At 40.3% G+C, this 249285-nt stretch overlaps 6 protein-coding genes and 2 pseudogenes across 26 annotated transcripts; 6 read left to right on the top strand and 2 right to left on the bottom strand.

Annotated features, from left to right (window-relative positions):
• Positions 1-5646: 5646 nt before the first annotated feature.
• LOC137667339 (shugoshin 2-like) lies at positions 5647-8958 on the bottom strand. The gene is given in 6 exon segments (XM_068408057.1): positions 5647-5699; positions 5702-5868; positions 6681-6775; positions 7381-7443; positions 7706-7881; positions 8817-8958. Coding segments are annotated over 6 exon segments (696 nt in total).
• Positions 8959-13262: 4304 nt separating this feature from the next.
• C9H2orf80 (chromosome 9 C2orf80 homolog) lies at positions 13263-22708 on the top strand. Its single transcript, XM_068408271.1, has 8 exons — positions 13263-13303; positions 14157-14238; positions 14749-14831; positions 14979-15066; positions 15489-15566; positions 21115-21202; positions 21805-21923; positions 22622-22708. Exons 1-8 carry the CDS (start codon positions 13263-13265, stop codon positions 22706-22708), a joined length of 666 nt encoding a protein of 221 aa, XP_068264372.1.
• Positions 22709-27460: 4752 nt separating this feature from the next.
• LOC137667338 (gamma-crystallin D-like) lies at positions 27461-30048 on the top strand (annotated as a pseudogene).
• A 5011-nt stretch (positions 30049-35059) lies between these two features.
• LOC137667337 (gamma-crystallin B-like) lies at positions 35060-38431 on the top strand (annotated as a pseudogene).
• A 5984-nt stretch (positions 38432-44415) lies between these two features.
• Positions 44416-135808, top strand: NBEAL1 (neurobeachin like 1). 6 transcript variants are annotated; one of them, XM_068407857.1, is made up of 55 exons: positions 44416-44500; positions 45113-45409; positions 63287-63378; positions 68845-69006; positions 70358-70439; positions 70634-70761; positions 72774-72856; positions 75173-75258; positions 76840-77146; positions 78087-78193; positions 83209-83292; positions 84799-84897; positions 85002-85582; positions 87680-87812; positions 88421-88540; positions 89789-90092; positions 91045-91130; positions 91557-91646; positions 95393-95561; positions 96610-96743; positions 97144-97303; positions 97400-97502; positions 98226-98382; positions 98971-99129; positions 99497-99656; positions 99932-100020; positions 101013-101594; positions 102111-102286; positions 102657-102810; positions 104466-104594; positions 105332-105637; positions 105741-105890; positions 106825-106982; positions 107670-107794; positions 108662-108788; positions 110301-110449; positions 111327-111460; positions 112468-112569; positions 113243-113338; positions 113448-113572; positions 114776-114916; positions 115013-115143; positions 116375-116484; positions 117047-117164; positions 117876-117973; positions 118307-118423; positions 118935-119024; positions 120196-120305; positions 120938-121110; positions 121548-121642; positions 123602-123718; positions 124396-124557; positions 125649-125797; positions 126497-126632; positions 129217-135808. In XM_068407857.1, the coding sequence occupies exons 2-55, from the start codon at positions 45359-45361 to the stop codon at positions 129316-129318; spliced, it is 8088 nt and encodes a 2695-aa protein (XP_068263958.1). In that variant the 5' UTR covers positions 44416-44500; positions 45113-45358; the 3' UTR covers positions 129319-135808. The 6 variants fall into 6 exon arrangements, with proteins under 6 accessions (XP_068263958.1, XP_068263955.1, XP_068263959.1 ...); XM_068407854.1 differs by lacking the exon at positions 129217-135808 and having other exon boundaries at positions 126497-126770; XM_068407856.1 differs by lacking the exons at positions 44416-44500; positions 129217-135808 and having other exon boundaries at positions 44926-45409; positions 126497-126770.
• Positions 135797-143800, bottom strand: LOC137667234 (alpha-aspartyl dipeptidase-like). 2 transcript variants are annotated; one of them, XM_068407864.1, is made up of 8 exons: positions 143708-143800; positions 143314-143398; positions 141993-142067; positions 141323-141402; positions 139329-139502; positions 137782-137841; positions 136869-136951; positions 135797-136318 (listed from the first exon to the last, which is right to left on the bottom strand). In XM_068407864.1, exons 1-8 carry the CDS (start codon positions 143717-143719, stop codon positions 136240-136242), a joined length of 648 nt encoding a protein of 215 aa, XP_068263965.1. In that variant the 5' UTR covers positions 143720-143800; the 3' UTR covers positions 135797-136239. The 2 variants fall into 2 exon arrangements, with proteins under 2 accessions (XP_068263965.1, XP_068263964.1); XM_068407863.1 differs by lacking the exon at positions 143708-143800 and adding an exon at positions 143482-143621 and having other exon boundaries at positions 143314-143402.
• Positions 143629-160474, top strand: CYP20A1 (cytochrome P450 family 20 subfamily A member 1). Of its 2 annotated transcripts, XM_068407861.1 has the most exons (13): positions 143629-143750; positions 144411-144460; positions 144548-144714; positions 149764-149909; positions 150576-150743; positions 151436-151514; positions 153227-153342; positions 153755-153809; positions 155521-155641; positions 156507-156618; positions 157244-157308; positions 159186-159275; positions 159445-160474. In XM_068407861.1, exons 1-13 carry the CDS (start codon positions 143679-143681, stop codon positions 159593-159595), a joined length of 1392 nt encoding a protein of 463 aa, XP_068263962.1. In that variant the 5' UTR covers positions 143629-143678; the 3' UTR covers positions 159596-160474. The 2 variants fall into 2 exon arrangements, with proteins under 2 accessions (XP_068263962.1, XP_068263963.1); XM_068407862.1 differs by lacking the exons at positions 144411-144460; positions 144548-144714 and having other exon boundaries at positions 143695-143750; positions 159445-160473.
• A 15056-nt stretch (positions 160475-175530) lies between these two features.
• On the top strand, positions 175531-243307 carry ABI2 (abl interactor 2). 14 transcript variants are annotated; one of them, XM_068407922.1, is made up of 12 exons: positions 175532-175732; positions 205573-205740; positions 213970-214146; positions 217967-217984; positions 224941-225038; positions 225815-225961; positions 227492-227613; positions 228579-228779; positions 231348-231506; positions 235876-235962; positions 236274-236447; positions 243014-243307. In XM_068407922.1, exons 1-12 carry the CDS (start codon positions 175616-175618, stop codon positions 243187-243189), a joined length of 1644 nt encoding a protein of 547 aa, XP_068264023.1. In that variant the 5' UTR covers positions 175532-175615; the 3' UTR covers positions 243190-243307. The 14 variants fall into 14 exon arrangements, with proteins under 14 accessions (XP_068264026.1, XP_068264023.1, XP_068264021.1 ...); XM_068407920.1 differs by having other exon boundaries at positions 227489-227613; XM_068407925.1 differs by lacking the exon at positions 235876-235962 and having other exon boundaries at positions 175531-175732.
• Positions 243308-249285: the final 5978 nt, after the last annotated feature.

Genomic DNA, 249285 nt, shown 5'->3' with positions numbered 1-249285 from the left:
ATTGAAATTTTATTTTGGGACTAATATAAACTCAAACTGATGTATCACCATCCAACGAAGATCAGAAACCAGCTATTCCTGAGACTAACTCTCACACTGCAGCTGAGTAGCAATAAACATTGGTTAGGATAGAAACACAATGCTAGACTAGATGAGCTAGTATTAACATTTGTTTTGGGATGAGCATGTGTTTCAAACACAGCTCTACAACTGCTAGTAGCTGTCTGTGCCTTCAGTATGAATGAACACACAAGTCTGTCAGCCCTAACTGTGACTTCCTAGTGGACTGCTCTACCTGTACAGAAGCCACCTTTTATGGGAGGTAATGCTAGGCTGTATGTCAGCATGCCTCTTCTGCTTGCTGTCAAAGCCCGGGCTGCTGCAACCCTTTCATACCATTTCAGGAGCCCTTGTGGGTAGCTGCAGTTCCAAAAGGTCATCCCTCCCAGGTGTTCTCTCCTCAGGCATGTATAGGGCCAGGAGAGAACTGGCAGAACCAGCTAGCTGGCTATGGTGCCATAAGCACTTGTGCACAAAGACTTTGCAGACAAGCACCCCAGCATTTAAAGGTGGAGGGGGAAAGGGAGGTGAATAAACATCACAAAGCTTTTAGAGGAGAGTTTATTTATACTTTAAATAAAAAATAAGCTATGCAAAACACTAGACATATTCTAGCAAAGACACACAAGCCCCTAGGAGCTTGGGGCTGCCAGTTCAACCATTATTTTATTTCTGGCTCCATGTCACTTCCCATTGTTATTAGCTTGCCTGCCTTGGCACTGGGATATCCCTCAGGAAGCCATTCTTTTTCCTTTTTGATCTTCTTGGTCATTTCTGTGGCTTTGACAGTTGTCTTCTTCTTGGATTTGTGGAGAGAGGAGCAGAAGAACTTCATGTCTGTAAATGGGTCACCCTGCCTCAGTTTCCTGCAGAACCAAAAGGGTTAGATTGAACCATCAAGGTATTTCTTATATGCATGCATGATTTCAGTCTCTGAAGTTTCTGATTTTACTGAAATGCTTCCACTTTAAGATGACTGGAGTGGTACAGTTTGTTCCTTGTCCAGCACAGGAACAGCTGTACTAGTACAGAGTACCTTCTGCCCCAGTATAACCAACTCCTCACAGAAAGTTCAAAAACTGAGACTTTTCAGGGAAAAAACATAGTATTACCCAGTAGCATAAGAACAGTCATAATTCTAGGAGTTAAATGGTTCTGTACAGTAGCCATTGGATGTACTGAATCTACAGTTTCTTAGGGAAAAGATGCAGCTACTTGTTTAGGTACTCGTATCTGCCAGAAAAAGCAAATATAGATACAGCCTGCTCCCAGGGGAGAACCCTCCTGAAAACCTAGCATTTCCTTCACTGAAACCCAATTAAAATGGAAGTATTGCTCAGTTGTTGTATAAAACTAAGTATCACGGAACAGCAACGGGTGAAATCAGGGCTTTCACTTAGCTCTCTTTACTTAGCCTGTATTTTATCCTCACACTAATCCCTCCTTAGCACTGGAGTACCACAGATGCAGTCTGCTAAGAGATGTGCTCATTTCAGTGAGGGAAATAACATCTTTGGTAGCTTGTTACCAGAAGCCTGCACATGCATCTGTGCTAATGCAGAATTTTGGCTTAACCACACTGTGGTAGAAGAGGGTCACAGAAATACAAAGGGTAAGAGGAACTTAAAGACAAACAAAGTGACAGAAGGTCCTGGAGAGTGAGCACATGAGAGCACAGCATGGGTTGCAGCATAGGAACAGGCATGGGAAGGAATAGTTTAAAGCCCAACTTGTTGAGTTTTGGCTCTGCATAGCAGGCTGGGTTCCGTCTCCGCCTGGATGAGCGCCCTGACACTTCTTCCGAGCTGGAGGAAGACAGAGTCCTGGCATTGGTCAAGTCCTGTAGTGGCCTGATCTCTGCAAAGGGAAACATTAGCATGTGAGTTGATCAAAGTGTTTCCAAATAATTTCCAGATATAACCTAAGAAATACAGCTGCCAAATAGAGAAGGGATGCATTACGAGGTTTCTCTGAACACTGCACAATTCTGAATCCCATCATGTTCCCTCTAAACTCAGGAGACTATTTTTGTCCAAAAATCCCAGACCTGCTTGTCAAAAGTCAGCTCATGAATCACATTAGGTGCCTCACTGAAAAAATACAGGTCATTAATACTGCTAGTATGATTGGGCCCTGGTGTAGTACAAAAATGGTAGTTGATAGTTCTAATGCCCAGGAGCTTACAGCCTGGAGGAGAAAGCAAGCTAATGGCACCCAAACAACCTACAAGACTTCCAGCAAGACACAGGAGCAGCATTTACTGTTCAAAGTGAAGTCGGCCAAAAGGGGGAGGGAAGGAGAACAAACTTCCTCCCTCTACAAAGTACAGCCCACTCTAGTGATAACAGGCCTGTTTGTCAACAGCTACAGGAAGAAACAACGCCACAAAACAACTCTCTCAACAGAGTATCCAGTAACAGCAAGCTCCCCAAAAGGGTCAGCTGGTATTACCAGCCAAGGGATAACACCCTCCAAATCCTTTTAAAAAAACAAACCAAAAAAACACAACCAAGAGAATTTAGGTAGCTCCTGATGAATTTCCACTGAAGATACCACCTTGAGGTATAGTGTGAAACCTTGCAGCACTAACCATTCTGGACCAAAAACCTGCCATCTTCATCATATTCCATGCCCCAATAACACTGACTCTAGTAGGCAGGGTCAGCTTCAAATTATTCAACTGCTTGAGTAATTGACCTTCTAAATTGACAGGCATGCCCTGGAGTGGTAAAACAGGACTTGCAGCACAAGTAACCAGAAATTCTTATAGGAATGCTGATAAACTAGAAGCAAATGCAGCCACATAAATGACTGGCCAGCACAAGTGGAAGCATAAATTGTGTATTGGACACTGATCTTTAACTCTGAAAAAAAGAGAAGAGGGGAAGAAAAATATAAGCACTTGCTGTATGGGGTGTTTTGGCACTCATCTCCAAACACAGGTCCTCTCCCCAGCCTACCACCTACCAGGTTCCTGTGAAGGTGAGCTCTGAAAACTTGACTCAACCTGGTTTCTTTCCCCAGGTATTTCCTCTGCAGTCTCTTCTTTAAACATCAGGGAGCTTTCTGGCCAAACAGAGGATTTCTCCTGCATTCTGTTGCCCTCAGTACTTAAGCTCTTGGAAATTGATACATCTGTAAGCCTGGAGCTGACAAGCGAAGCTGCAGAACAGGTCACAGAGGAGGATTCCAGACTGTGTGAAAGATCCATAAGATTATTTGTAAGAGATATCTCGGCTATCTGCTCCTCCAGGAAGGCATCTGGCTCAGACAGCAGATCTGTAATGCAGGAAAACTTCCCTGTCAGGACAGTTTGCTTGGATGCAAGTACTGCTGAACCTCCAATGAGCGCCTTGGCACCACCACTTTTTCTGGACAGGGAATCAGTCTCTGGAGGTCTAGAGGTGTTCCTCTTCCTCTGAGGCTTCTGTTTGGGATAGGCCTGTTTCTTCAAAGTATTTGTGTTGTTGTCAACTTTAGCTTGCCCCTTTTCTTGAAGGCCCTCTGTCTGTTTTTTATTGTTCTGAGCAGCTACCATCCTCTGAACTCTGGGGATTTTGCTAGCTTTGCTCCCAGGAATAGACCTGGGAGGTACAATTTCACCCCCTTCATAATCTGTCTGGCCACAACCCAAGTTTCCTGCAAGATCCAAAGGATGGACAACATACGTTTTCCTCTTACATTTAAGATTACGTGGTGAATCCTTTGTGCTCTCCTTAGCTACTCCTTGAACATCTACACACGGCCTAAACACATCAACTTCATTTCTCTGATCACTACAACTGCTTTTCCTGACAGTCGTCTTCCTGCTAGTCTGGCTTCTTTTAGGCTGTTCTTCAGCGTTGGCCTCTTGTATTTTCACATTGTTTGGCAGATTCTCCTCATCAGAGTCACCTCTTTGCCTAATTACTCTAGTTTTTCTGTTGGTTTTCTGTCTGATGCTCTTTGTGCTCACACTTGAGTACTCCTGCAAAACACAGGTACTTGAGGTCTCTCTCTTCAAGAAAAGTGAATTTTGTAGGCTGGAATCATCTGAGGGAACTTCATGACTTGAGAAGGTACGAATTGGGCTTTTTGACAAGATCTCCATACTCTGGGTCTCAAAGATAGCTTCCTTCTTAACCTGCTGCAGTAAGTCACCACTTCCAAAACTGTACAGCTGTGCTGGATTCACCACACGTGTTCTTCTGACATCTCGGACTTCATCAGAACGTTGCTCCACAGCACAGCCTCTGTTCTTCCTGTCAAAAGCCCCTGCACAAGCCTTCTGCGTCATCTCAGGAACTTCAGACTCACTAGAACATGTTGCAGCTTTTGGCTGAAGAACCTTCTTTGCATTTTGAGCACTCTCTTCACCTTGAGGTGTATCGGGACTACTTTCTGCATTGTTTTTAATTGCATTTCTTTTCTTTTTTCCTGTGCTTGATTTTTTAACAGTTGTTTTCTCAGCAGCTTTACAATTACCTTTGCTTTTAACCTTTACAGGAACAAACTCAGGGACTTGGCTATAGTTGGGGTCTGTTTCAACATCACACCCAGTTTCTTTAGCCTGTGGCTGATCACAGAAAATCTCTTTACCCAAAGATTTTCTATCAGGAATAATAGTGGTTTGAGTAGGTGAAATCAGGGAGCTAGGAGATTTCAGCTGTGGCTGTGTGTTGCTCTTGCTGGAGCTGCTGCTGTCCTTTGTGATACTCCGCCGAGCTGCCTGAGTGGAACTGACACATGGGAAGACATCCACACCAGAAGATGGAGTGCTTATTGCAAACAGGGTGGAATGCTTTCTCCTTTGAGTAACATGCCCTTGTGAGAGACGATCCAAGAAACGTTTTGCCATCTCATCATCCTCATATGAAAGAGGATGACTTTCCCAGGCAAGCGCTGGCAAATTGTTGGGATTTTGTTGGGTGGCGCACAAGGCCTCTGTTGGAAAGACAAAATTCATTCCTAAGACTGAGAAATGCAGCAGGCAACTGTCAGCTTTCCCCATACCACTAAAAGCCATGCCCCACACACTGCCACAAATCCAGAGCACAGAAAGCATGATTTTGTCTCTACTGGGACTCCCCAAACTTACTGTGTAACAGAATTGCTCAGCTGGCTCCCCTCAGAACAAAAAGACAGCCCAAAGCAAGATCCCTTTACCAGACCTAATATTTAGGAATGCTCATGATCTGTATGAGAGTTATTATTTATATGGCAAATTCACAAGGAGCAGCACATGTGCATCTAGGCAGATTCTGCACCTTCGGACATTTCTGAAAATCTTATGTAAGCTCAGTGTCTATTACTCAGAAAGCCCGATGAGTGATCTTGAGCTATTGCAAACATGCCAAATATCCCCACCAAAACATCCCATTCTGAGATGTACATAATTCTAGTGCTATCAGCATCACTGAGTCATGCAGTTCCTAACAGTCATTAGCAGCTGCTGGAGCGATGGTTAGGAGGTAGCTGGAGCTATGGCACTGCACTCACTCGTTTTTGAAGTCAGACACGCAAAGTCATACCAGAAGAACAGCAGAAGATGCAAATTTACCTCCAAAGATGTGAGAGTCAAGAAAAGCCTCTTGTGCTTCCATTCCTTCAGTCAGCTTCTTCCCATTCTCTTCCTGGTGGGACTGAGGATTCTCAGACGGCTGTGGTGGCAAAGTGTCTTTGGAGGCAACAGGCACAATTTCCAGGGGCTCATTAGAAGCAGGTCTCTGAACATCTAGTGAGGATGTCTGTACCGCTGTGGAGCTGCCACTTTGCTGTCCTGAATCACACAGCTTGGAAATGGGCACCCTCATTGGCATCCCTGCAGCCCTGGTGAGACAGAATAATGGCAATGGAGCATGTTCCATACTTGTGACAGGCCCCAGAATCCAGCAGAATAGCTACAGCTTTCACCTCCATCAAGAGTTGCTGAAATAAATTTTTGAAAGCTTCAAGTGCTGAAGAACACACACTGCCCAGCCAGGACAGATTTCCCATTTCTGTGCAAGCACAACTCATAAGGAAAGCACACCGCTGCGGACACAGAAGCAGGAGAAAAATACACCGAGGCAACAAGTAAGGCCTTTCAGCGCACACGTTGTGACCACAGGTCCACCTCGCTATGGAACACCAACGCGGCTGCTTGGAGGTATACGCATGAGCAGCTCCAAATGTTCCCCTGTGTTCAAAGGGGAGACTAGACAGAGGAGAAACAGGACTTCAAATATATTTTAAGAGATCCTGCTCTGACCTTCTTTCCAAAACACAAGTTTACATCATACAAGCAGATGACTATTAAGCATTTATATGTAACAAACATCAAAGCAACCAGCTATGGCACTCACTCACTCGAGGAAATCTTGCAGTGCTCACCAGCTACAAAGGAAAAACTACCTAAAAGCAACGCGCTTTCAACCGAAGGAGGGAGAAGAACCAGTTTATGCATAGGCTTGGCATTAGGACAAATAAGACAAGGAGTGGCAGCAGAAAGACACAGAGTAAAGGAAAACATCAAGCAGTGTGGTTTAGAGAAGACATCTCACGTAAAACAGACAACTGGGCACACACGTGGAACAGAAGAGGAAGTTTAGCATATAGAAATTCAGGACAAGCTTGGTGATTTCTGACATTTTAAGGCCCACCTCACAAGCTGACCATCTGCAATATCATCAGCCCAGCTATCTTCAGTCACGCTTCTCTTCTGGCCACTGGACAAGGATGCAGAACTTGTATGGAACTGGAAAGCAGAGAAATAGAAGGGTGGTTTGAAGCTCTTGCAATCCCCTGTGCAGACTCCCGCACAGGAACAGCAGAAGTTCAGTTTCATCCTGAAAAGTATGTCAAATACTGCCAGCGACCCTATCCCATTTAAAATGGCACAAATATGGAATAAATTGCAGCAGAGTCAGATTCTGTCTCCACAGGCTTAAGGATGAAGTTAAACTAGTTCAGATAATCTGAGACTAGGAAGCAGGAATATTTTCCCACCCATGAGACAGGACATATGGCAAGTGTCCTATTCCCTGTCCCAAGTTGCCATGGCAACACTTAAAAGAAATTGAAAAGAAGTCACAACCTGTCATAGCAGAAGAGCCTACTGGCCAATACAGCCAATGACCCAGAGGAAGGCAGTTTAAAACTGTAGCCTTTCCTGCAGAAGAAGTTACCCTGGAAATCATTAACACCAAGCTAAAAGTGAGGATGCAGCCAGCGCAGTTCAAGCAAGCAAAGAAAAACAGTTGAAGCATTAAACACTGAAGTGAGCAGGCAACACAAAGCAAAAGACAGAGACAAACACAGCCCCTTTCCCACAGCAGCATGCTCACATTTCCCATGGTTTACCTCAGACAGCTGGGCCATCTTAACTGCAGCCATAAGGTTTTCAAATTCTTTCAAGGTGTTACTCTATGTTGAAATAATAAAGAGAGAGAAACCATAAAGACATTAAATCAAAACATCTATTCCCAACAAGGATGCTGGTAGCCAGAGCAAGGCATGTTCTGAGGAGAACACAGCTTGGAAGAAAGTGTAAGCAAATGAATGGTGACATTTTTCATATGCAGAGAATATGGACAATGACAGCTCACTCCTCCCAAGGCTGAGATGCTAATGCTGCATACCTTGCCCGTCACCCCTCCCCATGCCAGCCACACTGTTAGTGCCATACCAGGAAGGAGAGCTTGTGCCGCAGCACAGCGTTCTGGAAGTGGCACTGCTCCATCTCCTTCTGTAAGATGGTCTTCTCCTGGGTGAGCCGCTGTACATTCGCTTTCTCTGCATTGAGGGCCAGGGCCAGTGCTTTATTGTTATGCTTTAGGGAGACTTTAATAGTGGAGGAGTTGTCTGTAATGGATAGAGAAGTATTGCACAGAATCAGCATCCAAGGTCTCATCCCTCATCATACTTCTTCCTCTTCCCAGAACAGCCTCCCTCAGTCTCAGATCTCTACAAGTCAATAGCCCCCACACAAAGCCACCAGTATAATTCCTTCCAGCAATAGAAGTCTTCAGAGAACAGCAGGAAAAGCTTTCTGTAATAACCTGCAACACTTCAGACAGACACCCTCTCCACCCTCAGCGGGTCGTGCTCAGTCAGCAAGCTACTGCTTCAATTCTTAATGAACAATGGCATGGTTCAGGTGCCGAGTTTAGAAAGATATGCTTCTGACTTTGAATAAGTCACCTATAACTCCGGGTCCTCATCTCCGTCCAAAAAGAGGGAGAAAAGCCTACTTTCCTCTGTAGTAGCCCTTGAGCAGATTTAGATCCATGTTTCCCAATTTCAAAATAAATAAAAGTAACAAGAAATATTTAACTTTTTCAAGGTAGTCCAAATTATCTCATGCACTATTGTTGCATTATTTCCCCCATAAAAACAAATGACAGTTGGGCTAGCTTCTGCACAGGATTGCATACACACTAAAACACTTTCCACACCTCTTATTTTTTCTGTTTGCACCCTGAGGACTCAGTTACCCAGACACAGCTGTCTAATGCCATCTGAGACGCTGTTGAGCAGCCTATGATGCCCCCAGCTGCTGCTCCAAAGGTTCTGGATTAAACCTGCCAGTCACAGATAGATACCTCAGACACCTTTGGGCACCTCAAGTAGCACTTGACACTCATTTGCAGAGTATTGACTAAAAACCCACAGGCAGACAAGCAGCTGTTAAATATAAGCTCTGGGTAAGAGAGTGCCACCCACCACGGCCAAAGGCACAGTTATAAGCTGGTGTAGGTGCCAGCCTCTCCACAGGCTGCAAGGCAAAATACACTCACTAATGATTTTTGTTTTGATTTTTGATGCAAGTGAGGCATTCAGCTTCGCAGTCCTCAAGGCACCGTTTTTCTTCTCCCGCATCCGCTCTCTTACACCACTCAGGCTGAAGAAGGATGTTTCGGCAGCCTCCCGAGATGCCATATCTGGAGAGAGCGACACCGAGCAGAGTATTCACCAAAGACTTACCGGCCAAGACTTCTACTCTCCCCGAGCAGCGTACCTGCGGCCTCGCCCCCCGCCCCGCTGCTGCGCTGACCCCCGCAGGGAGGAACGAGGCCTCAGGGCCGGCCGCGGACACACGACACCGCACCACACCTCGCCCCGAGCTGCTCCCGGGCGCGGCGGCCGCCGTGGGCCGTTACAGCCCCTCCACCACCTCCCTCACGCCAGCGGCCGCTCCGCGCCCGCGGGCAGCGGGATGGGCAGGCGGGCAGGTGGACCCGCTGCCTCACCTGCGTGCGGGGCGGCAGCCTTCGGCGTGGCGAGCCCCGCGGGACGGTGGGCGGCTGCCCCTCGCCACGACCGGAGAAGGAAGAAAAGGGGGAGCGGAAGCCCTGCCCGCCAGGAGACTTTTGAATGTAACCGGGCGAGCGGGCAGCCCGCCCCTCGCCCCGCCCAGCGGGATGGCGGCGGCGGGGGGCGGCTGTTCGTATCTGCCTGCTGCTCCGCCGGGTCTCGTCCCTCCTGGACCCGGCGGGCACAGACCCTCTATCCCCAGTGCCGGTTGCGGTGGGACGGGGAACGTTACTCCCCCGTCTCTGAGGGCGCGCGAGGGCCTGCGTATGCGGAGAGCGCGCGGCCGCCGCGCTCGGGGGTCAGGCCGCGCCGCCATTTTGCGCCGCCATGTCGGACTGGGCCGGGCCGGGCCGCCGTCGCTGGGGGAGAGCGGTCGGCCCTGGCGGGGAAGGGGACCCCGAGGTGCCGCCCTCAGCCGCCGCGGCCCCACCGCCCTTCTGGCCGGAAGCGCCCAACTTTGAGGCCGTGCGCGTGAGGCGCTGCGGCTGCCACCTTGCCCCGGGCGCGCAGAGCTAAAACGCTCATGAAACACCTCAGAAAAGCCCGAGGGTTGTTGGGAGGGACAGATCTCACCCAAAAGTTAGGGTTTGTTTGTCCACAAAATTCAGCACCTGGCTTGCAGCGTTCACCTGCGAAAAGGTGGCATTTTACAGTTAAAAGGAATTTCAGCCCAAGTTAGTGCATTGCTTTCCAGGCACCTTTGAATTTGTCCTCAAGAAGCTGACATTGCATGTGCAGGTGTGATATGTTAAATATTTTAAGGAAATAACATAAAGAAAAAGCAGCCAAATAGTTTGAAGAACAGCAGTTTACAGTGGAGGTGCAGAGGGAATTTGCAATACAAACAAGGCTGGTAAAAATGCTTCTACCTGCTGCCACAGGCATGTGAAAGGTAGCCTTTTGCAAGAGTCCTAAATCCTACTCCTGTTACTGTTTTATGTGGTATTTGTTAATACATTAGCTGATGAGCATTAAATAATGCAAATTATTAAATAAATGTATTCCTTCCAATTTAGTTACATAGTGGATTGACTAAACACCCTCCATACCAGGCCTGAAAATCGGACCTGCAATGGACAACGATGCTGCAGACATGCAGACCTGCCTGCTGCTTTATTTCTTGCTCTGGGGAATCTGTGACTGGCATTACATGTGCTATGGTGTGGGGAAAAGACTTAAGTATCCTTCTCTAATACGTATCCTGTGCTCTGTACATGACAAATTCCACAGTTCAAGGAGCCTAAACTTGCTCTTACTAAGTTTACTAAGTTACTTTACTAAGTTTATTAAGTACACTGGTCAGCAAATTAAATTAACAGTGGACAGCTTAAAACCAGAGACCCTTTCCCACGCAGCCCTATTTAAACAGTGGCAATCTTTGCCAGGTGATACTGCACATGTCAATTACTCAGGTTTCAAAAATTGATTGGAGAAGTTTGTGGAAGTAAAAAACAAGCAGGGACTATTAACTGCCAAGACAACACTTTTTGCTCAAGACGGTCCTGAGCTGCAAATCAGCAGAGAATGGGGAAATACTCTGAGAAAGTTTGATGCCTGCTGGCACAGCTCTGCCATCTCTTCCCCAGGCATCCACTAGTGGCTGCTATTTTTTTATTTCCCCGCGAAGAGCACAAACACAGTGTGACAACCCCCTCTCTGCCTTGCAATGATACAGAAGCATTTCTTGCTTTTGGGGAAATAGCAGGGGTCGGTTCACCCCAGGGCTAGGGTCTAGCCTCATTTCAGGGAAGTCACTTTCTCCCTCAGGGTGTCACCCTGGCCACATAATAGGAGCAGGGTTGGGTTCACAGGACTTTGGGTCAGTCCTGGTATGGCTGTGTTCTCTTTGTGAAAGTCACTTCTCACACTTGCCTGGCCATACTGGCAGATAAGCCCTGGGTAGGTGTAACTGGAGGAAAGGCAGGCAGTAGATCTGTGTTTCTCAAAGCAGAGCAAACAAGCAGCAGCTCTGCTGGAGACACAGGGTTGCCATGATGCCTACCAGGCGGATGCCCTCAGAAATCAAATCCAACTTGATTACAAGCCCCACAGCTGGAATGAAAGGTGGGGAAGTGCCAAGCTTGGGGATCCTTCTGCCGTAGAATTAATGAGAATGGTCATAAGCATCTAATGCTGCTAGGAGGGGCCATTCCCAAACTCCAGCCCTCCCTCAGTGGCTGTCCGCCTGGCTGTCCACTGCTGTGGCAAAGACACAGTAGGTGGCAGAACCATGTCCGCCACCTTTACCTCTTGCACCTGCCTAGGCACATGCGTAAAGCTTGGGCTTTGGAAAGAGAGCAGCGACGTGAAATAAGGAAGAGAAAGCACAGCACAAATACTGTAAATATCAAGTAGATTTTTTCCTGGAAAATATCTGTCTCATGATAATATATTTGATTTTATGTTTTCTTAGGCCATCACAAGCAGAGGCAACATTATGATCATGTGTCATAAACCCATTCCTATTGTTTACTAGGTAATCAGTTAATAACATGAGAAGTACATTCCCAGGGAGGGGGATGGCTCATTCCATTCAGAACTACAACCTGCAAACCTTCCTAATCTACAAAATCTAATAGCCTCTCACTGACTTGTTAGTTGTCATGATGCACTGGCTACCATCAGCAATCCTGTGCAAGATGTGCCCTGCATCCATTCCTTGGCTGTTAGAATTTCTCCTAATACTGTAAGCGAAAACATAACACTGATGAAAGAACAAGTAACAGGATCCTTGCTATATGCCATAAACACTGCAAATGGAACCCCAGATGGGCTCTTGGGAGGTATCAGGTCTAGTTTTTCACTGTTCCATGTGGTGGAATGCTGGAACAGTGGAAGCTGATAGCTTCTTTTACAAGAAATTAGATCCATCAGAAAACCCGGTAAATAGTCTCTGCCTCCCTTGTTAGCAAGTCTTCTATGTTTCCAACTAGCCACTCAGCAGTGAAACTCAATGCCTAGAAGTGTAAAATGATCATATATAACTTGAAACTGATAGTTCAACCTGAAGATGCAGGTTTAACCTCTGTGTTTTTGTTTTTGTTTTAATTTCTCTCAACTCAGCAGCGTTGTTTCCAAGCAACAGGAAAAAGCTGCAGTCCTGCGTGGAGCCATAGCTTAATTTCCCTGGCACACAAACTGAGTGGCAGAGGCAAGAAAGGAACAGCAACATCAAGAGGGAATTCCTCCTCATAGATACCTGAAGTCAGAGAGGCTCCAAACCCAGATCCTGTGGCCTATTCCAAGAGTTAATACAGGTAGTGTGTGATTTCTTGTGTACATGTATGAGAGAGAGAATAGGGGAACAATATCCAGTAACACAGAGAGCTTACTTGGTATGTCATTACTTTGTATATTATGGAGTAGAGGAGTGAAGCATGCGCTTTGATATTACAATAAATGGATGGGCCAGGAGCTGGCTTCTCTCTTTGCTGTGTCAGGCCAGCTGTTATCTCTTCCAGCCTGTCCTCTTCCTAGTCCATCCCCTCTTTGTACTATATAGATCTGATTAATACACAGTGGGGAGGGCAAGCCATGTGCTGAGAAACTCAGAAGTGGCAGCAGGTCAATAGATTGCATTATATGAGACAATATACATCACTGTGATGGAGATGCAAGCAACCTGCAAGCTGACGCTCAAGACTGATGCTCATCTTAAATGGGCTTAAATGCCCATTTTCCATTACCAGACTCCTTACCCTCACTTTCAGTACTGTGCATGTTGTCTTCTCTCTCTTGACCAGATTTTTCTCAGCTTCTATTGTAATCCTAGCTAGGAAATGGGTTTGGCCAGATTTTTGTAGGTGGTCTCCAAGTTTCTCATACCTTTATCTGTGATTCAGATTTGCTCACTGACAGAGATATTTGGTAGGATGTACTCTCCTCTCTCCTAGATCCCATTAAGCCTGTGTTACAGTGACAGCTAGAGTATGGAAAGAAAACGCCTGAAGAAAGAGATTGAAAAACTCCTGTAAGTAGTAACTGCCCACCACTGCCTTCATTGCATTTGAGATGGACTTGTTTTCATTGCAAAGGGTTGTATGACCTAGCTGGATGACAACTGTAAAACCTTAGTCTTCTCTTGCTGGAAAATATGAACATACTTCCTTTGAGATGCTCTTCATTTTCTTACATGCAGTCTGGCAGTGTGAGACCTGACTACATATGTGACAGAGATGGCACAGTCCAGAACTTGCTCTATGTCAGTGGGAGTGACCAGGGCAGTGCAGAGTTCTTCCCTTGCCATGCGGCCAGTGCAGCTGCTGTCTGTAAGGGGTCTCCTAGTTCATGCAGGAGCATCTCATGCTCTTTGGTGCAAGAGTGCCCAGCAGATAACTCCTAGGGGATGTAAGCAGTGTTGCCTCTATTACATAGAAGTCGTGTGCCCATCTTCCCTAGGATTGCTTGCATGGATCAGTAGTACTTAGTCTGAGGAAAGATTGCAGATTCAGGCCTCCTCTGAATGAGAAGAGCAGGCACCAGTGAAGCATCTCTTTCAGTCTCTTGACTGTACAGTTGAAATCCTCCTGTGAGTCCCCAGACTTTAAATACTTGATTCACATTTGTACTTCTTCCTATATTTTGGGGCCTTTTGGGAGTAGAGCAGTGTGGTTTGAGGGAAGCTAAGATTAGCAGTGATGCAGAGAACTAACAGCTTTCCTACTTAGGAAGTGTCTCTGAGAAATCCTGCAGCAGTTTCCTCACCCTGAATCACAGCAAATTTAGCCCCGCTCTTGCACTCACTTTAGACTCATCTATTACATTTCTTATGCACTCGATTGCTTAAAACCAGTGGTAATTTGGAGTTATTTTCTTGCTTTAAGGGGAGATTATGTTGGCATCAGGCTACGAGAAAATGAATTTGACCCAAGAGGACAAAGGCAGCCTACCTTTCTAGATGACATGGTAATCACCAGACTTCTTACTTCCTATCCTCTTTAACTGCAGGGCTACTGAGAACTCTGAAGGATGGCTGTTTGGTACAGCTGAATAACCTGTTCCTACAATGATCAATAAAAGCCCATTACTGAAATGAGTATCTAAAGAGACTGGCTGTGAATAGCATCCAGGTGTAATGTATCCAGGATAATTCAAGTTTTTGCTGATTTTTCAGCAAGACAAAGCTCATCCACAGAGGACATTTGATAAAGTTCAAGTCAACTAACCAAAGGGAATTCTTCACAAACTAAAGCTGTTTGTGCATAACAAAATATCTTTCAGCTAATCTGAGAAAGTCTTCCTGGGTGTGTTTTAAACTGCTCAAGCAAGTGTCTTACAACTGGTGAGGTACCCAGTGTAGTTGAGACAATACCGGGCTCCAGCTCACGTTTCCCTGCATTTCTCTGGTCTTCCTGTTGTCCCTCAGTCAAGCAATTACAGTAAAACAAAGCATATAAGGCTATTCTGTATTTCCAGGTCCATTACAACTTAGCCTTCAGTGTTGCTTTGCTGTGGCTGAGTGACTTGGACGCTCAGACTGCACTGACAAGAGAGAAAATGTGAGTATTGCAAAGCTAAGGCCCTGCTGTTGCAGTGGGTTACACCAGTGTGAAAATGGAGTAAAAGCAGCAGTGAATCGAGCCCAGGACTACTTTTTGCATTTATAACACCAGGCTAATAATCTTCTTGTTCAAAACACTATACAGGAATTTTGCAGCTCGCAACCGATACATATATCCCAACCGAACTGAGAGAGAGGCTATGATATTATCTTCATATGCTGGAATATTAATGGTAAGAGGGCAAGAAAGCAGTATCTTTTGCTCTATGGCACCTGTCTAGAAACATTCCCTGTACCCTCGATGTCTTTGTTCATTGAAAGCACAGTATACAGACAGTGCAAATATTACAAATCCATCTCATTTTTATCAAGTAGCCATTAAGTTTTGCTCAGCCCTAGAAAACAAAATGGGCAGTTTCAGTAGGTGGTCCTATGCATGTGTATAGGTTACTTATCTCACCCAAGTGCAAAATGGTGAGCAAGTTTCAGATCCAGATCTCAATAGATTTGTACTAGCAGCATGAAACAATACTAGGAGTTCACGTGAAAGCTATTTCACAGATTAGAGGAGGGGGATATGAGCTGAATTTCATACATTTACTTTAAAGAAGACTACTTCTGAGAGCTGAACCCCTCTCTTTACCCGTCTTCACAGAACAGCATTCCTATTGAAGAGATCTTTGAGATTTACAGCATGAGGCCCTCAGCAACACACTGGCAGAGCTCTGCAAAGGTGAGCGATTAACTGTTAGTTTTTCAGCATTTCTGATAGGGGTCTGAGTGAAGATCTCTCTTACCTGTAGTGGCTTGGTCCAGCACGTAGTGCAATGGGCTGTCATTATAGGAACATGGTCCACACGTGGATATTTATCTTCTTGCTCAGAGTAAACACTGTTGAACTATTCCCTGCTCACATCTGCCATTATGGCTTGGAGCCTTGTGGTGGCCTTTCAGCATCATAAGAAGGTGTAAATCCTCCATGTGCAGTTGTAGTTATCTATGGGGTACTCCATTCCTGCTGCTAGTCTTGAGGATGTGTGTCAAAGCTGCAGAGTGTGGCACATTTCTTAATTGCTTGCAGATCATATTGTGTGGGAGTCTATTACAGCTACTGCTAATTCCAGCTCTCCCATACTAATAAAGGAAGGGACTTCATTCTATGGAAAGCAGTCACTACTGTTAGAGCAGCTGTGGTTGACAGCTGGCAACATCCTACAATAAACTCATGTATCTCCTTGTTACAGCAGAATATAAGCATTCAGATAGCATTCAAGACCACAGGCTAGGTACAACAGTGTGAATTTTATCTGAAGTTAGCGCTTTCCTTTGTGATTGTCATCTGGCTGCCAAAGATGTACTTTCTTTGTGCCCCGTCTTCTTCCCCAGTGCACTCAGGTTTCAAACCACAAATCATCAGGGGACAATACCTAACCTTTGCTAGCTCCTGGCCTCTGGTGCTGCCTTGCACTGCTTGAGGAGCAAAGGTGCTTTGCTGGGCAGTATACCCTGTAAGCAGTTGTATAAACAAGTAAAACTCCCTGCACAGCCCTCCTCTTTGCTATACTTCTTCTGCCCTCCTCTTTTGTACAGACTCTGCAGATCCTTCGTTGTCTCCTTGACTCATACTTATTCCCTTGTAAGTTGATAAATCTTCCAGCTAAGAAAGTGTGGTGTAGGTCTGAGATAAGGCATTTCTCAGAGGAACCAAAGATGTGAAATTTGATTAGAGACCTTTAACCCTGCAAGACAGAGACTTCCTTCCATACCTCGATGTTTTTTTTCGGAAGCTATTGTACGTTGTGTAGCAGAGTGTGCCAACACTGCAGGTCTTAATCTGGGGTCATGTTTAGGCAGGTTCATATAATCAGTGCTACATTTACAGAAGCCAGCTCTCAGAAGGGCACTCAGACTCTTGCATAGGCATTACATGACACTGTCAAGGGAATTCAGTATCTACATCCTAGGAATCCTTCCTGGATCCCAGTAAAGGGGCAGTGCCTCAGAGATGGCACTTGTCTCTAGAGTCTGGAAGTACCCTTGTGCCAAATCATACAGTAGTAACAGAAAACTTGCACAAGGTTTTACAATTCAATTATTGCTGAGAGAAGAGGTAACATTACCCTGATTTGCAGATTAGATTAGACTGACTGAGTTTGGCCAAGTCATTTAATCTCTGTCCTAGTCAATCTGTGGCACAGTCTGGGTCATTATTTGCAGTTGAAAGCCTCCAGAGAGAAGGCGGCTATGTTTCCTTGGGCACAGTGCTCTGACAACATGGCCTGCTGTTAGACTGTACACCAGAGCTGTTTGGGCCTAGTCAGCTCTCAAGACAGGCAGCAGAGTGTGTGCCTCCTGCTTCCCTTCATCTGAGATTTCTAAGAGTGTATTTACATAAGCAAAGGAATGCCATACTGTTTAAGACCTTCCAGACAAGTCACATCCCCACTTTTTGGAAATGAAACCTCCATGTGGAATGATCCATCAGATCTTAGAAAGCTTGTAAGACCTGAGCAGTTTTAGACGTCAAGACAATTTCTGCATCCCCAGTTCAAATACCTTTCTATTTATATTTGACATAAATTTCAGGGTTTACTGTGTTCATGCAAGTTCACACGTGGGTGCTGTGTTAGGCATAACTGGCAGAGTGTAGGCAGCAAGGGCTGCAGTGGTGACTTGTATGGGAGGAGACCATGAACTGCCCTATGCCAGTCAACTCAGAAACCTGTGTAAGCATCCAGGCACGAGCCAAAACTTCAGCCAGAGGAGCACATGGCACCTCTACTCAAACATATTTAAGAAAGATCAACAGCTACTATGGAAGGAAACATGAGGACACATGTAAGGAGACATGTGGGGTGACTGTTGAGAGACATGCTCTTGGAAGGAGGCATTCCCTCCATGCCATGGCCTACAGGGACAGAAGCACAGCGGACAAGTAAATAGTACAGAGAAATGCCAGAGAGAAACCATTCACACACAAGCCCAACCTCCTTTGCCACCTATCACCTCGTAGAAGGAATTGGAGCAGACTGAATGTAACAATGAAAACATAAGGTAGGTTGAGACTAGGGAGGAGAGGCGCTTACCATATTTAGCCTCTAGAATTTGACCTCTTGATGCTTCCCTCATTACACCACCACTGAGATCAGAAACCTCTAGCACCATAAGGACTACTTGTAAAATCCCTGCTCCATCTTTTTAATCTAGAAAGTCACCCATTGCATACTAGAATATTTGAATGATGTGCTCCTGGGTTTAGAGGTTTATGAAGGCTTTTTATTGGCATGCCTCTTTCTGTCTTAAATGCCTGGCTGACCAGACTTCATGGTTCCTTCCTGGCCTGCACACTGGCGTGGGACTTTGCCAACCCAAGCAAACAAAGTGCCAGTGCAGGGAAAGCAGAGACATGTAAAAGCTCTCTGTCTTCAGTAGCTGACTTCAGGGAGATGGTTTTGTTCTTCAAAGGACAGAAGCAGCTTGTTTGGCTCTGTTGTGCTGTTCTTCAGTTGGACCTCTGCTGAAAATTATCCCCAGGCTACCAGAAAAAGAAATGGTGTATTTCATCTGTGCAAAACTGGATGCAGCAGACAAATGTAACTGAGCGACCAGATGGATACTAAAAAAAAAAAAAAAAAAGGCCTTCAGTAAACAAAAATGAGATACTTACTCCAGCTTTACTGATCAGATCTCATCTTGGCCCTGCAGAGATTTCACCAGTTAAAACTCTTCAATCCTATCCTGCCCTGACAGTAATACCTACACTTAGACCCAGTCTTAAAGTGGTATCCCATTCCTTGCTAGTATCACACACCTTGCAGAATCTACCCCACGCTTTTTGACGTCTTCTGCCCTTTAGGTTTCAGAGAGTCCACCAAAGAAGAGGTACCAGTTCAGTGGTACCAGTGACTCCTAGCTTTGGCCATAGCAATGGTAAGCTCTTGGCTCCTTCTCCCACCAGCCTACTGCCTAGACTGGTGTGCTATGAGCAATAAAGTGGAAGGAATCTCCCACTGCATAAAAGCATAATACATTTGTATGCTATATCTGTGCCTTTTAAAAAATGTTACATTTTAAACTTAAGTCATTTACCCCTTTTGCTCCATTAGTAATAGCAAACTAGCTCCAGCCTTCTCTCTTTGAACAGAGCAAAAAGCTGAACTATTCACCTCCTCCTCTACCTTAGAGTGCTCCAGGGAGAGGCAAGAAAAGGGCAGTCCAACTGCTCACAACCACACTAAGATGTAACCCAGCTCCTGGGCCTTTGGCATAGTGCTTTACAGATGAGCATTCCCACCAGTGTGCTCTAATTACCACTAATATGGAGTGGGCAAGGAGGCTGTGAAGGTCTGAGGAGATACAGCCTGATTCACAAGGGCCTTGCCTATGTTCAGAGCAAGTTTCTCTAGCAGCGTATCTTTAGTCATATAAGTGTAATTGCCCTTTAAAAAATAGGGGAGGTATTATAATCTTTAATTCATTACTCAAGTCACAAGAAAGTATTCTGTATGGCCCAGCTGTTTTAACAAAAGAGCATTTATGCTGGAATATATAGATTTTATTTTCAGTAACACAGGCTTTATTGATGTTTCCCAAGCAACCACTAAAAGTTGCTGTGGAATTGTAATCAGACTATAATAGATGATTCACATGTAATTCACAGTGCTTCTGGTACATTTAATTTTTTTTTTGGTTACTTCAGGCATGCTTAGCCGTAATATTAATGATGGACTGCCACCCGGTGTCCAGAAAGGGCTAGAGCTCACTCCAGCTTACAGTTACATGCATCAGAACAGCCTTGGCCATAGCCTCTCTTAGTTGAATTTTCCCATGTCAAGAACCAGAAATGCCACTAGATGCCATGAAAGGGTATTTCACGTGTTAGTTCGAAGGAGGGATCTTCCCCTCTGCTCTTGAGATAAGTGAGTTGATCAGCTCTCCCTTCTTTTGCTGTGAACATTACACTGTATATTTTTACTCTCATGCTTCTTATGGGCAGGAATCCTTTTCTCTAGGAATTTCCAACCCAGGATATTTTTAGAAGTCTCCGTTTTGATTGTACACCATATACTGCAGAGGAGTGATGTTTTCTTGGAAGTTTTCCAGCTACTCATGCTGTTTCCCATGGTGGGGTTTTTTTTGGGGGGGGGGGGGGGGGGGTAGCATTTTTTTAGCTTTGATTGATATTCTGATGTTATGCAAGCAGAGACAAAGAAAGAACAGAAAGAGTCTTTCTGTTCATCTCGTATTACTGTGCACTTGCCTAGATCCTGTCCCTACCGGAGTCAGGGGTACTTCCTTGATGGTCATGAGGTAGCAAAGTTACAAAATTTTCTGAAGAGGAAGATAAGCCAGGATCTGTTGTTGTTGTTTGTTACTGTTATTGTTATTGTTACCAGGATCTCCAGTTTCTATTTCAGCCAACAACACTGCTTAATTTTAATCATGGGCTTAAGATCATTCCCACTCTATGAGAAAGGAACGAAAGTGCTTTGCTGAATTTGGAAACTAAGGGTAATTTATTTTGCAAAGCCCTAATTAAAGAGGTTAAATCTACTGGTTTATTAACAGTAACTCTTGGAGCACGGTTTATGCCTCCTTAAGAGTCCTAGACTCAAAGAGCTGGAATCCAGCCCATCTAAAAATTCAGTTTATGTGGATCTCAGGTTTGGTTATCACCTTTTACCCCCACCCCCCATTTCCCATCAAAGTAAAATGGTAGAGATTCCAGTTATCCTCCCATCACATTTGAAGCCTTGGCTTAGGTCTCCTTGAAAATCAAGCACTAGCTTTACCAAGATATGTAGAAACTTAGGGAGCCTAAGTCACATCCTGGTGAGATTTAGGATCCAGAAGATTTCTGATTCATGAGAAGGGACATCCTAGCCTGAGATGGACATAGCGGTTGCTATCCTGACTGTCTGCCGCATTGTCCAGACGTTTCAGGAGCTGCCATGTGAACAGCTGAGCGGCCGCAGGCTGCCCACCAGGATGTTATGGCAGACCACTATCACTAGGCTGCGCCAGTACATACAGGGCTGTATAATGCAGCAGTTCAGTTACTGTGTGAACAACTGAAATGTCTGAGCAGCAGGGATGGGCACTTCAAGAAGCTGGGTGGGCCAAGCAGCAGGACAAAACCTGCCAGCAAAGCTGTGCTCATTTATCCATCAGGGCCTCTGAAGCAGTTGTCTTACTTTCCACTGACCACAAAAGAGTATGCCCACTTGGCTTGGCACGTAGTTTCTGCAGACATACTAATCTGTGAATTGTTATCCTTCCAGGACCAGTGGCTTCAGCCTTTCAAGCTCTCCCTGCATCCATTTGCCATGCTGACTGCCCCTGAAGCTGCAGATTATGCCTGGAAGCAAAGTGAGCACATTTCACCCCAACTCCCACAAGGCCAGGGCAGGGGGACATGGGGCAGCAGCACCTGGCCCAGCAGAGCCACCAAGTTACAGCCTGCTGAGCTCCAACAGCTGCACATGGAAAGGATAGTTCTTTGGTCTATCCACAGACCAACCTTAGTCTGTGCCTGTTCTCTTGCAGGGGGGAGGTACAGGCATTTTTCTCATTGTAGCCTAGAAATAGTGTCTAGATCAGGCTCCTGAAGTTCATGACAATTGCAAAAGGAGCGTTTTCCTCAAGTTGAGCTAAACAGCAAGATTACACGTTTCTAGTAGGATCAGCCTTCATGTCTGACTTGTTTGTTCTTAAGCTTGGGCTAATACTAGGACTTCTGCAAAGGTCAGTTATGGTATTGGCCAGTGAAAGAGCTGCCACCACCTCCCTCCCCTGCTTCTTCTCCAAGTGCAGCAAAAATGAGAGTAACTTCAGGGGCGTTAGAGAATCTGAAGCTGGGACCCCTTACCTCCAACCATGTATTGGAACTGATCTCATACAGTAGATCTGTAAACCAGCCTGGTGGCACTCAGTAAGCCCAACATGATATGAGGCTCTTTCTCCCTCCCAAGGCATCAAGTACCAGACAGCTGCAGCATATCAAAAGACCAACCCTTGTTCAGCAAGGAGAGCTAAAAAGGACAGCAAGCAACTGGACTCACTGACCAGAAGAAAGCAACAGGTTGAAAAAGTAGGTCTGAAGAATTCACACAAGCCAGTAAAACTGTTTTTGCAACACTACCGCTGAATGTCATAGATAGAGTGGCATCTCAGGCCACCCAGGGCCCACAAAGCATTTCTTGTCTGCCCTTCTCAGCACTCTTTAGCATGAGATGTTTCATAGTAGCACTAATTTATAATATAGCATCAATTGTAAATGGAACTTCATGGCAACGGTATCATACCTTGGCAGGAGGTGTCACTCATGAGCTGGAAAGTCAACTCCAGTAATATTCAACATACACGTGGAAGGCACTCTTCTGGCTAATATCCCTGCAAAACACATTCACTACTATCACTTTTAGGTTAAAAAAAAAAAACAAAACAGTTTAAGACATTTTTAAAAAAATTAACAAAAACCTGACTCCATAAAGAGCCCAGTAATGTCAGATTAGCCTAGCGTGTACATGAATTAGGCTCTGACTTTCTATTTGTCCATGATTTGCTAAATCCTATTGTTTGCTGCAGCTCCTCTGAGCAGGAGAGCTAAGAAACATTCCAGCAGCATGGATTTGACCAAGTAAAGGGGCTCCCCCACAGCCCTGAGTTCAATGTGCATCACATGTCACACAGCAGGAGGGAAGCTGATCTGCCGTGCAGTTCCCGTCTCTCCCGGTAGATTCAGCCCTGCATGCTGTGCTTGCACTTATTAACATTTGAATCCTGCAGGGAGCTACAAAAGCAAAACAAGGAATCTCTCCAGAGAAGTCTGGAACACATTCAAAAGCAAAGAATGCAAAGGAAGCAAAGACATAACAAAGCCCCAGAGGTCATGTACCTCACTTAGCTGTAGGTGAGCTAACTCATGTCTTCTACCTTAGCTTCGGTAATACATTTGTGACTTGTGTTTTCAGGGTTTTTTTGTTTTTAAACCTTAGCAGTCATTCCTTCCTTCTCACCCCTCATATCTTGTATCCAAGACTCTGACATTCACTCCTCTTCCCTTAGCCACCTCTCTCCTGCTTCCCTGCCAGTGTGTTGGGAACTTACATTTTCCCAGTGCATCCCTACTGCTTCTCAACCCACCATGCTACTTTCACAGAGCCAAAGAGAGGATGCAGCACTTCAGAGGCAGCAACTACACACTTTCCCTTCTCCACAGTGCTGTGCAACTCCCACACATGATCCAGAGTGGGGCAGGAATGAGCTTCCCTGCATGTGACCATTCTGGGGTACTTCCACGGTTTCTAAACCATCATTAACCCTTGTGTCCCTGTTGCCACATGGCTCTCCATTCCCTGCCACCGTTTCCTAGATAGGCTGTCACAACCCTCATCCTTGTACTAACCCTACCTTGGGATAAGAGTTGGTTGCATGTGGCTCTCCTTCCACACCCCTTGCTTCCTCTGGCTGGAGGGTATTTCTAAAGAACTCTTTCTACTTAATTCCATAGAAGTTTCAGGGCTCAATGGAGTAGTAGAAGTTCTCACTGCTGAGAGGTGTGTTTAACTGCAGGGTAGAGAGACTCCATTAGAGCTCTTTACATATAAAAATGATAGAAATTAAGATTCCCAGCTACTTCTAGCCAGGGGATAGACATCCATCCAAGGTATGGTCACATATCAGCTGCATTAACCCAAGCCTTGGAGATGGTCCTGTACTCTAATGCAAAATATCTGCTGAAGGAAAAAACAATAAACACTTGTGAAGCAAAACTGGTTTTTTCTTCTTCTGGGCACTGATTGTTAGTCACTGAGCCTATTTATGGAGATGCCAAAAGATAGCACTACACAAGAAAGCCTGGGAATGGTTAAACTTAATCAGGGATTCAAAGGGTCTTTTAGAAGTCCTCATGGACTCAAAGCTTGCTTTCAGCTCTCCAAGTTCACAGCTTTTTTTTTTTTTTAACATATCACAAGTTTCCTGTTAAAATCAGTCTAAAATAAAATGCAGTTGCTGTAAACAACTGTCCTTTAAATTCTGAGCTGTCCATGGGGAAAGACCTAACCATAGTTTGGTACATTCAGAAATTACAGCACTGAGTCTTTGTGCTGATATTGATGGGCTTCTCTGCCATATCATGCATCCCCCACACTTTCCTTTCAAGCCACGTGAGCCAAAATTCAAGGCCTAAGGGAGTCAGATGAAAAGCCTAGAGGGGACTTAAGATCAACAGCAATGTCACCCTCCCTTACACAGGAACTCTTTAGCCATGAACTTCTGCAGCATCAGCTGTTTTGGCCTGGTTAGTTCACTCTGCAGAAAGTGGGATCACTGGAACGCACTATCCAATCCCATTTAGCAGTTCCTACCTCTCCTCCATGGCCCGTGTTCGCTGCTGGGACAGGTCTGCCCTGTCACATTCAGCACAGGCTCGTTCCTGGAGCTCAGAGCATCCATCAGCTTCTAAACAGAGGCTTCTGTTCTTGCAAACAAATTCAGTAGAGAAGTTGGCAGCAGCCAGTGCCAGGACCTGAGCATATTTCATTCCAACTCAAACAGCATCGGTCTGACCCCTTGAAAGCCAAAGCAGAGAGAAACTGTACCTTGAAATGAGGTCATTATAAGAGGGGAGGAGGGGATATTGCTGCTGAGCACATGAGTAGGAGAACAGTGGTGAGGGGGTGGTCAAGATTAAACAGCTAGAGAGAGAGATTAACATCTCGTGACTGATTTTTGTTCACTGACCTGCAATAAAATAAACAGTAAGACTTTAACAAATAGGTGATTAGCAATCTTATTCCAGTGCTGTCTTTGCTGTAAGAGTATTGCCATGGTCTTCACTTTTCATTGGCTAATACTTCCTGTTTTTTATAGATAAGGCTGGTGGAGTTAAGAGGAGTGAGCAAGAGAAATCTTGCTATGCTAACAGGCATAAAAACAGTGTTTCATTTTCAAAGTGCAAGTACCTGCCCCTTCCCTACTCCCTCCCCTGTTGGGGGCCTGGTGTCTGATTGCACACAAAACTCAAGCCCAGCAGATCAGGTGGTTTGCTGTTCAGATGTTCACATTTTCAGACAGACAAAATCAGAGAGCTGAAAGGTGCTTGTAGATGTGTGCACAGTGGGACTGGTGAGTGACAACCTTCTGCCACCTTGACTGAAATTTCTTCCTTTCCTGAACTATAGTCTCCTAAAAAAAAAAAAAAAAGGGGTTTGCTGTGACCAGACCAATTAGCCAGGACAACTTCAAACTCTCAGCTACGCAAAAGCAATGGACATAGTTCAGAGCTCAGATGAGATGCAGTCACAAATTTTTTCTACAGGACCCAGAAGAGACCTCTGATCATATGCGCACACTTGGCTCCAGTTGTCACATGCATACACTTGGTGCCTACGACTGCGCTGCAATACTATCTGCAGTGGGAAAGGTAAGAGACCATTCTAGATCTGTTCTTTCTAAGTGCCTGAAATCATGGTACTGAGGCCTTGCGCAGCAAGAGAGGAACTAAACAGGGCATCATCCACTTTCCCTTTGGCAATTTAAGAGCTGCCCATTGTAGCCCAGACACTGACTCCAGTAGCAGAACTCATGATGGCAACTTGGTGCTGCAATTCACAGCTCAGTTTATGACACTGAAATCAGATGGTTTCAGCTAACACTCTTGGCTGTGAACAACACAGCAGCTGAGGCACAGACCTACTGCCTGCAGGACCAGAGGTACTAACTTCTTAAATTGCCCCACAAAAGCTTGTGAGTCCGAGTCTTTAGACCATAGCCGGAGTTACTAGAGCACTGCCCATGCAAGCAAGCCCCAATTTCCCCCTCATTTCTGCTACAGTAATCCTGACTTCAGACATGTCCCTACTGATTCTCTAGCTATTCCTGAAAGTTCTCACTCATTTTGGTGAAGAGCTTTTTCCCAGTCAGATGTCAGGTGGAAACATCTAGCGTCTGTCTTTTGTGTGAGAGACTGATTTATCTGTAGGACAAAAATATAACCAATCTATTCTGAAAAGAATCAGTTTTGTAAGGATGGAATCTAATGTATTAAGTGCATAGGACTATATATCCTCAAGAGGCAGCCAGCAGCAAAAGCAAATACCAGAGTCAAAGCAATGAGAAATTAAGTTTTACTCAATCTCCCTAAAACAATGTAAAGGATGCTGGCTCCACAACGGGAGTCATGGTTGAAAGACTGAGCATCTCTGCTGCATTTTCTATATCTAAGAATGATTAGAGGTGCTCAAAACAGGAACTAGCCCAGACTGGCTCCAAAGAGGAGTTTGTAGCAAAGCAGAGTCAGAGAGAACACCAACTGCCAAATTCTGCACAGACTGTCACCAAGTCAGGTGCTGTTATGGAAGTGATCTGCCAGGTACTTGCACACAGGTATTCCCACTGCCAGAGCTAAACACATAGTCCATTTATGTGAAGCAAGTATGTGGTGCCGTTGCCAAAGACATCCAGGGCCAGACTTCATGGCCTTTCATGGGGACTTGCATTAACATCCATTGTTCAAAGAACTCGTGCGCAATCCATGCAGCAATAACTGTTTCTCTATATCATTCATCATCCCAAAGATCTACCCACCAGTTTGCCATACAGTTGGACTCTATCTTAAGGGTCTTTTTCAACCTGAAAGATTCTCTGATTCTATACACAAGGGATTACACTTTGAAATAGAGTCAGATATTACATTAAAGCACTGTGAAAACTTTGCACTAACTTTCTGTATTAAATATTTCTTGTGCGATCACAATGCCTGTTGCCGGTTCCATTGAGTTCAGGTCAGCAACCCAGCCAGCCAGTAGACAAAAATCAAGCCCTGAACAGTGTACTCATGGTGATAGCAACAACATATCAAGCACAACAGTCAAGCAAACATCATGACAAGGAAATCCAACAGGCTGAAGGCAGGTGGTCTGAGGTAACCCAGAAAGCTCAGAAGAATGGGCTGAATCTACTAAAGAGGACAGGAGGGTATCTAACCTGTTTGGAAATGGTGAGTGCACATTAGCCCCTGTCATTTAATAAGAATACAGTTAAAAACAACATCAGTAAAGTGGTTTGTGATGGAAGGATGGGAAGGTGGAGGTTTCACATTCGCCCTGTTTCCCCAGAAGACACTTCCATCTCCTTTCTTGCTACAGCACTGAAAGCCCTTTCTTTGGCCTGAAACCATGTAAGCAAAGCTGCGCTCCACTAAGCCTCCCAAACCCTGCCCTGCTCTCTCCTTACAGCCACAAACACTCATTTGTTCCACTGGAGGTGGAGACTATGAAGTTGCAAATAGAGCTCTTTTAAACAAATTAGATCTACAAACATGTTCATCTGCATGCCAAGTTCACTGATGAATCATGTTGACAAGGTCTTTACATGCTTGAATGAGTTTCCCCAAATACATAAGATTATAAATCTGTTTTTGGAGTGCAGTCATTTCTTTTGATCTGAAGCCTCGCCTACTGGTGATATAAGACATTTGTATAACCAGCTTTGCACATTCCACAAAGCGGTTTAAGAGTTTAAGATTTAGGTGCAAGAAAATGACAATCAGAATAGAATAAGTCAAGGTTTTTTCCAGCCCTGCACCAAACAAGAAAAAAATTACTGACTAAACGTTCCGAAATGGAGGAACACGGTTTTCTGTAACCTACTAGCTATGCTTTACTGTTAAAGCGCTCTGCTTTAGCATTAAACAACAATCCTTCCTGGTTCCAGATGGAGAGCAACTTGAGTTCAATGCAGCTTGCTCCCGTTGAATTTTTAAAACATACTTTCAAAGGGAAAAAATAGAGCCAACTGACCCAAACTGATTTACAGTGTTAGCCAGTAATTCAGATACAGTGATAAATGTCTAATAAGAACCATTTGATTTCAATCTTTTTAGTCTTCAGGGATGCAGCAGTTAACCACACACCAGGAAGGGACTGAAACTTTTAATCATTATTTCTTCCTAACATGTCTGTGTTAAAATCTTTACACAATAGAAGGGATTAGTAGGCAAAAGCTAACACCACCACGTGAGATGGAGACTTTTCCTGTTTCCAGGATAAAGCAGGTGACAAAGTATTGAAACTGAAGCAAAGTTCATCTGCTCTCACAAAAGGAAAGATTACCATGGGACAAACTTAGGCAAGAGGTAATCGATGCAGAGTGAGGAAGGAGAGGAACATACCTACACCAGAAACTGCTCAGGTTCTCTGAGTTCAATAGCTTTCATGCAAAGGAGGTTCTGTAAAGAACCATTCTTATACACACATCCCGCATTGGGTCAGGTGCACCACATGAAACAGTTGATACCAGCTGAAAGCATAGTCCACTCCAGTTACACAATAATTCACTTGCACGCAGCATTAGCAAATGCAGCCCAAAATCCAGAAAAATAAGAGTCCCACATGGTAAATGCAATAAATGCCATAACTACAATAAAGACACAACATGACATCTCTCCCTCCCCACAGCTTAGAATGGGCCCCTTTGTGTTACTTTTTGCAGATGCAGCATTAGGACTCTGGTATAGAAATTCAACTACAGTGTTTGCTCACAGATCTCAGCTTTCACCTCAGCAAACTGCCAAAAACGGGAAATGTAAGTGGAAGCCCCAGTATGCCAGTACCCTGCTCTGAGACAGACACTGGGATGGACTGTGAGTCTTTGCAAATGTTTATATTACAGATCATTTTTTTATGAAGACAAGAGCTTCTGAGGCCACTGCTATGAATGTAGCAGTGACCACCTTGACCTGAGGTCCTATGTGAAACCATGCAATAATTCCATCCAGATGGAAAAAGGCAGCTGGATGATTTATGAGAACCCCAATTACTCAAGACACCAGTACTTTTTAAAAAGTAGAGACTATCCTGACTTCCAGAAGTGGTTCAGTCTCCACAACTCCATCAGCTCTTGCCATGTCATCCTACAAGTGAGTTCTGCTTGTCAGTGTATCCCAGTTTAAGAAACTGGGTATAGTTTATCCTTTAAGAATATAGTTATACAGTCTCTTCAAGTAACTCGAAAGCCAGGCAAAGTTCAGTAAGGCAATGCAAAGTTTCACTGGAGACAAAGGAAATAATCTGATCTGTTTAATATCAGTGCTATTTCCAGGACCTGTTCATAACTTAGAGATGCTAAAAGAAAGCTGAGTGACTATTTCTAGGTAGAGAATGTTTTTACATTGCCCAGGGAAGGTCTAGCAGGGCCAGCTGATACAAAGTTCTGCTCTGGGCTGATGTATGCAGCTTGCTCACAACCATACTATGTTATGATCAATGACACAAGAACATGTTAAATCAGATTTGCGGTGGGTATGGCTTTCCTAACATAAAAGCTGTGTTGGTTAAAATCAGACAAAGAATTCATATTTGCTAAGTACCTCTCTAGTTAGTAAGATATACTATACAGTGTAAGCCATAGCAGCAGGTACACTCCACATCCTCATGCTTCACACAGCTCAGCAGTTTGCCACATGGCAATTGCCTGCACACCAGTGTATAATAGGAGCATATGGAGTAATATGGTAAATGTCTTTTAGTAGCATAATTCTGAAAAGGCCACATTATTCATGCCTGGTCATGAGTAAGTGCCACAGATCATCTCAAAGTCACCTGAATACATTTTCTCCTATTGTCACAATATAGAGTCCTTATAAATCCCATTTCTTCAAATCAAAGCATCCTCCATTTACTTCCTACCACATGTGATCATACCCATTTGCTGGCACTCCTGAGCTCCTCCATGTGGGTAGGGATTAAACATCCTCTAGTAGCTTCAAAAGAGTGAATCTCTTTGCAATCCCATCTCCAGAATAGAACACAGTTTCTCAGAAATGCACATAGTAGCTGGGAAAGTTGACTTTTTCTGTATGTCTGTCTTGTTCAGTAATGTCAGAATCAGTTAAATTTCTCTTTTCTACATTTTTGCTGTGCTTGCCACTGCAGCATTCTGCTTCCCACAAGATTCAGCTCTATGAAAAAGAGGACCTCTAAGGCCAAATGCTGGAGCTCACTGATGATTGCCCATCAGTCCCAGGCTACATCCATCTCCATGAGATCTGCTTCCTCAATGTTTTAGGTGGCTCTTGGATCTTGTATGAAATGCCCAACTTCAGGGGCTGACAGTACTTACTGAAACGCAGGGAATACATAAGATTCCTTGACTGGAGTGCAGTAAATGCCAAAACTGTCTCTTTGCAGAGGCTGGCTAACTTGCACTGAGTTACTGCTCCCATGCTAAATAAACAGTGAATGCATTCCAAAATCCTTGTTCAAACGAATCTTCCTTCAGTACTACAAACTAATTTAAGTTGTGCAGTCCAGAGGGAAATCCAATTTCTCTCACATTTTAGGGGGAGAGGGGAAATACTTTAAAAAATATTCACAATTATCCAGCTTTTCCAGAGTGCATGATAATTTAAATAACTGTTAAAGGTCCAAATGCATATTGCTAATCCTGGTAAGTGTAGAGCTCCTCAGTCATTACTTCACTGGATATAGCTATTAATGGGAAGGTCTGATTCTTTCATTTAAGTTTTCTTCAGTTTTACGTTTTGATCCAGGTATAGATTCCAGCTCTATACTTACCAGGGTTAACAATATGCAGTTGGACCTGTAACAGTTATTTAAATGATCTTATACTGTGGAACAGAAAAGTAAGTCCCATTAATATGTCCAGTGAAGTACTGAGGAGGAGAAGGACAGAAAGATGCAGAGGAACTCAGAACAAGGTGAACACCGTATTTGGCATAAAATTCTTCATGCAAACAAGCTGCTCCATGCTACCACCAGTCCAGCAAAGCTTTTCCAGTCTTATCCCAGCTGATTCCTCCAGAAATAATTTTTCCCGATCCTTAAATCACACCACCTTTATATAGCATGTTTTAGTGAACTTGTACTTCATGAACTAGATGTTTAGCTGGTGTCAATCGCCCTCCCTCTACTAACTTCAGAGCTGCACTGATCTGCTGCAGCAGATTGAGCCAAATCCCTCAATTGCCAGGCTATTCTGCATGCAAAAGGAATTAAATAAACATACCAGTGTGGATTAGAAACAGGACAACATCTTGTTGTGCTGGAAAAAGTCTATTGCAGCATTAATTTTCATTCAAGTAATTATGTATATGCCTGCTAATCATCACTGAATCCTGTGCCAGCAGGCATTCTGTGCAATAATGAGTGAGAGCCATAATAAAATATAACAAAACACAGTTAAGGGATCTCACATCTTAACATACCCCTTCTCATTTAGGTAGTGGAGTCTAGATTTTTTTCCAGGCATAGTTCGGCAAATATACTACTGCTCTTCAGCAAGGTGCTGGGGACTTGGAAAGAGAAAGCAGTACAGATGGCACAGAACTACTAGGACACTCTGCAACCTTATCTAGTATATGTTTATTTTTAAATCATTTCATCTGGGCTTTAAATGATAGGCTTCAATTTTGTTTTGCCTAGTAAACATTCTGATAATGGAGTCCTTAAATAAAACCAAGCAACTTCTACAGCTGTGAGGTAGACTGCTTAAAACTCGCATCTCTACTTGCTAATGTCAGAGACCTCATTTAGCCGTTATTTCACACTCACATGACCCATCAGTAACAGCCTGTTAGTGATCCTCACCAGCCTTTCCCTGACAACACTGGAGAGGTCAATAGAACTACTCTTTGCCCTTCTGTCCTTTCTTTTGTACATGGGACACTATCTCTGCCCTCCTGCCTGTCCTTTACAGCACAAAGTAGGCTGTTCAGCTGCTGCAAATGTCTGGTGTACATAAGAACACCATGCTTCAGCCAGAGAGAAATTGAGCATGAACAATTCAGCTCTCAAAGCAGAGGTGTGAAGAAGTGTGTTTCCTCTTGTTCACAAATGCCTAATATTCTGCATTTATAGGAACGGCACAGTGTAAGTAATGTGTGTTAGCATGCTTAGGTTAGCGTGCTAACCCAGGTTTGCAAAATAACACAGCAGTTCAAGAACAGTATCTACTTGCCTGCTTAGAACAGGGAACCAAAATATTTAATTTGCCTTCAGCAAAAATAAAATAAAGAAAAAACAGACCAGCTCCCCAGACAGCAATTAACATATGCCTATGTACTCCAACAAAGTATGTAGTTCCATTAGTGCAATTGAGAAATATGGCTAGTACTGATGTGTAGGTTACATCCCAGCATTCCTTTGGTCAAAGGCAAGAATGAACAGAAACGTACTATTCAGGGATCAGAGCGATAGTTTGGATGTCTGGATTCTTGACTCTGCCGCATCCTAGAGTTTGGGGGTGGCTAAACCTCTCCAAATTTCTCCACCTGAGACAAGAAGGGTGCAATTCCTAGTTTTCAAGTGGCAATTCCTAGTTTTCAAGAAGCACTGAGAGGTTTTACTTGCCTTTGTTTGAAAATGCTCAAAGAATCTTAAGTAGACATTAAGAACAAGGGTGCTAGCAGAGAAGAGCACTGGGAATTCACAGAGAGCATCAGAGTTTTCACTAACAAGTCTTCTAGGTTCCTGTAGCTTGTTTTATGGTTGATATCAGGCACTACAGTTGCTGGCATGTAGGGTATGTTTCTCTATATAAACACTCATTGCTATTTTCAGATTATCCCTACACTTGAGTTTTTCTGGGGTGTAAAAGCAGTCAATCTCCACGTAAAAGCAGCTGTCATAACAGCATACTAGTTGAGGGCAGCTGGAACAGATATAAATAACCAGATTCCTCAGATCATGGATAACATTTGGCTAACAAGATATTTTGGCTCCAGAGTTTAAGATCAACCCACAGCCCTTCCTGCAGTGCACAGCCCGTCTGTGGCATAGGGTCCTGGGAGGCGAAAGTCTACAGGGTTCAAGGGGAAGCTGGATGAGTACTTGGAAGACAAATCCACTGAGGATTATTAAGCAGACAGAAGTAGCCTCCTGCTCAGGAAATTTCTTGAGCTAAAAATGCTTGAGGTCTTGAAGTTTGAATGAAGTAGCATATTTTTGTCATATCTACCCTTCCCTCAGTGCCTACTCGTGGTTGCTGTTGCTGCCAATTTACTTGACTAGCTGAACCACCAGTCTTACCCATGATGGCTGCTCTACATTTGTAGCTACAATAAGGAATTCACATATCACTGCCCCTACTCTGGTCTCTCAAGTTCCAAACTTCATCATCAAGCCCAGCACCCACTATATCAAACTACGAAGGACCATATGGAACCCAAAAGACAAGCCAGCTCCACAAAGCAAGCATGATCACAGAAAGAACAACAACAAAAAAAAAAGTGTAACACTTCTGACCCTGTCAAAGATCTTCAAGAAGTGCAAGTATAGGCCTGCACATAGAAGTTATTCCTGTAAGTGAATTCAATTTGCTTAGCATTAACCTTCAGGGAGAAGTTATTTTTGATCCAAAGAAGGCATGGAGGTATCCAGAAGCAACTGCTAGATTTAAATTCACACTCTTCCCTCAGTCTGCCTTCAGTGTTAAGGGCTACAATTTCCTGGCTGAGGAAGCACCTCCAAGAGAGAGGCTGACAGGGGCGATACCATTTACAACACCCATTAGAAGCACAACTAGAGCTGTGTAAAAACAGGCCAGCTAAAGATTTGCCCCTGAAGTTTTGTAGCTTCATGAAATCACCATACAAGACTCATAGTGAACGACACATGCAAGAAAGCACAAACATGTAATATTTTGGTTGAACAAGAAGCCGGTGAGACAAAAAGATCTGCTATTGCTCCACGCAGTATGAGCGGGAAATATGAAAATGTGGCACTCCATGTGATGATAGGATTTTGTGAAGGTTAGTTCGAAGGGGGTGTGGAAGGAGAAAAAAGGAAGGCAAGCAGGAAAAAAAGGAATGGTCCCTGGAAAAAAACCCCAAGTTATAGAGAAATATTTAAAATTCCAGAAGAATAACTCAAAACTGTGCTGTTTATCTTTTTTCCATTGAAAAACAGTCTTGAATTATTTTTTTTTATTATTATTTCAAAGAGATAACATTTCCTTGATATTTTACCATTGGTTTGTATTTAGGCCTTGTAATTACTCGACTGAATTGAAAATACTTAAAAGGCCTGATCTAGCACTGGTAGCACGGAACTTTTACTTGGGTTACCTCCCATTACTCAAATGAGACGTAAACTGTGAAAAAAAGTTCCTGCTAGAACCCAAAGATGACCACCAGCAGAAATACTTTACTTAAATAGCCCCGGAGTACATCATCTTCAGCCTGCCCTTCCAATAAATTCAAATCAGCTCTGACTTCAAGGCCACCTGTTGCCCAGACTTCTAAAGACCACTGCAATGTATCAATTGGCTGAGAACTGCACTACACCATATCTATCAAGGGTCCAGAATGAACATAGTCCTGAGCATCTTCGGGATTAATCAGATTAGACTGAAAATTTACCACAATGTTCTTTTTAAATAAGATTTTTTTAAGTTCAACTGCAATTAAAAGTTTCTTCTGCTGAAGAATTTACTATGCTGTTGCGTTTTGCCGCAATGACTCATACCTGAGCTCCAAAAATCTGTACATCTCTGAAGTGAGACATTTCTCTATGCAGATTTAAAAAGGCTCTTCTCTGCCTTAAACAAGTGGTATCCATCCTTCAACTTCTAGTCTCTTTATCTATGAACTCTGTATTACGTTGATATAGAATTTCATCAGTGAAGCCTGGATGGATATAAATGTCCATTACCACATATTTTTGATTACATCATTTTCTCTCTCATACACATACTCTTACTGTTAAAGGAAACAAGCAGCAATACCTGGTCTGAAGGTTCTTGAAAATTGGGACAGTTTTTATTATCATACTGTGAAAACTATTTTACATTCTCATCACTGGGAATCCATATGCATTAAAAAAAACTTTGCCTCATATAATCAGGGAACAGAGAGAGATTAACAATAAAGTGACATGAAACAATTCTGCTGCAGCATTTCCAGCAGCTTTGCTTGCACGTGTTCCATCAGTAACATGACAGAAATATTGCTTGACCTACCCTTCACTCTGATCCTCTGCTTACTTACAGTAATGATAAAGTTGGTACCCCACAAACTACTGCTATTGCCTTTTGTTTAGAGAATGATGATGGAGAGAGGGAGGGGCAAAAACATTAATTCTCTTTACCGAGCAAAAAAATTATCTTTTATCCTATTCCTGTGGATGCAGCACTGTGCATTCTATATAAAGGACTGTTGACTCCTCCTGTATGCCGAGGTCTCATAGCCAAAACCTGGCAAAAATGGCAAAGGTAAGAACAGCTGAGTGAATGGAGCACTGACAAACAACCTAGAACATGCATAGCTCCTTGTAGGCAAGTATGTTTGTAAACATAGTTTGTTGGTCTACCAACAAATTAGCAGAGGGGAAACCTCGAGTGGTTGGTTTATTATCTAGCTCTTTGATAAGTTTCCTAAAGAAAGCCTATAGTGTATTTGGAAGCTTTCAAATGCTGAAATATTTGCACATAAAAATCTTTTGTTTTTATTTTTGTCTGGCTAGTTTCCCTTTGAGTTTGTCAGCTACTGAAAGAGACCTAAAGTTTATATATTCTTGGACTTTAAGATGTACAGGAAAATAAGATTAAAGTATTCTATTCCAAACAAATGTAATAAATATCACCAAACAATGCCATTGAATTTCAGTATCTCTAACTTGATTTTACTGCTGCTAAGCTACAGCTGCCCAACGGACCTAGAGTGCTCAATGATTAACTCGGGCTAGACACAACAGTCTTGTTCTGTACCTGTATCATTAAGAGAGGTGAAAGCTTCAGCACCATTCAGATGTAGGAGAATTATTCCTTCCTTTGTCTGTATTCTACGTTGCAGAAGATTTCTAGGAGCCCAGGACTGGGTGCAGGAGATTGGCACAAAGCTGAATGATGGTATGATACACAGAAGTTGTCCATACAGCTTTCAGTCAAAGAGCAATTTGGGTTTTACTTTCTCAAAATGCTCCCAAAAACTTGTCATGAAGCTGCTGACAGGCTATTTCCAGCATGAAATCACGATGAGAGTTGCCTCCCACTTCCCAGAGTCCCAAAGGGACATCCACCTGTCATTTGTAGTACTAGAGAAATGAAGACACCAGTAACTGTTTATGCATCCTATAGAAAATGGACATAAGGGCTTTGCTAGTCTGTGGGCCTGGTAGAAATGTCCCTGTGGACCTTTGCAGTCTTTGGATTGTTTTGTACAATCTAGGCAAAACAAAGCCAGCTTTCAAATACTTTCCAGTGTGACTGGGGTTACTTTTGTTTTATTGCAGATCACTTTCTTTGAAGACAGAGACTTTAAGGGCTGCTCCTGTGAAGCCACTACAGACCAGCCAGACCTGCATGCCCACTTCAACCGCTGCAACTATCAACATGGAAACTGGCTGCTGGATGATCTGTGAACACTCCAACTACATAGGCCATTAGTACTTCCTGGGAAAGGGAGAATATCCTGACTACCAGCACTGGATGGGCTTCAATGACTCCATTAGGTCTTGTTGTATCATCACAGCAGTAAGTTTTCCATATTGTCTCCATGTATGTTACTGCCTATATCAGAATCAGAGCACTACACCCCATTTTGACAGCTCTGGCACAAGTAACATCTTCCCCAGAGACATCTATGTAGAAGGAGGGTAGTAGAAGGGACACTTATCAAGTTCACCTAATGGGGTTTAGACTCCCAAAGAGGTAGATAAGTCAATTGGGATTCTCAGCCAAATATATGGTTAGTTAGTGCTTGGGAGGGGGGAAATTTATTATATTAATTTTAATAGTGTGTTTATCTGTTATTTTATATATATAAAAGCACTTAACTTCACCAGTCTTCTAAAACCACTCTGGCTATACATGATCTACACAAGAAAGTTTAGTATAGAGCTGAGAACAAAACCACATCTCCCATGCCCCAGTCAATGCTCTTCTTTCAAAGTAGGCAAGTTGGTGACTACACTACTACAGAGGCAACCTGACACATCCCACTGCAGAGACAGCACCATGTATTTGAGCTGCAAATGAAGGCATATTTGCCTCATGATAGATTCTTTTCTAAATACTTCAGACCAGAATAGATCTGTTTTTTCCTCCTAGACTCATTCCCTGGAAGAGTTTTACTAAGTGGGGGGAGGTTGCCAAGATATGAAAGATTTCAATACACATACATAAGGCTAAGGATTTGAGATTTGGCCCAGGAATAGCCTTGATGCTATGAGTGCATCCCTCCAACATTCATGAAAAATTAATTTCATCCATGTTGTAAGCTTTATGTACAATCTACAGTTTCCCTGTCCAGTAGAAGCTTCATAGACCATCACAGCAAGTTTCCAGATACATTCCATCTGCATAGGATAATGCAGCTATTTTTTTTCACTGACATGCAGTTCTGGGCTTCACTTAGCTAAGCCAAGTTCTGGGTCCAAGCGCTGGAAGCTAGTGCAGACACTCTTGTGTCCTTTCAAGCTGTAGAGGGAAAGACATCACAGATGAGGAGGGTGGGAACAAGATGGACTGAAGGGAAGTTGACTTGGGAGACTGATGGGAACCATCAAAGAAGGAGCAGAGAAACTGAGAATGAGTATAGGAGTAGAAAAAATCCTAAAATTAGGACACATTTCTGCATGCTTTCCAGATTCAGAACAAGAGCATCCAGAAAGTTTGATTCCACAAACGTAGATACTAAAGTGTTGTTAGATTTGGTTGTGGTTTTTTTTAAACTAAGGTGTTGGTCTTTGCACAGCAGCAGTACTCTTGTGTCTATACAACTGCACTTGAGCACCTGCAAAATATGTATTGAGCATTGATGCAAGAGCAGAAAGTATTTTTCTACATCAAATCTTTGCTGTGCCAGATATAAGAGTCAGAGACAGTCTTGAAAGTTTATCAACTTAGTAGATGAAAAGCAAAAAAAACCTGCCCAGTTAAGACTGTACAACAAAAAATAGGATCAGAAAAAGCTCCCCTTTGTCCCAGCCAGAGCCTTATCCAGTTATTACATCAACATCTAGGAACACTGAGGGCACGTGACTGCTGTGGCAATCCAGGTATATCACTGAGCTTCTCTCTTACCTGTGTGCACAGCTGAAGTGTTGTGATCTTGCCTGGACCCCACTTCTGCTTCCTGCCCTACTGCAACTCTTCCAAAGCAACTGCAGTTTTGCTCTCACTGGAGCAGAAAGGACTCACAGCACTGCTACTTTAAATTAGGATCCAGTCAGATTTATTCCTGTTAAACTGACTTTTCTGCCCATACTAGTGGCTATTCACTGTTGTGTTGCTAGCATCAGTATTGCATCTAGCAAACTGTAGCCACCTAGAACTGCCACTTGACACCCTGTGCATCCATGTCTGGGTTTGCCTTTGCAGCCCCAGGAGCACAGCTGGCTACAGATCTATGAGAGAAATTACTTTGGAGGCAGGATGTTGGAGTTCATGGATAACTTCCCTTCTCTCCAGGATGACTTTCACTACAGAGACATCCAGTCTTGTAATGTGCTTGAAGGAAGATGGGTTTTCTATGAACAGCCACACTTCTGAGGATAGCAGTACCTCCTGAGGCCTGGCAAGTACAGACAATTCACCAACTGGGGTGCCACGACTGCCAAAGTTGGCTCCTTCTAACCAACAGTGGATATTTCCTAACCAGCCCTTTCCTAAGCTATACATCGATGAGTAGTGCCATTAGTACTTTATTAAGACTAAGGAGTTTCGGAGCCTACATGGATTAGGCTCCCTTTTCTTGCAAGGCTTTTAGCCTTTGACTTAAAGCCCAGCAGAGTCAGAAAGTGTACTGACTACAGTGGGCTTCAGAGCCTGTGCTTGCTTTACTGGTAGGAGTAATTCCACTGAAGTCAGTGGAGATGAGCTGCTACACCCAAGCTCCAGATCCATTTAAAAATAGCATCTTTGAAGAACAATATTATTTGAGACCTTAGAGGAAAAAAAAAGAAATACATTCTTCATTCATGATAATGACAACCCAAAAATCCACCTGTGAGTCCATGGGACCAACTCCATGCTGGAATTTACTACAGGGTGTACATTGTGTCTTGAATGGCCCCATAAGAGGAATGTCTTTCTCAGAAGTAGTTCTCTTGTGAATAGACTGGCAAGTCACAGCCACAGTATCATCATGGAGATCCTGCATACCAAACCTACAGCTGTGATACTACATGACTTAGAAAGAGCAAAGCATTTACAGTATTTACCATCTTTATTAATAAGAATTATTTCTGTCAATGACTATTTCTAATGCTACAGATATCAAAATAAATCTGTCAGTCGCTTATTCACTTCATGATGAAAAAAACAGTCCTGGTGCCCGATAGTCCCTGCTGCCATTTGGCATTAAGTCCAGAGTTCTGCACAGGACTGTATTGCTCCTATTTCCAGCTCAGGGCCTACACTATGCTCTTGTTTAGCCAAGACCTCACACTGTTTGTAGACATGAACTCATCTTGACCCTCGATAGCACAGAGAAGTAGCAACCTTCCCTAGGGTCTGGGGTTAGAAACCAGAAGAGAGACCCATTATGTTAAAGAGTCTACAACATTCAGTGTGCAAGTGGGCCCCCACAAGTCTCACACATACTTTAACAGCACACTGTTTACACAACACTGCAGGATCTTTAAAACTCTGCTTTCAAGTTTTACAACACTAGCCATCATTCAGGTCTCTATACCCTTTCTGTGTCAGGAGTTAGGTTAGCAGAGTCCCTGGAGGATTCATGAGGGCACAGGAAAGGGCACACCCTTGGTTTCCCATCCTGCTCAGAAGCAGGCACTGTGCTGCTTCTGGGAGACCACAATGCTAACATTTTGCAAGAATCCCACCTCTAGCAGCAGTTGGAGCTTTCCTAAGCCCATTTCCCTTTAGTTACTTCCCTTCAATTGCATTCTTCCTCAAACCAAGAGGAGTTAGGCCCCAAGTTGCTACAGCAGGCATTCTCAGGACAACCTTACCCTGCCATCTGAGAGGGAATTAAGTTCAGACAGATCACCAGAGACTACTACACCTACACATCCTTAAAACTAGGTTGCTGCCATGTTTGGTTTTTTTTTCCTGACACACTGATTGATTGCTTTCAGGAGCCATGCTGCAGATCCAGATCTGCTCAGCACTGCAACATAATGAAATAATTCATTAAGCAATTTCTCAACTAAAGCAGAATGATTTGAAGTGCAAGTATGGTAACTTTTGTGATCACTGGCAACAAGATGGTGGACAATAAGGGATGGCTTACTTTGAGTGAAGAGTCAGTTTGGTGGAGGAAAGAGAACACTTACAATGCAGTCTTGTGCAGTAACAACTGGTGTCTTCAAGCATCTGCGAACCAAAGACAGCTCTACACGTGGTAGCTCTAGCATAGCTAACCTAAATGACAGCAGAGGAGAGGGGCAGTTCTAAGCCTGAATACCCATCCATGAATCTTTACTGTCTGTTAGAGCTTGTAAGAACCTAGGCAGACCAAAGCATATAAACATATACTATATATTTGGTCTGGAAGAGTGCTTAAGATGTACCCTACACAAGAACATTCCTCACAGCTGCAAACTTAAGGCCTGTGGTAAGGGAGCCTATGCTACAAAAAAGGAGCAGAAGAGATCAAGTCACTGCATGAGCCTTTTACAGCAGGGCATTCATTATATTGAAGGCCTCCTGTAGAAACAAGCTGAAAGGACAGAGAAGGACAAAAACACTCACCATAGACCCAGGCTACCCTGGGGTAAATTCCTTTCTGAATTTAAGTCTGGTGAATGGTTTAACCCTGCATACATGAAAGCAGAGCAGCCAGGGGCCAGAGGGACTTAATGCTATTAGCTGGACCATCACCTCCCAGCTTTAGCTGTGGCCGTCTCCAACACTTTGAAAGAAAGCAACTAAAATCCTTAGATACCAGCTTATGTGTCAAGAGGCAAACAAATTCTTTCCCATTTCCAAATTTTGCAAACAACTAACAAGCCCTGAACTACCTGGGGTACAATGTGAATATGGTGACACAAGGAAGATTAAACACTAATTAAATTTGCTGGCTTATCTAATAGAACAATTGCACGCTCATTTTGTGCAATCATAGCCAGAGAAACTCAAGGCAAGCTGATCTGTGCTACTCTCAACAAAACACTATATCAGAGGCCTTGGCATCTTGCAAGGGCCAGCTTGCTCTTTTCCAATAGCCACACCAAACACAATCTCAGGTTAATTTGGCTTGAATGTCTAGAAACGAGCATCCACAAAGTCCTATTTCTTTACTGACAGCAAAAGGTATTTTGATAGTGGGAGTTTTACACGCAGCTGCCAAGGCCACTTGCTTACTTAGAATGTAAAGATTACTCCTTACTTCTGTGCAAGGGTCTGTTTGTAAACGAAGATGGAAGAGTTGAGAGGCAGGTTCATTTCTAAGCATATTTCAGGTCTTCATTGTTAGTAAACAAAGCATTCACCCTAAGACATCAAGCAAAACCTCAGATAAAAGCTTTGCCATAGACCTAGCTCAGCATAATTTTTGCTGGCCTGGGGCATGATCTCAGTAGAAAGAAGCCTTAGAGCCAAACAACAGGTTCGAGAATATCTGACAGTCAGATACAGATTTTAATCTTTTTCATTTGCTTCTATAGAAAATAAGTATAGCCTAACAAAAGCATTACTATAAGGTGTGTATTTTTTCCTGCCACTTCAGAGGTCCCCAGACTCAAAGCTGCAATCCAATGCAGCCCATTCCTTTGTTGAATCTTTCCATATCCACACCCTTCTCTCCACCCACTCTATTACCTGAACTCGCTGACTGACAAGTTCAGGCCATAGGAAGATGACTGAGTTACTAATATACAACTACTGAAGAGAGATAAAGTACAAAACTACAAGTAATGAACAAAGTATGAGAAACAGCCATTGTTGTAAACAGGCAGTTACCACAAGACATCAGCTAAGGGACAATGAAATACAAATAAACACTGCCTACCTGGCTTTTTAAGGTCCATGAAACAATTGGTACATAATTATGGAAGAGAAAGTGATGAAAAGTCTAATAATCAGCTTTCACAGCTGGATCAATCCATAACACACACATTTTAAAGCACCCATACATAGCTTGTAATGCTTCTTTTTCCATCTTCCTCCATCCTTTGACTTCCATATCCTTAGCTGAGTCTTTATGAAGGTAAGTACACTGAAATATAAATTCATCTAGGAATATACTACACCCATGGGGACAAAGCTATAGCCTACCTTTCTCCACTGACCTCCCTCATTATTGCTCATATTCACACATGAGCAAGAACTTATAGTGAATACTGAATATCTGTCTGTACCAACAGGGAGAGACTAAACTTGCCCTATACCAGTGATGTAAAAGTGATCTACAAGCCACCTTAACAGCTTTACAGTGAGCTACTTGACTTCGGAAAACCTCTAGAAGGTCAGACCAGGAGACCGCTCACCCTGTATGCCACTGGAACTGACTGTCCTCTTGTAAAACACAAATGCTTTACTTTCTCTCCAGAGCACCTATATAAGGCAAGAACTACATACAGAAGCAGCAGTGATTGCCTAGACCTCCTAGGATAACTATGTCACTACAACTTCAGCAGAGTGGAAATGGCTGCTTTATAGTCTGTGAGCATCCTAATTACGTGGGTGGCAGCACTTAACAAGGGAGGAGTCTCCCATTTCTATTGGAATATTTTTTTTGTTGTTTTACTAGAGCCTGTTGCAGGGCTTCTGTATGTGGGAGCAGCTGCTATCCCTTGAAAAAGTCAGTAATGCAAGAAAGCAGAAAGTATCTCAAGGGAGATTGGGGTTTGTACATGGCTTTGCTTGGGCCTGACTTCTTCAAAGGGAGCAAGTTATAAGAAAAGTTTGAAATAGGCTGTTGTTTAGTCTAGAAAAGGCTGTAAGAAGATATGATAAAAATTTGTAACTCAAAAAGCATGCTACAAAGGGCTTCCTTTTCCCATATTACTGTGTAAGGGACAAATAATAATGGTTTGCATCTGCTTCAAAGGTGATGCAGGTTGGCTGTTAGGGAGGAGCTCCTAGCAGTAACTCAAACCCTGAGATAAGTTCCTCGGGGAAGAGGCAGAATCTCTTCTGTTCCTGGAGGCTGTTCAGAGGGGTCCAGGGTGGTTTAAGCACAGCAGATCCTGCCCTGGGGACAGAGCTGGACTCTGAGCTCTTATTTTTTTCTTGATGGAAAAAATTATGTCATAATATCAAGGCAGGAGACTATTGTGGCTAGCAGCAAGTACCAGAGCACGTGTCACACGACTAAAAATAATTTTACAGACTCATTTTTGTCAGTGTCCCTCCATCCGTGCTAGGAACTATGTTTAAATATGGCAGTAAAAGATACTTCTCCCACTCCCGCACTGCTGATCCACATGATACAAGACCGAGCACAGACTAGCCCTTAAATTTCTCCAGGGAATCCTCACTGATCTTCTAAAAGCAAGACAAATATGCAAAGGTATGTTGCAGGGACCAATTTCAGACTCTTGTCTCTGGGCTCTTGGTGACACTTACCCACCCCTAACAATTTTTTATGCATCAGACAATATAATGATATTGCACAGTCAATTCCATTGCAAATGATTTCCAAACTTCACATGAAACCATTGCAGCAGTATGGAAGTCCCCTGCAAAGGAATCAACTGTGCAACAAATGGCAACGGATGCTTCATCACATGAAGCTGTACGAGATTTACCCAGATGAGGAGACTACGCAGTGGCAGAAGGACCAGAGCTGCAGCCAGAGGTTGCAGGGCTATGGTTCTCCTAGCAAACTGGGGAGAAGGCCCAGGTCTCCTTAAATCTCCTTCTCCCTGCTTTAGAGCCTGACACAATATTAATTTCCAGCCCCACTTTCCAAGGGAGCAGACGGACACAGAGGGAAGCCCGTTCTCCCGGGACTGTCCTGCGAGTCCCGCTGAAAGCATCATGTTATTGAAGGAGCAGGAGGAAAGTCCTTTGCTGGAGCGCTGTGCTTTGGGACGGTCATCGTGCTACTGGTATGCTTGGGAAGAGCCACACTAGTCAGCTGGGGAGTGTCTTTTCACATTTCTCCTTTAGAAGACTAACTTATTTTAGGAGCGTTTTCTTAGTCCTCCGCATACGAGGTATGGGATGCTTTGAAGCAGGAGCAGATTGTGTGTATGTCTATACGCACGCTCCCCAGGCTATTCAGCCAGGCCTCTCTGGAGCATACGTACAACACATGTATGTGCCTGGTAACCTTTATCGCTTGTAAAGCTGTGCGGAGGCTGCCCGAGCAGCTCTGTCCCAGGCACTGGGCATGCGGGCCCTCCTACGGCAGTCTCCTCGCGCCGCCTGGCAGGGACCGGCTGCTCCTCAGGTGCGGCGCCGGGGGCTGCGGAGCGGCTCTGCCGCCGGGGCTGGCCGCAGCGGCCCCGGCCCGCCCCGCGGGGCTCCCCCCGCTCCAGCCAGCACCCCCGAGCCGAGGCGTTGCGCCACGGCTCCGGGCAGGCGATGGATCGCGGCCCCGGGCGCTCGGCCGGCGCGTGAGCTGCTGCCCCTGCCCGCAGCCAAGATGGCGCCCGCAGCCTCCTCGCCCCTCGGCGGCGGCCCGGGGCGTGTACCGGAATGCGGGCGGGGCGGGCGATGTGGCGAGGCCCGGCCCCCTCTACCGCCCGGCTGCCGCGCGGCGTTGCCCAGCCGCCAGCCGCCTTGGCTTGGGTAGGCTGCGGGGAGAGGCCGCGGTGGCGCGGGGGAAACTGGGGGAGGCCGAGGGCGCGGGAGGTGGTGGCGCGGGGCAGTTGCTGTTGCCCGGGAGTGGGCGGCGGGGCAGCGCAGGGCTTCTGCCGCGCCCCGCGGGGTCGGGAAGGGCCGCGGCCGGCGTCTCTGCCTTGGGCAGCAGCTAATCTGCGGGAGACGCCGCTGCCTGGGCCCGCCGGGCGCCGGGGCCGGCTGTGGAGCCCGGGGGTGGGGGGGAGTAGGGCGGCGGCTGTCACTGCGGGCCGGAGCCCCGGCGTGCGGGGGACGGCCGTCACCCCCCGGCGGGGAGGTAAGCCGCGTTACCACCGGCCGCCGCCTCTCCCCGCGCCCTCAGGGCTCCGGCGTCCTCTCTCCGTAGCCCTGCTGCTTCCCCTCGCGCTAACTGCCTGCGAAAAAGGGAGCGCGCCACGAAAATTAGAAACCGGACTTCTCCATCTGAGGGGTGATAATGTCAGAGACGAAAGCAATGCGACCTGCCCCCGCGTAATTCCCGAGGCAGTCTGTGCGCTGTAACTACGGATTTGTTTTTTCCTTCCTCCACCAAAGGCCTGAAGGGTCTGTTTTCACTTTCAGAGATTAAAAGCGAAGCAGTGCTGGCGAAGAACGGACATGCTTGACACTTGGCTACAGTTGCTTGTGTTGTGCTACGTTGTTTACCCGAAAAGGAGAGACTGAGACCCTGGTATTTTCATCCTTGACTTCTCGCGTTATGATATAACTGTAATAACAAAGCAAAAACTGCGGAAAGAGCACCTGGGAACTGAGCATGGTAGGATCTTGAACAAAAGTAGCCGGTATCGACGAAGAGGAAGGAAAGGAATGGCATCCCGAGAGAGGCTGTATGAGCTTTGGATGCTCTACTGCAGTAAGGTAAATATTTGGGAGGGGATTGTTTGTGTGTCTTTTTCCTCTTTTGTTTGGAAGTCAGGTGTTTAAAATGTATCTGTAATATCTTTTGACACTTTTTTTTTCTTAGAAGTTGCGTAGACTTGTCTAGCTTCTGTAAGGATATAACTGTACTTAGACTATTTACAACCTCATCTCTTGATTTGCTGTTCAGGTTGGGCTTTTTTGTGTGTGAGGTGTGAATTGCACAGTCTTCATGGCTCAGCTTAAGCAGTTATTGCAGCTGTATATTTTAACTCTGTGAATGCATATCTTCACATAATTCTTTGTTTTGTACGGCCATGGCATTAGGATACATTGTATTCATTTACTTCACCGCTGTCTAGTATTTAGCTTTATACTCAAACTGTTTTCTGTGCAGCTCCAGTTTCATTTAAACTGTATTAGCAAAAGCCTTCCCAAGGAGAAGATTTATTAAGTTACTCCTGAGACTTCTTTTGCTGGTTATCACCATAACATCTAAGTATTCCATTAATAATAATTAATTTCCTTCATCTGGCAGGAAAGTTATTAAAATACTGTCCTGTCTCCATTTGCGTTTCACAGTGTAAAGCAATTAATGTGTTTAAAGCCCAGGACCTAATTGCTGCTGGATGTGCTGAGTATGTACAGATTGGATTGCAGATTATCTAAATAGATAACTGTAAAATAAGGAACATACAAAAAATAACTGTGAAGGTAGGGGAAGGGACTGGCCTACTGTCATACAGGAGCTCAGTGGCAAGGATAGCTTTTGGTGGCTTTATTATCTGCTTTTGTTTTGCCTTTTTGCAGTCTTATGCTTCGTATGTTAACTTTTCAAACCAGTAGCACATTAAGGGTAGAACAAACATTCTCTTGTTCTTCCCAGTTAATTTCTAGAGAAGGCTCATCTCAGGAGCGTAGAATGTGAGATTTTAAGTACAGACCATCTTAATGCAAGTGCACAAAGCAGTGGATGAAGGTTGCACAAAGAAGTCTTAATTGCAGCTTTTCTTAATTTTTGTGTATGTGAGTTTGCAACCCTAATGCTCTATATGTAGTTTAAAATAAAGCTAGTGCAAACATAACAGCATGGTATTACTTCTTACTGCTACCCGCGTGGGTGATCTCTTGGGTTGAAACATACTTGCATAGACCTTTGCCATTTAAACTAATGTAGTAATGCCAGTGGCAGTAGGAAATGGACTAGCACTGGAGGAGATGGATGTTTTGCCAGTGAGTTCATCGATGTGAGAAGGACAAAGACACTTGGAATAGACTCCAAGAATCCAGGCTTTCCTCAGCTTTGGGAGACACAAGGCTGCAGAGATGAGCCAAGCTCTGAATTTCTTTGCCCAGCCAGTCTTTGTCTCTCTTCTCCCTAGTTCTTTATAAAATTCTTTTGTCTGTCTTATACCTTCTCCCCCTTTGCTTGAACCTTTCATTCAGATTGTATGCTTTCCTGTTGTCTGCATGCTAGCAGGAAGTTTGCATAAATAAAGGAGTGCTAGTTAAAACAAGTGCTTTAGATCACTAAGAGGATGTTCAGTTTCTTTATGGGAATGATGTGGACACAGTCTAGTCAGCTCTCAGGTGGTGGAAGATGGACTATTTAAAAAGAAAATCTTTTTATATACTCAGTCTCCATAAGCTGTTGGTTACTTTTTTGGCCTTTTTTTCCTCCAGACCCATATATTAAGGGCACAATTAGGTGGATTCATATATTGATAAGGACTTGTTCTTCAGTAGGAAAAAATATATTTTAAAAATGAAATAGCTTGTCTTCAAAATTTGAAGGCAGCTAGAATGACTCCAAAAAGGGAGTCTTCACTTTTTCAAAAAGTTTTAGGCACAAACCTGTTTTTTCCTTCTCTCTCTCTCTCTCTCTCTCTCCCTCCCCCTCCTGGTTCAGGTTAAAATGGTATCTCATTCTGTTTGAGGCAGGCATCCAGCATGACAGTGTTTCATCTTGGATTAAATTTGGTGAAGTTAAGAGCAACTGAAGAAACTTGGTCTTAGGATGTAAAATGTTGTGAAGCCTTAATGTAAATTAGATTGTTCAGTCATGTATTGAAAACATCTGTGTGCTGTACTTTGTTTTCCTCAGAGCATCTAGCATAATGGGAAAGCATAGCAATAAATGATCACCAGTGACAGGATACAGTGGTTTAGGAAGAAGTCTCTTTATACCTGGGATTGCCCAGTGAAGTGTAGTATCATACCATGTGTGTTGCACTGTCATGACTTTGTTGTGGCTGACACCCTGGGAAAGAAAGCTAGGCAATTTCTCCGAACTACAAAAACTGCTGGAGAGTCACAGTTGAGTAAGGTGAGAACTTGTTGCGCCACAAATCCCAAATATGTGCTTTTAGCTTTTGCAGCCTTGTTAGCTAAAGAAACAGTGAAATCCAAACTTCTTTAGTGTGATGCTTCAGATTGTTGCTAATAAGTAGTCTTGTTTGTCCTGCATTTTTTTAGATAATCAGGTCCTTCATGATACTATGTTAAATACAGCACCCTGTGCTACAGCAGCAAGGCTTTTCACAGCTTTGAAGTGATGGATAAATGCTGTGTTACTATCTTACCATCTATCCTGGGTCATGACTCTTGTTCTTTGTGATCACTTGACATCTCTGTCAGTGTCAGGTGTCAGTTGCAACAACTAATTTTGTGCAAAGTAATGTTAGGAAGGCATTTCTCTATTTTCATTGCCACTTGTGGATTTTAGCAATTGGAGATTTGGGCAGACAGCAGCATGTAACTATGATTTCTGCAGAAGCGGTCTTTGGATGACACTATGTTTGAGGTGTTTTTTTTTTTCTTAAAATTATGTTTGAGTGTCTGCGAAAGTTCATTTTTAGTTGTTTTTTTATCTGTCAGTTTCTAATCTAAGGTTGGGGTTTGGTTTTGGATTTTTTTTTTCTGCTTCTGTTCTCCTAAAAGCTATCCTGTAGGGCAGTAGCTAGAAAGCTGCAGATTACAGTATACTGTTTAAGATGCCTAATGAAAGTAGTAGCCACACATGATTTATGATGCTTCTGGTGTTGCATGGAAGCAGTTTAAAAATTCATTAGATTTAGTGAAGCTTAGATTTGAGTCACTGGGGTTGTATAATAGCATTGTATTGTTAATAGTTTGAGCTGTTTCTGCCTTGAGTGGTTTTTTTGTTGTTGTGATTTCTCTTTTTTTAAAATGATGATGTCAAACTTTCTCCAAAGAAAGCATTGTTAAGGATGCAGCTTGCTGGCATGGTTTTTGGTGATTTTCAGTTAATTTTTTTTTTCCTGTTTAATTCTCTGTTAATCTGCAATGCTGTTATTCGCTTGAATATTGATATGGATGTAAGCTGCTGTCCTCTCATCCAAATGTAGGAATGTGTGCATTTTAAGGTAATTGAATTATATGTAGAATAGGTAACACAGGTGATTTCTATAGAAGTCACTAGGAAAAATTTTCTCCAGTAGGCTAGGCAGAGAATGGTAGTATCAAGCATATTGATTATCAGATCAAAGCCTTCAATAAAACCTCCACAGGAACATGAAACACTTCTTATGTAAGTGAATATGCAGCAGATATCTCAAAATGCTTTACTAATGTAAATGTACGGCAGGAGAGGAGCTCTATTGGGTGAATTGAAGTAGTCTGGGAAAAGCACATGCTTTCATGTGTGTCTGTGACCTTTTCATGTTCATGTGACTGAGGTAATCTCTGCCGGTTTTGCCTTGTAGCCTTAGACCAGCATGGCTGTAATATTACTGTTGTAATTTCTTAGATGTTAATTATGTATCAGTATGGAAAATTAATTCATGTTTTATAATCCTCTGAAGTAACTGTTACTGCAGATTCAAATTAAAGAGATTCAACCTCTGTCTTACCTGTGAGATTTTGACTGTGTATTTCATCTCCTCCAGTTGTTCTGGTAGGTATTTCAGACTCTTAGAGATAAAGCATGTCAGGATTTCTAATATTTTTAATTTTACTCAGGAAGTGATCAGATACTCTTTTATATGGAAAGAGATTTTTCTTCTCAAGCAAAAAAAAAAATCTCCAATTGCCTTCAGGAGGGGTTTCAAAGGCATAAATGAAGGCACTCAGCTGCCATATGCACCTCAGAAAATCTTCTGTTTTCATTGTATTACACTGGTTCTGAGCTGCTTCTTACCCTCTCGTCTTCAGTAAAGCCCTGACTTCATTTAAACACTGCCTTATCTTGTAGGTGATATAATAGTTTGAAGGGAAAGCTGTGTGTTTGTTCTTCAGCCAGCTTCTAGCCTGTGCTTCACATTTCAGAGGGAACATTCAATGTTTGTGTCGTTAATACAGTAGGGACTGTGTGTTAGCAGTTGTAAACCTAATCATAATGTTCTGGTCTTTACTAATGCAGATAGCTGAGACAATCACTTACCTTGCTGTGTTAAGAGCAGAAGACTGGTGAATAAGCTGTCATCTTAAATGTGCTTTCTTATGTTGTGCTGTAATTCTTGTTTGTTTTTACAAAATCTGATAGTATTGAGATAAATGCGTTGTAGTTTTCTCTCTGGCATGGTGAGGGATATCTATATATTATAAATATCTTCTCATTTAATATTGTAGCATAGTGGTACTTGTTTATAGGAGAGCATTTTCTAGTAATAGATTAAAAGCTGGACAGAAAAAACATGAAATGTGACTATATGCATTATCCTAAAATGTCCTAAAGTGGTTAAAATTCCGTTACTTTGAGTTACTTTTTCCATATCTGAGGTCCTTATAGGCTGCCTTACAGGAATCAGAAGACGACTTGAATGAGAAAATAAGTGGTTTTGGGAGAAATGACGATTTCTATGTTAGTCAGGAGCAGATCACTGTGATTAGTGAAGTGCTACAAACTGTGGTGTGCTAGCAGTGCTAGGTTTTCTGTGATTACGTGGCTGTCTCTACGATTGGAAGACCATTGCAATGCAAATACTTAGAAGGTGAAACTTCAACATAGAAACATTTGCATTTAATTGGCTTGAGTTAAACTTACCTTCGCATCATGAGGACTAAACAGGTCATTTAAATTAATGTGTAGTCTGTGCTGTAAGCGAGAAGAGTCTGTGAAAGAGACTGATGTCCATTCATTCACTGTTCCCATGTCTTAATCCTAACATACTATATAGAATTGAGATAAATTTGACCTTGAGTTGTGAGAATAAATTTATGTGCCTTTGGATCCTTTCAAGCATGTGCTCCTTGGGGGAGTCCTGATAGCCTCAGCCACGTTGTGTTGGGCCAAAACTAACATAAAAAGAAGGCGATCCTGATAGTCAAAAAAGTTGGCTTGGAGCAGGAACATACCAGTTTTCTCAGTGTGTGATGCTATGGCCTTGCTAAGCTGACCTACTAACTGTCTGTGACTGACAAAAGGGGTCCTGCTGTATTGTCAGCATCCCTTCACTACTGTTTTACAAAGTACTGCCTCCCAGACAATATTTTGTAGTTCAATTGAATCCCTCAGTCACCTGCATCAAAAGATAGGGGCATTTGATGTGATGTTCAGCAAGTGACAGCAAATTTATACCTTCTGGAAGAGTATTATGAAATTACAAGGAATGGTTCATCGATTTGTATTAAATAATGTAAGTTTTTGCTTCTAGGAAGTTTTAAACCTCTGTCCCTGTATAAAATTGGAAGAGTATTTGTAAATAAACTAAAGTTTATGATCAGATCAGCTTTTAGACATGACTGTTGTAGGGCTGCATAAAGCAGTATGGTTGAACTGAATTCGTTCAGCTAAATGATGTTGTGGTTGTTTCTCAAAGAAATGTGGTTTTAGCAAAATAATGCTTAGTTGTGGTGAGATGTGTGTAATTCAACAAGAATATAATCTTTGACATTAAACTGTAAGCCCCATGTGAAACGCTGACCTTTGCATCCCAAATATGATCTCATCCTGACTTAGCTTGCACTTGCCTTCCTTCTTGTGCAATTGCTGATATGTCAGTGATTCATATCAGATCACTATATATTGCCTTTGTTATATGCAATAAAGTATTCAGCTTAGTGCTAGACAAATGCTTGAGCAAACCAAATGTTCACTACAAGTAGTTTTTCATAAGTCACTGTCGTGTAAATTCATGCCTCTGCTAAAACTAGTGAGTGAAAATTTAGTAAACAATTGCTATGTAAAATACCTTTTCTGCAGATTGTTTTAAATAAATCTCTGCATTCTGAGAGAGTGTAACTTGTAAAAGAGCATGTCACATGTCACTTGTGGCCATGTGTTGGTAAAAATGTCTTTTTTCTGTCTTTTTTTATGAGATGCTGAACTAAGAATGGATACAGATAAGCAAGAACAGTTGGTCTTCAATTTACTGTGCTAATTAAAGAGATGTCTCATAGTCCAAGAACTAACATAATTCTGATATTTACAAATGTAGAACTTTTCATATAAATAACTGATGTGTATATACAAGACATTAGTCTCTTAACTTATAGTAGCCATTACCTACCTTAATTATGGACCAAGATGACCTTGTACTGATGGTTGTCCAGACACAGAGCAGGGACTCTGCCACAGAGAATGCAGACTTTAGGTTGAAATGAGACAGCAGATAAATCTAAACAGAGACGTAAGAAAACCATAACATTTTGCAAGCTACAGAGAAATTATTTTTGTTTCTTATCATTCTATAATATATTTGGCAATACATATACGTAGCCACTACTTTTAGATAAAGAAGCATCTGAGGTTTGTCCATGCTTTTGCTGTAAGATTCAGGGTTTTACTGGTCTCCAGCATGAGGTTTAAATTCCTACGTGTCCACAGGTTTGTGGATTAGTGCTTTACAGAATTAATGAGAAACACGCAGTTCTGACCATACCAACAAATGTATTTCAGATCAAGCTTTTACTGAAATGAAAGGATCAAGTGTCTCTTAAATGGAATGATTTATCACAAAGCTAGAAACACAGGCTTCTGGTTCTGTGTGTTGATGTACTAATATAAGAGCGAATTTAACAAACACTGGGCTGTTGTGTGGTATCTGAGTTACGGCACTTTTAAGTTGCTCGTCTGGTTCAGATCCAGGGATAGCATGCATCCTGATAAAAGAATATTGCAGAATCAACTCAGATATGCAGTATGTTTGTGCTGTAATACGGAAGTGGGAGAAAGACTTGCCAGCTGCCCATTGAACAGCATTGTAGCTTAATGCCTGAATCCAAATGTTGTCAATAGATACTGTTAAAATATTTACAGGCTTCAGAAAGGTTTAACAGCTGCCATAGAAGAGAGAAGAGCTTCTTTAATTACTGAGCTTTTCTTGATGAAAGAAATATATATAAGAAGGAAAAAAAACCATGAAAACACGCACATGTCTTGACAGTACAGATAAGCATCTTATTTTTTTAAAAAAGTCACTTGTTCAGGTAACTTTTCCAATTTATCTTCTAGTAAATGGGAGATTGCAGTAGAGGAGGATGGGAGATACAACAGAAAACACCAAGAAAAGAAAACTATACTTGATTATTCTCATCATAAACACTGTTTTAACTTTGATGTCTCACTAAGGCTCCTTCATGCATCTGCATATCTAAACATTAGTGATGACATTTCTGTGCTGATAAAATGTTTATTTGTGTTTATGCTTTCTCTGATATTTAAAGCATTTATGATAATCTGTTTGTCTGATCTGTGATGGAGGACTGCATGTACCTATAGTAAGCAACAGGAATAAGTGGTGTTAAATAATTGTTTAGCCATTGAGTAACACTGCTAACTATGGCTGTGTAAAATTAGGAATTAGATTTAACTGCAAGAATGGCTAATTATACTAGTATCTAAAAGCAGACCATATTTTAAAACAGTGAGGATATTTAAGAGGTTAAATTCCAAAGGCTTTAAAGGCTTTGAATGCTTTGTCTGCAGGACATTGAGGAAGGCACAAACAAAACCTCAAAATAAATTCATGGTTAAATAGCACAAAGAGAGAATAAAATAAAAGCAGATGCTAAACCTTTAATTATCTAATAGATAGCAATTTATCATAGAAAATACACTTTTATTTAAATAGCCAGTCCTAGTAATTCTGGATTTTGGACTGAAGGTTGTGAGGGGGATAGGGATGAAGACAAATCTTTGAGGACGTTTTCCTGAAGTCTGAATGAAAACAGTGAATGAGTTTGCATTTAATTACTAATGTAAGGAGAATTGGTACTCTTTATATTGTCAATTATCATTCACCAGAATCTGCCTAAGAACCTATAGGAGTATCCCATAGGACGTTTAAAAACTAACAAGGAAGCGAAGGCAGAGGTTGAAAACGTGTCACTCACATTGGAAAGAAGACTTTAGCATTAATGCCAGAAATGTCTGTAAAAAGCAAAGTGAAAATGAAGCAGTTTGAGTTTGACTCCTTTAATAAGATAGCAAGATTATTCTTTTAATGTTATTAATAATTTTAGGAAAACATCATACCTTCATATGGTTTACTGCCAGTTTTCACTTGCAATGTGGAAGGAGAATTTAGGAACTGAAAAGAAGTTTTAAAAGTTATTGAAACTTCTTATTCTAAAAGCATCATGCAAAAAGAGTAAATGCTTGGCATCTGTGGGAGAGTGATTGGAAATGTTAACTGTCAATATGTGTGGGGCATCAGCCCAGAGTTTCCAGTGATGTAATCCTCGTAAGTTTTGTAGAAAGTGGTTGTGGATGCAGGCTGCTTGTTTAAGTCGCCTTACCAACTCTGTCAACAAATGTTTGGCTAATACATTCAATTATATAAAACTTGGTATTCATTTACCTGTGCTTTTGCTCAACTTAGGACTGGCTGGAATGAAGTTTTCTGGATAAATGACTGGAGCTTCATGGGAACTGTAGGCTAAATGGTTTAGCATGTTCTGAGAAGCAGGGAGGGAAAAGGTTTTATTTGATGTTCCTGAATTATTTTTTTTAAAATAACAATTTTGATTAGGTCTGTAGTGTTCACATGCTTTCAAGGGCAAGCTTGGAATTTGGGAGAGAAAATAATATGATGAGAAGGATGATCCTTTAATATTTGTTGTGTATAATAACCTAAAATACAAAAAAAGTCTCAAAAATGGCAAGGAGTACAGTGGCTCAGGTATGACTGCATACAGGTTTTTTTCCACAGGACCCTGCATCATTCACTGTACTGGATGGGCAAAGCTCTTGGGAATAAAGCAGGGTATAGAGAACAAGGGTGTTATTTGCAGAAATCTGACCTCATTATTTACCTGTGATAATCATTCAAAAACTGTACCAGCAGAAATGCAATGGATGCCGAAGAGCAGTTGCACAAGTAACACAAATTCTGCTATGTCCTAGTTTTCGAGTCTTTGATTTTTTTAAGGGTGCTTTTGAAAAATGGATTTAGGGGTTTTTTTATACCTTCAGTGTATAGTTCAGCTGCAGTACAATGTTAATGTAAGGCCTGATGAGGTTGAGGAGACAAAAACAAACATTTAAATCCATAGCTAAAGAAATAAAAATTTGCTTCAGTTAAATTCGGTGTAATCACATGACACTTTGAAGCAAATGCAGCTTTTTTGATAAGCTGTACATAAGTTCTCAGCCTTTTTTATCTGCTGAAAGACTTGACAATATTTAGCCATTGATATGGTGAAATAATAGGTTGATGTTCTTACTGTTGTAGCACCATCCTGCTTCCTTTCAGTCTCTCTGTGTTAAACTTTTATTGTCACTTGTATCGCACTGAAAGTTGGAAAATTGATGGGCCAAAAGCTGGCTTTGTGTGAGGTGTTGCTAAAACTCAGCCCTCTTCTCATATAAAATGGTGGCATAACTTCGAGTTCCAAAGCAATCAAGCGTTAAACTCTAAACCCTTCCGAAGCTATAGTTTGAATTTTCATTACAGTCAGGCTTATCTTGACACTGTAGACTTTTGACATGATGTTATTTTAGTTGCCTTTGAATGACTTTGGACGCTTCTTATTCCCTTAGGCTTAAAATACGGCTTCCAGCTTTTACTACTCTTGGTTTGTTACGTAACTTTGGTGGGAAAAGTGAATGTTAATAGAATGTAATATGTCATGGTATGGTAAATTCCTGGTAAGTGAACTCTGGAGTGGACTCTGGAAGGATGAAATACTGTATGCCAGCTTGTGTGTGGAACTTGCCTAGTCGTACTTTCTATCAAATGTGAAGATATTAAAATCTGAGTCCAGATGAACTAGATTCATCTCATGGATGGCATCAGTCACATGTCAGTTCCAAACTACAAGGCTGTAATTGTATTGTCATTCAAAAACAACAACAAAGAAAAGAGCAAGAGAAAGAAAAATAGAGGCATTACTTCCATTTTAATAAGAAAACTCTTTCATTTTGTTTTTCCAGTTTTGTTGGGGATCTGAAGTAGAAAGGAAATCGAGTAACAGCTCTCAGATAATTGTCTTTTTTGTTAACCTAAGGCATTAGTGGAAGATTATATTTATTTTTCTTGGTTTGAAAAGAGAAGAAATATATTAGCTCTGACTTCTAATGTTTGTGACCTAAATTTTATCATGATTGACGGCTGTAGGTTTATCTTGGTATAAATCTCTATTCTAAATGGAATTTTTAAACTTGTAACAAAATAGTTGTTTCTATCGTGATTCATTGCACCTCCCCTTTATAAAACAAAACACACTCCCTTTTCCTTTTAATTCCAGAAATGGAACAGAATGCTTGTGTGAATTTTGAAAAAGGAGGTTTATGATTATTTGCCAGGAGCCTTTCTTTTGGATCAACAGCAGATTAAAATTAAAAGTTGTGCCCAGAGGTGATTCCCTTCATAATTAGAATTGATTGATTGAATTTATCAAGGCAATTTGGCCAGTTTAGAAGGGTTTATAATGAAGTTTTTTATTAGTTCTAACTGTAGTTTGCTGCTATAACGAAGCTTTTCAGGTTTTATTTTGGCATTTTACAGATTTGAAAGGTTCACAAAAAGCATAAGCACTTCGACATATTTCAGAATAAAGGCTGCTAGGAGATCTCATGCTGAAAATGTTGCCTTTTATATCTGAAAACATCAAGAGGAAAAAGCTCCCTTAAAACAAACCTGCTAATCCCCCAATGCTAGTTTATTTCAAACAGTGTTGAGAAATGTTCTACAATTCTGCATTATGCAGACTACTTCAATTAGTTTTAAGACTATTAAACTCACCGGTGATCTAAAGGCAGTATTTCATGTTTAATTTTTTAATGTTACTTTTTGTAGGTCTAATTCAGACTTAAAACCAAGGGATCATTCTTATTTTAAATGTAATGCTTGGGGATGGGGGATTAGTTACTATAATATCAGTGCCAGTGAGATTTTATGGTAGTGCTTCTAGGCTGAAACCCACTTTGAAGGCTGACTGACTGCTACGCACCGTAGGCAGACCAGGCTGGCTATTTTATGGCTGCATGTTAAATTTAACGACTTCAAAGGACTGTCTTGTCAGACGAGTCAGGCTTGTCTGACAGTTGGACTCTGAACTGCCCTGCCGGGAATTTTTGCCTTTAGAGCGTGGAATGCGACACTGCAAATAGCCTCGGGTGGATCCAGCTTTTGTTTTTAGCAACTAATACTTCCTGGATGCAGCTATAAAAATTGCACTGAGCTTTGCCCTTCTCCTTGCGTCTGTTTGCTTGAAGCCTTAGTAGAAGTGGAAGTTACTGTTAAATCTAAAAGCAACACATGTATAAATACATAAATAGTGTCGATTTGAAACCTTGGGTAAATGTGCCTGTAATTCCACAGGCACAGGTCTAAAGACTTTTAGCGGGAGGACTTCAATGTCAGTTTTGTGTAAAATGTTGCCATTTAACTTGGAGTAAGCTCTAAGAGTTCAATACTACCTGGCTTGTTATGAGTTTAAAAATGCTATTAGTGGTGCAAAAAATTCTTCTTATTGACCTTGCGTATGCAAACCAGTTACTGAAAAAAAAGACTGGATTAGAACATATCTGTCATTCATTTCATCACTCTTCGTAAAGAGTAGAGAAAGCTATTGCAGTTTCTAGATAATTTATTATATCAAAGACAAGACCCTGTCCCAAGTTAGTATAGATTTTGGTTATAGTTTCTTTTCACTTCATTGCCTTAGAGAATGTCATATCTGTCAAAAGGGCATTAGACTAGTCCTCCTCTCCGCTATTGGCTTTGTTTCAGTGTTGTTAAAAGCTAAAGTTGGTGTTAGCGTTCATTGCTTGTTTCCCAGTTACACCAAGTCTAAGGATGGCCTTGCTAGAGTTTATATGTATATATTGAAACGGTTAAAATGTTAGACTTCATGGGGAAACTTGCTAATTTTTTGGCAGTGCTTAGCCACAGTATTGCTATGCATACTGTAGACCAGTAGAATGGTTTTATTTAGCAACTTTTTTCTTTCTAGCATTGTACTAACTGTGTTGGTAAAGAAAAACAAAAGCCCTCTTCTGGATGTTTTGTGTTTTTTTTGGTGTGGTGTTTTATGGGTTTGGGTTTTTTTTTTTTTTAGGTACCTGTTATACCTATAACACCATACTGCTCAGGCCTGGCAGTCTTTCTTTTTAAAGTGTGAAGAGCTATGACAACTATTATTGTGCTGAGAGGATCTTGTGAAAATGGAGGCCTAAAAGGTCGTGTGTTGTTTTGCTGGTTTTTTTTGGTTTTGTTTTTAAAAAGAAAACCAGAAGTATTTAAGGAAGGGAAGGAACAAGGAAGTATTTTCACTTTACGGTGCTCTAAGCTACCTTTGATTTAATAGGCTTAAAATACTTTTTTTTTCGTTACTGCAGATGAATGACTGTTGCTATAGCAGTTTCACAGGCCTTCATTACAATATGTTGAGCTCAGAAGCCTAGGCTTAGGCTCTGCAGATTTGTGGCTTGCTTTGTAATTATCAGCTAAAGGGCTTTTTACTTCTCTCTTTTTAAGATTCGCACATATCCTTACAATGGTGCCCTTAACGTAGCCTTGTTAAAACTCTGGTTGTTTCAGTTTATCACTATGAAGAGAAATGGCTAACTTAAGTTGGATTTTAGCTTCTGGGAATTTCAAGCCTTGGAAAAATTATCTAGAAGATAAAGTTTTAAGACATGCAGTTTTTATATATGAATTATTACTCAAGTAAGATACAGAAATTTGTCTTGCACAAAAGCTAGGCAAGTTTCAGGTAAATAAATGAAATGCTTGTGACTTAGAAATCTGCAAGGTTTCTAAAATCAACATTTTCTTATCTTCTAGTGATTGGAAAGTTGTAACTAGTGAAAGGTGTTTTATTATCACATACAGCTTCTTTCTGCTTTTACTGCTGTTGTACAAATCAAAAATTTCCTTCTGCATTCCTTGCTGATCTCCCAGGTCACATCTGCAGAGTGTGTGTGGCGGGGCTGGGGGAAGAATACCAATCTAAAATTGGTTTATGACAGTTTGTCCTTGTGGTGTATTACCAAAACATACATTGCTTTGTAAGCTGTGCTTTAAAAGCACGGTGCAGCTTCAGCCAGAACTGTGGAAAACAATTTGGAGCTGTTGTCTGATGTACAGCCTCCAGCTACCTGTCTGCAGAATGACAACAAAAGGGTAATTATGAAAGTGAGGAACAGGAGAATATATGCCATAGGTTTCACTGCTTTTGCTGGTAATTAGGCTTTTGAGTATTTAAGATGCTTTATTATGGTCTGACTAAGTTACAGTGCTTCCTTAGGAGAACTGCAGATATAATGGAGTAGCTAACAACTATAGTGAGTCAGTTGGAGCCGGGCTTGCAATTCAGTGATTTGTTGCTCTCAGCAGCAACACAGATCTGAAGTATTGCCATACCCATGGCATGCAATCTTCTGCCGTGTGGTAACACAGATATTTGTCAGATTGCAACAGGTACTGGCTTGGAAAGTTCATCTGGTGTTGAAGAACACAAATGTATTCATGTTAAAATTAGGTCAATTTGTGTTCTGCTCTTAGTGTGGTTTACCACTTCTGTCCTGAGAACACAAAGGATAGTTGAAAAGGTGGATGGGAAGAGAACTCAACAGAAATAAATTCTAAAATCCACTGGATTTAAACTTCTGATAAAACAGCAGCAGCTGACCTCAAAAAAAAATTTCAGTTCAAGATAAAGAAGATGCTGAGTAGGATAATTGCAGAGTACATGGTGCACAGCTGATACCCATTACTACTGTCTCTTTTTATTATGAAATTAAAGTTTTAAACCAATGTAAAAAGACAGTTTTTCTTCTAAACCATCACACTTCTGGTGGTTTGGGAAAATATAAGATGCATTTGAAATGTGTAGGCTGGTCTTCAGAAAGGTATGTGTTTAGCTATGTTTTAGGAATGGACATTTTGGTGTAATTTGCTGTGGGTAACGTTTACCATTGTAAGTTTCCTTTCTTAAAACTGCTTCAGTAAAATTTAGATTTCTTGCAGCTTTCAGCAGGTGACTGGTGTATGGGGTCTGGGCTGATTGCTGCTAATAAAGAAAAACGAAGACCTGGGCCAGATTCAAAGTTTGAAAGCTGTTTTTAACTTCTGTTGCTAACATCTTTGAAATAACTTATATGTCCTAATTTGTAGCAAAACTGTTAAATATTGGGTCACTTTTTCCTGCAATGATGTACTCCTAGTTCGTAATTCTTCATTTTGTTTGTTTCTGGAAAGGTGGCATACTTCTATTAGGTGGTTTATAATGGTGATTTATTTCTTAGTGTTTGTATGTAGATTCAGTTGCTAAGTGATCTTGTTTACTTTTTTGCCTTGGTCATTTTTTTTCCCCCCCAAGTGGTGTTGAGTTACTGCTGTTGCTTGGATGGAAGTCTCTAGATTTGACTCAGAATGAGTCAACTATTGTGTAAGCTATTTCCTACTGGCACATACCAGTAGTGTTACCTGGTATTTTGATATCAAAGCTGATTATTTTAATAACTTGGAATAATATATAATTAATTGTCTGGCAAGGGACTGAGGTAGAAGGGAGCTGGGTTAAAGAGTGTGCTGCGGATAATGATCAAACATTACTGCAGTTCTTGTTTTTTACCAGAGTTGGGAAGAGTTTTAGTGGCAAAGTGAATTGAACAGTATGTGTACTACAGGTAAACTAAAAGTTTTGGCCTTTTATAACATGTGGCCTACTCATGTCATCTACTTAATTGCTTTTTCTTGCATTTTTTGTCTGCCAATGTTCTCTCTTACTGCTAGTCTGCATGGATAGCCTTGCAAAGGCATTACAGTTTGAGGATAAGGAGGTTCAATTTAATCTTAAGCTTAAAGCTGACTTCGGCTATATCATTGAAAAGGAGTAAGCAGACGTTTAACCTGATTTTGTCTTTTGTCCTCCTCTTCCCCTTCTCTCATCCATAACCTTTTGTTAAAGCAACTTTAATTAATTAATAAAGTCAGATAATTATGTTATTTGCACAGCTTCCTTCATGGTACATGACCAAGAAAAACTGAGTTTTCTTAAAAAAGTTTACTGTCAATAACTAGCGATAAGCCTCAGCTGTGTCAACAAATTATTTTAATTTTAGAATACAAATAGAATCAATTTAGTAATTCATGTTATATTTCAAGGAGAAACTTGCTCATACCAAGAAAAAACAAAGCAGTTCGTTCAAGAGGGAAAAAAAGTTAAACAGGTTCAGTTTTTGCACATGCGTGGGCATTATCATTGGAGCCATGGACACATACATATGGTAAAGTTCCTGTTGGTTACTTTGCCGTGGATGCTCTTGCTTTGTACTTTGTAGCATGAGCTATATTGTGATTGCTAAAATCATATCCTGATTTTCCTCATCTTTATGATCCTGTAAAATAGCTTGCATGTGGCTAAAATAGCTTGCTGTGAATTACAAGAAAATTAAAGCTTTAAGTATGCGAACATTTTTAAAAGCCATAATGTCTGAAGACAGCATCTTCTACTTCTAGCTCATTCTTTTAGGATATTAGTGAGTCTTACCTCTTGCCCATCTTTTTGGTTTGATTTTGAAAGTGTTTGATCTCTGAACCTGAGAAACGTGTATTCTATAATCACCTGGTTGAGATAATATGTCAACCTCTGTAACTTAAACCAGTAGTGTGGAAACCTTGAATTTATTCTTTATCTCAATGGCTTCCTTCATTCTGTGTTGCAGTTTCATCTTGAGGACAATTAATAGGTGTCTGTTTAAGATAACTTAACTTCAAGACAATTAATAGATGTGTGTTTAAGATACCTTACAGGACATAATATTTTTTGACAAATTTTTAACAGAAAAAGAAAGGGAGCGATGACTTAAAAAAGAAAAACATTGAAAGGGGAATAAAAGCAGAGATGAGGAGAAGAAAGATGATGAAGGAGGGAGAGATTAGGAATGAAGTGGAAGAAGGGGAAATAGGACAATTAGGAAAAAGGAACAAGAAAATGCAGTAAAGGTGTGGAAGCAAATGATCAGACAAGATATGCATCTAGCTGGGGGTTTTATTTGACACCTATTGTCACAGTATCTGAACACATTTCATATATAATTAATAGTGATAGTGAAGTAAATTGTGTCTGAGTGTTTCTGACATTTCTTGATTGAGGTAGAGGGGTCTCCGGGGTACGGGGAAGGGTAAAGTCCAGAACAAGAAGGGGATTCCCATGCTTTATAACTCCTATACTTGCTGTGGAACGATGCTCTGAGAAGAGTTTTGCAGCACTTCAGATTCTGGATTTCCATTTTTTTTTTTTATTCTGATTGTTTTTTTTTTTCTCCCCTGGGAGGCTCTTTTGCTGGTAGCTATTTTGCACTGACAGGACTATGTGTGTCAGTCTTGGTAACTCTTTCTTTTACATTGACAATGCCCCAGAATACTGTGTGTGTTAGTTATTCACAGATTGCTCCTTGGTCTTAACACTGCAGGAAAATAATCTGCTATTTTGGAACATCTATGGTAATACAAAGCAAAAGGGAGGAGATGCAGAAAAGGAAAAAGAGAAGGATGAACAAAAAGTTTAAAGCTTCTGCAAAAATTTATAAATTCTGGAGTAGATTTAGAAATAATTTAAAATCTCTAATACTTTAGGCAAATATTTCAAAGTTATTTTGAAAATTATTTATAACATAGCATGTGGGACTGCATGGATGTGTATTAATGGACGTGACTGTACAGTCCTTGTGGAGGAATATGTTAGCTATGTTCTGGCAGCTTGCTTTTGAAAATTAAGCAGTTTGACTTCTAGTGTGAGACTATCTCAAATGGCATATTTTAATAGAATTTTTCTGTGCTGGTTTGTGGTGGTCTAGTCTCTGTCCTCCCTGCTGGCACAGAACCCAGCCCTGAGGAACTGCTGGTCAAGAAGAGAGTCTGTCTGCTCTACTAAGAACAAGAAGGAAGCCTAAATTTAAATTCCTATCTGTTTTATAGATATCTGGTATACAAGTCACAGGCTCTGCATTGTCTCTTGGAGCACTTCATCTGGCTCTAATCTGCTGCTAGCTGCCATACTGATCAATGAATGAAGTAAAAAGCAAATTATTTTCTGGTTAGGATTGTTGTTGCAGTTCTTATTTAATTTTATAAGCCATAAAGAGTGTTGTGTACTAACGTCTATGCTATCCAGACTAGAATATACTAGTAATTTTGTAAAGCTGGTATGTATTACTCTGGAGAGTAAGTGAAGATTGCTGGTGGGGGAAGAAGCTAAAATGCTTTGATTGGCATTGGTACCAGGAAGTGGAAACACATGAACTAATGAATAGAGCAAGAATGTCACATCAGCACAACATGGCTGAGAATTTCAAGAGACATGTGGTTTTTTTTTTATTTTAGTTCTAAAAATCTGCGTATTCCCTCCTTTCTCCCAGTTTAAATGTGTTAAAGAAAAGCTTTCCATTCCCGTTAGTACTATAGAGTTATTGATGGATGACGTTGAGTGCAAGATTGCCTAACATTCCCTTCTTTTTTACAGAAAGATCCAGATTACCTGAAGCTCTGGTTGGATAGTTTTGTTTCTAGCTATGAACAGTTTCTGGATGTGGACTTTGAGAAGCTGCCAACTAGGTATGTAGAATTACAGACCTGTTCATCTTTGTTTGATATCTGAAACAGACCTGGCTGAGAGCCCAATCTTGTTCAACGGCAATACTGCCTTTAAACAAAGGAAAGGTTTTTAGTTGTTGAATGGCACTCCCATTCTTTTGAAGGTCAAGTTGGACTGGGAATAATGAAACTAGGCAAATACTGGTTGTTTGCATTATATCAGGAGGTGGTGTGATTATTCACTTGTTCTTGCTAGTGGAAATAGTATCATTATTCCTTGTGCATTTTTTGAATAAGTATTCATTAAATGTTGCATATGAAATAGTATTAGTCAGTATTAGTACTTGGTATCTGTATTAGCAGTCACTGAAGAGGAGTAAGATGTAGGTAAACAGTTTTGTAATTTTATTTCAGGGATTGCTTTAAGATTAAGGATGAGATGAAGTGCTTAATGAAAGGTTTGGATATCTTAGCTGAAAAACTTTTAAAAATTAAAATATGCATAAATGATAGACTTAAAAGTTATTTTTTTGTTTGCATCCATGAAGACTTCAGTTCAGGGCAAGAGTATTGCTGACTTCACTCATGCGGCTGACCACAAGTTCTCAGATATAATCACGAGGTGGTATTGAAGTCTAATTTCAGAGTTCCATGTTTAGCATTTTGAATTTGTCTGCTATGTTTTAAGGATCGTGTTTTCAAGACTAACTTTGCAAATGAGGAATGGAAACTTACGTACTGAATGTTTTCTCTTGCTTTTGAGATGCTTATGTGAGCTAAGGGTTTTAAGAAAAAAACAAATGTTATAGGATTCACAAATCATGAGAACTGGTGTCAGTATTATAGCTGGTACTGCTACTGGTGTTTGAATGCAAAGAATGGCTCTCCCTGCATGATGGCTGCAGTCCAAGCCATGTTGAAATCAATGGAAATTCTTTAATGGGCTTTGGATCAGATCCTGTTTGAAGTGTAAGTGATAGCCCCTACTGTTACAAGGAAATGAAGAATGCTGCAACCGGATCTCAGTGGATAAAAACTGCTCTTCTCAGCTCCTTGTATTAAAATTTTCCTCATAATGCCTTTATGAATGCAAAATATATAGTGAAATTACCAATAAGCAAGACCTTCAAATTAATTCTGTGCTCTTTCCGGAGATCTGTTTTCTTTGAAGTGTCAAAAGTGCGTCTTACTGTGTTTAGTTAAGGAAAAAGGTTTATCCTTTGACACAGGTTATCTTTAACATACTATTTAGTATTGAAATCTGAACAGTGGAAGAGAAGAATATCTTGGTACTCTGGATTTTTTAAGTGTTTTTTGGTTTACGTGTGTTCATGGTTTTTGGGTTTTGTTGTTTTGTTTTGTTTTTTTTTTTTACAGCAACATAACAAAAGATAAAAAACAAACATGAAGCTTATTTGTGCAGAACAATAGGAGCATCTTCATTGTGCTAAATGATGGTTTTCTGAGCATAAAAATAGTGTATTTTTCTGAGGTTAATGACAGTATTAGTGATTTAGTCTGGAAGAATAGGCCTATGTGGATTTAGACTCATTTGTGTAACAGATGTAGAGAAAAACATATCAAAACAACACAGGGATGAAGGCAGATCATTCCTGTGCTTTGATGGCTGGATTAAAAATTACGCTGTTTGAGAGCAGATATTAGAATTAACAAAGAATTGCAGTTTCTGCCCTTATTTGCGTTTGTGAGATAATCAGGCATGTGAAAGGCGGCATCTTTCTGGGGTTTGTCAATTTATATTGCAGGCATTTACATTGTGGATACTACTGAGCCCACAAAAAAGAACAAGTAAGTCAGTGTGGAACCACCAAACGGTGATTTCCACTGACTCTTCTCTTGGGGCCATAGGACCCCGTGGACTCAACTTTTTTACCAGAGTTGATTATTAAATAACTATTTCTATCTTTTGGTCTTGGAATTAATACATGATGCTAGCTAAAATGAGAAACTGAGCGGACTAATACTTTCCTCCACCCCACCCCCCCACCCTCCCCCCGTATAAATTTTGGTATGCTTTACAGCTATATGCCTGAAAGATTTGCCTGAAAGACCTTGTGTACTCAAGGGCAAATGCCAGGAAATAATGAGAAACGGTGTAGGGAGAAGACAGCTTGTACAGCTTGCTGGACAAAACTAACCTTTTGGAAGACAGGCATGAAGGTTGTGTCGATGTAAAATAGAAGTGTTTTTTTTTTAGCGTCTAAGAAAATATCACATAAGAAATGTAATGAAACTCTAACTGTGGTTTTTTTTTTTTTCTGAAAGGACTCTTAATTGGCACTGTCACTTGCTGATTTAACTGATAAGAGTATTTCCTCTATAAATTAAAATATATAATTTCCTGAAATCTGAAAGATGCTACATATTGCAGAATTAGGAAATCTCTAAATACAGAGGATGAGTGTATCCAGTGGTGCGATTTGACTGTGTAAGTAGAGCTTATACAGTTATGCAGTTTATAGGCTTATACAGCTTCAGTTCTACCTCCATCTTTGTGCATGTACCCTCTATTTTTAGGTGACATGGTTCATTAATGGTGTTTTCAATGATTTTACTGAAAAGGTGAGGTGATTTTACTGAAAAGGTGAACATAGCTATGCTGACAGCTTGCAGCATTGAGCACAAAAGATTAGTGCACCTGTCTGTTCTTTCCCTAAAAACATTTATTCAGCTCGTGTATTTACCATGAAAAGGATAAAACCTTTACCAGCTGGTGGGAGATTTTTTTCCTTCTCATTGAAGGAGAGGAATTGTCATTTGGTCTAATACTTTTAGAAACAACAAAGGCCTCCAGAGTGTTGTCATGCTCTTTTTCTGCTTTTGGTTTGCATGATCTTGAGCAAAGGAGCTTAAAGGAAGCTCATGCAAAGTACCATAGAAAAACTGTACTTTGTTAACTTATTGACTTCAAACCCACATAAAAATGATGCAGGAATCATGATAGGAATGCTGATTACATGGTTTCACAGTTGTTGAAAAGTAAAGCCTGGTTGTCTACAGCACTTTGTTTCAAATTTTTTACCACTGGCGGAGGAGAGGTTGAATGTCGGAGTGTGTGAGTTTGAACTGTAATAGGTGAATACAATTTAGAGACTAATTTAACTTCCTTTCAAACACCTATTTATATTGCTGCTTAACCATGTTAATGCAATGCAAGGAAATTATAAAGAAAAAGAACCCAAATGTGTCAAGGTCTTTCTCATGTTTTTGAGGTAGGGTACCAATAGTCAAATAAGACTGTCAGTTAAGGTATGATTTTTGGGTTTTGTTTTTTTTTTCTTCCTTTTGAAATACTTAGTTTACACAGCTAGTCTTGTTAGAAAAAAATTATACTACATGTTCACAAATTTAACTTTTAGATTTTTGTGGTGATATAGTAGTAATTTGCTCTGAGATGAAAAGAAGGTTCATTATTTATAAATATTTATATTTATTCATATACTCAATAGTATATGCAGTTTGACTAATCCTGATTAGTATTTCTTGTGCCAGTCTCGCATAAGGCAGTAAATTCTCATGGGTTGTGCAATAGCACAGACAGGCACCTACTGCATAGAAAACATTCTTTGGGACGTGAGGCATGAAGGGTATGCTGTTTGCTTTCTTGTGAAGCATTTTATGATCTTACTGAAAAAGACTTGCTGGCCATTTTAGGGAAATTACTTCTGGATATATGATTTCAGCTGTCAAAAATAATGGTTTTCCTAATACAGAGATGGTGAATTATCAGATTATGGGGAGCCATGCTTTTAGTCCCAGAGGGTATGGATCTGCTGACATCTTGAGGGGTGAAACTGCTGTCACAGAAATTAAAATGTCTTTCTTGGCAGTTGTGTTGGAAAAAAGCAGTTGCTTTCAGTTTTGTGGTTAGTCTCTCTATCAGTTTAGTACCTAGCCCTATAAAATTTGTGTTAAAACTTTCTGAATCCCTTGAGATTCTGAATCACAGGATCTGAAAAGCAAATTGCACAACTCTGAAGAGGCAAGGGAATTAACAGTATTTGGTCTTGTAGGTAACACTTGTTTTCTAAGACATGGGAGCTTGCTGTCACTTATACCTGTCTAGTTGTTTGACTAAACTGGGTCTCAGTTTTTTCCCTTCTATGTAGGCTTCCTTTTCAACTTTAGAAGCTAAACAATACGTTGTTCCCCATTTCCCTCAAATAATCGGTATCACAGTGTCAGTCATTGAATTTCTCCACACTTTTTGATGCTTAGTCTTACACAGATATATGTACCCAAGTGTCATATTAGTGAGTTTTTGAGCTAGCTGAATTCTTTGTTGTAGTTTTCTCCGACTTTGGCCATATTGAAGGCTTTTGTAAGCTGTAAGGCTCTTGCTTGTGTCTTCCCTTTCCTGTGTAGAGTTCATAGAGAATGTGTCAGGGTAAACAGCTGATGCCAAAGGCAAACTCTCTTTAGGATGTGCAACAGTGAATAAACAGTCTTCATCCCAGAGAATTTTCTAACACACCTGTGTATTGTATATTGTTGCTGAAATGGGTTTCTATATGGCTGTTCCTGGAGCATTGGCTTAGCTACAGGTTTCATTTGTGATTTTTTTTTTTTTTCTTTTTTTCTTTCCTTCTTTTGGTTCTCACTGGTGTATTTCTAAAAATGTTTCAGTTTAGCAAAAACAATAGGCAAGAGTACCTAATGTTCTTCAGGGCCATGTCTGGCCTTGGTAGAGTTGTTACATTTAACATCAATACAACAGGCTTTTTTTGTCTCCTAAAAACAATTAGATAGCAGAAAAACCCCCCTATTTTCTAGGTTAATGATATCCAGAAACTAATAAGGATGAGTGTTCTTTTCATGCAAAATCAGTGTGCCAAGAGTCAGATGGATTTTTGAGAGCTCCCTGTCCTGCACATTCAGACCCTGATTTTCAAGTCTTCCTTTGTTTAATCTGATTGTGAACAGCTTTCTTTTTGTATTTAATATTATTTTGTATGGCTTTTTGTAATTCATGTAAGAAAGATACGAGGTTCACTGTGGATGAATACCAACTGGGCTTCAATAAGTATTTAATAATTGTCATCTCATTTATTTAGTCACTTTTAATCTTCAGTAGAAAGTTGAAAATGTTCCCCTTGTGTTTAGTTTTCATGTTTCATTCCATTGTGGCCATCCCTTTCCTTATTTAGGGATTTCCCAGGCCACCCGTTTAGCTGCTGAAGATCGTGCAATTTCTCTGTGGCAAATAAGGCAGATCATTGCATGGAAGAACATTTAGGAATCCACTTAATGAATTTTTAATGCTTTGTTTTCAATGCAGTTCATTACTGGGGAAAAGGAAGCTCAAGCTGTCATATTGCCACCAGGTATTTCCCTGTGTTTCAGTAGAAAGTGTTTGTGAGCCATCAGTTCAGTAACCTTTCTTAGGTTTATTGGAACACTACATGAGCACATTGGTAACATGTCATTTGCATGATTAACAATTTTGTGTGTGGTTTTTCTACTTAGGGTGGATGACATTCCTCCAGGAATATCACTGCTTCCTGATAACATTCTTCAGGTCCTCAGGCTCCAGCTGCTGCAGTGTGTCCAGAAGATGTCAGATGGACTAGAAGAGCAGCAGCAGGCTCTGTCGCTTTTACTTGTGAAATTCTTTATCATCCTTTGCAGGTATTTGTTCTGATTGTTACTTCAGCAAGGTGATTGTTTTGTTTAAGAAATCTTGATGCAACCTATAAATACAGATTCTAATGACACATACAATGTGATTTCACACTTTTCAGTAGAAACAGAGAAGTGCCACTTCCGAAAATGTTCAAAATAAATGAATAAAAGAGAGGGGAGCAATGCAATCATCTTAGCAATAATGTTTGCCATGAGAAATGAAAGAGAAGGGGATTAGACACTAAATTCCTTGTAACTACATAAGATATATCTATGGGAATTCAAGATATGGTATAGCTGGTATAAGAAATACTTTTAAAAGAAAAGGCACGATCTAACAAGAGTACAATAGGAAATAACTCGAGAGAGTATTGTACAGGAAGAACTGTTTCACATTCTTAACATGCTTATAATTCTGTAAACAGCTTTGGAAACTGACTTATTACACTATTAATGCAACTGGCTTCCTTCTGAAACTTATGCCTTATTTTGTAGTTCTGTTGAAGCAGGTGAATAAACTGTTTTTAGGGATCTATTCCTCCCTATTTCTTCAGTCTTCTATTGTAAACTGCTTTAAGAGAGGAAGGGGATAAAATATAATAGGGAATCTCCTTTTCTGAGGAGTATTTGAAGCAGCTCTTTTTGAGTCCTTCGTCTCTCCTTACCCCTGAAACAATACAAAGGGCTGTAGGGCGGTGTTTAAGTATCCTGGAATATTAAATATAACCTGAGTAGATGGTGGTAATGTGTTTCTGAATTACAAACTGTTGTCAGTCTTATTTAATAGCTGAAAAGTTCTCCTTACATCATCACTTCAGTATCTGACCTTTGTGACTTATCCTCAAGACTGAGAAATAACATGTGCATCCTATTTCTTTGTTGCTATTGATCTCTTTACATTCTAAAATAATTTATTAGGTGTTTGTTTTCCTTGGGAGAATTTAAAGTGAATAAATGCTTCTAGGTAATATGTTAGTTAAAGTTTTAGAAAGTATATATGCTAGTAATGGGGGAGAAGCGGGGGTTATTGTCTTTGTTATCAGATGCCATTTCTGAGCTTTCTCTTTAAAGTGTCCTGGGAATCTGCTTAACCTCTGAAACCCGAAATTCCAGATAGAATTGGCCTACAGCAGAGTGACTCGGGCCTTTCTTTTCCTTCCTGTTAGATGAAAACTTGTGAGCTCTGTTACGGTGACAGAAATAAACATTTGAGTACATGCAGTCTTTTGGAGAGTATTTTTGAAATGCTGATATACTTTTGTATGATTATAGACAGAATGCTAAAACAAACATTGTTTGAACTAGCCTCAAATGGTACACTGTGTACATTTCTGTGGTTTTTATGTTGTCTTCATAGAAATTTGGCTAATGTGGAAGAGATTGGGATGTGTTCATACATTAACCATGTTATCACTATGACTACGTTATACATTCAACAGGTATGTGGTTAACAATTCTCATCTGTTATTTTTGCCGTCTGATACTTCCTGCTCCTGCTTACATGATCTGCTATTTCAATAAGAGTGTTGTGTGGGGAACAATTTGTGGGCTCAGAACTGTTCTGGAGGAGATCAAGATTAATTTTAAACTTCTAGAAATCTTCTGACCACAGCTTTGTTTTTTTTTTCCTCAGTTAAAAAGCAAAACAAAAGAAAAAGAAGTGGCAGATCAGACCCCCATAGAAGAATTTGTAAGACATGCATTGGCTTTTTGTGAAAGTCTTTACGATCCATATCGAAACTGGAGGCAGCGAATTGCAGGGTATGTGTGGACTAGGACAGAATTATAAATACTGTAGTTTATGATAACTTTAGATAACCAATATGTAAAGTTTCTGAAAGAACTACTGCTGCCTGATGTCAAACTAAAATAAAAAGTAGTTACATGTGTATTCTTCTGCTGTTGCATTTTACAACTGTTAGAACTGATAGCCTTGAGCACTTGATTTGATAGGGTTTTTTTTCCCCCAAAGATAAACTCCTTAGAATAGCATTAATGAAACAGTTTTTCTACCAAAATTAATGTAATGAAGCAGGTGTGCTTCAAACTGAACTTTGTTGCCACCAAAGTAGTCAGAGTACTAATATATCCTGTTTCATTTAGTGGAAAGCTGAGTTGTGAGGCTTTTGGAAAGGTGGGAAGAGTAGAGAGCCAGGAAATCGTCTTTCTGAGAAGCTTAATTTCTGTCATTCTAGGCACAGACCCTGTTCTTTGAAGCTGCTAGTGATTCACTTTATCTGCTATAACTGGCTCTTCAGAGAGCTCTTACAATTTTGAGAGACCTTTTTCATTTACAGTTCTCCCTTATTAGCCCCAAATTAATTACAATAATGTTAAATGTACATAGTCTTGTGTAGTTAATGTGTTTTTCTACTGTGTATACAAGGGCTGAAGTTGTTGTTTATTCCTTGCTGCTCTTATTCAAAGCTTCTTTTCCTTTAGTCCTCAATTTTATTTCCATCAGGACCATTTTGACGTGCATCATCAAATATTGGACCTGGGCATGCAAATAACTAAAGGCACAGAGAGATCATATCGTGTTACCTAGTCCTGTAAAACCTCAGATCCATTCTCACAGGATACGTTCTCTGTGACTTGTATTTGTGTAGCAAGTTACTCATCTGATTTGTGCAATCAGAGGGGGATCATGCGAGCTGTGTACCTTGGCTGCTGGGGTTTCTTTGTAGCTGGAAACCTGCAGAATGCCATAATACTGCATGGACTGCAGGTTTCATGAGGCTGTTATGGAAACAAAAGGCAGTATTCTCAATAACAGCTTGAATCATTGTGCACAAAGTTTTAAGAAGCATATAAAGACACAACTTCTGGTATTTTTGTGCAACATGAGAATTCCCCTTTTCTAGAACACTGTGATACCAGTTCTCCCCTATGGCCTGCCAGCCTACTGCTAAGCTGTTTTCAGATTTAATGTAGATAATGCCAGCACAACTCATGGTATATTAGGTAGAGTATAAGTACTCAAAATCAGTGAATTTACAACCAAAGAAGGTGCAGAATTTGGCAATGAATCAATATAATCACACCACAGAAGTGTTATGCTTTCTGAAACTGGATATGATTTAAATACCTGTTTAAAATTATAATATATTTACTGGCAGTCTAGAAGTTAAAACAAAAGTACATTTTAGGATATACTAAGAGGTGTTTGGTTGTAACTGACCAACATGAAGGTCCTTCCATTGCTTTCTCCTTTGAAAAACTGGCCCATTTTTCTAAACTGATGGAACAAGGAAGCCAAAAGGAATGAGGTAGGGAGACTTGATTGAATTAGGGCAAAAGAATTTATTGAAGGTCACAGTATAAATATGTTGTGTCTTTGAAAAAAAGTTTGTAAGTGTATCAGTAGAATTATATCCCTTTAATTTGATGGTTGTCTCCCCTGCCCAATGAAGCAATATTAATGTTTTGTGCCCATTTCAAATTTCATGGTTAAGAAATTTGGCAGTCTAGGTGGTGGCTTAGTTACAATAAATTAGGACTAAATAAGAGACTGACAGCTTTTTTTTTTTTTTTTAAACTAAACCACATTGTAAAAAGTTAAGGTATTTCTAGGAGCAGAACAGTAAATACAGGATTAACTGTGATTTAATTTTTTCAGGATGAAATACTACTTTAATTTTTTTTTTGATCCTGTAGGCAAAAGATAACTTCTGATTTTTGGCAGTATTATGAAGTCACAAATTAATAAGTAAGCTATAAACAGAGGTATCATATCTAATTTCTTTGGTGTGTCTTTTTTAATGCAATTGCAGACGTTTCCTTAGTACAGTTGAAAAGAGCAGACAGAAGTATAAACCAGCTTCCCTCACTGTTGAGTTTGTCCCTTTCTTTTACCGTAAGTATTATCAACAGCATGTTTATAAATAGTCATCTTTGGAGGAGTGAACTTAGTAATTCCAAGTTCCTTTCCCCTAAGAATGCCTGATAAATGTAAAAGCCCCTTACTTGCTTTCTGAAGCTGAATGAAGTGGGTTGCTTGCTTTGCTTGTTTTTTGCTCTGAGCATCACCATCTTGCCATTCTTATTCATCTTTGAAAGCCTGTTTTTTTTCAGACTCTTTCAGTGCCTAGCGCAGTTTAATAGGGTTGGTTCTGTGAATTGCCAACTTTCCCATTTACTAGAGTACATATAATGATTGCACGTAAGATCCCTGTAGCAACTGTAATGATAACTCGCATGGAATAATCTTAGGAAAGTGTTCATGCATTTTTGTCTCTTAATATGATTTAACAGCTAGAAAGAAGGAAAAACTGTGCAATCCAACTAGCAAATGCTCCTTGGACTGCAATTTGGGAAACTGCTCTGTTTTGTCTCTGGTTAAGTCATTAAATACCGTGATGGCTACTTCGGAATTCGTGTGTTCTTACCATTACAGATTGGCTGTGTGAGTCAAAAAGGACTTATGTGGCAATGTTCTCTACTTAAATCTTGGGAAGATGGGATGTCCAGCTAGTTTGCTGGTTTAGCGCACCAAAGTGCTTCACCTTTGCGTCAGGTAGTGCTGACAGAATTGAAGCAGCAGCAATATGCTGGAGGGGTAGGGGTATGAGTGAAATCAGCCCTTTTTGCAGCTATCCGTTAACTCAGCTTTAATTGAAAATGAAAAAGGAATGTTCTGTTCCTAGAGTGGTAGCATTTATGAATTTGGTTTCTCTAGGTTTGAGTCACATACTACTCCTGTTCCTTGAGATTCCCTCTCTGTGTATGTAGAATAGGCGAGTTGCCAAAAAGAGTGAAGAGCTAATGGCATTAAAATGCCGTTATCTTTGTGCCAGAGCACTGGAAACCCACTTTAAAGGCCGCTACTGAGGAATGTCATCTGCAGGTTCTCTCCTCCCCATTCAGTGCATTGCACTCTGGTTCCTCCTGAATCCCTTAAATATTATATATTGTGATAGCTACAAGTGTACTAATTAACTGGCAGATACTCATCTGCTGGTTGGCCAGCTGGCAGGAAAGACAGAACAAGAAATTGCTGAGCGTGTGCTTTAGACATTCTGCCATGGCAGCACTGATTTGAGGCTTTTTTGGTCTACCCAATCTAATGATTTATTCACAATCTGCTAGGTACTGCTCTTTTGAGTTTGTCTGAGGTTCCCCAAAAGATTTAGAGGCTGTAAGTCAAGAGAGTGGTGGGACCAGCAGACTATCAGTGTGATCATCTAAGCTTTGTTCCCTTTGAAGACCAGATTTAAAAAATAGCTGTGCAATTTTCTTTTAAAATAGGCTTATACATTCAGTATATAGTCAGAAATCTTACCTGCCAATAACTGGTAATTGTTTTAAAGGTTATATTATTATTTTAATGAATATAACATTCTTGCATTTTCAGTTTCTATTGTTTGTTTAAAATCTTGGTTTTTACAAACCCAAGTCATTATCAGTTGTATCTCATAAAGTTATTGGAAGTTGTATGACGGGTAATTCCAAATAAAATAATCCTTTGTAGTTTGTTGCAGCTACTTTGAGTCTAGTATTATTGCTACAGTAACAATATTCAGGTTATATGGATTGTGAAGAGGAGTTCCTGAGAGTGTTTGTAACTAATTTGCATCAGATATGGCATGAGAAGAGATGCAGGATAATTATCCTGCAAAGCGACTACTGCTAGAAAGATTAGACCTGCACAGGCTTCCCTGGGAAGTTTGGCTTAAAGGGAGCAAGCTCAGGGACTGTTTTTCTGAGCTACCTGCACTGTGTATGGTATTAGACTTTCTGTGTCAAAATTGCTCTAACCTTTGTCATGCTTGCTAACTGCTTGCATGTTAGCATGTCCTTCTATTTCTCATTACTCTGGACAAAATGGACTCATTTTACAATATGGATCAGATCAACAGTTGTATGTCTATAGTCCTGTCAGCCTGCGTGAAAAGTTTTATGCAAGCTGGAGGTCTGTCCCTGTGAATTCATGAAAAATGTAGTCTTGTCATGTTACTCTGATAATGCTGGAATTTATGTGTTTGTGTGTGATTCATGTAAAAGAAAGTGGAGATTATATAGTTTGATTTTTTTTTTTTAAATTTGCATGATGACAGGAAGTAGAAGAGCTTTTTTTTTATTATTTTGTTTATTGGTGGGGTTTTTTTTGAGAGGAAGAACTTTGTATAATTTATGATCAAAGTAAGGACTCCTTTTTATTTACTCCAATCAGAATGCTTTCAAGAAAGTGAACATCTCAAGGAAAGCCTAAAATGTTGCCTGCTACATCTCTTTGGAGCTATTGTGGCTGGTGGTCAGGTAAGGATGTTCTAAACTCTTTTCAGCTGCTGAAGCCTCCAAATGCCTGTTCATTATTTAAGGCTTATAAATACCCCATAACTCATAAATGACAAGAGTTTATTATTGACTATGAATTGTTTGTTTGTCTTATGAAGTTTGGGGCCATTCTGTGCAATAGTAACTAAATGCTAAAAGCTGGGTCCTGCTTTAACGGTGTAACGGTAGAAATTTGCTGTCTACAATAACTACACGTTCATATGAACTTACTGTAATATTTTCATATTTCATAAATAAAAAATGTGGGTAACTAGATTAGGAGTTTCCACTTGCAAAGACGTAAGTTTTGTATCAACTCATGAAATTCATCTATCTTACTACCCAGTGTTGGAAGTAATCTGTTTCAGTAAGAGGTACAGGGCTTTTATAGCTTGGAAGCTGTTTAAAATCTTTGGAAGAAAGTGAAGAAAAGACGATATTCACCATCCGCAAAGACCACATCCACTCTTTTGGTTGATTTCTGTAATGTGCTACTTAGTCTGGTCACAAGCAAATGTTACTTCTGATGATCCAGAAGAGAGAACGTTTTTAAATGTTGTCAGAGAGCAGGAAAGCCAGGCACTGCTCCACCAGGGAAGGCAAGCTGAGACTGAGCATGATGACCAGGCAGGCAGAGGCAGTTGACCTCACTGGCAAAAGGTGCAGTCTCACTATACCTGAACAAGGAGATCAGAGCAGGTCTGGTGGTAGTAACCAGGATCAACCAGCCCAGATCACTAGACAAGTCTGTAGTGATGAAGCCTGAGATCAAGCCAGGAAGTCTGGTCAGCACATCAGAGTGTGGATTTGGTCTAGTGATAGTAAATAGGGTCAGTCAAGAGTCCAGTGGTTGCCAGACCCATCCATAGTGATAAGGCAGGTCTAAGGTCAAGCTGGGCAGTCAAGTCTGTGGGTCAGGTTCAAGGCAGTACATGGCCAGGAGTGGGCATGGCTGCAGCGTCGCTCAGGCAGGTAAAAGGCTGAGAGCCGCAGCTTGAGTGCAGCTCCCTAGAGAAGGCAGGGAGTCCCTGACAAGGCCTCTCAAAGTTCTCTACAAGGCTGGGCTCCTGCTCCAGATTTAAGGTGGACCTGAGCCTATGCAGTCAGACCCCCAGGAAGAGAGGTGAGGGAAATGCACTCAGGGCCCAGACAAATGTTTGTTAATTATTATGTTCTTTTCAAAAATTTTAAAGTATCATGAATCTCATTATTTAAAATGAAAATTCAAGAGGTTTTCCTAGAATTAGCAGTTTATCAAGGCTATCGTATAAGAATTTTATAACATGCATTTAAATCATATTTCCTTTCCCCTATAAGCATTCTCTTTGAAAAAGAAAGCCTAGTTCAGTGAACAAGATGGGCTGCATTTCATCTGTAGCCATCAATATAATCCAAGTAGAATGTTTCATATTTGTTTAACAATTACAAGGCATTAACAAACATAATAATGCATGTTGCATGATTCAGATAACTCAGAAACTGCTGGTATGAAGAGGTTTGATTTTTATTTATTTGTTTATTATTATTTTTTCCTTAATCGCTTGTTCCCCCCATGGGTTTCAGAGGAATGCTCTTCAAGCAGTATCTCCTGCCACCATGGAAGTGTTGATGCGTGTTTTAGCAGACTGTGACAACTGGGATGACAGAAACCCTGAGGAAGTGAGCAGGAAGGCAGAGCTGACTCTGAAGTGTCTGACAGAAGTTGTCCATATCCTTCTAACCAGCAGTTCTGACCAGCGGCAAGTGGAGACAAGTACAATATTAGAGAACTATTTCAAGTTGCTTAATTCAGACCATTCAGCTTTACCTAATCCAAGGCGAAGCAGGCAGTGGGAGAGCAGGTTCATAGCACTACAGATCCAAATGCTGAGTGAGTACCCAATTGTTCAGTTCCTTTAAATATCTCTTGATAATAACTCTGATTGAAACGTGATAGTAATATAACTGAATGTTCTACCCAAAAAATGTTCACTTGGCTAAGCAATTGAAAAATTTCAAACATTTACTCATTGACCTTACTTTAGATGTATTCTTGTTTAATCATTCATTACAAAAAAACCAAAAGAAACCATGTCGGATTGGTACCATTTAACCAGAGCGTCAAGGTTCATGGACTGCCAGTCTCCGTTTAAAAAAAAAAAAAAACCAAAACTTTTGCTAGGCCACAGCTAACACTCATCAGCACCCTAATAATTGCAGAATAAGATGGGTCTGTAATAAGATAGCCATGTGGTGGCTGTTTTGTGATAGTTCGCTTTTCAAATGGCATTATTGTTAAACATGGGCCAAAGGTGATGGTCTGAAACAGTTGGGTTTAACTCATTGGATAAGAATTTGGGATTTGGAGTTTTTTCCACTTTGATGTTCAGAATGGGAAATATAAATAAAGGTATTTATTTTCCCAAACTTCCAAGAAAACTGAGGAGTAGTACTGAGGTGATGAAGAATGCTTACAGTATAAGGCTGCTGTAGAATGCAGAGCAATTGCTTGATGAGGAAGCAAGTGCTTGTGTGCTTTAAATAAAAGGCATGCTGCTTATGTACTCACAAATGGCAAAGACTTTAAACAGAGACCCAAAGCAATCAAAGATATTCAGTAGCTGAATTTTTCTCCAGATACAGTAGGTTACGTGATAATTTTTACAGCATCAAAATATTTAGCTTTAGGCCTAGTGCTCTGTGCTTAAAATGCACATCATTCTTGTTGTATAATTTTTTTCCCCATGGTGGTTATGTAATGTGCAGAAAAAATGTTTTGTGGACATGGAAAGTGTTTTGTCTTTGATGCCAGTTCTGTTTTAATTTTATAGATACCATCACAGCCATGTTAGACTGCACAGATAGGCCTGTTCTGCAGGCAATTTTCCTTAACAGTAACTGCTTTGAGCATCTCATTCGACTGTTGCAGAACTGCAAGGTAAATTTTCCCGTATCAGCATAATTTTAACAAAACCTGTCTTGTAATATTGCAGGTGTATTAATTACCTTTGTATCTTCCTTCTGAATTAGATGCAATTTAAAGTATCTACATACTGGAAGGAAAACTTTGGATCAGTTAGAGCCACTAGTGCCATGAAAGATCTGAAAGATCCAAGTTGCTCTAAAATCTTTTTTATTCCTAAAGAAGTAGAGGTATTTCTTGTCTGTCTTGTGGTTAAAGCAATGAATGCTTACTTTGAGTCCTGAGCAATATACCTTCACAGACCCTGCTCAGTCTCTAAAATCTGTTAAGGTTGTTACTGGAATCAATCCCACTGCATTTTGTTTTTGTTTTTTTTATATTCTGTCACTGGATTGCTAGGAAGTCACTTGCAACTGCTGCCAGATGGAGGTCTGAATTCTAATTTCAGAAGCATATTTTTCCATTTAAAAAAAACCTTGCTGGTGTGCCTTTAAGTGTTTCAAAATATTTGAGTCTTGTGTAGCTGACATAAAACATGAACTCAAGCTGTTACAAATGTTCTTCTATTGTTCTTCTCTTCTATGTAGGATTTAGTGTTTACATGGATGTTGCCTTTTCATCTCAATCCCAGATGGTCATAGTCTGCAACCTACTATCTTCCATCGATTGCTTTGTAGATTTCATTTTTCCCTGTGCAAAAGAACATAGATATGATGTAACTCTGGAATATTTTATTTCTCTTTTTGTGATAAGTTGGTGGCATAGCTAATTTGAGCTCTTCTAATGCTAGATAATTTAATGCTAGCTACAGTATGCAATTTGATTCAAATCCAATTAGATTTTGGATTAGAACATACTTGAATGCAGTGATATATTAAAAATAAATGTGTTTGGATTATGCCTTAACTGCAATTATGATCAGTGGCAGAATGCCAACTGACTTGAAGTGTTTTGAACAGTGTTTGTAGTCTTTTATCTGCTTCTGAAAATACATTGGTTGACCTTTCCATTCTCCTCCTCTGTTTGGGAATCTGTGCCTATTTTTGTACTGACCTTGTATTCTGTAAGAAATTTCTTTTTTAGTTTCTTCTTAAATCATCAAGCAGTGTGATGTTTCCCTGTTCATGAAGACTCTAGCTATGTTCCTGCTCTCATATAAATGAGTGGTGGAATTTAAGAAAGCAGGAACAGCTACTCTATTTTTGCAGCTTGCTCCTTTTATTTTCACTCTGCCTGTATGTATGAGCATCTCAAAAGATATGCTCCTTTGAGGGTTTTTTCCTGTGACAGTCTTGCACATTACTGTGTTTGATTGGATATCAATACTGCTAGTTTGCTACATAGTGAGGTTTTTTTTAACCTTTCACAGTCAAAATACCTCCAAGGATGAGAAGTGGGAAGAGGGTGGAGGCTGGGAAGGTGGTGTATATTTGTATTTTCAAAAATACGGTATCTCTTCTCTTTTTCAAAGCCAAATAGCAAAGATAAATTTAGCTGTGGAATTAGACTTTCTCCTTATTAGCTGGGGGTGGAGACCTTATTTCTAGATCTTTTTTTTTTCTTTACCTGTGAAAATCTTGCTACTGGATTTACCAGCAAGCTGTGTAAAGCACAGTTCTGCAGCTCTGCAGATAGTGGGAAAGTCCAGACACATAGCTGAAACTTAGGAAGCTATTCAGCACATTTGAAGTGCAGTAAATTTCCAGGGAAAGAAGGGGTAAAGAAAATCCGTACCACTGTTTCTGCTATAGATATCCCAAAGAACTTGGGGTATTCAAGGCCATACTTCAAGTCATACTTCCTAGTCATTTGCAGTTCAACAATCTTCTAAAATTTAAATCGTTTTTTCATGTTTGCTAGTTTTAAGACTTATGTGCAAACTGTCTTCCCTTAACTATGCTCTAGGGTTAGAGAACTGCACAAAAGATTTTCAGATCTGCTTGGTTGAGTTTTGATGATCTGAATGTTGCTTTTTGCGTGTGACATCTGAAATGACGGACTGTACTTTAGAGGTATCAGGAGGTGCTTGTTCTATACTGAGAGTCATTTAACAAGCTGCTTTGTCAATCCTGAATCTTTTCTCATCTATTAAACTCTCTTAGAGGTCAGACTGAGCAAAGCACAATGACCTCCAGCAGTATGCCTGGTTAAAAAAAAAATTATTATTTTCTGAACAGCTTTTAAATAGAAGAATTAAAACCATATGGACACTGTAATAAAAATCTGTGTTTCCATTTTACATGTATTAGCAGAATTGAAGTAACTCATGGAAAACTTGTTGGTGGTTTTTTTTTTTTTGCATGTCTGCATTTGCTTCTGTTTAATGTTCTTATTTCCACTTGTTAATGTTATAACCCTATGAGATATGTTATAGTTATTCTGTAGTGTTAAGTGCTCTTGACCGTGATGTACCTTTCAAAATGACTTGTGTTTCTCACTGTGTGCTTTCACACCTATGTAAGTCTAAGTAATATCTTGAGTGTTGTCCTTTTGTTTGCCCTAATTTATGGAAGTTGATTTCTCAGGTTGTTCCTCTTCAGAGAGACTACCTAGCTGATAATGGAACAAAATATATGAGGGGAAAAAAAAAAATTACAAATGCTTAGTTTTTACCCACAAAAGGAAAGTGTTGTTCCTTTTTTTTTTTTTTGAAGGGACTTTTAAAACATTTTGATCAGGGATATTTTTAACACCTCAATTGAATATAAAGACAGAGAAGATAAATTTGAGTCCTGATTAGATTACGGCTAAACTTTGCACACAAAGTGACTGCAATCAATTATGAAGATATTTGGGTGAGCTTTAAACTTGCAAATTCAGGAACTGGCTAGGAATCTAGCTAATATATGCTGAGCAGTTTCTTAGCTGAAGGTACAGTATAGGTGTATGTTTGATATAAAGCTATTTACAACCTGTGTGATTCTTAGGATGATGGCAGAGATATTTTAGCCTTCTTCCTGTCCTAAGGACTATGTGCCCCAGAAATTCTGCTGCTGTTGCTCTTTGAAGATTAAAATATTCTGTCTAGGTATCTTCAGTCTTCACCTAGGATGAAACATAAGTGGAAGACGGTGAAACATCTGTATCCGTTTCTTTGCTAATGCCGCACTGTTGTCTTTATTTCTTGCAAGTAAATTTTTGAGAACCTCCTGTCATGTTGCACATTGTAAATGAAATCACAGTTGCTAAGCCAGTGACTAGTATAAATTCCAGATAGATCTGTTTCCTTGTCTCAGCGTTTACATATTTTCATTTAATTCTGGGGGAAAAAAAAGCAATTACTATTTAGCAAAAATACAATGTAATCTTCAGTATTGTAATAATTAACAGAAGACTAATATTAATGGAGGATTGTGTCTCACCGGTGTGAGAACTTTTTATTTGGTTGGGTTTTTTTCCTTCTTTGTATGTGAAATACAAGTCCAAGGCAGCCTTCACAGGTTTGGCTGCCGGTAACTGTTTAATGCAATTATTTCCATTATTCTTGTCTCTATTTCTAACAGCTTTTTTTAAATGCTAACAATAAAGTGGCAGACAAGAGTGAGAAAGACCTTGCCAACAAATTATTGACAGAAATGAATGAGGACCAGGTACCTACCTAACCTGTATTTTGCTTTGGTTGAAGTCAAGACACAATCACAGGAAAACTGGTTCCTGTGCTTCACCTTAACCGTCCTCTTTAAGCCTTCTGCAGCAAGATGAACTTGTGTTGCTGCACACATCAGTATTTCCTGCCTCTGGAAAATAATTTTTCTGAATAACAGATTTCAACCTCATTTTTGTTCATCTGCTTCAAATTGCAGATATTTGCAATAGATTGAGCCTCAGTTATGCTTCTTTTAAGGAAAAGGTGAAGTACATGAATAGAATCCAAATAAATTCTATCAACCTGGTGGTGATTTTTTCCCCCTCCCTTTCCTCTTTTTTGCTTCTTTGTCTCAGCATTGTGGTGTTTTGGATTCTGGGGCCTTGTTTGTGAATCTCAGTGGTTGTATTTGTCCTGATTCTTTGCTTGTCATCAAGAACAGATGTTCACAAAAGAATGGACAGGCTGAATCAGGGAGGTAGGAATAGCCTGTTGCTTTAATTTTCCCAAAATATTGTGGAAAGTATCAAATGTAAATGGTTGTATTAATTTTGTAGTATAATGATTTATTCTGACTAAAAATGTAAAGAAATGCTAAATATGAGGTATGGTAATCTACAAATTGTGATTCTGACTAATAGCTTTGGCTTTTTCAGAAACTCAGTGCGATGCTCTAACCACATGTGAATGTCTCTTCACATTTAACACTGTCTTCTGATCCTTGACATTTCATTTTCAAAATATGTCTGATATGCATATAATATTTCAGAGATGACAAAATGGAGTATGTTTGTTTGCACAGTTTTGCTAATTAGGTTTACTGATGAATACAAATAGTGCTCCAACGTTTTTGTTCTTAAAACCACTGTAGAAATATCAATATAAACAAGAATTATAGGGGAAAAAAAACCTCAAAAGATAACTTAAACTGGAAAAAGAGATGTTGATCAATGCGATGAGGCTATGGGTGAGGCAGCCCACAGCACTGTGCTGGTGTGACTTATCTCTTATAATTTGTGTGTGTGTGTTGCATTGGTGTGTAGGGACTTGGATGGAAAAGAAAACACTTTATATGAACTGCAGGTGCCTGATTGTCCAGGAGCACACACACACATATTGCAAGAGATTTCCGAATTTGTTTTCCTCCCTCCCTCTTGAAGTTGTCCATTAGCCGCATGAGGAAAACCTGTGTGTCCATCAGAATATTTGAAGTGTAATGTGTGTTGTGAATGCTTCTCTCCTCTTGAAGTATGTGGCTAGTTGTCTATTGTTATGTAATTCCTTGTAGGCCATGGGGTTATGAAATCTTGACTGGTGGGGAGATGATTTTTGCAGCATGTTAGCAAACTCTTCGTTTCCCTCCTGGCAGGAGGACACAGTATAGATTTTAGAGCTGAATTGTCTTTGTGCATTTGTATATAGCTTCTGTACCTGCTACTTTCAGGTGTTTCAGGGACGTCTAGACTGCTTGGCAATATCAACCATTCAAGCCCTCACAGCAGTAATGCACAAGTCTCCGGCTGCTAAGGTAACAGTATATATGCAGAGGTCTATCTTCAGTAGGCTTCTTGATTTTGTTTCCAGTTAGTGTTTTTATCACAATATCTTGATAGATCTTGCTAATGAAGATGAGCAGATTGTGGTCACGCATTCCTGCCAGATAGGAATAGCTGATTAGCATCCCTTGTCCCTTTATATATGTCTGATGGCTGGATGCTGAGCCATCTTCCTATCAAAACTGGAAGATCAGAGTGTTAATGGCAGTTGGAACCTTTGTAAAGGAAGTACATCGTTACTTGTCCCATGATTATGTGAGGTAGAATTAATGGATATTTGCAGGAATTTTCAGGCAGGAGTTTGTGTTGTGGTTTTATCATGGCTTTAAACTAACCCAGGATGATATTGCTGTCCAAATGGTGGTCATGCCATTCCCCTGCCCTTCCTTTGTAGTTATTCTTGTGTTTTGATAAATTGATAGGTTGTGGTTAGTTTGTGAATCTGACTGGAAGCTAACCCCACAGAAAAATAGTGTATATTTTCTTAGATTGGTGAGTTCATTAGATTTACCCCATGGTTGAATGATTCCCTAGTCTTGGCACAGGGAAAGGGATATGGTTGCACAGTGGAGGGTAAAGGAAGAGTAGGAGTCGTATGATTTGGTTGCTGCTTGCAGTACAGTCTGAGTGAGAAATGACAGGGTCAGTTATGCTCCTTCAAAGCATTATTCAGAGTGCTTATATCTCCACTGACTCTGGAAAGCCTGGGAAGCATTGTATGTTAGAGGTGGGGACTGGCTGTGATTCACAAAGGGTCAGTAAAGTTTTCAATTGTACTTCCACTAAACATATGTATTTTTTCTTTCTGTATTTACTTAAGCAATCATCTCACTTCTGCTGACAGATTCATCCTTTTAAAATAAAAAAAGTCTTAATTTCAGTGCAGAATACAGCCAGGAGAAGAGTATCCATTCTGTGTGATATGTTGTCTGTTTACTAACTAAGCCATAAAAGGATACTACAGTTTGGATTTTGCTGCTTGATTATTTTTTTTTCTTCATCTAAAATCAATTAGTTTTCAAAAAAACTTCCTTGGAACACTTTTCTAATTTTTGAAGTGTTTAGGATGGGTGGTTTTTTGGTTTTCACTCAAAAATTAATATCTGAGTACTTCTAATTCTCAATCACTTAATTTCATGCTATATTTGCATTAAAAAATGAAGCTATTAGTATTTTGTGATAGAATTAACAGTTTGATTATACTAGAGCAATTATATTCTTGTATAGGTAATCATTAAGATATATCCTTGATCTTTTATTTATTTAACTGCATGCTGCAGTGAGGTCCTTCTCATCTGCAGCATGCTAGAGATAGCACAATGGACATATTATCAAAAAGAGTTTTCTAGCCTGTAAAACATTATTCTTGCATTGTAATTATTTTGTGTCTAATATTGTGTTAAATTAGAACCTGCTGCAGTAGACAGGCAATTTTTGTCCATTTTGTTTGTCAGTAAGACTGGAATTTTTATCCTCAGGAGGTCTTCAAGGAGAGGATTGGTTATGCACACATATATGAGGTACTAAAATCGCTGGGTCAGCCTTCACGGGAATTGCTGGAAGAACTCATGAATATGGTGAGATGTTCGTACTTTGAATGCTAAAATGCTTACATCTTTTCAACAGTAATTCTAGCCCTATTTTATTGTATTTCACGTCTGCATTCTTTGCTGTTTTTCAGGCTGTTGAAGGTGACCACATGGCTGTTGGGATACTAGGCATTAGTAATGTCCAGCCCTTATTGCTGCTTATCCAGTGGCTTCCAGAGCTAGAATCACATGACCTGCAGATTTTCATCTCAAATTGGTTGAAGCGAATCTGCTGTATTAACAGACAGAGTCGTGCCACGTGTGTCAATGCGAACATGGTCATCCGCATCATTGAGACACTGAATTCCCACTCTGCGCTCCATTGTACTTGTGCAGAGAACCTGATTGCCCTTCTGGGTTCTTTGGGGAGCCAGTCAATGGGCTCAGAAGAACTGCTTCAACTAATTCGGCTCCTGAGGACTGAGGAACCAAAACGAGCTCACCCGTATGTTGTTCCAGTGATGCGAGCCATTCTAGCAATGGCCCGGAAGCAGGGCATGGCTAGTGCCTTGCAGTATTTCAACTTGTACCACAGCATGGCTGGAATTGCTGTTCCATCAGTTCTTAAGTGGCCAGGCTCTGCGTTTTCTTTCAACGCTTGGCTCTGCCTTGACCAGGACCAGGTGGACCCTAGCATGACTAGAAAAAGTGGCAAGAGGAAGCAACTCTATAGGTATAGTTATCTTAACTACTTCAACGGCACAAATTTAGGTCATTTGTTCCGTGTGGCATATGATACGTGGTACTTCTACTTATCTTCATAGAATGCAATATATAGCGCTTAGTCTGTGGAAGGGAGCAGTTTCACCTGTCACCAGAGCCAGGCTGTGTTGCAGAAATAAGCATGTAGTTTCTCAGTTATAATGCTTTCTTGTCTACGGTTTCAATATCCATAACTCCAAATTGTGTTAAGGTTCATAGCTTAAACAAATGAACAAACCAACCACCGAAAGCTAAAAAAAAAACCCACCCCAAAACAGAACAGCCTTCCCACTGTTTCCTGTAAAGGTAATGAAATCTGTTTTCTACATGAGAGCACAATGAAAAGGACACCTTCATTTGCTTAAATAATAGACATTGACATAGGTGGTTCTTAGTATAGTTTAACTTTCTGTGTACTAACGTTCAGCAGCAAACAAAATGCAGAATGGTGGAATACTAGCTGAAGAGTCACTTGCTCCCTTCAGTCCATTTTACTGCACTGCAGTTTCAGGCACAATGTTGAAGAATGACATTCTAGTTGTAACAGAATTAGTATTTTTCAAACTCCTGTGTCTTGGAGTGTTACTTCTGTTTATTAATAACCGTGGTGGCAGATGAAGACCCCTTGGATTTCTGTGGCTGCCCTATGTATTTGTATAGCACAGCCCTGATGAAGGGTGCCACCTGATGAAGAGTTTATCATTGTGTCCCACTAAAGATCTTAAGTAGACTGTAGTTCTAAAAAACTGGGGTGGAATTGCACTACAAAGTAAAAAAGCTGTGATTGGATTTCAATGTGATGATATTAGACCAGTAACTGATTGGTTTGCTACCATTTTACGTACAATTTTGAAGACATTATTCTAGTTTTGGGAAGCTAAAACAGTAGTGTATTGAAATTAATACAAAAAAAAAGGGAAATGTTTAAAATTCCAGTTTCAGCTCGAAATGTCAAGCATACAACTGAATTAAAATCATTAAAAATTGATCTAGCTGCTTTGTTTTACAGTGTTTAATTGCTAAGACAGCTTAAATCTATAGAGATTGTCTATAATATTCGTGTTCTCTGTGTGTGTATTTGTGTTTTATATTGATAGGTGCAGATATTTGATAGTACAGTAGTTAATGCATCCACTTGGAATGATGATGCCTAAGGGTGTGTAGCAGGTTTTGATAGCAGTTCACGATTTATATACAACTTTTTGTATTCAAGTGCTTAAAACATGGAAGATTTCTCAAGGCAAACCTGTGCTTGCAGGGCTTATTTATAGATAGCTGCTTACAGATGGTTTTCTTCATTATATGAATGAAATAAAATATAAGTGACTACATTAGCATACTGCACTAAGATAAGGTTCTTACTGATAGATAATCACAGATAAAAAAATCATGGATGACACTTGTCTCATCAAACAGTTTTAATGCAGATTTGTCTATAAAATTAAAGATTGAACTTTCTACATTTTCTAGAAGAGTTACCCCATGTGCTGTTTTGGTCTTTAAAATAAATAAAATCTCTGTATACAGTGCTATGATATGAAACAAGGGAAATGGAGAAAACATATCTGCTAACTGTAACAGTAATGTCATGAATCTGCATGCAATATTGTTAGCTTTCCCAGGGGCTGATGGACACAGTTTAATTGATAGAAAACAGCACAGGTTCCAGGCCAGTCTCTTTTTTGAATTATCATATTGTAGTTTCCAGGGACTGAAGCGGGCAGGACTTTGTAACAGAACCATCTCAAGCTGTGTGGGTCATACAGAAGCATTACTTGTTGGGACTGAGGTTATGTTTTCATGTGAAAGATGGATGGCTATGAGCTGCTTTGAGGGCTTTGTGGATCACCTTGGCCTGCATGTCCTGTGCCTTGGCGTCCCTCCCTTGAGGCAGTTCTTCGTCTTGTTGTTTTTGGAACAAGAGTAACAGCCAGTTAAATAGTAAATATTGGACCAGCAACAAATGGCTTAAGTTGGTTCTCTCTGTAATGAATGTACTGTTAGGTGATTTCTAATAGGTTTGATGAAGTCAGTCCTTGATTGTGTGTTTTGTTGTCTTTTTCTGTAGCTTTTTTACAGGAAGTGGTATGGGTTTTGAAGCATTTATTACATGCTCTGGGGTATTGGTTGTTGCAGTTTGCACGAAGAGGGAATATGCGACAGTGATGCTGCCTGACCATTGTTTTTTTGACTCTCTCTGGGTAAGATTTGATACTGAAAAACACTTGTTTAAGAGAGTACTATTAGCTCAGAAGTCAAAGTTCTTTTTTGTTTTGTTTTGTTTTACAAATGGTCTATTTTATCATATTTAATTCATTGCACAAGAACAGATCTAATCTCAAATAATGCAAGCAATTTCCATGTAGATTAGTGGTTGATTGAGCTAAATTATGCCTATGTTATTAGATATTTGTTATTGATAACCTGGCTACAGCATTGTGTTTAGACATTTTTTAACATGCAGCATTTTTTATATTAAATTATAACAAGCATAGGTGGCTGTGGTGCTCTGTGAATGAATAAAATGTGCTATTGTGTTTCTGCCTTGCCCTTTTCTATTCCCATTCTTAAGGACTGATGTGCATTATCATGAAAGAGCTGTATCTCTTTCCCTTCAAAAACCTGTTTACTTATAAACTACTTTAAAATGGAAGCAGCTGATAGGTAGTCTTATCTTATTGTTGATGCTTTAGATTTATTTTCTTTAGTGATTTCCTCACCAGATTAGTAGAGATGAAGTTAAATATTTCCATACAGTCATTTCACTGCTTTTTAATAATTACTTAATTATTTTATATTGCTTAACCAGCACAACATAACTATTGTTCACATGCCTGGAAAGAGGCCCTTTGGTCAGAGCCTTGTGTACATCTATGTCAATGGACAGCAGAAGGTCTCTGCCCCACTTCGATTCCCTGCCATGAATGAAGTAAGTTCACCTTCTGAGTCATACCCCTGTTCTGATGAGCTCTCACAGAACAATGAGAACATAGTTAGCTTTTTTAATTTGGAAATTGTTTAAGAGTTTAAGATAGCTTAGCCTATTGCTAGTAAGCTTCTGTTCAGCTTTGGACAATGTCCAGAGTATCAATTTGGAGTATAACTAACCATTAATTAATGCTTGTTTAGTCACCTGAGTTTAAAAAAAAAGGCAAAAAAAGCCCCCCAAACTATTACCTTGATTAGATTGTGGGGTTTTCCTCAAAATACTTACTTGAGCATACTGACATAATTCATGAGTAAATCCTAATAAATCTCAGCTCTGCCAGTAGGATTGGTGTGACAGTACTCAGTGAGGAGTATTCCCTGTTGTTTTCAGCAGTAACTTTTTTACTTGTATGTTCTGTATATTCCCTTAATAAGCTAATCTTATATCTACTTTGTTAGCTGGATAAGCAGTTTACATGCAGTTAGTCTAACCATTTTGGATGTGTACATTTAACCTCAAAAAAAACACACTAACCATCCAAATGAGTATATGTCATGTTTAGCTTTCCTTGTAAGCATTGTCCATTCTTTTTGTGGAACAAATCAATTTTAAACTGGGCTACAACAGTGAACATTCTTCCCTCTTTTGTAAGTCCTAATTTGATATTTGTTAAACATGTTGAGTAATCGCTTGAATTTGACACAGTCATAGTAAAATCAGTATAATGCTTAAAAAATGAGAGTAAATGTAATTTCCATTGTGAGATTTTGGCCCATCTGTAGAATAAGCACTATAAATGTCAAGGTAGCTAAAAGTAGGGAAAGTAAGTTTCCCATGAGAGCATCTATTTGGGTGGAATAACTGATATGAGAAATGTGGAGTAGAAGATATGCTGGGCTAGTATTTTGGAATATAATCCAGAAGAGGAGCGTTTACCAGGGTATCTGGAGCACCATCCTTCCTGGCTCTGCTCCTGCCAGAGGTCACATAACAGTTGAGGTGACCAAATTGCTCTTAATTGGAGAAAGGGCATTCTCTGCTATTGTGGAAAGTATATGCTCTTTTTTTGGCCTACCATCCTCTAGTACTACTTTTCCAGGGCATGTCAGAACTAGTTGCTCTTGGTTTAATTTATTTAGTTCAGGTTTGCCAGAGGTAGTCTTCAGATTTACTTTGTAAACTGTGAAAAAAGGAGGTTAGATTTACAGTATGTGTTTTGTTTTCTTTCTTCCATGCATGACTCTCCAGTCTTTTACTTCTTGCTGCATTGGTTCAGCTGGTCAAAGAACAACAACTCCTCCTCCATCTCAGATACCAGATCCGCCCTTTTCCTCCCCTGTTACGCCCCATCGGACATCACTTGGGGGCATTCTCTCTACAGGAAGCTGGGGTGGGATGCTTGGAAAACCAGAGCTCATCACCAAGATGATCTCAGCAGGTACTCAGGACAGTGAATGGGGGTGTCCAACATCTTTGGAGGGCCAACTTGGATCAGTTATCGTCTTTCATGAAGCACTGCAGCCACCTCAGGTGAAAGCATTATATTTAGCAGGTAAGTGGTGATTGTACTGGTTTTAGTGGAATAAAAGGGATGAGTTATGAACAAGACCCCACTGAACTTTGCTCTACACAGACACATAATGAAGAAGTTACAATCCAGAAGAATTGCAGAGTTAACCTAAGTGGGAGAGCCTTATAACAATTAAGCTTAAAATGGAATGATAAGTATTTTATGAAGTTTTAAATAAAATGTTGTGTGTGCATAAGCTCATCTATTTATCGTACGTACAGTCCTGCCAAAATCAAAATGTTAGGTAGTATTTTCACTTGTAAGTTCTTAATTCTTGCTACTGTTTCCCTAGTTTACAGTTGAGTCTCTTTAAAGTATTGCCCTTGTTTTGATAGGCCACTTAAAGGTGATTTGTGCTTGAGGATTTTTCTACAAGAATCAATAATTAAGGGCTCATTTAAAAAAAAATATTCTGATAAGCTATGTCTTACAATTCAAGGTCTTAAGGTATTAAGTTCCTTAATGACTTGAGGTTGTTCAAGATTAGCATAAAAACACTTCCATCATTTAAAGGAAATATTTGGTATTACTAAACAAAACTATCTTGAAGATTACTCATTTTCTGGACATTTGGGCTTGATGAGAGAGGGATTGATGACAAATATGAGATAGGTATTTGTAAAGACAGAAACATTAGAGCTGTTTGAATGTGTAAAAAAATCCCTTATTTGTATAGTTTAGCTTTTTATCAAGAATGTATTTCTTTTTAAGCAGACCCTATGGAATGAATGATTTAAGTCATAAAGATTACTTCAAAGTGTCTCAAATAGAGAGACAATCTGTTATAGTTCAGAGTGTCCTATTTATTGTTGCAACAAAGTATAGCAGTATAAAATTTGTGAAGGTCAACATTAATATCCAGTGGACTCTTAAATATATATGTTATAAATATATAATTTATATAAAATTTATATATATTTTTTTTTTTTAATAGGTCCAAACTGTTTAACTCCCTGGAAGTCTCAAGAGGCTGAAGTAGCAGATCTACCCAGTAAGGTGCTACTTCATTATACACCAAAGGTATGAAACAATACATAATTTCTCTTTGTTTACATAGCATGCAGTAATTTCAGAATATGTTCTAGATGGTCTTCTTTTACTTTGCTATTGCTTTTTCATAGAACAGGTGAATGTGCCATCTTTATGCTGTGGTTATTATGGGAAGATAAAGAGCAGTGAGAGCTTTCTTGAACTGTAGTCTTATGCAGAGATAGTAGGTTTTGTTCTTGTTTGGCAAAAGGACAGAATTCTCTTGTACAATTGTGAATGTCAAATCTAAGATAACATACCTGATGTTCCAGGGGTTCCAAGTTGTTTAAATACTTCAATATCAACACAATGGCTCTAATGTCCTGAACTGTATTATGCATCATTCAGAAATCTTATGTGTTCAAGGATCTGTTACTTGTTTCCTAAATGATATTGTAGTCTCTTCGTTTGTTTCAGGCCTGCAGAAACCCAATTTGTCTTGACCTGTCTGCAAACCTTTTACATGGAAGGCTAACTGGAAACAAAGTAGTGAACTGGGACATCAAGGTAAATGTATAGTGAAGAAGCAGAACCTGCTGTAAATGTGACTGTAGTAATATATGTTCATCTAACTTTTGAAATGCCAGAAGTTATCATCATAATGCAAATGACATTTAGCAGATATAGCATGTTTTTGTAACGACTATTAATGGATTAATGCTGTAGCTGGAGTAGTATTAAATTACATTGTCGAGAATTCGCAAGAGCTGCTGCTCTTAACATCATAGATAACGCGTTAAGATATTTTGTGGTAGCTGACTACTCCTCATAATCTGTTCAATGCATGCTGTGTATTGAAAACATTTTATCATCTCTAGGGGATTCTGTTGTGGTTTCCTTGCAGTCTTAACCTCTGAATTAGATTAAGGTTAGTAGGGTTAAGTTAATGCTTGTGACTTTTGCTGTGTTAGTCATATAAAAAAATACTATTGAACTGCAGAATAACTTCAGCAGAAAACAAGGTGTGGAGTTAAAATATTACAAGAATCTAGCATTTCTTTAAGAGATAAGTTAATCAAGTTATCTTACTTTTGGTTCGGGGTTGGCAGGACTAGACGGTCTCACAGTCCAAAAGCCTCACTTCAGAGAAAACACCAAATATTCGCTGAGTGTTATGCCTTATTCTATCTCTGCTATACACTAATTGTCCCATATTTTTTCCTTATTGTTGGATACAATGGGATATCTGATTCTTACAGGCTGTGCAAATCATCTTTATTTAACTTCTGCTAGCAGTTGCAATCACAGTACTACTGCTATATTAATATTGGAGCTTAAAATTTAACATTTTCTGGCTAAACCTGTTTCTAGTCTCCTCCTCAAATGTTCTATTATAGCAACACTTTCCTATGTTTTGGTTTTTGGTTGTTTTTTTGTTTTGTTTTGTTTTCTTAACCAACACGTAGGGTCCTTATGTCCTTCTGGTTAATCAGTTAATTTCTTAGTCTCCTGCCACTGACAGTTCAGATCTGACTTTATACTATAGACTTAAAACTCACAATTTTGTCAACTCAGCACTGCCAATGAGATTTAGTATTAATGGTTTAGACTTTCTTGGTGCTCCACAAACAGAATACCATTTAGGCAAGCTACATGTCTATTAGATGTCTTCTGTGTAAAATAGCAAATGGTTTTCTACTTGCTAGTTCGTGGAGAGGAGGAAACCATGAAATGCACACCAGCTTAATAAATACCTTTGCGTACCTGTCTGCTTGTTTGTTCCCTGATTGCTAACACACATTAATATCAAAAATAAAAGTCAGGCTTATCTCTGTGCATGAGGAAATCAAGTTATTTGCAGCATCAGAGTTTGATCCAAAACCAGTGACATGAATAAGGATTTATTTATTTTAAGTTTAGATAGAATATATCCAACTCTGTTTTATAAGCAGAATCTTTGATTAAGGGCTCTTAGCTTTGAGAAAAAATAAAATCCAAAGTCTGAGTGTAGAAAAGTTGTCAGGAGAATACATCATCTTTGTTTGTTCACTGTTCTTAAAAAAAAACCAGCTCATATTTATTTGCTCATACATTCTTCCTCAAGACAATCAACTGTACTAGCAAACTAATTAATAAGGAAGTATTGTTGGAGCTACACTGTGCATATGCTGACTTGTGGAGGTTAATGTTAAGAAAATTCAGACGCTTGCTAGTTAGTTTTGCTATGATATGAATAGTTTGAAAATACTGCAATTTGTTCTCTTCATGCAGTAGTGGGAAGAGTGTCTGAGGAGTGCTTATATCTCTAGCTTGATGGGAAAGCATATTGTGAGTACAAGTTTTAGGAGAATTATTCATTAACAAACATGATGGAGTTTAACACCCTCTTGAGGAGGACTAGAGTGAGGAATAAACACAAGAGCTGATGAGGAGCTCATGAGAAGGTAGATACAGCCTAGAAGGAGCTACAGTTACTGCTGTCATGTGGTTCAGACAAATTCTGTTTTTCAACTTTAAGTTGATTTCTGTTTCCAAAAGCTGCAGGTCTGTGGTGCCTCTTGTTTTGCTTAATGAACATAGAAATCTTCATCCAGAGATAAATTTTGCAGATTTAAAAAACTTTCTTAAATTAACTGTTCAGTTTTATTAAATTCACCCTAATAAACACAGGCTGGAGAGAAGGCATTATAAAGACACATGGAGCAGAGTAAGAACTGAAAAAGTAGAAAACAATGGAGAAGAAAAGAATTATTTTCTCATCCCCAACATTTCTGTCTGGGAAGGGAGAGTGCTATCCCACATCAATAGACTGGCTTCCAGGATGTTGGGGTTTTTTGGCTGTTGAAAATTGCTGTGTAGTAAAATTTTATTGGACTAAGCTGGGCAATTGAATAGGTGTCTCTGGCTAGCTTGCCAGTGAATCGTAGGATGGTTTGTGTTGGAAGAGACCTTAAAGATCATCTGGTGCCAATCCCCCTGCCACAGGCAGGGACACCTTCCACTAGACCAGGTTGCTCAAAGCCCCATCCAACCTGGCCTTGAACACTTCCAGGGAGGGGGCAGCCACAACTTCTCTGGGCAACCTGTTCCAGTGTCTCACTACCCTCACAGTAAAGAATTTCTTCATAATATCTAATCGAAATCTACCCTCTTTCAGTTTAAAACCGTTACCCCTTGTCCTGTCACTACATGCCCTTGTAAAAAGTCCCTCTCCAGCTTTCCTGTAGGCCCCTTCAGGTATTGGAAGGCTGCTATAAGGTCTCCCCGGAGCCTTCTCTTCTCCAGGCTGAACAATTCCAACTCTCTCAGGTGTTCCAGCCCTCTCGTCATCTTAGTGGCCCTCCTCTGGACTCACTCCAACAGGTCCATGTCCTTCTTATGCTGGGGGCCCCAGAGGTGGATGTGGGGTCGCAGGAGAGTGGGGTAGAGGGGCAGAATCACCTCCCTCGACTTGCTGGCCATGCTTCTTTTGATGCAGGTCAGGATACGGTTGGCTTTCTGGGCTGCAAGCGCACATTGCTGGCTCACGTTGAGCTTCTCATCAACCATCACCCCCAAGCCCTTCCCCTCAGGGCTACTTTCAGTCCATTCCCTGCCCAGCCTTTATTTGTGCTTGGGATTGCCCCGACCCATGTGCAGGACCTTGCACTTGGCCTTGTTGAACTTCATGCGGTTTGCACGGGCCCACTTCTCAAGCCTGTCAAGGTCCCTCTGGGTGGCATCCCTTCCCTCCAGTGTGTTGACTGCACCTCACAGCTTGGTGTCGTCAGCAAGCTTCCTGAGGGCGCACTCAAATCACTGTCCATGTCAAAAAGAGGCTTAGAATTGAGGTATGCAAAATGACTTTTAAAAATAATTATCAAATTTTGTTATTTTTTAACTGCCTGAAGTTGAAATCTTGCAGAAATATGAATAAAGTGCATTTGTATATAATCTTTTCTCACTGCTTGCTGCAAGTAACTTAGAAATCAGAAAAATGTTTCTCCTGTTTTTCAAATATATTTAGCAGAAGATTCTTTCTAAGATTTGTATCCTTCAGTTTCCTGGGTTTATGTGGGGGGAGCAGGAAGGAAATGTAAAAATGCACTTTCAAAACAAGAGCTGACAGGAAGGCATGTGTGTAATTACAGTGTCTAAAACTTGGGCGGCTCTGTTGTTAAACACTGTTTTAAACTAGTTTCATAGTGGCATGTCTAAAATTCTGATTAATTTGTGAGTATGTAAGGTTCCTTGTATTTGGAATAAATTTCTGTTACGTAGTTCAGGGGATTTTATTTATGGTGATGTTTTTCCTCCTTTTTGTCTTGTTTTAGGATATGATCAACTGTATTGGTGGAATAAATGTGCTGTTTCCATTGCTGGAGCAGATCAGTTTTCTTGGTGGACAGCTGCCTGAGAAGTCTGAAGGGGAAACTCTACCTCCAGAACTGGTTACTCCTGTAGAGGGAGACTGGGTGGTATTGTCATCCACAAAGGCATCAGGTACGAAAGTACAGTTGAACTGAAATAATTTTTAAGCTTGATTTTAAAAGTCTTCCTGTGAATCACAGAAAGCTGTTCTATTATGTGCTGACTTTTCCAAAGTATCTGTGTAAAGCCGAAACACTCCTTCTGTTTCTAGATATCTGACATGGATATTGTATACCAGGAGTTCAGCACTATGTAAAATTAACTTACCAACATATGTCAAATATAGATATATTTAATAGCATTATTTTTCTTTCCATGATTTACTATTACATTACTGTAAAAGTATGCAGTTTTTACATTTCTATTCGGAAAAGTTTGCTCTGATTATTTTGAGAAATTATGTTTGATGCAAAGCCTACTAATATCAATAGGAGGAGCTTTCCTGCAACTTGAGTGCTGAGTCAGCTACACAAAGACTTTGGAGCATCAGAACTGTTTAGCCTTTAGCCAAACTTTTATTTTCTCAGGAAAATATTCAGACTCCTACCTCTTCCACACACAGTCAGATTTTAGTATTAAAATTTAAAAAAATGGAAAGGAAGCTTTAAGAATAGATTTTTTTAAAACTGTGCTGATATTGAGAATGAACTTTGATCTTAACAGAAACCCTGGGGAATCAGACCTTGCAAGGGAAAACAACATTTTTTTGTTTCAAATATGAAATGATGGAGTAAAGTAAAAAAAGATATCTTTGTCTCTTCATTTTTTCCATATCATGACTAGAAAGTATCAGTTTGCAACTACAGAGGGAGAATAACTGCAGCATACGTAAAAGATTGTAACTGAAAGAGAAGTTTGTCTGTAACCTACAGGCAGATGGATGAAGCAACTGAAGTCAAGACTGGGGTCACTTTGTTCTGGAGAGGCGTGGAATGACTATGACTCTGCACTGAAAAAATCTAAAGACAGCCTACAGCTAGGGAACAGATAGAAAAGGAGTTGAGAAGTTCAGGAAATACTGAGGAATATGAACACTTGATTTTATATCTTCCCCTCTACTTTTATGCAGTGGTCCATCAATAAACCATGAGGCTTTTGCTACTGTTGTTCTGTTTTGCAGAAGCACGCCTGGAGAAGAACGTTGTTGCAACTTTCATCTTGATGATAAAACACTTTATTCAGAGACACCATGTTAATCAAGAAAATCTCATTCACTCCCATGGAGTTGCCACCCTAGGAGCCTTGTTACAGAAGGTGAGCAAATTTGAGAAACATCCTTTATGAATGTTATGGATGAGATCTTGATTACTTTGAAACATTCTTAGTTTGGCCAGGATGCAAGGGTATTCAAAGGTCTCCTTAGTACATGCTTTTCTTTCTCATGTTGCTGAAAACAAGGAGATGTGAGGAGCTGCTCTTGATCTTCACAGTGAAACAGAATGTTTTGAGTTTTTGTTTCATGTTCTGCTTTTTTTGTTATAGATACTGTGTTGTATGATTCTTCAGACTACACTGGTTTTGTTTCTTGTATTGCTTTAATGGAAGCAGACATTGCTGTAGAAGATAAAAGAATCTCAAAATTTGATTTAAAAAAAATGAAGTTTATTAGGATATTCAATATTTTGAGTGCTAACACCTGTTGTTATTTTGAAAGGTACCAAGCAACTTAATGGATGTGAATGTACTGATGGCTGTACAGTTGTTGATAGAACAAGTCTCAGTAGAAAAGAACATGCAGCTTTTGCAACAGATGTATCAATACTTACTTTTTGACTTCAGTATCTGGAACAGTGGGGACTTCCCCTTCAGAATTGGTGAGCTCTTGGGCTTGGGCAACTGCACAAAGACACAGTACTCTTCACTTGACATAAATCTTTATGTAGGTTCTAAGAGAAAACTTTTTATTATAGGGCATATACAATATCTTTCTACAATCATCAAAGACAGCAGAAGACTCTTCAGAAAGAAATATGGGGTGCAGTTCCTTCTAGACACGCTCAGGATTTATTATGGGTATGAATTTTACCTCTTCTAACTCCTCCTCATTTAATGTATGTGGCTGTTGTTTTTTTCCCAGTCATCCTAGTGAGAAGATTAATAAATAAAACTGCATGTTGGCTTTTGGTGGTTGATTTAATTTTCAAAATTGCATTGAATTTTTTTTTCCATTTGACTTGCTACTTTTCCTTGACAAATTTTTTTGATAGGATTATATAAAATTTGTGTCAATGATACTAGAAATGCTTGGAGAAGTCATTAAAATTACAAAGTTTAAGAACTTTTTATCAACAATGCAAATTAAGTCATAGGTCATTACCATGAGAGTGTTTATCATTTTAAGTTCTGTATCCTTGTAGAAATTGAAGTAGGACTTTTTTAGGAATTTAAAATTTTAACTTTCAGTCTTGATGATTTGTATCTGCTTATGAATATAGTTATGTCATTGAGGAAGACTGGCTAGAGACCTTGCTCTTTCCCTTAGAGGGTGGGAGAGGGGAATCTGAAATCCTGACCTATATCCAGATCAGTACAAGTCTACATTTCAGGGCTTTTATAGACTTGGTTAAGTCTGATCTACTATTGCTTATTACTGTTCAGTTGCCTTACTTCAGTAAAAATGGGTAGCTTGTGCCATGATATCTAAGGTGAAAAATTACAAAACTAGCACAGTCAAATTGCTATTAATGAGTCATGAAGAACTTCCTTAGGTTGCTTTTCCTGTCTGTTGGTGTATAGGAGTGGCTGTAAAGACAGTGATTTGGCTCCTGATGATCTGAGAACAATACAGTCATCCCTCTATGGACTGATCAAATATTTCCTGAGCAAAGGTGGAACACATGAAGAAATACAGAGTATCATAGGATACATAGCTGCCACCAGTGAAGAGGAGCAGGTATCCAATATGGCATAAAGTAATAGTTTAAACTGTTTTAAAATGTTTTGTTTTTGCTTCTTGGTGTTTAGGAATCTTTTGTGCTTAAAAGAGGGGGGAATAAAAAAGAAAAAGACCACTTCATGCATGGTTGTGTTTAGATGTAGCTGGAGCAGGTTATAGAAGCACACTGGAAACTTGAAAAAGTGCTCTGCAGATGGCCGTATTTTTACCGGTTATTTTTTTTTCCCCTGAAGAGGGCAGAAAGCACATGATGTGTAATACTGCCATTACAAAAGTTCTCTGAGTTTACAAAATCAAATGAATTGGACTTCAAGTGATCAGAAGTTGTAATGATGAGGTTTCTATTTTGTAGACGTCAACAGAACTTGTACTTGCTTTGTAGCTCTAATTACAGTTTGATAAGGTGTTCTATATATAGAAAAAATGTATCAAAAAATCTAATTTTAAATGTTGTAGTATTGAGCTGACAAAATGTCTGTTTTATAACAAGCAAAGGGTAAAATTTAAAAGCCAAGAAAATTTTCTCCAAACAGATCATGAAGTCTGAATGAACTGTGGATTAATTTAGTTGTCTTAATTTTGTAGCTCTATGGAATTCTGGATGTTCTCTTCAGCCTACTTCATTCCAGCCCAACCCCAGACCAGCTTTTTTTATTGCTTTTTGAACCAGGGAATGCTGATATTCTTTATGCTCTGTTACTGCATCAAAGATACTCTGACAGGCTTAGAGAACTTGTGTTCAAGGTAATGAATTGAATGATATGTTCTTAAATTAATCAATTGAACATAAATTTATATTTTTCAGTGGTCTGACTGCAGAAGTGTATGCAATTGCAAAGATACTAATCATTCAAATTTTAATTTTTTCTTCTCTCTTCCGTTCTGTTGGCTAGATGTTATTGTTTACTGCCATAGTCACAATAGAATTAGTGTTCTTTTGAAGTAAAGTATTAGGATCTTTTAAAAGAAAAAAGTCCATGTTGTGTGAGTTAGCTTACGAAGTAAACTTTAAAAACAGTAGACCAGCATGTTGTATCATACTCAATTAAGTTTGAGAGGTCTGGATGCTCCCTTGTGTTTATTTTGCATTTGTGTGTACTTTTTCTTGCAGATTGTGGAAGAGATGCTGAAATGTACTAAAGTTTATGAACGTAGTAAGCACCGTATGAGACTCAGAGAAGTGGGATACTCTGGGCTGGGGCTCCTTTTGAATGAATCACCAGTTACTGTTTCTCTTATTAAAAACCTTCTTAAGCAAGTTCTGTATGCAGGTAATTGGCAAGTGTTGTGTCTACCATTAGTAAACTTCTGCTGCTCAGAGGCAAACATATTTGGTTTTTTGTTCAGGAAAACCAGAACTGTTACCTCACAGAGCTGTTCTATTTGAAGTTCCCATTAGTCTCAGCTAACGTTTTCTGAGTTCCCTGAAGTTTGTTCCCTTTACTACCCCTGGAAGTAGAGGTGACCTCCAAAGCAATTTTTAATATTTAGCTGTTATGTTCTCTTGCATATATAATTTATATTGTTTTTTCTTTCTCCCCTACAGATTCTGCTGTAAATTATAAAGATCTCATAGCTGTAGTGCATCTGGCTCATAGATCAGACATAAATGTGAGAGTGGTTATCTGCAGAAAGGTTAGTTGTCATCTTTGAAACTGGAATACTGTCCTTTAAGCCCATAAGCTGTACAGTGTGATATCTTAATTATTTATTTGAGACACAGTGGTGGTATTTGTTGCTACTGCTTTCTTTAGCAATGATTTATGTTAAAAATGAAGCCTCTGTCAGCTAATGTTAAATTTTGTGTATCAAGTCCTTTTAAAAAACAAAACAAAAAGAAAAGCCTCTACCATGATTCTCAAATAGCTTGTGTTTTCTACAGGTTAGAGATAGTAGACTCCTTGGATTACTGAGTTTTCTCAAAGGATGCTTAAGACCATGATCAAAGTTTTGTTTGTATTCTTAGTAGGTTATTTTGATGGAACATATTATGGTTCAAAACAGTGGTTGTGGATGCAGGGAAGAGATAGGGAAGAAGCAGTGACTTTTTCCTAAACTGAGCACTCTCTGGCTTGTATCATTGTAATTAGTAGTACTGAATGTAGCTATGAGGCACTATATTGTCTACTAAGGTTTCTCAAAGTGAAAAAAGTGAAAAGATAATGTACACTATTGGGAAGCTATTAATACTGTAGCTTTCTTAATTTTATCTATTTAATAGTACCTAATCAAGCATATTTTCTGTTCTAGATTGTCTTTTTTTGTAGGCTAGTAGCTGAATAGGATTATTTGTTGTGACAACTGGCTTTTGCAGGAATTATGGCAGAAGAGTGGCTGAAATATGAGGACTTACCAATATGCTTTGATAGCTTCTTGTCGCCCCTATTCATGGGAATTTTTTTCTTTTTTTTTTCTTTTTTTCTGAAATACATATTTCTAATGAGAAAAATTATTTTTGTGTCTTGTTTGCTTATTATTAACCAATTGTGGCTCTTTTACAAGGTTCTTAAAAAAAAAAAAAGGCAAAAAGTTGTAAGATCATAAAATGTCTAATTGAAAAGCTAGAATGGATGCAGTTACAAGATAAAATTAATGTGTAGGTATGGGATATCTTCTCCTACCCTTAGGTTTTGCACCTTCTGCATTCCCAATTAGATGCAGCACAACAGATTTCTCAGCAGCTGGGCTGGCAGGACACTTTGGTTAGACTGTTCCTGAAAGAAAACTCAGAGGTCCGGATTGGCTTTAAAGAGAAGAGGGCTGATTCCTCAAGGGAAGAAGAAAAAAAGCCTCCTGCTGAAGAGCTTCAGAAACATCAACCTGATAAGACAGAGGGAGACAGAACTGGCAGCTTTGCATCTGTTAATGGTCTGTTTGATCAGTGGAGTTTAGAAGACAACAAATCCCTGGATGTCCCTGCTCATTTCTCTGTTATGCCACTGGAAGATACATCCACATCAGAGAGGTCTTTTAGGTCGGAGGACCGGGAAGAATTGTGGCACAGTAATCCTTCACGTTTGAGTTTAGATCTGTCCAGTGTTGACTCTTATGAATTGGCTGACATTGTGAATCAGATGACAGATAGCCAGCCCAGCACACCGTCACCAGTGGAGAACACAAAACCATTCTCTGGGCAGCCTGACAAAGAGCTGGGCATTATAAATGATGTGGGCTTCACCGGTGATCTTTCTTTATTTGAAAACCAAGGAGTAAGTAATTCACTCCCTATGTGGTTAATTCCTCCAAATGTCTGCAATTCCTTTTTATTTTTTTAATCGTCTCCCTGATGGATAATTATTGCCTTCCTTTTGTAATGTGTTGTCTTTTTTTGATTGTCTAGTTGGAATAGCTTTGATGTTTAAAAAAAAAAAAACAACCCACAAATTAACAAAGAAAGAAACTACAAACTCCCCCCACCCCTCACCCCTCTTCTGTATTTCAAAATCCTTTCTCTTCCAGAGGAGGCATGGAGCAGACTTGCTGTGAAAAAATTAAGTTTGGCTAAAGGTCAGGTCAAAATGTAGAAGTCAAGTCAGTATGTATTACAACATACAAGCAAGCCACCGTCTCTTATATTTGTGTTTTCATGTATTTAGCAATTGGACTTTACACTGCAGAGTTTTCAAAAATGCTGAAACATGCAAGCATAGGGACTATGATGAACAAGAAACATTTTGATGGTTTTCTAGTCTAGAAGGGCTGTAAATATTTCTCTTCTTTTGTAGGGGGGTGATAATGAACTCATACAGTTACTTACAGACATCCTACTGTGTATAATGTGGAAAGGCATTGAAAAATCTGATGATGCTGCTTGGATTGAGAGAGGACAGGTGTTTTCTGCACTGACCCAACTGGGGATATCTCATGAGTTGCTGCGACCTTCTGATGAAATAAAACTCAAGTGAGTGTGCAGTTCAAGGATGGGTTCTTTCATCCCTTTTGAGGAAAAACAGAAAAAGTAAGGAGCATTAGTGAAGCTGGGAAGGGGTAGGTTTTTCCTGACAAGATGTACTTTTGTTTGCTCTCTCTTCACATACTGTCAGAAGTATATTCCACTACCTATTTAGAGTGTCATGTGGCTGCAAGGTTTTGAAACTATTGCTGATTTCATGAGCTTCTCAAAATCTCTTTTACCTCATTGGCTTATCAAGAAGATGGCAGTTATGTCACTGCAGACTAAGAGATTCAATTAAATACTTAATTGGATTTTTTTAAAGCCACTTACACTTAGAACATGTAATAATTACTTTGGGCTTTTGTTTTCCATGCAGCTTGCTGGAGAAGATGTTAGAATGGTCAGTCACTGATAACAGAGATTCAAAAGCTCTCCCTACACATGCTGAAAATGCCTTCACGCTCTTGTTAATTGTACAAGATTTCCTGCAGGCAGAAGGACTAGTTAATTCAAATTTATGGACAGAAAAGGTACAGTAACTACATAATGGAAGTACTGTATATAGGCTGAAATAGTAATGAAAAAATTGTCAGCTTGGATACTGTCATCCCTTCTAGGCGTATGCTTTTAAACTGTAGATATTAGAGTAAGGGTTCATACTGGAATGGATTAGAATTGCCCCTTAATGAGTAAAAAAGTATGAATACTTACTACAGGGAATATAGTTAATTTTGCAAATTAAATAGGCCTATAAGTGGTACTCTACTGAAAATCCAGGTCTCTTCAGACTGGAGAAATGTTTAGAAAATGTAGGAGCTAATGAAACAATGTCAGTTGTAGCCTAGGCAGGTTTTGCACTGTTTATCAGCATGTATGACTCATTGTGCGTGTCCTGAATAAAAGACCAGCCAAAACTCTGTTCTCAGTTGCAAGCTGAGAAATGTCACTTCTGAGCTTTGACCCATATTGGAGTTTCAACATGATTTTGTGCATATATATGCAAATAGCTCAATTTTATATGTCAGAGTCAGAAACATGAGGTCTGAGGATGAAAATGACTAGCAAACACAATACATAGTAAGGTAAAGAAGCTTTCTGTCATCTGTCTGTTTCTCCTGCCTTCTTGACATGTATGTTGTAGATACTCATAATTTGCCTCAACATTTATGTAATTTCTGGCAGTGGTCTTGCTTCCTTCACTGTCTGAGTTCTCATTGTTTTTCCATTTTTCAAGGCTAAAGGGGAGAGGTATTGTATGGAAACCATCATTATATCACAATAAACCCTTAAAAAATCAGGTTTTTTAAGGCTACTTCTTTTTGAAGAAAAAAGTATAATGTTAAGAGTCATCAACACAATAATTCCTAAGCTGCTCTCCAAAGTGCCTGCTTATAAGTAAACATAGCTTAATCTTAAATCTTTTAATTGTTTCTTTTTTAAAAGTTTTCTCTTGGTAAAAGCTTTGCCTTGTCTGGTAATCTAGCTTTATAAAATCTAATTAGAAATGAGATCTGCACTTTGGACCAATGAGAGTTGTGCTTCTTGCCAACACAAAATACTGACAGAAAGGAGTGCCTCCTAAGTGGTGTGTTTATTATTTTTAAAAAGATATTAATAGTTGTTATGAAGTTTCAAGCATTTCACTAAATCAGATATTCGTGAAAGAAGCCTCATTTTCCTTATCAGGGCACTGTGCATGTTGCTTTTGCTGGTGTATTATACTAGCATTACACTTGAATAATTTAAAATACAAAGCAATAGAATGACATAAAATCCTGTATACACTGAACCCAGAAATTGCAAGTTGATATGGTATCTGTGCTATTAATAATAGTGTATTTTCAATCGTAGTAATCCTGCTTGTGGAGTCTCTAACTTTTCTAAGGAAATGGCATTTACTGGAGTTAAATTATAGGAAAAACAAGCATATATACTGTGTGCTGGTTTTGGCTTTATTCAGGGGAGATACATGAGTTTACATACTGTGCTAGATAGACAGATTTTTGTAGTCAGGAATTGTTTCAAATTACTGGTTTAACTGAAGTGTTCTGGGATAATTTCATGGGTTTGGATAGGTTAGAAGTGTGAACACAGCCTCTTCTTCAGCTCTCTGAAATTAATGTGTCTCCAACTGGAGTAGCTGTTGTTAATTTTATTTCATGCAAATCTTCTGTTTTTACAATAGCTCTTGGAAGAACTAGTGACTCTCATGGATAGCCTGTCAGTCTGGTACTCTGCTGGCCTAGAAGCCATCAGGCTTTCACAAGTGCAAGTCCAGTTGCTCCTTGGATTCATTGCACAAGATAACTTACAGGTTTGTTGCCAATTCCTGCAAGTGGTACTGTGTTTTAAGTGCACGTTTGATGTGACTGTTGTGGTTTATGGGGGAGCTGCTTATACCAGTGAGCACACTGATGGCAGTCCTTCATCCTTCTATAGGGAAGATGTTTTATTGTTTCCTACCATTTGCAAATTTACTCTACAGTACTGTCAATGTGCACCTCCTGTGTGTGAGAAAGAGGTTGAGGGCAAGCTCTTTGAAGATGGGACTATGTAGGCACTAGTGGTAGTAAGATAGTGATTCTGATCATGACTTTTTGTTCCAAATATAATATTATATTATATTTGTAATATAATAATTAATATAATTATTATATTAATAAATAAAATACATTTATTAGCCATTTCAGGGTTACATACATTAAGAGCACATGAACCTGGACTGTTTTGGCAAATCAACATTTGGAACAAAGTTAGCAGAGCTGTGCCTGGAATATGAGCCTTTCAGTAAAGCCAGGATTATTAGTTTAGGTATGTGATTGTCTTAATGCAGCTGTGTGACTTTGGGGTTGCAGCTGACTCAGGTTTGGTCATCACAGGATCATTAAGTGATCAGTGCACATATTTGATACATGTGTGCCTTCAGGCTAACTGGGATGCAGCCAGAATATGTACATACTCCTGTGCTAAAAAGATACGTGCTCAAAATTACTATTTTGAGGATTGCATTTATTTTTTTGTTTTGTTTTGTGTTTTTTTTTGTCTGTGTAGGTCTGTGCTATGGCAGCAGCCAAACTAAACACCCTCCTTCAGACCAAAATAATTGAGAGCCAGCCTGAAGCATGCTACCTCTTGGGGAAGCTGGAAGGCATCTTGAGTAGGTCAATTGAAGAGAAGACAGAAACTTACTCATTTTTGATTCCCCTTGTTCGGACATTAGTGTCCAAGATTTATGAACTTCTCTTCATGAACCTGCATCTCCCTTCATTGCCTCCTACCAATGGCAGCCCATCTTTCTTTGAGGACTTTCAAGAATACTGCAGCTCTGATGAGTGGCAAGTTTATATTGACAAATACGTAAGTAGTACATTCTTTGTATCATTTTCCCCCTCCTTTTAGCCATGAAAGCAGAGGAACTCATTCAGGAATCACATTGTGCTTTTTGTTTTGATGGAACCAGATTATTCCAAATATGAAGCAGTATGAAGAGAATTCATTCAGACATGATCAAGAGCAGATGGCACTTTATTGGAAAGATTGTTATGAAGGGTTTATGGTGAACATGCACAAGCGAGACCGGGAGAGAGGAGAAAGTAAGCTTAAATTTCAGGTAAGGTTTTGAGTGAGTGCAAATTTCTCTTAGAAGAACTATCTCAGGAGTTGCCTTCTAAAAGATGGAGAAACTGAATTCTAGGATGATCCAATTCAAGTGATTGCAGGCAGGTTGATTGTTTGAAGATTTTATGGGCAATGTGACTATATACACTTGCAGGACATGCTTTTTACTTCTGTTCTTTCTATTTAAGTGTCTTATCTGTAAGCAGAGTTATTTCAGGACAGTAGGCCTTTCTCATAGTACAGCAACCTAGAATTATGCTCAGCTATAAGCTGCATCTTCTTTTACTCTAATTTATGTTTTGAATTATTAAAACCTCTTCTCCGTTATGAGTCAAGTGTGGTTTTTTTTTTTTAAACCCAACTTCAATAATGAAAATATTTAAAACTGTGAACAGTTCCTGTTTAATGTGTGGAAAAATTGTTTCTGAACTGACCTTTCTGTATAAGGTCCAGACTCTGTTTAAGCATTAGAATTAACTGGTGATAATAGCAAATATCATAGCTAAGTTACATTTCTCTTGTGTTCCCTTTGTCTTCTTAATAATCATCCTATTAGTAAGTTTTTTTTTATTCAAGTAGCTAAAGAAAGAATGCAATGAGAGTCACATTCTAGAACGTAAAGAAAAATCCTACCTATTATAATAGGATTTCCAATACTGACCACTTTTCTGATGATGAAAAATTGCTTTCATATGGATTCAGAATTGATAAGGCTTTCTTCACATCTTTAAGTTGAAGTTTAGCGCCATTTCTTTCTAAGGTTTTTAAAATTTCTGTCTTAAGCATTACTTTAAGTTTTCAGAAGTTTTTACTGCTAAATTTTTTTTGTTCCTTCTTAATTTATGAGAATTCTTGCAAGCCACAAAACTGTGTTTTCAAAGATCAGAGTTATTTCAGTGCTAGATTTATTTTTAATGGTCTTTCAGGAGCATTTTGTGGAACCATTCAGCAGAAAGGCTCGACAGGAAAATCTGCGGTACAACAGTATGCTAAAACAACTTAATAGTCAACACACAGCTACTCTGAGACAGTGGAGAGCAGCCCAGCTTTACTTGCTCTCTGAACGTGGTCCTTGGTCTGAAATGTAAGGGTGAAACTCTTAAATGAAACCATATATGATGCTTAGAAGGAATTTGCCCACATGACTAACTTAGTGTTTCACATGGTTAGGACCTTGTCAAATTGACTCTGATAACAATTCTTGAGATGTGAAGTTAATATTGAATACTTCTTTTATTATGTTCTATGCATTTAATTATCAAAATGCAAAGATTGAAGTGTAATGCTGAGCTGGTTGCCTACATACTAGATTTTCTTGCCAAGTGTCAAATAAAAATAAGTTATCAATGAAGTGATAGCAAAAACTTTTTGAGAAATCCTACAAATTCGTGATTCTGTTGGAAAAGAGAGAATAAACTCTGAGTTTTTATGCATGAAGCTAATTTAAATTTAAAAGAATACATTTTGCCTGTCTTAGCTTTTGGGGAAGTTATGGATAAAGTGGGTTTTTTTTTTTAGTCTTTTAAGTCTTTTAAGTGTAAACAATTTGATATATTTCAGTAGGAAATAAATACTGTTTACAAAATGCTTTAGGATGATCTGAGCTGCAATATGAAATATAAAGTTAGAAGGCTGTTTAGTGCTTTTATGTTTTACAATGTACAAGTGGATGACCAGTATTTTTCTAAATATGTACTCTGTTGTAATCAGTTCATTCATATAGTTCTTTACCTTCTTTTAACTGTTTTAATGAATATTCTTGTTTTCCTAGGAAACAGCATCCTATTCACTGGAAACTTTCAAATGTGGAAAATTTTTCACGTATGAGACTAAAACTAGTGCAGAATTACAACTTCAACTCTCATCAGGATGCTAGTGACCTGAGAGATAATTTAGGTAAAGTTGTATTGTATTTGCTATTTCACTTGGGATTCTTCAGTCTGTACTGGAGAAAGATACACACTTTGCTCTTTGTATTTAAGAATCAGTGTATGGTAGATACTTAAATCTTGATTTTTCTCTATTTCCCCTATAGTAAAATGTGTGATGCAAGAGTGGTGCTTTGACCTGAAATAGCATCTTCCTACTGAGTACAATTAATTTCCCCTTGTTCATTGAAATGTGTATTTTTGTTGCAAAAAAAAAAAAGTTAAAGAACTCCTTTGTTTTAAAATAAGCAGTCGTATAGCTTTCTTGATTAGGATTATTTTTTTCAAGAAAAGGAAACAATAAGATCAGAGTAAGCAGGCAGTATTTGTTTAAAACATTTTAGAGCTTATGATTAATGTGTAGATATGAAATGTTTTCTTTCAGAAGTGTGCCAAACAGCTGAATTAGTGGTGTAAACTGTTCTTTAAGTTAGGTGTATTGGATATCAACAGTCAAACCAAAATAACAACACTCTTCTAAACCCAAGCAAGCAAAAAACAAATGCAGTGTATTTCCATGAAATCTGCATGCTTTAACAGTATCTGGCAGAACACTGCAAAATATTTCATTGGAAAGGTACACATCAGAATTCAGTTTAAAATTTTGTAATATGTTTCTGTCTTCCCGTTATACTGTTATGATTTGCCATATATTTCACTGTAGTTCAGGGAGTATTTTTAGTGTTCTGCTTGCTCTGAAAAGTATTTAAGAAGTCTGGTTGCTTCTTACTCAGTTAAAACCAACATTCAATAGTAGAAGATACACTCAGTAGTTTAGCTTTCCAAAAGTGTTGTAGCAAAAAAATTGCTGAGCTGCAATGTCTATTTATGATAGGTGTGTACCAGACACAGCCCTCTAGTGAGTCTCTGCTTCTGGAGGTGGTGAAGCAGGTGAAAGTGAGTGACTTGGAAGATGATGTTCTTGAACTACCGGAAGAAGACACAGCAGCCAGTTCCAATTTGTAAGTATTGAACAGCAGAACACAACAGGTGAAATTTGTTTCTGTGCTAGGGATAAGGAGCGAGAAACAACTTCAGGAGCTGATTAGCATGCAAAGCTTCCCCCTTTCTTTGTCTGATCTTAACAACCCAATCCAGGTCTTTGTTGTAGTTTTGAACAGCAGAAAAGTTGCTGTTGGATTTATCATTGTCAACAATGAGACCTAAAGAGCCCCAGGGAAAAGAAGGCAGAGCAGATGTTTGTGATGATCTTAGTTATTCACTGCTCGCAGTTGGTCTGAAGCTACAGAATTTTTGAGGCTTTTCTACTATGTACATTGGCTATAATTCTCAAGAGGCTGTCCACCCTGTAAGGGCATAGACCAGACTGGAACTGGCTCTTCTTCATAGATCATCGAATCATAGAATGGTTTGGTTTGGAAGGGACCTTAAAGATCATCTAGTGCCAACCCCCCTGCCATGGGCAGGGACACCTTCCACTAGACCAGCCTGTTTCCATAGGAGAGGTGCTCCAGCCCTCTCATCATCTTCGTGGCCCTCCTCTGGACTCGCTACAACAGGTCCATGTCCTTCTTATGTTGGGGACCCCAGAACTGAACGCAGTACTCCAGGTGGGGTCTCAGGAGAGTGGAGTAGAGGGGGAGAATCACCTCCCTCGACCTGCTGGTTACGCTTCTTTTGATGCAGCCCAGGATACGGTTGGCCTTCTGGGCTGCAAGCGCATATATAATAGATGCAGACATAATAGATGCCAGGGCCATTCCCTATACCATCAGCTGCATAACATGGATGTTTGGTTGGTTGGCGTTAATCTACTATAGAGTCACCTGTGTTTAAGAGCATTCCAGAAAAAAGGCCTGCTGTGCTTCCTTCATGTCACTTGTGTGACTTTTTTTTTTTTTTTTTTTAAAAAAAAAAAAAAGGTAGCGGGGAAGGCAGCGTAGGGCAGGGGGAGATAGCAAATGCTTCACTTCAGTAACTGGACATGTGATGTTGTCCGTACATCTATGTGTGTCTAATGTCGTTGAAGTCCCGTAGAGATGTGGCACTTTTTTGAGTGATACCAATGCATTTTCTTGTCCCTGAAAGGTTATTAAGTGGTTGCTTGTGATGTGTCATATCTATAGACTGCTGAGCAACCATTACTTCAAATACTTCTGAAAACTTCAGTCATGTGAACCAGGACTCAGCTCTGCTCTGGGCCAGAGAATTTAAGCACCTAGCAATTAAATAAGAAAGGGAAATGCAGCTTCATGTTTTCATAGTTCAAGGGAGGTCAAGTACATTGTGCCCGAGACTGAAATATCAAGCCTGAAGAGCAATGTTATGAAATGATGTTTGGTAGTCTAGTCTGAAACATTCGAGACTGCTGATGAAAGTAACTTCATATAATCATTTATGTTGCACTTTTAATGCCATTCAAATTTAATTATTTTCTGAACTGTACTCTTACCAAGTACCTAAGCAACTGTATAATTTACCCAACCCTGTAACATTTAATGGTATTTTTGTAGGGATGAGAAGGATGAGCAAAGTCAGAAAGAAAAGCTAATATTGTCTGAAGACTGTGAACTCATTACAGTAATTGATGTGATACCTGGCAGGCTGGAGATCACTACCCAGCACATCTATTTCTTTGATGGTAGCATTGAAAAAGAGGAAGGTGAGCATGATCAGTGTCTCTTTCTTTTCAGTGCAGTTCAGCATTTTGTGTTTAGTAGGCTGTGTTTCATTTTTTTTGAGAATAAGTGTCAAACTAATTGTGAAGAGACAGGTTGTGGATCTGTACTTAAAACTGATGTTGTATTTGGTGTCCAATGACTGGCTAATCCCTTCAGAATCAAGAATCTGGAACTGTACTTGCTGAGCTGTTAAATTGATTCACTATCCTTAGTATTTGTTTAAAAAATTAACTTATTAAAAAAATTAATAATGTTTGCTGACTAAAAAAAAAGTCATTACCTCTAATTTGCTGCTTAAATGGCACCTCTCTGTTCTCCCTGACAAATAATGTTTCACTCATGCATTGATTAAAAAGTAGTACTATGTAATTATTAAACGTAGTAGCATGTAAACATTAATCATCTATATTAATTTAGTGAACTTTAATAGAATGTACACAGTTGAATATGAAAACAGTGAATTGAAATGTTTGACCAATAATGGTAAAATTTTTGAAAACAGTAGATCAAGAAATTGGCCTTTTGGGAATTGGAAACATAAAAGCTTCTCTTTGAGCTTGTTTAAGAAAACAAAGGGGTTTGGTTCATATTTTTTGTCAACAGAATATATTTATAATGTGTCTTTGGTCAGAAAGCAAAAACAAATTCTACACTCCATCAGATATTTCCTGCTGCCTCTTTCTTTCAGCAGAATAATAGCTAAAGTTAATATTTTCCTAGCAAAATGGTTAATCAAGCCATATATAAAATTTGCCTTTTCTAGGAATAACTCTGGGGTGATTGGAAATGATGTTGCATTAGGTCTATATGAAAAGGTTTTGATATACTCCAAGTCAATAATCAAAGTGCTTTTCCTAGGGGTAGGTTTTGATTTCAAATGGCACCTTTCTCAAATTCGAGAGATACATTTGCGTCGGTACAACCTGAGGAGGTCAGCTTTGGAGATCTTCCTTACAGATCAAACCAACTATTTCCTTAACTTCAATAAAGAGGTATGGGTTTCCCAAATTTCCTTAGTTTATATAATTAGCACAAGGGTCAAGTTTAAGTTCACTGATTGTGTCTAATTTGAGTTGGTGTCTTTGCTACTAGTGTTACAGTATTATTAAAAAGGTTTGCTAGATACAGCCATTATGGGAAACTAGACTGCAGTCTGTGAAAACCTGAGTCTGGCATTTAGACACTGATTAATTGTGAAAAGATGGATAAAACAAGATTCTTATTTCCTCTCTCTCTCTCTCTCTCTCTCTCTCTCTCTCTCTCTCTCTCTGTTATGATACAGAACAATTATTCAACTAAAATTACATCAGTGTAATCTTGAAGCCCACACATCTTTTTAAATATTCAATTTAAAATAATTAAAATTTAATTAATTACAAATTAATTTGCAGTTACAAAAATTAATTACAAATTATTACAAAGCAAAGGAGACTTTCTATTTTACCACAACATTGGAAATAATTGCTATTTCTGTATTCTGTGGTTTAGGATTAGTGAACTTTCCTTCCCCCCTCCCTGGAAAATGTCAGTGATCATTTGTATGTGGGGCTAAGATAAATATCAGAACTTACGGGGAGTTACATACTAGTAGGTCAGTTTATGAATAGCTCCTGTAAGGTGTTGTTTGTTTGTTTTCTTCTTTATGTAAATAAATCTTTGCAATAGTTTTGTGGGGAAAACATTGGTGTAATTTTATTTGAACAGCAGCAGTCTTTTCTAGAAGACTTCTGTGGCAATAATGATTTTCTGTGTACCATCTACACACACACACACACACACACACACACAAAAAATCACTTCATAACATATGTTGCCTTAATATCCTGTTACTGAAGAATGTTATGTCCATCCATGTCACAACATTTTATGCAGAAAGAGATAGAAGTGTTTAAAAGTGTAACTGTGTTCTATTTATTTCATGTTTTAATTAGCAGAGTTGTTGTTGACTTGTCAGCTTCAATCTCCAGAATAATTTTTTTGTTAATGCTGTTTCTAACAGGTACGAAACAAAGTATATAGTCGAATATTGTCACTGCGTTCTCCAAATATTTCTGGGACCAGATCTCCGCAGGAACTTTTTAAAGCTTCGGGTTTGATGCAGGTATGAGACTTCAGCATAAATGGTCTAGAGTATTCCTCTGCTTCTTGAAGGAGTCCTGGAAGGTCTCACTCAATATCCTGTGGTAATTAAAAAAAAAATTTTTAAATTTTGCCAAAGGTATGTAATGTTTCCATCATGCTCCAGACAGATACTGAGCCCTTCTCCACACAGCTCTGACTATTCTTTGGTTTAAAATATAATAGTGGAGCAAAGGCACAAGGACTATGTTAGTTTACAAATTCCTGTACTATCAACCAATGGGAGAATAATTTATAAATAAATTTTTACCTTAGAACTCTAATAGATCTCAAAGTTCTGTTCCCCTTTTTCTCAATACCTGTTAACCTGCCTTCTTTTCATTTCTTTCATTTCTGATTTTCTTCTCCATTATTGTTCTGAGGCTGCTAGTTGTTGCTGCCCTGTATTTAAAACAGTACTGGCATCGATCAGGGACATGATTTCAATGAAATACAGGTAGCACAGTCACTGAATCAAGGGGAAAATAAACTTTATTAGGAGAAATTAAATTTGGACTTTCATACCGTTCTTACGGTCTTGTGCCTTTCACTTGTCAATACTGTCCTCTGGCAGATAAATACTGACAAGACATGTAATTTGCAATAGTGGTATCTTTGATATAGTGAGTACCATTGTATCTTTTTTTGTCCTTCAGAAATGGGTGAATAGAGAAATATCCAACTTTGACTACCTTATTCAGCTGAACACAATGGCAGGACGAACTTACAATGACCTTGCTCAATATCCTGTGGTAATTAAAAAAAAAAAATTTAAAATTTTTGTCAAAGGTATGTATTTTTTCTATTTTGAAGGGTGGATTTTTAATCTCAATTTGATATTTGCCTCTTTTTTCTTTTTAGTTCCCCTGGATTTTAAGAGATTATACTTCAGAAGAACTGGACTTGAATAATCCTGCAGTCTTTAGGGATCTGTCCAAACCCATAGGGGTGGTAAATGAAAAGAACGCTAAGGCTGTGAAAGAGAAGTATGCATTTGAACACTCGGTTATATTTCTCTGTCTTTTCTGAACCTCCAGGCTAATAACACATTTTAAAAATAAAGTTGTGACAGTAAAAATTTTAGAAGCTAGTTTTATAACATCGTAGATGCATTTGCAAAGGTTGTTGATTTGTTTTTCCTGCTGCATTCAGGTTAATTACCTTAATGGCACTGAAAGAACAAAACTTACTGTTGTAAATTTTCAGTTGTTTCTCAGGTGTGCAGATAAAAACCTGAAAGGCTGTAGAAACACTTAAGTTAATGGCCCAGCAGCCTGAAGAGTCATATTGTGTCCCGTGTCTGCTTCAAGATAAGGAATGTGAAATCATACTGATGAATTGTTGCCTGTGCTGAGAGGTAGCATTGATCCTAAATCTGTGCTTCCTGCTCTTTTTTTTTTTCAAGCATAGGTTATTATCTTTGAACCAAAATATAACTTGGTGACTTCCAGCAACTCCTCTGTAGGTAGGAATGACAAGTACTTACACCCACACATCAGTGTAGCAATCCTTTCTTTTTTGCTAGTGTGGGGAGTGAGTGTGCTATCATACCAGACTGCACTTGCCAGGCATCTTCCAAAAGCAGCTTTGTTCTGAAAACTTTGAACATGGAGAATTCTCTTTGAATGATTAGGCTCTATCCCTGACTGTAATGAATTTGGTTCTCCAGCAGTACGTTTAACTATAATTTCTCTTACTAGCCTTGTGACACAGGAATATATCAGCCAGATCATGGCGTAGTACTGTAGAGTGAGTTTGCCAGTGGAAAAGGAAATGGGCGTGAGCGTAAAATAAATCTCTTCTTAAATCTTGCAGAAAACTGTCACAAGTCCCTTCAATAGTAAATATTCAGCTTAGTGATGTGGTTTTTTTTGTCTGTTGTATGAAGTCATGCTAAATCAGTCCTGTCTTGCCCTTTACCCAGTTTCTGACAGCTCATAATAAATGCCTAGGGAAGAGTATAAGAACAGGTATGCAAAGGCTTCATCCAGTGTACATTTTTATATTTCAGTGGTCTTTTGCTTAGGGACTTTCTAAGTCAGAATTGGAATCCTCATGTAGAACTCAATGTATTTTTCTCTTCTAGATTGCTGTGATCGAGTCTTTTGAATCCTTGCCTCCAATAAGTATAATCCACATGTAAATCAGCTGTAGTGCTCAGTTGTATTTAAAAAGATTTCTTTTTTTAGATATGAGAATTTTGAGGATCCCCTTGGGATGATTGATAAATTTCATTACGGGACACATTACTCAAATGCTGCTGGTGTCATGCATTACCTCATTCGGGTAGAACCTTTCACAACACTTCATATCCAGCTTCAAAGTGGCAGGTATGCTGTGAGCAAATAAGCAGCACTTTTCTTTTTCTTCCTTATCATTTTACTGAGGGAATGATTAAAGTCTAACCTGAGTTTTCTGATCCACAGATTTGACTGTGCTGACAGGCAGTTCCACTCTATTCCTGCTACCTGGCAGGCACTCATGGACAACCCCAATGATGTCAAGGAACTTATCCCAGAGTTCTTCTACTTTCCAGAGTTCCTGGAGAATCAAAATGGTAAACTGACTGCTCAGAATATTCTCATAGAAAACTGTTCTTGTACTCTTCAGAGAAGAATTATTACAAGCATTTGTGAATGCTGTGGAACACTTCTTATTTAAGCCTTATAGTGTGCTTGTAGAAATTACTTTATTCATCATGCTGGCTTCAAACTGTTTAAGGAAGACACCAGTTGTGTTAAGCAGCAGCCTGAACATTGTTTAAAATTCGGACTAGGGGCTTAAGGATGGCTAAAAATAGTGTTGTTTACCAAATGTAAAATAGCAGAGATGCTCATTTGTATGTTTGAAAAAGAGAAAGTTAACAATAGTTAATACTGATAAAATAGCAAAAGTTAATACAGATTAATTAGTATTCTTTTTACTGAGTTCGTTGGGTGATACAGTTTGGACATCTTCAAACATGTGAGGTCTTTTATTTGTTCTAGGCAACCAGCATATTTTCTGCTTGTTACTGTTTTCTTCCAATGCAATGTTAAGTCACCTGATTTGAGAGCCATGTAAGGTTTCAGTACCCATCAGAAGAAGGAGAAAAAAAAAAGGCTCTTTCACTCATATATAATGCTGATTGAAAAGACAGCATCCTGCATTCTGATATGAGACTCCTGGACATTTTTTAATTCACATTTGTTGCATAGGGAATTGTTTCTTTACCTATTACACAGTTTAAAAATGGCTTTATATGTTTGTGCTGCTGCTACTTTAGTCTGCTAGCTACAATCTACTAGAGTTCTGAGTTATAAAAATTGGAAACACCCATGTCACGCTTTCAAAAGTCATTTAAGTATTTAGAATTGTTCTAATGAAAGCTGGTGGGATTTAAGACTTCTTAAAAGCCTTGATTCTACAACCATTTAATCCTATAAGTAACTTCATTCTTAAGAATAACCTCATTGAAATGTTTTGGACTCTTAATCCTGGTAAAACAAAGCAAGTGCATATATTTTTACAGATGGGTATGTAAATGCTACTTTTAGGGTTGTGACTTCAGCTTTGAAATCATTTAGGTGCTTTGGACAATTGTTATCCTGTATCATTTAACATTTTAAACATTCAGAGCAGAACTTAGCCTCCTATGTCAGTGGTAGGGTTACTGGAGATTTGCATTAAGAATTTTTCAATATCCTTCCCTTGCATTGAGAAAAGAATGCTTTTTAATCTTTATTGAGAAATCAAGATATTTGAAGTATTTTGTAGTAACTCTTAAAATTCTCCAAATTATTCAATAGGTTTTAACTTAGGTCAGCTTCAAATATCCAAAGAGGTAGTAAATGATGTTATTCTCCCCAAATGGGCCCACTCCCCAGAAGACTTCATTTATAAACACAGGAAGGCTCTGGTAAGATGATGTTTATATGTGTGAAGTAATGATAAAGAAAGTACACCTACACATTGTCACTGTGGCTTAAGTGTAAAATACTGGGACTACGTTTGAACTAGAGTTGTGGTTGCATTTGACATTACAAGTACCATTAGAACTTTCAGTTAAAAGCACTGTGCATGTTGATAAAATGCTTAAAAGAAAAGAGGAAAGAGCTTGAAGCTACTAATCATTTGGGAGTTTGCTGCCCTAGGAGATAAAATGCAGAATTAAGTGGCTTTAGGTGGTAAGGCTTCCCTTGCTTTTCAGAGATTATTCTGTAAGGTACTAGGGAACTAGCTGCTTGCATAGTTGCATTTCAGTAGTCTAGATGTGCTGCTTCACTGTATTAATTTTCCCTCTTACCTGACAGTTACTGCCCTAGAAACACGTGGATATTCTTATGCTTCTGCCCTAAACATTGGTATATACCGAGTTTGTGGATGCTCTTAGCTTAGGAATTAAATCTCTTTCACAGAAAATAATAAATACTTCAAGAAGGGAGCAATACTTGTCTTACAAGAGCATTTTTTCATTCTAGGAATCTGAGTATGTTTCTGCTCATCTTCATGAATGGATAGATTTGATTTTTGGCTACAAGCAGAGGGGACTAGCTGCAGTGGAGGCGCTCAATGTGTTCTATTATTGTACTTATGAAGGTACAAAGCAGTATGCTCTCTTGTCATTGTCATCAGACTTGTGGGTTTTCAGTATTAGACAGAAAACACTTGATTTGTGAGCATGCCATGTAGTAGCATATGGTAAGGCTACTGCATAATTCATCCAGAATTATGGATTAAATATGGCAGCATAACTTGCGATTTATCATCACATAACCAGAATATTTGATGCGTTGATCAGAAGTTGTGAACCTGAAGTGTTAGTTGAGGTTTTTTTGAAGTTCCGGTTGCTTGTATTTTGTTTCTAAAAGTACTTGGGGTTTTTTGTTAGTTTCTCATTTGCTTGCTTAAAAGCATTTGTGGGAACAGGTTTCTTGTGGTTTAGGAGTCAAGGCAAGTTGCTTGAAAACAACAAAGACTGAAAACAAATGTTAGTCTATTAATTCCAAAGCTGAATTTTGGGTGGCTTTTGTGTGCAATTTGCTGCATGCATGAAGTGTAATAAATTCATTTGATGATAAGACAAAAGCCTGCAATTCTTGCACTTACACTTAAAATTCCAGGTGCAGAGTGGAGTTTTTAGATCGTGTTTTATATGGAGGCATTGTTTTTACATTGGGGTAAAGGGTGATAATCCTGCAATTAAATTAAGTTTTGCAACATTTATTGACCATATCAGTTCTCAATAAGTTGTTTGTATTATATTATTTTTCCCTTTTTCTACCCTTTATCTTTCTGGTTGTGATCCAGGGGCTGTGGATTTGGATGCTTTAACAGATGAGAAAGAAAGGAAAGCTTTAGAAGGGATGATAAACAATTTTGGGCAAACTCCCTGTCAGCTGTTAAAGGTAATGCTCTTTCTTCCCTCTCAATCAGACCTTTGTGATTAAATCGAACTGAGTTACAAAGCACTTCTGAAAAAATGAAAATGATGGTTTGTAAGAAGATGGTTTGTAATTTTAGGAATGTTAAGTCTTTGCCAATTACCATTTGTAAAGGTCACAATGATGGAAATTTAGCATACCATTTTCAAAATAAATTAATTTACTTTAAGAAGGGAAATCAGGTACTTAAGAGTCTCTTTTCCCATTGATTGCCAATAAGATTCTGAGTATCTTATGTGACTTGAACAAATTGATAAATTCATCTAATTTGATATTCCTTCAAATATCGTCTCCTAGGAGCCCCATCCGCAAAGGCTGTCAGCAGAAGAGGTAGTGCAAAGACTAACTAAAAGTGATACCTCTACGCTGAATCTCTTCCAACACCTCACTGAACTGAAGTCATTCTTCATAGAGGTAGATGTGTTACTTGAAATTGTGTAAAGTCTAATCTGAAACTTCTGATATACTTGAAACAGAAGGTCACAACCTAGATGAAAATAAACTTGCTTCCTATTTAAAGAAAATATTTTAAAATGTAATGTATATAAAATGAGCTCTGTCTTTTTAGTTAGCTTCATAGAGGTTGAATCCCATAAATTTCTATCTGCTGGCTGTTTGTGTGTGTGTTGTTTGAATATTAAGTTAGCCACCACACCAAGAAAGCTAAGAACATCACTGCTGGTATCTGAGGACTCACTGAACTTGGTAGCTAAACTCACTGACTGAGGACAGAGCCAGGGTTTCATTTCTGGTGTTTGCGACAAAGCATACCTGTGTGAACTGAGTATGTGCATCCCAGTGCCTTAGAGTACTGTATAGGTCTGACATTGATTGCAGAGGCTTTGGGTCTTACTCTTTACAGGTTTTAGATTTGTCCTTTAGCTGTTAAATATGATCAGACTAAAACCATGTTCCTTTCTCTTAGGGCATCAGTGATGGTGTGCCTATTGTCAAAGCTGTTGTCCCCAGGAATCAGTCACGTTCCTTTATTTCTCAGGGAAGCCCAGAGATCTTGGTGAGTTACATGTGTCAATACTATTCTAAGACTGCAGACAGTGAAATAGGTGTATCTTTTTCATATGGCTTGTAGAGAAACACTTCTTAACTGTTCCTGTTCAAATGCGTTCCTTTAACCTATAATGAATGTCAGCTATAAGTTAAATATGTCTTCTGAAGAGAAGCCAGGCTGATTTGTTGAATGGCATTTAAGAGCTGATGAGACGTGAGTGTAAGTTGTAGTGAGGTGTGGTTTAAGTTGCCCACTTGATCCACTTCTATGGTAGCAATCACTTTCCTAATGCAATGCAGCTTTAAAATGACAGGTTTATGTTATTAATGGCATCACTATGTTATCATTACTTTCCAATCCATATATTAAACTGTACCGTATGTGACGTATACACACTCCAAAGGCCTGCACTGTTCCTAAAATTAACTTTTGCACTGAGTCATACGGGTGCTGGTTACTACGGCAGATGGCCAAATGATGAAAGGAGGAGAGTGTTTTTGTATTTACATCTGTACGTATGGTCTGCATACTGACCCCTGTGCAGTAAGACCTATGTTTTGCAGGAAAGAATATTCTTTTCCAGTATTCCTATTTTGTAGGTCAAACTTATTGACCTGGCTTAATGTGATATGTGCATGTGTCATTTGCAATTTGGACACAGCTGAAATTCTCGTTGTGGTTTTTATAAATATCTGATGAAAATAACCTCAAATATTTAGATTCCTTTCTTACTTTCTCAGAACTGTAGTACAATCTTTTCTTAAACTTCCGGTGCTAATATGTTAACTATTAATGATTACTATTTCAAAGAAGAGAATAAGCTTAAACTAAATGACTGAATTGTAATGAAACGTTTGAGAGGGGTTGGTTGGCTGGGTTTTTTGGGTTTTGTCTCCTCCCTGCCCGCCCCCTCCCCCTTGACACAATCAACTTCTCTGACCTATCTAGAACATAGACTATTCTAACTTGATAATATGTACCACATGGGGATTAACTCATCCAAGCTGGATTTCATTTTTTTTTTTAAATTTGTAAGGGGAGGGGTGTGTTTGCTTTTTTGCTTTGTGGTAAATTCTCAAGAATCCTATGCTGGATTTTACACAAACTCCATTACCATTAAAGGCAAACAGAAAATGTGCCTCTGGGTTTCACTAAGTTTTGTATCAAACTTTTTTAGGTAACGGCAAGTCTGAACTGCATTATTGGAACTCATGGTTGGCTACCTTATGATAAGAATATATCCAACTATTTTACATTCATCAGAGATACCACAGTGACAAATCCCAAGTAAGCAAATGATGAGGAGAGGTGCAGATGAATGCATCTACAGTAATAAAATACAGTGATTGTTCAACAATGTGTGGATTGTAGTGTTTTCGTTGGCTGAGTTTTCACCTAAGAATGCATCTTCTGATGTTCAATAATACTACCTCTAATCTGTAATACTGTTCTAGTAAAGAGCTATGTAAATGGCATTTCAAGGTTCTTCATTCTTAGAGCTACTTCTCATTTTTTTTCTAACTATCGATCACAAAAACTCATCTTGGAATCTGAGATGGGCAGTCTTCATACTTCTTTACACTATAGTGCAGGTATATGTGGTGGTCTTGTTTCTTTGGTTTTTAGAAGATTCCTTTTTTTCTTTAATGTTACAATACTTAGCAGGGACATGAGTTATCCATACAGAATCAAATTGCATAAAAGACTGAAAAGATCTAAGGTGAAATTTTGCTTCCACTTGCTGGTGGCAGTGAGAGTTTTGCCATGGATATCAGGAGACCACAATTTCACCTATTATTTTTTTTTAGATATAGCCTCTTCTATAGATGGAATTCTTATTAATTTTTAAGGATAAAAGAAGTGTAAAATACACTGATTTGAACTAAGGTTACTCTTAACTGCTCATCATTTGCCTACAGAACACAACGCAACATGAGTGGTCCTTTTGCACCGGGGCTGGAGATCACCTCTAAGTTGTTTGCAGTATCTCATGATGCAAAACTGCTCTTTAGTGGAGGACACTGGGACAACAGCATCAGAGTGACATCTCTTACCAAAGGCAAGCTGATTGGACAGCACATCAGACACATGGGTTAGTAACTCTGTATATTGTGAAATGAAAGGTTTTATGTGTTATACTTTGGCCTTTTTGGAAAGAATTACAGCCAGTGCACTTGGGCAGACAAGCATAGCAGTTATAAAGGTCTGACAGCGTATGAACACTTGAACCACGATTATACGTAAATACTTGAGCATGGTTTTTTAGTTGTTGTAGTGGTGGTTTAATGTTGTTTCAAAATAAGGCTTGACTGCTGTTTCTAGGTAGCAAAGCTGATTTAGTCAGGTTGGTACACCTGGCTGTCCAATGACTTCATTGTTTAATACAGTTTCATCAGCCCTTATCACAGTGGAACATTTCATGCTGACTGCAAATCAGGATACGTTGTTGACATATTGCATGCACATTGTAACTCTGTAGGAAATTAGTCTTAAATATCTATTTGATAACTTCTTCTTTTCTTTATTTAGATATTGTGACCTGCTTGGCAATAGACTACTGTGGAATTCATTTAATTTCAGGCTCCAGAGATACTACCTGTATGATATGGCAAATAGTTCAGCAGGTAGGTTATTTAGGTGTACTCTGAGAAGCAGTTTCTGAATGCTTTTTCGTGCTTCTCTGTTTTGCTATGATGGTTTATTGATTTCCTTTCTTTCAGGTTTGCAGGGAAGATAGTCCACTAAAATTGATTAGCTTAGTAATTTTGTTACTCCCATTGTCTTCTGTGTTTGAAATATTCACTATACACATTAGTTACTATATAGCTAAAGTACAGTATTTTAGAGGCACTCTTAAAGATTTCATAGATTATTTTCAGCATAGGCAAATGTTATCCCCCATTGTACAGGTGGAAGAATGGAAGAAAAGAGACACTGCTTGAGACTACCAGAATTAGTCAGAACAATGTTTATAGTTGAGGATTTTTACATTTCTAGGCTGCTATTCGCTCCAGGAGTTGCATTTTAGCATTGCATTTCCTCTGTGGGAAGTAGTGGTGACTACACTAGGAGTTAGCAAAGACAACGCTAGTCTGTCACCTGTATTTATGCTGGCATTTTAGAATTCTTTAATATTGGTTTTGTGCTTTCACACAATGAAAGTGGTTGTGTTATGCATGTGTGTGCTTACACAGAAAATGTGAGGCTATTTCCATTGTTGTGCATTTTAAATGTTTATTTCCAATTGCTGCATTACAGATGTACAAGTAGGATGAACTGCAGGGGGGAGCTGTCATGTTATGGACAGTACATTTGGTCAGGTCACGTTGTTCTTATCATCGAAGTAAAGTCAGCACATTAAATCATTACAGTGGTGCATAACTCCATGTGTTTTTGTGGAAGCTGTCTTTACGGTGGGAGTATTTATAATTCTTTCAAGAAGTACTTTGTACCAATGGTGAGTGGTCAAAAAGGTGAGACCTTAGTGCTCACAACAGTATTTTTTTGTCTCTAGTGAGGACAAACGCTGGAAATTTTTTAGTTTATCTTTTCAGTGTGAGTTAAGTAATCCTCTGGAGATGATCTTTGTTTAGAATTGCTTTTTCTTAAGATTTTTAATGTATTTTTTTATTTAATGGATATATAAATGATGATGTATGTATTAAGTTCTTGTGGGAGTTTTATCTTGGTCTTTACAAAGTGGCAGCGATGGACCTCACACTGTCACTTCCATTCTACTTGTCTGCTCTGCATTTTCACCTTCTTTCCCAGCTCTGTATTTTGACACTTGTTCTGCATTCCTGCTTCAGGCTTTCAGGGCTTCGCTGGCAGTTAAATTTCTGTCACACAAATGAGAATAAAGAGTCCTCTGCAGAATAAAGAGTCCTATGCAGAACTATTTACTCTACCTTCTCTCTTGCCTTAGAACTGGTTTGAGAATAAGTCTGTATGTGCTGACAGTACACTCACTGGAACAAAAGTACTAAATTTTGACACTCTCTAGTCATGTGGGAAAATGACTATTTTTAATGAGCATTATTGCAAGATTTTCTTTGCGTATCATACTACTGGTAGTCACTGAGAACGATTATCCCTCACTTTTCCTTAGAAAATGGAACAGAGTTGCTGTAATTTTAAGCAAAAAAAAAAGCTTTCAGCTTCTTTAAGCTTGGCTATGAAGATAGTGCTTAATTTCAGGGTAAACCGTTAAGAACTGAACAGCCCACATACACAGGTGAAGAAAACGTGGATGGATGGGTGGGTGAATAGCTCCTGTTAGGACTGCTCACTGTGGTCCTTGCACACCTGGACGTATGAAGGGATAGAAACAAGTCAGCTAAGTAATTCTAGTCTTTCACATTGGCATAGTAGCTGTATGTTCATTCATTCTTGTGATTTCAGTAAATAGGGCTGCTGACATAAAAGGCAATAAATTGAAATTGGAATGGGTGAGTTATGCCTTTGGTTTTGGCCTATGTCAAATATACATCTCACACAACTGATACTGAAGATACCAGAAATTTATTTTTTGTTTGTCCTTCAGCTGCAAGAGAATGTGTCATTGCACTTTTTGTTACTCTCAGGGAGGAGTGCCTGTAGGCCTGGCACCTAAGCCATTACAGATCCTTTATGGGCATACTGATGAAGTTTCGAGTGTTGGCATCAGCACTGAACTGGATATGGCAGTGTCAGGATCCAGGGTAAGCATCCTCATACTTTTCCCTTCTTTGCCTCTTCTCTACTCAAACCATAGAGCATGTTTGAAGTTGATTAAGAATAATACAAAAAATGCAACTATTTCATGATTTTTTTTCTTCAGCCTTGTGCATCAAGAAGATATGTGCCATCTCCCTTGCTGCCTGCTTAAATCAGGCTGTCTCAGACCGCTTTGCACAGTGTAGGCCTCAGCTACCATGTTGTGTTATTCTGCACAGATGAGCTTTAACATGTGTGGACTTATTTGGACATCTTAAGCTTCTCATAGAAACGGTTCTGTGACAGTTTCTTCCCTGCTTCCTTAACCTTGAAGGTTCTGTGCAGCTTACTCATGCTCTACCTTGCTGCACTACGCTGGCAGGCTTCTGAACTCTCTGTACTGCACTTAATGCCTGCTCATAAACGTGACCTATGAACTGGCTGATTTGCTGCCTATCCCCCTCTTGCCCTGTTTGCATTTGTGTTTTGATACGCCTGTATCAAAACACATGGCCTTGAGGGGAAGGCTTCTTTGTGTAGAGTTCCTAATGCTCAGGAATCTTGATGTCCAGTTAAGGATTTAAGTGCTTTCAAAATATTCCCTCTGCATGTAAATACTCTTTCTGTGTGTTGTGGTAACTTACCTGCTGAGTAACAACTTACCTAAATTTGGTCACTGCAGGATGGTACTGTTATTGTCCGCACTATTCAGAAGGGTCAGTACGTGAGGACTTTGCGACCACCTTGTGAGAGTTCTCTCCTGCTGACTGTTCCCAATCTAGCTGTGTCCTGGGAAGGCCATATAGTTGTCCACACCAGCATAGAAGGAAAGACTACTCTTAAGGTACTTAGGTTCATGGAATACCTCTGTTTCTTTTGCTGAAGACTTCAGTACCCAATTTTATTCTTATTTCCTAAAGTAATGAGGCTTTTTGAGCATGCTGTGTCTGTTTCCTTTTTTTTTTTTTATTTTGCTAGCCAATTTGAGTGAAATTTGATTAAAAGATAAGTCACAGACATACTGTGTTCCTGGAACTTTCATGAAAATTGCCAAACACCTGCAAGGAAGATACCCAAGCATGTGCTTGGGCAAGCCACTTTGAAATGGAAAACTAGGGGAAACAAGTTCCACTGTGCACAGAAACAGAGGCTTATAAGGGGAGCAGTAAGTTCTGGGTGCAAAACGCCCAGTGACTACACTGGTGTTTTTTTTAGTTTTGGATTGGATAGCTATAAGGTTTACAGTGTAGCTTATTCTGTCTAATGAGTAGCTGTGTAGTTGCTTTAATAAGGGTAGAGCTGTTATGATTTCTATGAGCATGGGAAATGTCTTGGAAGACAAATTCATTGGATGTAGGCATGCTAGCTGCTTTGGGAAGATGCGGAGAGAAGAGACCAAGGTAGTGTCATGCTGGAAGAACTTAAGATGATCGTGTTAGCTGCATCTTTAATCCATCAAGAATTCACTGCCTTGTCCAGAAATGCTTTTAGATCTAGCTCTGTGGAAATAACATACCTATTTCCTTCTGCTTTTCAGTTTGGGGTGGAGGGGAGGGAGGGTGAGCAGGGCTGAAAATGAGTGCTCTCTTCCTTTCTTCTTCTTCAACAAAAACCCTTATAAAATAGGGACCTGCCCATTAAATCCATGGATGTTTCCAGTAAATTTGGAATTGATTAGATGGATGGGTAAGACGTTACCATGTTAGATCAAGAGGTAACAAGGAATAACTTCAAAAATTTCCGTACAGGGCCTGGTATACATACACATTGCATATAGGCTTGGTACTCTTGTATCATTCAACAAGGAAACTGTTGTCAGCAACATTATCTGTGGGTTATTGCCCAAGTTAGCTCCTTTTAGTGAGCTAATGATACAAATAGTACACTCTTAATCCAGTCGATCCTCTGTGACAGTTTTATTTTTGATCTATTCAGGATAAGAATGCACTACATCTCTATTCTGTCAATGGAAAATATTTGGGTTCTGAGACTCTGAAGGAAGAAGTGTCAGACATGTGTGTGACTGGCGAGTATATCGTGATGGGCAGCTTACAGGGATTTCTTTCCATACGGGATCTCTACAGGTAATGTACCACCATCAGTAGTTTATTATTGAGATGCAACTATAAAGGCTTATTGAGAAATGGCTGTGTAATGTGGACTTTGCTTGGTGCTGTACGTGGTAGCCATTGCTTTTTTTTCTGTGTTCCTGAAAAAACTCTTTTAGGGGGGTACTAAAATAGGGAGAAAAGAAAAATGAGAGGTTGTTCCAGACCCCTTTCTTCCCAGCATTTATCCCAATTGTACACCTAGAACTGGTAGAATTTAGGAAGAGCTGTGTCTGACATCTGCAAGCTGTGATTGTCCTCATGTCTGATTAGTTACTGGGAGCTCAGCAACTGCAGGATCAAGCCTCAGGTAGTTCTGCACTAAGTTCTAAACTCTTACTCCTACGCTCTATAGAGCTCCATTGCTCCTCACAATGGGAGTGATGTTTGTCACTCAGGCAGTTGTGGGACTAATGTTACTGATCTTCAGTGAAAATGTCTTAATTTAGTAACTTACCCATCCATGCCTTTTGTTGTTATTGGAGTTCTATGCTGGGGTATGATTAGATTGTTCCTTAGGAGTGTACAATAATTGAAATTGCAAACTGGATCCTTGAGAAATTGTGTTTTATAGTGCATCCTGTGGACAGCAATTTCAACTGCAGTGTGATTCTTTGCATTATGTGCAAACAAACACATGATGTGCCTTCTCTATGTGGTTTTTGTTCATTTCAGCCTGAGTCTGAGCATCTCCCCCTTAGCCATGCGACTGCCAATTCATTGCATTTCTGTCACCAAAGAGTATAGCCACATCCTCGTTGGCTTGGAGGACGGCAAGTTGATTATCGTTGGTGTTGGCAAGCCAGCAGAGGTAAAACCCACCATCAAGAACTTTTTCTACCGAACAGTGGGAAGTTCACTTATTTCTGCTTTCCAGTTGAGCAAGAGGTCTCCTCTATGGCAGGGTAAATTTAAGAGCAAGTTTCAGTTTTCAGTGGGAAAGAAATAACTGTTGAGACTGCTCTACTGAAGTTTCTCATTAAGAATCAAAGGTATATAGGGATCGCAGATGGGAAGCTGAGCTGGACTTCTAGACTTTATCACTCACATCTGAATAAGCAAAGTCATAGTAGCTAACCTTTTCTGAACATGGTAGTATTGCCAGCCACTTCTTGACGAAATAATTTTCCAGAAGAAAACTGGAAAAAAAAGAGAGCAAGCTACTTACTTTATTTTTATGGTTTCTGTCAGGTATCTTTTAATACGTATTGACTGACATTGGGGAAAAAAGTATTACTTCTTTCTGTTAAGAGTCTCTAATTGCAATGCACGAAGAATCACTTGTGTAGGTTCCCAAAACGCTCTGTGCTCCATATGGTGAATATAGACTTGTTGGTACCGCATATGCAATATCAAATACAGAGCATCCATCTGTCAAATAGCTATGTCCAATTTTTCTTGCGCAAAACATAGGTTTTGCTTTAAGTACTTCTTCTCATGACTTTCAAAGTACTTGAGTTAGCTTAAACCTGCTTCTCTTTATAACCCGATCTCCATTGTGTGCAGTGTATTTATTTGAAAATGTGATTATCACTTTTGCATGACCTTTAGTACATGCCAGAAAAGTGTGTCTTAATTTTATATTTTACTTGTGAAAACAGAGCAACTTTACTTGCCAGTATTTTAAAATGTTCTAGCTAAGAGATACATAGTTTAATATTTGAAACAAGCTTCACACAATGGTAGTCTGATTTTGCTTGCAGCGGATGGGGAGGGGAGGTTTCCACTGACTTCCAGTTGGACAGCTTTTTCCTACTGTAGAATTGACAAAGAGCTGCTTATGATGTGGTTAAACATATGTTTGTAACAGCAGTTTTAAAGTCACCGTCATTTCTAAGCTTCCTATTCCATAGAAAAGATCTTTTGTAGGCAGAAATTTATGTATCTCATTAGACTGAAGGCTTTTTGTTTTCTTTTTTTCAGTTCTTATTCACATCTATTTTTCTAACTATGGAGAAAGTGTTGTTTCAAAGACTGGATTCCTTTTATGAATATAGAGGCTTTCCAATGACTTTTTTTTTTTCAGGATTTTCTGTTTATAATTCAGATGATCTGCAATTTAACATAGATGTAAATAGATTTTTTTTTTTTTTTTTAAATACAAACATATAAGAAACAACATTATGTCCCAGATTTTCTAGTTTTCTATAATGACGTCAATCAATATATTTGAAAAGTGTGTGTATGTGGGGTGTTTATTTGTTGATTGGTTTATTTGTAGTTTGGAAGGAATATATTAATTACTAGAATTTTATCCTTATGCAGAAGACAGTGTTGTAGTTCTGGCTTTTGCTGGTGATACTGATCCTTAGGATAAAGGGAGAGACCAATCTTCTTTTTTGTGCATAAAGTGAAATGCTGCTTGGTATTAAGATTGGCCTTTAGTGTTTCTGCATTGACAGTATCCAGTATGAAGTGAAGTATAATAAATGTTTTTGTATTTTTAACAATTACTTAGCTGTTTGGGATGTTGCAGAAGTCTGGGGGATTATCACCTGTTAGTGTTAATCCCTGTCAGCACTGTGCCTTTTCTACAGTGCCAGAACACTGCTGCTGTGATGATACAGTTGTTAAGCGTGTAGTACTAACCGCTGGGAACTGTTCTCAAACTGTGCTGTCAAGGCATGCATCTTGTTTATCAAACTGCAAGGGATTTCATAACCTAATCAGATACCAGGTTGATCACTACTGGCCAATCATAAGCCTTGTACTTAAGGAGTAAATTAAAACAGTTTCTTACAGATTGTTGTCAGATTGCAGACCTACCAGATGCTGGATTTAATATGGCCTCTGGTTGCTTGTTATCTGTCTTTACTTATGGAATATTCAGTGTGAGTTATTTCTGGTTTAAATTTTACTCTGAGCACTTCACCCTGGATCTTTGGAAGACTGTATAAATTTGACACCAGGACATAACCTTTCTCTCTTTCCTTCATTCTGCCATCACTGCCCTGTGTTTTGGTTATCTTTGCCTTTTCACTTACAGCAATTTCTGTTTCAAATCTTTAAAATAAAATGTCCTTTCTTCTAATTTGGTTCACTTTTGCTTGACATTCACCTCTTTTTTCCTTCCTATCAAAATAACAATCTAAACACTGTTTCTAAGCTGTTTGAAGTAGGTCAAGTATTAAGTACACATTACTTGGTGATATCCCTTTGACTGTTCAAATTCACTAATGTGACTAGTGTTTTGTCTGTTGTTTTTTGTCAGTCCCAAAAATCATCCCTAAGTTTAAGTTTTGGTTTGTTTTCAAATAATTTTTGTTGGTGTAATTTTGTTTATGCAGTACATTGTAGTGTCTGCATTTCACCAGAATCAGTGTCTGAATTCCTTTTTAATTTATCCACCTTATCCCTTCCCCCTCCTTTTGTTTCTCTGAATTACTTTTAAACAGATGCGCTCAGGTCAGCTTTCCCGAAAGCTGTGGGGATCAAGCAAACGGCTCAGCCAGATTTCATCAGGAGAGACTGAATATAACACTCAAGATTCCAAGTGATTGCTGCTTCTACCTTCTGTCATGGATTCCAGAAACATGTTTAATCTTTTGGTCACTTTGAATGTATATCTCAACTTTCAGGGCCTTGATTCTTAAGTCTGTTGAAGATGAACCTATGGTAGAGGTATAGTAATAAGCATATGTACTCATGCAAGTTAGCTTGCTTGCATCTTTTTCCTTAACTGTGTTGACTTGATCACAGCAGAATACGTCTCTAAATAGCTGCTAAAACTGTGTTTCAGAAAAAAAAAGAAAGAAAACAAAACAGAAACCAAACTGCCAAACTCAAGCTTGCTAATTGAATTTAAGATAAGTAGCATTTGATTTAAAGCTGAATAGGGCCAGATGCTCCTTGATCACAAAGAAGATATTTAGCTTTGCTTTGACAGCACTGTAATTCCCCAGCAGTAAATTAAAATTCTGGCAGTTGCAGTGGTTGGATTCAAAATTGGGATAGCTGACAGTTATGACCTTTTCAATATGTTTTTTAGCCCAATGAACAATTTACTGCAATTTGTTCCTGTAAATAGCTATTGCTATCTTATTTTGTGTAGTTCCAGTTTTAGGCTGTTCTGCAAGGAACATCTGTGTTGCACTACTTGATTATCAGAAATTGTTTAAAGTACAGACATGAATAACTTCAAAGGAGTTGAAGGTGGTGAAGGAGCTGAAGGAGGTAGGAAATACTTGCTGCTGAAAATTATTTATATTGTTAAGTAGTCTAAGACACATACCAAGAAATCCCATAATATATTAAATATCTGAAGGAATACAGAGGAAGAATCGGTATCTATGTTGGTCAAAGATCAATCTGCTTCATTAGTAAGGCAATTCCTACAAACAAAAGATAAATTTCCACTGCAAAATCATTTAAATGACATTGCAGCACAATTTAATTAAATAGCACCTGTTTGTTTCTTGGGCTTGGTGTTCACCAAACCAGTTGTTAGCTATATTTTTTTTTTTTCATAAAAACAAGCAGGGAAACAGATAATGTATCCATTTTCAAGATGTGTTTAAGACATGGGAAAAGAAAATATCAGATCCTTACATGCACTATATACAACAAAATAGTTATGGATTGTATGCTGTATTTTGGAGAAGCCATTACTGAATTTTTTTGGTTTAGCAATATGTGGTGATAGAAAGGTGTGTGTTTTCCTATCTTTCTGACATTTTTATAATGTTAATGATTTAAATGATAAACCCCACACTGTTAGAAAAAGCTGGTGCTGAGGGAAAAATATGAATTTTTGGATCAGCGTGTGAAGGTATGTGTGCATGTGTATATATGTGTGTATGTTTGTGTATATATATGTATATACATGTATGTATGTCTATTAAAAGGAGAAAAAAACATGGGGTAAGGGGAGTATAGATATAAAGCAGAGCTATAAGTGATTGTTAGCTAGTATGTTCCCTTTCGGCTACCCCTTTCTTCCCTCTGCCATCACTTCTCTTGTTATTTTTATTTATTTATGGATATGAATGTGTGTTGTGTCTCCTATAAATGTTATCAGATTATCCCCCTGTGGCTGGGGAGCTGTTGAACTACCTGAGAAACTCCATAATGTAAAATCTCATTTCATTAACTTTTAGCACAATATTTATTAACTTTGTAGAAATAGAAATACTTCCTTAGCCCACAAAAGGATAATCTTTGCAAGTCCTGTTAGTCTCATTAAAACTGTTTTCCCCCCCTCAATTTCTTTACTGGAAAAAAAAAATCCCTCTTAATGACTGATTAGTGTGCTTGTGTAAAGAAAGTTGTGTTGCTTTTTCTTAACTTTTGTAAATTAAATAATAAATCAGACTAGTGAACAAGTGGGTCTATGCATAGTTGCAATATTCTAACTAATCACTGTGACAGACTGGATTGTCTGGAAAGTTAGGAGAAAATAAGAATTATTTCCCTGAGTCACTTGCCAAGAGAGCATTCAATTTCTAAAAGTAGAGCAGTGTGCTTTTTTCAGACTCCGTGTATGTAAAAAAACCACATCCTGTATTTTCAAATAAGCTATAGAGAAGTGAAAAATACGATTTTTAATCAATTACCTATCCAGTAAGAATACGAAGGATACTCTGGAAGTATTAAGTGTGTATATGAGAATGTGAAGTATGTTTGTCCATTATGATTTCATGAAGAAAGGATTTCAGGGGAGCTCTTTCAAGAGTCATTTAGAAGAAATTCAGCTCAGAATGCGAGATTTTTCTGTGTTATGGAAAGTTGAAAAAAGAACTAATTTGGGGCATTGAGTTGATGGTTTTTATAAGTATGCATATATGTTCTGTTTAAATGCATAGATGAGGCTGTTTACTTGCAGGGGAAGAGGGCAGGAAATTATGATGTTTTGAGCTAGCAGAATCAAGTGGAAAAATAGAGGAGATAAGTCTTTTGTAGTGTTTGGTGAGAGCATAGTTTTCTTTTTGTCACTTGCACAGATTGTTTCGCATAAGGGTTTTAAAATGTCCTACTGTGGGTTAGGTATGTTTATACAACTGTTGAATTAATGTTTATAGTAGTTTAAAAAAATACTGCATACGCTGTCAGTTTAAGTAAAATATAACGTAGTTGCAATAATTGGGGATGAAACAGTTCATGGTGAAGAGCTTTGACATTTGAATACCATCATTTCAGTGCATCACAAGAATTAGGTGATCTTCACAAATATCTGGGACAGGTTTAAATGTGGGCAGTTCGTGGGCTCTCAAGCGAGGCTGGTTTGTGCTCTGCACCAAGCAGCAGCAGCAGAATGAGGAGGGGGGCAGACGAGCTCCGAGGTGCTTGGTGCTCTATGCAGAATGGCAACATCCATTGCCTTTTGATCTTTTACCTGGTCCTTCAGGATGGGAGGTATACACCATCACATGCTTAGCATGCTTGCCAGAGGCCCTCTAGAAAGACCCCTGTAGGTTTGAAGGTCTGCACTTTGCCTTTGTCTAAAACCAGCTTTAAATAAAAGATATAGGTGGTAAGTGTGAACATTAGCTAGTATGTTGTTTCTTTCAGTTTTAACTTATTTGTATAAGTTGTTTTTTAAAAGTAGAAAATAATTCTTCTGATCAGCTGTTTAGGTTGGTTGAATTGCAGTCTGTTATGCAGTGTGCTGTCAGTGAGTGAACTGACTTTCATAATTCTTTGATTTCCTCAAGTCAATAAAGCTTAGGATCACATTTTGTTTCTTACGTAGTATTGGTGAAATAAGATTCTCCTTTGGTTTTAAACTAAGATTTATATAAGTGTAAAAAGTAAAGCTTTGAGATGAGAGAATTCTGATTAGGAATTCAGAATAAACAAGTCTTAAGTGACAGCTGTTTCATAACACCACATTTGTCAAGATCTTCTTGGTGGTATCTTCTTACATTTAATTTTTGGAGCAACCCTAATGATACTTATTGAAGTTTAAGATATGCTTACCTTTGAAGCTGAGTAAGTAGGAGTGTAAATGTATGTATATCTAAAAGAAACTGAAAACTGACTCTCTTTTCATATCTATACATGAGATCAAGTAGTTAGCAGTATTGAGTAACTTCTCCCTAGCACAGTTTTGAAGTTGCATACCAAAGGATGATATTTAGAAGACATCTCTCCTTTATTTCAAGAAAAATATTTAAATTTCTCTTTATCGGTTTGCTTATAATTCTTGATAGTATTTTTAGTTGCCTTTATAGTGAAGAATCTCATCTAATCTGTGCAGTTTTTGTACTATATGAGCATTCAGTAAGTGAAATGTTTGCTGTTCAAATTAGCTTATGTGAATTATTCTGTATCAATATAGTTGTTATCTAATACTCGTTCATAGGATATCTAGCAACAAGGTCTTCTATGATCCGTGTACCTTACCAACACCAGCACAAAATAATAATCCTGATCTTAAACTAACTGCACTTCTCCTGATCGTTAATACACATTGTGGAAATTAGGTTTTAGGAAGCCTGTTTGATTAAGAAAGAAAAAAAAAAAAACAAAACAGTAACACCCCCCCCCCCACACACGTTACAATTGTTTTGCTAGCCTGCAACATTGATATAAACAAGCTTTTTCCCCCAGTATACCTTAGATCATGAACATTATCACAAAACAAGTTTATCAAAGTCTTTACAGGCTTTAAATAGTCTAGTCAGTTGGCTGCTTTATAAGGATCCTCTTCAAAGTTGTATTTCTCTGTCCTTTAAATGAAGTGCAAAGAACTAAGTTTCTGCACTGTAAAAATTCTGTCCTACATCAGTCTGCTTTAAGATAGTCCTGCAGGAACAATAAATTTATTTTTATTTCTAATGCACAATAATCAGGTAGGTCTTTTAACTCTTGCTTTAGTCAATGGGAGCTGTGTACCTTACTTCCCTAGACCATGTCTCCATCCTCCCCATTTCCTCTGTAAGTCTTTCCCAATCTCAATTAGCAAACTCATTAGAAAATACGCGTACAGCAACCAAACGCTTCACAAAGCTTTTACTGTGTATCTGTATTTAGTTGAAAATGTGTGTCTATATATGGATTATGGTATGGTAGGGAGATTTAGAGCTAGGGAGGGGAGTAGAGGAGGTGTCAGCCTCCTTCCACTCCTATGTTTAGAGTCTGTATAGACACTTGCTCTATATTGTCACCTGAAGGCACTCCTCTCTCCCACTGTTAAAGGCACCTTGCTGTCTAGGTTAGATGCTGAGGGTATGTGCTGTAAATACTTTATATTTTTCCTTTCAAAGAATTAAAAAAGCACATATAAATGCATATCCTAATGTGAACCTAAGGCCTGATCTAATAAATACTGTTAAATGAAAGCACTACATAGGGTATTTTTAATGGGGTGGAAATTCAAGCATGTGCTTTAGTGCTTTCTAGAATGGGCTTTTTATGCTTTTTGGTTTAAAAGCTATGTCGGTTTCAGCTGTAAACAGGACACTTGTCAGTAGTCTCCTTTTGGGGAGGTTAATAGATTTTGTGCAGTCATACACATGTGGGCTCATTGTATACTAATGTTAGACTCAACTGAAGTGTTTGGAAGATGTCTTTCCTTCTATCCCAAGGAGCCAGATTCTCCTTATTATTACTAATTGCCCTTGTTAGCACATACTTTTAAAGGAAGCAAGAGTTTTCTGAAAAGCTGCTGTAGTTAAAAAAAATATTGGTAAAATACTATTGTCCCCTTCTTCACTATTATAGTCATCAGATGCCTGAATGCAGAAGTGCCTCTAAGTGGCAGCATAGCATGCTCTGCATGGTTTGAGTTGAGTGCTGTTCATCTTACTGCAGTCTTGAACACCCCATACATGAGGAACTGCTTGTAGTGTTTAATCAAAGGAACCCTTTGTTCGGTTTTAATTCATCTTTTTGCTGTGCATCTGTGGAAGAAAACTGGTGTGTCTTTCTTTTAGTTACCATTTACCCAAACGGCCCAGATAAAATGTGTTTCACTTCACTTCTTCAGGAGAGGATTCCTCCAGTTGTGTGTTCTTTCTATTTTTGTTTACTGGACTTGGGAAATTTGGCAAGTATTTCCAGATCTTAGGTCTGTGATTATACTCAGCACAGACAAAATTTCATAACAAGTGTTCTGTCCCAGAGGCATGATTGTCAGTATAGATTACAGTTTAAAGCTGCTAAGGTGTTTGGAGATTGAAATATAAAAAATCCAGCCATATATATCATAGATCTAACTGAACTTAGAGGCCACTTGTTTATTTAGCTTCCTATCTAGTCAGTATTTTCCTCTTGAGGGAGACATATTTTTTGCCTTGAAGTAACTTCTTAAAATAAACTTAGTTTTGCACCTGACAGTACTGCTTTAGTCATACGTAGCTGTGAGCTGTTGCTTAAAGAAAGCCATGAGGGGAAAAAAAAAAACCAAGGAAAACTTGCAGTATGTGTTCTGATTCAACCCTTCACTATGCAGGAGCAGCTTAATATAAGATTAGAGGAATGCTGCTTGTAAGACTTACCTCCCTTTGGGCAGTGTTTTGATGGAAGCTGTGATGCTACTCAGTTTGCTTGATGAATTTTTACTAAAGCTAATGAGGGAGTAGAAACAAAGGCCTTACAGCAACAGTTAACCATATCTTCTGATAATTCTTACAGATTGTGCAATTATGTGATTACAAATAGATTTTTAAATGCCAAAAAATGCCTTTTTTAAGAGTTAAATGTTAGGTCTGAGGAGTGTTGGAATATCTACTCTCAAGAATGAGCCTTCAGGCACTGTAATGAACTTGCTGTCAGTCTTCTGTGCAATATCTTTTTCCCTTCTGGGTGCTTTAAGAGTATACTGTATGTCTTATTTTGTTTGGATCAGTATGTTTTAAGAGTGTGTATATTGGCTAATGATGGATTCTTTTCTGTACAGCATGGTGGAAGATGTCTTAAAATTTTGCACTTTTCTAGGATTTGCAAGTTTGTAACCTGACAATTTTTAACATGCACACTTTTGTACATAATTAGCATTGTATATATTTAACATGAGTCTGAAGCAAATAAAAGTAATTGAATGCATAACTTCTCCCTTTATTAATAGCACAAAAATAAAACTAATAGTGTGGGACTACACTAAACAAACAATTCTTTCATTTAGCAGGTAAAGCAAGGCAGCAGGAACAGCTGACTCGGTGTCCTGTCTTAATTGTGTTGAAGTAACTTTTTTTTTTTGGTGGGGAAGGAATCAAAGCGGATACATGAACGTACAGACCCTTTCAGACTAAGAATAGCTATGATTACTCAAGTATTGTAATAAAAATTGTCTCTTTGCTGGGAAGGAGAGATTTGAGACATGAATTAGGGTAGGGAAAAGAGCCCACAGAGCCCACTAAGGCATATTTATCTTTATTTATAAAGCTAAGGTTCTCCACCCACCCTGGGACTAGAAGCATCTCTTTTCTTCTTCCTCATTGTCTTCCCATATAGTGACTTTTTCTGCAAAATACGCAAGGCTACAGATTCTGGAGATTACTGTCAATCAGGAGGAAACTGAAATCTGTTCCAGGCTCATGTTCAGTTGGTTTCTTACCCCTGTAAACAAGACAATCCATGCTGTGAGCTTTAACAGGAGCTACGACTACTGTTCTTCCATCTGTTACTAGGGATAGAACAAGGCATCCTTATTCATAACAAGCGGAGTTTTGACTCCCTTCCTTGCCTGCCTCATGGGACATACATATTAGATTTCTTAGTAATGTTCATATGACTAAAGACATGAGTTCTCTTGTTCTACAGTTTAACGCATTAGGCCCAAACTGGCATTCCCCTGGTCTTCAATAACAGAGCTGACTACTGGGGCTCTTTCTGTGAACAGTAACTATAGTTCGGAAATATAAGCATCAATGGATGTAATGCCATAGCACTTACTGGGTAAGTTAGACATCCTTTAGAGTGCTGTCATACTGCCTGCTCCTCTGGAGCATAAAGCAATACTCATGTTTTCCCCAAAGAGAAATGGAAGCAAGGGATTAAGTAACTTCTGATGTGGGAGACAGGCAGCATGTGCCAGGAATCTAATAGAAATCTCTCTTCCTTTCTATCTGAAGGAGGATATCCATTCAAACTCAGATGAAGCATTTACCTCAAAAACAGACGTGCTCCTGTCGCTCCTTGCAAGGTGGCTTTGTCTCCTTCCACTAGCAGCATCGCACCTTCCCGCAAGCCCTAATGTAGGTGGAAACATTTAACGTTATTTTCAAGCTATTTGAAAGGCTAGAATGCTTGTCAAAAGCAGGCCAGTCTTAGTGCAGCTTGCCATGACTACAAACAAGACTTTCTCATTCACCTATTTCTAACAAAGATGCCAAGACAAAATTAGGTGAGTTATCTTCTTGTAGGAGCTGGTTTTCTTGTTTATTTTATTTTTCCCTTTTAAAGAAGGAGAAACCATTAAGGAGAAAAGGCAATTTTTTTTTTCCACAACTACTTCCACTACCACCATTCTTGGATCCAGTTTGGGCCCAGAAACAGCCAGATGGGTTTGTTAGAGCACAAACTTTATACTCCGAGCTGAAGCACAGGGACAGGAAACCCAGAGGTCCCACTTCCCCAGATAAGACCTACTGTAATTACGAACATAATACTGAATGAACAAAATCGGAAACCTACAGAGATTAAAACAAAATGCAAAGTTAAGAATATCTGCAAAAAGATTAAGGGGAGGTATCTTACCATCTGCATGCACACCACACCCAACATGCAACATATGAGTGGTGGCCGGTGACTGGAAAGATCAGAGCTGCCTAAAATACAGTGTGTGAAACAGGACTCCACGCATCTAATAGGCAGAATGCATTTCATTTGTTCTAACCCATTATCTGCACGTCAGCAAAATCCAAGGTTGACGCTCTTAGCATGAATATAACTAGCCTTCCATGCCACAGTTCTGTAAGGCTTGTCAGGCAGGGGAACCCACACTGAAAGCTAGCAAAAATGCATTTTAAATGTTTACTATGCTACAGCCATGAGCTTCCTGACTGGGAACTACTACTCACCAGAACTGGAGGGGTGTTTGGTTCTTCATGATATTGACGAATTCTTTCCTCTCTTGTCTCCTGCAATAATGAGTGTAGATTTAGCTGCCCAAGCAGTAAGGTAGGACTTGGAGCTATCCAAGTTGCATGACACCAAGCAATTTCATAGCATTAAACAAAGCAGGCACTTCCCCTCAAGCAGAATGCTTTCATTAGACTTCATATTGAAGGAAATGGCAGGATTGACTTTAATAGCTATGTATTTTACCCTTCATCACTAGCAGCAATTGCTGTAGGTTGATCAAACAGAACTCACACAATCCCAACCCTGAAAAGCCTTAAAACTTACTTCCACTCAATTAATCCAGGTTGTTTTTTTTTTTAATGCTATCTCTATGTTCTCACCCTCAGAATAAGAGCACTGAGGAAGGTGGTGGAAGCAAATGCCTGAGATGCCACCTTCATGAAAGAGAGTACTGAACCATGGATTTCCACTGATTAAGTATTTGTTTGTTCTCAAGTAGGTATTACACTGAAGAATTTCTTCTGTGAACAGCTCTGCCGTGTTTCCTGAGGGTTTGCTGCTGAACTGAGCAACGGTAGTTAAAGAAATCAAACCAGAAGGATTTGTTGGTAAGGAAACAGGAACACAGCAGGGACTTGGTACAGCACAAAGCTTCCAGCCTCCTCTCGAAGTAATAGCAAAAGTTATTTATAGGGAAAAGACTGCATGCTTATCTAGTGACAAGTTGATAAAATGAGTACCTACAACTTCATCTAAATTCTAGCACACCCTGATCCTCAATCTCTTTAGTGTTCCCTAATTCTTAATATTTCCTCTAACCATGAAGAAATTTTGATTACAAGGAGGAAAGTATCTGGGCTTTTAAGAGATGCACCACAGAAACTGTTCCCTGAGGAATTAGCTCCTGACAGGCTATTCAAGAATCAGCTCCTCCATACTGTGGAGATGTCAGTCTTTGTGCTTGATGGTTAAAGTGTTTTTCTTTCAGCTATACTAGTACATGTGCTTGCTCAGTATTGGGCATTACAGGGTGTGCTCTCTGCAGGGACACTAGTGCCTAGGTATCTTCTTAGACAACAGGTTTGCATGTGATCTCAAGATATCCCTGTTCTGATGGTTGCTTCAGACCTTTAGATATTTAAGCCTCTTAATGTATGTTTAAGTTAGCTCTTCTCAAGCAGCATGCAAGACAGACTATGGCAGGCCTTTGCAGAAACACAGTGCATTGCATCTTGACACTTCACGTTTCTCCCCCCACCCCCCCATTTCACACCAGGTATGAAGCAACAGTATTTCAGACATTGCAAAGCTTCTGTTTGTGAAAAACACTTTGCTCCACCTCAGTAATTCTGTTGCCAACTCCTCTTCCCACTCAAAGAAAAGCTTTAGGAGGGAGTAAAATGTTACTGCCTCACTAGCATTTCCAGCTGCTCTAGGGAGCAGCTGTTAGACATTCTATAGCTTTGTAAGGCCTCACAAATGCACACTATCATTACACCTCTGCAACCTGGTTACTGTGTTAGCTCTGGTATGCTTTACTTACACCCATGTGAGTGCTTTTAACATCTGGGTCCAGGTAGTGGGGGTTAATATTAAAAGGAACTAAACCTAGGGCCTGCAGGGAAGGTGGATAAACAATTGGCATGTCATTGGTAGTACTGATGCTGACAGTAGCAACATTAGTTCCTGCGCTGGATCCCATGTAAGGAATTCCATCCTGAAAGACAAAAGCAATGGTTAGTATGCAGTGTCACAACTAGGAACTGCATTTTACAGCATCTTCTATCAATCTCAGAGACTCAGCAATCAGATCAGACTTAGTCCTTCCAGCTTATCTCAGTGCTAACTTTACAGGTGAAAAGCAGAACAAGAATTCAGGTTTTGAGGCAGGCAATAGTTTGTATATGTCATGGCTGTCAGAGAACTAGCTGTTGAATGTCCTATACTCACAAGTCTGTGACCTCATCACAAGAGAGAACTTATAAGGCTGTCAGTGTATATATTGGACTTAGCTATTCAGAGAGGAAAGACTTGTCTACATTGCGGTTACAGGGAATATCTGAATTAGCTTTTAACTAGCTTCTGAAGAGAGCAGATCATCTGAAGCTGGGTACAATGTTGCCACAGCGTCAGCTTACAGTACTGTGACAAGCCATTTTAGCGCTAGTTTAGGTATTACTACTATGTACATAGTACTATGTACTATGCTGTACATGGAAGGACTCCACACAACATGCAAGTATATAGATAATGCTGAACAATTTGTAAAAATAAGCTCTCTTGAGAGAACTGGTGCTAATATAACCAAAGAGCTATCTAGGCTTCACTGGGACCTGGTTCATTTTCTGGCTTTTCTGCCCACAACAGGCATTGAATTTCTGTATATTAAGACAGCCTAGCTAACCTTTCTTCTTGGCAGCTGGCGTTTTCAAACATACTGTGCTTGCATAAATCTGCTTGACGTCGTTTGCCGTTCCACATTGCTAGGGGAACACCTTGCTTCTGTTCTCCTTCATGGATGGTGTATCTTTGCTGTGTCTTATGAAATTTAGCAGCCAGAATGGGGCTGCTGACCAGAAGGGCTCAATGGCACTCATACCTCTCAATTCCAGGTCAAGGAGGTACCCAAGGTAATTACACCATTTTCAACGTCAACAGGACATTGCCTAAAAGGCATGTATGGATCCAACTCTGTTGTCAGTTTATTAGCAGACAACCTGCAACTTGAACGCATCTGTATCTATTAACAAGATACAAAGTGGGCATCTCAAGCTGAAAAACGGGGTTTCTGGACATAGATTAAATCCTGCACTGCTCTTCATTAGTATTTTGAGTGGCTTACTGAGGAGAAGGAACACGCCTCCACACAATCCAATGTGAATCAAAGTGAAGATGCTTTATTAAGCATAAGCTGTCCCTTTTATACATTTTGTACTGTCCCTGGCTGTAAGCATGTGCATTGCTATTGATTAATATTACTAAACATACTCTGATGTGTTGATTGGTCACTGCTCTGCCACTGGTCTTTTCTTAATTGGCTCCATCAGTTCTTGTTTCTTCTCCTCCGTGTTCGGCTCCCACCGGCTACTCCCTCAATTCTTGTTTGCTCAGCTACTGTTTTTCCTCATCTCTCCAAGGTCGGCTTGTTGACACTAGCTACATGAATCTTGTCACGCAGCTAGGCCTTCACTCCATACTCTCATACTTCTGGCTCATTACATGACCATTCTGCTCCAAAAACCCCTCTACAGCTTACTTCTAAGGTACTACGCAGCGTTGCGCATCCCAAGGTCTTGCATTCCCACATCTGTGAAACTGCCCTAGAAAGACAGATTGCTGACCTTAGTCTTTTCAGGCTTCAATGACTAATGACAGCCTTATTTGGCCACAGATTTCAGTTCACCAGGTTGCATGAGATGGCTCAATATTTGAAGTATATTAAAAACAAACATGTAGAATCAACTTGGATTTGTCTGAACAAAAGCTTATGCATGAGATCCTGCAATTCAGACGTGGCCTGCATCCTGTAGTTTTTACCTCAAGAACTCTTTTCCTGATCTCCTGTATCAGACTGTTGTCATAGAGAGCTTTCAGAAGACGGAATGTGTTCCCACCTCCTGCAGAAAAAGAGTCTAGCTTATTTAACATGCTTTCACCACCAGTTTTAATAGAAGCCTTTACAAACTTGGCAGGCTCAATGATTTCTATGCTATATTCAGGGTAGTATCCTGCTTTGAGCAGCAGTAAAACCAGCAGCTTCAGAAGAATAATCCATTGGCCAGGCCATGGGCTCATGCCCCGAGTCCTTCTTGTAGCACTGACGCTGGCTGTTTGACAGCAGACACTGTTTTAATACCCAGGAGCATGGTATTAGGACTATGCTCAGTTTAAGCAACGTAGCCCTGAATCTTCTTAGACTTGATAAAGTGATGATACAGCTGTGATGATCATGTTTTTAACACTGAAGTACCTTTCAAATGAATGATTTGAAACTTACTGGAGATGAAGTTACATTAATAAATCTCTCCTACTTCCCTTCCCACCACTACATTTAAAGTCTTGTTACCAATTAAAGTACTGTTTTCTGTAGTTTCTAATAATCGCTAGGCCCAACTTTTTCATTGCTCTCTCTACAGTGCCATCTCTGAGCAGGACTAATCTAGTGCCCTATATAAACCCTCACCAGGGAGCAAGAAGTAAAACTTACCAATAAATATTGCTTCAGATTTCCTTACAGCTTCCACTGGATCACAAGATTCATGAATGCTGTCCAGCCCGTAACCTTAAATGAAAAAGTATTTACCTTTGCCACTTCAGTTTGGAGCAAGAATGTGGTATGTTCAATCTCCCCCTGCACTCCCCCCTGAGACAAATGCCTCACTAGACATCCAGGGAAACTTCAGAGAACTCTACAACATAAACCAGAGTATCATCTGTCCTACATTAGTGCAGGGCTTCTGTATCCAGCTGTACCAAAGCAAATGTTTGCTTTATGGATATATGTGCTCAGTGTCTAAGAGCAGAGTGTTTTACTCAGCAGGTGCAGGCTGAGGCACAAAGTCCTGCTGAGCATTACCGGATAACTAGAAAATAAAAGAAAAAGGAAAAAGCTGTCAGTCTTCAGCCTGCCTGTGAGTCTGAACAGCATGTGCCAGCATTGGTCTAGCATTACTAGTACAAATACCTGATCTGAGTATTTTTTTTGTAATGGCTAAAATATCTGACTTTGACAGATTTGCCTTGCTGGGGTTCACTGAGTACAGGAAGTGCCAGGAGAGCCAGAAGAACGTGGATATTTGATAGCAGCAATCTTTCTGCAAGACAAGGAGCTAAGTGTGCTGCCCAGGGAAGTGAGTACTGATTATTACTACAGTCACAGGTCCAAAGTTATCCTGAACAGTGATAGATGTTAGGTGGAGGTGTTGCTGTAGGCTGCTCTGGAAAGATCTTTGCTCGAAGCAAAGCTCAGTTGCTGTTCAGCATAGAAATATCTGGCTGGTTGAAGTTCATTATAGTAATGGTCTTCACTTAACACCAGTAGTTGCATGGCTTGAGCAGAGGTTTAAGATGTACAGGAAGAAACGTTCCCCCATGTGATTAAGGAGGATAAAAAGATGCCACTTAGTATTCAGGAATAAAAGCTTCCTCCCCGAAGTGGTCAGAAGTGTTGCAACAAGATTTCTTCCGGAGGCCTCTCAAGCCTCTATTTCGAGGTAGAAGTTGGCAAACAGCTCCCCGCTGCTCTCGCTCCATCTGCTGACGCTCGGCAGCTTAACCGTGTGCAGCAGGGCTAGCCAAACCCCTCTGCACCGCTGTCTGCACCACTACCCCCATTCTCCCCCCGGTAAAACAGGCTGTTGCAGAGATGCTGCGATCGCTGCCTCATCCCCTCTTCCAGCAGCGGTTCGCTAGTGCCCGCCCGGGCGCCGCCCGGCAAGGCCACCCCCGCGGCACGGCTGCCGCACGGCAAAGGCGACGTCCCCGCACCGCAGCAGCTGCCCGAGGGACCCGGGGCGGGCCAGCCTTACCCAAGCTTTCAAACTTCTCCCTCGCAGTCCGGGCGTAGGCATCGCGGTCGTGCAGGGCGTAAGGAACGAACAGCACCCGCTTCACCTTCCTGCGAGAAGAGAGGGGAGAGGGTGCTCAGAGCCGCGGAGGCCCGGGGCAGGCTCCCGCGGCCCCTGCGCAGCGCTTACTCCCCGAGGAAGCTCTTGATGTGCTGCTGGCAGTGGCCCAGGTACCCCCCTCCGTGCAGGGTGGAGTTGGAGACCAGCAGCAGGCGCCGCGGGCCCCCCATGCCGCCCCGGCCCGGCCCGGCCCGCCCCTTCCTGCCCCGCCGGCGGGCCGCGGGGTGGGGCCGAGCCGCCGCCGCTCCCGCCGCCCCGGCCCGGCCATGCTGGACTTCGCCATCTTTGCCGTTACTTTCCTGCTCATCCTGGTGGGCGCCGTGCTCTACCTCTACCCGGTAATGCTGCCGGCGGCGGGGGGGCGCACGGCACAGCCCCCGGTATGGGCGGGCGGGGAGCGAGCGGCCGCGGGGCCGAGCCGCCACCGCGCCCCGGGCGGCCCCGGCCCCTTCCCACGTCCCCTGGGCTGGGGCGGGGTGTCGGGCCCGCCCTGGCGGTGCCCCGTGCCCCGGGTCCTGGGTCCTGGGTCCTGCTGGGGACGTGGCTGTGCAGGGCGGACCCGGCCGGCCGTCCCTCCCGGGCCAGCGGGGCAGCCCGGCCCGCACGCTTCGGAACACCGTGTTTTACGCGCCCCGGTGAATCCCTCTTGGAAGGAGATTCACCTTGCAGTTTTGCACATGAGCAGATTTCCAGGGCAAAATCTAGGTCTAAGATCTGCATTGCAAACCTGACCCTTTAAATCGTTACGCAGGGATCTTTCATCTCACCAGATGAATAATCCTGGTTTAGCCAGTGGGACTGGGCACACACAGTTGATCAGCTTCATAAGCCTTAGCAGGTTTGAGGCCTGAAGATGTGGCTTATCCAGCTTTTGTTTAATGTTTGTGAGCAGTGCAGCAGTATTGATGTGGAAAATCCATCTCTCCTGCTGGAAAGCTGCGGGGCTTGTATAAAATCTTAAGTTCAAGGAGATTGATGCATTTCCTTTTACTCTTTAGGCATCTAGGCAAGCATCAGGTATCCCTGGGCTGGCTCCAACTGACGAAAAGTAAGTGCTTTCCATCTCCACATTGATCAAGTTCAGCATTGGTAGAGGATGCTGTTCATGACCAGATATCCTCTTTGTGTTCCTCAGGGATGGCAACCTGCCAGATATCATTGCCAGCAGCAGTTTGCATGAGTTCCTGGTGAACCTTCATGAGAAATATGGCCCACTGGTCTCTTTCTGGTTTGGAAGGCGTCTTGTTGTCAGCCTCGGCTCTATTGATCTCTTGAAACAACATATTAACCCAAACAGGTTGTGTAAGTGTCCTTTGCCTTGTCTTTGAGTCCACTTGTTCTTTCTGTCCTTGCTGGGCATCCTATGTCAAGGGAAGCTGCGGCTTCATTCTAAGTAGAAAGAAAATGAGACTTAGTTTGCAGCTGACATGGTGGTTCAGGTATGTCTTTAGTCCTGCTTATTGGACTTGAATATTAGTGACCAGGAGTTGCTGCTGTCCAATGGCCGTCAAAGAAATTAGTATTCTTGTGTCTTTTACCATCTCCCTACAGGCAAACGTTTATGGAAAGCATCATGCTTGTTACTCACTTGAAACAGCAAGGCAAAGACCCTGTAGCCACTTGGCACACATTTTAAAAGCAGCTTGAAATGCAGTTTAAGAGAGCACACTTTGCTAAATTAAGTCTGAAAACAGCTGTGCTACTTTGTGATAGCTCCCTTATGTGGTTCAGTGTGGAGGTTTTTAAAGTATTATTTGAAGAAGTTCTTTAACTTTCATTTTTTCTTTGGTGTGTAGAATTTTGTGCTGAAAACCTTTAATGATCTTCTAGACTTGGAAGTGGTCAGTGGTGCTGGTAGCTGACCATCTTAGTCCTGGGAGGGTAATTTAATTTATGGTGTAAGCCTCCTATGTGGGTGTTTTGCTTCCTAAGGTGACAATAAGTTAACTCAGTTGATGTTTGGGTTTAACCTTGTTTTTCCAGTTTTCATCTTATAAGGGTCAATGAGATGCTGGTTGCACACTTCTGACCTGATACTGTAGGCTGTCTTTAGGCACAGGCAGATACCTCAGCATCTCTTTATGCTGGGGTCATGATGGGTAAGCTTCTTGTACAGTTGCATGACAAACTCAAAAAAAATGGTGACAATCTGGGGAAGCAGTGGGAGTTAACGAAGATCAGCAAGACACAGTGGATAGCAATGACACTCCAGAAGGTAGAAACCCACCCAGAAAGATCTGAAGGCACTCAAGTGTGTTTGGGGGAAACTGAGCAGACAGTCACTTTCTCAAAGCTCAGAGAAGTGGTGACAGGCCCCTGAGCAGGCAAGTTCTCAGAAATGTACTGAATTTGAGAATACCCAAATACTGGAGAAAAACAAATACAGTGCCTGGACTTAAACGCAGGAAATGAAGTGACCTAGGCAGCTACAGACTAGTCTGGTGTCCCACTATGCCAAGGGCTAAACATATTTTTTAAGGATGGGGATAAATAGGAAATGCATCCCATAATTAGACTTCTGGACAAGGAAAGTGATGAAACTGTGTTTCTATTAGGGTTTCAGTTCAGAATTTGCTTGGACATGGCTTGGGTTGTCACTGAAGCTGGAGGCAATGGGATATGAGAAATGAAAGAGGGAGTGAGGCTGGATTGTGTTGGGAAAGCGAAATTCTGTGTTGGGGAGGTGAAGTACTCCCGCTTATGTTAGCAGCCCGCCCTGATGGCATCACACTGGGACCCCTTGCCAACACAGGGAAGCAGAGTGTCGGAGCAAGGAGATGGGTACCCCTGAGGGCTGGAGTAGCAGAAACAGGAAGGAGAGGAGCAAGAGCAGGCTGTATGAGTTGCCTGCAGGATGACATGGCTATGGAAAAAAAGAAAAGGGTGCATTGAGTTATGTGTTTTCTGGAGAGAGAGGAAAGCATCTAGGCTATTGCACAAGATGAACATGAGCCAGACCTGGAATCCCATGTACGGCTCTGACCTCTGCACTCAGGCATGATTTTGAATAAAGCAAGTGCAAAGAAAGGCTGCCAGTGCTCTCAGGGGAGTGGGGAGCCTGTCATGCAGGAGATGCCAAGGAAAGCGTGTTCAGCCCAGCAGAAGGAAGAGCTCGGGGGGGATCCTCATAAAGGCAGCAGCAGCAGGGTTAAGAAGGGGATGTTCTCATGGTCTGTACTGAATTCAGACCTGAAAAAGCAACAACATTAGTTCTATGAGTGCTTTCCTTCTAGCACCAATGCTTGTCAGAAGTGGTCAAACTTTATTAGAGGTGAGGAATCTTACCGGTTGTTTTTCCTGGAGCTTTGAGGTATAAACAGCATGTAGCAGCTGAGTGTCTGCAGCAAAACGGTTCCTGTACCATTTCCTGGTGAGCGGGAATAGGTTTGTGGTGGCTGTCAGCCACCAGCTGGCTCTGGGCAGCTTGCGGTTTTGTTGGAGACCTGGCCTTGCCTGTATCACTTCTGTGCGCGCACTGCTGTGGGGCAGGAGACAGCCCACTGGGGACTGGGTTATATCCAACTCCTTGTTCTCCAGCCCCACCTGAAAACCTTTTGAGACTTCTCAGTCTGCTGTGGTACCTGAGGCCAGAGCTGCTCTTCATAGATGCCTTCTTGTTAGTTTCCAAGTTTGAGGTGTAGGGTTTGGCTCCCAGTAGCATAGAAAGCTTCCTCTCATCTCATGCGTGTGTTGTGGGTATGGTCAAACTTCCTCGAGAGAGAAAGAGAGAGATGCTGATAGTGCGTCTCTCATGAGAGACTTGAAGTTGGACTAATTGCATTCATAGTTATTAACAGGTTCCCAATGCCAGGAGACACTTTTTCCTTATGCTTAAAGCAGTGTTTGAAGTTGGTACGTTTTCATGGCCTCTTAAAGCTTGGTTGAGAGTAGTTTGCAAGGAGAATTCAAAGGCAGTAAAACTTAGCTGCTGGGACTGGCAGTTCCTGTGAGAGGCTCTGGGGACGCAGTCCAGGGCTGCGAAGAGTGTGGATGTGAAGAGGGTGGGCTAGTTCAGAGTTGCCAGGAGCAGCGGGTTCAGAGACCCACTTGGAAAACTCCCATGAGTTGATGTTGCCTTTTGGGTTGGGACAATGAACCTGACACACATTGAATGCTGGAGATGGAGCTATGGGCCCTGGCCTGTTTGAGCAGGACAGCTTCATTGCTGTTCTGTGTGCATTTGTAGTGTGCAGCTTCAGAGGTCCTTTCTGTGGCAGTCAGTTCTGCTTGGCATGTCTCGACTATCCAGAGTTAGATCTTTTCTCCATACTGACTTACAATGATGTCCAGGACAGCACTCTGAGGTTCTTGGGATGAGGGAGAAGATTTTCTTGTAAGTAAGTGAAAGGAACAGTTGAAATTTTTATATGCTTTACTAAGAGGACTGGAAACATAACCCTAGAGATGTTTTCAAGACAAGGACAAAGGAAGAAGTCCATGAAAGTGCTGTCAGGACAGAGCTCTGTCTCGGAGAGATGGTTTGTGCCTCGTGGAGTCACTAGCCTCCTGTAGCTGCAGAGAAATAGCCGTTTCCCAAATACTTCAAGGCAGGGCCAGCCCTCAGCAGAGGGCAGCCTGGGCTCTGCAGTCCTGAGTTCACAACAGTGAGTGTATCCATGGCATGGGACTGCCAGTTTGCCGTAGGGACAGGGGAGAGAAAAATGAAGCCCATGGCTTATCCAGCAGTTTTCTTTCATAAGCACCAGGAGAACTTTGCAGTTTCTACAGGTGATGGTGCTAAGCATCCTCTGGCCTCTCCAAATGCCTCTGCTTGCCAGATTTGCAGTGTGGGCTTTACCACCAGCTATGTCTCTTTCTGGTTACCCCAGTACTGTGCCTAGCTCTGCCAGGGCCAGTCAGCAGGGGATTGTGTCATGAATAGCAGCAGCCACTCCGTGACAAAGTGGCTTGGAGGAGGAATTGTCAGCAGCAGCTAGAGTCACGTAACAACCTGCTCCACATGGAGGGCCACAGGTACCATCTGCTGTGCCAAAAGACACATGTACATACTTGTCATTCAAAGTGGGAAAGAGGGTCAGATGCAGAGCTTAAAAATATTGGAAGGGAAATGATGTGACAGAAAAGCATTGAGGAAAGTTTACCGTATTCATGACTCTGGCCTCATTAGCTGCCTTTGTGTCATTAAGTAGTAAGTCCTCGCAGGTGGGAATTGTCTCTTCTTGTATGTTTGTCCAGTAGCATAATGAGGCCCTGATCTCTGCTGGGAGTCCTAGATACATCCACAGATGGCAGTTATATGTGTCTAGCTCAGCCTTGATGTTTTCTGATGCCTCAGAGGTTTCATTTTCCACCTGGGAGAAACAACAGTGAAAATATCTCTCTTGAAACCCCCTGATTGCTGCTTCCAAATAGTTCCTTGAAGATTCTGCCAGTTCTGCAAGACCCACATAAAAGTTTACAGAAAGGGAAAAGCATATGCCATGCTTTATTGCACAGTTTTGCACTGACACCTAATGTACTTTAACAAATTTATTAAGTAGAGGCCCCTGGTCGTGAAATTCAGAGTTAAAAATCTAACTGAAGTGAGCTGTGGATATGGAAGATGGAGGATATGTGGTTTTGTCTAGTTTGTACACTGTTGCAAGTGTCTGTGAGGAAGGAAGATGGAAAGAAAGGTGATTAGAAGTGGAAAGTATTCTGTAGCTTACTGCGGCACTGTTTTCTGTAAGAGCTTTTCTGCTGGAGGCAGCCTTGACTGAGACAGATAGGTGTTAGTTTGGGAAGAGCTCATCAGCAGGGAACTCAGTGCATGCAAGAGAAATCATGAAGGAGCAGTAGGGTGTCAAATGAGGTTTGCTGGGGCTGTGAAGCAAGGTAAGGAGCGCATAGAGCAACCTCTGGCTAAGTTTCTCATGCAAGCTGATATGTCTTGAGTGCATAGCCATGGTCAGGGTGGGAGGGTGCTCCAGTTGTCAAGAGGGAATGTGCTAGAGGGGCTGCAGATCAGGCTGGAGGAGAAGGGGAAGGAGCATGCCACGCTCTCTGTTATCTCCAAGTCAGTGGCACAACCAGCTGGGAACTGGCAAGCTGGGAACAAGCTTCCAAGGCGTTATTACTAAAGAGTTACTTGGCAGAGCCAGGAGGCAATCTCTGCAGGGGGGGCTGATCACAGGATGGTACCCTGCCACATAGAAGAGACCTTAGGAGGTCCCAGCCCACACTGAGCAAGAGAAGCTTGACACCCCAAAGAGGCTGTTCCTGGGGGAAGGAGCCATGCCTTGCTCACTGCCCAGAAGTAGCAGCGCCCAATTAAAGGGGTTGTTGTTTTCATCACCCCTGTGTGGTGCAACTGCCTGACTGTCAAATGGTGTTCCCTTTATTTGCTTTCAGTGGATCCCTTTGAGACAATGCTGAAGTCCCTCTTGAGGTACCAGTCCAGCCTGAATGGGGATACAGGAGAGAGCCACATGAGGAGAAAGCTGTATGAAAATGGTGTGACCAAGTCCTTGCAAAGTAACATTGCTCTCATCCAGAAGGTGCGTAACTGCCTTTGTACAGCAGAGAAGCCCTGTGTGGCTCACAGGGGAAGGTTTAGTGAGAATGATCACTAAGATAAAGGAGCTGCATTCAAATTAGTGCTGGAACTATAAGCATCTGAGACAGCGAACAGCCTCTGCCTGTTCAAGCACAGTGTATTTGGTTTCTCTTAGCTCCAGTGGGTTAGGGGGAAGGGCTGGTCCTGGTGACTTTTTATGCCAAGATAGCAGATGCAGTTAAAGATACTGGAGCATCTGCATTCCAGATTTATTTCCCAGGACAGGAGGGAGGAGCAAGGAACCAGCTATTGGGACCACAAAGGGGTGAAGAACTGTTCTGTTGACTCAGGCCAGCAGCCAGAATATGATCTGTTTTCCCAGTCTGGAGCTACTAGTATTAAAGGTTTTAAAGTTTCTTTTGTGACAGAGGGAACAAGAGAGGAGGACAGGGCTGCCTTGTTGGAGGAAAACCTTGGGGAGAGACAGAAGATTTGAGGCTAAAATGTTACTGTTTAACAATGGAAGGAAACCCTGGAAAGAGCGTAGCTTCATGCCGTAGCATGAAAGTGCGGTCTGCCTTAGGAACTGGGTGGGAATGTCTCCAGGGTATGTTTGGTAAATAGGCTGCTGCTATTACTGCCAACTAATGGTTCCTTCCCTCTCAAGCTGTCAGAAGAGTTGCTAGCCAAATGGCTCTCCCTCCCTGAGGCACAACATGTGCCACTCTGCCAGCACATGCTGGGCTTTGCCATGAAGTCTGTCACGCAGACAGCTATGGGCAGCAGCTTTGAAGATGACCGGGAAGTCATCCGATTCCGCAGGCACCATGATGCAGTAAGTGTCACGAAGAGCCAGGAAATCTCCTATTGTATTTTTCCACTCCAACAGCACACAGCTTGCATCTGGGTACAGTTTAGTACAAGCTACTGCTGAGACTTTAACGTAAAGCTAACATTAAGCTTAAGAGCTTTAGGGCTCTGCCTCAATTGTCCCAAGCTGAAACTATCAGAAAGATCCTACTGCTGATCCTGCTGTCATTAGTCTAAGGATCTGTGGGGATCGGGAACCCAGATCCAATGGCACTTGAGAGGTGTTTGGTGCCTAAGTCAGTCAAACTCTACTGGGAATGCCAGTGGAACTTCTCCTTTTCAAAGATCTTCTGAAGGCTTTTTGACATTGTGGAGAAAGAAAAATCTGAGGAGGGCCCAAGCTGTGTCCACATCTGAGGATGTTAAATCTGCTAGTGATAATGGGAAAGAAACCGTTCCATCTCCCATTCAAGATTCCCATGCCTTTTCCCCTACATCTGTAATTACAGCTGTTTCCTTTCAACTCAATTTCAGCTGTCATAGACGTAATATCTAGAATGGGACATGGTGTCCTAAAGCGGAGACCAGTTCCGTGTTCACAGGAAGTCTTCATTTTTATTTGGTGTTTTCATACTCCTGCGTAGGGTAGAATAGAAGAGTCCCAGCAGTCTCAGCCTGTGGTGAGTGATGGTGCTTTTCTCTCTGTCCTTCTTTCAGATCTGGTCGGAGATTGGGAAAGGTTTCTTGGATGGATCCCTTGACAAAAACATGACTAGAAAGAAGCTCTATGAAGATGGTAGGTTCCTCCCGAAATCACAGTCTTCCTCCCACTCTGATTAATATTTAGAGTTAGCTAGTGTATGAAAGCACTTAATTCACCCAGCTGTTTTGGCTTTTCTGCAGACTTGATCATTGTGCCATAAGCTACCAGATGTGTCCTCCTTACTCTCACATAAGATCATTGTGTTAGAGTTGAGTGACAAGCCTACCATTGCACAAGAAGTTTGTAGGACTAGAACTCTAGTTCCAGGTCTAGTTCTAGGGTCTGTCCAGTCTGGAGGCTGATAGAGGATCCTGGGAAGTATCAGGGTGTGCTTGCTCCCTTCCTGTTCTGCTCCCTAGTGTCCACTTTTGACCTCTCGTGGAGGCAGGCAGCTGTGCTAGGTGGAGACAAGATGGAGCCACTTGGTTTGGCCTGTATGGTCATTCTTATGACCAGGTGAATGCACTGCCAGACAGTCACACGCTAGAAGACATGAAGATGCTGCTTTGATGGATACCTTCCACGTGATAGCCTCTGATGTGTTGTTACAAGGTAACATGATTTTCAGGTCTGTTACAGCAGTGCTTCTATTTATCATATATTTCACAGTAAGTTATTTTATTTTTCAGTTGTTCTGTCTTTTTTGTTGTAATTGTTATAGCCTTTCAGTATTGATTGATAAGATGTTAAACAGAAGTAGTTTAGAACTAAGGATTTGCTTGTAAATCCTCCAAACCCAGTGTTTCCTTCTTTATGTTGCTAATTCTGTGGGTTTCAGAACCTGAGGACAACTACTGCCTCATTAAAATGGGCTTCTCCCATGGGCACTTGTTCAGCACTGTTCCTGAGTTGTAGTAGGGTGATGCATAAGGACACAATTTCACAAACTCCAAATAGTGAGGCTTGGTGTTTAAGTGTTGCTGGCCTTCTGATGCAGAGAGGAGAGGTAGTGCTAAGACAAAGGGGCTGAACTGGGCCTTGGTAAATCGAGTTTCAGGTCCAATTTCTGCTCCATGTTTCCTGGATAGTCTTGAGTAGGTCATTTAAATCAGAGAGCCAATGGTATCTAGGTCCCTAACTCCCTTGCAGTTCCCACAACGGCCCCCAAGAGTTAGGCACCCAGATATCTTCAGATGTGTGAACTCTTAGTGCCAAAACCCTCCCATGTTTTCCATTTTGGGTCACCTGCCCTGTCCGCTCCTCCCTGCAGGTGCGACCCCCCTTCGGCTCTTCACTCGTAAGCAGTGAGGAGTTTAGCAGTGACCTTGGTTTTTCTAAGAATAAGTACAGCAAGAGCCTTTCTGCATAACATCCCTACCGGTGCCTCAGTGATAACTACAAACTTTGAGCGTTATCAGTCCTAGAAGCGGACACTGTCTGCAAAACATGCAGTTAGTTTCAGAAAGTGCAGTTACTTAGAAGAGACTGAGCTGAAAGTAAAAATCACTGAAAGGAAAATTGGCCTGGTTTAGGCCAAACCAGGACAAGCTCATACAGTACATGTCTCAGGTATACCTGTAAGGGTGGCTTTTTATAGGCACCCTGTCTTACTGGGTTCCTTCATTTTCAACTACGTTGGAGATACCGCCTTCCAAACTGACAGTAACATGTAACAGAGGCTGCTTCTGTAAGTGAGCCCAGCAGGGACAGCTGGTCTGAAAATCTGCTTGGGGAGATGGATTTGCTTCTCTGCAGCACTCTGGATGACCAGGTTTTAAAATAAACATTTGTTTTTGCTTACAAAGCTGTGATGGAGATGGAATCCACCTTAAGGAAAGTTACAAAGGAGCGCCGAGGCAGATCATTCAACAGGCACGTCTTTATAGACACCTTGCTGCAGGGGACCCTGAGTGACCAGCAGGTCTGTGCGGCTGTTATGTCATTACACAGTAATGGACTTCTGCTATTACAAGCTCATTACATTGCAGCCTTCGATTAATTAAAGTTTTTGCATCTTAGGTTAGATTCCTTACTAAAGCAGCGTTTCTCGTTCTTTTTCCATTCCTACAATGTTTAATTGCATTAGACTTTTATAGCTTTCCTTTCCACTGCTTCATTGCTATTTTTATAAACCAGAAGTTTGTTAGTATTAAGCATGTCTCATGTGCCATTCCAGAGGAAGTTCTGTAGAGAGTTCAGTCTGTATGTTCTAGATGTATTTCCTGCTCTCTGCACTAAAGGGATTTCATGCATTTGAATGGAGAATGTGCCATTTCTTTTTTATGGTTACAGTCTTATGTACTTCATTCTCTTAAACAGATTTTATTTCCTAGATTCTGGAAGATACGATGATTTTCTCCTTGGCAGGATGCATAATCACTGCTAACTGTAAGTACAGATTGTAGGTAACTTTCCATCCTCAGACTCAGCTGTCTAAAACTGTGTGTGATGACATGAGGCTTATTCTAGGCTAAAGAAAAAATATATTCATCATTCTGTTTTCTCCTGAGCTACAGATGTATAGAAGAAGCTAATTTTACAGTGGGCTCTCAACATAGCCTCACAGCTAGCAAGTTGAAACTAAGCTGTGTTTGACAACCTTCCCAGTCTTTTGGTGAACCTTAGAATTTCTTCCCATTGCTTTTCCCTTGCACTCTAACCCCAGCCAACTGATGCTAAATTTGATGAAAAAGCACCAAATATGTAAAGGGCAAGTGTCATGAGGATGGAGCCAGGCTCTTTTCAGTGACATCCATTGACAGGACAAGGGGCAACGGGTGCAAGCTGGAACACAGGAGGTTCCACGCAAATATGAGGAAAAACTTCTTTACGGTGAGGGTAACCGAACACTGGAACAGGCTGCCCAGAGAGGTTGTGGAGTCTCCTTCTCTGGAGACATTCAAAACCCGCCTGGACGCGTTCCTGTGTGATATGGTCTAGGTAATCCTGCTCCGGCAGGGGGATTGGACTAGATGATCTTTCGAGGTCCCTTCCAATCCCTAACATTCTGTGATTCTGTGAAAAGATGTCAGCCACAAAGATCATGTTGTAAAATAGGTTCCGGCACATGGGGAGGAAATTAGAGCAGAGTGCTGAAATCTTAACTGGCCTCTCTGAATTTCTGGAGGATAGGTATGTTTCATGTATGGAAGACTTTCAAAGGAGCTACTCTGGGATTTGTACAAAGTTTATGAAAAAAAAACACAAATAAAAATACAAACTGGAGCTCTGTAAAATCTCTACTGATAGAGGGATGATTATCGGGCTCTGTATCTCAGCCAATGGGGCTGGGACCCCAAAGAAAACCTCCCAGGTGCAGATGGGTGTTAAGGAATGTGGAAAGTAAACTTGGAAACTATCATAATACTCTCCCCAGAGAATATCCTCTCCAAGTACTCCAGGAAGACTGTCATTTTAAGGGGCTTGACTCCTCAGGGATTCCAGATAGTTCTCATGAATAGACAGTGTGGAGTGGTAGAAACACTTCCTTGTAGCTTTAGGGAAACTGCATCCTACACGATTATTTCTTATGCAAGGTTTCTTTTTCACTCTGCTATTGAAGCTATCTCTTGAGTACCTCACAACATAGATGTAGGGGAGACAAGTGCTGGCCAACCTGCTGCAGAGGGCAGTACTGTTCTTGTCACTCCCTGTCAGGAGCCCCCCAGACATTGTCTGTCTGGAGCACTCACCTGACATGTGCTGGGGAAGCCCCCTGAATAAGGGAATTTTCTGATGCTTTGGACAAACCAGCCTTTCATTTGCGTGGTTGGTCTAATAACCCTGGTTCCCCAAGGTTTGCTGGGCTGTGTGGTCCCTTTCCCAGAGCTGTGGGGCTGAACGGCTCAGTCTCCTGCACAGCTCCCTAAGCTCCTCATAGCATTAGAAGAAAATTTTAGCTTGCAGGGTCTCTTGTTACACATGAGTTCAGTCTCTACTCCTGCCACTGAATACAGAATCAGTACAGCTTGCTGTGAACAGAGGTCACCCTTTTCTGCGTCAAAAAATAATGTTTCAAATACAGCAAGTAAGAAAACTGAATTAAGTTTGTAAAGGACTGAATTTTTTGGGTCCAATCTTGTCTTGATTTCTTCCCCAGTGTGTACCTGGGTAGTCTATTTCCTGACAACCTCAGAAGATGTTCAGCAGAATCTCTACAAGGAGATGGACCGTGTTCTGGGGAAGGGACCAATTACACATGAGAAAATTGAGCAGCTCAGGTGAGTCCCATGGAAGGAACTGCAGAGGAAGGTTATCTCATATGGTGATGCCCAGCCTACAATGAGCCAGGAGAAGGCATCCAAAAGCTACTCCCTTCTTTTTTCTGGAAGTGATCGAACCACGGGATGACTTGCAGCACAGAGAGAATCTGCTATAGGGCTCCAGACATAGGGACCAATCTGCTGTCTTCAGGGCATCTATAGGAAACCCTTTAGGTTTATTGGCAGTGAAGAGCACAGAATCAGTGCTCTGGCTGCCAGGCCAAAATTTGTTTGCTTACTGTCTTTGATTTCTGTCCTAGTTTTCCAAAAGTAGAGGTAATCAGTCATTTTAATGGTTGGATTCATATTAGACATATTTAGAGAGGAAGCATGGAAGAATCTTCCTTTTCAAAGGGCCACAGAACTAGGATGGTGACTGGTCAACAGTGTGCCTTTATTTTTTGTGCATCTGTTGGTGCAACTGGGTGCATTTTGTATTTGGATTTGTGTTAGAGTTTCAGTAAGAGAGTATTGAGTATGTGGGTTTCTTGCTGCTTCTTGTATGGGTGAGAGGTCTGGGAAAAGGGCTGGTGTGTTTATGCTTTTTAGCAGAGTTAGTTTGGTTTAAAATCTGAAAAAAGTGTGGTGAAGAGAGATACTGATAACCTTCCTTAAAAGCTGGTAATGAGATTTAATGCTTCTTGCAAAGATGCTGGGACTCCTCACCAGAAAAAATTGAAGTGCCTCAGTGTGGCTTGAGGCAGCTCCAGGAGCAGACTGTGACCCTAAATGCAGCAGGTGACTCAGCTCTCCTTGCTGCCACAAGGACGTGGTCAAGCTTCTCTCTGGGAGGATTAAACTAACCGAATCTTACTGGTTGCAGATACTGTCGGCAAGTCCTGTGTGAGACGGTGCGAACAGCCAAGCTTACTCCCGTTGCTGCACACCTGCAGGAGCTGGAGGGCAGAGTCGACCAACATACTATCCCCAAAGAGGTAGGGCAGTACTGGGAGCACTAGGCCACTCTCCTTTCCTGGAGGGGAATTTGCTGTTTCCTCTTCTTCCCACAGAGGGGTGAGACAGGAAGACCATTTCTTCTGACGCTGTAACCTGAGCAGCTGCTCTGTCATCTGAGAGTACAGTTTAGTTCAAAGTTTGCCCTGCAGTTCCTCTGTGAGAGAGGCTCTGGGAATTCATGTTCTCTTCCTGAGCAAATTTGCTTACAGTTCTGGGTCCACCGGAGGTGAATGATCTTTTGAAGTTGTGCATAAAAGAGCATGATTTCAGGCCTGATCACATCACCCATATTTCCCACACAGAGTGCTGCCTTCCGTTGCAGAGAATAAAGTCGTCCATACATACATGCCAGCAAGAGTAGAGGAACGGGATCAGACCCCCTCTAACCACCAACAGTTGCAGCATGGGCCTTAGAAGTTAAAATCCTATCATCTGAGCATGGGTTATGGAATCTGTAGATGGATATAGCATATGATCTTTTTAATCCACCTAATAAATATGAGTAGCCTACAGAATAATCATCATCCAGCAGGACTGTCCAGAGGGGTCTTTAATTGTGGTTTTCATTCTGCTCTGACATACATCTCCTAATTTTCTTTGTAGACACTTGTGCTTTATGCTCTTGGTGTGATGCTGCAGGATAGTTCATCATGGCCATCACCGTACAAGTATGTAGAATCAAGACTTTTATTGCAACTAATTCCTTTCCTTTTTTTAAATTAATATTCTTTAGATCTTACATCACAGCCTGTTTGGCTGCAGTGCCTGTCTTAAAGAGATTGTGGATATGAAAGGGAGTCTGTAAGAAACTCAATTTATGAAGGTCTTGGTTTGTTTGTCTCCATGGGTGGGATTTTGGGGCAATTCAAGTCATGATCCTCCCATGCTCCAGTCTGCACGTGTGTATGTGTTAGAGTTTAATAATTTTTTTTGCAAGCACACACACACAGTTTCCCTGGCAAATGCTGGTAAATTCTTTTTAGGGTTTTCTGTGAGAGAGAAACAGTGATATGAATGGCTTTGGAATCACTGCTTGTCATCATGAAACAATAATGCAAGGGAGGAAATGTCAGTCTGAAGTTTTGTTTTTTCAGGGGGAAGGGAAATGCTACCTCATTACTTCTACCTGTAAAAACAAAACTGGATCCAGGCCAGTATTTCAGAGGTTGAAGAAAAAAATTGCTGTAGCTTCCTGTGGCCTCCAGGTGGCAAATATTAACATGTATCTGACTTACTTCACTTGGGCTGGGAAAAAAATGTGGGTCAGTTATTCTAGACAGAACAGACAGCTGAGATTTAGGAGAAAGAATAGAGCCTTTACAACAGCATTTGTCTCGTGCAAGTGTAGCTCTTGCAAAAGGGTCAGGCATCGATGCACCGATCTACGAGCATCTTGTCAGGGATTGCCCACTAGAATAGGACATGCACTGTGTTTAGGAAGGGTTTGCTGAGGCGTCGTGGGAAGGACCGTGAGGACTGCTATGAACACAGTGTGTTTATTCCAAGGAGAAGGAGATTGAGATTGAGGTTTAGCCTGAGGTAGACGTGTATTTCTGTGACTGAGATAGGAGATCAGCTCTTTGTGAACATTTCACCTACCTATTGTACAAAACGCTATGCGTGGCTGTTTGCCCTCCCTATTTTTTTTGCTAGGCAGCTGCATTTTCTTTCCTATTACATCGGTAATTTGCCACTTCAGTTCAGGGGGAATGAAAGTTTGATGCTGCTTTTACTGAGGGTAAGCACCCACATGCCTTTTCACCTTAGTAGAAGCAGAGCGTGGATGTTTAGGCAGGGAGCCAAAGGCTTGAAGTATAAGCAGAAAGATTTAGCAGAAAGTGAAAGAGAACTGCCTTCCATCCATCACATTTCCTGTGGTGTTTTTTTTTAATATTTAAATTGAATGATATTTTATTAGTCTCCCTGTGGCTAGCTGATTATGGGAATCTTGTTTTAACTCATGCCAGCCCTGGATAATAGTTTTCTCACAGCCTCCACGATCCTAATGCTGGAAACCACTTTTCTCGCTTGAATGAGTCACCAGCTTCCCTCCCCCAGAACATACACATACACACACCAGCTGCTTGAAGAGAAGGGTGAGGGGCAAGGAGAAGAGGGAAATATTTTTGGAAGTGAAAGAGGAAGGAACACGGGGGGGAGAGAGAGAGGGAGACAAATCAGATTGATTGTGCCCTGGAGGGGAATAGAGGGCAGGCAGTAGCATCAGCTCAGTTGTGTACTCAAGCTAAATACCCACTGCTGAGAGGTAATGCATATTAGTTCCAGCCCTGTGTCACACTAACTCACTTTATCAGCATTTTGGCCAAGCTGGGACACAGCTGACCAGCTGGGAACATAGATGGAGTGGATGCACAATTGCCTTCATATATCTGTGTGGAATTACCCAGCGTGATTTAGAGAGAGCAAATTAGTGAGATTCTGTATTTTGTTGCCAGTTTCTTGCTCGTGTGTGTGTGTGCACATGCGTCTGGGGAAAGGATCCTGTGCCTGCACAGAAAGCCTCAGTGTATTTTGTCTTTCATAGGTTTGATCCAGAGAGATTCAGTGAGGAACTGGCCATGAAAAACCTCTCTTTGTTGGGTTTTTCAGGAAGCCAGGAGTGCCCGGAGTTGAGGTGAGCATAGGGAAGGAGGTCTTTGTGTGTCTCTGTGGCAAACAGGAGAGAAGGTGCTTTCAACCCCTTCCTGTTACTACTGAGACAATCTGTCCAAGCTGGCAGTTGTCCTTTGGCAGATTTACATCATAGCAAGGTTTTCATTCTTTTCTCCTGCCTTTTCCCTCAGGTTTGCCTATATGGTGGCTACAGTTCTGCTGAGTGTCCTGATAAGAAAACTATATCTCCACCCAGTGAAAGGACAAGTCATGGAGGCCAAATATGAGCTGGTAACCTCACCAAAGGAGGAAGCCTGGATAACAGTGTCTAAGAGAAGTTAGGAGCAAGCGAAACAAGGGGCTAAAAGTGCCAGCAGTGAAGTTCTGAGCAAGTGTCTTAGGGGGAATCATGCTGGTGCCACACTGACTCGGCCAGGGAATTTTACATCCAGATTTTGTTACCTTCCACGTTCTTAACCACGTATCTCTCTTGGGTACTTTTTCTAACTCAGCCAGTAGTCATATTAAACTAGATTTATTCTGTATGCCTTTTTTTACATTTGCTTTTGGATTTCTGGCCAAACCATTGCAAAGGAAGCAACAAAACCTTGCAGTGGTGTATGTATGAACTGTTGGGTGCCAGCTAGTCAAAGACCAGACCTCTGGTTAATCCAGCCCCTTTCCAACAGCAGCCAGAGCTGGATAAGAGCGCCTCTCTTATCCAGTGGAATGCTTCTTCATGGATCCTAGCTAGACAAGACCTTGGAGACACAAGGACAGCGCCTTTCTCTATATATAGGTATTTTTATCCAAAGTGTCTTTCCTTCCCTTGAGCTATAGCTATAACTGTCAAGAAGAGCAGATATATCTTATGAGAAGTATGTGTGAGTGTGTGTGTGAGAGAGAGAGAAATAAAGTGGGGTGGGAATTGCACCACCGGTTCTCTTGCTGTGTAATCTTGCCATGCTGTGGGGTTGCAAGAGAAAGGATGACTGAGAAATGCTAGTAACCAAGAGCAATAAAATTGGTTTGGCCCCTGAGAAAACAGAAGCATCAGTAATAATGTAATGAAATGAAATAAAACCACAGAACAAAGCCCTGAGAAAGGGATTCTCTATCCTGACAGTTCTGAGGGCAGTGTCTAATCTAATCAGCATCAGAAATTGATGACAGATGCTTGCAATTCATTCAGCACTGGGTCAGCATGAGACTGGTCATGCAAATACTGGAAAGGGAGAGTGCTGATTTTATAGGGCTCTGGATTAATGTTGTACTTAATAACTTAATAGCCTTTCAAAGAATCGTTTTCCTCCTCCAAAACAGGTGCCAGCCAAAACAGCATTGCATGCCACATGTTCACATGCTTTTCCCTGCTTCTTTCTTTCTCTTTTGGCCACCATAGGCAAGTTCCTGAAAGATTTTTCAGAGCCCCACTGAACGGCTTGCGAGGCAGGAACCTCTTACCCCATTGTCTCATTAGAGTAATTGCCATCTGACTTCCTTTTCAGGTTGTGTTTCTCCCTTTTTTTTCCCCCTCCCCTTACATAGGATCATGCTTTACCTGATCTTTATAAGTCTTTTCCCATAAACCTGACTTTTCTGTTAGCTCCAGTTCCTAGCCCCCTTCCCACCCAAAAGCTGTGTGGTGGTAGGGGAGGTGTTGCTCAACCTGCAGCTCTGTATGCCTGCACTGCTGTTGCACACAGCTGCTGATGCACCACAGAGCAGGCCAGGAGTGTGTGGCTCCCATTAGAGCTACTTTCTACTGCCTCTGCAGACAGGGCACAGTTTACATAGGGACACATACCTGGTAGCTGCAATTCCCATTTCTACAGACATTGTTCCTTTCACTGGCACCTTCCAGGTCAGGAAATTTGCTGCTCTTATAAAAATGTTTTGGCTCTTGTATTGCTGCCAAGTGCCAGCCTGAATGCAGTCCTGTCAGCTCTTATGGGGTTAACAACTGATGCCAGCCTCTGTGGGCACCAGACAAAGAAAATTCTGCTCTTGGGTTTAATGTGTCAGCTCAGCTTTTGGTGGAGCTGTAGAGATTCAGATCCCCCCCCAGTGCAGTTCATGTTGGGGGAGAGGTGAGACAGAGATGCTGTTCTACTGGTGTTTGTCTGCTGGGCAGAAAAAGGAGGGTTGTGCAGTTCAGCTTGCTGCATCTCTTGCATTGATTTTTATAATGAACTGCAAGAAAGCTCTTGCTAATCTGACCTCCGTTTAACTGCAGGTTGGTCATGTCCCCAGATGGCAATTCATGTTAGGCTTTGCTTCACTGCTTATGCAAAAAGGACTGTTTTTCTTGAAGGTTGCAGATGTTTCCTAAACCTTCTGGAGAAATCAGCGTAGTAAAGGATTTTACTTTAAAGCATCCCTGGTGTGCAGAGGAGGCAAAATGGAGGCTAAGTTATTGCCTTCTTGGGAAAAAATGGTAGAATAGCACTGTCCCTGCTAAGAACCAGACAAGGAATAGCTGACTGTCGTGTAATTGAGTGGTTAAGGTCTGCTGTCTTGTAGCCATGTGGTAGGAGTGAAGCTTTCAGACACCGGAAAAGCTTCCCAAGAATAATTGCCCGGACTTCAGTTACAGTATTTCTCTACCTTGCTGGGGCTGTACGGGCCAACTGCCTTGCAACAGCCCTTCCCCAGTTACAGGAATCAAAAATGGGAGTAATTCCATATGATTTGTTATGAATTTTCTGTCAATTTGCACAGGTATCACATCCTGTAAGACTGTGCACACAGTCCGGGCCAGTAACAAAGCATGCTACAGGAGTCTGTGACTGATACGAGAGAAGAACATGGCCCAAAGTGCTAGAGAAAGCCAATGATTAGTTTGTGTTTGCTCAAAACTGCTGTCAAACACCCTGACTCATCAGTTAAGGAAATGTGTTGAGCATGGGGGGAAAGGGGGTGGGTAAGGCATTCTCAAGCATTTGTTATGCACTGCTCAGAGTGACACTGAGGTCACGGCCACATTGTTTGCTGAGGTCTGTAAGTTTCCATTCCTTACTCCATGTATGTCAGTCATTTCAAACAGACTAACTATCAAGATGTAGTGCAACACTCATCAGCCCAGCTGTGGATCCTTTTCTTGTGCAGCAAACCCCCTTTTTTGTATGGGAATGTTCATGGATCAGAGCTTTCTTGTGAAGTTTTAATCTGTTTTGATTGGAAGCTTGAAATACCAGTTTTGTTCCATTTCCCCCCTCACTCCTTGTCTGGAAGGCACTGTCAGCTGGTTCTTTTTTGGCCTGGTTTCCTAAGGAAGACTTGTGTTCGTAGAGCACGCCCCCCTCCCCACTTATGTTTGGCCATTTTCCCCTTTCTCTTCTCACAAGAAGTAACTTCTGAGCCCTTGGGCCAAATAGCCTGCATTTGACAGGGATCAGGGTTTGAAATCTCAACACTGTTATGTTCCTACAAATTTTGTCAAAAAAAAAGATGACTGGGCATAGGGAGTCTATGCTAGATGTGTCACAAGATTGCAGCCAAAGCACTGTTAGATGCCAGCCTGTGGAAAAGCCTGAGTCAGCACCCGCACTGTAGCAGATAGCCGATCTCAGGAGTCCAGTCAATAGAGAATAGGGTTTTATCAGTCCTGCTGCTCAGACCCACGCACTAAGGACACATCTAAGGCCCAGAGGTCCCTTCTGGGTGTAACACGGGGATGTGGGCAAGCATTGCAACCTGTGGAAAAAAATGCCTTAATCTAGGAACAAAGCCAAGAAGGGGAGGTTGCTTCTATCATATAGGGAATTATTGCTTTTTATGCTTCATATTCCTGCTCTACACAAGAAAGCTGCTTCACAAATTCCACAGGATGGTTTTTAAAAGCATACAGGAAAGCTGTCATTTCATTCCTTGGACTCTTACTGTAGAACATGCTTCTACAGAGGGCTACAAACTCACGGAAGTTAGGAGGCTAAATAAATCTCTGTGCCTATGCAACCTGCTGCTCTCAGAAGCAGGCAGCCAGCACAGGTGCCGGGAGCAGTCAGGCCATCGCTAATTGATTGTCATGGCTGTTTGCGGCTGACAAAGCCTTACACTTTTACCCCTTGTACTGGTGGCAACTGGTGAGACAGTTGTTAACATAACTCTGAGCAGAGCAGACAGCTTATTGAGCTAGCCTCCCACTACCTCTGAAATATCCATGAATGGTGTTACCTCTAGTTTTTAATTAACCTGGGTTGCATATAGAGCTATTATTGCAAATTAGTAATATCCTTCTCCTGTTCCCAGCAGTTTAAGGACTCACTGGTAATGGCTGTGGCATGCAGCACAGTTGAGGGCTGTATGTTTTATTTTCGGACATTAAATGGAAAGGATGGTCTTGGCAACTTCTGTTCTACTTGCTGCAAAAGTAAATGTTGGTTGTTGGGCAGAGTGGATGTTTGCTGATTTAAAGTACCTTGTGCAGCTCTCATGCCAGCTCCCTCATTAGCTGTGCAGTTATATGAACCTGGGGCTGCTGGCAATCCAAACTGGGAAAACAATATACCTATCTGATCTGCATAGTTTGTTTGTGAATATTTTGGTACTGTTAAAGGTAAGTAGCATTGCTTTCTCACTGTGTCTCAGGTATGTGCACACATTCTTACTGACAGCAGGAGATACCTGTAGAGTCTTGCCCCTCAGTAGGGCTATGTATGACCTTCCCAAGGTTTCTGTTAGTGCTACAGAAGGGGCTCTCTGACATTGACCCTTGGATATAGATATATCCTGATCAGCAGAGGGAAGTCTGCAGTTTATTAAGTTCCTTTCTGTGCTCGGATCCTCTTGTAGCTTTGGGGCAAAAGGAATGGGGTAGAGCAATACCTTCATGAAAGCACTTTGAGCATACAGGACTTCACTGACTTCCCGACTTCTTTTATCAAGAGTGACAGGGAAAGGGAAAAAAGGCTTCTAATGAGAAGGAAAATCTTCATCGCTCATGGGTTATGCCACCAGGAAGTGGAACTGTTGTAATTACTGTGGCAGTTCTTGCTGCTTCTTTCCACTTGGACAAAGTAGGAATTGCTGGAAAATATTCCAGGCATCTTTCTCTGGAGCCTGAGAGTACGTACCCATCTTGGCATCTCTCACTAGTTGAGCTCAGGACTGTTTTTTAGCAATCATTTTTCAAATAAATAAAAGGCCTGTTTGACATTTCTTAGGATTCAATGCCAGGATTTTGGTGGTAGCAGGCGGGGAAAAGGAACTACCACATGCAGGAAAAAAAGACAAAAATGTTCCTCACATATGGAGGGTCGGGAAGGAGAGAAGATGAGGGTTTCCATGGCAACATTCCTTGAAGATAAGTATTTTTAAATCCGTGTGAATTTTAGCATTCAAAACACAGTTGTGTTTCCCACAAAAAGATTTGGGGGAGGGCTGGAGTGGAAAGAATTTTTTTCCCCTACTTTTCAGGTCATTCCTCTTTCTTTTACAGAGGAGCCTGAACTCAAGATAAATGAAGTATGTGCGATTGCTCTGATATTAATGCTCCTGTAAAGAAAAGCCTTGCTTCCAGGAGGCAAAAAGCATCAGTCATAGCTCTGTATCTGCATGAACATCTCTGGCACAGGGACTTGATCATCTCTTTAATGGAAAAAGTAGTTTAAATAGATCAATGCTAGGCCAGTAGAAAGTCACAAGGACAAATCTTGCAGCATTCCACATTAAACCCAGTGTAACTTGGAGCAAAATCTTAATTATAATTGACATACAGATAAGTGATAATAGTGGTGATAAGGTAGCTGAGGCCTTTTGCCTTGGCCAAAGATAAGAGGATGCAGAACTGAAAGGGCAGAGGAACCAGGTAAAATGTGTCCCTGGTGAGTGAGTGTCTCAGTTGCCTCGATGACAGCGAAACATCGCTGCAGATGGGCAAGTGATGCTCCAGTGACACTATTAGGCAGGAAATGTTTGCTCTTTACATGGGGCATCAGTGCTGGGGCCACCTCTGAACCTCTCTGAAGCTTCTCTGCTCCAGTCTCTGCAGTGCTGAGCTCCTCACGGGCACTGTCATGCTCTGCTCCCACCTCCCTGCTGGCATCCAGGCAGGTCAGCTCTGTCATGAGCCTGGCAGTGAGACATCCAATGCTGTGCCTGCTTGGCTGCCAACTTTCTAGTCTCACCAAAAAAAGGCTTTTTTTTTTTTAACAGTCGCTTCCAGCTCAGTAATGACTCAGACACTGCAGCAAGGGTAAAGCTGTGATCTCCCCCTTCAGAGGTTTACGGCAGAAGGCCCTGGGTATCCTCTCTAAAAGAGAGCTTGCTGGGCCCAGCCATCAGCTGTATTCAGTTCTTTAATTTAGTTGATGGAATGAGATGCTCCAGCAGCGCTGTGTACCTGCTGGCTCGGGCTGTGTTTCAGCAATAGAGTAAATGATTCCTACAAGTACTTTGTGTTCAGAGCCTTGGGGAGGAGAGGCTGAGAGGGAATGAATAGTCATATATAAAAGAGAAGGTGCTATTCACCCATTAAGGCTCTCACCCTGATCAGATTTCCCTAGGCCTTGAATCCAGGAAAGGAACAAAAATCTGTTGGAACAGTAAGAAAAAAAAACAGTAAGTCATATTTGGCCATTTATCTTTTGAGGTGAGGGAGGGGAAGCATATAAGGATGTCTGAAAAAGCAAAGTTCATGTTGTCAGACTGTGGAAATTGGCACTTAGTAGCATTGTTTCATATTGGCCAAGACCCTGGTGCAGAATAAGTGTGGCTCAGATCTAACTAAGGTGACTTTATTATCCTTGTCAACTTCCCTACACCTTCACTGATAAAGCTTACCAGCAGCATGGAAAAAAGCTGCACTTTTCATGTCACTATTGGATCCTCTATTGGAATTCACTGTTGTCAGATAGATTATTTTTAATTCTGGGAATAATATTCATGCCTGACATCAGCACTAACATGAAAACGCATGCTCTGGCTTTGTAGTTTCTTGGACTGAAAAGCGACGGACTTGCTCATGCAGGGATTGTTTGCTGTGAGTTATTGATTATATATGTCATGTTTATTCCATCCCTTCCTTTAAGACCACTGTGGTATTTTGTGCTGCACGCTGATGCTCTAGCTCCATGCATTTGTCTTACAGCTGAACCCCAGGAGATGCAGGAACTCTGCAATACCTAAATAACAGAAATGCAGCAACTTCAGTCCCTGCTCAGCAGCCTTCAGTATCCAGTATGTCACAAGCTGACTCTTACTCCATCCTTGGGTGCTTGTAAGTCAGCCTGGTACAGTGACGGGGTTTGGGGCACCGTGGGCATTAGACAGCAGTAACTGGGTTGCTGCTGTGTTGGGGGAGTGAAGAACTGCTGCCTTGTTGCAACATCTATGAGCGTTCTCACATAGCTCTAAGCTTCCACAAATAGAGTTTCCAGGCCAAAAAGCCCTACGTTCTGGCAGCTTGGCTACCACCTGCCACTGTCCTGCTTTGGGAGAAAGGAGGTTGCCCACTGTGTGGTAGATTAGCTTCCGAGCATGCCGTGGCTCCAAGGTGGCTGTCCTGCTTTTCAGGCTCCTCCAGGAGTCTGAATGGGGGAAAGGTGCCTTGGGAGGAGAGGAGTGAGCTGTGCGAGTTAATGGGAACTGACAGGGATGCCTGCAAGAATACACCATTGCATATGATGCGAAACCGACTGGACCAGTGGTTGCAGCCGCCCCACGTTCATTGGTGAGCAAGATATTTGGGAACAGGGTGTTTGAAGCACTTGGTCCTTCTGCTGTGCAGCATTCATATTAAATTTGCCAGAGCCTGCACTTTGACTTGATGGTACTGTTTTTGTAAATGGAAAGAGCAAATTGATTGCTTGCTAACAGACTGCTCTAAATTAACTTCAAGTGTGGGCCTGGGCCTGCAAACCTTTGTATGACTGTGACTATTATTTATGTTGGGTGATGGCATTGATTACCGCTGATTTTCATGTATTGGTCTAGCACAATCCTAGTTGTGGCTTTCAGTCATTAGAAACCAAATTTTTGAAGCTGTTTAGGTGTTCAGATTTTGAATATCCCATTAAGCACCTCCTTCACTATGTAAATGCCTAGATGTCTTTGTAGGTCTAGTATTGCCGTCATGCAAAGAAAAAGGAAATGATATAGAGGGTTTGCTGGATCAGGCCTCCGGTTTCATATCCCAGCAGAGCTAACTAGGTAGGGCTTGTCGCTATATATACACCATAGTTCATAGTGAACCTCTTTTGTGCTTGAGGAAGCTTCATGGTGACTTTTACATAGTAAAGGTAAAAATACTGCAAACATACATCCTGCATTAGCCTTTATATGTTTTATAGCTGTACTGTTCCAGTGTGGTAAACTGAGCTGAGCAATCACATTTTCTCAATTACCCTCAAGAACTGGAAATTCTTATCACCTCTGTGTTTCTTTCTCCCACTGCTGCAGCACTGGTCTTGAAATTGTCACCACAGCTAAAAATCCTCATTCTGTAAATTAAACTCTGATTTAAAAAAAATTTACAGTGTAGCCTCCTCATAAAACTCCACCAAGTCTTTTGCTGATGTGACTCACTCAATTACTCATCTGGGCAGACGTTCAGATAATAAAAGTAGTTAATGGAAAGCTGTGAGAAATACTGCTGGTTCCTGAGGAGGCAGGGGAGGGGGAAGGCTACTGCGGGTATTTTATCCTAAGAGCTGCTGAATTCACTGAGCTCCCAGGCATTTTTTTAAGATAAGGATTTCTCCATTCTGCTGTTTTCTTTGTATAAAAACAGCCTGAAAAATCAGATTGGCAGTAGAGGAACAAAAGTACACCAGCTGTATATATTTGCTCCTCTGCTCCTCTTCCTACATATTAGAGATGATAGCCACTCTGTGCCCTGAAATAATCTCTTCATTTTAACCATGTACATACTTAAACAACACTCAATGCTCTGATGAACTCTGGATTCCTGAATCAAGGAGTACAGCTAGCAAGTGGCTAAATGAGCCCTTTGGTTGGAGGTATCGCATATACTGACAAGGACCAGATTTTTCTGGAATAAATAATAAGGCCCTTGAGATTTGGTGTGCAGTAGGTCAGGTAATACAACTAGGAGGCAGATTTCAATGACATTTCAGTGAGTGCACATTGGAGGAATATGGCACTTTTTGAAGTTGGTGAGGCAGAAAGTTATTGAAGAGTAGTAAGATACTACTTGGATGTGAGAACCCCCTTATGCAATGAAATTACACATGTATGATGGCTTCAAAGAGACTTAGAATTAAGGCAAAACTGGAAGTAGTGGAAGTGGACAAACTGATTATAGCTGAGGGCTAGCTGGCATTTGCAAAACACCCAGAACAGTTAACTCTTGGTTGAGTGGCTCTGAGGCTGCTAGATTTTTGAGGGATGTGCTACTGCAAATGGCTGTGTGAGCCCCTTCCAACAACAGCAATGGGTGTGAAAAGGGAGAGGACACAAGGATGTGCTTGTTCCTCATGCACATGGGAGGAAGAATACAGCTTGACTTGTAAAATAGAGCTTCTGGCACAGAGAAGCAACGCATGGGTGTTCAGGCTGTAGACCTAAGAACGTAATCTGTCAGATTGTATTTAGTGGATACATGCTGCAGAAAAGCACAGAGAGGGAAGGAGGGGAACTAGTGCATAGCTGGGCCCCATGGGTAGTGAGCACACTGAGCACAGAATGAGGCTGTTCAGAGCAGATGAATTGCCTTGGTGTTCCTGATTGAAATAAATCTCTGTGTGAGGCCAGGGATCTTCACAGACTTGTATGATTAGTTTGAACAGCAGAGCTCAGCTTTAGTTGTTAGTAATGGCTCAACCTCAGACTCCATTAGGTGAAGGATGACCAGCCTGTGGCCTTCCAGCCATTCACCTCTGGCCCCACGCTAGGGATGTCTCCTGCAGCAATCCCATTCCCTGGCTGCGGAAGCAGTATTTCGATAGGGGCTCTTGAAACCAATGTCACAAGCTGCTGTACACCCCAGCTACACACCCAGCTCAGTCCCAACCCATCAGAAGCCTGTTAGCTAAGGCTGGCACCTGCAAAATAGATTAAATACCCTGCCCTATTTGAATTCAGGGGCGTGAACATCTCGCTCCATTGTGCTCCCTGGAAAGCCCAGTCCTAAAGAGACAAAGATGGAGGAAAAAAGTCCTTGTACCTCTGTGAGATAAATCGAATCTTGTGTGCTGACCCATGATTGTCGATTGTTTGGGTCCTGTCTTATATTCCAGGGTGCAGAGGTTGTAACTTTGACTAGTTTGTAGCAAGATGGGTACAGCTTAGGCTCTAACTCTTTTCTGCTAAAAGCTCACTCATATGATTCAGAGATGTCTTTGCCTTTGAAATAAACGAGTCCTTTAAGCTCCTTTTCAGAGGAGACAGTGTGGGGAGGCCTGGCTGCCTTCTGCACATAAATATTCTGTCAAACAGATTCAGGCTGAGGTGGGTGAAGCTGCTGTGACTGATGGGGAGCCATCAGTCTCCATCTCCTGTTAGGCAGTACTGCTTCGTTGAGATTTGTGCTGTTACCATACTGTCAAAAATAGCTGTGGGTGAGAGAAAGGGCTGATATGCTCCCATGTGCTAGCCAAGCAGGAGGACAGAGCAGTTGGGAGAAGGTGAGAGATGCGGACTGATAGTGAACAGAAGCTGTGCAAAGAGGAGTGGCCTTCATGGCCTTGTGAAAGGGGGTTACTTGACCAGATGTGTGATGGAAGGAAGAAAGATTACTTCACAGATGTGATTTATTATCCTTCCCATGCAAGGGAGTTATGCTAATTCCAAGAACAATACACATTTGTTTGGTGGCTCCTAAGAATATGCAAAGCCATAAAAAACTTTTTAAAGTGGTTTATGTGGTAAAAGCATGATTACAAACAGAACAGGATTAAAAAAGCTCCAGGGGGCAAGTTCCTGGAGTTATGCGAGTACCTAAAAATCTGAACTTTAATTACATACAGGAAGAAACAAAGACTCAGAGAATGGTTCTAACTGTTGTAGCTGCAGAGCAAATTTGCAAATGTGAAAAAAGCATAAGTAGGCCAGTAACATCTGCTCCAGTCTGTAGTGAGCCAGAACCAATAGTTGAGAGAGGATGAATTTTCCCATGTGCTGTAGCAGAGCATTAACGCCACTATCTACCCTTTAGGGTCTGCCTCCTCAGCAGCCGTATCAGACCTTACCTGGGGAATGCCACAAGGGTCAGGACAGGGTGGGAAAGGACTTGCAGTTGGTCTGGGTTGGCATCTTTGAGAAGGAATACTAGCAGGAAAGAAAAACAAATTAGAGTGGTTCTTTCTTCTCCTGTTCCTGACTGCTTTGTCATTTGAACCCTTGAAGGGGAACTGATGAGCAACTGTGCTTTGTGCTGGCTTCTCTTTGAGACCATTTGTTGCCTGTTTTCTTTTAAAGTCTGAAATGTTAGAAAGAGATCATTATTTTTGCTATTTATCTTGACCTCTTCCTGCCTTGGAGAGTTTCTCCCCTTGTACTGGCTGTCCTTCTCACACAGTGTTGTGTTGAAATAAAGTTCAAGAGAAAACTTGAATTCGTAGCAAAAAAGCTTGGTATTTGGAATGAGACGTGTCCTAGAACAGACAGGCTGAATCTCTGCAACGCGCCCTGTCCCTCTCTGGAGGTGCTGTGAGGTATCAGGTGTCAGTCATGCACTGCCTCTGTCTGAGGTGGTTCTGAAATAGCAATGTTAGGGCAAACACTTGCATGAGATGTAAACTACCCCATGGGTCACTTCTCCTACCCTTTGTGCTGCAAGTGCTTTACCCAGCTGCAGTTTCTCAAAAGCAGAGAGGTTATCCATGGTTACAGTCCTGATTGCCCAGAAAATTGCTGAATGCCTGAGGAAGCAGGAGGAGAATGTGCAGCTGCAGGGTGTGTGGGTTTTTCATTCTGTTTTACAGTGAGGACTGGAGGTGGAGTGTTTAAGACGCCTTGGGATCCTGACACCCTTTGTTGCAGCATTGGACCTGTATGAGCTCCATTCTGTGCTGGGAGGCCACCCCTGGCATTCTGGAATAGCTGTGGGAGTTAAATAAGTTGCTGTTCGCTTCAGGTGCTTGGATTATGAGACTGGCAAAGACCTGCCATCCAGCCAGAGGCAGGTCCAGACACTATGTGAAGCGAGCAGGATGGCATGACTATGTCTTTGTGGAGGGAGTGAAGGTACATACTTCAGTTACAGACTATTTTCTTCAATCCCCCAATTTTCCCTCCCTCCCTCACCCCTTCAGCAAATGTTACCTGCCAGCTAAAGGGTGGGTAGGCATGTGTCAGTACACATGCCTGTGTTTGGTGTCAGAGTCCTTTGTCCTTTATCCAGCTGCAAATCTGCTCAGCTCCATGTGATGCAGCAGGCACAGGGATTTTCAGCTTTTGTTTCTACCATTTACAAAATGTAAAAAAAAAAATAAGGGAAAAATGCTTAGAAATGGGAACCTCATAAAACTAAAGCAGAGTTATTTACACAAGTGAACTGAAAACCTACAGCAGGATTTGTAAGAGATCTGACCTGGTCATCTGTCTAAACGGGATGTTAACTCACATATCCCGATGTGGTGATTGTGCTGTTCAGTTTTCCATATAGCAAAGAAAATGGAAGAGGCTTTTGATTGTGATTTCTTACTGTGGTGCCAAAAATAGGTGGCCTTTGAGCTACCCCATTATTACTTTTCTCTAATTAAGAGTGGGTAATTCAAACTGTGGTATATGTGGGACACGCACACAAAGTGCCCAGCTGCAAGATTGCACATGACCAAAGGATTTGCTTGTCTGTGCAAGTTTTTGTGAGCAGGGGACTCCCTTGGGTGATTGGCAGAGGTAAAAACCTAACGCATGCAAGAGAACTCGGAAGAATAGCGGTCTCCCCGTGCTTTTGGATCTCGACCTCCAATTTGGAGTCTCCAGCTAGATGCTTGCCTTTCTATTTTCTGGTGATTGTTTGAACAGCATGTTTAGGTGGAAAATACATTTGCTTCCTAATCTTGGAGGTATTGATCTAAGGGAAAATTTTGCACAAAGGGATTAAAAAAAGAGCTGGATAAGTTAAAGTGTGTAATATTGTAATTAGGGCTGAGGGAGTATAAAAACTTAAAATTAGTTTAGCACATCACTCGACAGATGGGAAGTCATTTATGTAAATTTAGGGAAGTGGTAGTTGGATTCAGTTGGTCTAATTTAAACACTATTTCTAATTATTTTTGGTGTGTGTATAGAGGATTATAGGATAGCCATTATTCTGACAGGAGGGCTCTTCATATTTAAATTAAAATCCACAAAAGAGTACCCTATTAAAATGTAAACATGCTGTGATAACAAGCACCTAATTATGCAGACAGGTTAGTCCAGCTACTCTGGTGAACAGCTGTGTGCACGTATTTCAGATAATGCTTTTTCTTACACCCTAAAAATTGCCAGCAGGGCCACTGAGAGGTCAAGAGGTGCCTGACTCACAGGTGGGAGCTCCCTGTAAGAAGATTGGTGATGCTGAGTGCAGATCTGAGAGCAGATGGGCTCTCGCAGGTTTCCACTGAAAGCAGGCCCTGATGGCACCCAAAGGCAGAGAGAGAAGATGACACAACTAACAGTTTCCCCTCTCTCTCCCTGGTGCTGCTAATCCAAGTTAAAACTCCTACCAGCATCTTTGGAGAACCTTCCTCTTTACATCTTGACAGCTTTCTCATTTTGCCAAGCTAAAGATCATGCAGGTTTACTGGGGAGCTGCCAAATGACAGCTTGACTTCACACCTGAGAAGCAAATGAATGAAGAGAGAAGGAAAGCCTCAGCCTGCCCCCAGCCTGGCACAAACATGAAGAGTTCTGGGAGCGTGGGCGTGAGCAACCGCTGGAGCCGCACCAGCAGCAGATGTAAGGTGAGCGGAGTCCAAGCTGAAGCTGCTGTGGAGGAGGGAGCGTGGGGCCCATTACCAAAGTACAGAGGTGTTAGCTGCAGGCCCTGGGGTGAGGTGGAGGCCTGCCGTGTGGCTGATTCTTGGAGGTGTGGGACAAGGCTTGGAGCTCCACACTGTACAGCAGCCCTTTGTGAGCTGATTTGGTTGGCTTTTCTCCCGGGAGCCCTTGCAGCAAAGGCTCAGATCAGCTCTCTCAAAAGGCACATTAACAATCAGCAGGGGGGCTGACAACAAGGATTTATTCTTTAACTACAGCAAAATCAGTATTTTTGGATGTGTAACTCATGGTTTATGAACTTTAGAGGTAGAGGGCACCAAGAGCAAGGCTGCATGACACTCATTTATTCAGTCCTGGTCATTTAGGGCAGGGAGTGCCAGCATCTGTTGTGGAGATCTGCAGGTGGCCTGACACCATGCTAGCACAGCCCTGCGCTGGAGTGTGGCTGCTGGGTGACAGAGTACAGGTGCTTTTGAACTGTCACCCCTCTTCTCTCTGCACACATTGTGGTAGGTGGGTCTCTAGCAGGGTGTTTTGTGATTCTTAAGCCTTTTTGTGAGATTAAGGCTACTGCAGCTGTAAAATATGGATTACGCTTGGCATTTTAACTGCCTGTAGAAAAATTAAAGCACAAATCAAGCAGTTGAAGTTGTGAATTTTAGCCCACATTTAAAAAATGCTTTTCAAATGAGGGTTTTTAAAGCAGTATAATGAACACTGTGCCTGACTCATCCTTCACATGGGAGAATAGGCAAGCTAAGAGGAAATATCTCCAGGCAGACATCCCTTGGGGCAGGGATTTCTATCTCATTTTTCTTTTAAGGGAAGAAACTTACGACTGGCCCAAAGACTACATGTTTGTTGCCTGACCCCACCAGGTGTTTGCAATCTGTTTGTAATTCTAGAAGCCACCTGGAGGCCAGGCATATCCAGCTGGATGCCTCTGCAGCAGCTTTCAAGGCATGAGAATAACTCTTCCTATGGTACCAGGTTGGTGTACATGGGCTGCAGCACTGGATCTTCTCTAGCTGGTGGCTGCCACAGAAGTGTCTGTAACATGAAGGCAGGGAAAATACCAGGCTGTCGTATCAGAGTATGTAAGGGATGTCAAATAACCCCGGGGTGCACTACAGAGGCAGCAGGAGCTCTGTGGAGCCTCATGGGGACGTGAGGTGAGTAATTGCAGCTGCAGTTCGTTTCAAAGAGACAAATGAGCTCCCCTAGAGAAAGCTGGGATGCTTCTGCTGAGAGGGCTGATCGATTTTTTAAAAAACTTGGGTTTTTTTTGGTGGGAGAAAGACTACTTTTAGGTTCTGGTGAAGGAATTCAGTGGGAAAGCCTTCCACATTCCTCTAAGGGTGGGCACTTTCATCACAATTGTAAAGATAGAGTGACTTGCCAGGGACATAAAGGAAGTCAGTGTTAAAGCCAGGACCTGACCAAACAGACCTCCTAACTCATGGCTTCAGTGTTGTGCTTCAGCCATAAGGGTGTCCTTCCTCTGTTTCTGCTGACCCTTCATTATACACTTTTCTCTGTTAAAGTTGAAAGGTATTTGGCGGCTGAGAATTTACCCTTCCTCTCGCCCCTGTACAATAGCAGCTTTTCAGGCAGAATCCGCACAAAAGAAACATTTTGTTCTTCCTCTGCTGATCAGAAGAGTTGAGCAGCAGCTACATGAAAAGCATGAGGGCCTGACCCTGGCTCACACTGCATTCAAACACAAAGCTTCCAGGGCTATCAGTAGCTGTGGCATTAGGCCTATGCTCTGGAAAGCGCAATGATTGCAAGCTGCCATTGAGTAAATTAATGCAAAATGAGAGGAAAAAAAAAAAGCCAAGACTTCCTAAAATGAAAGCACACATCATTATTTGGTGATGGCCCTTCGGACTAACGCCGCGGCGGCTGGTGCCGGCTCTGGTACCGGGGCACGGCCCCAGGGCAACCGCTGCGTGCGACACTCGCTGCCGCCTCCGCGTCCTCCCCTCCGGGGCGAGACCGCGGGGGCCAGGCCCCCACCTGCAATCGGCCATTAAAAAAAAAACAACGCAGGAACCGCTCGTTCCAGCGGCTTTTCTTAGGAGCTGCTCACGGCGAAGGCGGCAGAGCCCCGGCCCCCGCTGCGGGGGCTCCGGCTCGGAGGCCAGGCCCGGCCGGGCCCTCCCGCCGCACCCCGCTCCGCCCGGATGCCGCCGGGCCGGAAGTGGGCGCGCGGGGGGCGACGAGGGGGCGCGTGAGGGGGACGCGGGCGCATGCGCATGAGGTGTTGCCGCGCCCCGCCCCCGCCGCGGTGGGGGTCTGGCGCGCTCCCTGCCCGCGGCGCGAGGCCGGGCCCGGGCGGCGGGTAGCGCCGTGAGGTGGGGGGGGGGGGTGCGGCGCGAGCGCGCGCGCGGAGGGGGCAGGGGGCGGAGGGGCGCGAGGAGGCGGAGGGACGGACGGACGGACAGACGGACGGGGTGAGAGGATGTGAAGATGGCGGAGCTGCAGATGCTGCTGGAGGAGGAGATCCCGGGGGGGCGCCGGGCCCTGTTCGACAGCTACACGAACCTGGAGCGGGTGGCCGAGTACTGCGAGACCAACTACATCCAGGTGCGGCGGGCGGGGCGGGGCGCGCGCAGCCTAACGGTCGCTGTCCCCGCCTAACGGTCGCCGGACCCGCGGCGGCCCCGGCTCGGCGGGGTCGTGTCGTGCCGTGCCCTCCCCGCCGTTTGCTGTGGGGCTGCCTCCGCTGCCCGGTGGCGGGGTCGGCGGGCGGGTGAGGGGAGCGGGGCCGTGCCGCCCCCGTCCCCTTGGCGATGAGGGGGTGACTGGCGGGCGGCAGCGGCTGCGGCAGCCCGGGGAGGAGGAGAGCTGGTTCACCTCCAGAGTGAGCTACCCCGGCGTGACGAGGCGTCTAAATATTTAATTGATTTCTAAATTAAATTCCTTCCACTTCGTGAGCGTGTTGAATATTTATTTCGGATCGTGTCTCTGTCGCTCCTTTTCGTTCCCTTCCCATCTTCCACTCTCCTTTGCTGACGGCACTGAGGTGATGTGATAAACCGAGGCGATACCTGTACCTACAGTGTTTGTGCTTGTTAATTTAGAGCACAATGACAGATGTTGTAATGGGGGGATGCCTGTCAGTTTATGTTTCCCTTCCCAGTCAGGGCTGCGGTATTGAATAGGATGGGCAGCTACCAAGTGGTAGGTGCAGGATGAAAGCATGAGGTAGTAGAGATGATACAGAATTAGGGAGAAAGAGATCAAGCACAAGTTGCTATCACAGCATGTGATTTTTGCGGTGACCACTCTGAAGCCAGGCTGGCGTTAGGACTTTGGTTTTTTCCTTTCTTTTTCTTTTTACTGGGAAGAGAAGCAAAATATAGTCAGTTTACTTTGATGGTGGTTGTAGGGCCAAATGAGAGAGTTCCCCCTAAAACAAACCAAAAAAGAAAAAAAAAAACCCAAAACATTAGTTGGGAGTCATTCGTAAGAAGGGTCTGAGTGTGTAGGAGAGAAAGGAGGGGGACATGGGTTTGTGGTGTCAATGTTGAGAGAAGTACAAAGGGTCCCAGTTTTATTTTTGCTTTCAGTCCCCTAACTGGAGGGTGCTTGTGTGTTTCCAGAGGGCAAGTCGGGATGAGATTTGTGGCGAGAGTATTCTGTCAGTGAAAATGGGAGAGAATATTTAACTGGTGGCAGAGAATACTTAAAATGTCCCTGTAAAAAAGCTCTGACTGTTTCTTTTGAATTACTGAATGACCAGCTGCCCTTTAGAGAGAAGACTTTGCATATTTTGGGTCATTTACAAAATGTGTCAATTACAGTGACATTATATAGATGTATTTTATTATGTAATAACTTTTCCGATGTTGAATTAGTGTGACTTAACATTCTTTAAGAGAAATATAATGAAATATTTTCTTACAGTCCTAATCTGACATACATGTATTTAAATTTATGCTTTTTTGTAAACTAGGAAACTGATTTTTCTGGAATAGGGGGAGAGGGAGTCTTGGAAGGCAGAACTGGATAGGAAGAAGTGGATGTAGTTTGGGATTTTTTGTTCTTTCTCTGACTTTTTTTTTGTGTTCTTCGTATAAACCAAAGTTCAAAAAATCTGTATTGAACAGTGCCACTTTTATTGTTTTAATAAAAACTACAGAGGAGGACTCCATGCTGTCTTGTACAAATAGGGAATGAAAAAAGATGGTTATTGCCCCAGACAGCATACAGTCCATGAGGACAGTCTAAGATAATAGGAGAGGGATACAGACAGATGGTGAGTGAAGGAAAAGAATGAGGCACTCTTGGTCAGCCTGATGGATTCTGGCCACCACACAGCAATACCCCGACTGTTGGCAATTTATCCAAGCATCGTGACAGCAGAGAGCTTTAAGGGGGAGGTGCAAATGAAAGAATGAAATCGTGTTGTGAGTGTTGACTGTGATGTGCAGTATGGGTCACAGCATGAACATGTTTGGATTTTAACAAGTGGGGAATGGAGGACATCAGCCAGGTGATAGGCTCTGGCCTTTGGAATTGGCTGAGAGGCCATAGAGTGGGATTATTGTAGAGCAGAGGTCCAGCGTGAGGGGATTCTGGATTTAGTGATGTGAGTGTCCTAGTAAGAGGTCTGTCAGCGAACCCACCCACCTTCACAGTGCCAGAGCTACATAAACTCCTGCACAGGATCTGTATACAAAGCTGATTTTTTCTTCTCTGCAAGAGTGGGAATAGGTAAATGGATATAACTGTTGGTTAGTCAGATATTGGTGATTTTGCTTCTAATAATAATTATTATTCCAAAGTTATTATGACCAATTAAGTCCAAATTATATTCAAAAACAGTAGCCTTGGATTTTGTGGCAAAGATGGGCTTGTGATTGCTCGGAAGCGTGTAGAAGAATAATAGTCCAGAAAGTCGTGTAGTGAAGATGGGCTAATTCTACTGTAATCCTTTAGTGTTCCATTGCTGACAGAAGGTTTTGTTGTGAATATTCTTGAGATCTCCTAGAGGAGGCTCAGAACGTGACTGAGATCTGAACTTGACCTGCAGGATCATAGGCAGTGTGGTGATGGAGGCATTGAAGGCATTACATTGGCCTGTATTTGTCAGTAGACAAGCTGCTCCCTTTTCTTTTAGTGCCACTTGCTGCTTTGAGCTTTTATTGTCAAGTACAAAAGCTGTTGCAAAAGTCAGTGGAGGCATAGGTCAGTTTAATAGAGAATTTGAAGTTCAGTGCTAAGGTGAATGTTTTTTTTCTCTTTCCCCTGTTAGCAACATCATAGCAGCTTCGAAATAATCGAACGTGTAATTTCTTACATGTGGAAATTGCTAGTTCATAGTAGTAGAGTTGTGATGATTGCAACTCATTTGACTTCTGCTTATGAAATGAAAAATCCATTTGAAAAAATTCTGGCAGTGTTTATCCAAATTATGATAGATACACGGTGAGCTGAATTACTTTAGCAACAGGGAATGTTACATAAATTGTTACCCTTCCCTTGCGTCTGTGATACAGCAGTATATCAGAGCACATCAGCTTAAAATTTTGTGGAAAATTATAGGAAATAGAGCAAATATATAATAAATGGACCTGCAGCAATGAAAGACGAAAGGCTACTGGTTGGGCAAAAAAAGTTTTTTTCATTCGTTGTTCTTCACCAGTGGCTGTTCTTTTTAAATTTTCCCACTGGGTAAGTCGGTCTCTCAGCCCTCCAGCCAATCAATTACCTCGTGAGGTGATGTATTTTTCAAGAGACACTACTCTGTTAAATAGGAAAATAAATTGATAGAAGAAAACTTAAAGTATAATTTCAACTTGCATACTACAGCAGTTTAATAAATTTTCTGTGATTATGATTCTACTTTAATAATAATAATATAAGCAGTCTTAAGCATAAATGCATAAACTGCTCACTTTAATCTGCTTGTGTTACTACAGAAATCAAATAATTTTTCTTGCCAAAAAGGTCTTATTCTTCTAATAATTTGAAGAAATCAGACAGTTATTTCTATGTCACACTTAAAGAGAATGGGAAGATAGGCATTTTTATTTGGAGGATGTTTTTGTGGTATCTGACACAGTGTCAATCAGGTTAAATTTTATACTGTCTGTTCAATGCTTTACATATGAGTGCTGTGTCCTCTGTTACCAAGTTCAGTCTAAAGTGTGCAACAGAGTAATTCTATAAAATTTGATTATCTGATGTACTTGATATTATAAGAAAACATATTTGCAGTCTGCATTGATCTATCTGGGTCTTTCATAAAAAGCAGGGAATAGTTATACTGGACAGTGTGCCGTGTTTACAAAATTTTCATATTCCTGCATTGTTTTTGTTCTGGAGTATCCTAAAGAAAATTTCTACTTATGATGGTGTAAGTAACAAAACCAAGCAATTATGCAATTTGCATGTCTTATTACTGGTATACTAACATAAATTCCCACACTATCTTGGCCTGTCCAGTTTCTTTGAGCTTGTCCTGTATAAGTCTATTCTGGAATAATCTATTGTTTGTTTCTCGTCATCATTGCTCTTCTAAAAAATCAGCTTTTCATTTTGTGCAGTGCATGGAGCTTTCTAGAGTAACTGAATGCTTGTGTCTGTTAACTCTTTGTTGAAAGAGTCAGAAAAAATTACCAGATGGAGGCATTGCAGCCAGTAAGTATCCATCAGGAACAGATTCAGGATGGGGCGAAGTCCCACCACCAAAGTTAGCATGCAGAATTGAGTGAAAAGCCAAGCCTCTGTGCCCTGCTCGGCTTTCAGAAGGAGCATAGGATTTCTGTGTGCTATGTTGTCCAGATTCTTCTAAAAGGCTCTGTATTTCTTCATTTTTCAAGATTATTATGTTTTACGTGTCAGCTCTAGAGACTGAAAAGAGCGAGCTTCTGATTTTCCTCTCTTCATAGTCCTCAGGGTGCCGTGACTATATTGCATTTTATATACAGAAACAGCCTTCTGGTGTTTGTGAGGGGAAAGATGGGAGGTGGATTTTTATTCCTGTTCTTAATATTCCATCCTTCTGGTTATTAGAAGTAACTGCTTTCAGCTCCTGCAGATAGCTTTATTTAAATAGACATAAAGGTGAAAACTACCTGTTTCTCAGTAATTTTACTACAGTCAATGAGTTTTATAGTTGTTTTCCACATATCTGTTAATTTTACTTAAGACCTTCTAAGCAAAACCAACTAGCTGTAGATCTGGAAGCATCTTCCAGTAGGTTGAACAAGAGAATAAGACATCCATTAGCATACTAGTTTTAAATTGCAGAAATGGTAGTCCTTTACAAATAGTAACTTAGTGATTGCAGCTTTAGTAATGTGAAATTTCTGCAGAGTTGTTTGTAATGAGTGGTACCAGTATATAACTTGTGTAAGTGTGTAGGGAATTGCAGGTTTAATTGTTTATAAACAAGTTCAAGAAAGATCTCTCTTCTCTTTACTGAAGATGAGATGTGTATCACCTTAACAAAGGCAACTGAGTTAGATTTGTAAAATTTATTTAACCATCAGAAATGTGAGTATCAGAGGAAAGTTGTTTTCAACCTTTCTCTTCCTTAAACTTGCTTATTTTATAATCCGGCTTTGGTGAAGAGGTGATTAAGCTTAGCATTGATGGAACACTTGTTCTGCAGGCATGAAAGTGGATGTTGATTAGCTCCAGTGAATGTTAGTCCAGAACTTCAGGAAGATGGTGACAAGTTGAAACTCTTTAAAAATACGAGGAAACTAGTAAGACAACGATAATGGAGATATGGACAGTATGCTATAGTATCTTACTCCTGAGTGCAATGAATGAATACCAGGCTATAGTAGGACTTCATAAAAAACGTGTGATGTTTAAATTGAAGTAGTATGTTGTGGTGGGTTAACCTTGACTGTCTGCCATGTGCCCACCAAGTGACTCTCCCACTCTCCATCCTCAGCAGAACAACAGGAGAAAGTAAGAAAAAAAAGCTCATGGGTTGAGATAAGGACAGGGAGATAGCTCACTGGTTACCATCATGGGCAAAACAAACTTGACTTGGTGAATATTAATTTAATTTATTGCCAATTATGAATAGAGTAGGATAGTGAGAAACAAAATGGAACCTAAAACCACCTTACCACCACCCCTCCCTTCTTCCCAGGCTCAACTTCACTCCTTCATTCACAACTCTTCTTGCTCCTCCTCCCAAGCAGCACAGGGTGATGGGGAATGGGCATTGTGGTCAGTTTGTAACACTTTATCTCTGCCGCTCATTCCTCCTCGCACTCTCCCCCTGCTCCAGTGTGGGGTCCCTCCAACGGGATACAGTCCTTCACAAACTGCTCCAACGTGGGTCCTTCTTGCAGGCTCCAATTCTTCAAGAACTGCTCCAGTGTGGGTCCTTCCCGAAGGGGTATGGTCCTGCAGGAACAGAATGCTCCAGAGTGGGTCTTCCACGGGCTATAGTTCCTGCCGGAAAACCTGCTCTGCATGGACTCCTCTCCATAGGCTGCAGCTCCTGCCAGGAGCCTGCTCTGGCATGGGCTCCTTTACACAGGCTGCATCTCCTGCCAGAAGCCTGCACCAGTGTGGGCTCTCCACAGGCTGCAGCTTCTTTCAGAGCATATCCAACTGCTGCAGCATGGGGTCCTCCATGGGCTGCAGGGAATATCTGCTCCACCGCGGTCTTCCATCAGCTGCAGGGGAACAACCTGCGTCACCACGGTCTTCTTCATGGGCTGCAGGAGAATCTCTGCTCCAGTGCCTGGAAACACCACCTCCTCCTTCTCTGACCTTGGTGTCTGCAGGGTTATTTCTTTCACATTTTTCTCCCTCCTTTCTCTCACAGCTACTTCACAGTGTTCGTTACCCTTTCTTAAATCTGTTATCACAGAGGTGCCAGCAGCATCACTGACTGGCCTAGCTTTGGCCAGCGGTGGGTCTGTTTTGGAGCTGGCTAGACCTGGCTCTGTCTGACGTGGGGACAGCTCCTGAGCTCTTCTCACAGGGGCCACCCCTGCAGCCACCCCACTACCAAAGCCTTGCCATGTAAACCCAATACATATGCCCGAGGGGTATTTCTTCAGTACGCTCCTTTTGCGTTAACGTTTACTTGCATTTGTCATTATCACTAAATCCCAGCAACTAAGGGGAAACTAAGCTTGGCGATTAATAAGACTATATGCGGCTGCTGTTCTTTTGATTTTAAGAAGTGATGCTTTCTGCAAATTTGAAGTAGCTGGCTAACTAACTGAAAGTCTTACTACTTTCTTCAGTGTCTCGCCTCTGGTGCTCTCTTCATGTTCAGCCTGCAAGTGGTTTCACAATCCTCTTTTCTCCATGTTCCCTTAAGGTGGAAGGAGGAAGTAAGTGGATGGTGGACTCTGGTGCTACTATAAAGGAACCAGTAATAATACTAATGATCTTTTTGGGTTCTTTACTTTTTCTATTCCTCCTTCCCTCTTCCTTACTCTTATCTCCAAGTGCCTAAGCTTTAAGAACCTGGTAGTTTAAAGGAAGGTTGGCAGATACTGTTGCTTGAAGGAGAGAGTTAGATAGCCTCCCTTGCATTATCAGGATATATAAAAAGAAAAATCTTCTGAAGTGACACCAAATGTTTTCAATATTTATGACAAAATTAGAAAAAAGTACTTAAAGTATATTGTTTATGTGTCTTTGTTTCTAATTTTCTGAAAGAAAATTCCATTGTAGTAGTTCAGTCACAATATATGTCCATCGGAGTTGTAACTATATTAACTGGTTGCAGAAATTGTTATTGCACATCTCTTTATACCCAGGGTTTACAGGGAGCTTGTTGTTAGGTTTATAAGTTCAGTAAGGATAATCTAGGTGTAGGGCCATCTTGTCTGTTTCCTTTTAAGTGAGTCAACGTAGCTGGCAAAGTTGGTGAAGTATCTATCACTCAACCAATCTGCTTTTCCTTTGCATTAGCTGTGCTGTGTTTTGCCAGAAAAGCTAATGTAATGCATTTAATAGTGTCACAAGTTCAACCTGGAGTTCAGGAAGAGCAGGATTGATTCTCTGTTGAGTGGATGTGGAAATCGCTTGAGCCATTTTATTTGTGGTAATGGAAGTTGCTGGTGGTAATACTGTATGTGTAGGTGCAAAAATAAAATTTGTAAATATGCAAGTTGCTAATATAAAGTAAGTGTTGTCACCCTAAATGTTAGTTACAAGTGGCATTCTAGTTGTTCCCTTCTATAGTTAATGTTCAGATTGTGGTTATTGAATAATATTGATCGAGAATTGTAATACAGAGTAGCAAGCTTCTGCATCCTACAGTTAATAAGCTCTCTAAAATTTATTGTCTGTTGCTCGTGTTTTACTTGCGTTTGCAGTCATTGATCTTTGTGGCTTAGTGCTGTAGGTTTTAAGGCAGGAAGTGGTACACCACCGTGGTGCACCATATGAGACAAGAGCTTCTCCAGTCAGTGCTTTAAGCAAGTGAAATCTTACTCTGTTATGTTCAGCAGAATATTTTATTGAATAAAACATTGATCCAAGTACAATGTTTTGCAGCAAATTTTCAGTAGATTCTATGTCTAGATTCTGCAGGCCCATGTTTCTTGGATTTTGTTTTCAAATGCTATGTTTTCACACTTTATTGTGCACCTGAAATAAACCTCTTGCTTAGTAATCAAAGTTGTATAAATTTTGTTGGATACCTGTTCCTGGAACTTCAGTCATTGGGCTACTCATACTTTATGAAGCAAACCTGCATGTCAGTAGATGAAGCAGGTGACCACAGCACACTGAATTTAGGTGCATTTCCCCTTTTCAGGGTTCTCGCAGGTTAGGCTGGCAATTTTTTCTTGAAGTGAATGAACTAGTATGTTCTTGCAAATGAGTTGTGCCTGTTTCAGTGAGAAGTCTTAATTTTCTGGTTCCCAGGTGTAACAAACAAGTTGCTGTGTCAAATTTATAGTGATGTGCTCTGAACTATGGACTCTATATATGCTATTCACTTTTCCTGTAGCTTATTTCCCAGTAGATATCATTGTAATATCTATTCTTAATGGTCTTTCAGTTTGAAATATAAGTGCTTGTTTTATTATTATTGGCTTAGTGTTACCCTAGTGAAGTTGTTTTATGCTCAGTGAATTGCAGGGCGAGGAACAAATATTATTTGGTTTGGGGTTTTGGTAGCCAGTATGTGTTGGTTATACACACGGCCAAAGCTAGTTTTGTGCTGAACTCGTAAATCTAGTATGTTTTCTTAAAGCTAAAAACTCTTCTAGGTAAATGTCAATGTTTTTATTAGGGTATTTTGTAACTTTGTTGTGAACTTACTGCTTTCATATGTATGAACTCCAAATTCTTGGGAATAACTTAGGGGTCTTTTGTCTATTTTGGAGCTGGCTGTTGTTTTGTCAAAGTTGATTTATACTATAGATCATATCAGGTTTTTAAAACTATACTCTTAGAAGATCAGATCATGGCTATTAAATTGCTATTTCAGCTGATATTATTAACAGATTTTAGGGAAGCCTGAGATGCTTTTGTTTGAAGATGCTTATTTCAACCTGCATGCCATCATTATCAAAATGGTTTTAATTCTTTTCAATTTTCAAACTGATTTTTAAATGAACAAATAGATAAGCTTCAGAAGAACTGTTTCCTATATTGTGAACTACTGCTCTTTTATGTTTGTGTAACTATCTATCATACATTCTGTTGGAAATAAATGATAAAATAAGCTGATGATCCTGATTTTTGATGTTTTATTGGAAAAGTATTGGGAGGTTGATAAACATCACTAGAAAGCAGATATTAATTTCTGTTATTCTTTTTGGTGAATCTTTTTGGTAAAGGATTAGGATAAACCTTGCAAGAATTTCTGTGAGGTTTTTTTTTTTAGTGTTAATATAAATAAGTTCACGGTGTTCAAGGAAGGAGAAGAAAGTGGTTTAAATTTGGATTGTAGAGTTGAAGGAAATCTTTCATCATAGCTATGTAAAATAAAAAATAGTAATTTTTACTTTTGAGTGGCTTATGAGAGGAAGGTTTGAAAAACATTTTCACTTGCTTGTCAGTGTTAAATATAAAGTTTCACTGATGGGATTGAGGGTTTCAGAAGACTGCCCCAGTCTGTCCAGCAATGGAGGGCAGGTAGCAATTTTCTCTTTGTCCCGTGCGTTCACAGTGGAGTGAGTGGCTCTGGCAGTGGCTCTAAATTTTGTGCTGGGTGCAGGAATCCATAGAGGCATTCAGCTTAAGATTTATGAAGGCCTGCCCTAACAGACTTGTCCAGCGTTGAGGTGTTGAGATTGAATGGACTGCCTGCTGGACCATCCTGAAAAACACTGGTTTTATAGATTTGAAAACCTGCATTTGAATTGCGAGGTGCGTAAACTTCCTGTTACCTACCAGAAACCTTTGGGATGTAAGGTGGCTAGAAGTTAAAGCAGTGCCTGTCGAACGCTGCAAATAGGAGGCTTTGCTGCTGTCTAGGGGCAAGATTGCTGAGCTGATCTAACATCTTTCTGCTTCTAGTTCTACCTGTGTCCTTGTCCTGAGTCTGGTCCTTACCTGATCGTTTATGAGCCGGTTCAGGTAGCTAAAACCAACAGAAAACCAACAAGGACAAGAAAAGCATCGTGTCTTTGCTCAGTGATGGTGGGAGTGTGAAGCGAGGGAGGAGAGGGGAATGAAGTACGGAAGGAGTGGGGCCATCCCTGCTGAGGGCAGTGAGCTGTTAGGTTGACCATTGTAAGGTCAGAGAGAAGCTCTGCTAGATATCAGGCATCAGACTTGGTTACTTCAGGCTTTTGTGCGGCAGCAGTGCCGCTCTTTGGGCCTGAAGGATAGTAGCGAAAATGTCAGGTGGTGTTTCTGCCCCCCGCAGTGAAAACTGAGCGGCAGGGGCTGGCGCTTGTTAAACCTGAGAGGGTCATCCCAGGTAACCTTCGGTAGTATGTGACTTTTGAAAGCAGAATTAATGCTTGTCTTTCTGTGTAGTCTGTCTCATAGAACAATCAAAGTCTGTTCTTAGCAGACAGGGGTATATAAACATAGCTGAAACAGTATTTTTGGGTCTGATCTCAAAGAGAAAATTTTAGTCTGTTTAACAAAATATACAAAGCCATTTATTACTGAGTGATGTAGTATGAATTCAAAGCACACTAATTTGTCTTGATTTGCATTAGTAATAATAATGATTAAATAGTATGTGTTTACTGAATATACAGTGCAAATTCTCAAAATTATTTCAAAGAGTGTCCTTTTAAACTAAGTTTGAGAGGTGTTGGATATTGCAAAGTTTGTAATTCACTCTGTTTTTTTAACTAGGTTTTTAACTTAGTTTGTAAGTTGGCATGAGAAGTGGAGCTTGTCTATAGCTTTATAAGTGAGGCAAAATGTTTGCTGGAGAGTGCAACAGTTTATTGTCTACCTACTTTTTTATTGGGTAAAAAACATAGATCTGCTGCAACTTGTAAATGTAAATATGGTAAATAACCCAAATTAAATGCCTGTCTTGAATCAGTTAACATACATTTATCTGTCTGGGACACACAGACACACACACACAGACAGACACACACACAGACACACATACACACTTTATAAATATGTCTAAAAGGACAAATAGTAGTACCAAAAGCCAGCCTCTTATCCCCCTAACTGCTAACAGCAAAATAGGAGGCTGAGGTGGATGACAGACGTCAGAGAGATGCCCATATGAGCAGAACCTCGAAAAAGGGGCTCTTACTTTTGACAAATAATAAATTATAAGAATATGGAAATAATGTTGTGAAGAATATGAACTATGTAGACTGGTTTTCCACTTTTCTTGGGTCAAGTACACGGATACTAAATTTAGTTTAATAGGTAATGCTACTTAATATAATCTGTGGAATTACTGCTGTGAGTTAAGGCTTAGGATTTAATGGTATTCTAAAAAAGGCTAAACGTTTAAAATAAATAATGAGAATATAAGCAGTTTTATCTCTTTCTTTCGTATGTTTTTGCCTTGCATTTGTTCTGCATTTGTCCATGATGGAGTTTTATGCACATTGTATGAAGTATTTTATATTGTCCACTGTGAGCCATTTCACAGGATTATTGGGGATATTGCTTCTATTTAATATCATATTTTCTGTATCCTGAATATCCTTTGAAATGCTTACTGCACAAATGGGTGTTGGTTTGGCCTTCCAAGGAGAGGGAATTGATGTGTCAAGTGCTGGAGTACCTATGTGAGTGCTGAAATGGTGCTAGTGAAATTAATTGGGTTTTCCCATCATGGGTAATAACTAGAGAACCGCGAGTGAATGGAGTTGTAGAGAAGCATAAAACTGTGATATTACATTTATTTGTTAGTTATGATAAATCAATGTGCAGTGTTTTCTGATATGCTTCTCAGTTTTCTCACTTTTACCAGCTGTTGGTGACCTCAGAAATTATCGTCAAAGATTTAGGCCTGTTGTCTTCATGTCCTTTCAGAAATTATGCCCATGGAGTGACTCTCTCTCAGAAGGGGCAGAATGATTGAGTATGTAGCAGCTCTGAGGAGCAAACTCTGAATGACAGAGTAGTGTGTAGTCAACCTGAAACAGTGAGGATGTTGTTTTTGCAGCCTTTTTTGTCAAGTTCTCATTGCATTGTCATACGAGCAGTCCTTTCCGGAAAGAAAGAAGAAATTCTTTCTGACAATAGGGGCATCTGTATAAATCAGTCATCTCTGTTATAGTTGTCTGATGGTTAATTTAAACCATCTCCAAATTGAGGACACTTCTACAACCACTTGATGGGATGAGTTAATAGAACTATTGTAAATGATTATCATGTTGTGATCTGCTTAAAACTTAAATTTTAGATTTTTTTAAAATATGTACACAGTCCTTACATTTTTTTGTCAATAATTTGATACATAACACAAATACAATAGGGCAAATCCAGTTTTGATGACTGGAGCAAGAAGGAAGGATAAAAGTCTAATTTTTTTTTTCTCATTTGTATACATAAGTCTATAATAATATATGCCAAACGCAAAAATCCTTGAAAATAAAAATTTTCACTGTAATGAGCCTGTTGTAAACATCTGTATCATAAGACCCCTCATTTAAGTAAGGTTTATAAATTGTATGTACTGTGCAAGACAGGCTCTTATGAATTGTCTCACTTGATCAACAGGTGGATAATTAACACTGAGGTATACATTATTTAACCATTTATACATTTATAAAATCAGACATTTTTCCTGAAATGGACAAGTGGGGAATACAGTGCCAGTGTTCATCTTGTCCTCTGGAAAGGCTGTGCTTAAAAGTACTATAAAGAGAAGGGGATTTTGCCTTTGCTTATTTTCTTATGATGAACAAAGTTTAGTACATTCCTCGTATTTCAGCTTCCATGAAACTTCCTTACCTTTTTTTCAGTTATATCTCTTATTAAGGATCCAGAGAAGAATGAAAAATTCGTTTGCCCCTGCTGAAGGTTCAAAGTGTTGTAGTCTATTTAGCTTCTTTTATAAGCAGCATGCTCTACTTTTTAATATTCAGTATATAATCTCAATCAGATTTTCTGTGTGACACCTTAAAAATTAAAAACATACTTAAGGAAATTCTTTCTCTTTAGTTTTAAATGAATTATATAAAAAAAACCCAAGCTCAAAACCAAACCATAAAACCAAGCAGCATTTTCTTCCATTTTCTGTGCCACTGGCAACGGTAGGAGTTTCTGTGGACCTGTCCTTTTCCTTAAGTAGTGTGATGTGTTTTATCATTTGAGGAAGAAGGGTGTTCTGGAAATAAAGCACCAGTTGTACATCTGAAGTTCGGTTTGGGGGTCTACTGCAGAGTTACTATATGGATATGACTTCAATTCTCCTTCTGATAAAGGGGACCAAAAATGCCTTTTTTTAATTTTTTTTGAGGGAGAGAAATTATAGTCTTCCTGTGGTATTTTTTGAACTGATTTGACCTTAGTTTTCAGGCCTCTTGGCATTACCCCATGGTAAATGCTATATTCAACGAAACTCCCAGGGCAGCTCTGAAAGACCAAAATTCTGAACATATAATTTGTTGTTTAGGTTCTGTTGGAGATGGAGACGTAAAGCTGTGGAGATTGAAATGTGAGGATTATTCAGGGTTTTTTTTTGTTTTGTATGTATTGTGTTAGTTTGTTCAAACTGCATTCTTTTTTTTTTTTTTTTTTTTTTTTTTGCTAGACAAATAGATGCCATTCTTTTCATTACATGCCTCTGCACAAACCAAATCACAACTTGAGCAGTCAGCTTCTTCTGCTTAATTCTTTTGGTTTTAAGTAACACAGCTCTTAGGTGATACTACTCATACCCAGATCTTATACTTTACAAATGAGGGTAAGTACTGCTTTTGTTTACAAACAGAGTGGAAGGAGCATTTTTCCAAGGACATTTTGGTCTGGATTTCAGATGCACTTAAGGCTATGTTTGAACACAGTCCTTCAAGAATTGCTTGCATATGTTTCTTCTGCTGAATGTAGGGGGGAAAGAGGGTGGTATTTCCTGTGTTTCAGGGACAAGCTGTTGAGTAAGATGACTGGAAGATGGTGAGTGTAACAAAAAAGCCAACTGCCTGTGTTTAGGAAGGCGGAGGATTAGAGGTTATGGAGTTGGCGGGGCATTCTGCAAAATGAAGGAGAGAATTGCTTGTCTAAAAAGCAGCTTGAGAATTCTTGCTTTCCCTGGGCCTCTCTGTCTTAAAGCCTCTCTATCATTCATATTGTGAAACTCTCCAGGACAGTTTTACTTATTGCCATAGCTAGACAGGTAGAGAGGTGATATTGTTTAAACATGTCTTGTAAAATAAAAAGGTCATTTGTGCAGCACTTTAATTCATTAGGGTACAGAGAAAAGCCCTTTTTTTCTGATGGTAGTAGAACTTGCTGAATATACGGTTGTGACAATCTGTTAGGACAACTTGAAAACAAATGAATTCATATTAAAAAAAACGAAAGAATGCAAGGCGGGAGAACCTTTTGTGACACAGAAAAGGCATTCAACATTTGAAATGTTCTTATTTTGTTGTTATATCTCTCTAATGTTTCTATTCTTGTGACAATGAAGAGCTCAGAATTGTCAGAACAAGAACATTGTTGAAATTGGCTGAATAAGTGAAGCTTGAGACTCTCATTCTGTGTCATAATTATGGTGAGTGTAAACACAAAGGTGGGGATTCTTTATGTCCTGTAATGCAGCACAGAACTGCTCAGAGAGTCTTTTGTTCTTTCACAAGTGTGCAGTGTCACTTTCTATTTTTATCCTGTAATCTTTCATGTCTGTAACTTCAATGTAACACCATTATGCTGTCGAAGCATAATGATGCGAGTAGTTCACTACATTACAATATAGTGCTTACAGGTATGCTTGTGAGTTGGAGGCATACTGTTGGCGCAGTTTGGGTAGGCTGGCTTCAAGACTGCATGTAATGCTCACATCCTTAGCGATGTATTTTATGTCTGAGAGCTCTTGCCATTGTGAGGGTTACCAGACTGCGTAAAACCATCTAGTATTGCTGCTGTAGTTGGTTGTGATGAATTTTGGCCTATATAGGGAACAGCATAATAATTCTTAACTGTGGGATTATTGAAACACTTTTATTGAACTCTTTTATTGAAATATTCGTGACATAATTTAGATTGTATAGTAGGAAGGAATTGTTTTCCCTATTTGAGACAACTGTGTATGACTTTTCTTTGAATCTTGTGTGTAAAAATTTACTTTTAAGACTATTGCATCTGAAAGAGTTCATTAGTAGTAATTTTGTTAGGTGAGGATAATAATGGATTGATTTACTTCGTGAAAGTTCTGAGTTTGTTTTATTGGGCTATTCTGGATGTGGCTGTTATAAGAGAAAAATAGCAGTACATTTTCAGCTTCTGCCAGGATGTCTGTGACAGATGGTGTCTTGTCTGTCCAGTATGAATTCTTCCTGCTTTATAAATATTGATTGGAGAAAAAAATGGTGGTCCATAGCTTTAAAAAAGGTGTCCTGGTTGATACAGGAGTGACTAAGGGATATTTATACAGATCTTGGGCAGAACAGCACCAGTAGGTGCACAAATCAGTATCTGAACAAATCTAAAAGGGCCTGGAGGAAATCTGGCTCACATTAGACAAACAGTGGAAAGAAAAAATGTGTGCGTGTTTTGGGGAAATAATGTTAAAATACTCCCTGCAAGTGCTTTTGTGGTAAAAAATATTCTTTAGTGGAAGCTGAGGTCTAGAACATCAGTAATACATGCGCAAAGATGGGCAGCTGCTAATTTTTTGGGCACTGCAGAATGCTCTATGCTACTTTCAGAGGCCTTGTCTGATTCATTCATCTGTCCTTTTCCGAAGCACCCTTTCAGTTTTTGTGATAACCAACTTTTCTGGGACAGACTTGGTAGAACTTCTTGTGCCATTGTATGTAGTGCTCATCTTTCATTTTATAATTGCTGTCAAGCTTACAGAGCTCTATCTTGTCCTGGTTCCCAAATAACTGGATTGTCTGATTCTTTGCAAGGTAGGCTGATAGAACTATGTCCTTGGCTGCTGCATCTACGAGGTCCTGCGCAGAGATTTGCTTCTGGATGTTGACTGGGATATTGCTGAAATTGTGTTTTTCAAATAGTCTTAGCATGTAATTTTGTGCGGCGTTCACAGGAGTTATAGTTAAGTGCTGTCTTCAACTGACATTCAAATGTTAGATCAAATGAACTTAAACTTTTTAGAAATAGAAAGTCTTGTTTGGTATTGCTGTTATTCTCATGGGGTTAGTCATGTTTGTTTAAGTTTATTAACCTCCCATGCTCTTGATTCAAAGAAGGTATTGGGTACATAATCTACTTTTTTGGGTTAATGAGTAAAAACAACTATGTAGAATTCATAGAACTTCTGCTGAGGTGCCAGTTCCATTGTTTTGGCTATCGGGTAATGCCAGTGCTTTGCTTTAAGATAGCAGGATAAAACATTCACTGTATGAAATCCTTGATGCTGTTCTGAAGGGATTTTCAGAAACATACAGTCTCTGCAGGCTCATCCTGACTTGATGTTCTGAACCATGGTCCTTTGTAGCTACGCAAGAAGACCCTTACCGCTGGCAGATTATGTATTTCACATTCTGGCTGCGGATGGAAAACTCTCCATATCGCTAGAGAGAAATTCTGAAATGGCTCTGTGACCTGCAGTAGGTCATAGTGTTTTCCAGTCTGGAAAATGTAAGAATTATTTTATGTGGAGAAAAACTTTGCTCAAGTTGGATTTGTTTATCAAACATATTGTTTTTTATACCTCACTGTGATACTTGTTAATTCTTAAAAGAAGTAACTGGCTAATTTGCAGAATGAAACAGTATTTAAATTGTGTGGAGCTGACTGCATTACAGTTGTGGTATAGTTAATATGGGAGATTAAATGCACATCCTTTTATGCATGTAAAATGTCCTTACATTGCTTTGAAAAACTGAGTTACTGCTGGCATGGAACATTCTCTTTCTGGGCAAGAAGGACTGCAATTAGTGTGAAAGTAGGTCATGCTTAGGAAAATGTGTGTGTAAAATACAGATCTCACTGGAAATAATTACAGAAAACTTGGTGCTGTAGTGTTAAGTTATATGCTGCAGGTTGAATATAGTGACTTTACTGTTCTTGAGCTACATAGCAATTCACAGAAGGTTTACTTCTAATTTTGAAGTAAATGGACCAAAACTGCTGGTTAAACTGGAAAAAAGAGAATAACTACTAATTAGAGCGCCTGCAGAAAAGTTTTATTTTCTGAGATTCTTAAATTGTAGCAGCATAGCAAAGTTTGAGTCTAGTTAAAATGAAAAGCCTCTTGCAACCTTCTGTTTTTTCGTATGTTGAAAACTGTATTGCAAACATGAACAAAATTGATAAACTTCTGAAAAACCCTTATTTCTAGAAGTCTACCCTTGGGAATTAGGCTGGGACTCCTCTCTTGAGGATATGACTTTTATAACATCTTCACTAGTTAAGGAGTGCAGAACAGAGATCTGGAGTTTGGCTAACAGTCTCTGCATGTGAGGCTAGAATCCCATTCTCACTCTGCCAATATTGTGTTTTGTCCAGCGCTATGGTAACGGGAGCAAAAGGCTGTAAAAACATTCTTTGCCAGAAAAGTGAGCAGATACAGCTCTCGGGGCACGCAGGGAACAAACCTATTGAATAAGGCGGTGCCGGCTTTGCTCAGCAGTGTGAACTTTTACTAACTTTCTTTCGCTTCTTTTTGTTGATCATGATAGTTTGTTTGGTTAGACTTCACCCTTGATGCAGTTATGGCTCGGTATCATTGAGTGTTACCATCACATTCAGCAGGTGGGTAGTACAACAGAGGTCAGCTTTCAGCAGGTGGAACATGGATGTCAAGAACAAGTTGACCTGTCGTCTGCTTACTTCTGCTCTCTTTCTGGCAAGCCCTTGCAATGCAGGCAAGGAAAAAGGCCTCTGAGTTGTGTGGACTGTTGAGATTTTTCAGAGTCAGATAAGAGTATGTTTGTGTCTGGGCCTGTAATGGGGTGCAAATGTGCATTTTGGGTGATAGGCCTCTGGCATGTGTGATGATGTAGCATTGGAGGAGCTGGAGACCTTGGCCTTTAGGTGGTTGTACAAGAGGCAAGGAAGGCTGTCGTTTTTGTTTCTTTGTTTGTTTAAAAGCAAAAAAAAAAAGAACATGGGAGAGATTGGGGAACCTTTCATGGAGAAGTGTAGGGAAGCCTCTTCTGATTTTTTAGTGCTGTGCTTTAGAGCTGATCAACTACCACTGCAGCTCTCCCAGGCTCTGCTAATTTGAGCATAAATCTCTAGGTTTTGGAGTTCTAGTACGCTGCCAATGGTTCTGTTGCCTCCTAGAGGAGTATTGTATGTTGCAACTGTTGTGTGAAGGTTTCCTATTTTGAGCTCTACTTTTTTATATGCAATAAAAGAATTTTTTTTTGTTCTCTCAGATTGTAGGCATATATCTGAAGACAGTTTGTTCCTTTCAGTATGTTCGAATTGGCAGCAGCTTTAAAAAGTGCCAAGTAAGAATAATTTCAAATTTAGAGTTAACTGATCACTGTGGAGGGATTTGTGTAATCCAAGTGTGGTTATTTTCTAGAAATGGAAGAATGATTATGTAAATTCCTGCCCCCAGTTAGTTTAAGCCCTCTCCTCTATCTGCTATCTTTGAAATGGCATAGTGCTGTTACCTGGTAGCTATGCCACTTCATTTCTCTTAAACCTTTTTTTTTAGCCATAGTTATCAAAGGTAGCTAATTTAAAATATAATAACTTCTAGAGTGATAAAATTTTGGGGTGCGCTCATGTGAAGAAGTAGGGACATTGAATGGCAATTAAAATACTTGTGTTAGTTGGCTTGACAATGTGGGAAGAGTTCTGAGGGTAACAGGATTGTATTTGTTGTGGGCAGACAGCAAAGGCTTTCCAGCACCTTGTGTTCCTTGGGCTGTCTTACTCCTTTTTACAGCGCCCAGTGAAACGGGGCTCTGCGCCATGGCTCCATGGCAGCTGGATGTAGCTGTGCTAGCTGATGCAGGTGTCATCTCCACGTTTGCCTGCCTCTCTTTTGGGAGCTATTGGCTGAATAGGGTGTATGTCTTCCCCTTATATGCTGCAGTTACAGTCTGGCAATTACAAGCTGTCCTGCCATCTGAGTAATTACATTAGTACATTAGGCTATAAACTGTGATGGTGGATGACATGGCTGCGCATCCTACTTAGCTTTTCTTGCTGAGATTGTAATGTCTGGCAGTGGACACTTGGAAGCAGAACCTGCTTCTACTGCCACAGATAACTCTGCCCGTGATTCTGAACTGAAGCTGTTAGTTGGCCTCAGTCATTGCTATGTAATGAATTGAACTGAGAATTTATAGTCGAGTGAAGAAACTGGCAAAGTTGGGAAATAACTCAGTTGTTACATAAACCCTTGTGACTGGATAATGTTTTGGGAAGCTGAAATAGACATCCTTTCTTAGAAATGGAGAATTTGGTCAGATTTCTTGAGAGAGAGAGAGAAAATCTGTTCATCTGATATTGCTAAGGAGAAAAACAATTGGTGCAAATAACATTTTTGTACAGCAGAATGTAATTACTATACAATTGTAGTTTGTTCTAACTTCCGAAAGCGACTTTGCATCTGAAAAGTAACTTTTGCAAATGCTACAATGACTTGTTTTACTTTTATCAGGTAGCTGTAAAATCAAATCTGAGTTAAATAGAATTAATGATTTTTACTTGTACACTCAGTGAAAACTCCACACACTAAAGTGTCCTTGGTGAATGAAGAATTGTAGAACAGCAGGTACATGAGGTAGTAGAGTTAAGCCTGTGGATCTTTGCTGTTTCTGAGGTTCTTCGTTCATCACATTTGTATTGGGGTAGTCTCTTATGGCCACAAATATGTTGATTTTGCACTGGTATTAAAGCACAAATTGGTCTTATATTTGGAACTGTAATAATAATTATATTGTTGTATGAACTAAAAAATGATCCACTTCTCTCAGCTGTGTTATTACAGAAGAGCTGACAGAGTAAGGTGAAGCCTGCGTTGATAAACAGAATGAGCAGTGAGTCTTAAACGCACGTGGGGAATAGGTTTCTCTCACTGCTGCTTGCTTCTGAAGCAAGAACTACATCTGATGCTGTAAAGCAGTTATGAGTAACTATTACTATAACTACATGTTAACTACGTTTTAGATGTAAACACATTTGGATGCTATCATGCTGTTCAGTTTCTTGTGATCTGTCATTTTAAACTATATTATTTATGTGTTGCACAGTCTTTATTATAACCTTGCCTAGTAGGTTTACATGAATGCAGCATGCCCTGGCCCTGCTTTTTTTGCATAAACAGGACTTTGGCTCTACTTGCAAAGAGTAGGAACTTGCTGGTTTTGGTGAGAGCAGGACACTTGCATGGGAAAACTGGTCGGCTTTGCTTGTGAATGGATGGAAATAAATACTACGTTTGCTCCTGGTGACGGTTAAGGGAAACAGATGACAGATTTGTTGTAATGATGCTGGCAGCATGAAAACAGTGGTGCAAGTGATTAGACGTCAGGGAAGCTGTGCTTGTCCACAGCTATCATTTGTTATCTTTTCCTTTTGGGTGCAGTAGACTAATATTCTTGTCATAGCTTTCAAACCAGTGAGTTAGTTTTGCCCTCACTGGCAGCCTTGAATGCAGTATGTATTTTAAAAAGTTGCTTTTCACTTTAGGCGGTTAGGCTTCATGTATATTTCTTTGAAAGGCAGCTTTCCTAGCTGTTAATCAAACCTACATTTTGAGGCTCAGCACAGAAATGAAAATATCAAATGAATCAGCTGCAATGAAAACAAAAGGCTTCAATTTAATGCGAGTGACCTGATATTAACTGCAGTGGATTATTGATGCTGAGTTTCAGCTGTCTTAAAAATTAGGAAGTCACACTTATGATCAAGAAATTCTAGTGACATTTAGTGCATCATTCCAGTTTTTTATTAATCTGAAAAACAGAACAACCTGATGTCAAAGACTTTAAAAAATATGAATACTAAGAGTATATTCCTCAGCTAGCATGCTTGTTAATAGTATGCAGATAAATTAAGCTAGATTATCATCATAATTTAATTGTAAAAATGGAAATAACCTTATTTATATTTATATTCGTATCATTGGAATATGATGAATGCAATTAACCTTGCATTTGGAAATGGCTTTTCTTTTTTTAAATATCCCGTTTATTGCTTGCTCTTTGAATGTTGTTTGAATTATAAAATCTAATGATCGTTTTGATGCATTCTTAATTCTAAAATTGGTATCTTCTGTAATGATAATGTTTGGCCTAAATGCCAAAGTTCCTTACACATCTTTGTTGATTGCTGTGCTTAGATTACTGTGTGATCCTAGCTCAAAATGTGATGTTTGATTAGATTTAGAACATACAGAATTCACAGTACTATGAGAGTGGTCTTAATCCCATTTCTTTTCTTTTGAGTTGTATTCAGAAGAATTTATTTCAGTAACTTCACATTTAAAGGTGTTTAAATTTTAAAAGTGCTTTATGTGAAAAGCAAGTTAAATGCTTTCATTTAGATATTGAGTAGAGACTTTGGACGCAATTATGAAGAAATGTACTTTTCAGTTTGAGGGATGTTTATAAGGTGGGATGGTTTAGGTGCCTGACTGTAACCTCTGTGTGTGCCTGGATGGTCCACCCACAGCTCAAGTTTCATTGTAGTGCTGATTCTTGCATTGTGTATTGTCACTTCTGGGAGTAGTTCTCTAATAAAAGAGTGGTCATGTCACTAGGAGGCTAACACACTCCATTCTTCACAGATGGGACAAAGAGTTGTCAACCAGGTTACTTTAATTGTAGTTAGCTGTCCAGATAAGGTCATGTTAAAATTATTGTGAAGTAAAAATATTCTACCTCCAAAGTCTAGAGCTACCATTTCTACTAAGCTGTATGCCAAATTACCAGTCCCATTAATCTTGTTGCTTCCCCTGTTGTGTGGTCTCAGTGTATCTTGCTGCTTGTGTATTCTTTTGAATACAGAATAATGGAAAGCCGTCAGAGAACTTATCAGTGGGTTTGCGGAAGGGTATGTGTGAAGAAGTGTTTCCCATTTATATCTGAAATGTTGTTTGCGTATGTTTCTTAACACTTGATTAATTCATAATGTTTAGGGTGTAGAGTACATGTAAATGGGCAAGATGACTACCAGTTCTCCTTAATTTTAAAATAAATGTGTATACATTTGAGTAGGGTCATGGAGCGATCAAGCTAGCCCTCCCTATTCCTAAAATAATAACAGCAATAATTACACAAATAAGAATTATGTAGAGAAAAATGTTTACATGTAGAGATTAATAGTTTAGAGAGTATAGTATTACAATTGATGGAGGACAAAAAGATCTACCCCCAACTCCAAGTACTTTGCAGCTCTGGTTATGCTAGAGAACAGGGAGACTGCATTTCCCCCATGTCCAGTGTACTAATAGAATACATGAATCCTCCTGCACATCTGAAAGGCCAGTTTGAAATTTTTGAGGTTTTCTGGTAGTTCTATGGCATTTATTTTTCAGGAGCTCTGGGAGATCTCATTTCCTTCTATTCTAACATGTCAGTGATTGCTTCTGCTTTTTCATGCTTGTTTAACCTGCGTGTTATAGACCAGCCAGTTATGAATTTTATGGTACACGTTTTTTGTGCTGGGAATGAGTGGCTCTGGTAGTGAAGGAGGAGTAAGGGATATTCTTTAGCAAGTAAGCATTTAATGAGGTAGTTTGTTAAAACAGAAAGCTGTTGTATTTTTCACTGGCAGTTATGTAAGTTTTTGGCGTGATTTTGGCATAATTATTGGATTAATGATGCTCAGTTTTCTTCTCAATTTTTTTTTCTAGGTTACGAAAGGACCTCAGAAAGCACTTGGATGGGCTAAGCAAATACCATCTGTGCAGTTGAATAAATGTGTGTAAAGCATTTAATTATGTATGAAGCTTTCAGTAACTTCAAGGAATTCAGCAACAATTAAAATGGGAAGGATGATATAAGAGCTCAGTCTTCTGTTTGTCACAGGAAAACTGAAGTGTGCTTTGTCAGTGTTGCAGTTGGGCACATTTCATACTGAATAACACAAGCTTGTTGAGCTCTATGGCATGCGGCTTTTGTTTTTGAGGCTTCTTGAAGCTGGTACAACCTCAACAGAAACCTGAGGGGTTTTGCTTGCTGGTCTTAGACAAGTGCCTGCTTGGGTTTGTATTAACAGTAATCAAAAGAAACAACTGTTATATTGATTCAATGAAACTAATCTGTCTCACGCTTAAAATTTCACTGTTACTTTTTTGTCACATATATTAAATATGAGTTTTGTTTCACTAAACAGTACTCTTTTGAACAATAGGAAGAGATGCTGTATATGTTGGGGAAGTGACTGTTAGGCTCTAGACACACCTTTCAGTGTAGTTAGTCCCATGTCAAACTGTTTAACTTCAGCTTCCATTCTGACACCTAAATATTACTGTGTAAATGCAGTGTACACTGAAGAATTGATTTGAGTGTGAATTGAGATTTTCCCACTCAGACCTCTTTTTTTTCTAAGAGATTTTTAGGCTTAGGCTAGTTGTGAGTGATAGAAGGCTCAGGAATGAAAAACTCTCTCTTTTCCCCTCTCAATTCAACACTAAATATTAATCTTGGAATATTTTTTTTGTCATATTTATATTAATGGCAACAACTTGTGTTAATCTTCTGTAATAAGAAACACAATTTCTTTATCAACTTGTAGGTCCAGACTTTTTGGCTCATCTAATAGAATTTGTTGTGTAAGTTGTGTTAGCCCAACTGAAAACTTTGAACTTCCAAGTTGATGATGACTAGTGGTTAAAAAATAGGGGTTTTTTAGAACTAAAGCAGGAAAGAAACCTAGCTACAATAACCAACTAAACTGCCAGCAGCTTTTAGCGCTTCCTGTCATGTACCAGGAGGTTTCAGACCTCTCTTAATTAGCTCTTTCCAATTCATATGAGCTGTATTTTTCTTTTTACTATGTTACTGTCTTTGAAGTCTTTCCTTTCCTTCTAATTTGGTAGCATTGGTAGCATTTGTAGCATTTCTTCTGCCATCTAGTTATGTTGGTATTCTGTAAATCTTACTGTAGTGCTCATGTTGCCTCCATCATTTGTTTCCTTGTAGAATTTCTTTCTGCATTAATAGCTGTCTTTTTGTACCAAATTGTTCAAGTTCTTAACAGTGGCATAACAGACTTCATCACTATGTTCTGGCTGATCTCACTTTGGGGTGGGACAATGCATTAAATTCTCAGTTCCTTTCTAGCCCTGCTTTTTGTACTCCATATGCATGTTAGTTTTCCTTTTACCATTCATATAGCCAAATTATTTTGGCATTTATGCATACCTTACTGCATGTTTTATTCTCTCCACACTCTCCATTCAGTATAATTTTTTCCTTTTTGTAATTTGTTTTTATATTGCTTGTATAAATACAAAACTTTGTATTTCCCTAGGCAGGAGAAAAAACATTGAGAGGTTTAATTCCTAAAGTAAAAGGAAATCTTACGTAGTCAGCAGTCCAGGCCATTTCTTATTCAAATCTGGTAATGTAATTCTGCTATGTAAATGGAACTTTGAGAGTGGCTAGAAAAAGTGATGCTCAGGCACTGCATCCTGACATGAAAAGTAGTCATCTTTGCACTTAGTGCCAGTTGAATTCCACATCCTTTCTAATGCTCCAGTTTGGGTTATACAATCTACTATAAAAATGAGAAGTATTTTCAGGTGAACGTTTGTATCCTCCTTGCTGAGCCATGTTAGACTTAGTGCCTGTCTTTATTTGGACTGGCATGTGGAAGTAGAAACTGTTAATAATTCTCTAGTGTCTGAAAGCAAGCACATACTATTGCACTGTGTATGTAGTACATGCCTGTTCTGACTGAATTTGAAGTCTGTGCATTCGTAGCTGACTTGAATGACTTTGATCTTCTGTTATCTAAAAGCCCCAGCTTTGTGTAGAGTAGTCACTGTAGTCTATGTTGTAGCTCTCAGACTGGATCCATCCTGTGAAATATTTCCATCTAGTCTGTAGTTTTGTTTTGGTTTTGTTTTGTTTTCTGGAGGAGGCAAAAGAACTGTTTTAGTAGTGGGTGCTTCCTACAAATGGAGGACATTCTCCAGGGGAGAGCTGGGCAGAGCAATGGCTGCTGCTGTGTCTAGGTGCATCAGGTACCACTTCCTCCTGCAGCAGAGGTAGCCTCTCCCAATAGTAGCTGACACCATCCTCACCCCATATGTGGCTGGCTGGAGCATCAGATGACCTCTCTGTGGTGAGTTAAAATGGTGCTCTCACTTACTGCTGAGAGCAGGAGAAAAGGATGCTGCTTTGTGACTCAGCGTGGACCACCTGATGTGTGCGTTGTGCGGAGAAAAATAATAAACAGAATAGATGCTGAGCTGCTGCATGTAAATTGGATAATGTCAGCACAGAAGACATCAATGACCCAAACATTTTATCTTTTTAAGGCTGTGAAGATGATCCAGCTGTGATGCTCAAGTATCTTCTTAACATTGTTTGAAAAGTTGAAGCTGGAAGTTTAAGAGGTGGAGAAGCAGCAGCATTCTTAACACAGTTAATGGAAAATATTAAGGGAAACAAATGAGGCACTGTGCACATGTCTTGTGAAAAAAAATTATAGGTAGTGGAGGGCTGGCAAAACTGCAGTGATGTTTAATTTCCAGTTCCTTTTCTCTAGCAAGCAGAGCAGCTCTGGATAGCTCTTCCCTCTTTATTCTTGATTGTGTGCTTCCTTGTGTTTCTGTGGCTATGCAGTGGTTTGGATGAGGGAGAACTCATAATTTGGTTTATGGATCAGATAATTTTCATTTGGAACTCGCCTCCCGGACTAAGTCACTACAGCAAAGGGAGTATGCAGTTTGTGTTGGGGACCTCTACGTCCACAGGTACTGCAGATGAAACTAGAGCCTGAGTCTCCATAATATGGTTAGTTGCTCAAACCATAATTTAGCAAACATGATTTGTGCTTCCTTTGTGGCATCTACTTAATTTTGCTAGGGCAAGTGTGCATGGCAGGGAATGTAATGGAATTGATTGGAGTTTAAAATAACCATTTGCTTCTTAGGTTATTTGTAAACTAGATCAGGTGCTCAATCCACCATGCAGCCGTACAAATACAGTGCTGTCACAACTGAATGGATGTGTTAGGACTAGGAATGAGACGCTGCCTATGTTGGCAGTGTGGTAGAAGACTTATTTGTCAAACAATGGCTTTGATTTCTTAAATTTAATATCCATTTAAAAAAAGTAAAGATCAAGCTGGTCTAACGGTTGGAAGCATTGTTTCCCTAAGAGTGATGTGTGTATAGATGTTATGATGTCTTTTTTTTCATAGGCATGCAGAATTTTATGTGCATGAGTGCTAGATTAAAGACACTTCACTTTAAAATGGAGAGATATTCAATGGTCTCTTTCATGGCATTTAATTTAGGTCAGGGCACTGAAAACATACTTGCTACCAGTTCTTGATCATGCTGACTGCAACGCTTCTGGGAACTGAAGGGGTTCAAGGACTCTGGTTAATATCCTTAGGTATTCACGTTAATGAGTCTTCATTTTGTTATAATGAACATAGCAGAGTATGTTTCTCTTGTTTTAAATATTCTACATAGAAACAGTATTCCTTAGGTTACTGAAACTACTGTATAGAGCCTATCAGTTTGATTAGGGCCAAATTAGTATTTTTATCTTTCACTAGAGAATTTTGGTAGGTGTGGATATTGAAATAACTTTTTGCCTACCTTACAGTCGGGTATGAAGCATATTGGCTGCTACTTTGGTGTTCTGAAGATCAGAGTATCAGATCTTAGTCTGATGAGGGTTGTGTTTCAATTTGGTTTACTGATAACTTGAAATCATTATCTGATTTGCCAAAATCCCTTTAGTTACATAGTTATATACTCAGTTATCAGTGTACCATTTAGTTGTCTAAATCCATTGCTATGTTTTAAGCATGGCAGCAGTTGTAAGCGATATAATTTGCTGTCCAGCGGGAGCATACATGGGGAGCTTGTTACAGAGGAGCACGTCTTTGTAAATCTGCTTTCCAAATTAAAAGTTAGATTTCGTGCTAAACACAACTTACCGTTTCAAGATAAATTTTAACTGACATTTATTATTGCATTTCCACAGGGGAACTTCAGATTTGCTATAAGTATTCCGGACTCTTTTTCCTAGTCATTGTGTGAGACCCGAGTTTTCATTTCTTGAAACTTTTTAGGGTAAACTTGCTTGTTTTAAAATGTTGTCATTAATTCTTTTTTTTGTTGTTATGAAATGGCTTAACAATAGTAGGTTCAAATAATAATTTTAATTTGAAAATTCAACACAATTTGCATCTTTCAGTATACAGGGAGAAAGTTCAAACTGTAATTTTGCTGTGCCAAGCGTGAGTGGAGTTTGCTTCAGAGAATTTTGGGCTCTGTATAAAGGCATGAAGAGCAAATCATAGTTGTTCAGGTTATCAGCCAAATACACAAACTAGACCTCTCAATCAAAAGGGTTTTTGTGCTAATAACAGTACCATATGTGTTTATAGGATTGTTGGTTTATGAAATTTTTAATGTGTTTGAACACTGAGAAGCCAGTTCCTTGTTGGTTTGAACTGGTGTGAATGGGGGTGACTTGAATTTAGCTGTTAAGTTACATCAGTGGAAGGAGGACTAGCTCTGAGCACATGTTCATATTTGTGCTTCTTTAAGCAGTTAAACCATAGCAGAGGCTCGTGATTTCTAAAATGATAGATTGTTTTCCTTTTGTTCTCAAACACTTTGGCTATTAATGAAAAAATATTGTGTTTGCTGGCTTCTACTCAGCTATTCTGGATGTACAATGTGCTAATGTAAATCAGCAGTTTCTGCTTCTATAAATAGATTTTGTCAGCAGCTGCAGAGCAAAACTGACAAGCTTCTGGTCATTTTTATTATTGCCATTCAGAATTGTTTGAATAGCTGTGAAAGTGTCCGGTGGTATGTATGCCTCCTGTAGTGATATTTGCAGACTGAGCTGAGGTTATGAGTAGGGAGAGGGAAAGAAACAGTGCATTTATAAGCCGACAGTGTGAGAGTAGGGGCAGAGAGCTCTGTATTCCTTCATCTGGGAGTCCTTAAGCTGAGTTTGGAGTTCTTTTATATAAAAGACATGCTGTCCAGCTTGCTAAAAGTAATGAGGTCTTAAATGGGGTCTGGGGATACCATTTATCTAACTTCTTTATAGCTGGATATATAAGGCAGCCTTTACAAGTGTGCTCTGTTGGGGAACATCATCATACTGTGCCCTGAGAAGCTGTCTCCTAAAATTTTCACTTCCTTTTGCTGCTGGGTCTGGTTTTGTCTGCTGCATGGGAAGGAAACAGCCAGGCCAGAGCGCTGCCCTTCTGCAGCATTCCTCCCCTCCTGCACCATCGCGGGGCTCTTGTAGGGCTGAACAGCAACTGCTGCTGTCCTCCGTTCTAGCAGCAGACTGGGAAGTGGAACCAGTGTGGCCGGCAAGAAGAAGGAATGCCAACTGGCCAGCCAAGTTACCATTGTTGTTTGTGGACACAGGAGAGGTTGCCAGGAAAGAAAAAGTATTGAATATCTTTCATGTGAGCGTTTAATTGAAGTCCTCTGTGTGTGTTTACATGAGTATTCTTTTTTTCTTGAAAGCTAGCAATCTTCTTTTAAGAGTCTTACTACAAGGTCTCAGGAAGTATCTTGGGCTGTAAGAATTATTTTCCTGAAATAGAGACGTTCTTAGTTTCAGTGTTTCCCAAAGTACATACAATAAAATGAATGGTAGATTCAGCTTGTGCTGAAAGATATGGAATTACTTTATATTCCTCCTCTAATAAAAGCACATTGCTTGAATCTTGATACCCAATCTCTGTGAATAATTAATATAAAGGAAAGGAAGCTATGAAATATAGTATTGTAATGGCAGGTGGGAGTAGAGAACATTTGTCAACTGTTGCTTTAGAAACAGCACCATCAGCCTGTGAGGTGGCTAAAGATCATGTAAAAGTGTAATTCAGTGTATTCCAAAGCCTTGGAAATGGAAAAGTTTCTTAGCATCTTAATTGTGTGTGTTACCAGTGCTTTAATCTGTGTTCTTTGTACTGAACTAGATCTTGGTGATGTTAGCTCTTATTCAAGGAGAAAGAGAACTCTGAGAGCTAGACTCTTAGCTCTCTCTTTCAATGTTCCTTGAAATGTATATCTGTTTTTAAACTTCTAATGGATGTCTTCTGGCTTGATAGCCTAAATGTTTTTAGGTGCTCTACTACTAGAAAAATGGATCATACTAATTCTTCATAGAAGAAAATACTGACAATGTGAAAAAGCACAAAGCATTTAAAAAGAAAACATGGACTTGTTCTTTTTAAAAATGATTCCTCTCACATTTTATTCAGCTACCATTTTAAGGGAGTAATTGTAGTTCATTCATTGTGAATGACTATTTGTGGCATAATGAGGTCTAAATAATTGGGAGAGATGAGGAATGTGGTATTTGGCAGATCCTTGCAGGCTGTTACGAGATATAATTGAAGTACAGAGTATAGAAGAACTAAATAGTTCTAAATAGTACAAAGTATAGAATAACTAAAGAACAAGTATCTCAGTTTGCTTTTAAAGTTTATTGCTAAAATACAGTATAAAAAGTTGCACTTTAAGTATTTCAAGAAAATATGAGCATGTTGTATACTAGCTTAAATTCTTTTATAAATTATAGAAACTTGTAAAACACAAAGTTAGTATATTTTGTGGAATGAATGGAAAGGAGGAAAAATGGTAACTTTGATGTGGAATTAGTTTGACTTGTATTATTCTTTGTCCTTTAAAGACAGGCAAAAGGAGTTCATTTCAAGAATCTTTGTGTGAGACTTTACTTAAATAAACCTTTTCTTTCTGCTTTTAGTCAGCAGATAAGCAGCGAGCCCTGGAAGAAACCAAAGCCTACACAACCCAGTCATTAGCAAGCGTAGCCTATCTGATCAACACTTTGGCCAACAATGTTCTCCAGATGCTGGATATCCAGGCATCCCAACTTCGACGCATGGAATCTTCAATCAACCATATTTCACAAGTGAGACTTTTTTTGCTCTTTGTTCTTGAAATTACACAGCAAGTAAAACTCTCACCTGACATTTTGTGAATGAGAAAAATAGTCGCATTTAAAACAGAAGGATGCTTTCCTTTTCATATTAATTCTGGGAATAGGTCTCATTATGTGATTGTATATCTGTGTTAGTGGAAGCATTTTACATGGGGTAAGAGATTAAATGTATTCTTGGGCAGTTTATTGTTTGGAGAGGGGTCCATCCTGCATAAGTGAAAAGCACAGAAAAATCGCTGATGGAGAAATCAGAATATTATATTCAGGGACAGATTAAGCTTTCTAACTCCTGTCTGGTGACTTACTGTACTTGGTATTTATTGGCTACAGGCACTTAAAATTAAAAGAAATAAATATGAAATGGATGGTGGAAAACAATATTTGTCATATTTTTACTTTTCCTGTTGCTGTAATGCTGGCATCTAATGACAAAAGCATAGATGACAAATGTAGTTTGCTCCTGGCTTTTCTTAATAAAATGTACTTTGCAATGACATGAACAGAGGCAAAATTAATGTTTCAAGTTTGTGTATGTCTGCAGAACTCCTGCCATTGTTTACAGTTTTTGTGAGCAGCAGTAAACTAAGCTACTATTGTCAGGAACCCATGTCCCATCACCACAGTGATGAGAGAATTTTGGCTGCCAGAATGGGCTGAGGGTGGATGATAGATTTTCTGGAGATCTACATGCTAATGGTGGATTAAGAGAGAAACTAAGAGCAATGAAACAGCACTTTCTGTTTTTCTGTTGCTGAAGAGTTGGTTGGCATCCTTACTGAATATTTTGTGTCTTATTTGACCAATCCATTCTGGCTGCTAGGGTTTCTTGATCTCCATGTGATAATGTCATAAATACCACAATATTCTTTATTTTAATTTAGAAAGACATTTGAAAGTAGGAGCTGTGTAAGGTAGGAAATAAGCAGATTGAGCTGATCTGTTAACTTGCTGGTGCTGAAAGGGCTGCTGAGCTAGTAGAGGTTTGAACTAGCAAAAGTAGTGAATAAGTTTATGCTAGTTTAATGGGCTGAATTGGCTCACTTGAGGAGTCAGATGAATTCCAGAGCAGGTGCAAAGGAACGGGTGGGGAGGATTTTCCCTCCTGGTAGTAGTATGCTATTAGATTGCCTCAGTTACCTCATGCAACTGCAGCCTCAAAAATAAGCTGAGAAGTTTTATTTCTTCTGCTACATGGTTCTTGTTAAGGCATGGACAAGTAAATTCATTTTTTTCCCAGAAAATCACAAATTACTCTGTGTGTGTGTATGCATGTATATGTGCTGTGTATGTTGTGTATGCATCTGTGTATGTATATATGTGTGTCTGCTTGTGTGTGTATGTATGTGCTTCTTGACAGGCTAGTGCCAGCTGACGAATATTTCAACTATTTGAGAGCCTGACGCAAAAGACAGTATATGAATAAAAATACTCCGAGTTCATTGGATTTTGCATTTTATAGATGTGGAAAGTTCATTTTGTCACACAGGTTCTATAAAGCAGCTTTTGGGGAAAGGGCCATAGCATTTTAATAATTTTCCTTCTGGGAAGCTGAGATTTATGCAGATTGAGATGCTAGGTTAGATTGTCTTTGGCATTTATATAACACGGCTAGTTATTTAAAATGGAGCACTAAATTACCAGCGCCCAACACCTAATGAAGATGTATCTGCCAAAATTCATAGGCTGCACTTGAACAATGAAAAAAAAAAAGTTGTGGTGGTGTTTTTTTTTTTTTAATATTGCTGTGAACTTGCAAATTGAGTTTAGTGAGATTTTTTTGTTTTGTTTTGTTTTGGTTTTTTTTGAGTCTGCATCATCCATATGTAGGATGCTCCCCAAACATGGAAGAAATTATATCAGAGGAGGAGACAGTATTTGAATTTTGGGTATTACATACACAAAGTGTGTTGATCCAAGGAACTTATTTAAGTTGAATTCAATATTTTCAGAAATTGCTTCATCCCATGATACCAGTGTTGTAGATGGTTATATTATTTGTCTTAATTTCAGGGATTATTTTTCTTTAAAAAATGAGTTTATTTTGTCACAGTTTCTGTGTAAAAAATAATTTATTTTCAGGAAATTTGAGTATACTTCTCCTGGAACAAGCCAAACCTGCAGAAGACTTCTTTGGTCTTTTTTATGTTGGGTGTGAAGTTTAGTGGACTGTTTCTAGTACCACTTAAAATGCATCATGGTATAAAACCTCATTGCCAAATTATGATTTCCAGTCAGTCTGACTTGAAATGATTTCAGTAACGTAGAACAAAACTAGGTTGGTCACTACCATCTGCTCGCAGTGCATTATCTTAATGCTTTGGTCAATAGTTATTGAAATTTAAGTTTAGAAAACACTAATGCAAATTACGATATCTGGATGTGTAATCCTGCTTTTAATTCTGATTTGGAATTCCACATATTCTCCAAAGAAGGGAGCAAAATCATTTGGCTCTTAGTAAGAAAAATTTTTCAAAAGTGCTTGTTTTGTTCAAGTGTAGCTCAAACTGGAAGAGAAGCTATTAACTTTAGAAGATAAAATATTCTAGTTCTCTGTTCATTGATGGAATGCCAATTTATACGAGTTGCTATGTTTCTGTCTAAATGCCAACTTAATCAAAGAGCTGAAAAAGAAGCTGATAATTACTTGTGGTTTTCCAGATTATATATAGGTCATGAATAAGGAAATCATTACTATTGAAACTATTTTTATGCAAGTGATTAAATCCTATTGGTTTAAAATTTAGGATTACTTTGATTTGGTCTGAAAACTGATGAATCTATTCTTATTTGCCTTCTTGAACCTTGTCCAGAACTAGATGATAGGCAGTGTTTCATATTTGGCTGAAAATTTAAATCCTAAATACAGATCATCTGTATAAATATTTATACTTGTTAAAAAAATTATGTTGAAGTTTTCAAGTTAGCAGACACTGTAAAATGTTGCTAACGTCCAAATTCTTTAAATTAATCTGGCAGATTTTCAGGTTTTACTATTTGGATGATGAAAAATATTTTTTTCAGATTTCGTTAATAGAATACTCTTAGTTAGCAAGGTCATCTTTAAATCTCTTCTCTGCTGCTAATTATATAAGCAAACATGTTCTCACAAAGATGAGTGATAGTGATGAGTTATCTCCAATGGCACTTCATGATGGAGAAATCTGCTTTATCCTCTTCGTACGGCATCTGACTCCCATGGTACTGGCCGTGAGAATAGTCTTGAATAGACCGCAGACTTGAACTTCGCCGTAGTCGGCATGTGTTGCTTAGCTGAGCTGTAGCAACATGTATGAGCTGGTTGGTCTCTGCAGGGAAATTCACTTGGACCTTCCGTGGATAAGTCAGTAAAGGCTTGTAACCATTTTCAGTTGTCTTATTCTTGCAAGTTACAAGAGCAGCCAAACTCTTTCAAAATGGTTATGCAAGTCTTAATTTCCACAGTATATACTACATGTTTATGGACCAAGTAGCTTTTCAGCATTTTTGTATCATTATGACCTCTTTCTTTGTGTATAAATTACATGCAACTTGAGTTGAGGCAATTAATGTCACATTTCTAACATGTCAAAATTAGACAGCTACTTATTTTAAAGTAATAATCCAGTTTTCAAGTTAATTTGCAGTAAGTTTGTTTAAATTCTGTCAAATTAGATGAAAAAGGCACAGAAACACTATATTTAAGCAATATTTTCTTGTAAGATTTTTTTAAACTGAATTTTAAAAGCCCAGACTAACAGACTGACAATAAATTGATACATTTAAATTACAGTGTTTTGAGAAGAGGAAGAAATCGAGGCTTCTGGAGACTTTTGTTTCTGAGATTTCACTACAGTTTAGACTTTGAAAGTGCTGTTGTGGTTTAACCCCAGCCAGCAGCTAAGCACCACCCAGCCACTTGCACAGTGCCCCCCAGCAGGTTGTGGGGAGAGAATCAGAAGGGTAAAAGTGAGAAAACTTGTGGGTTGAGATAGAAACAGTTTAATAATGGAAATAAAATAATAATAATTAATAATAAATTGTAATGAAAAGGAAAATAACAAAGAGAGAGAAATAAAACCCAAGGAAGAGAAGTGATGCAAGTGAAAACAATTGCTCACCACCAACTGACCGATGCCCAGCCAGTTCCCAAGCAGCGGCCGCCCCGCCAACGTCCCCCCCAGCTTTATATGCTGAGCATGGCATCATATGTTATGGGACATCCCTGTGGTCTGTTGGCGTCAGCTGTCCCGGCTATGTCCCCTCCCAACTCCTTGTGCACCCCCGGCCTACTTGCTGGTGGGGTGGTGTGAGAGGCAGAAAAGGCCTTGACTCTGTGTAAGCGCTGCTCAGCAATAACGAAAACATCTCTGCGTTATCAACACTGTTTCCAGCATAAACCCAAACCATAGCCCCATAACAGCTACTATGAAGAAAAGTAACTCTATCCCAGCCAAAACCAGCACAAGTGCTAACTTAATACTTCGAGAAATTTCACTTACAGGTAGAAGAGACTATTTCTCAAAACTCTGAGTTCAAAGACTTTTAAGTGAAGTGGTAAATAGTGTTAACTTTGGAATCCCAGAAATGATTTAATGTTTTTTCTATTTTAATCTTTACAGCTCTTGAGGCTGGTTTTTTTGAATTCAGTATGGAAACTTGATGTTTCAAAATGGCCAGAAAATTCCTAATAGTAAAAAATGCAGTGGTTTATGCTTTTTTCCCCCCTTAAGCTATCCCTTGGCTTATTGCAGGCATCTTGGAAAGCATATGAAAAGATGATAGTAATGAGTCTAACCTCTAACAAACTGTCATTTAAAAGTTTTTGCCAAAGGTAATGGAGCTATGGGGGGAAAAATGCATAGTAATGCTGTCAGGAATCTGAAACTTCTTAGAAAACATTTTTTTTAAGTTATAGAAGGGCACAGTGAATCCCATCTGCTTTTCCTGTGAGACTTTCCAAGCCAGGTGTTTTGTTAGTCCAGCTCTAACCCCAAAAACTTCTCAACAGAAGTTTCTAAACTGCTGAATAAACATTCTGCTAGCATTCTCCTATCTCACTTAAGGGGTTTATGCTCGTACTGGAGGCAATAATTACCTGTGTGTTGAGGATAAATGTTTTCATTTTCTTTAGTAGCAGGTTAATCTTTGTTCCTTCCTCTACTAATGAAATACCTCAATATTCCTTTCTGCTGTTTTATAGGTGTCTTAAGATCTTATGACTCCAGTAGTCTATTAAGCAAGAAAATGAAGTTTTTGAAAAACCTGCCAGCAAAATACTTTTCAATTCAATTTTAGGAGTATGTACCAGAATTAGGTGCCATTTTTATACTCTTAGTCATTCCATAGCTATTCAAGGTAAAAGAGATGTTCTGAATCATCATGCAAGAGAATTCCTGTTAGATGAGCTTCAGGTTTTAATTAGGTTTAATGCATTTCATTGTTTGTTACTGTAGTTATGCCTTAAGCAAACCAGTTGTATTCACAACTCCTATGAATAATTAAAAAAACATGCTTTTCATTCATGGAAACAAGTTACCGCAGTGCCGAGATACCATTGCTACAATAACATGTGCATTAAATATCCGTACTCGCATTGTATTTATAGATAATTGCATAAGAAAATACTAAAAGAACATCTTTAAAGTTGCAGAGGTCAAGCACTTGAAATGCAGAGAAAGGAAGTCATCTTGCCAACACTGAACTAATTACTTTACTTTCTTTCTGATTTGTAGATGAGAATTAAGACTCTCAGAGTGTAGTGTCCAAGGCATAAACTAGTTTTGAATGCCCAGATTCATAAGATTTTGATGTTTCAGTACATTTGAAACATCATATAGCATTTGAGGTGCAGCTGCTGTTGCAGCTGAGGTTGTTTACCATTCTAGCAAATTACGTGAGGCCTGTGAGACGCAGAACATACAGTCAGTGTAATGCTTCTGCAGTTCTCTAGTGACATGTCTAGATCACAGATGAAGTCTGAGATAATCATAGAGATTGAATTCTTCAGTGGTATTAAACATGAGACTGTCCTCCAGGTTGTTGCAATCACATACCATTAGCTTGTCAAGAAAGTACGTGCTTTCTAACTCCTCAACAGATGAGGTGAGGATTCTGTAGACAACCTCTTTGTTATGATGGCTCCTTGTTCCACAACTTCTTACACTGTGATGCAGAAGCAAAGGTCTGGCACAGAGAAGGGATAAAAAGCTGTGATGGAAGATAAAATATTAAATCTTACCCTGATGCAGAATGGTACACTTTGATACTCTGGCGTGGAACATGTTTATGTGCTCCGTTTGCACTGGTGCTTGTACGATCAATAATAGCGTACAAGCTGTGAAGAGATCAGCACTGTTGTATTGGGGGGTGGTATATAGACCTGGTCATTGCAGGGAGCTTCAGGAAGGACTTTGGCAAAATTGGTTGGAGAGTGCTTTAGTTGTTAAGTAGTCATAGAAATATATGTGCTTCTGTTAAGCTTGTATGAACCATGAATTTCTGCATAGTTTATATATTGGCCAGATCTGGGTGGGTTTTTGCGAGGGTGATGGAGGATGTGTCCCAGATAGTTAACTACCCCTATTAAATTTAAAATCATTGCTCAATGAACTTGAGCTTTCTAAAGAGACGGTTGCCAACGTACTTTGACCTTGAATAATCTATTTTTCTGTAGCTTGTTTTAAGAAATAGTTGTGCAGCTTTAGTAGAAACTTTACAGTTCTAGGCAGGTGGTACTAGAGATGGCAGAAATGTACATGACAAAGCTGTATTCAGTGCTTAATTTTAGCAAAGTTGCAAGATCTTGAAAATATGTTGCTGGGAACTACTAGGTAATCTTGATAGATAGTAATTTAAGCTTCCATATAATGTCCCTGGTATTTGTGGAAATTCTTCTCTGGAAAGAATGTGAATAAACAACATCTTGGACGTGTGTTTTTTAAAATTTTTGTAGTTTTAAAGGTTGTGATGATTGCCCAAGGTAATACAGGGTCCATTTTGCTTGTTTTGCTGTCAGTAGCAAAAACAGAAGGGTAAAACAGTGTAACCAACCCTACTGCCTCAATCCCTGCCCACAGAAAAATAAAATTTAAGAAATGTGTGTTATGAAAATGAGTTCTCATTTGTACCTGTTCCTTAGTTACTACAGAGCCCGTCTTCTAACTGTGAAAAGTCTTTCTGGTATCGTTCATAATCACTGAAGCGGTAACAAGAAATCCTGTGCATGTTCAGAAATCCTAATGGTGGTGATTCTGGCTGTTTTCTTACTTTTTTTTACCCTGTAGCTGAAATGTTTGTTCACAACTCTGGCAAATTTCCTATAAGAAAAGGTGTTTTGTGAGCAAGGAATTATTTTTATTTTAAATGATGCAAGCAACTCTGTGTACCATGATCTAAGAGATTTTATTTTCCTGGAAGGGATAGATAGACCTTTTGGTAACTTTTTCCTAGTCTTGTTACCAAACAAGATTCAAGTACATGTTTTTAGGCAATGAATTTTCACTCAGGCTTTGTCTTACACTAGAGATTCTCCTGTCGTACTTGTTGCAATATGTGGAGGGAGGAATTTTCAGTGTTGGCCTTAGGCATTCTAAGTGAAGGCACTGGGCTTAACCACTGGCTTCATTGTGGGTAAATTAGTACTGAGCAATCTCATCATTGCTTTCTAATGAGTGATTTGAAATGAATGAAATACCTTGTTGATTTGTCTGAGTGAAATTTTATTTATATCATATGTATATTTATATCATATGACTACCAGTCCTAGTTTAGTGAAGTGTTTTACAGTGTAAGAACAACTACTTATGGTTTGTTTTACAGGTCATAAAAGTTAAGGTTTGGGAAGGTATCCTTACACTTCATCTAGTTGGAGAATATTTCAAAGATGAGCTTAGAGAGCAATTGTAAAATTAAAAAGGATACTTGAAAGAATCATGTCAGTAAATTAGTGGGGACTAAGAATGGAAATAAGAAGGAATTTTGCTGAACTGTGAAGAATGAGAGTAAGAAAAAACCCAGAGAACCTGTGGCTATTAGTGTGGGTTTAGATGTGGCAAGTTCAACAGCAAATTGAACAAAGATGATGTAATCAAGTATGTGTAGTGATGTGTTTAGCACAGTATGCAGAGATCTTTGAAACGTTGGAACTGAATCAGGTTTTTTTATACTGACTCTGTATTCAAATGCATACCACTGTTAGTAAATACACTGCGTCTTTTGTAGACGGTGGACATTCACAAAGAGAAAGTTGCTAGAAGAGAAATTGGTATCTTGACTACAAACAAAAACACCTCAAGAACTCACAAAATCATTGCACCAGCTAACTTGGAGCGACCAGTTCGCTACATCAGGAAACCTATTGATTATACAATTCTAGATGATATTGGACATGGAGTGAAGGTAGGTGATATTGTTAAAACAGCCAAACTGCAAATACATTGTCTTTGTATATTTTCAAAATAACCTGATGCTTTTCATGGTAATATACCAGTTTCTCCTTGCCTGTCTATACACGTAAGAGGAGTCCAGTTTGCAGTTGCCACTTCCCGTTCCCTGGCCCCAGTGTTCCTAAACCTTGCAAACCCACTGAAACTTATTTCTGAGGGTATTTGGACTATGGGTCTCACCTTTTAAAATGCTTCTGAATACCTACTTGTGTGATGCTGCTATTATTGCTTGAATCAGTTGCCAGGGATATACCTGGGGACTGAAAGGCTGATGACCATCACTTTTCTGCCTGAATTACCACCACGAAGTATGATCCAGCTGTAATTGCCACTGGTTTACTTTGAAGCTCACCCAAAGAAAGGGTTTGCATAAGAAGTATTACATGCTCCCTTTTCTTCTTTCTGTCAGTCAGTTATACCCATATCCTGTGATGTGTTTTGTTAAAGTCAGCTCTCCAGAACTCTTGTGCCATATGGGGTTTCAGAATGGGAATATTGCTGCCAAGTTTGAAGCCAGCTGGTTCTCCCTTTTAAGACTAGGAGAAAAGGAGGAATTTTGGGGCAAAGATCAGGCTGAGACACAACTGGTGGCTGTTGTATGCAGGTGTTAGATCAGTGTACACAACAACAGCAGTAATATCATGTGTGAGATTAGATATGCATTTTTTTAAAAGCACTTCCTGAATGTAAACAGTCTCAGCAAGTGTGAGCTCATTGTTGACTTGTGCTGCCAGGAAAACAAATACGGAAATGGGAGCACTGACAGTGTTAAACTTCCAGGAGAAGAAAGGTAAATAACACAAAGCAGCATCATTTTTACATAACAAACTAACAAATCTGTGAACCTGCTAAGTAGCAGTAAGGTAAGATGCTTCTTCCAGTCAAAGTACACCAGAATTTCTTTAGTGTAACACCTAAGTGCATTAGGTTACCTATTGTTGTTCAATTTGAACTGTCTGTTTGGATAGTCGTTTAAATGGTTCTTTAATCAAACTCTTAAAATTCAAATTCTGAACAGTGCTGTTTAAATATCTTTCCCAAGCAATTTTATTCAAGGTCCTCTCAATGTCCTCTTCATTAATAGAAGGTCTTTTTTCCCCATTTCTTATCAAAAGAGCCAACCTCAGTTTGTAACCCTAAACAGATCTAAAAAAGACAAGTGATTCTTCATTTGGAAAACCAAACCAAACAAAAAAGCCTAGCATTAATAGCTACAGTTTTGACCAGGAAATTATAATCAGTCTTATGTTAAAATCTAATACCAATTCTTACAAATTTTTAATTTATGCAGGTCAGCAGAACTCCTTCTGGATGTGGATGGAGCATATTAACCTGTAGGATCACTGTGGCTAATATTTTAATGATCGCTTTTGTTTTAATGAGATTATTTTAGAACTCATTAAAGAATAGTTTTTAATTGCTCTGCAGCACAATCTTATTTAGCACTGGCTCTAAACCATTATAATTGGTATCCCACTTACCTCAATGTAGCAGAATCTTACTCACTGTGATGCAATGAATTACGTTCTTCTGAAAGAACATAGTTCATCAAATGGATGATGACTCAAATCTGTATTTGCATCCATTTGTTATGCCTGTGATACGCTTGAAACATCTTACGAATTATATTTATGATGTACTATATTTAGCTAGAAAATGAAAAAGTATTGTGTACTTGTGAAACAATAAGCAGAGAACGTGACACCATGCTATCCTTAACATTAAGTCCATAGATCTGTTCCAATCAGTTTAATCCTGTGTTCAGCACAGAAGAAAGAACCACTCTTGCTGATCGGGAGCAAGTGGCCAGTTGTGCTTATGAACCTGTTGTTTTTGTTCTGCTTGAGTAACTACAGGTTAGTTTACTAGATCTCTGGCTGGAGAGCAAAGAGAAAAGAAGAAAAAGACTAGGAGCTTTAAATTTGCCTATTTATAGCTCTTTATTGCTTGAGCTGTGGCATTTTTCCCTTAAAGTGAGTATTCAGAAGGAGTTATTGGATAAATAACATTAAAGTTCCAGTTAGCAGCAAGGTGCCTCAGTCTGCATTCTTTGTCCTCTTTCTGCTGTTTGTGCTATAGGGCTTCCCCTCGAGTACTCGGACCCAGAGTTATGCATTGTCAGGACAATCAAAGAGCTGATGCAGCAAGTATTCATTGCAGCCCCCTGAGAAAGATGTCAAGCTGGAGAATAATATGGGAGAAAAAGGGAGCATCCTTGGCTAAGAAATCCAGTATGCCATGTAGAGAGAAGTAGTATAGGCACTTGAGCACCTATTCCATTCAGAAATTCGAAGCATCAGTGGATACCATTTTCTGGAAAAGGTGCCCTACAATATATGGTGTCTTAATAGGTGAGAGAGGATTTAAGTGCCACTCTATCATTCCAGCAGTCCCTCCTCATCTTCCCTCCCTGAAGCTACAATGCTGCAAAAATCTAAACAACCTTTTGTCTGAAAGAGACTTGCTTTCAGTTTTTTCAAGTGTTTCCTGAGTTACAAAGTCTTCCAATCTGTTCTTCCTTCCAAAGAGTTCTTTAGTCAAGAGGATGAAAAAAACCCCACTTTGATCCATTCAAAGTGGTGTGTATTAAAGGCTCTGTAATTATCAGGCAGTGCTGCTGAGGAAAACGTCTCAGCTCATCGACCCTCTAATGTAAGTGACCACTCTGTCTGGCCAGTACAGGGGGACCTGATTTTCCAGTGCAGCTGTGTGAAGCAGAGACCGTTTTGGGTAATAGATCCGTGGAATTTTAAACTCAAAGACAGGAGATTTTCTAGTAAATCAGATTATGTTTCTTTTTTAATACGTTAGCGTTTATTTATGATCTAAATGGATGAAACGGAGTGAGTAGTCACTCTAGATGCTCCACTGTTGAGATTCTGCATATTTAATGTTCGGTGTTACAAACAGTGTAAGAAATACAATGAGACATTTAGATTAGCTGAACTGAAAACAGATCACACGGTATTCAAATGGAAGGAATAATATTTTTGAAAAAATTATTATGGGGAAAGAAGATACATGGTATTGTGCCAGTAAGATGTTATTGTGCCAGTTGGTATTGTGCCAGTTAATGTGCCATTAAGTAAATGCTAGCATTTAGGCTTTAAAAATAAGATTTCACTGTTGGTTAATGTCTTAATATATAGTTTAGAAAATACTGGTATGTGGTGCAGTATCCATATAGAGTGCTGTACTTCTTACAGGATGTAATGATTTGCTCTTGGTCTTTGTTCAAGAGAGATCTCATGGCATCAGGTTAAGAGTTAACTAACAGCATTGTCTAGGAAAGAACATATATTAGCTTAATATACTAGAGGCTTCTGTTTCAGCTGGTTGTAAATATGCCAATGCATGTAACAGTTTAAGTGAGCTCAGGGTGTTGATAAGGCTATGCTTTGACAGCTCAAGTAAATTAATCTCTGAAGTTAATCCATCTAGATCTCATGTTCCATTCTGAAAGAAGCCAACTTTTTGTTATCATTGTAAGAAGTTGAATAAACAGTGTACAAGCATTTGAGCATTAATTTTAAGGTGTTAATCTAAAGGCTTTGTGATCAATGTATATTAAAAGTTTCAGCTTGAAAATCTTTTGTTCATGACACATTCTGCTTTAATCACTCTTTCTATGATCTACTGATACATTATTTTGTTAATGCTGAATGCTTAACTTTTTTCTTTCTTTTTCCTTTCTCTTCATATCCTGAAGTTCCAACTAACCTTTCAATGCTTTTTTTCCTTACCTCTTTTATTTGCTCCATTTATGCATTAAGTGGTTGCTTAGATTTAAGGTAAGAAACCCCAGGGCTGGATTTCCATTCTTATTCTTCTGAGACTATTACACACGGGGAGATGATTAACATGAATGTTACTGATTGTTTAAAACAACACTCGCTCTTCCTCCTGTGTATCAGACCTTCCATTGAATGATAAACATTTTGTGACATAAATTGATGTATTTATGTAAGGAAGTTAACCCAGTTCATTTTAAAAGCTTTGTGGCAAAATATTGACTGCCTTCAGCATATCTACCAGATCATTTACAAGGGAGGAATGTTGTGTTAACCTTGTGTAGACAAAAAGATACAGTGGATAGCACCTGAGTATGAGCCTCCCCCTGTGTAATATTCTTTTTATCCTATATACGGTGTAAGTTATGATTTGATTGGGTTTAATGTTTCAGTGTGAGATTGCTCAGATAATGGGCTCCAAAGGTGTGTAACAAATTCAAATCTGTATACTATTTTTTAAAGTTGCAGTATCCTTAATTTTTTCAGAAACTGCTAGCACTATTTAAATACTGAGAGGCACTCATATATGGAAAATTTCACAAATTTGATAGTTCTGTAAAATATTTAATAACCCTTAAAAACAAGCTAAGTGATTAATTTAGTTGGATATTAAATGAATAGTGCATCAAAGAACTTAGGCTGAAGTATGTCACATTCTCAGGGATGTTAAAAGAGGTTTAAATGTTGGTAGGCTTAGTGGTTGCAGAAGTAGCAATAAAAAGCATCAAATCAATTAGACAAGCAGTTAAATGAAGTTACATGATACTACGTTGGAGTTCATAGCACATTAATTAATAGATCGCTTATAGCCTTTATTGAGTATTGTGATACCATCATCCTCCGAGAGCACAACTAGTTTGGGGAAAGAGGGAACGAAAGTTTTTCAGTAGCAACTGCCACAGTTTTAAAGAGGGAACCGTATTTTAGAACATAGAATCCTAATATGTAGTATGAGTATATTAATTCAATCAAATTCCAAGTTGATGTGAAATATTTTTCATGATCGAGTATTTTCCGTGACTGGAAAAACCTGAATGAAATTCCTGCACATTCCTGAAAAGATTGCCTGTAAAACCAGGTGTTGCTGTAGATAGCCCAGTGATGTCCCTATGGGACTGGCCAGATGGTACTTTTAGTAAGGTATTTAAGTGTATGTAGCACATCTGATCACAATGGAAAATGTTTAATAAATGAGAGATTTCTTGCATGTTATTTGAAATTTATTTTTACATGAGTGTGTGAGGTACAGTATTTCAAGTCATACAGTGTTTAAATTCTTTTTATTTGAGAATTGCAAAATATTTCTCCTCCCTGGCTCTTTCTGTCTGTCCACACAAAATGGATATTTCTAATGCTGAATGTGCCTTACTCTGGGCGCAGTGCATATTGGATGATGGTTTTCTCAATGATCTTAAAAAAACAATTTGCAAACTCAGTTTTCTGTTTGCTCTCTGCAGTTGCAGTTATAAACAAGTAATGACCATCCTAAAAAAAAAAATTTAAATTGTATAATTATAAATTATGTGTGAACTGCCATACCTGTGCATCATCTGCAGTGGTGATGAGTCTCTTCAGCTTTTCAGATAAAATATTTTTTTTATTTTTATAGGTTTGGATTGAAAATAACATTTTTTTGTTATAACACCAGTTAAAATATTTCTTTATTTTTACTAGAGTGAACCTGATGAGAAATTTGATTTGGGAAATCACAATATGACAATCAACTTCTCATTGCCAAAATGTGAGAGTTAAAAAAAAAAAAGGGCAAAAAGCAGTGCAGCACTTCTCAGTGGACATATGTTATTTTAAGTCTCACTGTAGTCCCCGTGAATCAGCCTGAAAGAAGGAAACTAAAAGGCAGCTACTAACCCTAGTTCTGTGTGAATTATAATTTTACTTCACTTCCAAGAGATTGGATATGAAGTGTTTAGCCTGCATTTATTTTTCATGGCTGCAAAGAAACCTTAGTCTTAGCTAACAGTTACAATATTAAACTGACTGACTGTAGCAGGGCTAACTGTGCTTGTGTCTGGGTAGCTTAAATTTAAATTTTAAACAGATTTTGAAGAAAATGCCAACTACAATTCAGAGTAGCATCTCCTGTCAGCAAATCAATTGAAAATGACATTTTTTATGCCTTTTTGTATTTACCAGACTTAGTTCTTCAGTTACTTTAAGTAGGTGGATGTGGTAAAAACAAGTAAACTCACTTGCTGAAGCTTCTACGTGTGGTCATTTGCCAAGACAGGGTTGAAATTTAGGCATTTCACTTCCATATCAACTGGTTAATCAACTGACAAACATATGGTTTAATTAGACATGCAGAGTAAGTATTCGAGTGGCTGAGCACAGTCTGAAAAGGAATTTACTTTGAGGTAGCAGATGATGGGCCAAAAATCTGTTCATCCTCTCTGTAGCGTTGACATGATGAAACAAGGCGTGGGAAGGTAGTTTTCATTCAGCCTTCGGTTGTTTTTGCTAGAGTCAGATATAAAATTGCTCAAGAAGGTTGGGTAGCTGCTTGAAGTTTCTGAATATAATCCATGGAACATCACTGATGGGACACTTTTTCTTATTAGATTTTTGGGCAAAAGATGATTCTTTTGACATCCTGAAAGTTGTAGAAATCTGATTTGACCATAAAGCAGCACTTAAAAATTTTTGGTTTGAGTCCAACTTCAGGATTTTTTGAAAAAAAAAACAAACCCACTTTGTTTTGGTGATTGAACTGACAATGAGATGTTCTTTGGAAGAGTAAAAATGTGTCTTGAAATCTTTGTTGCAGGTTAAGTGCCTTACAGCCTCATAAATACACAGTGCATTGGTGCAAAGAGTTTTTGCACATCTGATGACCAGCTCTTGTATCTGACCAACTATGTATGCCTGCACTTCTTGTTTGGTGGATTTTTTTGCTCATGAAAACATTCCCAAGAATTGAATTGAATGAACTGCAGGATATCTCAGTTTTAACCAGTTTATTTCACTACAAATTTTTTATACAGTGAAGTACTGAAGAAGCTCAATCTGTAAAATGTTTACAAAAATGTAACTATGAAGGAAACTCAGTCATATGTAGGACCATAAGAAGGTGATTTAATCACTGGCATCTATGAAAAACTAGTTGCCAAAAATAGAAATTGGACAAATAAGTCTTAATTATTCAAAAAATTAAAATTAAAATGATCATTTTCTAAGGGCTGTAGTCAGTCCCATATTGTGTCTTTAAGTCATCAGATGTTACCTTTCTAAAACTGACACTGTAGCTCAATATAGAAAATGTTGGATGAAATACTATTGTACTCTTTTTAAACAGAATGGTCCGTACTGGTCCATTTCTTTACAGTTCATTTTTATGCCTGTTACTGTGGAGCTGGATCCCAGAGCATCCTCCAGGATGTGTTACTTACCAAGGATCCACTTATTTTAAGTTGTTTATGCAGTTTCTTCCTCAGCAAAACTTCAATTTCCAGCTCCAGTGCTGACAGAGTTAGAGCTTTGGTAGAAGACATTTTTTTCTGTAGCACAGGTGCTTGCTAATTCATGTATAAAAAGCTTCTGCAAGGTATCGCATAAAAAAAAGCTTATCCAAGATCTCCCTAGAATTGGAAAAATCCCTGCGTGCGTTCTGCGTAGACCCCGTGCACGACTTGTCTGTTCACAGAGTTGTCTTCCTCCTGTTAGAACAGTCAGCTGGGGTTTTTCTGAGCTTTGTGCCCAAGTCATTACTGCCTCTCTTATTTTTTTCTTTTTTAGCACAGTGGTTAGCTGTTTTGGCAGTTGTGAGCAAAGGCAGAGACACCCGTTTGTGTTTCTGGTTTGCAGGCTCTGTTTTGCCACAGTTTCCTAAAAGAATTTGCAAGCTCTTAACTACAAACCAACCACAGGTCTGTGGGGTCCTGCAGTCAAACCAACCACCAACAGACAGATGCATTCCTCTGCTTTCACCCTCTAATTAAACCAGTTGCATCTGGATAGTTCCAGCTGTGAAGAGTGAGGGAAATATCGTCAGAAACAGTGCAACTTCTGGCAAATCCGGACTCACTCCAGAAGACTGATTTTTGAAACTTAGTTGCAAATGCGACCTTGAATTCTACCAGTTGCTTTGGATTTTAGAAGTTTATAAGAGGGATGTGTGTGAATGAGGATTTGTGCATGGAAACTATCTTTATAACCATATGTGCAAAATGGAAAAGGCAATAGTTTTGCAAGAGGAGGGTTTTGATGGCTTTGGTTATTCTTTCTCTTTTTTTTTTCCCCTCCTGGCAGAAGTCATCATACAAGGCGACAGTTGGAAATGTTACAATGTTTGTATCTGAACTGAACTTGCAATTTATATAGTTTTTAATTTTCTTCTTTTTTGTTTTTTCCTTCCCTCAAGGCAGTCTGTAACGTTTTTTAGTGTCTTACATGATACTATTTCCACAGATCTGTCCATTTTGATCAGAACTGTTGGAATAGTTTTATATTCTTCATTTCTCTACTGTGATTATTTGGCCATAAGTCAAAGGGGAAGTTACTCAGTTAGGGTTGTTTTAGCTTACAGTAGCTGTTCTTAAAGCCATCAATCCTGTCAGATCTGAAGACAGCCCTGTAAACTGTACTGACTTCCTCTTTCAACATTTCCATTTCAATGCTGAAAGGTCATTTCAAAGAGCCTGAAACTAAGCTTACTGTCAGTGCATTTTCCCAGCTTTCAGTTTAGTCTTTCTTAAGGATGGCTTCTTTGTGACTAAAATTTCTTGGCTTAAAAAGGATCACTTTTTTTTCTTTGGCCACATTTTCTAAAGCTTTCTTTCCATTCTATGTTAAGGATATGTTTATTCGCAGTGTTAATGAAAGTAAGTAGCAGTCACTGGAGTTCTGCGTTAGTCAGGCAAGTACTGCTTCCACTTCTTCCTGTGTGCTGTCGCTGCATCCTCCACCTCTGCTGCCCTTTGTTTTCATGTAGCTCTAGCCCAGTGGAAGCCTAAAACTTCATTTTTGTTCCTGCAGTAATTGTATACAAATAATAAGATTCTTCATGGTTAAATATATGGAATTTTGTGTTAACTGTAAAGTGATAGCTAGTGGTTACATCATCTGGTAAGAACCAATAGTGCAGCCAGTTAGAACAGCTAAATGGACTGTTCAGGGGCACACAGATTGGTCTACGTTTGCTGTCATCTAAAGACATCCAAAACCCCTGCCCCACTAGGCTTAAGGGGCTGTTTGAAATATAGCAAGTGACAATGCAGCAAGTGTTTAATTAAGGTGAGGTTTTTTGTTTGTGGTTTTTTTTGGACAACTCAAATAGGTAGGTGGGTGAAACAGGCGTCTTTAATGAAAGAGGAAATACAGGGGATGCTGCAACTTTAAAAAAAAAACAGATTTTTTGCTATTTCTTAATGTTCCGTGTATAGAATAAAATATACTTCATTTTGCACTTTCCCTCTTCCCTTCAAGTAGTTGTAGTTCAGTGCTTACCTCGTCCCTCACTTGAATTAACTTTAGATTTCTTGTTGCTTAGAGTTGGCTTAAAGGACTTTATAATGCTGTGCAAAAGAATTTTGTCTTAAATTGACATTACAAAGTACTCTTGCACAACTAAATCCAAACATCTGTTCTTGAATCTGACAAAAAAACCCCTTCTAACGCTTGGGGTTTTTTTCCTCCCAGTAGATTGAAAATGCGATAGCACTGGGATTATTTAGAGCCAGGGAATCAAGTTTCAGTGGATTAGAATACTGAATATATTACTCTTTACACTGTTCTCAGTATTTATCAATTCACAAATCTAAACATTGCCAGGTTTTTAAGCAAGTTGTTATAGTCAAATTTTAAAGGAGTAATTTGCCTTTAATGATGTTTGCAAATACTCTTAATGCCTTGATCACTGTGCCTTTTTCCTATGGGAGGTGGGGGGAGTAGGCAACACATTTCGGAAATAAGAAGCACTGTGCAATAGAGCATGACAGGAACAACAGAAAAAGGGATGTAAGCATACTTATTTCGGTTTGTTGAACATCTCTGTGTCTAAGCAATAGTTTGAGCATTCATAATTCAAAGCTGTTCAACAAAGACTTGTAAGATGACCAGGTACTGATTCCTCAAGGGTGCAGGCGTTGAGAGCATCATGCTTGGCTGGCAGTATACAGATGAGCAAAGTGCCTACGTTGGTAACAGTCATTGGTGATTCCTGGATTGATCAATCAGTCAGGAAGGCCGATGAGTTTTTAAAAGTTTTTTACTTGAAAGAGGGGGAGGGGACAACCGCAATTACATCACATCACATCACTGCTAAATATTTTTCTCCCCATCCATTTATTTATCAATTCTTAGAGATTAAATTGCTACAGATTTGGTGGGGGAAAAAAGTACATCTTTATATTTTTCTCCATATAGCTTTCTCTCTCTGTTTACATACACATAAATAACATTTACAATAAATATTATCTTAAAAAATTTTGATACCTACTGTGAAAACATTAAAACATTTGATGGATCATATTTGGAGATTACTTTGACTTCTCCATATTTGTATGAATTGCATTAAATTGTGGCCTATTAGATAAACCTTAGTATTTTTAAAGAGTATTCAAAAATATTTTTGCAAATTTACCATTCAGTAGTGCAACCTGAAATAACTGCCTTTATCTCAAAAGATGACTGGGAGGTTTAACCAAGTTAGATACAGTGTCTGTATTATCAGTGATTTAACGTTTATGTGATAGCCTAAAGGCAAATTCACTTTTTCTGTATATATAATGTTTAAAAACCCTATGTAATAAAGAGTCCTTTGAGCACAACTCTTGACTTCTAGCAGAGTGGAAGTTGCATATAAGATGCATGGCCTCTCAATTTTTTTGTTTGTTTAAACCTTCCCCTACTTAGAGTTAATTGCTAAAGGCATCTCAGTGTCTCTCCCCCTAGAAGCTGAGCTCAGTGAAGGCCGTTTTTCTCCCCGTTCTTTCATGCAGGTCAGCACACAGAATATGAAGATGGGTGGGCTGCCTCGTACAACACCACCCACCCAGAAGCCACCAAGTCCACCCATGTCGGGAAAAGGAACTATTGGGTAAGTGCAGTTACTGAATGTGTAAATGGCGTTGGTGAACAGAAGGGGAAAAAGGGAAGATTCTTTCTTTTCCTGTAGTGTGGGGTTTTGTGGGTTTTTTTTGTTTTTGTTTGGTTTAACCATTCACAAAGGTCAAGAGGTGTTATATCCCCGTCTTTTATACTGATCATGTCATATATCAGTTAGCACATTTCTGCCAGAAGACAGTGGGCATCATCAGCCTTTCCCAACAGGAACCTTCTTATCATTGCAGAACACTTACAACTACGTGCTTTAGAGCAAAAAGTTATTAACTGTGTGGCTTTGACAGGTGGTGCTAAACAACTGGAGAATTAGCATGTGGCACTGTTCATTTATTAATTGTGTTGTGTGTGATAAAAGTACTTTCCTATTAAGCCTCTGAACTTGACTTTGACCTTAGGAAAATGTATCGTAACTGGGACAAATGCTGTTTGTTGGTATGTGATTATGTATATACATACAGACCATGGTGCTTTACTTAAAACAAGATGTGGGTTACTTTTAAAAAAAGAATGGGATGTGCAAGACAGAGTTTATGAATAGGAAAAGCATCTGGAGATTGAAGTACATGAAGTACATCCTTAATTGTTTTTTTCATTCTACGAATTAGATACTGCAAACTTACAGGAAAACATCTTTTTAGCTCCCGTTACTGATTAGTATGTAGCTGTCCTTTAAAGAATGAAATATCTTTGGCATTGTCCAAATTAAGTATTATCTTAATTTGCTTCTGAAATATGCTTGTCCTTGTGTAGGCGTCACTCTCCCTATCGTACGTTGGAGCCAGTACGTCCTCCGGTGGTACCAAATGACTACGTGCCTAGCCCAACACGCAATATGGCTCCCTCGCAACAGAGCCCTGTTAGAACAGCTTCTGTGAATCAGAGGAATCGCACATACAGGTATTCAGTGTAGTCCTGTACAAAGTGTGGTTAGTATTGTATAAGCATATGGACAAAAAATGCTAAAATAAATGTCAAGTCCATCTGCACCTCTACAGTGAAGCTTGCTAATTCATTATATGGACTGGGAACATCATTTGGCATGAGGAGAATGTACTCTAATAAAACCACAAGAGTGAATCATGTTAAGATTGTTCACTTAATTCCCCAGTCACCTTAATTTTAGTGCTATCACTTAGTTACAGTACTTAATGAATTACTAAAATTGTGAAGTCTTTCAAGTAGGTAGGTCGTGGATCGTGATATTATTTTACAAAATGCTTACAAAACTGGGAAAAGACTGTACAGAACTTGACTTCTACATGTTGAAGGAGTGCATGGTATGCTTATAGTTCACATTTTTGTTTGAACAGTCTTTGACGTTTATAGGGTGAGTAGCTGAAAACCAGCATTGTGTTTTGAGGATACTGATCATTTCAAACACAGAATAAAGCTGAACTGTGTTACCGAAGGTTCTGCAGAAGGCTAGCCTTTTCTCTAGGATAATAAGGTTTCATGATTTGACAGGTCTAAATACTTCCCTTGAAGTCTTTACTTTTTAAACATCATAAGTACTTGAGGATGGCTAAACAAATAGACTTAAAATATTAGAATATCTGACTTTTACTTTACTGTCTTACAGTTTCCAGATTTCATAGTCTCATATGAAAGCATATAAATCAGAGTCTAAACAGTCTACGCATTTTATAAGTTATAGGAAAAAGGTCTGTATTTGCACAGTAGAGGTTTAACAATATTGGAATGATGTGTTTTGGAACAAGGTTCTGGAAGTGTTTCATTTTTGGGCAAGTTCACTGAGACTAACTGAAAAACCTGTTGTGTTGTAGTCAAAGTGAAGAGTTCTAGGAAAACTAAGCTTTATATAGGTTTATATCATTGTCCTGGTTTTGCAGGGATAAAATTTATAGAATCACTTTTCTGTTGCATTTTGTTTCAGTGTGTGGCCCGCTGTGGGATGGTGGTCAAGGCCATCAGCAGTGAGAGCCAGGGCAGCTGCCCCAGGCTGGCCCACAGGTGTATTCTGTAACATTAATGTCAGGGTCACTATAAATGGGAAAGCTGCTGGGGATGGGGGGGCTCTTTGCTTTGCTTTTTTCTCTCTCCTTCTCAATGATTAATATCCCTGGAGGGACTTGCCACCACTCTGTGGGCTAAGTATAATTTTGTGTCTTTTGTATTAGCATTGATATTGGTTTTCTTATTTTATTAAATGTGTTTAAATTTTAACCCACAAGTCTCCCTCCTTTTCCCCAATTCTCTTTCTTGGTTGGGGAAGGGAGATTGGGTGATAGAGCAACTGGTTATTGTTTAGCCCTGGATGCAGGCTAAATGAAGACAATCATCCTTGTTTCTTTGCTCTTGTTCCCTGTTACTTCTCTGAATTAGTAAGGTGCTATATGAGGGATCTTATGTTTTAACATGCACAGCAGCATGTTCATACCCGGGGTTATTTTGATTTTTTTACAGCAGCAGTGGGAGTAGTGGAGGAAGCCACCCAAGTAGTCGGAGCAGCAGTCGAGAGAACAGTGGAAGTGGAAGTGTGGGTGTTCCTATTGCTGTTCCCACACCATCTCCTCCCAGTGTCTATCCAGGTAAACGGAAAGTTGCTGTTCCTCTTTCTGACTCAGCATTAACCTTTAGCATTTGGAAGTCTCCTAAGCACAGTGCTGAGTAAACCCCAAGAGAAGTCTCAAAGTTCATTATCCAGAAATATGCAAGCCTTGAAAATTGCTTGCTATTGATAGTATGAGTTTGAATCTAGTAGTATCTTTTCTGGGAGTGTCTGATGTGCTCTAATGCTGCTTTCGTATATTAATTTGTTTACCAGAATTTTTTGCCTGGCTGCCTGCATGTGGCTAGGTAGGACACAACCCCGTTTTCAGTGGGCTAGGGGAAACTTCTCCCTTGTCCTTTTAAGCAAATGTTTTTTCATTGGCTATTCATGCAGATATATGGAAGCATGCTTTTAGAAAATTATATGAAATGAGAGGCAGGCACAGAGTAAATCTTTAGTATGTTAATGCAAGCCTAACTGAGTTGTCATGAAAAGACACTTGTTTAATGTAATCACCCCAGTCTTTGCAGAAATAGGAAGTGATATTAGTACTCCTTTTTCCTTCCTGTTCAGTGAAGAAGAGCGTATAGTTGGCTTGCAGTGTGGTCTGAAACACGTGGTGCTTCTGAACCAAAGAACTGGAAATTTTTGGCTTTCCTCTTCTGTATATGTTCTAATACAAAAGCTAATGGCAGTCGTGCTACAGACCGAAGCGTAAATAACAAGGTGTAAAGACATCTTTCAAAAGGAGTGGCTTTCAGTGAAAAGTTCTGGGTTGTTTACCTTCAGACCTGGAAAAAAAGTGGATTTGCTTGACCCTCATTTACCGTCTACATAGGAATGAGCCTTTCTTTAACAGCTCCATTTTTCTCTCATCTCCTCATGCATTCTAAAATACTATGCATCTAATAAATAGCTAACACTGAATAGTCAAAGGCTTTCTCTAATCCTTGCTAACATATCTCCTTATTAACTCCACCTCTTCCTCCTCTCTTCACTTAGCCCCCGCTGGCTCGGCTGGCACTTCTCCCCTTCCTGCTACCTCTGCTCCTGCCCCCGCTCCTCCTGTTCCTGCCCCCGCTCCTCCTGTTCCTGCCCCTTCCTCCGCTGCCCCAGATGCTGCTGCTGCTGCAGGAGCTCAGCCCCTTGCTGATGGCTTCACCTCTCCAACTCCCCCTGCAGTTTCTTCCACACCCTCTACAGGTGAGTGGCTGCTCTCACTGGTGGGCAGAGGAACCAGGGGTGATCACGATCCAAGGCTTTTCAAGGTTACTTCAGCAGCAGTCATTTTTTAAAATTATTTTTTTAAATATAACTAGAAAATATCTGCTAATACCCAACTATAAGGTAGTGGTTATAGTAGACAATTCAAGGTGTGCTAGTTTTATAAACAGCAATCATTTAATTTTATCACTTTACTGTTTTACATTTATATCATTATTTATTACATTACATTATAATTTTATTGTGTTTTGGCTGCTGAGAATCTCATAGAGTAATTCTGCTTGGGGGGAACGAGTACTGATAGTTCCGGGTCTGATTATTCTCTTTCAGTAATGGAATTTAAAAAAGTGCATCTAGCAAAGTACAATTTATACAATTTGTCTCTTCAATGCTTTCAAATGACAAATCTCCTTTCAATGAACTGATAAAAAGGGCAATTTTTTTTGTGTTCAATGTTAGGTAAAATACAAGTTTTTATTATGCAGAATAGTACTAAAGCATTTTGTTTAATAGGTGGTACTTATGGTGTATATTGCAACTTGCTTTTTTAATGCTTATGAAATCACGCTACATTTTTCATTTTCTCATATGCTGAACTTGCAGCATATAGTACTTTCTAACCATAACATTGTTCTGTATCAGCTTTTGATGAGGAGTTACACCTGCATTGTAAAGATCTCCTTTAGACAGCCAAATGCACATTTAGCTACCTACGTGCTTTGTTACTTTTCATTATAGTGGAGGCTGATCACAATGGTGTGAACTGGTTTGTGTGTTTATTAGTGTTGCTCTCTCTTAGTCGGAATTTCACCAGGTGGCAGAAGCATTCCTGAAATCCTATTTAGGTTAAGATACTGTGTTTCATATAAAATTAGAAAATACTTACACTAAAATCCACGAGTATGACTAGAAGCTTCCGAACTGTGATGAATTTTTGTATCAGAAGATGATCCTGATGGCTAAACTACTTTGATGTTTAGAAGACGAGCTGTGTCATATGAGGCCTCAATTAGTTTTCCTTTTTTGATGCACTATCAGTATCCCAGTTCTTAAGCCATATTTTTTGACAAGTCAAAATCAAGCAGAGGTTAATATTTTAATGGCTATAAATTGGCATTCACAATTCCATAAGAGAAATTCGAGGTTACTTACTATTTTTAAGATCTTTTGTTTCCCTGTGCTATTAGTGAGGTTGCTTGCGTGGCTTCTCTGAAATAAAGTATTTGAAGAGACTGGATAGTTTACTGTTTATGAGGTTGTAGTTTTTGGTCCTTAAGGATCTCTTATTCCTGTTTCTTCTCTCCAATCACCACCAATTTCTACCAGTGCATTAAGTAAAAGGGAGACAGACACATCGGAAAGAAGCATTAGGAAAAAAGTGAACAAGCCTATATAGTAGGTGGATTGCTTCTTAACTGTTCTACTTCCTCATCTGTAAAAAGGTGGATTTTTTGAGATGTACATATCTGTACAAAGCAGGAGGAACATAAATCTCTAGTTCATGCATTTGCTCTTAAAAGCAAGTAACACAGCAAGTGGCTTGCATCTTGTTTACTGGCCTAGTGTGATGTTTTGCAAAGCAGTCAAAACATAGTGGAGAACAATGCAGGTTTTAAAAAAATTGCACATTCATTTGTTCTGTTTCCCTCTTTACTTCCCTGCAAGCATGTCTCCTCAGCCACAGTGACCACCCCTTCTTCTCTTGTTTTCTTGCAAACTCTGAAATTTACCTCTAGCACAAATGGTGGAGGCAGAATAGTTAGGGAGGGTAATAACCCATATGGGTATAACAACTCTAGTTTACTGTTATATACAGTATATAAGCCAGAGAACTTTATGTGAGCACAGAAGGTGGCTTAATGGTCTTGCTTCATTTATTGCTTGCTTAGATTCAGGATCAATTACTTTGATACTGGAAGTGATTAAAATGGAGAGCAAGTTTTTAAGGAGTTGTTTCAATTGACAGCTGCCTGAAAGAGGGTCGTTGAATATGATTTCGTTTATTCCATCCTTCAAGCAGTTTCTAACATTCTCTTCTCCCCAGCTGATTCTCTGCGTATCTCCCGAGCAGCGCTAAGATAGTTAGTATTGTGTTTTTCAGTTGTAGAAGGTCACAGCTTTGAATCTTGGAAATGGCATAGAGTTAGTTTGTACACGTATGTTGCTTAATTGCTGGACTGTGGGTTTTTTTGCAGGTTTATAAATAACTAAATTTGCAAGAAGTTATTATGTTATATAAAATGGATAACTGGGAATTATTTTCTTTCATTTTGAAGCTTTGTAGCTTAGACACCTTTGTATTTTCATACTGGCTTTTTTGAGCAGTGCTGAGTACAGGCGGTTGGGAGAGTTGGTTTTTGTGTTGCTGTTGAGACATCCAGTGTCCTGCCAGTCTGGCAGCTGAACTGGCTGACTGCTCCTAGCATGCAGACTGTCTTAAAAAAAAAACAACCAAAAACCTTTCCAAGCTTTTGAATCTTGAATGCAGATATAACAAAGGCAGGCATCATTCTTCTCTTTGCTAATACATTTCTCTTTCTAACCTAGGTCACCCAGTTCAGTTCTACAGCATGAACAGGCCTGCATCTCGACACACCCCCCCAACAATAGGGGGATCTTTGCCATATCGGCGTCCTCCTTCGATCACATCACAGACAAGCCTTCAGAACCAGATGAACGGAGGACCGTTTTATAACCAGAACCCAGGTAAGAAAGTTTTTCTGCTCTGTTGAATTCAACACAGTGGTGAATGGAGTGGCCTTCAGATCTCTGAAATCTTACTTTCTGTCTCTGTTGCAGATCTTGCAGTTAGTCTCAGGTAACTTCCAGTATGTTGCTGGTAGCCGTGCCAAAGCTGCAGTCCAAGTACAGAGTGTTCAGCTTCCATTATGGCAAGCAGCTTAAAACCATACTGGCTTTGTTGCCAAATAAATTATTTTTGATCTCACAGTCCCTATTAGACAAGCTTTAGTCCTTTACTACACCGTGTGTCATGTATCCTTTGGTGTGGGATGGGTGCTTATTTTGCACCAGAACACTCGTTCTTCATTAATCAGTCTTTATCTCGTATGCTTTTTCCTTCTGGTCAATGGACAGTTCAAGAAATTGCACTTGTTATACAAGGGTAAGCATGGACACCTGAGAGACATCAGTGGTGTTTGGTATGGGATGCAAGGGAGCTGTGTCATCTGCGAAGTCCACAGGTGATGTTGTTGTAATGGCTGACCTGTCTTAAAAAGCAGGATGAGATATTAACAAGGAGTGGCGTGTCCCATGTGTCAGGCAGAACACAGCAGCTTTTTATCTAAGGAGTCCTTTTCCCTGTGCTTCTGATGTGACATGAAGGTTTCGATACCAGAGTAGAGGACACTTTCTTTTTTGACAAAGCTACAGAAAGATGCTGGGGACATACTGAAGGTTCCTTGTTAGGAAATGCCCTTTACCAGCAAGACTGTAGTTCTTGCAAGACAACATTCAGTGTGTTGTGTTTTGTGGTTGTTGTGGTGGTGGTTTTTGGTGTTGGTTTGTTTTTTTTGTTTTTTTTTTTAAATTGAGCACTGAACTTGGAATTAGGTCAAATGCTACAATCTGTATTTAAGGGATTTGATCAGGTTCAAATATTACTGCTTGTGCGCTACCCTGCAAAGAGAGGTGTGTGCTTAACTGGAGAAGGAAATGGATGGTCCTGCTGGGGACAGGGGAGTGGAGGAGGTTATATGACTAAATTGCAGCCCAGTTGCCTGAAATATGTGGTATTTATTAAGTACATTATGTGCATATTGAAGGCTGAAGGGGAATAGGCAAGAAGGAAAGGGTAACAGCAATAAAAGAAACCTTTCAGGATTACCTTTGCAGTAAAGAGGATTTTCAGTATATCCGGAGAGTTTCTGACAAGCTGTGCATTTCTGCTTTAGCAAAGGGATAATTCTCTGCAAGCTACCATTGCATTGTTAATAGGTAATCATAGAAGATGCCAAATAGACTTTAAATAAGTTACATAACCACAATTCAGTCTGTGTACCCAAAAAGAAGATAATGATTATAGTGATTAATCACTTGAGATGTAAATAACAAACAAAATAATTCAATTATACTGGCATACTTAATATAACATAAATAGGCAGTTGTAGTAAGAGACTTCTTTTTATATACCTATCAGAATACAGAATTTATTAGCTTTGCAGTTACGCTAAACGAAGGTTTTTTTGCCCTGTACCTTGAAAGGAGAGGATGCTCAAGCATAATTGATAAAGACGCTAAGAACAGAGGGACTGTTGTGTCTGTAAGGAGCAGGGTTAGTAGTGACAGAACGGGGGCCACAATTGCTTCTCATCATTCCTGAAGAGAGGGAGAAAACGCAAACTTAAGAAGTGAAAAAGAGACCTTACAGCAGGCAGAGGAGTGTGCCAGCCGTGCCTTGTTCTTCTTTTGCAGGCCATTTGGCAATAAAGCAGCACTGTTTTTTCCGCTTCCATTTTTCAGTATGTTGGCATAGTCATTTTTGATTATTCACTTCACAGGTGGATGAAAGATACTTGCCTTGCTCTATTCTTTTGAATTCCACTTCTAAGATAATACAATTTCTCTACTTCATGGTGAGACCTTTTTAACAACTGAAAAAATATTATGAAATGCAGACCCTAAACGATCTCAGCATATGTCTGTCCCAAAGCCACGCTTGCCAGCCATGCCACCTAACAAGTGTTTTGATTTTGCAACCTTAGATACCAGTATCTGAGCAGTACAGAACTCAGCAGAGGCTAAAAATCCTGTGGGAGAAACTGAGATGGTGGTCTGCACTACACACTATTTGTATAGCTGAATTCTTACCAGACTGAAGCAATCTAGTGGAAGGTGCTGTTGAGCATTTCTGAATTAATTTACAACAACTGTGTAGATGAACTCTTAATCTACCAACGGTCTATATGGAAAGAAGCTGGGAGGGAACATTTAAGCTGGTGTTTATCTCATCTTTTGAAACAGCAGATGTACAGTAAAGTTCTTCTGATGCACTTTATAAACAAAGTAATTATTAATAAAATATTTATTGTGTTGGCTCCTAAAGGTCAAAATTAGCTTAGAGTCATTATATATGAGACAATATAATATGATAGTTCCTGCACTGTGCATAGACTGAAGCAGAAACCAAATGGTTAAGATAAACAAGGAATGATGTCAGCTAGTGTTAGCATCACCATTTTGATTAAACTACGCAACTCAATCTAAACTAAGGGATTATTTTGTATTTGCTTGGAGTGCTTGTCTAGAGTGATTTATTTTTCTACATGGAAAGCCTCGTTATGTCTTTCAAAGAAATACATACATATAGCACATGAACAAAGATACCCTGAAGGGACCTGTGAAACTGAAGCTAGTTTCGTATGATAGATATGAATTATATGAATCCATATGACGTTGAATAGAGGAAACATTTTGAAACCTAACATTTTTATAGCATATATAATTAGAAAGGCAGGGACTTCATAGTTGCACAAGAATGCTGAATTCATTAATATTACTGCATTTCAGTAGGACTTCAAATTCAAGCTCCCTTTTCCTGCTTTGAAAAAATGCAAGACCAAATCTTTTTCCACCTACTGTGGTTACACTTGAAGGAATACGTACTCTCAGAGGTCACGTCATTCGAGTCAAAGAAGCTGTAATTAGAAATGTATTTCAGTTTTTCTCAAGAAATATCAATTATATGGTGAGATAATGGAGCTTGCTTTATATGGAGGTACAAGGATATTTTTGCAACAAAAAGGATGGTTGCTCTGTTGGTTTTTTTTGCTTGGGGCAAGTGATAGTGAAAGGAATGCGAATGTGAGTGACAAAAGAAATTTCAAGCACTTCAGGTAATAGTTGCTGAAATAAACAAACAGAAGAAATTTCGAGACATGAATTTTAAATCTCCTGGAGTTCTTTTCATTTGCTATGATGATGTGAATTAATTCTGAAAAATACTACATCGTACTATACCTGCCAGTTTTCTTACTGGCTCTGGAATTAGTCTGAAATTTATTTAGTTCTGTACTGCAAGCTAAATAGATGTACTGGTACATGAAGGGTAGACCTTTTTCCCCTCATTCTTTTGGACATGAATAAATGTTTTTGTATGCCACTACTAATAAGAAAATTATTTAGTCGTGCTTTTCTTGAGGTGTGGTTTCTGAAAAATAATCTTGTAACTTGCTTAAAGAATATTACTGCATTACTCTTGCAAAGTGATACTAAAACTAGATAAAACTAGTTAACTATTTTTTTTTAACTTAACTAGATAACTGAACCTTTCATTCCTGGCTTAAACCCCAGTTCAGTGTTATAACATTGGCTGATAGTATCTTCTTTAAATGTGAATTCACATGTATTGTACAAAGAGGGCTCCTCTGGTACAGTAAAAGGGCTGTTCAGAGTTCAGTGCAGTGGTCTGCGAAATCAGGTGGGAAGGACACGAGGTAGCACATCTGGAACAGACCCTGTTGTTCGTCAGCAGCACAGTGCGCTTTGTTCTACCAATAAGGTCAGCAGTCCCATGTCTTCCAAGTACACTGGCTTCTCAAAGGTGTCTCTTTCTGTTTTGCCTAAGATAACTGCCTCATTTGATGGTTTTTTTTTGGCCTACGTTTTGGAGAAAAATAGTTATATCTGTTTTCATTACTAAGGATTTGTGGATGCTGTTACAGAAGTCACCTCTGTAAATATCAACGTGATCTGAAAGGTGGAGGATTACTGGGCAAGAACCCTCTTGATGTATTTGTTAGGTCTGTTCATAAAGTGCTATATTGCTGTAGTAATAAACTTCAACTTAAGGGAATCTCATAGTCAGATCAGAAAAATACTTCAGCATGGATTCTTAATCTTATGAAAAAGAGCTGGGCTGGTAATTTTAAAAACAGCGTAATCTCCTTGAAGTGAGGATTAGGAGTATGCTTAAACCACCTTGAATGTCAGCCTTTTTATCTCAGCTTCTTGGCAGACTGCTGTGCTGTCTGAGTGGTGGTGATGCCTACTTTCCTGTTAGCTGCTTTGTTGTGTTTCTAACTGAATGCCTCTCTCTTTTTAATTTCTGTGGCAGCATCCCTTGCTCCTCCTCCCCCCTCCATCCTACAGGTAACTCCACAGTTACCGCTAATGGGATTTGTGGCCAGAGTTCAAGAAAACAGTAAGTTTGTTGCTTCGTTGTGCTATGATTTATTACTGGATGTGGCTTTTGTTTTGAGTGGATGAAAGATTTGTCTGTATGTAGCCAGAATTCCGCCTTCTCTACTGCCTCTACAAGTTTGTCTGAAATTGTGAAGGGAGGGAAAAGGAAATAATTATTGGAGGAACCTGATCCTTCCTTCTCTGAATTTTATTGTCTATAGTGTTGTAACTATTGGTCCAAGTGCAACAAATTGGGATAGGGAGTGTTACTTCAACATGCTACCATGGTTCTGGAGACATTTTCATGGTTATACTATTGCTTATCTTCAGTTTCAGATACTCCTCCCCCGCCACCGCCTGTGGATGAGCCAGTGTTTGATGAATCTCCACCTCCGCCACCACCTCCAGAGGATTATGAGGAGGAGGAAGCAGCTGTGGTGGAGTACAGTGATCCATATGCTGAGGAGGACCCTCCTTGGGCACCAAGGACCTACTTAGAAAAGGGTAGGTTTAGAATTAGGAGACATGGTAGGGTCGTGTTTGTAACAACAGTTTGTATAAGCTCCTGCCGTCCCGCTTTGGATGCAGAGTCTGCCTAGACTCCTTTATAGCCTTTATAGTTGGTATTGTAGAGGTGCTCCTCCGAATGGCAGCTTAAAGAACGAAAGTTAAGCTACTCTTCTGAGTCTGACTCTTTCACCCCTTTCCCCACAAAGTGAAGATAATGATTAGCTGGCTAATTACATAATTTTAAATCCTCTCTAATCTACTTAAGACTCACCTTTCACAGAATCACAGAATCACAGAATCACAGAATGTTAGGGATTGGAAGGGACCTCGAAAGATCATCTAGTCCAATCCCCCTGCCGGAGCAGGATTGCCTAGACCATATCACACAGGAACGCGTCCAGGCGGGTTTTGAATGTCTCCAGGGAAGGAGACTCCACAACCTCTCTGGGCAGCCTGTTCCAGTGTTCAGTCACCCTTACAGTAAAGAAGTTTTTCCTCAAATTTAAGTGGAACCTCCTGTGTTCCAGCTTGCACCCATTGCCCCTTGTCCTGTCAAGGGATGTCACTGAGAAGAGCCTGGCTCCATCCTCTTGACACTTGCCCTTTACATATTTATAAACATTAATGAGGTCACCCCTCAGTCTCCTCTTCTCTAAGCTAAAGAGACCCAGCTCCCTCAGCCTCTCCTCATAAGGGAGATGTTCCACTCCCTTAATCATCTTCGTGGCTCTGCGCTGGACTCTCTCTAGCAGTTCCCTGTCCTTCTTGAACTGAGGGGCCCAGAACTGGACACAATACTCCAGATGCGGCCTCACCAGGGCAGAGTAGAGGGGGAGGAGAACCTCTCTCGACCTGCTGACCACACCCCTTCTAATACACCCCAGGATGCCATTGGCCTTCTTGGCCACAAGGGCACACTGCTGGCTCATGGTCATCCTGTTGTCCACTAGGACCCCCAGGTCCCTTTCCCCTACGCTGGTCTCCAACAGCTCTGTCCCCAACTTGTACTGGTACATGGGGTTGTTCTTGCCCAGATGCAGGACTCTACACTTGCCCTTGTTATATTTCATTAAATTTCTCCCCGCCCAACTCTCCAGCCTGTCCAGGTCTCTCTGAATGGCTGCGCAGCCTTCCGGCATCTCAGCCACTCCTCCCAGTTTTGTGTCATCAGCGAACTTGCTGACAGCGCACTCTAATCCCTCATCCAAGTCATTAATGAATATATTGAATAGAACTGGTCCCAGAACCGACCCTTGCGGAACTCCGCTAGACACCGACCTCCAACTGGACTCTGTCCCGCTGACCACTACTCTCTGGCTTCTTTCCTTCAGCCAGTTTACAATCCACCTCACTACCCGATCATCCAGACCACACTTCCCCAGTTTAGCTGCGAGGATGCTGTGGGAGACCGTGTCAAACGCTTTACTGAAATCGAGATAGACCACATCCACAGCTTTACCATCATCTATCCACCGGGTAACATCCTCATAAAAGGCTATCAAGTTGGTTGAGCAAGACTTCCCGTTGGTGAAGCCATGCTGAGTGCCCCTAATGATCCCTACTAATTTCAGTAGTCTGCTTAATCCTAATAATCGAATTCATATGAGGTCAAAAATGAAAGAATCAGTGCTGCAATTGCACTTGAACTTTGAACATATGGGTGCATCTGAAGTGCTGTGACATGTGTTTGGGGCTCTGGAAGCTGCAGTGCTGCATCAGCATGGAGCTGTGCTGAGCTAAAAAGCACTGGGTCTGTGCAGGACTGACGAGCTGAGGCATTGCTGTGTGGCTGCATCTAGATGTGTTCCGGTTCTGAAGCAGGTGTGTGGAAACATGCTGGAGTAAAACTACGGGTAAAATAAACTTGAATTGATAAATGGCTTAGGGGCACTTGAATATGAAAAAAATCTACTGCCTGGTGTTCTGTGTGAAACAGGGTCATGTGCCTCTTAGTGAAGGGTGATATAAAATCTAATGTTGCAAAGCAGCCAGGCATCTCAGCTGAGTGACTGTTAGACACATTCAGTCTGCATCAGGGAAAAAAGTTCAAGAACGCCACAAAGATAAACCCACTGCAGGACTTGGCGGGGGAAGATGGAAGAGGCACTTTCTGCCAGCTCCAGCACAAATAAAGTATTACTATTCCCGAGGGGGATGGAGGAATATGGGGGAGGTTTTTTGTTACTCCCCCACCTTCCCTCTAGCTGGTGTAAGTGATTAGTGCAAGAAATGCTCAGGCTTTGCTGGCAAGCCAAGACCATTTGTCAGACAACATGCCTGACTTGCAGGCTGTTTACATGACTTGCTTTATCTGTTGACCTCTCCACACCCCTGATTGACAGCGAGTGTCACTATTACTCTGTTGATGCACACAGGCTCTTTGTTTGATTAAAAGTTGCTTCAGCTTATTTGTGTAAGGGAAGCTTATTTCCATGAGGGAGGACGGGGAAAAAAGGGATCAGGGTACTCCTGATTATTGACACTAGTTACCTGGCTTCACAATATCAGGTTTTGGAGTGGGGTGGGGTTTCTGATGTTGCATTTCTTCCTTTGGGGGAGGATGGCAAATCTCTTCAGGTTGGGACCAGTACAGGTCATTTCAGCACATACTGGATGTGCTACGTTACTTAATGAACTCCTCCGTATCAGGCAGTTCTGAGAATGCACAGTGTGCACTGTGGGTGATGTATTTTGTGCTGGATGGAGATTGCAGGCATGTTACTTTTTGATAGGAGAGTGAGTCTCAAGATTTTTCTCTGTATTTTTCCAGGCATAAGACACTCCTTAGCCTAACTCTACATTCATATCACTATCTTTGTTATGTTTCTGTTATTCCTGCCACCTGGCTCTAAGCAAATCCTCAGTGGCATTTCAGCTAGGAGCAAAAGAGAAAAAAGAGGACCCTGATGTGCAGTGCCTGTTTACGGTGTCTCATACTAATGCAAAGGGTGTGTGGGAGTGTGTGTGTTTGTGGGGAAGAGAAGCCACGAAATCATGTGGCACGTGGCCTGGGAAAACAGCTTTCTGTTTGAAGGAATAATGACGTTTGAATTATAGCATGTTGTTCTGATCTGCTTTTCCGTGTGACTTTATGAGCTTGTGAACTAAAATAATTTATATAGGTGCATATATGCACAGATCTGTTGCATCTCAGCAGGCAGTCCAGGCACTTGTAGTTTGATATTTACAGGGAAAATCTGGTGGGACAGCAAAACTGTAATGGGAGTCTTTAAAGACAAGCTGGAGAAAGTCGGGGTTTTAGTCAGAACGTTTCTCCTGCAGAAAAGCAAAGTTTAGCAAACCAGACATTCTCTTATACTGATGTAGAGTTCCATGCAAAAACATAATTTTGATCTGTATTTTGAAAACGAGATGACTAAAACTTCTAAAAGGTTGGTCTGTTCTTAGAAACACTCATAAAAGTAATAAAACAATAAAATGCTTACACTGTATGAAGAACCATTAAATAGTAGTTTTAGAATACCAGAAAAAATGAGATACCAACATAGGTGTGGATTCTGTTGTGGTTATATGAATAGCTCTGCTTACATTCAGACCGTGTCTTGAGATTTGACTGCTTTGCTGGAGCTGGGAGAGAAGTGCTTGGCTGTGATTTTTTTTTTTTTGTTGCAAACAAGCTTTAAAGTTAACGAAAAGCCCCATGCGAAAGAGGACTTTGATACTCAAAAGAATGTGTATACTTATTCTGCTGTGAGCTAATAGTGCTTTATCTTCTGCAAAATAATTATTCCTATGGCAACTCCTTAAGTTTGTATAAATAGTATTCTGTGCCACCTGATTCAAAGCGGACAAAACTGATGGAAGGAAATGGCTGTTCAAACACCATTACCCCCAAGAAGTACAGTAGCAATTCCTAGGATTTGTGCTTGTTCTTTTGGTACGACTGTTCACTGATTTAAGTTCATATGAAAGCTTTTCTAATAGGATTAGTGTGGATAACCTTTGCAAAAGTGAGAATGTAGAAGCTAGGACACCAAGGAGGTGTCAAACACAGAGGGTTGCTATATATTGAGATACGGGATTCAGTATGATCCTGTTCCGTAAAGGGGTCACGCAGTGTGGGAGGTGTATTTAACATTAAGACATGCTCTAACCTACAGCTGAGGAAGGAAGTGAATAGCAGATCCATTTTGAACAGATGGAGAAACTCTTAGGTAGGATTCAGTTTCTGGGGATGTTGAACTTGAGGATGCCGCCACATGGCCGTAATAGCTACAGCCAACCAGCAATGTCCAGGAAAGCGTACTGCAGTTTTCCATTGAGCTGTGTGTCTGGGTGCGTGGCATGAAAAGGTAAGAAAATGTCCCAACTTTGCGAATCAGATGAACAGGAAACAGAACACCGTATCCACAAGGAAAAATTGCCCTCATACCACACAGAGAAAGTGTGTGGTCACAGCTATCAGATTTCAGTTGGATAATCAGTCTGGCCTACATTTGTGGTCAGTTTGGTGTAACAAGAGTTCAGCCAAACTCTGTGTAATTGTTGTAGAACCCAAGATCACTGATTGGAAGAATATCAGCCTGAATGAGTAATTCTGTTTTTCATATCTGCATTGAAATGTGTTCAGATAGAAACTAAAAGAGGTCCTGGCTCAGTCTCGCAGGGAAGGATGCCACCTCCTGAGTCAGTATTGCTGTTTCCTGTCTCATCTGGAGCCTTTTTTGCAATACTGGCCTGGGCTCCTGGTGACTCATGGTATGTGACAAGCTCACAGCTTGAATTGGTGGGACTACAGACAGAAGGATTAAACGGTCTTTTAGAGAGAGGAACGTTGCCAGTACAAAAGTAACATGCAGGAGGATGCAATGGTGATGTAAAAACAAAGCCAGGCTTCAGGTTACTTTATAAGAGGCTTAACAAGAAGCCAATTTTCATCACAAACTTAGGGAAGAGTTTCCTACTTGTGATCATGAAATAATGAATCCATTCAGTATCAGATGGGACTAGAGTACACTCAAAAATGAGAAGGAAAGGAATTTGAAATTACTGTGATCCTTGGACTATTATTATTAAGAGAATGAAGAACAACAGCACAGTGACTCCAGGAAGAAATTTTTTAAAGTGAACAGGTATAGAAGGCAGTTAAAAAGGAATTTCGAAGGACTTTAATTGAATGTATCAGATGTTCATATAGTGACTTCTGTTTTTCAAGCTAAAAATTTACTCATTTCTCCATTTATGTTTTGTTTCCTTAGAATGATATGTCTAAAACTAGTTAGAATGAGTTACTTAACTGTGCTGGCGTAAGTGTAGAGCCAGCAACGTGGGTTTTTTTTTTAAATATGCTGTGGTCAAATCACACAAATCTCCCATTTTGGAGATTTATTAAAAAATATATCTCTGTACATACTCTGATTCTTCACCAGGATTGATTTGTATATTTTACTTCATAATCTCTTTTGGATTCTGGTTTCCCTGGTAAATATTTGTATTGATTCCTTTGCTCCCTCAAAAGGAAATGACCTCTTTTCTTTTGAAATGAATGATGAGTTTAGTAGGACTCTTGGACACTGTGCTCATGAACACATGCTGTTATTTTTTTCTCCTTGCTCTGGTTTAGAGTATCTTCCCTTCTATCCCCAGTACAAGATTTTAGGATCCCTGTCCAACATCCATTTTGTTTCAATGGCAGTACTGCATGTTTCACTGCCAAGTGCTCAAAGCAGTGACTGATGCTATTTGTTAAAGTATTCAGAGTCCAGGATAGCTAATCTTCTGTATGGAACGCATAATGATAGGGCTGAGAGTGGAAAAACATATCAAGTTGATGTCTATTTTCTACCATTTCAGGACAATGCTCTCTTTAATATTTGCCAGTGCTTTGTCCAATCTCTTTGACTTTCCTAACAGCTTTTGTGCCTTCAGTAAAATACTCTGCAGCTGTAAGAAGTATGTCCTGATATAGTAGGCATACAATTTGTTTGACAACCACCTTACTTCTTCCTAGCTCCTAACTGGGATTCACCCACCTTGGCGCTGTATACCCTGGGGGTGACTTCTAGCTACTGGGACTGCACATGCGCATTTTACAGATTTAAATATGGAGGTAGCTAAGGTAGATGGAAGCCTGGGACATCAGCCTTAGCTCATTCCTGCTGTGAGCTGAGGAGAGAGCTCTTATTAGTCTCCCTCTTCCATGTTTTCCTGCTCTTAGTTGTGCAGAGATCTGGTTTAGCACATATATCTAATACATGAATCTTGGAGTAGGTCTGAGTGGTCATAGCCATGGGGAGTTACATCCACCTCCTTGTATCATTCCACACCAAAAGTTTATCATGTATTTGCAAACTTTTCCTCTGGTGGGTCTAGAAATAGTAAGAATAGAAGAGTTAAAGTAGTCCTGGCTCATGTGCTTCAAAGCATGAGCTTTGGGTTGGAAGAAACTGCCCCTCTCAGCAGGTCATTCTGCACACATAGAGGTGAGGCCATGCAGTTCTTTGAGATTGCCTTGAATGTGGAGAACTTTGTAGGAGGTAGGTTGATTTTCCTCCTCCTCCCTGTACCTCTCCTAACAGTCATGCTCTGTTCTTTCCTAGTGGTGGCGATCTATGACTACACGAAGGACAAAGAAGATGAGCTCTCATTTCAGGAAGGTGCCATCATTTATGTCATCAAGAAAAATGATGACGGCTGGTATGAGGGGGTTATGAATGGAGTGACGGGGCTCTTCCCAGGGAACTATGTGGAGTCGATCATGCATTACTCAGAGTGAAGACTGGAGGACAGAACACTGCATCTCCTGCTGCAGGAGCTGTCAGGGCTTCCCAGATCTCCACCAGCCTCTGGGGCCTCATCCAGTATAACTGAATGAAGGATAATTGTAACAACCACTCTTTTGTTTTTGTTTTTGTTTCCGCCCCCCCCCCCCACATTATAAAATAATAGTGATTTGAGTTGTTTGAACAAATGGCTTTTCTGGCTGCCAGCAGAGGCTATCCTGAGATATCTGACGTTGAATTAAGCTGACCCGTTCAGATGTAACAAACTCGTTGAGTAGCGGATACTTCACTTGAATTATGACTTCTTCTGACAGGCTTTGGGATCTGTCTCAGGAATCCTGTGTGCCCTCGTGGTACTACCCTTGGCAGCAGAGCCTGGCGCTTGGGATGTCCTGGATGCTTGTGGTGAAGGGTTACTGGCCAGTGGACATCCCTCCTGTTTCTACACTACACTCCTGTGCAGCTGGAAGAAGAGTCATGTGCTAGCAAACAGTGGGATTTCTACACAGAGCTGTTCCTGTAACTGACTGCCAGATCGTTGGATATATCTTTAGCATAAACACTTCTGCAGCTGCTCTGCACACGTAGGCTGACACAGGGGCACACAGAGCTGGCTTTCATTCACTCACCTTTCAGTTTAGACAATTAAAATGGCTGCAGCCCAGAGGACCCCCGCCCCCATTTCCTCATCTTTTGAATGCCACAGATCTGTTTTGTGTTCTGCACTGATGTACATGTGCTCCTCTCCGCAGTGAGCTACTCGCCATGGGTACTGCTGGTTTGAACAGAACTCACAGATGCCGTTGATGGTGAAGGCAAAACAAAGTTTACAGGTCCTCCTGGGGTCTGAGGATAAACTCTAGGGGCTGTGATCTAAGGTTCAAATCTACTCATGCCTGCTTGCACTAGAGAAACTTACCCCCAACTTTAGTCTTATGCACAATATAATCTTAAAAATCCAATCAGGTATTGTAAATTGGCTATTTTGTACTTGATGACTAGATTTGCATATGTACTGTGAGAGCCCTGTGCAGAGGCAGGACAAACGGCAATTGTCGTCTTCATGTCTGTTGCCAAAAATCTCTTCAGTGGAAGTGAAAAGGGCTGTTGTGTGTACTGGTTTCCCATGGAAATCCAAGCAGTAACTAGTAGTAGTCCTAGCTCTTCCCCAGCCCTCTCCATTGTTTATTATAAAGAAATAGACATTTTGAGCTGTACTGGTGGCTCTGGGGTGGAGTAATACCAAGTGAAGGCTCTGTAGCGCCTTGTGTTGATAGTTTGCTTTTTAACCTAGTCTCAGTTAAAAATGCTGCTCAGTGATTCTGCCTACAGATGAGTGTAAAGTGATAGCTGTACTAGTCTGCCCTTAGGAAGGACTGAATGTTACCTTTGGGTAAATGTCATGCATTAACAGAGTGAACTGATACAACCTCCTGTTGCAGTCCTGTTAGCCTGCAAATTGAGCTGACCCCTGTATCGTGAGAGCCTCCTGGGCCAGGGCATCTTCCCGGACAACTTTCGAGTGTCACCTTGCCAAGTTCCAGCTGGTATCAACAGTAGCTTGTCAAAGGCGAGACAACGCCGTGGCTGTCTTCTGAGGCCTGTGTGGAAAACAGAGCAGTGCACAAGAGAGCACTACCGCGGCTGGGGTTTGTGACGGTATTGGCAAGGATACAGGTAACTGACCCAATCCCCTTGCTTGGTAATTAGTGCACCATCAGGATGGAGGTGCAGGTGTGGTCCAAACCTGGGCAGGGAGGTGCCATAGCTGCTCAAGGGGGCACAAAGAGGAAACAAAGAGGTGAGGTGTGTTTGTGGGCTATTGATGAATGTGATCACCTGCCGTGAGCTTGCGAAGAGTGCATTAACTCCTGGGACAGTGCGTAAGGAACTGGTTTGGTTGAAGCCTACAGGAGGTACAGCTTTGAAGAAACTGGTGCAAAGATAGAAGTTACTTTCTCCTCTGCTCAATCCACAGTCGTGTAGCCAAGACACTGTTGTCTTCTTTCTGGAAGCTGACAACATTATTGTTTGGGATGAGTGTTTGTTAGCCAGGACAGATACCCTTCTACCTTCGTCTGTGAAAACTTTAGTCTCGCAGCAAGTGTAACAGAAGCAGCCGTGGTCAGTTCCCTCAGCCCGTCGTTTCTCTGGGAGCAAGCCTAGAAACACTGGTTGTGCAGCCACTGGAACGACTGTTTCTACTGTCCTGGGGCAGGCCTACACGTTCGGCACAGGGAGGTGGTGCTTGCAGCCTGGCTAGCAGCTGGGTGATTGAACAGTGGTGTTGCACAAGCCTTTGGTGCTCACAGGGTGGGTACGTTTGCCAGGCCTGTCAGAGCTTTCCCGGTTTCTCTTGCCCTGGGTGTGTTTGTGGTAAAGACTGAGCACACGCTGCTCAAATGTATCAAGTTGTGGCAGCTTAGTGGGTTACTAAATGAGAGTTGACCCTCACTCCCTGTGCACCCATGCTCCCTCCAGCTGGGAGGCCACGCATTAGGGAAAGGTGTCTTTACCTCAGTCTGTGTAAGAACATGCACTTGAATGCTGCTGACGGGTGGGGATAGCGCGTGTGCCACTGTGTGATACACCCCTGTCCTTAGTCTTCATTCAGATTGTTGTTCATCTTGCAAGTTTTCTGTGTTGCGAGAGCAGAGCGGTGTGAACTCGGGGATGTGCTGAATGCTTGCCAGAGCTCAGCGCTGCAGATGAGGCTACAAAACCTTGAAAGTAGACTGTGTGAAGCTCCTTAAAGAACTGGCTTTGGTCTGGGCTAGGGGTCTCTGCTGAGAGCGGGTGGAATTGTTTATCCTGCAAGAGCTGCTGTGGATGGAATTTCTGGGTGACCTCCTGCTGGTGTTATGCTTTATTACGCAGTCCTAATGTAAAAAAAAAAAAAGTTGTGTTTTTATGCCTATTTTTTTATTTATATAGATTTTATTTCTGTGGCTTGTTCGGGGATGATGTGATTGATGTAATGGTCATAGGCCAGGCCAAGGTAAACAGGCTTTGTACATTAATGTTACATAGATTGCATGCTAGTGACGTCAGTGAGGGTTCTGTTTCCAGTTTTGTCCCTTGTACTTCTCCTCCCAAATCTTCTCCCCTCTGCCCCTTTTTAATTTACATGTTTACTTTAAAAGGGGGCGGGGGGTGGGGGAAAACACCTCAGTATTTCAAATAGGTGCATGATGTCTCTTCCCTGAGTTCTGCTGCCACAGCTGAAGGTGTTCAGCATCACAGGCTGTTTGTTGAATCAGCAGTGTGTTCGCACGAGAGAGAGGTGGGGGAAGGAGACGCCAGAATAGCTGAGTGCTGTACAGCCAAAATGAGTATGTTTCTCCCTTTGTGAGAGCTGCCTTAGCCCAGCCAGCTGTTTTCATTGTGCACACAAATCTGTCAGCATCCTCTAGCGGCGTAGCAGAGATTTCATCCTTGCTCTTGGTCCCAGGGACACGGCTATTAACTACAGCTGCCTCTCTGCCATGTGCCTGGGTGAGAGAAAGTCTCTCTGAGTCTGTCCCCACTAGTGCTGAAGCAGGTTATTTTGGTGCCATCTTTCCAGCCGGAGAGAGATGACTGAGGCTGCGTCTCACCCGTTTTTTTTTTTTTTCCCCCCTCTTGCCCCCCATATTCTTTGTTTCTCTCACTGGCTGTTGCAGCAGAGGGCTGAGAGGGGCAGGAGAGGCAAGCAGCAAATCTTGCGCTTGAGCATCCTGATGGTGCGCCCATGCCTGCTAGCTGGAGTAGGCACCAGAGAGCTGAAGCAATGCCTGAAGACTTGCTCGCCTGACTGGTGAGATGCACTGAAGACCCACTGCTCTCACTGGAGGACGAGAGGTGTGGCATGGCCCTGGGGTAGATGGCAGAGCTTGGTGTGTGTTACCAGGAGGCTGACCACCATGTTGGCACTCAGCCTGACCTCGTGGTTAGTTGGGTTGGGTGTTTCTGAAAGTGGCTGGAGATTGCTGCTGGTTTGAACCACAGCTCCCTGCAGTCCCAGGGGTCTGGGGCTGGGTGGCTTACCAGTGTGTGCCAGGAAGGCTTAGACCCAGCTGGTTCTTTTTAGAGCCTTTCACAGCTCCTGGGCATTTTCTGTCTTTGCTGCTGAGGGTTCTTGGGGACAGACAAAGTTGATAGTGGCAGTGATGCCACTTCTGAAAAGTGGCACTTTTACCTAGGGCATTTCAGTTGATCATGAAAAGAAAGCGAGGCAGGAGCAGGATTGACTGACGCTCCTTTTCTGGCAGAGGGTAGGCTGCCTGCCTGCTGTGTTTGTGCAGCTCGTTGACTAGAGGTGGAGGAAGGTTGTGCAGTGAGACAAACTGTTATGCTTCTCTGTTGTCTCCCATCTGTGCTTGACAGTGACTTAATGCTGTCCTCTTCCCAGCAACTTCCACCACTTCCTAGCACGCGCTGCTGATGTGCCTCTCTGCTGGAAACGAGCTCTTTTTTTTATTAGTTATGTCTCAGCTTCAGGCATAAATCAAAAGCAAAACTTTCATGTTTTCCTTTCTGAAAAGGATGGGACTTGATGCAGGTTAGTAAACTGGGAGCATTTACAGGGCTTCTCCTCCCAGAGGTGGGACAGGACATCGTGTGAAACAGATGGTGTCTATTCTCTGCAGAGCAGCTTGTTGGAAGCTGCTAGAGGATGCTCTTGCAAAGACCATGGTGCTGTGGCTCCTGCTGGGAGTGGCACTTGCATTGAGAGTATAGTCACTGATTGAGCAGTGCAGCATTTCAGGAAGCATTATAAACCCCACGCTGAGACTTCAGTTCCTGTGTTGACAACAGTGGCAGCGAGAAATGTACAGCGCTGTTGCATTCACTAAGGCAAGTATTTACAAACCCTAATCTCTAGAGAAGATGGTGGTATAAACTGAGCACTGGCAGGTGGATGACGGGCTCTAGCTTATCGGTCACCACTTAAGTATTTAGCATGCTTACAGGTGTACTCACCTTCCCCACCTTTTGGCATCTCTCACTATTAGGCACTGCCACATTTTGTGGCTAAAATGGTATTACAGAGGTCAGAATAGCGCAAGAAGGAAAGAGTTTGCGGTTGGTTCCCCCCCCGCCCCCGTAGCTGGTGTGCAGTAACAGTCCTATTGATCTACTTTTGATTTTGAAACTGCAAGAAGAGGGGGACCCCCACCTCATGTCCATGGGAAGGTTGCTGAGAGCTTGATGTGGCCAAGGTTTGCCAACTGCTGTTACATAGAATAATTCACAGACCATGGTGTTCCGCTGCTTTCATTCAAAAAAAAAAAAAAGCCCAGCCATGTGTTTTGTGCAATCTCCTGCCCATGCAGGAAGTGTTTTTTCTTTGGAACTCTAAACATACTCATTTTATTAGCACCTTTGCTTATTACAAGACATATTACAAAACAGTAATGTCAACAGCAGCCTGTTGTCCAGAGGTAAGCCTATACCCAGCATCCTGCTGAACACCAACGTGGTGACTCTGCTAAAATGTGTGCAGTACATTTGCGCCTGTTTCTCTTAAAACCTCAGAAGAATCCTACACTATTGACTAATGAGGAAGAGCTGTGTACAAATTCATTTCCATTACAGCGCCTTGCTAAAGTGCTGACATGTCTTGAGATTTTTTTGTAAAGAACAAGTGCTTCTTTTCACATTTGAAAAAGTGTCTTTTGCAACTTGCATGGACAAGTAGTTTCTATGAATTCTCTGGAAATGTCAGTGTCTAACATGGATTTTGTCCATGTACTTTTTTCTGAAAGCAGTTACCCCACTCCCCCACCCCCCCTTTGGTTTTCAGTCAGAGAAGCAGCACGCTGTGCTTTTGCTTTTGACCCTGCTCATGCAGTGGGTAAGTGCAGAGCCCACTGTAAATGACCAAGCCTGCAGGAATCTGGGGAGCTGTACGCCACCAGTAACGTTTTATTGTGTGTGCCATTTGACCCACCTTCCAGTGAGTGCAAAACCCAATTTTTAAATTTTTTTAATTGTACTTTGAATTAACTGTTGCTGTGTACTAAACCCTCTTGTTACAAGCCCTAAATAAAAAGAACAAAGCACACACCGTGTGTTCTGTGAGCGTGCCACTGCTGCGTCATGTTCCT

The sequence above is a fragment of the Nyctibius grandis genome, chromosome 9, assembly GCF_013368605.1.
Source record: "Nyctibius grandis isolate bNycGra1 chromosome 9, bNycGra1.pri, whole genome shotgun sequence".
NCBI lineage: Eukaryota > Metazoa > Chordata > Aves > Nyctibiiformes > Nyctibiidae > Nyctibius > Nyctibius grandis.
Note: the sequence above shows the minus strand (reverse complement) of the source record. Positions and strands in the feature narration are given on the sequence as shown.

Bases quoted from the DNA above. Each gene is read 5' to 3' on its own strand.
- C9H2orf80 (XM_068408271.1), top strand. From the start codon at position 13,263: ATGGAAAGAAAACGCCTGAAGAAAGAGATTGAAAAACTCCT. The intron at 14,239-14,748 runs GTAATCACCAGA...CTGTATTTCCAG, and splicing joins CTACCTTTCTAGATGACATG to GTCCATTACAACTTAGCCTT. The intron at 15,067-15,488 runs GTAAGAGGGCAA...CCGTCTTCACAG, and splicing joins CATATGCTGGAATATTAATG to AACAGCATTCCTATTGAAGA.
- NBEAL1 (XM_068407854.1), top strand. From the start codon at position 45,359: ATGGCATCCCGAGAGAGGCTGTATGAGCTTTGGATGCTCTACTGCAGT. The intron at 102,287-102,656 runs GTGAGTGTGCAG...TTTTCCATGCAG, and splicing joins TCTGATGAAATAAAACTCAA to CTTGCTGGAGAAGATGTTAG. The intron at 102,811-104,465 runs GTACAGTAACTA...TTTTTACAATAG, and splicing joins CAAATTTATGGACAGAAAAG to CTCTTGGAAGAACTAGTGAC.
- CYP20A1 (XM_068407861.1), top strand. From the start codon at position 143,679: ATGCTGGACTTCGCCATCTTTGCCGTTACTTTCCTGCTCATCCTGGTG. The intron at 143,751-144,410 runs GTAATGCTGCCG...TTTACTCTTTAG, and splicing joins CCGTGCTCTACCTCTACCCG to GCATCTAGGCAAGCATCAGG. The intron at 149,910-150,575 runs GTGCGTAACTGC...TTCCCTCTCAAG, and splicing joins ACATTGCTCTCATCCAGAAG to CTGTCAGAAGAGTTGCTAGC.
- ABI2 (XM_068407920.1), top strand. From the start codon at position 175,616: ATGGCGGAGCTGCAGATGCTGCTGGAGGAGGAGATCCCGGGGGGGCGC. The intron at 225,039-225,814 runs GTAAGTGCAGTT...GTCCTTGTGTAG, and splicing joins TCGGGAAAAGGAACTATTGG to GCGTCACTCTCCCTATCGTA. The intron at 228,780-231,347 runs GTGAGTGGCTGC...TTTCTAACCTAG, and splicing joins TTCTTCCACACCCTCTACAG to GTCACCCAGTTCAGTTCTAC.
- LOC137667234 (XM_068407863.1), bottom strand. From the start codon at position 143,582: ATGGGGGGCCCGCGGCGCCTGCTGCTGGTCTCCAACTCCACCCTGCAC. The intron at 142,068-143,313 runs GTAAGGCTGGCC...TTTTCATTTAAG, and splicing joins GGAGAAGTTTGAAAGCTTGG to GTTACGGGCTGGACAGCATT. The intron at 141,403-141,992 runs GTAAGTTTTACT...CTTTTTCTGCAG, and splicing joins ATCTGAAGCAATATTTATTG to GAGGTGGGAACACATTCCGT.